Source organism: Dermacentor andersoni, chromosome 5 (genome assembly GCF_023375885.2).
Source record: "Dermacentor andersoni chromosome 5, qqDerAnde1_hic_scaffold, whole genome shotgun sequence".
Taxonomy (NCBI): domain Eukaryota; kingdom Metazoa; phylum Arthropoda; class Arachnida; order Ixodida; family Ixodidae; genus Dermacentor; species Dermacentor andersoni.
The window spans coordinates 56,158,896-56,447,253 of NC_092818.1; the positions used below are offsets into that span (position 1 = coordinate 56,158,896).

A 288,358-nucleotide genomic window follows, 5' to 3' on the forward strand; every position below is an offset into this window, starting at 1 on the left:
TCTGAATGGAGTGCTTGGGGGGTCATTTTTGAAGCGGTAGGTAGAACCTCAGCAGTCATGAAGGCACTACGGAATCAGGGTGTAGATGAGCCATATGTAAAGGTACTGGAAGATATCTATAGCGGTTACATAGCCACCGTAGTCCTCCACAAAGAAAGCAACAAAATCGCAATAAAGAAAGGCGTCAGACAGGGAGATACAATCTCTCCAATGCTATTCACAGCATGTTTACAGGAGGTATTCAGAGACCTGGACTGGGAAGAATGGGGAATAAGAGTTAATGGAGAATACCTTAGTAACTTGCGATTCGCTGATGATATTGCCTTGCTTAGTAACTCAGAAGACCAATTGCAATGCATGCTCACTGCCCTGGAGAGGCAACGCAGAAGGGTGGGTCTGAAAATTAATCTACAGAAAACTAAAGTATTGTTTAACAGTCGCGGAAGAGAACAGCAGTTTAGGATAGGTAGCGAGGCACTGGAAGTGGTAAGGGAATACATCTACTTAGGGCAGGTAGTGACCACGGATCCGGCTCATGAGACTGAAATAACCAGAAGAATAAGAATGGGCTGGGGTGCGTTTGGCAGGCATTCTCAAATCATAAACAGCAGGTTGCCACTATCCCTCAAGAGGAAAGTGTATAGCAGCTGTGTGTTACCAGTATTCACGTATGGGGCAGAAACCTAGAGGCTTACGAAATGGGGTCTGCAGAAATTGAGGACGACGCAACGAGCTATGGAAAGAAGAATGATAGGTGTAACGTTAAGGGATAAGAAAAGAGCAGATTGGGTGAGGGAACAAACGCGGGTAAATGACATCTTAGTTGAAATCAAGAAAAAGAAATGGGCATGGGCCGGACATGTAATGAGGAGGGAAGATAACCGATGGTCATTAAGGCTTACGGACTGGATTCCAAGGGAAGGGAAGCGTAGTAGGGGGTGGCAGAAAGTTAGGTGGGCGGATGACATTAAGACGTTTGGAGCGACAACATGGCCACAATTAGTACATGACCGGGGTAGTTGGAGAAGTATGGGAGAGGCCTTTGCCCTGCAGTGGGCGTAACTAGGCTGATGATGATGATGATACAGGTTTAAAGGGAACACTCGAGTGTGTAGCCGCGCCCCTCGAAGTGTCAGTGCAGCCAGTGTGGCTGCAAATTAGAACAAACCTGTAGGCGTAGGCGTTTTCGTGGCACGAGTGCAATTTGCTGCTGCCGACAAATTTGCATGAAAGAGAACTTCGCTTTCAGGACTGAAAAGTACTTCGCTTTACGTACACAGAGACAGCGCTGTCATTGCGTGTCTTCTTTTTTCTACGTGCTTGTTCAGTCGCGCTTACCCATTCTATCATGGATTCGAACCAACTAGCCCGTCAACGTGTTTTAACTAAATTAGCCTGCACGGGGTCACGCTGCGCACAGGCAAATATGAACACATCTCGCTCAATGACAGCGGGAACTGTCTTTGAAAACGGTGGCGTTACGAATCGCGGCAGCAGCCGGGAGCCAATTGACCTCCGTGCATCTGTCGCTTCAACGTGAACGAAACGTCGAAAGCACAGCGCATACGAAGCTACCGGCACTACGCGCACTCTGGAAACATCGGAGATTGTATTGAAGATGAGGCCCACGCGGGCGCGCACTTTGGTCCCGTCGCAGATTGCTTTCAAGTCACACGAGGGCCGGCAACGCGTCGCTACGGCGTCCACTACGGCGTCCGCGATTCGCGTGGCCAACGCCGTAGTTGGCGCCGTAATGTCTCCACTCTGTACGGAGCGGCGGGCGAGGATGACATCGAGACAGCTTGACAGCGGCCGGAAAAGAACGCCCCTCTTTCCTCGCCCTGCGTGCCACAGAAGAGGGCACGTATCCAGGCCACGTTTCTCGCTCGCGAATTCGAGATTGAACCCCGTTTGCCGGCTTGCCCTCACACACTTTCACTGATACGGAACCTCACGGCGACAGCGACGCCGACAGCTGGAATGCGCCTGGAGTGTCCATGTGATTTCTATCACAAAAAAAACTCAGTACCCTTCCACGCTATGAAACAGGATGACCAGCGAAGCTGGCGAACTGCTTTACGCCGCGGGTCGACCGGCTATCACACAACCTTCGTGATCGGCCCACCTACGGGGAGTATTTAAAGTCTGTGTCACCTCCAGCGTGGGTCGGCGCAGTATTGCACTAACTTTTGGTTCGGCCCTTATATGCAAGCATACTGTTACCGCCATTGAGTCCTATTCACTCTGTTGTCTTCATTCTGTCGTCTCCACACTCTTCATCGCGCCATCGTGGTCCTTTTAGCGTGTTCGTCCTTTGGTATCATGCTCCTTTCTACGCTGTCATGAAATCGTCGTCACACATTTGTGATTATCTTGACGTTGCTATTCCATTCATGGGATTCCAGAATTGTCACCCTGGTGTAGCCATTTCACTGTTATTGCTGCTTCGTTGTCGCCTTTACATCGTCGCCATTCGTTCATTGTCATGGCTGGATTCCGCGTTCTGAAAAGGCGTAATTTTATTTCGCAATGCAGATGCTGCCAGCCTGCTGGCGTCCTCTATACTGGTATATGTTTGCTAAATAAAAGCAGTATTTATCGCAAACGACAGTGACAGCCTCGCTCGAACTAATTCTCTCAGCTCACGCGACTGTGAATTTTTCTCGTCTATTAGCGAATGTTTCCAGTTAGCCTGCCCGCTCTAGCCCGAACAAATAGCGGCTTAAGACCATTCATACTGTTCACTGCATCTTATTGTCGTTACATATTTCCGCTACCATTAACGTCACCTAAGTAGCAATTTTCAGGCGTATTCTAGACCGTCTTGTCAAATTGGTTCCCAATATCTGGGCCAAAATGCCTTGCCCTTTTTAGGAAAAGACAGACGGCACGTTATTGGCGATTTCTCGGATTGCCGTGGCTTCAGCAAGAATGCGCTCTCCGTTGGTAACCACTCGCGCCTTTGAACGATTGACATAAATATTGAAGCACACAAAAGCCCGAACGCGCCTGAATGCAACGTTTCAATACATAATGTCGTTCGAAATAGGTAGACATAGATGCACCCATCTCGTCTTTTACGCGTCTCAGTGCTATTTAGAAATGCCAAATGACTCAAACATGGAATTAATTAATTAATTAATTACTGCTTCGGCACTAAAGGCTCCCCTCTGTTCGCAGGAGCTGATATGTTGAGACAATGAAGAATGTGTGAAGTACATTTTCGAACGCACGAGAGTATCAAATGCTATTATAGGCTTGGCATTGGCTTGCATTGTCTTCAGGCAGTACACACCAACATATATAATCCACTTCCTTCCTCAGCAATGGTCTGACGCTTAAAATTGCATTTAGGATAATTTCATAAGTTTATTAACCCATAGCCTACTGTCCAGGTTGTGTGCGCCTTCGAATCTGCTTCACGAAGTATTCAATTGCAATAAAATTCTTTGCCTGAATGTATATTTCTTCTCGTCCATCCTACTGAACATTAGCTTTCCTTATAGACTTTTCACGGTCATATACTTGAAAATATATTTGTATATAAATTCGCTGTACCTAAGATAATCAGGGGACATAGCTTCTATGGTAACTAAATGTGGTTCTTAAGTAAGATCATATTAGGTTTTATATCTCACGTAGTAGAGGGGACGAGCACCAGTCTCCTGAAATGACTTGTTGTTCTGGAATACATGAGCGGTTTGTTCAAATGCAGAAAGTGTGTCAGAAAGGCACTGTCGCTTAGTCCTTAGAACGTTCCAAACAGCACTGGGCTTCACATGTTTCTTCGATGTTGCATGCAAATGCTGACTACTTCCAAGGAGAGTTTTCTTCCCCAGAATGGGGAAAACTTGATGGTGAACTTTGATAAAGTGGTGGTCGCACTAAGCTTTTTTCAAATGATATTTATCTTTTTGCCTATGTGTCGCCATATACCAATGATGCCTTTTCAACACTCCCACCCCTTAGTGATCGTAATGGGCGAAGCCGAAAAAAAAAACTGTTTGTTATTGGTAGTGCGAGTCAATAATATGAATATTGGCTATGATTTGTAGGAAACGCCTCATATACTGATAAGCGTAAAGCAGCATTTCAGTGGTTTTGAGATACCATGTAGTTTATATAGCTTAACGGATCATCTCCTCTCTCTGTCGAATGACACTATGTATTGTGTGCGCGTTGTCCGTAACCAATAGAGTGTGCTCTGTTTGCTACCGCTTCGATTGTGTTTTTTCCTTTATTTATTTTATTTAATTTATTTCAGGGAAGATAACCTGTGAGCTCCATTGATTCCCTACGTTTAAAAAAATGCCACTTCGACGTCACGGTGTCTGAAGGCTTACTAACGACGAAGGAGCGCACCTCAGCGATGTCTGGTGGAGCAAGTCGGGCGTGACGGGCGATTGTATCTGGCTTCTATGGTGAGGAAAGAAATACTTGCATGTTTTCTTTCATTTTGGCATGACCACTGCGCTTATACAATCATGTCATTGTCTAGGATGCTCATCACGCATGAAATTGTTGTAACAGATCTACGCGAATTGTGCTCAGTCTGATCGCCAATATTTACTGCCGGTGAACAAAATAATTATTCAGTAGTGAAGGCGTAAAAGAAAATCATAGATACTCGGAAATGTTGGTTGTGCAGTGCGCCATTTTCAGAGAAGCAACGTGAAGAGCAAGGTACGGCTATTATATGCAAAGAGGAGCGTTGTTATACCTTTATTCTGATTAAAACCTTTATAATTGCATGCGAAGCTTTGGAGCTCCTAGATCAACTACAGCTGAGCGTTATAAGCAAATTCTGAAACCATTAGACATCCTGAGACATTTGTTTTGGCATGGTCGTAAGTCCATTTAAGACTTCGCAAACGCTTCGATGTTTTCAGTTCAAGTATTTCAAAAATAGAGCCGTTTCATGTCATATACTTCTCCCGGATTTATACAGCAATGTGCATTTTTTATATAAAGCCTATGCACGTACTGTACGACATGAATGAACCCTTAAGAATGGTTAATAAAATAAATCAAATCAAAAACCGCCTGACATATTGCCTACATATGGTTATCAAATATGACGCCTAATTGTTGATCCTAACGGGGAGCCAGAAATATAGAACAAGACAAACAAGAAATGATGGTCTACCGACTAAGATAGAATATTCAAAGCCAAAGGGATGTGCTGGTGTGCTTCGGGTGACGGATAAGCAAGGTAACATTTTTTCATAACTCTTCATAAGCACGTTTCAAAGCAAAGAAGGGCTAAGCCACAGGTGACATTTTTTTTTTCATTGTTATTAGCTAAAAACTACGGTGACGAACGTTGCCGTCTGCTTTCATCGCCACCGAATGTAAACTGTCACGCATCTCTTACACACAAATTCAATGTAAATGGTCCACGACTCAACATCACACCTTGTCACAGGGGTTCATTAGAGTTTAGAGTTAATTATCACCTCCTTATTTTTTGTGGCCGCATTTACGCTGGCCAAACGGGTAGCTGTTAACATATTAGATTGTCCGAGCTAGAAGGCAATGCGTACTCGCCTGTCATACGCATTGTTCAGGACACGGGTGCTCCTGTGTTCATATAATTGCTAAAAAAAGAAACGTGCTGTGTAAGCCTCCCTTCAATAGCTCTTTAAGTGAGCGAAATTTGATTATTGAACCACGTTATAAATAAAGTATAAGATAACTCGTCTGGCAGGCCTTGTTTGCTGTTCGTAAAAGCATGTGGGTTAAGGTTGCTTTCGAATAAGTTTAGTCGCGAGTCAGCGTTATACAGTATTTTTTTCTCTTTAATTGTGACTTCGTCAGTTTCACTCTTTCATCCAGATGCTCAAAACCAGCATCAACTTGCGCCAGTGTCGATTCTGTTGCAGGTTGATTACGCGGAGAAATAAGGAAATCAGCAAACAACAAATTGTGAAAACGGCGGAGATGGAGTCATAGTCGCTTAATCGTTTCTTTATGAATGGCTCTGGACAGTTGCATAGGCAGGGTAGTATGTGAACGACTGGTTCGAAAATGTGGTGCTCTGCCTACGTGCGACGGCAAAATAAAACATAACAGGAAATTATACACCTGGTATTTGTCGAGGCAGAGAATTACTTTAGAAGCAAGAATACACAACCATGTGGTCTAATACAACGTATAAATAAAGTCCAGCGGTGTGTTCTAAAGAATCAAACTGGAGCGCTGTATTTTCCAGTTCGAGAAATAAATGATTCCCCCACACTGAATAAAGAGAAATAAAATATTCCTAAACATTGGAACCTTTGCGAAGAAAATTAGGAAACGCTTAAGGTTCAGAAATGAGAGTTCTTAACTTCACACTGTGTTTTTTTTAATTATGCAAAATAAGATTACGGGGTTTCACGTGCAAAAACGACTTTCTGATAATGAGGCATGCCGCAGGGTGGGATTCTGGAAATATAGAACACCTGGGGTTCTTTAACGTGCACCTAAATCTAAGTACACGAGTGTTCTCGCATTTCGCCCCCATCTAAATGCGGCCGCTGTGGCCGGGATTCGATCCCGTGTCTCCAGTAATAAAAAGTTGACTTACACAACACAATAGTTGCGGTTTGATAGCTAACTCGAAAACGCACCATGGATATTATAATTTCTGCATATTTTTTATTCCTGCTGATAAGACAGGCTGATCGCTCGAACAAGACAATAATCATTTAATGAGTCACTGCTTTGTGCTTCCTAATATTTATGCACACCACTACGAAAAGTTGCAAACTGGCTTTCGTGAACCACATTGCAGAAAATATTGGTGATTGCGTCTCGCTTAGTAATACGCAGTGTTGTGTTTTGCTTTGGCGGAAATCTTCCGATCATATTTCCTAGACACCGAAGCAAGTTCGCGGAATATGACATTAACTTTGTTTTAACAATGAGCTGGATGCTATATTTTGGTCGACTGCCTGCTGCAAACAAGCGAGGCGAACACTCCTCCAAGGGGTAAATTAGGACGAAAATACACACGTAATTCCTTCTACAAATATTGGCTCTCGCAGTATGCAACCAGTATGAGAGCTATTTTTATGCTAGAGACAAAATTCTTGGATTCGCTACACATATTTCAAGGCGACTACGAATGCCATAAATGTTCACACCTGCGAAAAACATGTCCTCCCATAGTTATCCAGCGATAAATAGTGACAGCCAGTTGGTCGCATCCCGTCATTGGTTAAAATGTAGTGTTTATTTTGTACATTTTCGTCCGGAGATTTTTTTTTTCTCACAAACACCTTTTGTTGTTAGATTGACATATTTAGTGATGGCTATCCCAGTAGGGAGCTGAGGATGCCCAAGAATGGGTACGCGTAGAAAGTCAAAATGCTCCGCGCTATCACTCTGATTGATACTGTTCAATATATGTGCTCGTAACGCAAAATTTCTCGATGCCATTTGCCGCTTTGTATGTGTGAGTAGGTTTGTTTCGTTATTTTGCAGGTAAGCAACTGCGTGTCAAGGACGGAAAAGATTCTTCGAAATCCAGGAATGAACTAATATAGGTTACCCCAATCTCAATCTGAATTGAATTTAGAATCTTTCCTCCATTCTAGAAATGTTAGGTTTTCCTTGTATATGCAAGTCGAATCGTTTCAGAAATACCTGACGAAAATCGTCCCTCCCATGCGTCGCACAATATTGACATATTAATGATCACAAAGAGTATTGGAGTTTTGTGCCGTTTACTCCAACAATGTTAGAGTCATTCATTCTTGGTTGTGTGTAAGGTTCCCGTTGTAGAAATTGCAACAAGGAACAAAACTGGCTTTTATCTTAATCATCTGAGCACAGCGAAATTTCCTTATAATAGGCACTGTGAGCAGTGATTTCAGTCGCCCACACAGTGCATGAAATGCTTGGCAACGTGATGTTAATCAATTATTTGTCAGTGAATCACTGCACGTTTAACACGAGATAACGTGAATGACCGTGTGACTATATTATCTGACATTATCTTAATAAAATAATTAGATATCGCACCTAAGAATGAAAATGAATAAAATTTGAGGATAAGTAGAAAGGATATTTCTGTCAGGTGTAACATAATTAGTCATTTTTGCTTCAATATTTTATTTCCTTTTCCTATCAGACGAAGCACTTCATTTTAAGAAATGGCCTTTACTACTTGGAAGTTATTAGGAATTCTTTTGAGTGTTTCACGTATTTCTTGCAAAGTGCGAAATAGTACACCAGGTGGAAATATTCAACATTTGCTTGCCGCTCTAAAGCCCCACTTTTACAAGCACGATGCGGTAGCACTCTGCACGTGGAAAGGATATTGGAATTCGAACAACCGTTTCTTACTGCGCGAGTTGCCTTGGGCTGCAACGTTGTGGGAGCTGCCTACGCCGACTTTTCTTGACTATATGAATGCCAATATTCATGCGGGAATCAAGACAAACATAGTCGCGCTAAATGTTGTACCGAACAATTTGCGATATTTAGAAATGTGCCCCATACGCCCAGTTGATGTTTCTTTTCTTGACTGCTTCTTGATTGAACAGAGCGCTGGAGGACAGACAACGTCGCATGATTACTTCAAAGTGTGGTACACGAGAACGTTGTCTTGCAATATTAGAAGACATTGTCGGGAAAAAGGAAGGGAAATACCGTGTTTACTCTTGCCACCCAAACGCGCTCTTACACGATCTACTACTGAATGCAATCTTTTTTTTCTTAAGGATCATTCCAGACCCCTGCGGCAAAGCAAGCTCAGAAATAGCGTAATATACGTAGGCTGTGTAAAACAGGCTATGATCGGTCAAGGCGGAATCACTGGATTAATCCTTGAGGCGCTTGATTTTTACAACGTAACCTTAAAGCGTTTCTATAGAAGCTCTGCTGATTCCCTTGGAGAGATGCTTTTATCAGGTAATATTGATATCATAGGAACCGGGACCATTACTACCTATCATATCGCACACTACTTCGATATTTATCAAACCATTGAGCAAACCTACGATGTATTCTACGTTAAAGATGAGAACGCTGTCTTGACGTCTTTCACGAAAATTCTCCAGGGGACAAAGCTTGGATTGTGCCTCGTTGTAGCTGCCTTGATATGCAGTTCCTTAGTACTGACCATTGCTCACATCCGAGAAAGAAATGTATTTCACTTTAGCCGTGTTATGGACTCCCTGATGCTTCTTCTGGCTTCTTTTTACGGAACGTCGTTACCTATTCCACGCAGAAGGGTTTCTGTGTTAGCACGAACAATTGTGTACAGCGTCTGGTTCATCGCCATTCTTCCGCTGTCACACTATTTTCGCGGTGAACTCGTTTCTCGTCTCAGTGTACGTTCCTCTGTGGATGTTATGGACACACTCGATGAACTTGACGATGCGCTTAGCCGGAAAGCTATCACTCCGTGCTTACGCGTTGGAACTATGACGCATCATGCCGTTGTAGAAAACGAGAGCTACACAAGCGTCCACGGCAAGCTTAGTATAGCGTTCTATGCTGCGAAGCAGAGAGAGTCTTTAGAGACCAAGGACCCTGTGGGCTGCCTTTCATGTGCACAACAAAAAGGTCATGTCTGTTTCATGGATAGGTTGTCGAATTGTTGGCAGAAAAAGAGACGTGGATTTGTTGAATCTAAAGATGCGCTAAATCCAACAATGGGTACTATGCTTGTTCGAAAGAGTTTCGCCTCTAAAGAAGCTTTTCACAAATTGGTACGCCGAATTCAAGAAGCCGGATTGTTCGAGAAATCAGAAACGTGCCCTCCAGAGAGCGGGGACAGTCCAGCTACCATGCAGCAATACGACCAGACAGCTGAACTTAGAGGTTTCCTAGTGTTTTTTGTAGTGGCGCTAGCCGTGGCTTGCTTTGTTTTACTGCTTGAATTAGGAATTTCGAGCCTGTAGTTTCGATGTAATATTCGTTTTTTTTTGAATTTATGGTGTGCGTTAGCGGCGTGCATTGCGGTGTGCATTTCACAGAAGTTACTCTTCTGAAAAAGAGACTATGTGCATTCATCGCACGTTCGTAATTAAATTTTCTATACTTTTACTCGAGGAAAACAGCATGCAATCTTAAGGCACGCCTTACTGGGGGAGGCCTCATAATATTTTAACCACTTGGAGTTCTTTAACATGCACCTAACGCACGTCACATGGACGCTTTTACGTTGCCGCCTGCAGTTTAATATATTTCCTCGTCTTTCGACGTTGCAAGAAGAACTCACGTTTCGATGAGGCTTTTCCTGCACTAAACTTCGCACTGTGCTCACATTCAGTGGACATGGGGAACGTGACAAGGGCGCCGTATTCACGCAGTTTAAAACATACGTTTTTGTCAATTACGGCCTTTACAGATAACTATAAATACCTCGTCTCAATATAACTTCACACAATTTGTGAAACGCATAAGTGGCTCAAGCCGTATTCTTGTTGCGCCTGTGACAGCACTGAGCTTTAATTTGGTGAAAATGGGGCAGTGTGTTGATGAAAATGTCGTAGCGTTTTATTTAGCCACGGATATATGAAAACATCTGAATGTTCGGAATCGAAAGAAACGTATTTGCTGGGAAATAATTTTTATTTACCCAAGCCTTCACTCACCTTGATTGATAATTTCAGACTTTAATTATTTTTTCTCATTTAACAATCATCGGAAAGTCAAAAGTGGGTTTCTTGTGTTTCACCGCGCATCCATATTCTAAATTTCGCTCATTCTATATGCGAAAAACTTCGCTCCAACGTCACTGGCCATCGAACCTTTGTCCCTCCCGCTTCAGATATCAATGCGGACGTAATGGTCAGCTGTAATTCACTTTCCGCCCACAACAATTTCAGCCGAGTTTTGGCATAATTAGGTGTCCGGGAGATCTATCACCTGTGGATAAATTTCAGATGCCTTAGCATGTAATTCCCTAGTTGGCAAAAATCACGTGGCTCCCATTACGATGAAGACGTTCGTGCAGAGAAGGGCTCAACTGACTGTGGTTCATTTCAAAATTTCAAATGTATCATTAATGATACATCTTTCATTGTTATGTTATTATGGGACGCTAACAAAAAGAAATTAGTTATCTTAACGTGGCCGGATTTTGCGAAAGCGAGCGATAGATGCGTAGGCCATTGTCGTGTGTGCCTTGGGAACATTGCGAGTGCACGTGTGCGAATATGTTTCGTTGATTGCACGTGCATATTTTGTGATGAATTTCATGTTACGTCACATTTATGTGTGAATAAAACCCTCACTTTCTACCATTAAAATCGGTTGAAAGTTTGCGCTTGTGTCTGGTCTTCCTCAGTACTTGTTTCAAGTAGTGCGCACGTAATACTCAATGCGAATTGTAACCTACTAGCCCATATCAGTACCCTTCTATGTTACGTAGAGCTTATTTCATTATTTATTGTCATCACTGATTCATAACACTTGCGTGGCCGATATTCCTCAAGGGTTGAGCCATAATTTAAGGCTTGAATTGAAGATTTGAAGGATTGAAGATTTCCTTGTTGTTGAGTTGCAGAAGAGCACACGTGAAGACAAGCAAGCATTACCTCAACAAACATTGTTAAAGGACGCAATGAATGTATAATGTTTACTTATGCTTTATATATGCATTGCTAAACATGTTTAAGGAATGCAAAGAATATATATATATATATATATATATATATATATATATATATATACATATATAAATGAGGAGAAAGGGGGTAATATCATAACAAGCCAACAAACAATCCTACCAAGGACAACATAGGGGCAATTACTTGTGCTTACTAAATAAAATAAAGGAACGAGAAATTACTGGAAATGAAAGTGGATGGAACACAACTTGCCGCAGGTCACCTGCGATGCACTATCAATTGAGCTACCGCGGCGCCCTACACTTTCTTGGGTATTTTTTTTATTCAGATGCCCTAAAAGCCCTTACGGGCATTACGTATGGCGCGGGGGTTAACAACAATATATTTCAAACACAATTTGAGAGGAAAGGCAATACACGACACCGTAGTATAGATCACCGAATACAACCAGAAAAAAAAAGAAATGAATACTTGATGGAAAAAAAAGCACTTGGTACAAAGCACGTAAATGCACTTCAATTGCGTCAAAGGCACAAAAGTCTGTTTTATAAATGAGTCATGATCATGTATGGAACGAATTTCTTTTGCCAGCTTGTTCCAGTGATAAATAGTAAGAAAGAGCGGTGATTACCGAAGGAGATTCGTACGCGCAAACATGGGACGCTCTTTGAAGGGATGGTCGAGGAGGGGAAAATTTCTTTGCAGGGGTTTGATATGGGGTGCTCTAAAGAATGACGGAGTGTGATACAATCTGTGGAAGTGTAAGAGCAGTGCTAACAGTCGTAGTTCTTATAGAGAGGGTAAGTGGAAGGACTCTTCGATAGCCGTGATGCTGGATGTTATATCCTCCTGAGACCCGGGATGCATTTGGGTGCACAGACTTTTCCCAGACTTTTAGAATAAGTCAGTAGGGTTATGAAGGTGAAAAGTGTTAAATATTTTTTCAATAGTCTTGATAGTTTCAGCGCAACGCGATGTCCAATATATTGGACACTGGGATGCTACCCGGTCTTTTTTCACCCAGCGCGCACGCAATGACGTACCCGAGATATTGCGCTCAAACTCGTGTGCAAACATATTTTAATAACTAGAAAGGCAATGTAGCGAATAAAGTACATAAAAAGAGGATTCCTCTGCTCAAAAAAAATTTTGCCCATGTGTCCACTTCCTGCGGGCAATTTTAAAACACCTTTTTGTCCTTTGTGATGCAGAAGAGCCGATATTTGGTGTAAAAAAAATTTGTTTTCATGTCGCAGCCCTGTAGTCTGCAACGGGCAGCGTTTGCAGTGTCTGCCAGCATTGAGCAGTGGGTTGTGCTCTTTTCTTGGCGTTCTCGAGGAGACAGTCGAGCCTGCTTTGATGGCGGATGCCACTCGGCTTTGTTCTCACCCTCCGTTTCATCCTGCTTCTTTCCTTGAGCCACGAGAATCTCAGCAACAGATTGGCGGAACTGCATATATTTGAGTATTCCTTCCCGCGGTTTCTTTAGGGAGCGTATGTCCCACGTGTGCTGCACCCAGGAGTTGCTGAGGGCAATGTCGTAGAGGTGAAAGATGGCTCTGATTGTCCACTTGTTGACGCGTGCTTTTATCCTGCAGTAACTTAGTTGGCCTGCCTTGTCAACACCGCCCATGTTGACGTTGTACATGCGCACAATCTCTGGTAGAGGGATATCGATATGTTTTTTTCCCTTACGAGACCACCTGCGACAGGTATCTTGTGGGTCCTAGCAATGGAGTTATCGGCTTAATTCATCAGACACGCGAGGCCGGTCCCCTAAAGACAAAAAGTGACGCGATTTCGTCCACAAGCCGCTAAATGCCAACAGTACTCGCCTGCTGTTCATAACAAGGGCATCGCAAAAGCGCGGTCAAAATAACCGGGTCGAGTCCTAGCGTCCAACGTAATGGACACGCGAAATCAAAGGAAGCGTTAAAAAAAGTAAGCGCGCGAACAGTTTAAATTTAGTATTCTGCGCGTACGCTATTGTATTAACTTTAATATGAAATCAAAGATATGCCCTGAAAGCAGGTAGAAATACGAGAAACAATGCTTACTTCTCCGACAGCTGCCGTGAGACGCCGCGCCGCTGATTGCCGCCATTGTGGAACTGTTTCGGCGGGAATTTGAACGATATATTTTTATCAATGCTGCATAGATGGCGCAAGCAGGTGTACAATAAGTTGGACAGCATGGTTTTATGAGAATGAAAGGCTTGTCACAGGAGTACTGTCTCATTTCTGAATGTCCAATATATTGGACAAATCCCCATAGCGGGGTCTCAAGAGGCTAGAGTAGGTTTTAGTGATGAAACGTGCTGCTTTATTTTGTAACGATTCAAGCTTGTTTATGAGGTATGTCTGATTTGGATTCCATATTATGGAAGCGTATTCCCTCTTTGAACGAACAAGAGCTGTGTAAGCTAATAGTTTAGTTGGCTGATTTGCTAAGTGCGAATTTCGCCTAATGAATCCAAGGGTTTTATTTGCTTTCGAAATTATTTCTCAAAGTGATCATTCAGAGTAAGATTTGAAGTTAAATGGTCGCCCAAATATTTTAACGTAGACACATTCTCTATGCACATGTTGTTCATAAATAAGAACTTATGTGAACGTTACTGGCTCTGGTAAATGTCATTGTGGTTTTAGAAAAAAATATTTACATTTGCCATTGCTCGCACAAAGTGACATTTGGTTAGGTCGGCCTGTAATATATTAGCATCGTCAGGGCTGATAATTTGTCTAAAGAATGCAGTCATCTGCAAACAACTGAGCTGTTGAGGTCGGGTTGTTAGTGATGTTAATAATGTAAATTAAGAATAAGATTGGTCCGAATACGGGGCACTGAGGAATGGCAAATTTAACTTCTGATAAAGCGCAAAGCCCATCACTTACGGAAACAAATTGGTAGCTATTGGTTAAAAACGTTGAGATCCAATTAACAATTTCAGCATGTATGTTAAGCCGGCTAAGTATTATCATTAGGCGAGAATGGGGAACTTTATAAAATTCTTCCTTGAAGTCAATCAATATTGGATTGATTTTTATGGAATCGTGTACAGGTTGATGAAGTTCAGTTATAAGTTCAAACAGTTGTGTTTACCAAGAGCGTCCTTGCTGAAATCCATGCTGATTATTAGAAAAAGTAATGTTTAGATAAATATTTCATAACTTCGGAAGATATGAAATGTTCAAGTATTTACTTGGAATACAAGTGAAAGGTATTGTTACGGGGATGTTGCGAGTGTTAAATTATATTTACAATATATATACAGGATGTGTCGGAAGCACTAAGATGGCTGCCCGCCAACAACACGCAGCAGCCAGCGTCTCCGATCTTCTTCCTCTCTCTTCTCTCATCCTTCCATAACAGGACCCCCGGGTGGCGAAGCGCCGTCTCGGCGCATGACAGGCGTAGAATTGCGAGCGAAGTATGGCTTCAGCCGCAAAACGTGGACGACGTCGACAGGCGTCTGACTTGAGGATGCATCAAAATGTAGCAATGAAATCTCGTAATTGACGTCATTAATTGGGAGTAGGACTTCAGAAGGCCCTGTGTAGCGAGAGAGAAGCTTCTGGTAGAGGCCAACCCGACGATATGGTGACCAGAGGAGCACCCAAGCACGTGGTGGAACTTAACATCGCAATGGCAGTGGTCGTAACGCTGTTTCTGTTATGCTTTGAGGCTAATAAACGAGATTGGGCGACTTAACGAGCCATGCGAGCGCGATCAATGACGTCACGAGCATACTCAGTTGCAACACGTCGTACAGATGGCAGGATGGTCTCAAACGGCAAAGTGAAGTAGCGGCCATACAAGAGATAAAAGGGCGAATATCCTGAGGTGTCATGTCGGGACGAGTTATACGCGAACGTTACGTAGGCCAGCGTGGCGTCCCAGTCGCGGTGATCGTTGGAGATCTCCATCGACAGCATCTCTCTGATTGTTCGGTTGAGACGTTCCGTAAGACCCTTCGTTTCTGGGAGATGGTGGTGGACAGCATGTGCTTAGTGGCACAAGAGCGGAGGAGATCGTCCAAAACTCGAGACAAGGGCGAGCGACCACGGTATGTAAGCAACTGCGGAGGTGCACCGTGCTGGAGGATGACGTCGTGAAGGAGAAAATCGGCGACGTCAGTTGCGCAAGTAGTCGGTAATGCCTTTGTTATCGCGTAGCGTGTCGCGTAATCAGTAGCGACGCCGATCCACTTGTTCCCTCTTGTCTTTGTCGGAAAAGGGCCAAGCAGGCCAAGGCCTACGCGAAAGAACGGTTCCGAGAGAGCTTTAATAGGACGGAGTCGTCCTACAGGTGCCAAGGGTGGTTTCTTCCGGCGCTGACACAATTCGCAAGTTGCGACATAACGACGCACAGAGCGGTAGAGACCCGGCCAGAAGAACCGGCGTCGTACGCGGTCGTACGTATCCAAAAGTCCAAGGTGTACCGCCGTCGGTGCATCGTGAGCTTGTTCGAGAACGACGGGTCGCAGATGACGAGGAAGGAGAAGCAGCAACTCAGGGCCGTCAGGGTTGATATTGTGCCGGAAGAGGGTGCCGTCATACAATACGAACATGCGGCACGTGCCGTCGGTGCTACCAGATTGCACTACGGCGATGATGAAGTGTAACGATGCGTCGCATTGTTCTTCGACGCGCATGTCGGTCATTTCTGTCAAAGCCGTCATGCAGGTCACCGGATCATGCGCAGCAGGATCGGGAGGAGTCATGGGGTGACGCGAGAGACAGTCAGCGTCCTTGTGGAGGCGTCTTGTAATGGACCCTAAATGAAAATTCTTGCAACCGCAAAGCCCACCGACCAAGCCGTCCAGTCGGGTTTCAGAGGCAAGACAGCCAGCAGAGTGTGTGGGGGTCTGTGACGACCGAAAACGTGCGGTCGTACAATTATGGCCGGAGCATGGCGACAGCTCAAACTAAATCAATGCATTCCCGCTCGTTGGAGTAATTTCTCTCCGCAGGTGACAGCAGGCGGCTGGCGTAAGTTATCACGCACTCGGTGCCATTCTGGTGTTGGGCGAGAACAGCGCCGATGCCATAGCCTCTTGCGTCAGTGTGGACTTCTATCGGTGCTCACGGATCAAAGTGGGCAAGTATGGGAGGGGTGGTCAAAATTCCTATGAGAGTGGCGAACACGTGGGCCTGCTCCGGGCCCCATGAGAATGAGGTGTTCTTAAGAAGATCTGTCAATGGCAGAGCAACGTCGGCGAATATCTGACGAAACGACGACAGTAAGAACACAGGCCGACGAAGAAGTACACCTCCGAGGCAGAACTTGGCACAGGGAAACTGCATAGGGCGCGAACTTTTTCCGGATCTGGTCGGCCACCGGATGCGTCAAGGAGGTGTCCCAACACGGGGATCTGACGGCGCCCGGATTGACACTTCGTGGAGTTCAGTTGAAGGCCGGCTTTTTGCAAAACAGCAAGAATTGCCGCGAGTCGCGTAAGGTGGTGGCGGAACCTGGGAGCAAAAACAATAACGTTGTCAAGGTAACAAAGACAGGTGGTTCATTTGTAGCCCAGCAGAAGAGAGTCCAGCGTATGTACGTATGTCGCAGTAGCATTGCATAGGCCAAAGGGCATGACTTTGAACTGATATACGATATGCGACCTGATGAAGGCCGCCTTCACGTGGTCCATTTCATCAACTGAAACCTGCCAGTAGGCGTATCAACGATTGATGGACGAGAAGTATTCAGCTCCGTGCAAGAAGTCCAAGGCGTCATCGATGCGTGGTACTGGGTAGATGTATTTTCGCGTGGTCTTGTTTAAGCGGCGATAATCGACGAAAAACGCCAGGTACCATCTTTGTTTTAACAAGGGCGACAGGCGAAGCCCAAGATGACTGATGGCTCGATGACCGCTTTGCGGAGCATTTTGTCCACTTGTAATTGAATGACTCGACGTTCAGCATGCAATGCACGGTAAGGACGCCGATGAATCGGATTCGTATCTCCAGTGTTTATAGGGTGGTGAACAACAGATGTTTGGCCTAATGGCCTGTCGCCGAAATGAAAGACGTCACTGTACAATTCAAGCAGGGGTCGTATGTCCGTGGCCTGTGCAGAGGTGAGTTCAGGTGCAATCATTTTCCCGAAATTATCCGTTAGCTAACCAGAGCTGTCAGGTGCGATTGGCGCTAATAAGCCGCTCTCGGCATTCAGACTCTCAATGTCAAACTGCAACTGTCAAACTCCAACTTATTTGCTCTAAGCCAGTCTGAAAGATTACAGAGCCAAATATTTGCTTCTTGCTCGAGAATAACCAAGTTTCCACCAGAAAAAAAAGATATTACTGTTATCAGCATACGTGATTATGTCAGGTGTTATAGGAACGTTTTTGATATTCTTAATATAAACGATATGAAGAAGTGGTCCTAAGAAGGACCCCTGCGGAACACCGTGCTTCATTTCACCCATTATTGCTGATTTGAAATGACAAATGTATGTGTAATGTAGTCGGTTGGTTAAATAATTTTTGATTAGGTTAAGAGCAGTGCCCCTAATGCCGTACTCATGTCACTTTTGTAACCAGACATCATGTTTAATGGAATCGAATGCTTTTTTTTAATTCAGGAGGTATTCCTATTGTGTTCAGCTTGTCCTAAATGTTACTTATTATTTTTCGTATGCGTAGCAATGCCATTTCAGTACATTGGTGTTTTCGGAAACCGTATTTCTTTTCGGTTATATTAATATTTTGTGTAGAGAAATTTAAAATTATTTCGTTAATGACCTGCTCTATTATGTTGAAGAACATTGGGAGAACTGAAATCGGTCTGTAGTTGTTCACGTCCTTCCTGCCTCGCCCTTTAAAAACTATCGACACCCGTGCAATCTCTAATTCATCGGGGAATGCGCCAGTTCACAAAATGAAATTGCGAATGTGTGACAGTGGTTTACAAATATGCCGCGCCACAGCTTTTATTGGTTCGGTCTTTATGCCATCCACACCACATGCTGTGGAATTCTTTAACTTTAGAAATAAGTTACTTATTTCAGCCTCAACAGTTGGTGCAAGAAATAGCGACCTGTTCATGCGACATGGAATATGATACCTGTAAGTTGGGCTATCAGCGTCAAACGAAGACGCATCCATTCTAAGAAGTGCACATTAAACTTATCGGCCAGTGCAGTCCCTGTGAAAGATATGCCTTTATCCGTAACCTCCAAACAGAATTTTGGTCACTGTTAGGAAGCAGATCATTCAATATTTTCCAAACTTTTTTCGGATGATTAAGAATACGACTGAACTTATTTTGATAATACCTCTCTTTTGACATCTTTATATCAGTGCCTAATTTATTCCTGACATTTTTGTATTTTCTTAAGTGCAGTGATTGCCTTGTCTTTATAAAAGTAGCGAAAAGTCTATCTCGTACCTTTATTCGTTTTAGAAGCCTGGTGTCAACCCACGGTTCCCTGCATTTCTTGCTTCGTCTAGCTTCTCTTAGAGGGAAAGCTTTGGTCTTTGATTATGCCAAGAAAGCGATTGAATGCCTCGACAGGATCAGTCAATGCGTATATTTCGGACCATACCGCTTTGCTGACTGACGCCTCAAAATGAAAAATCGTGTTCTTGGTTATGAAACTGTATTGTAAGAGCCTGTCACTTTTGATCTGTCGACACACTTTCATCTCACATGTAAAGAAGAGGAAAATAGGCATCTGATCACTTACGTGAGACATGAGGACACCCGACTCGAAACCAGTTATTCACGTTGTAAAACACAAGAAAAGTACGCTTTCAGAATTATTCGTCACCCTGGTTGGAAAATTGATAACATTTTCGTAGCCAAAGGAAAAGAAAACCTACAGAAACGTTTCTTTGGATCGGTCTATTGTAAGCAGGTTAATATTAAGATCGCCCGTTACAAGGCGGCGAGTGCCAATCTGCGTACAAAAAACCAGCATACATTCAATGAAATCTAATAACATGGCTACAACACCGGATGCAGGCCTGTAAATAAATACATATATAGTATTGACACACTTGACCATGAGGGACTCATAGTGCTCGTGCATTACAGAAAACTCAGAAATTACGTCAAAGCATAGATCGTGTCTTACTTTAAAAGCTACACCAGCCCCTTTCTTATTTTTTCGGGACAGTGAACAACAGTTATAGCCTGAGAAGTCTACGGTATCGTACTCGTCGCTGCACCAAGTCTCAGAGAACGCTAAAATATCAAATTCATGCTGTAATTCATGTAGAAGCATACAGACAGATGCGTGCTTGCTTTTTAAACTTTGTGCTTTCAAATGAAACAAAGACATCTGATTTCTATCATTTACATCTATGCTCTCTTTGAAGGGGAGCTTGGCGTAGTACTCGCATTCCTGAAAAGGGATTGCCATATTGAAGAACGCGCATACAAAACCATACTGCCTGACTATCTTATTTTGTCAAGGTCATCATTGTGATAAGCCCGATGACTCCATAACGAGGGCCACGACGCATGAAAAATTTGCCTTTCTTGTGCCAGGCGAACTTTCTTGTGCCAGCCAGCCGCGTCTTCTTATGGCCGAGAAGCGTTTTGTTCTGTTCTGTGAGATTTTCATTCGGGTGAATTTTTTACTTTGATTTTTCAGTTAAGTTTTTTCCCGAGTCATGCCTCTCTCGTCGCACGAGAAGTGACGCGAACCAGGATAGGTGGGACTCTTTCTGATTTCTCTGTGCTGATGGTTTCATTTTCAACGTGAACTGAGTCAGCCTTGACTTTCGCCGGAATGCGGTGGACGGCTTCAATTTCCTGTTTCGAAAGTTGTGGAAGCTCGAGATCATCCGCTAAACAGTTAAACTTTTCTAGCAAGTTTTCATTGATATGATGCAGCAGACCATGCACTTCCAAATTCAGGTGTCTGCCGTACTAATCGAAATCATTCAAGTCTTTCCCAAGTTTGTCGATTTCTTGCTCTTTTACCATGATCTCATGTTTTTCCACACGTTTTCGAAGGCCTGCAACGTCTGCGTTTTGCTTCTTCATCTCAAGGATGACTTCATCATGTTTTGTAGCCATTTCCTGCATTGCCTGTTCAACGCTTGTCACCGTTTCATTTATTTCTTCCAGAGCGTCTATCTTGACTCTCATTTCAAGCAGCACAGCAAACTTGTGGCGTATTTCTGAAATTTCGCTTTTTAGGTTCAGTTCTGATCTTTCGTCGTCATTTGCTGTGCTCGGGCCGCTTCTGGTCCTGCCTGTTTCGCATGTTGCGCACTTCCAAGATTTCAAGGCTGGCTAGGATTTTTTTCGGTACGTATTTAATGTTACTCCCGAGCAAGTTCCCGCATGATAACTGAAATCACATTCACAGCATGATAGGTATGGCTCATCGTCGTGAAGCAGTTTCTGGCAAACAAGACAGTCCGACATGATTTGTCACGTCGGAAAATACGATCACTCGGCAGCATTGGTAGCACTAGACCGTACGAGTACAAGTCGAAAAAGCACCAAACCATAAAAACATGAAATATTTCCATATAGATCAATTCTAACATACTGCCTAATTGCACTAACTGTCAAATCGGTGCCACGTAAATTGCTGCCATATCATGAGAAGCAAAACGTACAAAGATTTTACAAATATATTGCATCCTGAACGAACGCCCTTTGGGTCAAACTACGGTCCTGAAGGATCGTATAAACACCGGCGATGCAGCACCTGTTCGCCGACGCCCATACCGGGTGCCTGCCTAGGGTGTCTGCCTGGTGAGTGACAAGTTATTCAGAGCGAAGTTGACAAAATGCTTGGCAAATGGATTATTGAACACTCTTCCAGCCCGTGGGCTTCCCCTGTTACTCTCTTCAAACAGAAAGACAACAGCTGGCGATTCTGCGTTGACTATCGTCACCTAAACACGATCACCAATAAAGATGTATACCCACTTCCCCGCATTGACGATGCTCTGGATTGTCTCCACGGTGCCACGTATTTTTCATCGCTAGACATTGGCTCTGGATATTGGCGAATTGCCATGGATGAAATGGACCATGAGAACTCCATATTCATCACACCATACGGCCTATATCAGCTCAGGGTACAGCCTTTCGGCTTGTGCAATGCCCCGGCGAACTTTGAACGAACGATGCCGGTGGTACGTCAATGATGGCATGACGACAACGTTGTGACGATGGTAGTGATGGAGCTGGAATCACAGCGATGGCACGACGATGGTTAGATGAGTATTCTAAAAGGATTAGACTGGTTTCACGACGACGACGTGACGTCAGTGATATGACGAATATGGAATTAAAGTAATTGTACACGATGACAGCGCGCCCTTGACGACATGACACTGGGATGGCAAAGACGGAATGACGACGATGGTGGGATGACAATGGGATGGGACAGCGGAATCCCTACAACAAAGTGACAGTTAAACGACTACCGGGAATTTCGCGCTCTGAGGCAACGACGCAAAAATACAATGACACGACGCCGATGGAATGAATGTGATGGACAGATCACGAGTTCTTTATGATGACAGTATGACGATGACGGCACAAAGATGATGGCTTGATGGCGAATAAATGACGTGCAGTGACAGTGTTAGATTGAAGACCGCTGAAGGAAGATGACAAGATGGAAAAGAAGGAATTCTGACACTGATAGATTGACGATGGCAGCTTAAGAACAATGGCGTGTTGGTGTTGGAGCTCACGTTCGCGCTTAAGTGCGTCACTATTCACAGCATCTTCTATGTTAGTTTTCAATATGTCCGGTGCCGGCCAACGATCCAAGACTTCAGTCAGCGTGGATGAGAATGGTACAATGACGGCAAAATCACGGCATTCCCTTTAGCATTTACCACACAATCAGCGTGACTTACGTGACCCGTCTTAATTCACGCTGTATCCTGCATTAGCTTGAGCTATGTGTGGTGCCAGCAAATCATGCACGGCGATTGCCAGGAGCCAGCAGGGATGACAGTGGTGCGACGACGGAGTAATTACGACATTGATTTCAGCGTGACTTATGTATTCAGCAAGAGCTATTCCGCAAAAGAAGGAGAAGGAACAGCCGCGGGAAATCGGAAAAGACAAATAACGTTTCGCTTTATTAAAGACAAAAAGCATGCAGCACAGTTAATGAGAGACGTCGCACTCCTCCTCCCATCATACAGGCTCAATCCTCTGAAACCAACAATAACAGTACAAAATCACTTTTCATATGCAAGATTCATTGGCAATGCTTAAAAAAGCACAATGACACAAAACCGTCCTGAATTGCGGGCTATCGTTAAAATCTTGGTTCATGCACCTTATTGTTGTTTGTAGGCATTAAAATTAGATACCACCCGCTCTGCATGTTATTAAAAGCCCGCAAGGAAGCAATCTCTTTTAGACGTCGCTGCCTTAGCGCGCGTTTAATGCTTTTCAGCGACCAAATTATGTTTCGCAGCTCATAAAAAATTTTTAAATTAGTGCTCATGCGACAGTTTATACTTGGCGTTTGTACAAGTACTAGTCTACTCCCTCTGCTGAGCCGTACCTACACTGAACGAACTTCCTGCTTGCATCATGAATTACCCGAGAGAAACACAACTGCTACAATAAATGCTAAATGCGCTAATATGTTTTGCTCTTCTCAGAAAAACATGAGCTCATGTCCGAAAATGAGAAAGGACCAAAATCAGTGCGCATAAATTACCTGGAGACTATTGGTACCTATGCAAGAAATTATATAGACTCTAGCTATGCAGAAATATGAGCTTCACCGGATGATCCAATCAATCAGAGAATTGCGGTAACAGCAAAGTTAGTTCTTTTTCATGCCTTATTGCTTCAATTGTGTCTGAGTCAACCTACTGATGAATCAATTGTTGATTTGTTTAATATAACATTTGCATACATTCAAATTATTTTGTTTCTGTACCACAAGGAAATTTATGACTAGCAGTTATGGGAAATTGGACAGTCGCGCAGCATCGCTTGATGGCTCAGCGTCAGAGCTGGAAACTTCACAACTGCAGACCGTTTTCACTTAGCAGATGGACCTGTAAAGGGTTCAGTGAATACATGAACACAGAAAAAAGCAGAGTGTAGGCCAAACGTAGCGAACCTTTATTGTATGGCATTGTAAACTGAAGAGCATGTAGGAAAGCGCCACTGAGATGACTTGCTTGTTTTTTCTTATCCAAGATAGTTGACAACCTGAAAAAAAAGTTTTTTCAAACGTACTCGCTTAGTACAAAACATAACCATAGAGCTAATGTTTAGAATGAATTGCATCGACATCTCTATACCGAACGTAGTGTCGAGACACTTTGATTATTTTTTTAATGTGGTACAGACTCTGAAACCCTCAATAAGTGTGCTTAGTGTACGAGCTCAGTCACCCACTGGTGCTGGGGAACACTCTCATAGGCAAACTTCGAAGGTACAACGCTAGTTCAATGTCATATCACGTTTGCACTGCACCAGATTTCTTTTTTTCTTTAACTTCTTCAATCGCAATATTTTCTCCGTTTCCTCCTACATGGACCAAGCATTCTCTTCCTACTCCTATAATGCGGCTACCTGAGTGTCACTGATTGTTAAAACCAAACTGAGTGTTAGAAACCCGATGCCATCACTATGTATGTACCCCTCCTCAATTTTCTGATAAACTTGCAGAACATACACGTACTACATGCTTGCACGCGATGTACCTCTCCTCAATTTGCTGATAAACTGGAAGAACATACATGTGATACATACTTGGCACCAGGACCTGACCATAGTCACTGACCATGATGATCTATAAATCATGTGTTCTTTTTGCCACTTGCTGCAACATGCGTGGTGATGAGGCACTTGAGTAAGCTTTCAGGAAAGCATTCAACACCTTAATGAAAAGCGTACCTAACCTACTGATGGTTTTTGTGAATTACGAGAAAAATAACTTTAATGGCGGAGCTTAATGGGTGTAGGGTGCTGCTGCTGAGCCGCACGCCGCAGACTCGATTTCCGCCTGCCCTGACAACATTGCAGTGTAGGTGTTAGGTGAAAAATTTGACCTGCAAATACTTTCGGCTCGCGCTAAAGAATTCTAAGTTCTCGAAATAACTCGAACCCTTGCACTACGGATCTTCTTGAATACTTCCTGTGTTCACTCGGACGCAAGGTTCCAGCATTATGACTCGCTGGAGGCTTTTAGTTTACCTATTCTACGTCATTGCTGTCTTACAGTTATGTGACATTCCGAGACCTACAAAAATAATTTCGGAGAAAGCTTGAGCGGCAGCATTTATTGTTACCATTTAACGGTAACCATTTAACGGTAACCATTTAATGGTAACGGTAATTTAACGATAATTTAACGCTAACCATTTAACGAGACGAAACAGAGAAGTCCACTGGCCACTAACGACACCTTTACTGATGTGGCAACAACCACAAACGTCGTTCACGTCGTCTTCTACATCCATCGAGACCGCAAAGGGGCGCCCAATCTCATTATGAAGATTGTGGAAGGATCATGAAAAACAAGCTTGGAAATATCCGCTCCCTGAAACATGCACCGTCCCGATGCTCAAACAGAATTGAATCAGGTCACGAAACCGACAATTGTAGAAGAAAAAAGATAACGCATGGAAAAAAGCACACAAAAAGAGTCGACATGAGATTACAGAAAAGGTAAGTCACCGTGAGTAATATGGCTTCATCGCAACCATGTGCACGACTTTTGGCACAGGTTCACGGTGGGAGCACCGTGAAGAGTCTGATCTGATCACTGTGCAGTTCATTTTGTTTAGGCGTCGAAAAGCAACGTGTGGACCAATGTGGTGGCGTATGAGCTTTTCGTAGCGCCCTGCAAGATCTATGGTTCTCCACTCGCAGATATGATAGCCAGGGTTGTACACGACCTCTCTGTGAGGAAGGTTGTAATAGTGGCATCAGAACTTCGTTTACACTGAATACGTGACGCACAAGCTGTCGCACAGCTCCTTTTGTGCGTTCGGGCACTGAGTCAGTATCCGGGAGAGCAGCTGTGCATGCGTAAGGCAACAGCATGGCGTCCAACGTGTGTGTAACTGCACATCCATACAGTAAGCGAAAAGCAGTGAATTCTTTGGTTTCCTGAAGCGCAGTATTATTAGCGAATGTTACGTATGGGAACACATCACCCAAGTTCTGGTGACATGCCCGTGTTCAGTCCATTGGGGGCTGGTCAAAGATCCTCTGCTGGTCAAAATCAATCTGGAGCTTCTCCCCCCCCCCCCCCCCTACAGCGTGCCTCATAATGAAATCGTGGTTTTGGTACGTAAAAACCGATTCAATTAAATTCAGTTGTTGTGGCCATCGACGACGTTTATGGAGACCATGTCTCATCATTATCAATTCTATTGTTTAAGCGGTCGGTTAGGCCACTGATTTGCGAATGTTACGCAGTAGTTTTTCGCCGTGAAGGGCCACTTAGATGCATAAATTCGTGCACAAGCTGTGCTGTGAAGTCTGCGCCGCAATTCATGATGACTACGCCTGGCGCACTATGGCGGAGAGGTAACAATGTTCTGAACGAAAAATAGCGCAATATCGGAGATGGTGACTCGCGGAACGGTCTTGGTTTCACAGTACCGGGTAATATAGTCAAAGGCGACCACACTGCATCCGTTGACAGCAGAAACGATTGGAAATGGACCGAGTAAGTCAACAACAACGTTCTCAAATGGACCGCATGGGCGATTAACAGGCTTTTGAAAACTAGCTGGTAGCATTGGCGCAACGACGTGGCGTTGACAGACACGGCACGTCTACAGGTAGCGTTCCGTAGTCTTCAGTAATTTAGTCCAATAGTACGTCTGGCGAACTCTGGTCAATTTGCGCGTAAAGTCCAAGTAGCCAGAAGAAGGTTCGTCGTGACAGGCGCGAAAGATCTCTGCGCGGAACTTTGAGCAGAGTACAAGGAGATATATGGTGTCATTAGGCTGGAAATGTTACTTGTTAAGAACGTCATTGCGAAGGCCAAACGATCGTGCCTGGCATGCGAATTCTCAAGGAGGTTGCGAAGTGCATCCCTCAAGCTAGTGGTTTAGTGGCCACAGCTGTGCGCCTTCTCAAGGCTTTTTGGGTGAATGTAATAGTACCAAAGCAGCAAGAAAACAATTCCCCTTTGAGATTGGTGCCGCCAGTGGCAATAGGACGGCGAGCCAGACACTCCGCATCGCTGTTCCTTACCCGGCTTGCGCTCAATGGTAACATCAAGCTCTTGTTATCGAAAGCTCCATCGAGCTAGAGGTCCTGAGAGATCTTTTATATTCCCCAGCCAACACCGAGAACGTTGGTTGCGTACAACATGAAAAGGCCGGCCTTGCAGCTCAGGCTGAAACTCTGCACCTTGCACATAATCTTGATTAATAGCGATAACCGAAATTCCTGACATCAAAGCTGATTAGCGCCAAGGAAGAACTTAAATGAAGCTAGACAAATCGTGATCTTAATAGAGTAATACTACGGTGCCTAACTTTCTGAAAAATATTCCGCACAGATTTTGGAATCTCTTTCGTGCGGACAATGTAGTCACGTCAGAATGGCCCCATGACGAAAATGTCGCTCAAGCTAATTCATACAACAAGCATTTCCAATCAGTATTTAGCATAGGTAACGATTATGTTCCCCAGTCACTCCAATAGGTTGCAGCATTAATCGACTAAACATAACTGACACGGGAATCTTTAAACTTCTACTTGGTTTACGAAAGAAAAAAATCTAATGGTCCTGACGTTGTCAATAATAAATTCCTAAAGAGATACGCAGAACGCTACAGCAGATTTCTTGGAAATTTCTATTACATGTCACTTTCAATTGCGTGTGTGCCAGACAACTGAAAAAAAGAGTGAAGAGAATACGAACGCATAAATCAGGTGACACTAACTCTCCTGCCAACTACAGACCCATATCACTAATTAGTACATCACGAAAGATAATAGAACATACAATTTTAGGACACGTGACGGTATACATTGAAGACAATAGGTAGTGGAGTCGGAAGCGTCGCAGAAGCAACGGGGGAAGAACTTCGGGGCGAACTTGAATTCCAGGAGGTGTTTCGAGGCGGGGACGGCCACGTCAGTGACGAAAAACGTGACCGATTCGGGCGCCGCAGAAACAGACCGGCCTGTCGTCAAGTGTACGCCAGTACGATCGATTTCGGGCAGTGTAGGGATAACGAGCAGTGTAAGTGGACTGCGATAGGGCCGATGCATAGGAGCAGGACCGTTGTCAGGACGACTCAAGGAGCAGGCGCTGGGAAGACCCATCTGAGCGATGTCCTGGCGAACCACGGACTGAATCAGCGATATCGTCTATGCAGTGTTGTTCCAAGACGTCTGTTGAGGCAAGACCGGAAACGCTGCTTCATGTTCACGGTGTACAATGCGGGTCATGTTTTCGCTTGGCAGTGGCAAGCTAGATTGGTCGGTGGGGCCGGTACAAGAATAGGTCGCTGCAGTATTTGGTAGCCAAGTAAACTGATTGTGTATACGGCGACTCTTCGCCTCCTCGAACCGGCGGCATTCCTTTATGACGGCGCCGACAGTCGCTAGGTTTCTCAAGGCAAGAATGTTGAATGCGTCGTCCACGATGGCTTTGATAATGTGTCCAACTTTGTCCTCCTCTGGCATGGACGGAGAGAGGGCAAGGACGTCTTGAATTAGGAGACATACGGCTCGGTAGCAGTTTGAGCACGTGCTTGGTGGCTAGTTGCCAAGGAGTCGGATGGCCAAAAACGTCGGACAGCTTCTCTCAAAACAATTCCCAGCTGGTTAGCTCTTCCTCGTGTGTGTAAAACCACGTTCACGGTGTTCCGTCGAGGTACAACATGACATTGGCCAGCATTATGGTTGGATTCTGCCTGTTAACCTTGCTGACGCGCTCATATATCTTCTACCATTTGTCTCGTTAGCAACATTGTTGCCTGTGAACTTGCTCATGTTTTGCGGCGTAGGTAGATCAACGTACTCGGCATGCGTAGTCAGCATTGCAGCTTTAGACGCGTTGCTTTCCACTGGAAGCATGTTCCCAGGCTGGTGAGACGTCCGCTGTGGAGCTCCGTGGCAAAGGCACTTACCCAGCACCTCCACCAAATATCACGGGTATAAAACTATTGACACGTGAACTTATTTTAATCGGACGACCACGTTTCACCGCCTAACAAATGTTATCCCACGACGCGGGACGCGCCTGCATGTATCCGATGTTTCTGGAAAGTTATCAACGCTTCTTTCCGGCTGTCTGTTGTCGCCGAACCTTGTGTTATCTGATTTCATCGCCTGACGCGAATGGTGTAGAACTTCGTGGAAGGCACGCGGGTACCAACGATTAGTCTGGAAGATTCGACGACTGCTGTATAAAAGCCGACGCGCTTGACCCGCTGATCAGATTTTCGACGATCGCCGACCGTGTTCACCGCTATCGTTGTGCTATACGTTTAGCCTGTTTTGTGGGCACAATTTTGCCCAATAGAATAGGTTTTGTAGTTCACAGTATTGCTACTGTGTTCATACGTCACTCCACGTGACATCTGGTGGAGGTGCTCTGCGTTCATGTACCGAACGCCCCCGCCAAGCCGCGATCCAAGCCCGCAACCCGAGGACAAAACAGAGATCGCCCAAGACAAGCGTGCTAGCCGCAAACTGCAAGGACTGCCCACAGAGCACGGGCTTCTACCTGAAACGATAAAGAAGATCGTGGCCAAGGCAACCCCAATGGCTGCCCCAGCGTCTCCCGTTATTCTGCAACAACCTCCGGACCCACCGACGTTCCACGCAGCAGCTACTGAAGACCCGGAATCCTGGCTGGAGACCTACGAACGAATCGCGACTTTCATCAACTGGGACTCGGATGACAAGCTGCGGCATGTATACTTTGCCTTAGAAGACGCCGCCAGAACGTGGTTTGAGAACCGGGAGTCGACCATGACAACATGGGACCTATTCCGTAGCGGCTTCCTGCGCACCTTTACGAGTGTCGTGCGCAAGGAAAGGACCGAAGCCATGCTGGACGCCCGAGTGCAGCTACCTAATCACAACGTTGCCATATTCACGGAAGAAATGAACCGTCTATTCCGCCACGAAGACCCGGATATGCCTGAGGAGAAGAAAGTCCACCTTCTCATGCGTGGTGTTAAGGAAGAACTTTTTGGCGCAATGATACGAAGCCCACCGAAGACCGTAGAAGCATTTCTTCGCGAGGGCACCAGCATCGAGAAGACACTCGAAATGCGGAACCGGCAATTCAACTGCCACACGAACTCTACCAACTACCCAGGAAATCAATCACTGGCCACCTTCGATCGGCGCGAGACTATCAGAGCGGTCGTACGGGAAGAGCTGCAGAAGTTGTACCCTAGGTCGCAACCTCAAGTAGCCTCAATCACCGAAATCGTCAAAGATGAGCTTGAGCGATCCCTTGGAGTTCCCGAGGTACAACCACAATCATCGCAGCCCCAAGCAGAAGCGATGACCTACGCCACCTTCGCCCGCCATCAAGGTCCCCCTTCACGACTACGCCAGGGCCCTGTAGCGCCACAATTCCGTCGACCACCGCCGCCGCCGCCAGCACGCCCACCCGTCGCCCAGCGCAGCTACCCGAGGAAAATAGACGCTTGGCGCGCTCCTGACGACCGCCCGCTCTGCTACTACTGCGGCGAAGCCGCAATGTGTACCGTCCATGCCCATACCGCGACCTAGGATTGCGAGGGTTCGCCGTCAACGCACCGCGCCCTCGGGAAGGTGAACGCCCTCGTGACATCGCCGACTACCTCGCCGCTACTCAGTGGAGCCTTCGACGGCCGTCCCGGTCGCCGTCGCCAGGCCGCTACCTGTCACCGCAGCGCCGTCCATGCACTGGCTCAGCACGGGGCGGCTCTGCGAGCCCATATACGGAAAACTAAAAGCAGCAATCGATGAAGGTGCGGTTGCTGTCCATCGAATTAACGAACATCCTCCGCCTCCGACGAATACGCCGAAAATCCTGTCTAGACGACATGTCAACGAGACGCCGCCATCCCGACGAAGTCTGGAAGCAAAGAATACGCTGACGAAAGATGACCTGACGACGCCGCGTATCAGCCACAGGCCAACTCGACGCAGCCTTGATCCGACGCCAAGACCTAACTGTAACACAAGACAAAGAACCACCGACCTCGACGTGCTTCTTGACGGCCACGCAGTCACCGCCTTAGTAGACACGGGAGCCGATTACTCCGTCATGAGTGGACGCATCGACGCCCAGTTGAAGAAAGTTAAGACCGCATGGTAAGGCCCTCAAATTCGGACCGCTGGAGGACACCTCATCCCGCCGACTGAAAGCTGCACGGCAAGAATAACCATTCATGACCGGACTTACCCTGCCGCCTTCGTTATCCTCCAACAGTGTTCACGAGACGTCATTCTCGGTATGGACTTCCTGAACCAACACGGCGCAATCATAGATCTGAAGTCGAAGTCAATAACGCTGTCGGAAGATAAAGCGATACCGCCGTCGAGCCCTCGTAGTCACCACGCCTTGAGTGTGGTCGAAGGTCAAGTGAGCATCCCGCCTCGCTCCAGCATTGTTATTTCGGTTGGCACCGAAACACCCGCTGACGTAAAAGGCGTCATCTGAGGCGACCAACGTCTACTGCTCGACTGAGCAAGAGGGGTCGCTCGATTGCACGGAAGAAACACCAAAGTGTTGATGACAAACTTCAGCCAGGAGATCAAGCACATCAACAAGGGCACGACAATCGCATAAATCGAAGAAATTCTGGAAACCAGCAATGCGCTTGTCCTCTCGGATTCTGCCGCATCTACCCCGATGACCGAAGTTCCCGAACCAGACTTCGACATTGATCCAAGTATCCCCACGATTAAGCAACAACAGCTCAGAACTCTACTTCGACGATACAAAGAGTGCTTTTCGACGTCATCAAGTATTCGACAAACAGTCGCAAAGCATCGCATAATAACCGAAAAGTGCGCTCGACCACTCCGCCAGAGCCCTTATCGAGTTTCTACGCGAGAACATGAAGTTATAAGGCACCCAGTCGACGAAATGATGCGCGACGACATCATCCAGCCGTCAAAAAGCCCGTGGGCATCTCCTGTAGTCTCGGTGAAGAAAAGGACGGAACCCTACGTTTCTGCGTCGATTATTGTCGTCTGAACAAGATCACGAAGAAGGACGTATACCCCCTCCCACGGATAGACGACGCATTGTATCGGCTCTGCAACGCTAAATACTTCTGGTCGATGGACCTCAAGTCTGGCTATTGACAAATAGAAGTAGATGAAAGAGATCGTGAAAAGACCGCCTTCATCACCCCAGACGGCCTGTACGAGTTCAAGGTTATGCCATTTGGACTGTGCTCGGCGCCTGCAACGTTCTAGCGCGTGATGGGCACAGTTTTAGCAGGATTGAAGTGGCAGACCTGTCTTGTTTACTTGGATGACGTCGTCGTCTTCGCCGGAAATTTCGACGATGACCTTAAGCGGCTTGCGACAGTATTAGAGGCCATCAAGTCATCAGGGCTCACTCTGAAGCTGGAAAAGTGCCGCTTCGCTTACGATGAGCTTCTGTTACTAGGCCACGTCATCAACAATTCTGGAGTGCGCCGCCACCTGCAGAAAACAGCTGCCATCGCAAAGTTCCCGCAGCCCATCGACAAGAAGGCAGTGCGCAGATTCCTTGGCATGTGTGCATACTACAGGGGCTTTGCGAAGGACTTTTCACGCATCGCGGAGCCGCTAACGCCTCTAACCAAATGTGATGTCGAGTTCAAGTGTGAAACGCCGCAGGCCGATGCATTTCAAGAACTCAAACGACGCATGCAGTCGCCGCCGGTACTTGCACACTTCGACGAGAACACCGATACCGAAATCCACACTGATGCCAGTAGCCTAGGCCTCGGTGCCGTCCTAGTCCAGAAAAAGACGGACTTGAACGGGTGATCTCTTATGCTAGCCAGTTGCTGTCAAAAGCAGAAGGCAATTATTCGACGACCGAAAAGGAATGCCTCGCCATCATTAGGGCTACAGCAAAATTCCGCCCTTAGCTATATGGGAGGCCATTAAAAGTGGTCAGCGACCATTACGCATTCTGTTGGCTAGCTATCTTAAAGGACCCTTCAGGACGGCTGGCATGGTGGAGCCTCAGACTACAAGAATACGACGTCACTGTAGCCTACAAGCCCGAGCGAAAACACTCAGATGCCGATTGCCTATCACGCGCCCCCATTGACCCGCCGCCGCAAGCTGACGAGGATGACGACGCCTTTCTTGGAATAGTAAGCGCGGAAGACTTCGCCGAGCAGCAACGAGGAGACCCGGAGCTAAAAGCCCTTGTCGAGTATTTGGATGGGCACACCGACGTTGTCCCTAGGGCGTTTAAGCGTGGATTGTCTTCGTTCACGCTTCAAAAAACTTACTCCTGAAGAAGAACTTCTCACCAGTCCGCGCCAACTACCTTCTTGTGGTTCCGTCGGCGCTGCGTCATGAAGTACGGCATGCCCTACATGACAATCCGACCACTGGGCACCTAGGTTTCTCATGGACGCTATCGAGGATACAAGAAAGGTACTACTGGCCGCACCTAACCGCCGATGTCGCCCGTTACGTCCAAACATGCCGAGACTGTCAGCGACGCAAGACACCACCAACAAGGCCAGCGGGAATACTGCAGCCGATCAAGCCTCCTTACCGACTTTTTCAGCAGATCGGGATGGACTTGTTGGGACCGTTTCCGACATGAACTTCCGGAAATAAGTGGATCGTCGTGGCGACGGACTATCATACCCACTTCGCTGAAACTAAAGCTCTACCGAAAGGCAGCGCAGCCGAAGTGGCGAAATTTTTCATCGAAAACATCCTGCTGCGATATGGTGCTCCAGAAGTCCTCGTCACCGACAGACGAATGGCTTTTACAGCAGAGCTCACGCAAGCCCTCCTGCAATACAGCCAGACAAGTCACAGGAGGACAACTGCCTACCACCCGCAGACGAATGGTCTCACGGAGCGCCTGAACAAGACCCTCGCCGACATGCTAGCAATGTACGTCGACGTCGAGCACAAGACGTGGAATGCGGTCCTGCCGTACGTAACATTCGCTTACAACGCGGCGGTGCAAGAAACAACAGAGATGACGCCATTCAAGCTACGGCAGGAACCCGACGACGACGCTCGACGCCATGCTGCCGCACTTCACTGACGAGGAGAATCTTGACGTCACTACCTACCTCCAGCGCGCCGAAGAAGCCCGACAGCTCGCCCGCCTGCGGATCAAGAAACAGCAGAGGACTGACAGCCGACACTACAACCTCCGACGACGCTTTGCCGAGTACCAGCCCGGCGACCGTGTTTGGGTATGGACACCGATACTCCTACGAGGACTCAGTGAGAAACTACTGCGACGCTATTTCGGTCCCTACAAGGTCGTCCGACGTATTGGCGCACTGGACTATGAGACGGCATTTCGCATTCACAACGGCGCCGCGCACGATCTGAAGTGGTCCACGTGGTGGCCTTAAACCCTTTTACGGACTAATACGAACTTCCTTAGTTTGTTATTTAGTTTGCTACGAGTGCTTTTCTTTATTACTTTCGTTTGTTTGCAGCATTGGGTCGATGCTTTCTAAGAGGGGGGTATTGACACGTGTACTTATCATTATCGGGCGACCACGTTTCGCCGCCTAACAAATGTTATCGCACAGCGCGGGTCGCGCCTGCTTATATCCGAAGTTTCTGGAAAGTTATCGATGCTTCTATCCGGCTGTCTGTTGTCGCCGAACCTTGTGTTATCTGATTTCATCGCCTGACGCGAATGGTGTAGAACTTTGTGGAAGGCACGCGGGTCCCAACGATTAGTCTGGAACATTCGACTACTGCTGTATAAAAGCCGACGCGCTTGACCCGCTGATCAGATTTTCGACGATCGCCGACCGTGTTCGCCGCTATCGTTGTGCTATACGTGTAGCCTGTCTTGTGGACGCAGGTTCGCCCATAAAAGTTATTGACGACTGCTGTATAAAAGCCGACGCGCTTGACCCGCTGATCATATTTTTGACGATTGCCGACCATGTTCGTCGCTGTCGTTGTGCTATACGTGTAGCCTGTTCTGTGGACACAGGTACGCCCAATAAAAGTTTGTCGTTCACAGTATTGCTACTGTGCTCTTCATACGTCACTCCATGTGACACTATTTAGACGATGTATTTATGAAAGATACATAAACCGAAGCTGATAACCACGAGAGGCTGTTGCCACTTCTTCGTCTTTACCGTCGCAGTCATTGTCGTCTTTTGCCACCGTAATAATATACTAACAAATAACCAGCGCTGGTTTCGACGCGGGGTGTGAAAAGTTACATAGTTAACTGAAGTTATACATGATCTAGGATGTACAACTGACCATCGCGGTCAAACAGAGATAATATTTCTAGATATTTTCAGAGCGTTCCATTGTGCTTGTGTCCCAATAAGCTAAGTGAAATATTAGCTGCAATTATTGCAAGCGGAATCATTAAAGCTTTGATTGGGGATTTTTTGTCGCAACGTTCCCTGTTTGTCTATCGCGTTGAAGCATCGTCTTATGTAGTTCCTATGATGTCATGCCTCCCTCAAGGCTTGGTCTTATTGTCCTTGCTCTTTTTAACCTACATTTATAACTTCATCCCTAATACTGAATGTAACATAAGGCTTTTTACAGATGATTCCACTATATATTGTTACGAATGAAGAATGGGTTTATTTAGAGTGAAAATGTCAGAGAAGACATGGGATGGTCCGAAACTGTCGATCACGCCGAAAACCTCGCGCTGCTTCTTCTTTCTCTTTCACACTCCTCCGGTGCTGCGTTACATTTTCTTACGGGGCAGAGGAAGCTCACCGAGCGAGTCAGAGTGTGCGTTGATGGTACGGTTTCAATCGTGAGACCTGCACAACTTGCGTGAACGGCGGTTATTAGCCGTCACTTTAGCGATGACATAGCTCACTTCACTTAAGCATTTGAGAATGCCGAATGGGCTCGAATACTTGGAGAGGAGCTTTTGGCAAAGTCCCCTTTTTCCGAAATGGTGTCCTCAGCCACACGAAGTCACGGGTGGCGAATCTGACGGGCAGATGTTGTGCGTCGTAGCGAGCCTTAGTCTGAAAATTCGTCGATAGGGTTCTGAGCCGGGCAAGTCGACGTGCTTCTTCAGCCCGACACAATATCTGCGTGACAGAAGCGTCGTCGTCAGGTGAAAAAGGAAGTATGGTATCGAGAAAACTTTGATGATGGCGAGCGTAGAGGAGAAAGAAAAGTACGCATCCTGTGACTTCATGCTTCGATGTGTCGAAGGCATACGTGATGAATGGTAATACGGCATCCCAATTCTTGTGATCAGCTGAGACATACATTGAAAGCATGTTGACGAGGGCACGATTGATGCTCTCAGTTCGACCTTTGGTTTGCGGATGGTAAGGCATGGAATGACGATACTGAGTTCTAAAAAGGCGCAGCAGCTCTTCCACGACGTCAGCGGTGAACTGCCGGCCGCGATCGCTTATCACCACACGAGGGGCTCCGTGGCGGAGGGTAAACGAATGCAAAAGAAACTCCAAAACATCGGATGCTGCAGCTGAGACAAGTGCCAATGTTTCAGTACAACGGGTTAAATAATTCACGCTCACGATTATCCAACAGCAGCCAGTGGACGACTTGGGGAAGGGACCGAGTAAATCTATACCCACTTTCTCACAAGGTGAATTTGGCGGTTTAATCGGTTGGAGAGTTCCTGCAGGAGCTGTAGTCGGCTCTTTGCGGCGTTGGCAGACATCACAGCTGGTGGCGCACTGCTTGGTTGTCTTCCACGATTGAGGCCAATAGAAACGCTGTCGGAGGCGGTGGAGCGTTCGAGCGAATTCAAGGTGACCGGATGTAATGTCGTCGTGCATGACCCGAACTACAACAAGGGTCAGGCGTTTTGGGACGACGAGCAGCAGCGTTGCACCGTTGTTTGAATAATTCTTGTGGTAAAGCAGACCGTCACGAACCACAAATGGCGTATCCCGTTCATATCTGTCGGTCACATCAATAATCGACTGTAGTGAAGGGTCGCGGTGTTGTTCGTTCTTGAAGAACGCAAAGCTAGCAAAGTCTGATGAGATTGCAGTTAAGTAGTCGTCGAAAGCGTCATCATCAGTACCCTCGCTCTTAGAGAAAAGAGAAGATAAGCAGTCGGCTTCTGTGTGGCACCGACCACTCTTATAAGCAACATAAAAGTCATATTCTTGAAGACGCAAGGCTTACCGAGCCAACCTCCCGGCTGCGTCGGTTGGCTTGGTGGCCATATAATGAAATAAAAACTTACGAAGGCCATCTCAGCCTAAACAGAAACCTCAATGCGATAAATGACTGATACGAATAATGGCAAATGTTTATCATTATCAACAAGTCAGTGTCAATGACGGTAACAATAACGAAGAATACCTCATAATTCATTTACTTCCTTAATGACACAGCAGTGACTAAAATTCAGCAACACAAGTATCTAGGACTAACTCTAGCATATGACCTGAATTGAAACAAACATATTGCCATCATCACCCCAGTAACAACTCGTAAGCTATTCTTCCCTAAAAGGTCCCTGAAGGATGCTCCGAATGGCGTCAAACACCAATGTTACAAATCCTTTGTACGGCCGGTACTGCAACACGATAATACGGTTTGGTTTCCTCACACAAAGACTAACATAACCGAACAGGAAAAAGTTCAAAGAAAAGCGATATGGTTTATTTGTAATCAATAAAAACGTAGTGACACACCCACAAAACTTCTAGCATCATCTGGATGAGCCACTCTGACAGTCAGAACAAAGCAAGCTCGATTAAAATTTATACATACCCTGCTGCAGAACGGTTTCAGCATAGATTGTTCAAAGTATACGAACTTCTCTGTGTCCCGCATTTCACGTCATAAGCATAATAAGAACGCTTGCAGTACTGACACATTCAAATACTAATTTTTCCTACTGCGGTTAGAGAGTGGAACTGCCTCGACTAATTTATAGCTAACATTATATCATCATCAACTTTTTGTAACATGATCGAAAGTAACAATCACTAAACAACTAACACAATTATCATGTTTATGCAAAATGGATGTTGCAATATCTATATGAATTTCTTATGTTCTATTAGATTGCAATACGTTACAGACTGCAAGGTTGTAAACATTTATGTTACCTTAGAGTTCTGTTACTACAGTTAGATAGCGTAACTCTTTTTTGTATTTCGTGTGCAGGTTTTTTGTTCTCTCAAATGTGCTATTGACGACGTTGTGAGCCCTCGTTGTAACAACATGCCCACCTGCTATGACCTCTGCATAGATACTAAGAGTATAGAAAATAAAAAAAAAAACTTCTCGATGGCCTACACCATTCCCAAACACTCATTTTCGGTAGCAGAGTAACTTCGCGCTGCAGATGATAGAGTGAGCCTGGTGTGCGCAATAGCCCATTCCAAACCTTGTTGTATCTGCACAACAAGAGCACCAATGCCAAAGCTGTTCGCATCTGTCTATGCCCATCACAGTTTCCAGAATTTTAAGGTAATGGAGTTGGGTCTGGAGCTCACAAAGGGCATCTTAATATCTTCCCGCCCAAACAAAAGAGATGTCCTTCGTAAGCCGAGTTAGGGGTTCAACGTGTTGTGAAAAAATCTGAATAATGCGACGGTAGCAGGTGCAAAGTCACAGAAAGCATCAGACTTCCCTATTGCTTGTAGGTGTGGGCAATTAGACAACAGTCGTAGTTTTCTCCAGGTCGGCTTCAATTCCAGTGTTACTGACGACGTGGCCAAGGAATTTGACTTCGTCGTAGCCGAAGTGGAAGTTTTCATGTTCAAGGGAGACCAGCGGTGCGAATAGCCTGAAGGGTGTTTTAAGTTTCTTGACTGGTTCTTCAAACGCAGTAGAGAAGACGTCTAAATACACGAGACAAGATGGCCACTTTGAGACAGATAGGGCGGTATTCATCATTCGCTGAAATGTGGCGGGCGGAGAACACAAGCCGAACGGGAAGACCCTAAACTTATCGACACCGTGTGTTGTAATAAAGGCAGTCTTTTCGCGTTTGCATGCATTCACTTCAATCTCCCAGTACCCACTACGCAAGTCGATAAAACAACAATAGCAGGCATATCGAAGACGATCTATGGAGTCATCGAAGCGACGCAATGGATAAATGTCTTTCTTTGTGAAGTGGTTGAGTTTGCGGCAATCCGCGCCTGGCCGTAGGCCGCCGGCTTTCTATTTCATCAACACAACCGGCAAGGCCCACGAACCAGTGGAATGTTGTATAATGTCGTCTTCGAGCACTTTCTTGAGTTGGCTCCAAATGGCATCTTGCTCCTTCAGGAAAACAGGTAGCATGCTGGTGCAGGGTCTAACAGTTGGCTGAGTAATGATTGAGTGTTTCGTCATCGGAGTCTGTATTACTGGTGATGTGGAAGCAAAACCAGATTTGAATGAGCGTAGAAGGCTGAGGAGACTCTCCTTCTGTGCCGGCGCCAGGTGTGAGCGCACATCAATGACACTGGCGAGCTTCGTGGCGTGGGTGCTGTCCGCCGACAGTTCTATCAAAGCTTGTGATGTGCCTTGTTGTTTGAAGTCGGCTATAGCACTGTGCTGAACCAAATTCTGGAATTCAAGTATGAAATCGTAACCATTATCTCCATTTGCTTGTGGTGGGGTTCAACAACACCTCTTGCGACACATCGTTGTCGACCCAGTAGTACATAAACATTCGCTACGGCGAATTAGGTGCCATTCTGATCGGACCCACACTCGACGACCACGAAGATACTACTTCCTGGTGGTGCTAAACTGTGCCATCAACAACAAACAATGCTGTTTGCTCCAACAGGCATTTACCCGGTGATATTCTTCGTTGGCTAGGGAATGTGACGAGCATGTCGTGAAGATTCATGACGGCGTGATATTACAGAAGAAGATCCATCCCCAAGGCTGTTTTCTGTAAGCAATGAGGCAGTATGATGAAAGAGCCAACAAAACAAGAACTGCGGATCTATATTGTGGCAATGCACTGCCCTGTAGTGTTAGAAGATCACCAGCGGCTGTGCCCAAGGCGTCGTAACCTTCATCAGTGGAGCTGCGAATGTAGCTCCTATAATAGAGTAATCGCCACCAGTGTGGACGAGAGCAGTAACTTGGTGACCACCAACCGGAACAATGTTGTCAGCGGAAACTATGGCATCGGGTGAAAATTCGGGAATTGGTCGCTCGCTATTCAGTCAGAAGTTGCATCGCGGGGGAAATTTCACAGTTTCACGGATAGCGGACTCACCCCCGCAGCTCGCTGTTTACTCCAGATGGGCTGGCGCCACTGTGGCTGACAGAATCGATGGAGGTGGTGTTGCGGCTAGGGCAAACAATGCCCCTAGGAGACGGTGACCAAAGTTGTCGTCACTGTGGAATCGCAAGGTGATGGTGTCCTGGAGATAGCTTCGATATTCTGACGGCGCTCGCCGTAGTGCGGGGAACGCGCGTCCGGTTGAAAGCCGCGAGAACCCATTTGGCAGAACGTACATTCAAGCTGAAGGTCACCAGCTTCACCAGTGTAGTAGCACATTAGACAATTTTCTTGCGTGCGCCACGCATCTTTCTTTATGGTGCTCTCTTGAGGGCTACTGTATGAAGCCGTACGATGAGTTTCATCGCTCGGAAACCAAGGTGTTGTCTCTCCCGTAGCAGTTGAAAAATGGACTGTAGTCAGTGCCCCCGCACGCACACCTTAAACATAAGAGATCGAGCTGGGTGAGAAGGGTTCCCTTACCTGCCAGATGTCGTCACGAACCACATCTGTAATAGCGGTAACGTTTGGTTGGCGTCTCGTTGGTGTCAACCTTTGGAGTTCTTCACCTCTCCCACACGCCATACGGAGTCTGTGCGACTTTCGTTTGCGCTTCCTGTCGCGAAGGAACAGGTGGTGACTGTGAGAGGCTCATATTTTGACGACCGCTGCCGAAACACCCTTTCCATGGCTGTTGCCTCACGAAGGAACTCCGCTGTAATTACAAAAGGATTACGTAAAAGGCCAGCAAAAAGCTGCTATTTGGCTCCACGCATCAAGAGCCACACCTTCTGCTCGGACATGGAGAGATCTGCTCGCTGAAACAGTCGAGACATAACTTCGACGAGCGCAGCAATGACCTGGTTTGGCTTCCGGTTTCGCGACGTGAGGGATTGATCGGCTTGTTCTTTCGTTTCAGCGACTGTGTAGGTGTCGCGAATCTGTGGCTCAAATTCCTGCGAACTCGTCTGTAAAGATTCGTGTTTCGTGAACCATATGCGCGCTGGATTCTCGAGTGGAAAGTAGACGTTCCGAATCTTCTTGGCGTCGTCCCTATCGTTAAAGCTGGCCAATCGTTCGAAGTCATCCAACCACTCTTGAACGTCATCGAATGCGTCACCGTAGAAAAACTGCGGCGTTCGTAGGACATAAACAGTACGCGGGACATAAGTAGCTGGCTGTAGCTTGGGTCTCTTGTGCCTGGCCTGCTGTATTGGAAGGACATTCTTCTCAATGAGCTTGCCAGGAGATCGAACTCAGGTGAGTTCTTGCAGGCGAGAGCTTCTTCGGGAAACTTGGGGTGGCACCTGTAGCTTCACGTCCAGATAGCCTGGGATGCCCTGGAATCAGGCACCTCCACCAGTTTGTCACCAGAGCAGTGGCGAGAGCAGTCCACTGATAGTGAGCGGCACCTGTACTAAAGCAGCAACAGTCACCAACTTTTTCAAGTCGTCTTCTACATCCAACCACTCCAAAAATGCGTGCCTCATCCGATAATGGAACGAACGTGCAAAACACGAGTGGCAATATGAAAGGATTCGTAAGAAAAGCAAAAATGGACAAACCAGACTGAAACAACTCAGAGCGAGTGCTTACTGTCAACTGAAATTTTTATATTGAGTTATATTATATCATTTTGATGAACCCACAAATGAGGATGCATGCAGATTACCTGCTTGTTATTTTGTGGCCGAAGGTAAGTTCAAGAGACTAAAATTATTAGCGACTGCACATGGCAGGCCACAAGGAATCTACCTCAAAATAGCGCAAAGATACAGAAGGTTCGCTCATACACGCGTTCTTGTCTTCTATGTAAAAAGCCTTGATAACTTCGCGCACCAGTTGAATCGAGTGTTTATATGAAGTTCTGGCTTCGTCCAAACCAGTGCATTGGCGTTCTGATATATATGCACGCGTGTAATGCAACCTTTCGAATTAGTAGTACGCGCTCGTCCAGTGTTCTTCCGTTGTCCTTGACCATCCACTACTCGCAACAATGCATGCACTCGACATCGCTGAGTTCACGATATTATGGAGGATATGAAACTCATAACGAAAAATTGCAGTATGAAAAATGTAAGGTTCAATCAATAAATTCCCGACCACTTTCTTATTTGCCCTCTGCGGGTTATACAAACAAATCTGTGCTACGAATTCAAAACATAGAAAGGATTCGCATGCCTCGTAAAACATGGAGAGAGTACTTGGGCGATTAACTGATGCAATGTTATTCAAGGAAAGCGCATTAATAGTGACATGCAGGGCCGATTGATGGATTCATACTGATACGTGCACTTGTTTAGCTCTGGTGTCCATGTTGCACTGGCTAACAATTGGCAAACATTATCGCTCGACGCAGCATACGCCTGAATGTATCGCAAGTTTCTCGAAAGGTATCGATGATTCTAACCGTTGTCTGTTGTGACCGAACCTTGTGTTAGTTGCGGCCCTATAAGGCCAAACTATTCCAACGTATTTTATTCCAATTTCCTGACGTCAAATTTACGTAAAAATTGTGGGGTTTTACGTGCCAAAACCACTTTCTGATTATGAAGCACGCCGTAGTGGGGGACTCCGGAAATTTCGACCACCTGGGGTTCTTTAACGTGCACCTAAATCTAAGTACACGGGTGTTTTCGCATTTCGGCCCCATCGAAATGCGGCCGCCGTGGCCGGGATTCGATCCCGCGACCTCGTGTTCAGCAGCCTAACACCATAGCCACTGAGCAACCACGGCGGGTTCAAATATACGTAAGCACGGACGCATGTATGGGGTAGTTACCTGCAGCGTTGTCAGAACAGCCTAATCTTTCGTTCGTTTTGAAAACGAAGAACACTGCCTACGTTGAGCGGTTTTTTTTATCTAATTGGCTGACAAAAGGTCAGGAGTATTTTCAAGTGGTGAGGGTTTCGATCAGGCCGAGTCAGCGCAGGGAAAGAGGACAGCCGGATAAAGAGTGTGACGCCGGCATCTGGGGTTGGTCCTCTTCCTCCTGCCCTTTTCGACCAACCTGCAGAGGCTGGTCGAAAATCGCAGCTGCGTGCAGCGGAACATGAAGAATGCCGCTAAAACGGATCGTCAGCAAGGAAGAGTTGGCAAAGTGACGTCGCAAACGAGCGGAAAGGACTCGAAACATTACGCGGCCACGCGAAATGTTTTATTGCACGCCAATAAACATATGCTCTCCGGCAGGCGTGAGTATCCAGCGCCTAAGCGATCGGCGGGCAGCCATCTTCTATTCCTTTCGAAACGGGGCGGTCTCCGGCTGTTCACAAAAGAAATTCAGTTTCGTTCGGCACATTATTGCCTTTTTAACGCGTACACCTTCCTTTGATGCGGTAGTTTTCTCGATTTTGTGACGTCGCGTGATGGACAGTCGTAGTGGGCGCAGCCGAGAACGTTTGACCAATAGCAGAGGGCTAATGGCGAAAAGGCGTCGAATAAGATATAAATATTTTTCTTTTCTTTGGTTTATTCATGCATAATCAGTGTGTATCCGTCATATCAAATGGGGGACTCGCATTTTTTGTGACATGGCGTGTTTGACAGGGCGAATGGGGGTGGCTCAAAGAATCGTTCGACGAATCTTGGAGCGCTGATTGCAGAAATGGAACAGAATGTTTAGAATAGCTTACGTTATAGTGCTCCTGATTGTATGTGCGGCACGAATTGTCTAGTCCTTTCTGGAAGGCACGCGGGCACTGCCAAATACACTAGAACGCTCGAAGAGTCAAGTATAACAGCCGACGCGCTTGACCCGCAGATCAGATTTCTACGATTGACGACTTTGCTTGCCACTGTAGTTGAGTTTCGAATGTCACTTCCTTTTTCTAGGCCCAAGTTCACCCAATGAAGTGTTAAATCTGTGAGTCGATGCTTTTACTCGGTGCTGTTCTTCGTCGTCACTACAGCATGACCTATTGTGGATGTACTCTTACGTTCATGTTCCGGACGCCCCGCAAAGCCTTGATCCAATCGCGAACCCCGGATACAGTACCAACGTCGCCTCGGACCATCGGGCTAGCCTCGAGCTGCAAAACTTGTCTTCGGAGTTTGCATTTCTAGCTTAGTCGACCAAGAAGGGCTACACCAGGTGGAGAAGCACGATAGCGGACATAGAATCGACAGCAGCCATGATACTTCCACAGGCCAGGCAGCCACCACCTTTCCGTGGATCATCATTTGAAGACCCGGAGACCTGGCTGGAGACATACCAGAGGGCCGCAACGCTCAACATCAGGAGCAGTGAGGGCAAGTTGCGCCATGTCCATTGTTTTATGACGCTGTTCCGCCCTCGCATGAAAACAGAGAAAAAAGCCCAGCGACTTTGGACCCATTTCGTGAGAAATTCCTGAACACCTCCATGAGTGTCGTAGGTAAGGAAAGGGCCAAACTTCTATTGGACACCTGAGTACAACTACCGAATGGCCACGTTGCGATGTTTATGCAGGAGATGACTGGCCTCTTCGTTGACGCCTCCACTGACATCTGTGAAGAAAATAAAGTTTGGTTCCTAATGCAGGGTGAGAAAGAAGAGGTATTCGCAGGAGGGATATACAACCCTCTCAAGACTGCCGCAGGGTTTGTTTCGGAAGCCACAAGAATCTTGAAGAAGCTTCAAATGCGTACCAGGCAATGAACTCCGCCATACACTGACAACAAACTACGTCGAAGCTCAAGCACTATATTCGGATACAGCATAAGTCTGCAATAAATCCCCGCTCACGCCCTCATAACTACCAGCCACTGTTCCTCCGCGAGGCATCAAATAGCTCGTTCTTCATACTTTACCTTTTACCAAACAAGGTGGTAACAAAAAATAAAATCATAAACCTGTCATTTTATACGTTTTCACTCGTGTATTATAGCGGATTCGCGAATGCCGAATTCTTTATTGAACTGAAATCAAACGCTTGCTTCGCTGCAACTACTTATTGTGGAGTTTTGACTTCAGCTGGCATTGTAGTTTTATAAGTAAAACAGGCTAAGCATTGAAATGAAATGTACCGCGGACTTTTGAAGAGTGAAATTCTCAGAGACTTCATACACTTTTTCCTTGTCTGTTGGGCACTTCCTCGCTTCCACCAATCAAAAGAACACAAGAACAGCAGTATGAAGTACGACGCATTTTGAAAAGGTCGCATGACTACAATTTCGCTTGCTTCTGTAATTGGGTGGCAGAGTATGGCAACCTCGCGCGGCCTGTGCGCCTTAGTTGCCAACTGCTGTTTTTTTTATGTTGTGGCCCACGATAGGCGCCGACCACCTGTGCGAGACTATCAGAGTGGTCGTACGAGAAACGCTGCCGAAGTTGTGCCAAAGGTAGCAGCCCCTGATGGCCGCGATCCCTGGAATAGTTAAGGAAGAGCTTCAGCAATCATTGGAAGTACCAGAAGTTCCGGCATCACCGCAACCATAGTGGAAAGCGACGACCTACGCTACTATCACCTGCTGTTGAGGGCCCCCTACGTGCCTGCGCCAGAGCCGCGTAATGGCGCGATTCCGCGGTCCACCGCCGCCGCCGCCAGCACGCGTACCCGCCGCCCAGCACAGCATTCGACGGAAGGCTGAAGTTTGGCGTGCCCCCGACCAGTGTCCACTTTTATACCACTGCGGAGAAGCCGGCCACACCTACTGCCGGTGCCTATCCGGCGAAATGCGACCACAATGACTTGGTGTAAACGCGCCGCGTCCACAGCTTGGCGAAGGGCCCTGTTAAATTGCTGACTACCCCGCCGCCACTCAGTCAAGCCTCGACCGCCGTCCCGTTCGCCGTCACGAAGCCGCTACCTGTCACCGCAGCGCCGAGCGCATACTTGTCCAGATTCGGGCTGGTCTGTAAGCCCGTAACCACAAAATTAAAAGCAGCACCCAATCGAGGAGGGATTTCTGTACGTCAAATTACCGAAGATTCTGCTCTGAGCCCGACAACAACGCTTCAAGATCTATCTCCGCAATATAGAAACGACACGCCACCATCCCAACGAAGCTTCGAAGCCAAGAACACACCCCCAAAGGGAGACCTTAAAACGCGATGAAATTTTGCATAAGGGAGTATTGTAATCGCCGGCAGAATCAATAAAGCCTACGCACTTGTTTCAATGTTGAGGCACGCTGGCCATCGATAACGATACATCGCCCTTGCATTTGACCCATTTCTTTGCATAGCCGGATTCACTGTTCATGGCGTTCCCTGCTTCCCAGCCAACTCCCAGAGGCTGTACGAAGCCGTTAGCGTCAGCGCTCTCCCAGAGAAGAGGCAGAGGATTACATATTGCAAAAAGTGATTCGCTGCTTCTTAAAGCTCCTGCACTGGTCGCGTGCAAGGCCAGTGTAATGACATGTAAGCGCACTTTTGTCTTTCGTTATACTTTTTTACGCTTGGTTTTCCCCCATGCATTAAACGGCTATCATATGCGAATTACATGCCGTTGCTATGGCGCTTCCGTCTTTGTAGGGTAAAGTGGTAACTAGAGACACTGCACGAAAAGGATAGTTTTTTTGAATATGACACCCCACCTTTGAATTCAAGGGCGAACATTTTTTTTTTCATCTCACTTTTGCCCTTGTCACATAAAGCATTGTCAGGCGGCACATTTATTTGCTATAGACTAATCGCACGTAGTTAGATGACACCTGCAGCTCACCCAACCGCATGCAGCACTAACACAAAAAAGTAACTCGAACAAAATTGTTCCGGTTACTTTGCTGCAGCGACATGTGCGAGTGCATGTAGAGCACCGGCCTCTGTCATAGTGAAAATTGCAGCCTTTGTTGTACAAGGAAATGCTAACTTAATGGTTGTGTTGCAATCTCACCGCTGACGCCCGTTGTTGCATCTGGGTCGCAAGCCCCAAGGGTAGCGTTGGCCTGGCGGCCTGGGGCACAACTGGAAGCATCCGAAGGTGCTGGCAAAGCATGAGTCGACTGCTAACAGAACAACTTGTTTATTCTAGCATCGCAAAAGAGCGGGCGGTCAGGTCGACCGAAGTGGAGAGACAGGAGAGCACGTTATTCGACAGAAGAAATCGGAGCGCCTCTCTCGGCGTCCGGGGGGCAGCTGCTTTTATACTCTCGGAGTTGAGGGCAAGAGGGAACGCCTCGACAGAGGCGCACGTGACGGCGCCGCTCGGGCACGTTGGGACGAGTAGGTGACGCATCCGCCGGGCCGGCGCCGGTCAGACCTCCTCGCTTCACTGTTGGGGGAGCTCCTCTCCCCGGCTGCCGCGCTTTGACAAGCGTGGGCACCAACATGCACACACACACACACGCGCACACGAAGACACGTGGCATTGAAAGATGCCTGGACGCGCTTGGCGGGGAGGCGTTGCGGCAGCGCTGAACGGGCCAAAATTCCCGCCGCTTTGAATGAAGCCCCGGCGTCCGTTGCGTCCGCGCCGGCTATACCGCGCGTCGTAGGCGAAACGTAACAGACCGCCCCGCCGGGGGAAGGAGATCCCGATGGTGAGGGGACTGCATCCGTTGTCCGGAGGGATGTCGCTCGATGATGCTCATAACCGAAGTCGGTCGTCCCTCGGCGTTTCTTGAGCGCAGCGCACAGAGAAGGCCTCGTTCTCACGTTCAGGTTCACACAGGACACTGCAAAGTGACTTCGGGAGAGTTGCCACTTTTCTCTCGTTCCCAGCAAGCGTTAGAACTACGCCGAAACTCAACCGCTCAGTCAGCAAGCACGAAACAACCCTCACTAAGCCCTGCCAGGCTCTTTCCCCTTTTGTACTACTGCCTAGTTCCTTATAGTAGTGTAGCAACACTCAGAACGCGTCCACAAATTGGAAAATTGCACTAGAAAGCACGTCATCACTTTGAAACACTAAACAAAAGCAATATGTCAAAAATCCTGCCTCAGGAAGAAAACATCAGTAACAAACAACTTTGAGGCTGATTCCTACGTTAGGGGACTCGACTTAAGCCATCGGCGTTGCCGTTGAGACTCCCCTTTTTGTAACGCACCTCAAAGGAATATTGCTGCAAAGCGAGGCTGCAGCGCAGGAGGCGGCCATTTGTGGAAGAGATGGTCTGCAGCCATTGGAGAGGGCAGTGATCCGTCTCAATGATAAACCTCGAGCCGGCTAGGTAGCATGACAATTTCTGAACGGCCCACACGAGACACGCACACTCTTTCTCGGTGGCGCTGTACGCCTGCTCACGACTGGTCAGCTTACGACTCGCATACAGGACGGGGTGTTCCACTTCTCCATTTTCCCGTTGGCACAGTACAACGCCCATGCCTCGCTCACTAGCGTCGCACTGAACAACGAACCCTTTTGTGTAGTCTGGCGATCGTAGCACAGGCTGGCTTGTTAGGGCGCTCTTTAGGGCGCTAAAAGCTCTTTCCTTTGTCTCGTCCCAGACGACTGTTTGGGGCTCTGTTTTTCATAGAGCATCCGTCAGGGGAGCCGCGATATCAGAGTACCTGGGGATGTACCTCTGATAGTAGCCGGCGACACCTAAGAACGACCGAAATCGGTCTTCGTACGCGGTTGCGGGAAGTCTCGCACAGCGGCCACCTTTATTTCAGAGGGGCGGCGACGACCCCGACCAATCACGTGACCGAGGTAGACAACCTCGGCCTGTGCTAACTGGCACTTGGGAGCCTTGACTGTAAAGCCCGCTTCGCGCAGGCGGGTTAGCACTGCCCGCAAGTGTGCCATATGCTCAGACCAGGATGCGGAGAATATCGCTACGTCGTCTAAATACGGTAAAGCGAATTCTTGCTGTCCCCGCAACACTTTATCCATGAGGCTTGAAAAACAGTATGGCTCGTTCTTCAAACCAAAACTCAACACTTTAGGACGGAATGTTCCCATTCGTGAAATGAACGCCGCATACCTCCTAGCCTCTTCTGTAAGTGGAACCTGCCAATAACCCCTGACAAGATCTATGGTGGAAATAAACTGAGCGCTACTAACTTTCTCAAGGCGCTCCTCGATGTTAGGGATCGGATAAATTTGATCCTTAGTGATTGAATTAAGCCTGCGGTAGTCGACGCAAGGACGAGGTTCCTTGCCCGGTACCTCAACTAAAATCAAAGGGGAGGTATAATCACTCTCACCCACCTCAATAACACCGAGCTGTAGCATTTTCTTTACCTCCGCCTCCATAATATCGTGCTGGCGGGGTGACACCCGGTACGCCTTGGATCGTACTGGCTCTGGGGAGGTAAGTTCTATATCATGAGTAAGGACAGAAGTCCTACCAGGCCTCTCAGAGAACTGACCTTGAAACTCTTGTAAGAGCTGGTGTAGTTCGGTTTTCTGCTCAGGCGACAGCGGTGCTTTACTGATTAAGTCACTAATGACTTGATCGGTGTCTTTCCTGTTCGTCACTGAGCCTAGTCCCGGAAGCTCGGCCGGAAGCTCTTCGGGAACGTTTACCATCATGCACACCACTGCTTCCCGCTGTTTATAGGGTTTGAGCAGATTACAGTGGTAAACTTGCTGTGCTTTCCGCTTTCCTGGCAGACTCACCACGTAGTTAACGTCCGACAGTTTTGAACAATTCGTGCTGGGCCCTCCCACTGCACGTCGAGTTTGTTTTTTAGCGATGTGCGCAATATTATTACCCCATCGCCCACCTCAAAACGACGGGCCCTGGCTGTCCGATCATAATAAACCTTGGCCCTCTGCTGGGCCCTTGCCATTGCTTCACCTGACAACTCCTGTGCCCTTCTTAAGCGTTTGAGGAGCCTAAGCACGTACTCCAACACGACTGGGTGGTCGCCCCTGCCTTCCCACGATTCTCGAAGCATGCGAAGCGGAGACCGCAGCGAGCGACCGTACACCAGCTCAGCTGGCGAAAACCCGGTAGCCGCATGCGGCGCGGTCCTTAATGCAAACATCACCCCAGGCAGATACAGCTCCCAGTCAGTTTGTTGTTCAAAACACAATGCTCTCAACACGCGCTTCATGACGGAGTGGAGCTTCTCAACAGAATTCGACTGTGGGTGGTACACTGAGCTGTGTAACAGCTTTACCCCACACCTTTCGAGAAAAGTTGTCGTCAAAGCGCTAGTAAACACTGTGCCCTGATCTGATTGGATTTCCGCAGGAAAACCAACTCACGCAAATATGGACATTAGTGCACTGACTATCTCAACTGAGCTGAGTTCTTTAAGCGGCACTGCTTCAGGGAACTTTGTCGCTGGGCAGATCACAGTTAAAATGTGTCTGTACCCCATGGTTGTTACCGGCAGACGTCCCACTGTATCAATAACGAGCCGTCTAAAAGGCTCCGTAATGATAGGTACCAACTTCAACGGCGCCCTCGATTTGTCCCCTGGTTTGCCCACCCGCTGACAGGTGTCACATGTCCTCGCAAAGTGGTCTGCGTCCCGAAAGCACCCTGGCCAATAGTACTCTTGCAAGCGACGGTCCTTAGTTTTCTTAACTCCTAGGTGTCCGGACCACGAACCCCCATGCGACAAGCGCAACAGATCCTGACGGTAGCACAGAGGCACGATCAGCTGATCGAACTCCACTCCCCTGCGGTCTAGATACTTCCGGTACAGGACCCCACCTCTTTCCACAAAACGAGCATTTTTCTTGGCGATACCTTCCTTGACATTGCAGCGTATGTTTTCTAGGCTGCCATCCTTTTTTTGCTCGGCCATCAAAGCTGACCGGCTGACTTTTAGCAACCTATTAAGTCCGTCTGACGTAGGCGCGATGAGCAGATCTGCAGATAGCTCTTCTACTTTCCCGTGTCGGGCATTTCCTCTCCAGTAACTGGTGCCTTCAAGGCTACAGGCTGAATTTTATTCAGTTCGGACGTGCTCTGAATATCAGCGTGCTGCGCCTCTGACCCTTTCTCATTGTTTGACAACGTCGGCCTCGCAACTACCGCCTTTGCAGCGAGCTCCCGAACCTTCGATCTGGTTAAGGCTTGAACGCTAGCCTCACCAAACAAAAGCCCCTTCTCGCGCAGGAGGTGATTGGACCTGTTCGAAAATAGGTACGGGTACTGGGGGGGCAGCATAGATCATACTGCGGCCTCCATCTCAAGCGCTCCGAAAGGTCCTTCAATAAGCACTTTTGCTACGGGCAGACACACGCTATGAGCTTCCACGGCTTGCTTGATCCATGCGCACTCGCCCGCGAACATAACGGGTTCTACGTAAGAGGGTGAACTACATCCATTGTAGCTGCGGAATCGCGAAGCACTCGGCACTCTTTCCCGTTCACGAGGAGGTCTCGCATGTAAGGCTCGAGAAGCTTCATGTTCTCGTCAGTGCTGCATAATGACAAAAACACGGCTTTTGTTTTTGTTTCTGGACACTGCGCCGAAAAGTGACCCGGCTTCTGGCACGTATAACAAACGCGCGCTTGCCTCGTTTCGAACCGCTTTCTGCGTTCGGCTTCGGTTGCCGCCGTCTCCTTACGTTCGGTCGGACTGCTTTCACTCGCATCCGAACTACGTAAGTCCCCCTTTGCTCTCATGGGCGTGAACTTCGGCCTCTCAAACTTGGAGCCAAATTCACCCTTTTGACCATCCTTAGCTCCGCGAGCCCGACGCGTCACAAACTCCTCGGTTAGCTCGGCGGCTTTAGCCACCGTACTAACGTCTGGCCTATCCAAGACCCAGTACCGCACGTTCTCAGGTAACCGACTATAAAACTGTTCTAGCCCGAAACACTGCAGAACTTTCTCGTAGTCACCAAACGCTTTCTCTTCTTTGAGCCACTCCTGCATGTTTGACATTAGCCTGTAGGCAAACTCTGTATATGACTCGCTTCTGCCTTTCTCATTTTCCCGAAACTTCCGACGGAAAGCCTCCGCTGACAGCCTGTACTTTTTTAGCAGACTCGATTTCACTTGGTCGAAATCCTCTGCCTCCTCTCTCTTCGAGCGAGCGACTACGTCGGCCGCCTCGCCGGGTAACAAAGTGAGCAAGCGCTGTGGCCACGCTTCCCGAGAGAACCCCTGCTTCTCGCACGTTCGCTCAAAGTTAACCAGGAACAAACCAATGTCCTCTCCAAGCTTAAACGGCTGCATCAGGTCAGTCATTTTGAACAATACTCGTTCTCCTGCACCGTGTGCCTGACTTGCATTACGAGCGCGTTCCATCTCTATCTCGAGACGCTTCATTTCCAAAGCGTGGTCGCGCTCTTCTTTTTCTTTCTGCTCTTTTCGTTCGCGCTCATCTTTCTATTTCTGTTCTTGACGTTGGCGCTCATCTTTCTCTTTCTGCTCTTTAAGTTCGCGCTCCTGTCTCTCTCTTTGCTCTTTAAGTTCGCGCTCCTGTTTCTCTTTTTGCTCTTTAAGTTCGCGCTCCTGTCTTTTTGCCCGCTCCTCAATAGTCTCAAGGCATACCGACAGCTCGTCATCCTCAGCTTCTAACTCAAGAATAACCCTTAGCAGTTCTGGTTTTCTGAGTTTGTCTGAGACATCCAGACCAAACTCTCTTGCAAGCTCCAGCAATTTCGGTTTGCGCAACGACTTCGAATCCATGGCTGCTATGAATGCTGCTTTCTCTACTGCCTTCTATTGTCTTGCCGCAAACTAACCCGGCAGCAACGACAACCACAATTACCAGCTCTGTTTCTGACACTAACAAAAGCCTGGCAAAGCTCAGAAGAAGAAAGTCCCGCACTCACCAAACCTCGCAGCCAAGAATTCAGCGCAGTCGTTCCGCTGCAGGCAACCAGTCATCACACAGGGCTCGTTGCACTGCTCCCGGATGGTCGTTGTGCTGCTAAGCATACAGTCAACCGCATATCTTCGCTGCTGGCCTCTGTTGTCGCGATCTCACCGCTGGCAGACAGTTGTTGCAATCCCAGCGCTGGCACCAGTTGTTGCAATCTCACCGCTGACGCCCGTTGTTGCATCTGGGTCGCAAGCTCCAAGGGTAGCGTTGGCCTGGCGGCCTGGGGCACAACTGGAAGCATCCGAAGGTGCTGGCAAAGCATGAGTCGACTGCTAACAGAACAACTTGTTTATTCTAGCATCGCAAAAGAGCGGGCAGTCAGGTCGACCGAAGTGGAGAGACGGGAGAGCACGTTACTCGACAGAAGAAATCGGAGCGCCTCTCTCGGCGTCCGGGGGGTAGCTGCTTTTATACTCTCAGAGTTGAGGGCAAGAGAGAACGCCTCGATAGAGGCGCACGTGACGGCGCCGCTCGGGCACGTTGGGACGAGTAGGTGACGCATCCGCCGCGCCGGCGCCGGTCAGACCTCCTCGCTTCACAGTTGGCGGAGCTCCTCTCCCCGGCTGCCGCGCTTTGACAAGCGTGGGCACCAACATGCACACACACACACACGCGCACACGAAGACACGTGGCATTGAAACATGCCTGGACGCGCTTGGCGGGGAGGCGTTGCGGCAGCGCTGAACGGTCCAAAATGTCCGCCGCTTTGAATAAAGCCCCGGCGTCCGTTGCATCCGCGCCGGCTATACCGCCCGTCGTAGGCGAAACGTAACAGTTGTCATAACTGATTTGGGGTTATATAAACTGATTTGATTTGACGCTTGGTTTTCCCGCATGCATTAAAACGGCTATCATATGCGAATTGCATGCCGTTGCTATCGTGCTTCCGTCTTTGTAGGATAATGTGGTAGCTAGAGACACCGCCTTCACTGGTGGGAACGTCTTGCTAAGTGCCCGTGGTGTCGAACCTTTGTCCTACGTTTCTCCTCTTGCGTGCCCTACAAGAAGTGCTAAGGGCTCTTCTGAAACATTGGTCGAACCATTTCGGAATGGTTTCTCCCCCAAGCTGCCGTTCGCGTATGGTTTTCATATAGCGGAACAATAGCGGTTCCTTTTGGTACCGGAAATAACGGGTCACCTCCGGTTTTTGGTTAGGTTCCAGTTCGGTTGGACACAATGGTTAGAGGTTACCTAGTGTCGAGTTTCGGAAATGCATTGAAGCGGGAGGCAGCAACATGCATTCCCTCCCTACGTCTCGCGCTCTTGATCAGGCCAGCGTTGTGACAGTGAGTGTTGGCTGTCATCGAGTGAGATCTGTCTGGGTTTGCATGTGTGGAGTGTGACGCCATGCTTCGTAATTAACTAGCAAGCAAGAGTTCACTGGAATTTTTACGACCCGGGGTTAAAAAATAGGCCTTACATTGTGTAATTGTCTAAGACTGTGCTATCGTTATCAAATATCTGATTTTCTGGCAAAACCGCGACTATATTGATTGCCAAGTCTCTCCGAGACACAAATGACGTGCAGTGAGCTTTCCTGCAAAAGCGGCACAGAAGCCAAATGGGCGCGCCGCAAGGCTCCGCTAAATCGGCCTGGCGGCGGAGTGTGGCAAGAGTCCTGCCTTCCGCTACCGCGGTAAGCATCGTGCGCAGGCGCACTAGCGTTTGCACTAAGCGATTGCGCGCGTATTGTGAGGACACAACAGTCTCATTGGAGCATAGTGTTATGCGCTCTGCCAAAATTCTTTAGCGTACTAAAGCATAAGAAGCGAACACACAAAGGCACCAAGGACAATACAGGGAAAATAACTTGCTATTAAATGGTAAATTAGTGGAAATGAAAGTGGACGAAAAAACAACTTGCCGCCGGTGGGGACAATCCTACGTCTTCGCATTAGGCCTGTGATGTTCTACCAATTGAGCTACCGCGGCGCCATTCTCCCATCGACTTCCTGGGGTATTTATCTGTTACAACTAGAACAAACCCTGGGACTGTTGGCCAGCGCTACCACTCACAAAACTTGGTGGCGTATGTGGAACATCCGTTCTGCCGCAGGCGTCACGAGTACTCGTTACACCAAGTAATAGAGTACAAGTAATTTCCCTTGCGTTGTCCTTGGTGTCTTTCTTGGCTGGCTTGTTATGCTATGATTAATAAATATAGGGCCCATCGGTCAACCCCGTTTCTTCTGGTTCTTTAGGGTATCAAGTTACTTACAAAGTTGATGTTTTCTCCCCACAAATCCTTCGCGTAGCAGCGCCTAGGGGCTTTAAAATTATGACTGTACACTTTCATCCCTGCTCCTGCGTCGATGATGAGATGCTTCCTGCAGTACTTGACGTAGTAAACGAACGTCTGCGCACCGGCAGGCAACGGAACGGGGAACGTGGTAAACTGCGGCGTTGCCGGTGAGTTTTTATCGTATTTACTTAATTCGCTGATGGCGAAACTAGGCGAGTTGGATGCTGTAAGAAACATAAGGAAAAGTTTGTTAGAACTTGTGTTGTTCTGATGTTTTCTCGTTAACAAAAAAATCTGATGTTTTGCAGTTTTAGAACAAGATGACTTCTTGTGAGGCCGAAGAGTTCCCTCAAAACAAATCTTCGAGTTAGCTTCTTAAGGTGCACTTCACTCTCTCCGAAACACCTATGAACAACACCGCCATATCGCAAAATATCTTGATTTTGATGTGCAACGAAGTTGTGGAGAGGAGCTAATTCTTAGTGGAGAAAATTGAGGGTAATATTCTCGTTCTGAAACATTGCGCACAAGCCATGGTGCTATATGTTAGTACAAGGGAGCGGATTACAAATTGCAGTGCTAATTTTTCCATATTTCCTCTAGAGCATTACGTTATGATACTGTTATCAGTAATAGTCTTGCGACACTGACCTCCAATTGACAGGAAAGACAGTGTAATGTATAAATACATCCCCAACCACGTGCCTTCATGTACAGACATATATTGAATTACAGCAATAAATGATACAGCAATATATTGTTACACATACGCAGTATATTTGCATGGAGGAGTAGATTTACTGCCAAGAATTGCAAAATTTGACGCTACAGCTTAACGGATATCTCCTGTCTGATAAGCAGACAAGATTATATAGCACAAGCTCCAGCTTCTTGCTGTCATAGCGAATAAATTATTGCGGAAATTGTTGTATGTGTCACGAAATATTTACTCAGCCACGATACCATAGTGACTATTGCGTTGTGCTGTATAGCTCAAGGTGGGGGTTTCATCCCACCCGTGGCGTTCGCATTTCGATGAGAGCGAAATCCAGAAACGCTCGTGTACATAGATATACGCGTCTAATCAAAGAAAGTGATGGTTATAATTACCCATAGTGTTTCACTTTGGCAATCGTCATAATTTTATAGTTGTTTGGAATGTAACTACCATAATTTACGTACTTTATTGATTGTTTTATAGTTCTCACCACAGGCAATTCTGTCTGACAAAATTGATGGAACGAATTTGCATGGCAGAAAATTGAGTAGGTCTCAAGCAAGTTCAGGGGTACATCTGCTGGGAAACTTTGTGAAGCAGGCAGAATGCCAGTGTTTGGTGCTACCATTAGTCAAACGTGTAGACGCAAAGTGTACCTCGTTTTGATAGCGCAGGCAGTGAAGTGCGAGTTACTATGGAGAGCTTCGAAGCCAAGAATACGCCCACAAAGGCAGACCTGAAAACGCGCTCAAATTTCGCATAAGGGACTACCGTAATCGTCGGCAAAATAAATAAAAGTGGTGCACTTGTTTCAATGGGCTGCAGCGGTGGCGTAGAGGTAGAACACCCACCTCGTGTGCAAGGTCCGCGGTTCAAATCCCGGTGCCGCGCAATTTTCCACCGGACCAAAAAAAAAAAATCCGCGTGTTGATAAAATTCCATTAACAGGTCTGGAGTGTGGCAAGATCCTGGTGACCAGAACCGGTAACGCACTCCCTCACCAGAGCAGGATTGGCCACCCTGGTGCAGTTACTTAGCCACAACCTCCTATATGAACACCACAATCAAACCCCGGCCCTCAGTCCCCAGCAGCCTGTTCACTCTTCAAAGCGTCGTTTTACTCTCGCAAAATGTCGAGGAGAGTGAAATGCATTGTTCACTCTCTCACCAAGGAGAGAGTGAAATGTGCTTTTCACTCTCCCCGTCAGAGAGAGAGTAGAATGCCCGTTCTACTCTTGCGGCAATAGAGGACAAAACGTAGCGTAATCTTCTGCTTCAACTGTAGGTGGCTGGCCCCGAACATGGCAATGTTTCATTCATGCACGCTGAGCAAAGAACACATCGTTTTGCTCCTAAGAGAAGAGGCCGCCGCAGTTCAAAGGAACGCGTAGCGAGCGCTCTACTTTTTCACTCGGACTTGCTCCACCGCGCGCGCGCGCGCTCAAGATCGCGGAACAACACAGCACCGGAGAAAGGTGATCCGTCCGCCGAGCAGCACAGCAGCAGCAAAGGCCAGCCAAGGGAGATCGTATGTCAGCCATCTCGCGTCGCTACGAAAACACGACAGTCGTTCGTCATGCCTTGGATATAACAACAAATCCTCCATGGTAAGTGAATTCTAACTTAGGTGCACATTCTCCGTATATGTCATGCTATCGCCAGGAAGTCGTCGCTGCGCTTAGCCGACGCGATTGACAAAGTACTAGGCATACGCGCTGTGTCTCTCGATGTCAATCGAAAAAGCCAGTCGTCGCGATAACTGCATGTGATTTTATCACATTGCCGTTGTCCGTAAGAGCTTTAAGGATCGCAAACGCAGCCAGAACTATGGTATGTTCAATAAGACGCCAGGCGAGAGGACGCTTAAAATGGTTCGCTCACCAGCCTGTGATTCCGAGCCTATGCGGACCGTGATTAGCGTGCGTTTTGTGTGTTTGAATTTATTCAGTTTGGCAGCATACTATGTACGGAACGCTGTTGAACTAAGGAATCACATAACAGAAGGCGTCATTTTGCTGGCAGCATGCTTTTTTTATAAATAAACCGCGCGCTTGACGGTGTCTCGCGCAGGGGGAATCTGCGACCACTGAAGTTACGTGCAGCACCAGTGCTAGTTAGAAACTTTGCCGCAGGCATTCAGCGGCATGCTGCAAGAGGTCAGTTGGGCGCGTTATCTTGAACTTACTCAAAACGCATGAGGAATCCATGTTTAATGCTGAAAAAAGTATTAACCCCATATAAGCGATCTTGCGCGCGGCAGCTACAAGCGACGCGATGGAGATGGCTGTCGCGTTCGCTCGTCGCCTACAAGTCGTGCTCCGTGCGAGCGACGATATTGAGCGACGCCTCCCCGGTGTTGCCAGCCTGAGGGCTGCAATCACGCGTGACGCGTGCTTTAGTAATTTACGTTGATGTATTTTACTATAAAAAGTAGCATAAAATATTTCCGGAGGTCTTGCCGTAGGTTCTTATCCTTGCACGTATAAAAATTGAATCATTTGCTCGTTCCGCGCGACAATCGGTAGTATTTGAGCGATGTACATCCAGTTCCGGCTTCGCGCTATTGACTAGTCGCTCATAGCACTTTCGGGGGACGAGCGACGATTTCTAGATGTCCAGAACCGAGCCATCTGTTCAAGCGACGGCCCGTTTTGTCGCTCGAAGCCGTCGCTCGTCGCCGTCGCGCACTAAATCGCTCTCACAGTGTTTATCCCTAAGACTGAACTGTTTTTGCTCATGTATTGAAATGGTTTGATTATAGGTAGGTCTGGTTTTGTCTCCTGTTGCGGTTTTCGTGCACGGTGCGAAACTGAAAGGATGCTTATGTCTACGAACTCGGTGAATTGTCGAGCAGCTAGTTATGCATCGGCATCGAATATAACGGCTGCTGTGGTAATTACAATTGCAAGGGCGCTTTGCGCACGCTTATTGTTTTCGACATGCCTTTGTATTTGCTAATATGAGTTGGCGTGTCAGAGTTATGTCATATGAATAGCTAAATCAGCCTTCCTTTGGGGGTTACAAGCGTAATGTGTGCATTTTGCTATTGCATGCAGATCAAAATGTGCTTATCGCCTGAATATTTTTAGTAGAGAAATAAAATATCCAAATAAAATGTTGCTTTAATTCCGTGTTACCAGTCTGTCGTACACAGAACAATAGGTTGGTGTAATAAACTAATAACTGCGGTTTAACTGCAACTTTTACATGCCTTCAAGAATCTAAAATGCTAGATTTCAAACTGCAACAGTAAGTCGGGTCTGTAAAAAATGAACTCCATTGCGCACCTCATACATGAAAATAAGTTCATGCCTTTTAGTAAGCTTAGATGCAGGTCGCAGTGAACTTTCTTGTTAGTATTGAAATGTGGGTAAGCTTGCCATAACAAGCCTTGTTGCCCTTTTTTATAGGCACATCCATATATCCATTGAACTGAAGGACAATATTTTCATCCCTACTGAGCATCATGTTTGCAGCTATAATCCTCAAATTATGGCTTCAGCAGTGGCACAACCAGGGATGGTGCGGGGGGCACACTGGGCACGTGCTTAGGATGTGTCACAATGGGTGTTTGCGATACACCAGACTCATGACAGACCTATGATGTCTGAAAATGACCAATATTCTATTCATTAGCAGGAGTATTCGAACATTCGTGCCGAACGAGGATGAACTGTCCGGTATTTCTTTTTTGTGTAAATCTAAAATTGAAGTTAATTTAGCAGTTGACTGTTGCAGTCATTTGGATGTTTTGCATGCATTTCACTAAGAAGACTAAGAGCTAAGACTTTCTTTTATTGCCATGGCCTTGACTGTCTTGATGTTGTTTTGCACCATGCCCTTGTGTTGCCTTTTGCATACGATATTTTTCAGGCACCTGCTTTATATAACGCAAGAAGGCAGCTGCAAGGACACGAGGATGTGAAAGAGCCAGTGCAGCGTGACTTCACGTAGTGCAGAGGAGCCAATGTCAAAAAATCAAAATACATTGACATGCAATTTGGACAAGAAAACTAGTATGTGGGTATATTGGGTGTACCATTTGACCAAATGTAAACAAAATCAAGATGCAGTATGTTACACCAAGATGAAAATTCTCCCGTGCTCCAGGCAGTCATCTTAACATGGTATATTTATGTAATGTCTCCGATTGGAAAGTCAAATCAAGTATGCTCTCTGGAGACAAACACATAGCAGCAAGTGTGATTGAAAAGTTAGAAATGTGTTTTAAAAAAGCTGATTAGTTCTGAGAAGTGACTGCTTTTTGTCTTGCCTCTCAACAGACACATCCATGTGATAAAAAATAGTGGTTCAATGAAATTGCATATTTGCTTAGTGACATGATACATACTTGCAATGAGCACGGTGCCTGTATTTACTATAAAAAGCAACAGCCCATGCTTGGTTAGGTTAGGCCCCCTACAACATGCAGGCATGGGTGATCGGCGCTTTTTTTTTATTTCTGTGTCATGAGGTTTATTGACGTGCGTAAGGTGCAATGGCACGCAGTATGGCTAGTACAAAAAAGGGGGGGGGGCAGATATATGTAGCTCACTGTACACGACACAGGGCAAATGAAATCCGTGTTCAGCAACTATGTTAAATGCCATGTATGTAAATTTTACAACGCTACTCATTCGAAGCGCGCACAGGTGCATATTGAAGAAAAGTTTTCCAGGGTACATAATTTAGTGCGTAATTTACACTAATTTTGCTCTAACCACAAGACATAATAAATTAAATATACTGCACGGAAAAACCTAGAGCGAATTAAATTGTGTGTCAGCTTCGCGTGTATAAATATAGTCTTTCCTATGCATTAGGTTTTTCGCGTAATGCATTACCAGTTGACAGCCTATCTTATCATGTGTACTCTGTTTACATTACAGTTGTTTATTAGTTTACTCGTTTGTTTTGCGACTGATGAAATGCCGGCATATATGTATGTTCAACATTTGACATAACCCTGTATGTATTGCAGGGACAACCCAGGACGTGCATTTCTCAGCACCCAGTCAACTGCCAAAAGTGACTCAAACATAGGCCACCAGTAAGTGGACATCAGTTGCAATTTCACATTATGCAGTTGGCGGCTGCCTTGTATGGAGGCTTTTTTTTTAATGAGATGGTGATGTCGTTCTAATGTACATTTTGACCACAAAGGTGCGATCATGTCTCACAGAGGCGTATATGGTTGCTATTCTCTGCGAGGGACGTGTTCTCGTGTTCGTGAAGCACTTGTGTTTGGCAGTATTGTCGCCCAATGAGTCGGATATAAACACTAACTCGCCACTGCCGTTAAGTAGTTGCGAGAAACGCATTATGACGCTGTAAAGTTATTTCATTAATTCGAAGGAACATTTCGCAGCGGGAAAAAAGCTTGCTATTCCAGGTAAACATGTCTTTTTCTCACAAGTTATTTAACCAAACTGTGGATGCGTGAAATTCGTGACTTATGAATAGATTTTAATCCATCCTTTAATAATGCTTCTAAAAGAGACCAGAAATAGCATGTGACTACCTCTCCAATCAGCAGATCATACACTTACAGTCATAAGTGGTAGTTCCATGCAGTCTCGCACTCTATATAACCTTTCCTTTCAGCAGCGTTGGAACTGGTGGCTGCGTTTTCAGAAGGAGGAGTGCACTTGGCACTGTATATGTATGTGTGAATTCGGTTTTCTTTGTATGTGTAGGCTCACTGACACAAACAGTGCAAAAATCAGTTGTACCATGAGGCTGACGACGCCTTCTGCTGCTAGAAATGCGGCACTTCATATGTTATAGTACTGCATGACATTTAAATCAAAGCTAGCACATAAAATGATCAAGAAAACTAACCGCTGTTATAGTTGTTTTCCTCAAAGAAAGCTTGTCCTTTATGGGCTGTGTTAATCTGAGCTCTCCATCGATGTTTCAGTAGTATTATCTCTTAGTGACTGAGAGATTGGGGGCAATTAATCGTGTTAGTCTTTAAATGGTGTCCTAATTATGTGTATTTGTTCCAACAAAGTTGTCTAGATTACTTTATTGTGTAGTGTAAAGCTTATGAAACCATCAGCAACTAGTGAGTTGCTAACATGCATATGCATTTGTCACTATACAGGTGGCACTCGGCTGTACCACTGCAGTGCTGCAGAAATTGCCAGCACCAGCGGCTTTGCAAACGCTGTTTCACAGCATGTCGGTATGTGCTAACTTATAGTTATGTTGGGGTGGGTTAGTATTATGGACCACTGCGGCTCTGTATTGTGACAGATCCATATAATAAGGGGTGTAATGGGCACAGCGAAAACCTGTGAATGTTTTACTATGGTACATAAAAAGGCTCTCCTTTTCGTCACTGGAGCAGGGAAGAAGAGCATGCAGGCACTCCTGAATGTACATATATTTCACAACATGAGAGACACACACACACACACACACACACATATATATATATATATATATATATATATATATATATATATATATATATATATATATATATATATATATATATATATATATATATATATATATATATATATATATATACAATTAAACTAAAGGCAGGGACATTCCATCTTTCATTTTGAATTGACTTGTACAGCGCAAAAATACAACACAGACCACAGAGAAGCCCGCATGTTAACAGGTTTGATACACACAATAATTCAACAGATTTTATACTTCAGGTGTGCTATTTTACGCAAGGGGGAAGGGAAAGGGGAGAAAACCAGAAAAAAGACTGGAGTGGAAAAGAAAGGAATCGTGCGAAAAAGCATGAGAAACATCGTGCAGCCAGAATCGCCAGCAGGACATCTAAAAAGCACTCTGATAAAATTACATACAGGGAAACCTTACGTATTGTTTGTTTCAATCAACTCAGATCACATGCAGCCATTACTGCAATCAAGTTGTTTCCTTCTGTCATGAGGACAAACTGTGGGGTGCAGGATAGGTCCAGAGAGGCGCACGGGGTCGTTTTCTTCATATTGTGGTGCTCCCACAGTGCTACGCACTGTGGCGTTTGGCATCGTCAATTGAGACGGCATACTGAATTTGATGCGCGTGTTTACTTGAAATGTTCAAAAAATGTCGAGAAGTGGTTTAGGGGCCCTTTAAGCCACTCTGAGCAATTATTCGTTCAGATATATCTAAACATACTTTAGTGATGATGTATAATAAAGTGATCTAGTCTGGCTCCTCAGTGTTTTAAAATTTTTGGTTTCGAGAGACATGTTTGCGGTGCCTCGTGAGTATCTCTTCTAATGAGGCTTAACTGTAATGTACACACACAATTGTGTAACTCCTCCTGCAAGTATTATTCATTAAGCCTGGTCACTGATGTGCAAAGCTTGTGGTTAAGTTCTGATGTCCGTACTTTTTAGAGCTATGTTTATTAATTCAGGCTGTTCTTATTGGTTCTTCGATGCAGGAGACAATGCCTACGAAATTATTGGCCCTGATGACGAGAGCCCTCAAGGGGCAAACGACATCTCTGTTGCAGAAGTGAGCCCGATACCACCTGAAGTTACCATGACAGGTGGCACGGCAGCAATAGATACAGAGACGGCCATGTCTACTGCAGCTGCAACAGTGTACGAGGCAAGCAGCAGTGTGTCAGCATCAGCAGCAGTGTCAGAAGGAACCGCACCAGGCCTGGTAGAGCAACATGTGTGCTATCACTGTGACTTTTTTTGTAGTGCATACAACTCATTTGCTCAACATACAAAAGCTTTTCACCACGACTGTGAGCCAGTGTTCTTGTGCAGCAAGTGCAAGTCTAAGTTAAGTGTTATAACACAGTACAAGCATCACTTTAAGATATGAAAACATAATACAGTTGTTGCCTCCCCAGCCAGCCCACATAGCGACAACAATGTGGGACACATGGTGGGACACACATCTTCTCCATTAGAAGATAGTAGAGACTATCAGTGTTGTTGTTAGATTAACTGGTCTTTGTAGGCAACTAGAAGGACAACACACGTGTCATAAGATTGTTGTTTATGTTGTTGTTGAAGAGGTAAAAAAGAAGTTTGATGCAGCCTAAGTGCCAACTGATCTTGAGCAAATCAAAAACAACCACATGAGAAAGCAACACTATCGAAATTTGGGTATCTATGTGCCGCCAACTCTGGTAAGGATGGCATAGGACAGAAGTAGGTTGAAAATTACACAGACACTGCTGTTCCATCACTGGTCACAGTGAGCAGTGACTTGTAGGGCAAGAGAGTCAACTGAAACGAACATTATGGCATAGTGTCATGCTCCTATGTGACCACTTTCCATGTTATTTTGCATGATACAGCTCAACCTCCAGAAACGAGACTGCAACTTGTCTGTAAAAAGCTATCACAAAAAATTATTCATAACACTATTAACACAGCAGTATCTTCTTTTTTTGTGGGTTCGAGGTTCCCGGGTGTCCATTAATGCAAAAATTGCGGAAAAAAAGAACACGTGCCGTACTTGCACGTTTTTAACACGTACGAGGGGGACAGAACTTTTCTAGTCATGCATCTTCATCATACTATCAAGTTTTTAAATGCCTTTTATAATTATTATTACCAGTTATATCTGAGTGCATTGTATGCATTTAGCAGGTGTAAAATCAGGTCAGTTGGATCAGCTGCCTTATCTGCAAGAGAGCCCTATATTCAAGAAATTTGAATTAAAATAGGCACATTAGAGACGCAGTCTTTCTGCACTTTATTGCGTGTGGTTTAAGCATTGATCAATACTTTTGTGGATGGCAGTTTCAACCGGCACAGCACTGCGCTTTGTCACGGTCAAGTGTCTTCAAAGCGGTGTTTACCATTTGTGTTGATCTGTTTGTGTATTCATAGAGCAAGTTCTTAATTTATTTTTTTCCGCATTCTTGTGCTTGCACTAAGCTTGTATAAGGCAGTTACAAAATGGGCGTCACTATAACGAACTGTTCTGTTGAGCTTACACTTGCAAATAATAGTGTTCAGATGGCGGCACTTCTATGTAGGTGCACCGATAGCTTTGTGTATGTTCTCATGTTTGTATAAAGCTTATATAAGCTAGTTACAAAATGTATGTCACTAAGCATTGTGATATTCTTTAAAGAACTGCTTGGTTGGTTTTACACTTGTGAATTAGTATTGAGGCGGTGGTATTTCCATGTAGGCCCACTGCTAGCTTTCTGTGTGCTCACGTGTTTGTATTAAGCTTTTACAAGGGAGTTACAGCATGTACAGGGTCGTCCTTTTTGAAAGGGAACACGCGAGCGCGTGGCCTGTGCTCTGCGGCGGCTGCCTAGAGCGCCGGTCAGTGGCAGCAAGAGGAAGCACGTCCGCTTTTGGCGTCATCTATTGACGGTCAGAATGACTAGGCATGGCCGATTGGAAGCGCCTATTGGACTCCCGTCCCCGTATTACTGATGCGCAAGCAGCGGGGCCTGCAGCGCGAGCGCGATTTGCTAGCAGCAGACGCTGCGCTGCAGGTCCCGCTCCTTGCGCATCAGTAATACGGGGAAGGGAGTCCCGTAGGCTCTTACAATCGGCCATGCCTAGTCATTCTTACCGTCAATAGATGACGGCAAAAGCGGACGTGCTTCCTCTTGCTGCCACTGACCGGCGCTCTAGGCAGCCGCCGCAGAGCACAGGCCACGCGCTCGCGTGTTCCCTTTCAAAAAGGACGACCCTGTACGTCACTAAGCGCTGTGATATTTTTAAAGAACTGCTTTGTTGGTTTTACACCTGTGAGTAATAGTACTCGGGTGGCACTAGTCATGTGTAGGTACACAGGGACCATATGTATACATTATGTTCATGTAAAGCAGTTATAAAGTGTATGTCACTAATCACTGTGATATTTGTTGAAGAATTGCTGTGATGGTTTTACACATGTGAGTAATAGTGGTCAGGACACAGTACTTGCGATTTATAGTTGAACTTATACAGTGTCAAGACATGGGCTGTATACGTACCAAAAGAAATGAATGTCATTATATTGTTGTGATTATTACTGTTTGTATTTTATTAAACTCTAATAACATTTTTTCTTGTATCTATTGAGGTATGGCAATTTGTCATGCAACCAAACTGAGAACCTGAACTTGTGCATGCAAATAAACAGCTAATTTAAGAGTATACTGCTCATATTCTGCGAAACCAGTTTAACAAATCTTGTACTACAATGCTGGAAAAATGACAGAGCTAACAGGGATGTACAGAAAAAGTTTGCACTGGCTGAAGGACTGCCCCACACTGGAGTTGGTAATGTTGCGTTTATTGGAGTAGAACAGTAAGTGCACTTCTATTAAAAATGTGACAGTCAATGCAGAAACATAAGGCAGACGAGCAGATGTGGCACATTTTTTCAGGGCCCTCCATGCCTACTACTGCATTTCTAGTCTTCCTGTGCTCTTCGTATAAGCCCCTGTTCAGCCAAGGTTTTTACTCCATGACAGTTGTTCTACTGGGTTCGTAGCAATATTGAAGAAAAAAATGCAATGGTTTTCAAGAACTTTCGAGGCCCCGACACAGTAACTTCAAGGACCTCGTGCGATTTCTTTAGTAGTTTGGACAGGCAATAACTTGTTCAACAACATCGTTAACTTTAATGCAAACAAAAGAATACAAAACAAATCGCATTTCACTGATTTCAAACATTTGAAAGACTGCTAATTTGCCTTTCACCGCCCATCACTAAACGCGCACAAGGAAGCATTTCAAGAAAGCGCTCAAAGTTTTTCTGCAATAGCACAATTAACTACTTGGGCCTGCAACATTTGCAGTTTTTGAATACTGTTTGGTTTGACAATGTATGGGATGTCATCTGTTGCCTCAGCTTTTCACCACCAAATGAGCAATAGTCATTTATAATTTCCTTTTATTGTGTCTGTAGCTCTCAATTTACTCATCACGGCTTTTCTTTGAATGCCTCAACTGTTGAGCTTCCTGTTTCTGCTCCTCCAAGTACATTTGTCGCCGGTTCCATGTGCCTTAAACTGGTATCTGCAGCTCCTTTGTAATTTCAACTTTAAGGATGTCGCTTTCCTTCTATTACTTCCGCAGACAATTCTCTGTGACATGCGAAGAGTGTCACAGAAGGGAAAAAAAGCGCTTGGCAATGTCTGCTAAGTCTAGCCAAGTGTACAAATTTAAGGACTTTCCAGTACTTCTAAAAATTCCAGGGTTTTCAATGCCTTGAAAATGGCATTTTAGAAATAAAGGGTTTTCAAGGATCGCTACAAAACCTGGATTCTAGCACCTAAATAATTTTACAAGCTTATTTTGGCATGGAGTTCGGAAATTCATGCTTTTTAGCTAACGCTGCACTATCTCTGTACATTGAAGCCACGAGAGCGCAACCATTTTGGAGTAAAGAAAAATACTGAAAGCTTTTAATACCACTCTTTTTCTATGGAGCTTCGTATTGCCTAGTTAAGTTTACGAATGTGCCTGGTTTTGGTGGGCGTTTCTTCGACATTTTCTGTGAGAAGTAGATGACTAGCCCCGTATTCAGAAATCTATATTATACGAAGCTCATGCTTGACTTTATTTAACGACGCCTGGTGCGAACGTTCCCCAGGCGCTCACTGCCTTTTTTTTGGTGCGTTCACGACTTGCGTCATTTAGATCAAGCCAAACATGGGCTTCAAGTTATGATTCATTTCTGAATATGGGGGTAAGCGTGCGCAATTCCGGGCAACGCATTGTGCCATTGACACTGAGAGGAAACGGGGAAAACAAAGTTAACGCCCTATGCTCCTAAACTTTCGCGTACCTGTGGTGTGCGTGTATCGGGGAAGAAGAAACAGCGCAAACACCAGGACGAAAAAAAGCATCAACCACACCAGCGCTTCGTGGTGTGGTCCATGTTTTTGCGTCGTCCTTGTGTTGCGCTGTTTCTTCTAAAATGCTCAACCAACTAGCCGGCAAGTCCATCCTGTGCATATATATTGAACACACGTATGAATGTAGATGGTCTTCGAAGCTTTTAGAACGAGCACTGCCACAGGATACGAGCAGTGCACGCGTAACAAGTGGACACATTAGTCATTTAAACATGCGTGGCAATGCATGTGACGCGGCTATCGGCATAAGCAGTCTCCAAATGCTGGAATGCATGCTCTTCAAAACGCTAACGATCCGCTGCTAATGCAGGACAACAGCTCACAGCGGACTGAACCAAACTCTAAACTAATGCACTTGAAAAAAACGCCTACACGGCAGCGTGAGGCACGTCGAAATGCCTGGTACTGGCGTCGCAGTTGACCACATACGAATCGAACTGGCGGAAAAAATAAACAGAAATGCTCACCAGTATACGCGCGACTTAAATTCACATACGTGGATGGTTGGCACGATACTTTGTATCAGCGTATTTTCGGAGAACATATAATGCATGGACTGGAAAAGCACTTGATCGTGAGCTGAATGGCACATTCGTTATTTTCCTGGGGTGACGACAAGGCGTGAATAGTTCTCACGTCGTCGTCTATGTTGTATTCCTTCGTTAGTCGTAGCAAGGAATGGAAATGATGCAAACGCAAACGTATTCCAGTACACAACAGCACAGCACACTGCAGAGAAACTCTACCCACCGCAGCCGATTCCTCAAATACATTTGTTATGTATATAACCTCTAAAAGAACACGACTGAGCGTGGTGGATCTGTGGTGTAATGGTTAGGATGCGTGCTTTGAATTGTATAGATGCGAGTGTACGCGGGTTCGAATCCACGTGATGTATAGAGCAATGTGGTTCTCCATAAGTATGCGATTCCCTGGACTATTGTGTTCTAATTAGATTATGTGTCTCCTGATTGTGAAATGTGCGAAGATAATTGCGGATTGACTGTTAATTAGCGTCTTTTTTCTCCGCAGTGGCGTTCGGGACATATACGCACAGGCCGATTCCGAGCAGTCACGCCTTATGATAGGCTGCAAATAGCCAGGAAAAATGACTTTAAAATCCTGCATAACATTGCTCACGCCTATTCTGAAGGCCGCTTGGAATTGGGCCACTGACTCTGAGGAGCCGCCTAGGGAATGGTGTATCAGCGACCCTAATTTGATCTGATTTCCTGCCTGCATGCGTGGCCAGGACCTCGCTAAGAGGGTATTGGGAAGAGTACTAACACTCTGTTTGGGGGAGTAGAAGTACTCGGTCTGGTGGAGTGCCATTACCCCTGCGGTGAGAGTATTAGCACTCTGCGGAAGAGTACTAGCACTCCCTGTGGGAAGAGTATTATCACTCTGCAGAAGCGTACTAGCAATCCCTTGCGGTGGAGTAACAAAACTCTGTCAACAGGAGTTGACCTACTCTCTCTCAAAGAGGGTCGATCTACTCTCGAAAAGAGAGTGAAATATGGGACAAGCCGCTACTCCCTCAAAGAGAGTGCCCGGCACTCTCTTTGTTTTTAGAGTGCGGGGCTTAGCGGAGAGACGAGAACTAGGAGTGGGATTCCTGATTAACAAGAACATACCTGCCAACATACAGGAATTCTATAGCATTAGCGAGAGGGTGGCAGGTCTTGTTGTGAAACTGAATAAGAGGTACAAGATGAAGGTTGTACAGGTCTACGCCCCTACATCCAGGCATGATGACCAGGGAGTCGAAAGCTTGTATGAAAACGTGGAATCGGCGATGGGTAAAGTCAAAACAAAATAGACTATACTGACGGGCGACTTCAATGCCGAGGCAGGCAAGAAGCAGGCTGGAGACAAGGCAGTGGGGGAATATGGCTTAGGCACTAGGAATAGCAGGCAAGAGTTATTAGTAGAGTTTGCGGAACAGAATAATATGCGTATAATGAATACCTTCTTCCGCAAGCGGGATAGCCGAAAGTGGACGCGGAGGAGCCCGAACGGCGAGACTAGAAATGAAATAGACCTCATACTCTGCGCTAACCCTGGCATCATACAATATGCGGACGTGCTCAGCAAGGTGTGCTGCAGTGGCCATAGGATGGTAAGAATTCGAATTAGCCTACACCTGAGGAGGGAACGGAAGAAACTGGTACATAAGAAGCCGATCAATGAGTTATTGGTAAGAGGGAAAATAGAGGAATTCCAGATCAAGCTACAGAACAGGTATTCGGCTTTAACTCAGGAAGAAGACCTTAGTGGTGAAGCGATGAACGACAATCTTGTGGGCATCATTAAGGAGTGTGCAATAGAAGTCGGTGGTAACTCCGTTAGACAAGATACCAGTAAGCTATCGCAGGAGACGAAAGATCTGATCAAGAAACGCAAATCTATGAAAGCGTCTAACCCTACAGCTAGAATAGAACTAGCAGAACTTTCGAAGTCAATCAACAAACGTAAGACAGCTGACATAAGGAAGTATAATCTGGATAGAATTGAACATGCTCTCAGGAACGGGGGAAGCCTAAAAGCAGTGAAGAAGAAACTAAGAATTGGCGAGAATCAGATGTATGCGTTAAGAGACAAAGCCGGCAATATCATTACTAATATGGATAAGATAGTTCATGTGGCTGAGGAGTTCTATAGCGATTTATACTGTAGCAGTGGCACCCACGACGATGTTGGAAGAGAGAAAAGTCTAGAGGAATTCGAAATACCACAGGTCACTCCGGAAGAAGTAAAGAAAGCCTTGGGAGCTATGCAAAGGGGGAAGGCAGTTGGGAGGATCAGGTAACAGCAGATTTGTTGAATGATGGTGGGCAGATTGTTCTAGAGAAACTGACCACCCTGTATACGCAATGCCTCATGACTTCGAGCATACCGGAATCTTGCAAAAACGCTAACATAATCCTAATCCATAAGAAAGGGGACGCCAAAGACTTGAAAAATTATAGACCGATCAGGTTACTGTCCGTTGCCTACAAAGTATTTACTAAAGTAATTGCAAATAGAATCAGGAACACCTTAGACTTCCGTCAACCAGAGGACCAGGCGGGATTCCGTAAAGACTACTCAATATTAGACCATATTCACACTATCAATCAGGTGATAGAAAAATGTGCAAATATAACCAACCTTTATATTTAGCTTTCATTGATTACGAGAAAGCGTTTGATTCAGTCGAAACCTCAGCAGTCATGGAGGCATTGCGGAATCAGGGTGTAGACGAGCCGCATGTGATAATACTGAAAGATATCTATAGCGGCTCCACAGCCACCGTAGTCCTCCATAAAGAAGGCAACAAAATTCCAATAAAGAAAGGCGTCAGGGAGGGAGATACAATCTCTCCAATGCTATTCACAGCGTGTTTACAGGAGGTATTCAGAGACCTGGATTGGGAAGAATTGGGGATAAGAGTTAATGGAGAATACCTTAGCAACTTGCTATTCGATGATGATATTGCCTTGCTTAGTAACTGAGGGGTCCAACTGCGGTGCATGCTCACTGACCTGGAGAGGCAAAGCTGAAGGGTGGATCTAAAAATTAACCTGCAGAAAACTAAAGTAATGTTTTACAGTCTCGGAAGAGAACAGCAGTTTACGATAGGTAGTGAGGCACTGGAAGTCGTAAGGGAATACATCTACTTAGGACAGGTAGGTAGTGACTGCGGATCCGGATCATGAGACTGAAATAATCAGAAGAATAAGAATGGGCTGGGGTGCCTTTGGCAGGCATTCTCAGATCATGAACAGCAGGTTGCCATTATCCGTCAAGAGAAAAGTATATAACAGCTGGTGTCTTACCAGTACTCACGTACGGGGCAGAAACCTGGAGGCTTACGAAAAGGGTTCTACTTAAATTGAAGTCGACGCAACGAGCTATGGAAAGAAGAATGATAGGTGTAGCGTTAAGGGATAAGAAAAGAGCAGATTGGCTGAGGGAACAAATGCGAGTTAATGATATCTTAGTTGAAATCAAGAAAAAGAAATGGGCATGCGCAGGACACGTAATGAAGAGGGAAGATAACCGATGGTCATTAGGAGTTACGGAATGTATTCCAAGGGAAAGGAAGCGTAGCAGAGGGCGGCAGAAAGTTAGGTGGGCGGATGAGAATAAGAAGTTTACAGGGACCACATGGCCACAATTAGCACATGACCGGGGTAGTTGGAGAAGTATGGGACAGGCCTTTGCCCTGCAGTGGGCGTAACCAGGCTGATGATGATGATGATGATGATGATGATGACTTGTTTCAATGTTGAGGTACACGGGCCATGAATAACGACACACCGCCGTTGCATTCGGCCTATTTCTGTGCATAGCTGGATTCACTGGTCAAGGCTTTTCCGCCGTCCCTCCGTCAAGTACAAATTAAGCTGGAAAATCTTGCAATCTGGAGCATACGCGTACATAGATAGATGCTAGAAAGACAGCAACACGGCGTTTCTAATGAAGAATTTACAGGTGTCTGTTCCCGTTATTACAGCTGACGTGCTACTTGATTGCACATGTTCGTCGCCAAACAAAGGAGCAACGCAAGAAGAATAACAAAAAATATTATTAAATAAGATAAAGCTTTGCCTAATGTGATTAAGCTGGCTCTATATATATGGATAAACTGAAGCACGAAAGACGGTCGCATCAGCCTGTCAAAGCAGCTAGAGAAGCTAGTGCACTCTTAAGGTGCTGTAATAATGAGTTCGATGCGTTGGCAGGGCGTAGAGGTAATGAATGCTTTTGGTAGGCAGTCTCTAGGCGCGTAGTGCGAAGCCAGGCTGCGCGGATTTTTCATAAAAATCCTATTATTTTTCATAAACCTGTTAGAAAACACGGCGGGTTTACGTCGAGGGACGACATATGACTAGGGTAGTGATAGAGTAAGATATTGTTAACCCGCACCGCCAGCAAACATTACAAAGTGAAAGCCCGACGCACAAATCAATGTACAACTATTTACAGGGCGAACGTTAGTGGTAATCACCCAGGCTTGTAGAAATGTCTCACCTCCAGCAGTCAGTCTACCACCTGCTCTTCCACTCCCTGTTGTGCGTACAATCCTGTCCAAATGCACCATAACGATATATTGCTCCAAAATAAACCGTGCGTGTTTCGACAACTCAAACATTGGAGAAAATGGTGCCATTAGAGTCAGTCGCCCTTTCAAATGGTTATATTAGTCCATTTAAACACCTTCCTTTATGGATGTATGAGGGTGGGCTACATACACAAGAAAGTAGCCTATGGGTGCCTTGAAGCACTTATTTTTTTCAAAGTCGCCATGTGATAAAGGCATTTGAAGTGAAAACCGCCTGTTTGAGAAGTACTTAGCCGCAATAGATACTTCCGCTTGTTCAGCGGAAGCAGAGCTATTGAGAAATCAAACACGCCGTCTGCGGTGCTTCCACTCCTTCTTCAATGTCTTGCACTGCGAGGAACACTGCGGAGCGAGCCGTGCTCACAACGCTCCTGCCTTCAGCATGTCACCGTGGCGCGTATTTCAAATTTCGTGTGCGATATTAACATGGACGCTACTTCCGATTTTGGCGCCTACGACGCGCAATACGCGAGCCAAATAAGGTTGACCTAAGCCAGCCGGGTGCGCGTAGACAGCAGACTTGCCGTGGCCGCGTTATCTACACTGCGTAGCATATTACGGCTATACGCAGCCCTAGTGTGTATGCGCGGCGTTTAGTTACTGCACCACAAGGCTTGAGTGCGTGCTCGCCCTCGTATGCATCAAGTCTGGCCATGCTATGCGGTGCGTAACGGCTTTGTCGTTGATCAGCTCGACCTAGGCATAGTAGCCACGTCGAACTTGAGTATTAGGCGCTATCAATTTGTATGCCGAGGCGTCTAACCCGGATCCGTCGCGAATAAGCGCGCGCTGGCAAGTGTGAGTATTCTCTCACGTTAAGTTTCGCATGGTTCCGTTCTAGTTGAGCGCTCAAAAGCAGTCAAATTTAGCGGTACCGGATGGCTACGACACCGATAAGCATGTTGGCCAAAGTTCATCTCCTGCGGGGGCAGCCGCTGCTGAGCAGGAGCAGACGATAGTCGACTTCTTCGGGAAGTACGTAATTATTATCGACACTTGAAAGCACTTTATCGCGTACTTCAGCCTATTTATTGAACTTCGTCAATGAATGTACAAAGTAAGAATAACAAGAAGTGGACTGATACAAACACCCTTTTTGATTGACGTCAGTTATGGGCCAATAACAGCCGCGTAAGGGAGTCCGCTATATTGCCACATAAAGTGTCCAAAATTGGCCGAGATATTCACCGCAGTGAATGTCATCCATGTAGTATGTTTCTTCACCGAGATCGAGGGTTGGTTTAGGGCCCCTTCAAGGCTGCAATTTTTTCAGAGCTTAAGTAGCTATTTGTAGTACTTTTAATCCCTTTAAAAGTAGAATCATTTTACGACACATTATACTTTTGAGGACCTTCACAACAAAATATAAACACCGTATAACTGATAGTTTTCTCGGAACAATTGAAATCATACATGTTAGCGTCCGTAAGACATGTTTTAACACTTTATAACACAAACTGTGTTTGTTCCACGTTCCCTTTCTTCCCCCACACATTTTCAAGATCATTTCCACCGACATTGCTGAATTTACTTGTTGTGGCATCTGCAGTTATGCAAGGGTAACATGCTAAATGTTGCGAAGCTTGTAGTTCACGCTCATATCATTCCGGAGCATTTGGATACCTTATTTATTTCCGAGAAAGTAATTGCTTCATGTACTTTGTACTTTGGTCACAGATTACCCACGACCTGCCCCTTGTCCTCGCTAAACATAAATCGGGCACATCCTCGAGTTCAGTGGCAATACCAAAGAAATCAACTGCAAACCTACCGTCATCGTCATTAGCCTGCTTTATGTCCACTGAAGGACGAAGGCATCTCCCTGTGATATCCAATTACCCCTCTCCTGCGCCAATCAATTCCAACTAGCGCCCGCGAATTTCCTAATTTCATCGCTCCATCTACTCTTCTGTCGTCCTCGATTGCGCTTCCCTTCTCTTGGTACCCATTCTGTAACCCTAATAGTCGAACGGTTACCTAACCGGCACAATACATGACCTGCCCAGCTTTATTTTTTTCTCTTGATGTCAATAAGAATATCGTCTATGCCCGTTTTCTCTCTGATCCAAACCGCTCTCTTTCTGTCTCTTAGCATTATGCCTAGAAATCTTAGTTCCATCGCTCTTTGCGCGGCTGATAACTTGTTCTCAAGCTTCTTTGTCAGTCTCCAAGTCTCTACCCCATATGTCAGCACTGGTAATAAACACTGATTGTATGCCTCCCTTTTCAATGATAACGGTATGCTTCCACTCAGGGACTGACAATTTCTGCAGTATGTGATCAAAGCCATTTTTATTCTGTGAATTTCCATCTCATGATCAGGGTTCCCTGTAATTATTTGACATAGGTACGCGTACTCCTTCACAGACTCTAGGGGCCGACTGGCGATCCTGAACTCTTGTTCATTTGCCCGGCTATTTATCATTATCTTTGTCTTCTTGCATATTAATCATCAACCCCACCCATGGACCAATGGAAGGTTGTTGAAATATTCGCCGTCGATCTTTACTCCTAAGCCTTCCCAGTTTAATAGCCTGTACACTTCTTCCAAGCACGCAGTGAATAGTATCGGAGAGATTGTGTCTCCCTGTCTGACCCCTTTCTCGACAACCTTTCAACAACCTTGCCTAAATACATATACACACAACGCCACGCCTGGACGTCGCGGTAGCAACACTAGATGGCGCAGCGTGTTATGTAGGAAGCGCGAGAGTGGAACCCTGCTGCCGACGTGTCTACGCGACTGAAACAGGGTGTGTCGCTAGGTTGCTTTAATGTTAAACAAATAACGTCAACGTACGTTGCGAGATTGGTGCTGCCGCATTTCATTTTCATATTTTCATCGTCCCTTCAAGAAACACGTTCTACATGCCCCTGCGAAAATGAAGAACTGCGCTTCATAGAGGACCCAGAAACAGCATAGCGACATTATGTAACCACACTCCAGCGCACAATGGTATTACTATGTTAGAACACCGCCCTTCTTTCCAGCGCGCGCATGCAGCAAGTTCGCAGTGTTGATGCTGATGTCTTCGCAAGAAGGCGAGATATTGTAGAAAACATTTTGAAAATATTGTTTAGTGAAAAAGAGCGCGCGAAAATCCTCAGGGTACGCCCTAATAAAGCCCGGCCAGCTCTTTCTGTTTACTGTATTTGTGCAACGTTTATAAAAGTTGTGACGAAAGTATCCTAAAAGCCATGGATTCTTTTTTAGTTATTTGTGAGTTATTTTCATCGGGCAGTATATTTCACCGAAGTAACCTTAACTGTAATCACTTATATTTACTTTGTAACGTGCACTAACCTGTAAGTACTCAAACACAGCACCGACACTGGGAGTGCACGATGCAACCAATGAATTCTTGAGTAAAAAGCTAAAAAAAACTGAAAGACGTAAAGCAAAATTTTGTAATGAGGCACCCCGTAGTGGGGGACTCAGGAAATAATTTTGACCACTGGGGGATCCTTACCCGCCGTGGTTGCTCAGTGGCTATGGTGCTCGGCTGCTGAGCACGAGGTCACGGGATCGATTCCCGGCCATGGCAGCCGCATTTCGATGGAGGCGAAATGCGAAAACACCCGTGTACCTAAATTTAGGTGCACGTTAAAGATCCCCAGGTGGTCCAAATTTCCGGAGCCGTCCACTACGGCGTGCCTGATAACCAGAAAGTGGTTTTGGCACGTAAAACCCCATAATTTAATTTATATTTTTAGGGGATTCTTGACGTGCCCCCAATGCACAGGAAATGAGCATTTTCGCACTTCGCCCCCATCTATATATGGTCTCCGCTGCCAGGATTTAATGGCCTGACCTCGTGCTTAGCCGCGCAGTATCATAGCCGAGTGCACGATGCAGTGAAGACCACGAGTACAGGAACAACCGTAAGGATGCCATCTTGGGAGAACAGGTGTGTCGCGACAATTGCAGCGTTTTAAGAAGTTCTCTCGTTTCGTAGCCACTTAGCCCACTATTGAATTCCCTTATTTCTTTTCTTTGTCCCTAACACTGGACATAGCCAAACCATAAATTGAAACTTACGGAAGTCGTAACTGATTATACTATCTTGTCGCTCATAATAATTATGCCAATTGGTGGTGACGAAGTCAGTGTTCTAGCGCAGGCGCCGTTACGTCGGATCTGTTACTAATCAGAGACATTATCGCAATGGTGAAAAACAACCTTGTACGAGAGCGGGTGAAGGAAAAGCACCGAGGGTGGTGCAAGTTATATTAGGGGAAATACAACGAAAGAATTGAATCACGCAGAAGTACGACGACAAAATATTTAAAAAATATTTGAGTCACGCAAGGCAGGACTAAAGAGTTTATAACTAGCTAGTGAGCAGTAGCATGTTGATATGATTGTTTTAGCAACGTACGTGCCCCACACAACGATTTGCACTCTGTACTGTGTGACATGTTGTGGTATCGCGGCCTACGGCCGACGAAGAAAGCAGCCAACATGGAATAACCCAACAAATTATTCCCCTTTATTATATGACACCCAAATATATGCGCGGGAAAAACAGAGCCCCAATCGTTCACAGGGTTTCCAGACAGAATATCGAAACCAAAACTAACGACACAACATATTCCCCCCTAAATGTTTCGGTAGTTTAGTAAGCTATTAGTGGGTTAGTACTGCAAGGTACTTTGTACAATAAGAACCCACGCTCATAAGGGAAAGAGAAGGCAACGAGAAACGGTGCCTAATCAACAACAAAGGAACATCGTTTAACGCAAGTACACTCAGCGCAATTACAAATTCTATATACAAAACCCATGAAAACTCCATTCTCTTCCTAGAAAAAAAAATCTATACAAATTATGCAAAGGAACTAGAAAAAAAAAATTATCAGAGTAGTCATGCATAGTCGCCATAACAATTCGAAGGTTGTCTTGTCCGTGGCGGCTGGACGCGAACAGGAGCCCGACCCGGTTGTGGTTAAGGGGGGTCGGGGTCGGAAGCAGGCCGATGGGCCACAACAGCAGGAAGAGGTGCACCTGCTTGCGGCTCGCGCATGTCTTGGTCTCGAGCAGCACCAGTGGCCACAGGAGCAGGCAGAGACGCAATCGCCGCTTGAGATGCCTAACGAGCAGCTGGTAGCCCAGAGTTCACCGGTCACGGGAACCTCGGTGTACTAGATTCTTGCACCTTCCAGGTCTCCTCTGGATGCCGAGTATGGGGACCCGAAGGGGCTTTATCACGCTTGAGTATATTGCAGTTACTGCCATCATCGAGGGAGAAAGAGGGCTGGCCGCTGTCCTCCAGCACTATGTGGGGACTGCCAAACGAGGAGTCTCCCTTGAAGAGGACTGAGGGTTTCCTCAGCCGGAGGAAGTCACCAACTGCGACGCTAGTCTTCTTAATGACTCGACGAAAATCTCTGAGCTCCTTGCTGCTCTCTTGCTTATCCTTCACCCGACGACGCAGCTGACAGAGCTCGGCAGCTAGGTCCCTGGAGAAGGAAGACTAGTGCCTGACGACATCCATGGATGTCCTCGGCAGCCTTCTAAGCAGCAACAGAGCCAGGGCGACTTCTGTGGTCGCGTGTGCTGTGCACTGGTTGATGCCAAAGTAATCGATGACCGCTGGGCAGAGTGGTCGATGTGCCAGCAAAGCTGTCTGCACAAAGTTCTTGAAAACACTGATGAATCGTTCTACACGTTCATTGACTGGGGGGTAATACAGTGAAGAGTGTGAGAGGCATATGACACGATCCTTTAGGAACTGGTTGAATTGTCGGGAACAGTACTGAGACCCATTGTCACACGCAATCTCTTCGGAGTAGGCCTCTCGACAAAATACTGAGAGCGGAATGATCGTCACCGTGCGCGACGACACCTCGCTGCAAAACTGTGCTTCAGGCCACATGGAAAAGCTATCTACGATGGCAATACCGAACCTGCAGTTATGCGGTGCTATTTCCATGGGGCTGACGATGTTGATGGCGGCCTTCTGGCATGAATGCTTTGGCAGGGGCACAGGTTGCAGCGGATTTACTGCAGTCTTGGTACTCTTGTCTGCAGCCTTGCTGACTATAATGTTCTGGAATGCAATTTGCACTTGTTTGTCCATGCCAGGCCACCAAAACATCTCTCATGGTCGCGCCTTGATGCGAACAATCCCAGGGTTGGCTTTGTGCGCGAATGAAACGATCTGTGGGGTAAGGGAAGGACCAATGAAGAGCCGTTCGGAACGCAAAAGCAGGTCATTGACCACAGACAGTACTTCGCGCACGGCGAAAAATGGCTGAAGCTCATCCAAGAGAGAGAGAGACAGATAGAAGACAGGAAAGGCAGGGAGGTTAACAAGACGCACGTCCGGTTTGCTACCCTTCGCTGGGGGAAGGGGGTATAGGGATGAAGAGAGGGAGAAAGAGAGGGACTTGTGGGGAGGCCAAGATGATGCGACGTAAGCCTTGACTTGCTCCAAGGTAGCATCTTCATGCAGGGACTACTGGAACTAGTCTTTGGTGAGGCAGGGTGGAGCGATTGGAGACACGACCTGTTCGTTAAACGAAGCATGTTCCTGCGAAACAGGCACTAGAAGGCTGGACATTGCATACGTAAATTTTTTCTCTGACCCCTTGCGGTATTTTACCGTAGAGTTGTGGTGCAGAACACGCTCTGAGCAGCTCGTGATGCGAAGGGGGCGTCTTTCTGAGCCTTGAGAAGACATAAGGGAGACCAAAGCTTAGTGGTCCGTACGAAATGTAAAGCCCCCCCCTAAAGGCATGTGTGCCAACACGCGAGGCCCTGACGCACGCGCGTGCGCGCTCACGCGCGATCACCAACTGCATACTTCCTCTCTGCTGGGGAGATTGTGCGAGATGCGAAGGCGACTGTGCGTAGCTGGCGCCCATCCATTTGTCGGAGAACGGCGCTCATGCCGCACTCAGAAGCATCCAAAGAGACAACCACTTGAGAAGTGGGCTTAAACATCTGAAGTATTTTCCTGGATGCCAACAGAAACTTGACCTTCCAAAAACTAGCGTCGACGGCAACACTTCGGATGAAGGGTTGATTCTGCTGAAGCCGTAAGCGCATCAGAAGCACGACTCCAGCAAAGCAGGGAACAAACTTGCACTGCTCCACTAGGCCAAGAAACGAACGCAAACCAGCGGCGTCAGTGGGAGCTGACAGCAGTGAGGTGCCTTCGATGGCGACCTTGTGGCCAACGAAGACAAGTCTCGAACGCGAAAGGTGCACTTGTTAAGCTTGAGTCGAACTGCCTTGATTTTCCAACTGCCTTGAAAACAGCGGCCAAGTTCGTTGGGTGCTCTAGCTCGGTCTTTCTGAACAAAATAATATCGTCCATGTAGAAAAGAACACCGGAACTCCCTTTGGGAATTTTAGATATCAACAGTTGGAAGGCTGCGTGAGCAGGCACCAGCCCAAAGCATACCCGGTTGAAACGGAAGAGTCCATCATGAGTCACGAATACTGTCAAGTTAAGGCTTTCGGGATGCAGCAGAGCCTGGTGGTAGGGGGATGCCAGATCCAGCTTGGAGAAAGTAGTGGCACCAACGAGGCTACTCAGAAGCTCTTCATTTTGAGGTTGTCGGCGACGACTGCCCTTTGAATTCCGGGAGCTCCCCTTAGAGTCAAATGCCGCCGTCCTTCTTCCTTACCACGACGACGGGGGACACCTATGCCGAGACATTAACGTGGTCGATGACATCCGATTCTTCCAACCGATGGAGATCTTCTGATACTTGAAGTCGGAGTGTCAGCCTGAGGCGCCAAAGTGTCGATGCCGCAGCAGGCACCGTGAGTCGGATCTTGATCCGAGGGAGGAAACCCTTGGCGAGACCAACGCCTGGGGCGAAGGTGGAGCCGAACTCACTAGGCAGGGTCTTCTGAAGAGTATTGGGTGGTGAAATGTGGCGCGGGCCTGATAGCTGGTCCACGTGCGGTGTCACTGACATGGTGGACGTCTCGAAGCAATGCAATGACGACCCTTTAAAGTGCAGGTCCAAAGCCTTGTTCGCATCAATTGCGAGTATGGATGCACCTTTCGGCGCAACGTAGAACAGGATGTAAGCCATGTGTTCCTGGAACGTGGCTTCCGTGAAGAAGGAAACACGTGCTGAAATGGAGGGCTTAGCATAATCGAGAAAGAAACTTCAGTCGCTGCGCGGAAAAGGGTGACTCTTCAACAAAACGCTGCTGGAAAAGGTTTTCTTCCAGGATGGAAACAAGCAATCCAGGGTCGATAAGAGACTTCAAAAACTTGCCGGCGACGAAATTGTCAATGCAAATGGCGGCTCTAGAGGGACATACCACGGCAAGGACGCTTAAACTTTCAGCATCGTAGGACGAGTCCTGGCAGTCGACTTCATGGACTGCAACGGTGGAATGACGGTGTCACTTTTTACAGACTAAGCGGAGGTGCCCAAGGCAAGCCTAGTGAAAACAGCGCTAACATTGTGCTGCACAGGAGGATGACGAGGAATAGTGCTGGTGGGAACCGCAGCCAAAACGCTGCGGTGACGTCTTGTTCGTGTCGCGAGAGCACTCAGGGGAAACAGACCAATGCGGAGACGACAGCGGCCGCTTTGTACCCCCTGTATGCCGAACACCTCGGGAAGTTACCTGCTGAACGTGCCCAGGAGCAAGCTCTCGAACTTGCCGAGCGGCCCACTCCAACTGTTTTGCCAGAAGCATGGCGCACGAAATAGAGAGCGATGAACCTTCCAGAAGCAACCGTTCACGAAGGTGTTCTGACCTGATGCCTTCTAAGAACTGGTTGCGGAGGCAGTCAACAAGGGCGACAAAAGAACACAAAAAAGCAAGCTCTCGTGAATGAACGACGTACTCTTGTTTGTATTCACCTGGTTGCTTTGTAGGGTGACGGAAGCGATGACGCTCCGCGGCAACATTCCTTGCCCAGGCGAAATGCTGAGTTAAACAGCGATGGCTTGGTCGTATGATGATGGAGCAGTGGGCGACATTCTGACTTCACCGAAAGCTGTCGCGGTGGAAAACCGGCGACGTGGGTTCGGAAACCTGGGATGGCATTGTGAAGAAAATAGGCTGACGTTCAATTCCTGAGCTGTGTAACAGGAGGGTTTTGCGTCGTTCGGGCGGTAAATCAAATGCTGCGGATGCCAGAAGAGAAGTCTCAAACATGTGAAACCATTGCGGCCACGGAACCGGTGGGCGGCCTTGCGCAGGCAGAAATGCTGGGGGTGGAGCAAGGCCAGGGAAACTCATGACGTTACCGGCACGGCTACAGGGGAGATAACGCCTGCAGAAAAAAATTAGAACAATCTATAACCATAGTCGCCAATGTGGTGTCACGGCCTACGGCTGAAGAAGAGAGCCAACCAGCCATAACCCTACGAATGATGCTTGTTTATTTTAGGACACCCAATTATACAAATGGGAACAACAGCGCTAGAGCCGTTCAAGAAGATTCCAGGCGGGATATCGAAGCGAAAACTTGACACAACACATGCACAATGGAGGGCTCAGATGCCTCATCTAAGGGTCATGTGCTTATGACAGAAGGTAGACTTGGTTTGCACCACAATATCTCATTGCCACGTGCTTTGCATCACGTAGCGTCTATTCCGGAAACAAAATATCTGCAAATAAAATGCAATCTAAAGAACGACAAGTCATAGTTCGTCGTGACAGTGCTCCTGAATGATAGTGAACAAAGTATGATTACCATATACACAGCCACGCTGTAACCACGAGAGGGCAATGAAATTGTTTGCTTCACATATAAATATGGTGGTTAAACACAGAAATGGTTAGTTGTTAGAGGTTGAAAAAAGGCAATATAAAATAGTTGTGTCACACTGTTGACTGTTTTAATCCAAGAGCAGGTTCGTACGCTTCAGTAAACCTGGCGACTCATCTCTTTCAGAAGGCATAAAGTCGTTCATGAGCAACATTACTTTTAGGGCAGTTCTGTCAGATAAGCGCTACGTTCTTAGAATGCGCATGACATTGAAGCACTTCACTTTTGATTGCATACGGAAGAGAATTTTCCTACCAGTGGTCGATATGGACCTCCTGTGGTATGCCGGATTTTGTGCTCATGCAGTCTCTAAGTCATACGTTGCCGCACTCACCCGCCCTACACCCTCTCCCCTTTAGAAGAACCCCACCTATATATACTGTGGCGAGGAAAGCATATGTCGCCTTCGTCTTGAATTTCCATGTCCCGCCTTCCCCTTGTTTTCCCTAGATTCTAATAGTGTATTTTAGTAAATATAGGCAGTCCCTGATGAGCTGAAACTATCTTATGTACGCCGTTATTTATTACATGCTGTCAAATATTTACTTTTGCGATCATATCTATCTTAAGTATCGTTATAGAAACTCCAAACTATAACCTCCTCTCCGAAGTCACGTAACGCATCCTTTAATTGTAAGCATCTACTTTTATCCGCCAACTACGAAACATAAAGCATTTTTCTTAACGCTGCAGCATTCCCGTCACTGTTTCACAGCACATGGCGTATAATTTCGCGCTGATTTCGACATTCGTTAACTGCTTTTCATAGATTATTGGCCAGTATAAACCACTGTCATCGGTGTATTAGATAGTTTCGGTTTCTTTTATTTGAGCCGATTGGTTGCATGGTAGGTGGGCTGCTTCTTTTAAAAAGAAGCCAAACCCGCTTCGTTTTTATCAGTTTGTGCAACCATATTTCACAGAGCTGCCGTTCATCAAGTGCGTGAGATTTAATGATTTTCCGCAACTATAGTCCGTAAAACAGCGTGCATTTAAATGAACAGTTTGCCATAGAACTGCAATAGGATATAAAATTATATATGCCAAAGAAAATTATTATTGCAGATAAGTCTGAAAATTATTTATTTAGTTTTGGTATGCGTGAGTAGCACGACCGTTATAATGTTTGGAATGAGTTGAATATTGTATTTGCATGCTCAATAATAAACTATATTTGGCATGCTAATATTCAACAAACAGTATTTTAAAATGTTTCTTCAAAATGCAGGTAACCTATCAGAAGCGACAAGTAGTATGTGAAAAAGCGATGATTAAGACCGACGCCAACATACCGGGGGAGCAAACAGAGGAAGGAAAACAGCCATGAAAAGAGGAAGAAGACGAAATATCGCGTGGAAGGAAGAACACGGCGGAAAGGCCACCTTTGCATATGGGCAGACCGGTACGTGCATGGATGCGTACGAGTAAAGTGGCCGGCGTGCAGTGCTATTGCAGAAGACAGACATGGAGCACCAGGCTGAGTTTCACCCCAACATCGAGGTGAAGGCTCCGTGAGGCGCTCATCTTCCGTTCCAGAACAGCCGCTTCTCCCGAGCTACCCAGGTAATCGGAAAACGTCAGTACTTGCGACGCTGGCCGTGGACGCGCTGTTGCTAGCCCAATTGAGTCGCGCGGTGTGTGCGAGGCCAAAGCTGGTCCAGTGCGGGGCAGGACCACGACACGGCGTGATTGCCGATGCGCCGCGGTGCGACAAGCACCAAGTGACGTTGTTTTCGACAGGTCAAGTGAGACGCTACCACCGGACAACGACGAAGCAGGACCACAGACCATACCCATGGCAACGTTCCCTTTCAGACGCATCGGTACTGAAATCGTCATGAAGTGGGTGGCATGGGTCTAAGCATCCAGATATAACTTATCATTGATGTCAGATGTATTCATAAGCGATGAGCATCTGCCGGACTTATAGAGATACGACTGGATGCATGGCTAAGGAGTGTTTTACAGGCTAACTTGATGCATTCTGAAGTTCTTGTAGTGTACTCTGTTGTTTAACGAATCTTGTGCTTGTGCCGAAAATTGTGCTCGGATATTCATTCTGTTGGCACAAGCAAACGTACCAGGCGTGTATCAACGTTGACGAGCCTGCCAGGATCTCTTTATGTTCGACTCGTGCCTCAGTATGTCTTCGGCAACAAAATGTATCTCTCACGCGTGATGGCTACCGTGACCGTAGCAGGCACGTCAACAGAGTATATATTGAAGTTAAACAATAAGGAAGATACGCGTATTTGGAAAAAACAACGTCTGGCTGCGTGAGATATAGGGAAGGAAGATAAAGCTAAAGCAGCTGGTGATATGGCGAAAGCTATTTATGAGCGTGCTTATAGAAATGAGGTTATGGAAAAAGAGCTCATTAAATTTAAACAGCATTGATGCCTAAATACAAGTACAGCGGACGCGGAAGTTAGAAGATTAGATGACGCACATCAGGGGGTGGCGAAGGCGTGTCTTGAGTCGTTATTCGCCTAGTTCGACGAAAGGCCGGATGACCTAGACGCATAGCTTCAGTGATTTTAGCATATGATGATTGCGCTAGGGTGGCAGAAGGATTGGGCGATGAAATCTAGCATGCTCCTTACGAAATTAGCATTGGCCGTGTCCAGCCGCATGCCAAATAGAGATTTCATTGATTTTCACAAGGAGAAGCTGGCCCTTTTAACACGCTTTAGGCTGCCCACCAAAAGTTTCAAGGAGGAATTCCAAAGTTCTAAGCCAAAAGAGAACAAGACGGGTCAGCAATCTGCTGCTTGAATCTCCTACTATTTGGGATTCGGTTAAATCTGAGATTAATAGGGAATACATTCGTGAATGTGATAGACTGAATGATTCCGAACACTTCGTATAGTAATGTTATGATGGAGTTCCATTTATTTTAAGGAGCACTACATGAAGGCTCTAGTTAAGTTATCAGAGTATGTATCGCACTATTTTGAACCTCCACGTCAGAAGAACTTGGCAGGGGTCAAAACAAGATAATAATGTACGAGATGTGAGAGAGACAGGATTGAGTATCAAATAAAAAGCATAAACCGTTGCTTGTGTGGAGCTATGCATCATCATGTTATGAGTTGTCCCCTAGGTCATGCTTGTGGGTGTTGCTTAAATGCGATTTGTGCAGACGCAATGGGCAGACCACAGTTACCTACCTTTCGAAGGCGGAGAGCAGGAAAGCTTTCATAGTCGAAGCCAAAAGGTTTTCTTTTTTTTAGAAACGAAGCAAACTGAAGCTTGTGGGTGTTGCTTAAATGCGATTTGTGCAGACGCAATGGGCATACCACAGTTGCCTACCTTTCGAAGGCGGAGAGCAGGAGAGCTTTCATAGTCAAAGCCAAAAGGTTTTCTTTTTTTTTTTTCGAACGAAGCAAACTGAAGCGAAGGCCTCTCGTGGAAAAATATGTACAGTCGTGACGTGCAGAGCTTTCTAATAACGGAACAACTAATGCTACTTGTGGTAGGAATTGTACAGCGACAATAATTTCGGTACTACAGACTCAAATGTTCTGATCAGGCAATCTCTGATACCTGAAGGAGAACTCGCCGGTACAGAAGCAGCGATTCGGATGGTAATGGATGCTAAAGCGAATGCCAGTAACCCCTCCCCCAAGAATATTATAGACGTCCTGTCATTGGGGATGGACTGAAGCCAAGTTCCTCGAATAAGTGTTTTATGACGTGATTCTTGGGAATGTAGAAGGAATCAGAACAGTGGATGAACCAGATGGCCTCTTGAATTTACGCACGACAAACACAAAAAGCCCGGTGAAGCGTAACCTCGCCGCAGAGGCCGAGAAAGTGAAAAAATAAGCACTACTCTTAAAAAAATTATCAACTATATTAGGCGACAAAAAAATGAAACACGAAAAAAAAATAGACTTGCACCTTTAGCAACACTTGCCGACATAGCCCTTTGTGTAAGGGCGGATTAACCTGAAAAACATGATGAAGTGGACAGGACGTTGGTGTGCCGCTTGAAAAAGCAAGGACAATGGATGCTATGTATGAAGGGATTGTCCCTGTATAAGTTTCAGAAGGATTGCAAATGAATATTTGGGGGTGTCAGAGCCACCAATGAAACAGACACGCGACAACTACTGGCGCCAATGAGTTCACAAAGATCAGTCAAAGGACATGCACTTGGCACGGATCTAGTGAAACACCCTAGAGTGAAACACCCCAGAGGCTACGGGAAGAGTGGTATAATAATTTTATGGTCAGCTATGGAGACTGATATCAAGCAGTTTGCGCAGTCTCCTGACAGATGTCAGAAGGCGACGCAAGGAACGCTGGAAGTAAAATAGGGTTGGGAAGTTGAACGAAGAAATAGGGTATGTCACAGTGACGAGATAAATTTTTGGATAAAAAGAACATCAATATCCTTTGAAGTGCATGCCGGCGTGGGTGCAAAAGCCCCAATCGTCTCGAGAAGAATGAAATGATTATCTATATCGATACGGAAACCACAGACCCCAGTGGTCATTGAGAATAAAGCATCCAGAGCCATCGGTCTGATTGTGCACGACATGAGAAAAAGTTTTGTTTTATGTAGTGTTTTATCGGAAGAGCTAAGAACTTTCTACTTACAAGATGTCATAATCGTGAGAGTACAGTGCCGTTTTTGGAGTCGCTTTTCATAGAAAAATATTATAGTCGTTTTATTCCACACAAATGTATATGGTTCCAGTTAAAAGGTCTCGTATCGTAGATGCCCGAGACGTGTTGTTGGGACTTATTCTTCACTTACGTAATGTATAGGTTGGGTCGTGAAGTGTAGTGTCAGTGCACAATAGGTGAAGTGAAGGGGAGTGTGAGTGAAATCTTCCGGAACGAAAGCACGAAAGTAGGTGGAAATTATTAGGAGTGACACCTAATATGCAAAAAAAAGCAAGAAAGGAGCAAGAAGGACAGCAACAGCCGGTAATAGCAAACGCTGAAGAAAACAGCAACGAGCACGAAGACGAGGTAGTGCCTCGAAGGGAGAGTGCGGTGGAGACGCCATCTTGGCTGCGAGCCAGACGGGCGTGCAGATCGAGGAACGATGTAGCTATAGTGCAGCGTTTCTCGTCAAGAGTATGGCCGTGGACCGCCAGGCTGCGTTGCGCCCTAATACTTTGGTGAAGCAGATACTTCCCGTCCGAGCACCAGGCTCAGCGAAGCGTTGATCCTCGGTTCAAAGGTCACCGCTGGTCCCCAGCAGCACGAGAACATGAGACAGGTCAGGTGTTTGCGATACTGACCATCGACGCCCTACTGCAGGACCTAGCCAAAGCCGTCCCTGTTCGGGAGGCCAAATATGTTCCGGCTCTTGGCACTACAACCAATTGCCACGATTGCGTTTGTGCTGCAACTCAACAAGGGCGAAGAGATGTCGTATTAGACACGTCATCAAGTGCGTCGCTGCCGCTACACATTGGTGATAAATGAGTGCGCACCATACCAGCGAAGACGTTCCTGTCAGGTGCATCAGCACTGTAAACGTATTTTCTGGATCAGTAGTCACGGATCTGAATGTTCATACGTTACTTTAGTAAATCACAGATATGAACAGACAGTACTGGTTGCATGACTAAAGGGTGTTTTATATATTAAATTGATGCATTTAAAGTTCTTTTATTAGCCTTTTGTCATTTTTAGGAATTTATTGAAATATGTGTTTGTGCGGGAAAATGCGTTTGTGCAATTATTCTACTGACGCTAGGGTACCAGGGGTAGCCATACACGTCACATTACGTTTTCGTACGCCACCAGCACTGTTATCACAGCACCAACTTCTTTAAGCAAGGAAGACGCGATCGCGTTGGCCATTACAATAGGTGGGAGCCGATGATGGGCTGAACCTTTGGAATAGCAAACCGAGTATCAACAAAGATACATTGTACGTAAACAACACAACTATAATGAAACCATCATTGACACATGTTAGAAGCGGTTATGTTGCATGTTCCTTGTCTATCTTACACTATAGCGCTGCGTATCTATTTTTTAATTCCGATGACGTTGGCTCCATGACTTTCATTGCGATTTAGCCATTCCGCCAGCTCACCCCCAGAGCAAGCGCCCACTTGCCAACATATCTTTCTTTGAAATATACAGAGAATGCTCCACTGACCGTCAGCAACTACGAGCAGAAAATACTTAAAACACTTCTCAATTTATTGAAAAAGTTTCATTGAAAATTGAAGAGAACGTAAAGAATATATATTTTCAAGATTTATGAGTCTTTTGGAAAGTGCAAATAGCAGACGGCCAGCTTCTTTCATTTATCGGTTCATGGCTCGTGTGGAAGGAAAGAATGCATCCTCGCTCACGGACAGGTGACTACAGTGCGTCCAAATTCATGTCCTTACATTTCGCTCAAAGTTGTGACTTACGCCATCAGGCAACCATTCGAATTTCCGCATCACAATTAGGACACACTATTTTGGCCGCATCGGGTAATGGGCTGAGTATTAGAAAAACGTATTTAATAATTAACGTCACCGACAGTCTTGAATTAGAAGCAAAATAACTTACCGTTAGCTACCTCTCCCTTCACTTCCAGGAAGCATCCTGGGACAAGCGGGGGTGTATCACGAGGATCATTGCCTAGTTCCTGTCGTGTAAAGAATGTAAAATAGTTCATTTTCAGGGTCATAAGAGAAAACTAGCGGTACTATTAGCAGATAAAGCTCGTCGTTGTGCTGGCTACGGCGGTAAAATTTTTGGCCACGATACCTGAAACAGTGCACAAGACAAGAACTTCCAAGCTCTAAATTTCTTCTTTGCCGAAAAATTAAATACTGTTTCTGAACTTTTGTAACGCGAAGACGTGCTTCCACTGTAAGAAACTTCACATTCTAACTTCGTATATGCCCTTCGGGCCCACCAGATGTTTTTCCCTAAGCTGGTACGCGAACGTTTATTTTAGAAAAAAAATCACGCAGATTAAAGGCACATGCGGTAATCTCCTTTGAGGAAATTTTCCGTGAAGAGGGTAATTAAATGTCATAAAAAACAAGCTGTTTTTATTGCCGCCCTATACACCGCGTAAATTCACGCAATGGGAGTGTTTGTGCCCAAAGCAGGCCCCAGTTTTCTGTCATACAAGATTTACGTTTACGGACAACATGGTTGCCAAATTATGGCGAGATGCTGACAGCGGGTAATTCGAATGCCCTCTCTTACATGGAATTGTAGCAGGACGACGAAAGCGATGCTTGATGCTTTCTCGTGGGAAGAATGGCGAGTATATGTGAACGACGAGAACTGTGCCACGAGAAAAAGAGGTAATGAGGAAGAAAGGTAGGAAAGTTTCATCCCAGCGTCTGCAACCCAATGGAAAGTTGTGCATGAGTACGTGCGCTTGGGCGAGCGTGCGCTCCTGCTGACCTGCGGTGCGATGTGATACACGTGGGAGTTGTTTGAAAGAGTTGCTTGGCGCTGTCACGAGAGATGTGTTAGTGCGGTTCTGGCCTGAGTAGTAAAGTGAAGCTAGTCGCATATGTGGATGCTTTGCCGATCGCCAAAGCGTTGAACAGACGACAACACATGCAAGAAGGTTTTGTCAGAATGCTCACTTAATTCATAATTCGACCGAGAGCGCAGGTATTTTGCATGGTTCGTGGACTAAGGAGCTGCCAAATGGTGGGAATCAGGAGTAAAAACACCAAAAAAAGTACCTTGGTGTATTATTGGAGTACTACAGTGAAAAACATGACTACCATTCCACTCTGAGAAGATGGAATGGCAGGCAAAGCAGTTTGCTTTTCGTTTGAGAACTTTGACTGTCGTCACCTTTCGTTGGTTGAATGACTGTCGCCGTGCGCCGCGGTGAAGATGCGCGAAGACATTCTGGCAGCCGAGGAGTTCTACGTCATGATGCGAATGACGAACGTCGAGCAACACGAGAATGGTCGCCGGAAACGTCTGGGAACGTACGGGACAGTACCTGTTGCACACGGTCCCAATTAGTCTCGTCTCGTACATTTCCGATCCTCATCAGGTGGTTCTCCAACCACAGACAGTCGCACACTCTGCAACTAAATCCGAAATGTTTATCCAGCAAGTCTAGTCGGAACTTCACATCCACACCTTTCAATTCATTCACTCGGTCCATGCGGTACCTCTGCCGCCGTACTGCGTTGCGAATCCGGTATCGCTGCTCGTTTGGAAGTGCCCGGGCTCGCGATAATCGTCCCAGTTCAGCATCGCAGGAACGTTCTTCGTTGGTGGTCGTTTAGCGCTGGCACCGCTGACATTATCGTTGCTGTTTCCTCCGGCGTTCCTAGCACGCATGTTGTTCTTCATTTCTTTTCAAAAACATATGTCCTTACCCGTGTGCGAGAGCCTCTTTGGTTGCCACGTGTGAAGAGAATACATCAAGGGCATGTTACAGTTTCCCGCGCCCACACAGAGAGAAATAAAACTGTAGTATGTCTTTTATGGGGTCCAGAGCTGGCGGGGGCTGGGAGACTAACCCCCAGTTCCCCCCCTTCCTAAGACGGCGGCCAGTCCAAGCTTTCTGGCGGCGTCTTCGGCCATCCGGAAGGCCCTGAGCTGCTGCTCTAGGTCAAAAGCTCAGCAACGAAGTCTCCCACTGCTCGGTGGTAGTTATGATGCGTGCCGTGTTAGTTCACTGGGTGTTGATAGGTGAGGCTTTGGGGCATTGCCAGATAGTGCGCTCGATGTCAGTGCGGGCCTCACACGCTTTGCAGAGTGGGGAGTATGCATCGGGGTAAATGCAATTGTGTAGCATGGAGTTTGGAAAAGTTCGCGTCAGAAGTAGTCGCCAAGTAGTGGATTGAGATTTATTCAGTGTTTTGTGTGCGAGGGGGTAGCGTAACTACTTTCTGCGGTAGTGGAGGACGATTTCTCTTTACGCGACCATTCGGTCCCGCGCATGACCGCGATGCCGAACACGGGGCTGATCTGAATTCGAAGACTCAGGAGAAGGATGATGCGTCTAGTGTGCGAGAGCTCGGGTGGCATCGTGGACGGCATCGTTTCCAGCCTAACCCGAGCGACTAGGGGCCCAGATGATCTGGACGCGGCGTTGCCTTGATGAGTGCCAGGGAGTATCTTCTGCGCTTCGGGCGCTATCAGTCCTCTTGTGTAGTTGGGAATGGCCGTTGTTGAATCGCTGATGATGCAGTGTGCATTGTTAGCGGTGGACATAGCGATGTCCGGTTATTCACCTTTTTCGGGTTGAGTGGTGAGTATAGATGCGGTCGCGGCAAGGCGGTAATGCAAGCCCGCGACCACGACGACCACCATGAACGTTTGGTTGGGGTATTCCGCTGCGTCAACGTAGGCTACATCAGCGGCTTGGTCGTAGCGCTTTTCTAGTCGTTTATCTCTTTCTGCACGTCCCTCTCGATTTTGTTCAGGGTGCATATTGCGAGGTATGGGCGGGATAACTAGTTGAGCGCGTATGTTTGGAGGGACGAATACTTCTGGTCCGAATTGGGTGGCGTAGGTTATTTCTAAGGTGCCTAGAATGTACCGGCCTTTGGTGGGATTGGCGAATCGTTCGTATTGGTTAATACGCTGAGCTTCAATAAGCTCCTCTGTGGTGATGTAAATGCCGAGGGCGCCCAATTTCCCCTTAGAGCTGGAGGTGGGAAGATGTAGGGCTTGTTTAAAGGCCCTCTTGATCATGGTATTCACTTTGAGCTTGCCAGTTGCATTGAGGCTAAGGTACGGGGCGACATAGGTGATCCTGCTCAGGGTGTAGGTGGTTACCAGGTGTACACGGTTGTTTTATTTCATGCCGGGATGTCGATTTGCTATGCGCGCAATGAGTTGAGCGCTTCGGTGTGCATGAGAATCCAAGTGCTTGAGTATCTGTGTGTTTCTGCCGTTTTCTTGGATGCGTAGGCCAAGGATACGGATGTTGGTACAGTAGCTATGCGTTGCTGGTGCACATGGAGTCCTATCTCGGCGAGGGGGGGGGGGGGTTGACGGTCTGGACAGCGACGTCCCCAATTAGGATTGTATAGAAGGAGCTCCGATTTTTGCGGGGAGCGCTCCAGGCCGCGAGGTTCTACGTATGCAACAACCTCGCTTATGGCTTGCTGCAGCGTGTCTTGCATGCCCCCATTTCAGCCCCCGGTGACCCACAGGGTGATATCGTCTGCGTAGAGGCTATGCTTGAGGTTGGGGATGCTAGCTAATGCAGGCGGTAGTCCCAGGAAGGCCATATTAAACCGAAAAGGGGACATAGCAGATCCTTGCGGCGTGCCTTTGCTGCCGAAATGAATAAATGGCGGCTGTAACCCACCGATGGTGATGATGGCCGTGTGCCCTGTAAAGAAATTCTTGACGTAGTTATATGTTCGATGTACAAATTAGATTTGAGCAGATTGATTTAGCAAGGCCTTGTTTAGGTCAAGCCCCATGATAGCTCTAGTGGCCAGCCTGGAGCTTTTATCGCCATCGATAATTTGGTGCTTGAGCTGAATCATGATATCTTGAGCAGAAAGTTTAGGCCGGAAGCCAAGCATGGTATTGGAGGAGGGGTCGTTGTCATTACAATATCATCGAGCGATGCTCAAGGAATGAGCCCGCCTCTGCAACGGCTTCGGCTGGTCCGACTGCTCCAATCGTCATGGTTGCCCTACATCGCGACCCCTGTGTGTTCTCTGGCCTGGATGGACAGAACGTTGACAAATGGATCAAGCTATATGAACATGCCAGCGCGAATAGCAGGTGCGACCCAACCATCATGCTCGCCAATGTCATCTTTTATCATGGCGGCACCCCACGCGTGTGGTACCAGACGCACGACGACGAGATAAGCAGTTGGGACACTTTCAAAGAAAAGCTACAGGAACTGTTCAGCGACCTCATTGGCCACAAGGTTGCCGCGAGAAAGGCTCTTGCGTCTCGTGTTTAGACCTCTACAGATCCATACGTTTCATTCATATTCGACGTCTTAGCTCTATGCCGCAAAGCTGACGATGCTATGTCTGAATCAGATAAAGTATCACGTGTTCTAAAAGGCATCGCCGACGACGCTTTCAATCTCCTTGTTTTCGGCATCGTCTCGACAATCGACGCCATCATTAAAGAATGCCGTCGCCTTGAACAAGCCAAGAGCCGCCGCATCACACACCACATCGCGCGGCTACCCAGCACCGCTGCAACGTCGACATGTGAGGGTCGACCGCGTCAGGCCACCACCTGTGACGACGTCACCCGTATTCTTCGCCGCGAGCTCGAGGCCGCCTGTTCGCCAGCTTTCTCCGCGACGCCTCCCGATCCGCTAGCAACCACGATTGCCATGATTCAGGCCGTAGTCAGGCAGGAATTTGAGAACATGGGTCTGAACTTCGTGTGTTAAACATCTCAACCCAACGTTCCGCAGTTCTCTACCGGCCCTCCTCGTCCCCGACACTCCTTTTCTACCATATCTCCCCGCAACCCGTCCGAATGGCGTACCCCTGATGACAGACCAATCTGCTTCCCCTGCTGTCGCATCGGCCACGTCGCTCGTCACTGCCGCAACCGATGGCCACCGCTTCCTCGGACATACGTTGCCACTTATTCCCGCACCTGTGGACCTTCTGTTCCTTATGCCAACCACCATGAACCCACTGCCGCTGATACCCCTGCTCCGAACCTTCGCTACAGCCGCTCGCCCTCACCTCGACGCCATCAGTCTCGTTCGCCCGAACCTCGCCGCTTCTCTTCGCCTATCGCCTACCGGGCCCAGCCGGAAAACTAGGCACTGCAGCTTCTGGAGGTGAAGCTGCGTTGTCGACACTGCCCTCAAATCCTCTGCCCACGTTAAACACGAACCAAAACCTTCTTGACGTTGACGTTGATGGCTATCCTGTCACGGCACTCATCGATACAGAGCCACATCTTTCTATTATGAGTGGTGCCTTCCGACGACGACTGAACAAGCTCCTCAACCCAGCGTCGGCACACGTCGTCCGCGTTGCAGATGGTGGTACTGTGCCTATCATCGGCATGTGTACGGCACGTGTTGGCATCGCCGGCTGCCACACTCCTGTCCGCTTCACCCTGATAGCTCATTGCCCCCACAACCTCATTCTCGGCCTCGATTTTCTCTCCACGCATTCTCCTCTTATTGACTGCTCTGCCAGTACCCTTGGCCTTGAGTTGCCGATTCTCGCAGAACCTCCTGACGCACTCCAGGGCCGCCTACGCCCCACCGGCTTTATTCGCCTGCCGCCAAAATCAATAGCCTATATTGAACTCTTGTCTTCCCACCAGTCCCTGATGGCGAGTACCTCGTCACTCCTCTGCCCGACATTCCACTACAGTATGACGTTACCGTGCCTCAAAGTGCACTTACATTTACTGCGAACCGCACTTTCATGCCCATCTTTAACTTTGGATTGGCAAAGCAAATTCTACCGCAAGGTATTTGCCTTGCCAACTTTGATTGTTTTGGCGACCATCACGTGGCAACTTTATCGACCGATGCTTCTCGCCAGCTTAGTAGGCCCATCGTGTCAGCCTCGGCCGCCTATACCAAGATACAGAAAATGGTTGCGACGGACCTGTCTTCTGCGCAGGCTGAAGACCTTTACCAAGTGTTATCGTCCTACAAAGATATTTTCGACTTCGACGATCGCCCTATAGGCCAAATGCTCGCGGTCAAGCATCGGATTCTTATTGGCGATGCTACTCCCATTCAACGACGACCGTATCAAGTTTCTGTGTCGGAACGCCAAGTAATTCAAAGTGAAGTAAACAAAATGCTGGACAAAAACGTCATTGAGCCTTCTTCGAGTCCCTGGGTGTCACCTGTAGTGTTGGTTAAGAAGAAGGATGAGACGTGGCGCTTTTGTGTAGACTACCGTCATCTGAACAACATTACTAAGAAGGACGTCTACCTGCGCCCACGTATAGACGACGCCCTTGACTGCCTCCATGGATCCAGCTATTTCTCTTTTATTCATCTTCGTTCTGGATACTGGCAGATTGCTGTTGATGATATGGACAGAGAAAAAACAGCGTTCATCACACCTGATGGCCTATACCAATTTAAAGTAATGTCGTTAGGGTTATGCGACGCCCCTGCCACTTTTGAGCGTATGATGGACTCCTTGCTCCGAGGTTTCAAATTGTCCACTTGTCTCTGCTACCTCGACGACGTTATCGTCTTCTCGCCCACGTTCGACACTCACCTTGAGCGTCTAACAGCTATGCTTGGTGTATTTCGAAAAGCGGAGCTGCAACGTAACTCGTCCAAATGTCGTTTCGGCCACCGCCAAATTACTGTTCTTGGTCCCCTTGTTGACGCTTCCGGAGTACAGCCTGATCCCGACAAAACTCGCGTTGTCCGAGACTTTCCGGTTCCGAAGACAGTCGCAGAAGTTCGAAGTTTTGTAGGGCTATGCTCGTACTTTCGTCGTTTTATTCAAGATTTTGCGGCAATTGCTAGACCCCTCACTAATCTTTTGAAGAAAGGCGTACAATTCTCGTGCGGTACAGCAGAAGCCGCCGTTTCCCTCGTCACGTTACTCTTCTCTCCTCACCACCCATTCTCGCCCACTTCGACCCTGATGCCCCTACAGAATTGCGTACAGATGCCAGCGGTCATGGCGTAGGCGCCGACTTAGCCCAGCGTCAGCGTGGCCAGGATCGCGTTATTGCTTATGCGAGCCGCCTCCTAGCACCATCGGAGCGGAACTATTCTATTACGGAAGGCGAATGCCTTGCTGTTGTCTGGGCAGTTGCGAAGTTCCGTCCTTACCTTTACAGTCGCCCCTTTTCCGTAGTCACTGACCATCATGCTCTCTGCTGGCTCTCATCGCTAAGAGATCCTACAGGCCGGCTTGGTCGATGGACTTTGAGGCTACAAGAATTTTCATATTCCGTGGTCTACAAGAATTTCATATTCCGCCTGCACCAAGACGCTCACAGCTTGTCGCGTTACCCTGTTGACGACTCTGACTCCTCCAATATTACCAGTGCTGCTTGCGCATTCTCTGTGTCGCAGCTGCTTCATTGTGCCGCCGAGCAACGTCGTGACGCCTACATCAGAGCACTCATCAACCTTTTTGAACACTCTCCAGCAGACGCCACACTACGCCTCTTGGTCCTCCGCGACGGTACTCTGTACCGTCGTAACCTTCATCCGGACGGCTCTGAGTTCCTACTTGTCATACCTAAACACTTCCGCTCAACCGTTTTAGACGAGCTTCACGACGCACAAACGGCAGGACACCTTGGCGTATCTCGAACCTATGACCGCGTACGTCGTCGCTTTTTTCTGGCCGGGCCTTGCCCGTTCCGCACAACGTTACATCGCCGCTTGTTAACATTGCCAACGACGCAAGAAGCCTTCCCAGCTCCCCGCTGGTTACCTGCAGCCGCTCGACATCCATGCCGAGCGTGTCGGCTTACCACCGTATCGCATATGCCATCGTGTAGGCTTAGACCGTCTCGGCCCATTTCCGGAATCTACATCAGGAAACAAGTAGGTTGCAGTCGCGGCGGACTACGCGAACCGCTACGCCGTAACCGGCGCTCTTCCGACCAGCTGTGCAACTGCTGTTGCGGACTTCCTCCTGCATGATATCATTTGGATTCATGGTGCTCCGCGTCAATTGCTAACAGACCGTGGCCGTACGTTTTTAGCCAAACTCTTTGACGACATCATGCGTGCCTGCTCAATACAGCATAAATTTACCACCCTCAAACGTACGGCCTCACTGAGCGTTTGAACCGCACCGTTACAGACATGCTATCCAAATACGTTTCAGACGACCACCGTGACTGGGACCAGGCTCTACCTTACACCACCTTTGCGTACAACTCTTCTTGTCGCGACACTGTTGGCTTTTCTGCTTTTTACCTCTTCTATGACCGTGAACCGACGCTACCACTGGAAACTGTGCTTCCGTCCACCACAGCATCAACTAGCGCTTATGCCCGTGATGCTATCGCCCATGCTGACCATGCTCGCCAACTTGCGCGCGCTCGTATACAAGTCTCTCAAGGCAAACAAAAGCAACGCTACGACCTCCGTCACCGTGATGTCAATTTTGTGCCTGCACCCTCGTGTTGCTTTGGTCACAATCGCGTAAAGTTGCCCTTTGTGAAAAACTGCTTTCCTGCTACACGGGCCCATATCGCGTACTTCGCCAAGTGAACGATGTTACCTACGAAATCGTTCTAGCCGCGGCCCCTACGTCCTCTGCTGTGACAACCAGTGACATTGTCCACGTCGCCCGACTCAAACCCTACTACTCTCCACGCCCCTTGGATATTTAACAGCACGGTGACGGCGCTTTTGCCGCCGGGGGGTAGTATTACGATATCATCGAGCGATACTCAAGGGACAAGCAGCCGCGAGAACGACGACGAAGTGGGTCTATGCCCTTAGCGCGAGTGAATGTCGGCCTGTTGCTCTGGCTCCAGTCCAGTGTAAATAGCCTGTAAATAGCCTCTTTCGTCTCTGTCTTCCTACACGTAACAATATGTTTGTGTGAGCGTGTGAGCATGCCGTGTTCGAGGACCTCTCCAACACGCGAAGTTAGGGAGATAGGGCAGAGGTTTTGGAGTAGGAAGCGCGTCCTTGGTTAAGGAATCATAATAATTTTGGCTTACTTCTTTTGTGGGGGGATATTTCCAGTTTCCCAGTGCTCGTTAAAATAGGCTGTGCGGGCTAGTATAAAACCCTTGTCTAGGTTTCGGAGCATTTTATTAGTAATGTCATCAGGTCACGGGATCGAGTTAGGTCGGAGTGCGAGGATAGTTTCACGTACTTTTGCTGCTTATATGGGTGCATCCAGGTGGTCTTTAGAGGTGCCAGTGTATGCTGGAGCGGGTTTAGTATGCTGAGGTCCTACCTAGTCGTCTATCAGCTCTTGAAGAACTTGTGCGTCCATGCCCGGATGGGTGTGAATAATATTTTGCAAGTTGTGCTGTTGAGTGTGCTGGCTGTTGGCCGGATCGAGGAGGCAACGGAGGATATTCTACGTTTTGAGCAGGTTTGGTTGCTGCTCAATGCTGTCGCATGTGCTATGCCAATTTAGACGAGTAGGTTGTTGTGCATTCTTCGATGTGAAGGGTGAGAGCGATAATACCTTTCCTGAGCGTTCGGTTGAGCTCGTTGTGTTTGTATCTGCGTTGCAGACTGGCGGGAGCTTCACACATATGCAGTAAGTTGCTATCTGCGTCCTGCAGAGTGGCTTCCTCAGGCACTAATTTAGTGGCTTCGCTCGCGTCTTGCAGCAAGCATGCAACCGAATCTTCCATAGAGGGTTGCGTACCGGAGAAAGACGTGAGAGCTCTGGCCTGCCGGAAAGCGTCCCAATTCGTTATGCGGAGTTGACGGCTCTTGGCTCTCGCGAGCCCACTCGAACTGTTGTTTGGAAGTACATAGTGGTAGCTGCCCAAGTTGTCTTGCGTGTTGATCCAGTCTGCCTGTGGAATTCGTTTTGCGAATGTCAGGTCCGGGGTAGTGTCTCTGCCAGCGCTGTTTCCCATACCAGTGGGACAAATTGGATCCGTGAGAAGAGCAAGACCTACATTCTGTCCGTCAAGGCCTAGTTGTCTTCCCTTTCGACGGTCCACTGCGTATCCCCATGTCGCCACAGGGGCGCTTAGGTCCCATACGATGAGCAGGGGGGCTTCCCTGGCTACTTGATGCGCTTTGGTCAAAAGTTGTAGAAACCTATGTTGTTGTTTGGGGCTGCTGTACACATTGAGGATGAAGAGGCTCTGTTGCGTGTGCCTTGCAGACAAGATAATTTCCTGGAGATGGTGGGCTGCTGTATCAATGCCTGTGTGATGTTGTATAACCAGAATGCTTCGCTTAACTATTGTGGTTAATTGGCGCTTGCGGTTATCATCGTAAATTGCGGTGTATACCGCGTATCCCGACAGCTTAGCCGGTAATGCGATAACATTGAGGGAAGTAGGTGGCGCGAGAGAGGCAATGTATTGCTCTGAGTGTGCTCGTTTTCGCCGGAAGCTCCGGTAGTTCCAATGTCAAGTGCATTAAGTAACTCGTTCGGGATTACTCGTAGCCATCTTTGTCGGGACGCGAGTACAGCTTCTTTAGGGTACCTGCTCTGGGACGGAGTAGAGTGTTTTCCGATTCTGTCAAACGGGTGTAGTGATTTTGAGCCACGACCAAGTCTTGAAGCACTTTGCGCGTGTCGTCCATTTTTTTTTCTGTCGCTGCCGTTCTCTTGTCGCAAGGGCTAGTTCAATTCTGGGCAGTAGTAGAGTTCGAGAGCCTTTGCACTGGACGCGTTGAGCAACGTGGCAAGCTTACAATCTAATGCTACGCTGAGGTTGCGTTGTATCGGCTGTTGCAGCTGAGTGAGGGCCTCACAGCTGACATTGACTTCTGAAGTGTATGTTGGTGTTGCCGCTTTGAGATTGGTTCGGTGGCTTTTCGTTTGTACGGGGCTGGTTGTTGGGTGGTTTGCGGGCAATATATTGCAGGGGAAGGAAGGATATCTGCATTTGATAGTAAGTGTTTGGGTTCTGTGTCTGCAAGTTGTGATTTGAGCTTATCGTTTTGTGCCTTGAGGTCTTGTATCTCAGCACGTAAGGATCGGAGCTCCTGCATTGAGCTGTCCGTGGTAGCGCCACTTACTAACTGTGTTCAGTGTAGTTGCTGTGGGTTGTGTGGTGTGACAAGTGTGGGAGACAATGCTGGCCCAGCTTACCTTCAGAGGTGCGCCTTGCACTTAACTGTGGTCGTTCTAAGGCTGGCGTTTCCTTGCTGCTGCGTCGGTGTTGAATCCGGTCCGGTTCTGGAGTGGCTGCCTCACTGTGACTGACTGCGATCTCGGGAGCGGCTGCGGCCACGAGACCAACTGAGTCCTCGTGAGTTGCTGAGTTCGCGAGCCTGTGGTTGTGGCGTCGACTTCAGTGCTGGCAGAACTGAGTCTCCATTTGCACAAATCGATGGACACGTCCCTTGGTGCGCTTCTTGCTGTTCGAGTCGTAGGCATTCCCATCGTCGTTGGAGTAAGGCGTGTAGTGTCTGGAAGCGGCGATGACAGGCCTTATCACCAGTCGGGTGGTCTTTGCCGCAGAGCGCTCAGCAAGGGTGACATGGGTGATCAACCGGCGGATTTACTGTGGCACAGCTCTTTCATTTCTGCTGGGTTGGAGTGGGACATAAATGGGCCCTGCGGCCGACGGTCCCGCGGATGCCGCAGACCTTCATGCGCGTGTTATGCAGATAGCATTTGTATTCTGCTCCGCGGTAGTAGACATGGTACGGTACTTGCTTTCCGTGGGATACGATGAGCACTGAATTAGTATTGCCCATGCGTCGGGCCAGCAGAATGTTAGGGTTCTCCTTGTTAAAGAGAATGTTGGTAATGTCTTCTGTCATGTCATATGAAGCGACCTCATGTATAACTCCTTTGGCACTGTCCTTCGGCGGTGTGGCGTATGCTGTGGCAGCGTAGCGGACTGCTCTGAAGGGAAGGCTGCGGATGCGGCAGTATTCTTCGGCATTAGACATGATTGGCGTGCTAACAACAAAGACGTATTATCCGTGAATGAGCGGTAAATGTCGTCCTCTGCTTCTTTGGCTGTTATGCCAGTGATCTGTGGTATTGAGTCGCGTATCTGGGCGTCTCTTAGTTTGGACACGTTGAAGCCGTATCTTGGGCGAATAAGGATTTTTATATCGTTCTCAGAAGTCGTGTTTGGCACGATGCGCGCGGGCGTAGTTCGGACTGCTGGGTACTCTTGGTGCGTGCGCTTGCTGTTGCACAGAGGGATCCGTGTATCAGTAGGAATGAAGCCTGTGTAGTCTGTCGTTGCTTACGGTGGCTGACTAGCCACCCTGCCTCAAGGAATTTAGGTGCACGTTAAAGAACCCCAGGTGGTCAAAATTTCCGGAGTCCTCCACTACGGCGTGCCTCATAATCAGAAAGTGGTTTTGGCACGTAAAACCCCAAATATTATTATTATTATTATTATTGCCTCAGGGATAATTTCCTCGGAGGCTGTTTCCGTGCCTTCAACCTTTACTACCTCCTTAACGAGGGGAGGGGCTGTGCTTACTTGATCGCACGGGGATGCGAGTCGTTGGGCGAAGACATTGGGAGCCGGGCTGGTGAGAGCGATGCAGCGCACCTTCGTAGCTGTGGCGCACCTGCTTCTCGGCCAAACGGAGGAGCTGAAGATCTCGTTAGGGTTAGAAATTTCATGATAGTAGAAACCCTTGTCCTGGGTCCCTCGTGTCGGGACTGGTCTTGATCGGTAGCAGACCACTTCCTGAAACTGGTTCCGCCGTCAGTTTGGATCGAGCAGTGGTTGTTTGGCCTCAAGAGTTTGAAATATACAAAGCCCATACGAGGCGCGTGCACTCCGTCAGCATTGTCGCCTTCTTCCCTCACAGGGGTATTTACCATTGAGCTTGGACCCGTTCTGCAATACCACAAGGATCGGCCCATATTATTTTTTTCTGTTGCCGGACGCCGTAAAAAACCACGAAAGGTTAGTCATTGTTACGGAAGAATGAAAGAAGAGAGATGAAGAAGAAGATCGGAGACGCTGGCTGCTGAGTGCTGTTAGTGGTCAGCCATCTTAACTACCCTGACTCATATTGTAAATATAGTTTTTGTATACCCGCAACATCCTCGTAACATATTGGTGAGAGCTGCGGGCTACCACGGCTAGAAACGGAGCTCCACAGTGGAGGTCGCATCACCGTCCGCGCCATGAATGACGGTGAGCACGCAGGATCAACGGCGTTGCCGCCTCCAACGTCACAGTCGCCATCTACGTCACTGTCACGGTCTGTTGTCGTTGTGCAACGCAAGGATCCTGGAACTTTCGGCGTTACCGATGGCACTGACGTTGAAAAGTGGGTGACCATGTACGAACGCGTGAGTGGAATCAACAGATGGGACCCTAGGCTTATGCTAGCTAACCTGTTGTTCTTCCTAACAGGCACGGGAAAGGTGTGGTACGAAAAGCACGAAGAGGAGCTAACTCGCTGGTACCAATGCAAAGAGAAATTGACAGCGTGGTTTGGCAATCCAGCCGGCCGTAAGATTACCGCAAAGCAGCAACTGGCCTCCCGTGCCCAATCCCCCATGGAGTCATTTGTCTCGTACATCCAGGACGTGCTGGCACTTTGTCGAAAAGCCGATCACGACATGACAGAAGCTGAGAAGGTCGCGCATGTGGTTAAGGGAATTGCTGATGACGCGTTTAATGTGCTCTTGTGCAAGAGCTGCTCTAAAGTTGACGCAATCATTAAAAGGTGCCCACAATTCCAGCACCCCAAAAGCCACCGCATCCTGCAACCATTCGTCAGACATCCCAATACTGCCACAACGTCGACGTTTGAAGATCAACCCGCACAGCAGCAAGCGTCGCCACCAGAGGACGTGGTGCGAATCGTTAGACGTGAACTGGATGCGACAGCGCCCGCAGCTTCCTGTTCGGGTAGCCCTGATGTTACCAGGTTTTCAGTTCCCCTAGTACAAGCCATCGTTCGCCAGGGACTTGAAAACAATGGTTTACAGTCTCTGTGTGCTGTCGCCAATCCCAGAGCTATCGAACGCCCTTCTACTCGTTTCCCTCCACCCCGACGCTACTCTCCACGTTATCGCAACCCGACTGAGTGGAGAACTGCGGACAACCAGCCAATATCTTTCACCTGTCGCCGCATTGGTGATGGCGCCCGATACTGTCGCAACCCGCGGCCCTCAACTCCTCGCACGCCGACCAACCTGAGCAGTTTTGATGAAAATACCCGCAATGTTTCGCCCACGGCCGAGTCTAACAGCGCCGAGAATTCTGCTAGGAGCACCGGGTACAGCCGCTCACCATCGCTGCGCTGGCACCAGCCTCGTTCACCTTAAACACGTCACCCGTCTTCCCGTTCGCCGCAGCCACGTCGCCTTTCGTGCCCTGTGGCTTTTGGCCGCGTCCATTCGGAAAATTAGGAAACGCAGCCCTCGGAGGTGGTGCAGCATTGCCTACTACAGCAGCAAATCATCGGTCTATGCTCACAAGGAGATGTGTAATTGATCTCAACATTGACAGCGTACCTGTCCAAGAACTCGTCGACACTGGAGCCCACCTATCTGTGATGAGTTCTAGCCTATGTAGACGTTTAAAGAAGGTACTCACCCCAGCAGCTGGCCGCGTGCTTCTTGTGGATGACGGTGGCGTGCTGGTTATTCTTGGAATGTGTACTGCGCGTTACATCCGGCGGCCCTACGTTTCTCTCTTTGCCATGATGGACAAGTACTCTCGCGGCCTTATCCTTGGATTGGGCTTTTATCCACTCATGCTGCTCACATCGACTGCGCGACCAGCGTTCTTCAGTTAGAACGGCCTCGACTCGCCGATGCTCCGAGTACCGCCCCACCGCGCTTGTTCTCGCTTCAACATGTGCGTCTGTCACCCGAGGCATTTACGTCACTTTGACAACCCAGCCAGAGGTTCCTGACGGTGAATATGTGCTTCAACCCATCATCGAAGAGCTTTTGAACCGGAAAGTTGCTTTTCCGCTTACGCGGTCACGGTTACTAATAACGACGTCTTTCTACCGCTTTTGAATTTCAGCTTGTGCGTTCTAGTGCTTCCGGCCGGCATGGTCTTGTCCAGCGTTTCTAGTGGTTGGAAATTTGACATTGAGAGTTTGAATGCTCAGTGTGGCTTATTAGTGCCAGTTGCAGCTGACTGCTCTGGTTCCTTAACGGATGAATTCGCGAAAATGATTTCACTAGACTTAACCTTTGCGCAGGCCACGGGAATACGACTCCTGCTTGAATCGTACACTGACATTTTTGAATTCGGCGACAGGCCTGTAGGCCAAACATCGTTTGTTCATCAGCGTATAAACACTGGAGATACGAATCCTATTCATCGGCGTCCTTATAGAGTATCACATGCTGAACGTCGAGTCATCCAATCAGAAGTGGACAAAATGCTCCGCATACAGGTAATCCAGCCATCGGCCAGCCCTTCGGCTTCGCCTGTCATCCTTGTGAAAAAGAAAGATGGTACCTGGCGTTTTTGCGTCGATTATCGCCACTTAAACAAGATCACGCGAGAAGATGTCTACCCACTACCACGCATCGATGACGCCTTGGACTCCTTGCGCGGTGCTAAATATTTCTCATCCATCGATCTTCGATAAGGTTACTGGCACATTTAAGTTGATGAAATTGACCGCGAGAAGGCTTATATCAGTTCAAAGTCATGCCATTCGGGCTTCGCAATGCTCCTGCGACATTTGAACGTGTGATGGACTTTCTTCTGGAGGGCTACAAACGGACCACCTGTCTTTGTTACCTTGACGACGTTGTTATTTTTTCCCCCACGTTCGGCAGCCACCTTACCCGACTCGCTGCAATTATTGCGGCCTTCCGAAAAGCCGGCCTTCAACTGGACTCCACGAAGTGTCGTTTCGACCGCCGTCAGATTACAGTGTGGAGACACCTGGTTGACGCATCCCGTGTCCAACCAGATCCGGAAAATTTCGCGCCGTATGCAGTTTCCCTGTGCCACGTTCTGCTTCTCACGTGCGCTGCTTCGTCGGCCTGTATTCTTACTTTCGGGGTTTCGTTAAAAACTTCGCCGACGTTGCTCGGCCTTTCACAGATCTTCTGAAGAAGATAACGGCATTCTCATGGGGCCCGGAGCAGCCTCCCGCGTTCGCCGCTCTCATCCGGTTTCTGACCACCCCTCCCATACTTCTTCACTTTGATCTGTCTACACCGACCGAAGTCCACACTGTCGCAAAATGCTATGGCACCGGCGCTGTTATCGCACAGCACCAGAATGGTACCGAGTGCGTAATAGCTTACGCCAGCCGCCTGCCGTTATGTGCCGAGAGAAATGACTGCATCACCGAGCGGTAGTACTTGGATTTGGTTTGGGCTACCGCGAAGTTCTGGCCGTAATTGTTCAGCCGCACGTTTTCGGTCGTCGCAGACCACCACGCGCTCTGTTGGCTGTCTTCCCTACGGGACCCGACTGGACGGCTTTGCCGCTGGGCTTTGCGGCTCCAGAAATTTTCATTTAGTGTACATTACAAGACTGGACGCCTCCACAAAGACGCTGACTGCATCTCACGTCACCGCGTGGATCCTCCCGCTCCTGTTGCGCATGATCCGGTGACATGCGTGATGGCTTTGACTGACATGACCGACATGCGCTCTGAACAGCAACGCGACACATACTTACAGTCTAACATTGCCAGAGTGGAATATGGTAGCGCGGATGGAACGTACCGCATGTTCGTGCTGCACGACGGCATCCTCTACCACCCCAATATCAACCCTGATGTCCCTGAGTTGCTGCTTTTCCTTCCTCGTCATCTGCGGCCCATCGTTCTCGAACAACTTCGCGATGCACAGATGGCGGGACACCTTGGCATTTCGCGACATCAAACCGCAGGATATTCACCCTATTGTCTCTTGTATGGTCGCGACCCGAGTGCCGTTTGACACCATCCTCTCTACTATGCCCCGTGTCGCAACTGAGTACGCTCGTGAAGTCAATGACCGCGCTCACATGGCACGTCAAGTCGCCCGATATCGTTTATTAGCCTCACAGCCTATACAAAAACAGCGTTACGACCGTTGCGTTGTGATGTTAAATTCGCACCAGGTGCTTGGGTGCTCCTCTGGTCCTCTTAGGGATGGGTTGGCCTCTCCCAGAAGCTTCTCTCTCGCTACACAGGGCCTTATGAAGCCTTACGCAAAGTTAACGACGTAAATTACGAGATTTCACTGCTACAATTTGATGCATCATCAAGTTTGACGCCTGTTGACGTCGTGCCCATTTCGCCGCTGAAGCCATACTTCGCTCGCAATTCTTCGCCTGCCATGCATCGAGAGGGCGCTTCGCCACCCGGGGGTCCTGTTACGGAAGGATGAAAGAAGAGAGAGGAAGAAGATCGGAGGCGCTGGCTGCTGAGTGTTGTTGGTGGTCAGCCATCTTAACTACTCTGACTCAACCTGTATATATATTGTAAATATAGTTTTTCTATACTGCAACATCCCCGTAACAATACATAGCTTTCACTGTAAAAGAAACAACTATTGGGTACTATCAAGAAAAAGAGCGAGGTGGCTTGAAATAAAAATTGACCAATAGGGTTGGGCATGAGCATTCGCTGTTCTCGAGTGAGCTGTGCGCGACTCGTTCATTGTGTCAAATGTTTGCTACGTACTTCAAGCGTTGTGCGTGGCACATGTAAATGCGTACAGATGCAGTGCTTCAACGGATAACTCAGCAGCTGCGTTGGAAGAAATGAGGCCAGCTGCGGAGAAGCCCGCTGGTGTTACAAGGAGCCGCTCGCAAAAGCCCTTTTCTTGAAGTAGTAAAGGCAAGGCGCAGAAGACCAGGACTCAAGAAGAACACAAACGACAGGACCGGCGCCGGTCCTGTCGTTTGTGTTCTTCTTGAGTCCTTGTCTTCTGCGCCTTGCCTTTACTACTTCAAGCATGAACCAACTAGCCCAAGCAAGAGTTTTACTTAAGCCCTTTTCACCGGCCTTTTCACAGACTTGCCTGCATGGCGCATAACATCGTGCCGCAGAGTGGCGCTATAAACAAACCACATAAACGCGCGCCAGTTATAGAGGCGCAAGGATGGCGTTCACTACACCACTCCCTCCCCAGTGAGCTGCCCGAGCGTTACAGGTCGAGTCGAACGGTCGCATTTTTTTCTTTCTTTCTTTCTTTATTGATACTGTCAGCCCTTACATAGGGCCATTACAGGAGTGGAGAAAAAAAAAATAAAACAAGCAATGTCAACACATTTGATTCATACAACGTACAAAAATGAAATTACATTACATATACATTGCAATAGGGCAAGCAGCAAAAAAAACAGTCAATGTACCTTGAGGCATGTACAATAAGAACATACACAGATAATAACAAAATCAAAAAATAAGATGATTCAGAAAGTCAGATCATTAACGGACCGCGCCATCAGAATAAATGATGGCATGCAAATTACTCAGAAAACTATTTAAAGAGGTAGACTGAACTACGAAATCGGGAAGCATGTTCCACTCTTTTATCGTTCTGGGAGAAAAGCTATATTTAAATGTGTCATTATGGTTTACCGGAGGGGGAATATACATGCTGTGGCGATGTCTAGAAGATTCGTTATTAGAAATTTCAAAATAGTTCGTCCTATTTATTTTTATTTCATTATGAATAATAAGGAACAGGAACTTCAGCCTATCATACTTAGTTCTTAATTCTAAATTGGGAAGATTTGCAAGCTGACATAGTTTGCAAGCTGACATAGCCTCCCACTGCGTGTGCGGTGCACTTTTGTTCGGGAAGAAGTCGCAGTGGCTTCTTTCGTCGTTCTGACAAGAGTCGCAACAGCTGCCAGGCATGCCCACACAGAACTCTGCATCTGAGACTATTTCGTGTCTACCATGCATGTCCACAGTAACTTGCTTGTTTGTGCGATGGATCACCTTGAATGGTCCGTCGTACGGTGGTTGGAGAGGCCGACGCATAAACGCATGGGCTCAAGATAAATGTTCCGAGTGCATGTCGACAGGTCGCGGCGCCGGCTAACGAGGTGCTGGGGCACGAAGCTTGCGCGTGATGTCCCGCAACCGGCCGGCGCAGTCGTTAGTAGCAACAGTTCTTTTACCTCCACAGCGTCTGAAAAATTCTCCAGGCATACACAGTGTGGTTCCATATTCCGTACACCATGTGGGTGGTGCTGCAGCCAATGTCGGCTTTCATCGTTGTGTAAATACGAAGAAGGACGAGCGGTAGCGCTTCCCTCCAACGGTGCCTTTCTGTCGCCATCGCCATGTCAGCTACCTTGAACTGACGGTGGAAACGCTCGGCCATGCCATTGTTTTGACGAAGGAAGGCGGTATTTGTGACGCGAGAAGTGCCAATGAGTCGTGTTATGTGGGCGAAAAGAGAAGATTCAAACTGCCTGCCGTTGTCAGTGCCAACTGTGGACGGCGCGCCAAAGCGAGCCACCCAGTGGTACAAAAGAGCGTGCGTAGTTCTGTCAGTGCTGTCCGCAATAGGCACAGTTTCAACCCAGCGTGTAAATCTGTCTACGCAGCTAAGTCAATAATACTGGCCATTACAAAGTAGGGGTGGTCCGACAATGTCCAAATGCACGTGTTCCAATCGCGTGTCTGGCGCTGGAAACCGCGCCAGTGGTGTCACTGTGTGGCACTTTACTTTGGAGCGCTGGCAAGGGATACACTCTCGCCTAAGTTGCCGGACGTCTCAATTTACGCATCGGCAGATGTATCTCGCGGTCACTGGCATTTGTGTGGCCCAAACACCTGGATGTGCCAGCTTGTACAGCGACTGAAATATGCTACGACGAAGGCCAGAGGAAACGAAAGGACGGGGGTAGCACGTCACGGCACAGTCGATTTTTGAGGCAGGCCTAGGTAGACATTGCAACTTCAGAGCGGTTACTGTTGTCAGCAACTGACTCAGTTCTTGATCTGCTTGCTGAGCTGAAAGCAGCTGTGTCAAATCAGTTCCTTCAGAAAGGCTAAGGGCGTTGACAAGACTGCTTGACAGCGCGTCTTCGACCAAATTTGAGGCTGCTCACTTGCCGGATGTCTGTAGTAAACTCAGATATGTAAGACATCTGACAAAGGTCATGGGCAGTGTATGTTTCTCTGTCCGATGTCGGGAGACGAAGGGCGTATGTGAGAGGTTTGTGGTGCGTAAGCACAAACAAACCCACGCCTTCCAGATAGTGACGAATCTGCTGAATAGCGGCATAGGTTGCAAGCAGCTCTCGGCCTAAAGTGCTTTAGCGCTCTTCTGAAGGGGTCAGCTTCCTGGAAAAGAAAGATGTGGTTCGCCAAACTCCGTTGATCAGCTGCTGAACAAATATCTCGCGCAGCACGTGCTGTCGAGAGCGGTAACGCTTCGCCATGTCGCTGCATATGGCGCAGTAGTTGTGATGGTGTGCGGTCGCCAAGGTCTGTGTCGTTCAGTAGTTGCCATTAGAGTTCGGGTTCGGATGGTGGGAAGAATCGAACGAGTGTCTACTTCAGAGTTTGGTAGGCGTTCTCCGTAGGTGTGGCGAGAAGCAAATCACGGACCTCACTGGCCGTAGCTGGCGGTAATGTACTCACAGATGTTATGATACCACGTGAGGCCGGATCTGATGCGCCGGCCGATGAATTCTGCCTCGATTTGATTGAACCAGAGCTTGGGGTCTGTGGGTCAAACGGGGGAGCTTGAATTCACCTGTAGACACTGTAGTCAAGTAGGTGTTGCTGTGCGTGATCATGTTGGGTAACCACTGTTAGCTACCAGCACGAGAGAAGAGCAATGAGACCGTCAGCGATTATTTCCAAAGTGACTTTTCATTTTCTCACGAGAATGACATTCTGTCACGTGCATAACATGGCTTCGCAGAGTAGCGCTGTAAACTCGTCATTTATATGATTAATGATTAATTAACTAGGACGAAAAACGAAGACAGCTATGGTGAAAACAGTGGAAAAAACGTTAAACATAGAAGAATACCAGACAGTTGGCGGGGAAATATAATGAACTTAACATATAAAGGTCAGGGGGCGAAATGTAGAATTCACTCGTATATTGTGAATACGGCTAAGCCGCGCACGGCTACACGAGGGAGAGTCCAACCCTTGTGTGCTCGGGTACGTGTTGTCGCAACAAACTAAACACCTGCTGACGCAGACGCCCCTGCGATCGTTCTGTCAGAGACAACTGTACGTGTTACTGATTTTGTAACCCATGCACATGTATTTGTGTCTTCTGGTGTATCGAATGTTTTTTTTTCATTTTTTAGTCTCTATTATCTGCTCTCTGTATCAGAGCGAATTTTATTAGTTTTGTTAATAACCCTTACACACATACTTGCATTTTTATGATGTATCAAATATGTTTTTTCTCTTAGTCTTTATATTATTTTCGGTCCTGTGATTGTGCATTTATGTAATTAATTTATTCTAAGTGTCTAACAATGTTACGATTTTGATCCAACCACCATGTATGCCTTGTAATGGACCATCGGCCTAGTCAAGCTGTTTTCCAACAGCTTTTAGCCTTTGGTATCCAACAGAACACTTGTAATTCTGGAAATAAATTGAATTGAATTGAATTGAATACCGTTGTCCATTACATCGGTAATATACAGGCTTGCAATACAGGCAATCAAATTAAAGCTGCAAGCATGGGCAGATAATAACGGCATTTTGGGAGAACTTCAGGATGGCCTTAGAATAGGTAGGCGTTTGGATGTTTACCTATTTGTTACTACTCAGTATATTGAAATATCAAAAGTAGAAAGCATACCGCTATGTGAGGCCTTTTCAGACGTTAAAGGCGCGTATGACAACGTAGAACGCCACATTTGGTGGGATACTCTGGAAGGGGAAGGCTTAAGTAACGATTGTCTACAGCTTTTGAGAGAGCTTTACCTAAAAAATGGCGTTTGTGTTGAATGGGAAAGGATGAGGAGCGAGGGGAAAGTTGATATTGTTACGCGAAGGATGACTCAGTAAGACGAGCAACTATTTACAGGTTATATTTGCAACAGCGGTTGCAGCGCTGACCGGAAAGGTTCACAGTGCGAGCCCAGCTTGTTCTTCACTGGGAAGTAGTATCACTGGGAAGGTGATAATGTTTCAGTCTTGTAACGTGCACGATATCATCGGACCGGAAAGCAGATGGGGCGTCAGGTGCGGTCACGTAGGTGACGGGAGTCACGGCACGAAGCACTCGGTATGGGCCTTTGTAACGAGGAAGCAGTTTTTCTGATAGGCCGACCTGATGCGGAGACCATAGAAGCACCAAAAAAAACAGGCGAGAAGTGCACGTCTCGGTGTCGCCGTTCGTACAAACACCTTTGACTATCTTGGGATTTCAGAAGGCGGTCACGGGCAATTTCCCTTGCGTGGGCACAGTGGCCGATGGCATCAAGTGCATGTTCACTGGTTTGTGCCGCATGAACAGGGAAGGTTGTGTCAAGGTGCAGCGCTGGCTCTCGGCTGAAAAGAAGGAAAAATGTGCAATAACCAGCTGTGTCGTGGCGCGAGGAATTATAAGCAAATGTGACAAACGGTAGAGCGAGGTCCCAGTCAGTGTGGTCTGAAGAGGCATATTTCGCGAGCATGTCTGTGAGAGTGCGGTTGAGACGCTCCGTGAGGCCATTCGTTTGCGAATGGTATGACGCGGATAGCTTGTGCATCGTGGCACTAGACTGCTGGATGTCCGCGGTAACTTTTGATAGGAATTTCCGGCCACGGTCAGTGAGAAGTTGTCGCGGAGCTCCATGTAATAAAATCACGTCGCGTAGAAGAAAATCGGAGACATCTGTGGCACAGCTTGTAGGAAGTGCACGGGCGATTGCGTAGCGCGTTCCGAAAACCGTGGTCACAGCGATCTACCTGTTCGCGGAGGTAGAAACAGGAAAATGGCCAAGTAAGTCCAAACCAACCCGAAAGAATTCGTCCGCGGGAATGTCGAGTGGTTGAAGGTACCCAGCAGGGAGCGTCGAGGGTGTCTTGCGTCGCAGGCATTTCTCACACGCAACTACGTAACTCCGAAAGGAGCGAGCAAGCCCTGGCCAAAAGAAGCGTCGGTGAATCCGGTCATAGGTACGTGACACACCCAGGTGGCCGGCAGTGGGGAGGTCGTGAAGTTCGTGGAGAACAACCGAGCGAAGGTGTTTTAGGATCACAAGGAGTAATGCAGGGCCGTCGGGGTGAAAGTTGTGGCGGTAGAGTACGCCTACTGGAAGTGTGAATAAGCGAAGGGAATTGTCGGCGAGCGACGATTACAGGCGGTCAATGATGACACGTAAGGACGGGTCAGGGCGCTGCTCGTCGGCGACATGGAGCAGTGGAGAACAGACAGAACACAGGCGTCGGTGTCACTATCAAACCTAGAGGTCGCGTCTTCGACTGGGTAGTGAGATAGGCAATCTGCGTCGTGGTATTGGCGTCCCGACTTGTAAGCCACTGTGTGGGATATTCTTGTAGTAAGAGGGTCCAACGACCGAGTCAGCCAGTAGGATCCTTGAGCGACGAAATCCAACAGACCGCATGATGGTATGTGATTACTGAGAAGGGCTTGCCATATAAATATGGGCGGAACATTGAAACAGCCCAGACGAGAGCAAGACATTCGTGCTCGGTAATGCATTAGTTGCACTCTGGAGTTCTCAGGAGCCGGCTAGCGTAGGATATAACGCAGCGGTGTCCGTGTTGGCGTTGCGATAAGACGGTGCGGATACCATAACCACTGGCATTGGTTCGGAACTCTGTAGGTGTGGACGGGTCAACGTGGGCCAAGACCATTGGATTACTGAGAATCGTGATAAGGCGCGGAAATGCGGCAGCCTGAGGGGAACCACACGTAAATGGCACGACTTTCTTCAGAAGTTCAGTGAGTGGTCGAGCGATTGCTGCGAAATCTTTCACGAACCGTCGGAAATGAGAACAGACCCCCACAAAACTCCGGACATCTTTGGCAGACTGAGGTACAAGAAAAGCCGTTACCACTCGTACCTTCTCCGGGTCGGGCTGTACTTCGGAAGCATTGACGAGATGGCCTAGCACTGTAAACTGTCGGCTCCCGAAGTGGCTCTACGATGAGTTTAATTGGAGCCCAGCCTTGAGGAAGAAGTCAAGGATAGCTGCGACGCGCTCAAGGTGCGTCTGAAATGTAGGAGAGAATAAAAGGACGTCGTCCAGGTAACAAGGGCGGTTGACCATTTGGAACCTTGAAGCAGACAGTCGATCATCCGTTCGAACATGGCGGGGGCATTGCATAAACCGAACGGCATAACCTTCAATTGGGAGAGGAAATATGGAGTGGCGAAAGCGGTCTTTTCATGGTCTTGCTGAACGATGGAAATCTACCATTAACCAGATTGAATATCCATGGACGAAAAGTATTTGGCACCATGAAGACAATCAAGGGCGTTGTTGATGCGTGGTAATTCGGTTTAGGTGGTGGTAGTCAACGCAGAAACGCCACGTGCCATCTTTCTTTTTGACGAGCATGACCGGCGACGCCCAAGGAATGGACGAAGACTGAACAATGTCTCTGACGAACCTCTTGTTGACTTCCTGCTAAATAAATTGCCGCTCTGGCGTGGACACGCGATACGGTTGGCGGTCAATGGGAACAGCATCACCAGTGTTTATCCGATACTCAACAATGGACATCTGACCAAGTGGTCCATTATCAGTATCAAATATGTCGCGGTAAGAAAGCAAAAGACTATATAGGGCGGCTGCTTGGTCAGGTGCGAGGTCCGGAGCGACCATGGAACGTAATGGGCCCTCTAGGTGCAAGGCATTCTGCGGGTAATCAGGAGGATCTGGAGACGCGTCGGCTGCAAAAGCAGTGACGTGGTCGTCTGTCACTGACCGGAGCGTAGCCACCGCTATGCCTTCAGGTAACACTTGCTTCGTCAAGTCAAAATTTACAACGCAGAGACACATTCTATTAGCGGCAAGGGTTAGGACGGAGTGTGGTACAGAGAAGTCGCGTGCCAGGAGGATATCATGCATAGGGTCGACGACATAGTCGCAATCAGGCACGATTGCCTTTGAGGCCAATGCGACGAAGGTTAGGGCTTTTGCAGGTAAGCTAACAAACGCTGCAGTGAAGAGGGTGTTCGGTTGTTCGGGCCGAACGTCTGATAGAAGACGAAGCTCTAGGCAGAGCATACCGGTGGCGCAGTCGAAAAGGGCAGAATGCGTCGTCAGAAAGTCGAGCCCGAAGATTAGGTCATGAGGGCAACTGGTCAGCACGGTGAACAGGAATGGAACTTCGCGACCAACAATTCTTATGCGAGCAACGCACATAACCCTGATGGCAACAGTCGCGCCACTGGCGACGCGTACGGCTCCAGTGATGGCAGGCGCAAGAACATTTTGAGGCGACGACATTGCTTAGCGCTTATTATGGACACTTGGGTTCCGTTACCAATTAATGCCGTCAACGGAAATCCATCTACGTCTATTTCAATTAGGTTCGTGTTGGTGAGGAGCGTCAACGGAGGATTTGGACAGGTCGAACGTGTTGGAGCACTACCCCCAAGAGATGCATGGCCTAGTTTTCCCTCCGTCGGCTTGGCGAGGAATAGCGGCGAGGCTGGTGTGACGGGGAGGGACGGCGTTGACGCGACCGTGATCGCACGGGGGAGGGGCTGCCAGGGGCATCGGAAGTAGGGTACAGACGGCGAGGTGAATAACGGCGAGCGTCGGCGTGTGTGCGAGGAGCAGGGAATGAGCGCCAGTACGGCGGGATCCATGTGGTGCGGCAGTGGCGGGATACATGATAAACGCGGTGGCTGCGGAAGTAGATTGGTTGGTCGTCTGGGGTTCGCCATTCAGCAGGATTGCGTGGTCTGGGACCGAAATACTGGTCAATAGGGGCAGCGCACCTTGTCCAGCATTTCTACATCTTGTATGATGTCACGGTTATACTCTGCGCTAACTCTGGCATCATCCAAGATGTGGACGTGCTCGGCAAGGTGCACTGCAGTGACCATAGGATGGTAAGAACTCGAATTAGCCTAGACTTGAGGAGGGAACTGAAGAAAATGGTACATAAGAAGCCGATCAATGAGTTAGCAGTAAGAGGTAAAACTGAGGGATTCCCTATCAAGCTACAGCACAGGTATTCGGTTTTAACTGAGGAAAATGACATTAGTGTTGAAGCAATGAACGACAATCTTATGGGCATCATTAAGGAGTGTGCAATAGAAGTCAGTGGTAACTTCCTTAGACAGGATACCAGTAAGCTATTGCAGGAGACGTAAGACCTGGTCAAGAAACGCCTCTATTCCTACAGCTAGCATATAACTGGCAGAACTTTCCAAGTTAATCAACAAGCGTAAGACAGCTGACATAAGGAAGTATAATATGTATGGAATTAAACATGATCTCAGGAAGGGAGGAAGCCTAAAAGCAGTGAAGAAGAAGCTAGCGATTGGCGAGAATCAGATGTATGCGTTAAGAGACAAAGCCGGCAATATAATTTCTAATATGCATGAGATAGTTCAAGCGGCTGAGGAGTTCTACAGAGATTTATACAGTACCAGTGCCATCCACGACAATAATTGAAGCGAGGATAGTGTAGAGGAATTTGAAATACCACAAGTAACGCCTGAACAAGTGAAGAAAGCCTTGGGAGCTATGCAAAGGGGGAAGGCAGCTGGGGAGGATCAGGTAACAGCAGATTTGTTGAAGGATGGTGGGCAGATTGTTTTAGAAAAACTGGCCACCCTGCATACGCAATGCCTGATGACCTCTACCATACCGGTATCTTGGAAGAACTCTAACATAATCCTAATTCATAAGAAAGGGGATTCCAAGGACTTGAAAAATTATAGACCGATCAGCTTACTGACCGTTGCCTACAATGTATTTACTAAGGTAATCGCAAATAGAATCAGGAACACCTTAGACTTCTGTCAACCAAAGCACCAGGCAGGATACCGTGAAGGCTACTAAACAATAGACTATTCACACTATCAATCAGGTGATAGAGAAATGTGCGGAATATAATCAACCCTTATGTATAGCTTTCATTGATTACGAAAAAGCGTTTGAATTAGTCGAAACCTCAGCAGTCATGGTGGCATTACGGAATCAGGGGGTAGACGAGCCATATGTAAAAATACTGAAAGATATCTATAGCGGCTCCACAGCCACCGTAGCCCACCATAAAGAAAGCAACAACATCCCAATAAAGAAAGGCGTCAGGCAGGCAGATACGATCTCTCCGATGCTATTCACAGCGCGTTTACAGGAGGTATTCAGAGACCTAGTGTGGGAAAAATTGGGGGTAAGAATTAATGGAGAATAGCTTAGTAACTTGCCATTGGCTGATGATATTGCCTTGCTTAGTAACTCAGCAAAGATATAGCAATGCATACTCACTGACCTGAAGGCAAAGCGGAAGGGTGGGTCTGAAAATTAATCTGCAGGAAACAAAAGTAATGTTTGACAGTCTCGGAAGAGAACAGCAGTTTATGATAGGTAGCGTGGCACTGGAAGTGGTGCAGGAATACACCTACTTAGGGCAGGTAGTGACCGCTGATCCGGATAACGAGACTGAAATAATGAGAAGAATAAGAATGGGCTGGGGTGCGTTGGGCAGGCATTCACAGATCATAAACAGCAGGTGGCCATTATCCCTCAATGTGCAGAAACCTGGAGACTTACGGAAAGGGTTCTATTTAAATTGAGGACGACGCAACGAGCTATGGAAAGAAGAATGATGGGTGTAACGTTAAGGGATAAGAAAAGAGCAGAAATCTAGAAAAAGAAATTGGCATGTGCAGGACATGTAATGAGGAGGGAAGATAACCGATGGTCATTAAGTGTTACGGACTAGATTCCAAGAGAAGGGAAGCGCAGTCAGGGGCGCCAGAAAGTTAGGTGGGCGGATGTGATAAAGAAGTTTGCAGGGACGACATGGCCACAATTATTACATGACCGGGGTAGTTGGAGAAGTATGGGAGAGGCCTTTGCTCTGCAGTGGGCGTAACCAGGCTGATGATGATGATGACAGGTTGTGGACATGGGAATGGTTGCGGAATCAGGCAGGGAGACAGAGAAGGTGGAGGGATGCTAATATTTGGAATGGTTTGCCGCACAAGTGTTCTCAGAACGGAAATAGTGGGGGTCATTTGGTGAAATGTACCTTCAGGGGGTAGTCTCATGCCGAACGATACAGGTGACGTTCTCTTGAAATGGTCGTGTGGCGGTAAGAGTGGAGCAAGAGGGCGTGGCAGGGGTGTTTGGGAGACAAGTGTGGGACAACGCGGCGGCTTTTGGGTCCCTGAAGCGGCGGCATTCTTTTACGATGGCGTCGACGGTAGAAACGTCGTTAAAGACGAAGAAATTGAAGGCGTCTTCCGCGATGCCTTTTACGATACGGCCCACTTTGTCAACCTCGGTAATGTGCTCGTCGACTTTCCCACAAAGCGCGAGCACTTCCTGTACGTAGGAGACATACTATTCCGTCGGCGAATTGACACGGGTGGTAAGCTCTTTTCACGCAGCCTGTTGGTGACCTGACGGGTTGCATAATAGGTCCCGAAGCAGCTCTTAGAGCTCGTCCTTATGGGTGCGAAACCAGGCACGCGGTGTCCCGTCCAGATAAAAGATCACCTTGGCAAGCATGACGTTAGTCTCCCAGTGGTGGTTTTGGTTAGCACGCTCATACAAGCTGAGCCAGTCGTCGACGTCAACGTCATTTTGGGCGGAGAATGTCCCAAGGTGACGGAGACTAGGAACCGTAACGTGCGTGGTGGTAGGCGCCGCAGGTGTAGGTGGCGATGGGATGGTTCTATCGGAAGCCATGGCTGAAGAAGATGACGGTGCGGCCGCTTCGGAGCTTCGTGGTGAGGACGGGGAGCGTTCCACCTCCACCACAATGTTACGCGAAGGGCGAGTCAGTAAGACGAGCAACTATTTACAGGTTATATTTACAACAGCGGTTGCAGCACTGACCGGTTAGACACACAGCGCAAGCCAAGTTTGTTCTTCGTCCTCTTTTCCCGAGTGATGGCGCCCACGCGCCTCGTTCAAGCAAGAAAATATCACACGCGTGTAGCAATATCAACATGGGACTGAGGCAGGGGTGCCCTTTATCCTCACTGCTGCTTATGATGTACATGGTGAGGATGGAGAGGGCGCTAGAAGTATGTAATATCGGGTTTAATCTCTCATACAAACAGGCGGGTACCAGTAGTAAAGCATCAGCTTCCAGGTTTTTTGTATGCGGACGACATTGTGTTGCTGGCTAACAATCAAAGTGATTTGCAACGTCTGGCCAACATCTGTGGACAGGAAGGCAAGAATATAGGCTTCAAATTTAGTGTTAGAAAATTTGGTGTTATGGCATTCAATGAAAACAGTGAACAGACTGGCAATACAGGGATAGGAAAGACCTCGGGTAAGAGAATATACATAGATTGTTATATGGATAAACGAAGGCAATAGATATACGGAAACACAAGAAAAACCATAACAGTAAAGGGCAAGAGAAATGCAACCATAACAAAGCACAGAGCGCTATGGGGATACAATCTGTACGAGGTGCTCCGGGCTATGTGCAAAGGTGTAATGGTTGCAGGACTTACTTTTGGAAATGCGGTTGTTTGCTTGAAATCGGGGGTACAATCAGGACTCTATGGGAACCAAAGGGGAGTGGGACGCCTGGCATTGGGCGCTCGAGGGAAGACTACAAATGAAGCTTTGCAGGGTGGTATGGGCTGGACTAGCTTTGAAAGGAGGGAAGCTCACAGCAGAATTGAATATTGACACGTGTACTTATCTTTATCGGGCGACCACGTTTCACCACCTAACAAATGTTACCGCACAGCGCGGGACGCGCCTGCATGTATCCGAAGTTTCTGAAAAGAGACCGATGCTTCTATCCGCTATCTGTTGTCGTGGAACCTTGTGTTATCTGATTTCATCGCCTGACGCGAATGGTGTAGAACTTTGTGGAAGGCACGCGGGTCCCAACGATTTGTCTGCAACATTCGACGACTGCTGTATAAAAGCCGATGCGCATGACCCGCTGATCAGTTTTTCGACGATCGCGGACCGTGTTCACCGCTATCGTTGTGCTATGTGTGTAGCCTCTTTTTGTGGGCACAGGTTCGCCCAATAAAAATTAGTTTTGTCTTTTACAGTATCACTACTGTGTTCATCAACGTCACCACCACGTGACATCTGGTGGAAGTGCTTTTCGTTCATGTACCGGACGCCCCCGAGAAGCCGTGATCCAAGCCCAGACCGCAGAGAGAACATTAACGTAGTCCCGGACCATCGAGCAAGCCGCCGTCTTCAACAGCTGCCCCCGGAGCACGGACTTCTACCTGAGAAGACCAAGAAGATTGTGGCCAAGGCAACCCCAATGGCAGCCCCAGTGTCCCCTATCGTGCTGCTGCAGCCCAGGGAGCCTCCGACGTTCCGCGGTTCAACGTTCGAGGACCCAGAAAGCTGGCTTGAGACATATGAGAGGGTCGCTGCATTTAACAGCTGAAACAGCGACGACAAACTGTGACATGTCTTCTTCGCACTGGAAGATGCTGCCAGGGCGTGGTTCGAGAATCGAGACGGCACCTTAACGACGTGGCACCTGTTCCGAAGCGGCTTCTTGAAAACATTTACAAGCGTGGTGCGAAAAGAGCGATCCCAAGCTCTTCTAGAAACCAGAGCGCAGCTGCCAAATGAGACGATCGCGATCTTTACGGAGGAGGTGGCCCGTCTTTTCCGGCACGCCGACCCGGAAATGTCGAGGAGAAAAAAGTCCGCTTCCTGATGCGGGGCGTCAAGCAAGAACTTTTCGCCGGACTTATTCGTAACCCACCGAAGACTGTAGCAGAGTTTTCAGCAGAGGCATCGACGATCGAGAAAACTCTGGAGATGCGCACCCGCCAATATAACCACCAGGGGCTAGCATCGCAGTACACCATCCAAGAACTGGGTTTCGACGACCTTCAAGAGCCCATCAGGGCCATTGTGCGCGAAGAACTGCGCAAGGTCCTGCCTTCGTCACATCCTCAAGTGGCCTCAATCGCCGACATCGTGAAAGATGAGGTTCAGCGATCGCTTGGGGTTCCTGAGGTACAACCTCAATTACCGCAGCTCCAGCCAGAAGCGATGACCTACGCCGCCCTCCAACGCCGCGTCCTACGCCGCGATGACCTACGCCGACCTAAGCCGCGTGAGACACGCATGTCTATTGCTCATGAAGGTCACTTAGGCATCACGAAAACCAAGCTAAGATTGAAAGGCATCTACTGGTTGCCTCACATGAATTGGCAAGTTGAGGAACTTGTGGGGAACTGCTTTGTGCGCGAACAAGCAGATAAACTGGCCAAACCATCCCTTGCTCCTTTACAACCTGTCGAATGGCCGTTAATGCCGTGGGAAAAGTTAGCCATAGACATAATAGGCCCTGTTTATCGTGCTCCACAGTATGCACGTTTTGATTCGGTCACGGTTGACCATCATTCCAAGTGGCCTGAAGTTGCTTTTATGCCCTCCGTCACATCCGAGACGATCATGCGCAGTCTCATGCCCATATTCAGTAGAGAAGGATTTCCTGATGCTATAGTGTCCGACAATGGACCACAGTTTGTTTCTTCACAGTTCGAAAACGTCCTCAAGGAAAGAGGCTTTAAGCATTTCTTCTCTTCTCTTTACTACCCACAGGCCAATGGCCAGGTAGAAAGATTTACCGGGTCTTTAAATGGTTCATACAGATTGCTGTTTTGGAACAGTGAGACCTCAGGCTTGCAGTCTTAGAATAGTTAGCAATTTATAGATTTACTCCACGTATGACTACCGGCGTGTCTCCAGCTAAGCTGCTCCATAGTCGACTCCAATTCATCCTAAATTTGCTCCTCCAAAGTTGGGCCAGGAAGTGCACAGTAGAGTACGTCAAAAACAGGAATATAATAAAAAGTATCTGGATCGTCGGCGCGCAACCAAATGTCCTCAGTTTCAGCCAGGCGATCTGGTTAGGGTAAATACTTCACGGAAATATTGTCCTAAATACCCCTGTCCGTTCAAGATTTATCGCAAAGTAGGTCGATGTACTTTCCATCTTGAAAATGGCAAGCCTTAGAATGCTCCTAAACTGGTGAAGTACTCGGCACGTCAGGGTGAAACAACAAATGAAAGGAGTCATTTCAATGACGACACATCCTTTGACGATAGTTTTCCACCTTTTCTTCCAGTTCCTACTGGTACTCGTTTTCCTGCGGCAGCCACTTCTTTGCGCAAGTAAAACTCTTGCTTGGGCTAGATGGTTCATGCTTGAAGTAGTAAAGGCAAGGCGCAGAAGACCAGGACTCAGGAAGAAGACCACAAACGACAGGACCGTCGCAAGCGCCGGTCCTGTCGTGTGTGGTCTTCTTCCTGAGTCCTGGTCTTCTGCGCCTTGCCTTTACCACTTCTTTGCAGCCGGGTGTTTCACCACCGCCACCGGGTTCACCCCGTGCAGAAAAGTCTGCCGACCGTCCGTACGACGCTGCTCCCCAAGACAGACACTGCTCCTGAAAGCACTCAGGATACTGATAAACCTTGCAGTCCCTGTATGAGTAACACTTACGCTGTTCCTCCTCTACAACCTGAATCAGTACTCCGTAGACCTACACGTCATGGACTACCTCCGGTACGGTTTAAGGATTATGTTTCCAAGTAGCTTTCTGCCTTCGTTTACTGTCTACAGAGGTTTCAACCCTCCCATGTGAATTCGGCTCTTAACGCCAAAAGTCTTTCCTTACATGTGTGTTAGATAAATAGTGCATCAGTACTACCCATCAAATGGGGGGATTTCTGGCAGCATAAATGGTGCGATGCGCACACTGTACTTACTGCTATACTGCAGATTTATCAGTGAGTCCTAGTGGTAGGAACACTTTCCTTGATTCCTGAGCATCAACGTAGAAGGGATATGATAAATTTCTTGAACGTTACGTTTCTTGCAGCACAAGCATGCAATATGCACATTTTCACTACGGTAATGGCCGCCATACGAATTCGTCCTTCACGCCAAAAAGTTTTGTTATTTAGGTCCTTAGGATCCTCACGGGGGCACTGTGGCAACTTCTTGGGAGTGTAAAGTGCTTTATAGGCACAATCTCCAATCCACGACAGCCACTGAGCTGTCTCAAGCCAGGCTAAAGGCGAATGAGCGACACATCAGTGTTGTCCCAGGGGGCACACAGATGTTCGCACTTTCTTTTTGCACACTATGAACTCTTTTCATGTGTGATCTGTGTATGCAAGTGTGCATCTCGTAGTCTGCCCAATACAGGTGCTGAAAATCTTCAGAACTGTAGTGCAGTCATGTTTATTTTCTGTCATGTTGTGTATTTCTCTCAACTAGGGAAGCCAAAGATGTCCGCCTAAAAATGGTCTGTGATAGGCACATGTACCTGACTTTTCTATTGTATAAATATGCCATCACCAAACCCACGTGTTACAGTGCTAACATGTGTTCTGTAACTCATGGCTTGCTTTTTTTTGCGAGGAGAGCGAGTAGCGCATTTTCGTCTCAAGGAAGAGGTGATGTGGTATGCTGTGTTGGCTTCCGGTTTCGGTTTTGGGTCGTTTACGTCAGGGCGCCACTCAACGCCAAATGATGTAAGTTGCCTGCTGCGGTTCCCCTCGCTGAAATAAATTCATTCTTTGCCTGGTCCCCGACTTGAGCAGTCCGGCTCTGTTTCTGCGACGCGGCGCGCCCAGGCCGTGTAGGTCTCATGCCGTAGGTCCTCCGTCCGGCCGCCCCATCGAAGCTACAACATTATGCACACCACGCATGTCTATTTTCATCAGTTTCATACGCGGCATAATAAGACCCCTTGCGTTTTCTGAGACGGTCCCAAATTATCAGAAACTTAATTAATTTACCTTATATATAAAGACCAAGATGTTAAAGACAAACGCGAAAAAAAACGTCTTTACTTTCACAAATGGGGCAATAAATAAATCAGCAGAGAAAATTCGTACGGTAACGCAAATGGCTGTGTCTAGCTGTTGGCGGCCCAAGCTTGCTGCTTGAGGACAACAACATACCGCAGATAAACACCACAGCAGGTTGTGGCGTGTTTCTGCTACAGCAATGTTCTCAAAGTGACTCTACACATCGTAATAGAATGCCAATGTATTCACCCCACCAGGCCGAAATTAAACCTCCACCTTCCGGAAGCGATGCATGCATTGACTTGTTAGCAATCAAGATATGACATGTCTAGACTTTTGCTTAAATGAAAAAGAGTGAATAGATTTGTAGAAACCGAGTGGTTACAGCCGTAAGCAAGTTTAAAAGATACATGAGGAGGTATTAGTGCACAAAAAAAGAAATAAAGAGACAAAGACAAAGTTCCAGACTACAATCGAACTAGTAAAAACTTATTAGCTCACCCAAGCTATTACTCATCATCTGGATTCAAAGGAAATGCCACAGCTTTCTCGTCATCACCTGCTGATTCGCAATTTCTCGCAAAAGCGCACATATGTCACAGTCGCCAGCCAAATGCAGTTAGACTGGCTCGTCGAAACACATCATGCGCTGCCATCAGTCGGGTGCTGTCACAGCTTCCTGCTTTTTGTGTGTGTGTGTGTGTGTGTGTCGACTGTCCTGCAGGATAATCAAAACCATCAAACGTGACTCAAACAAGAGTACTTAGCGCATGGGCAGAGGCCCACAGTGTAGTTCATAAATACGTGTTCAAGAAACAAGACGTGGAGAGGCTTGAGCAATGAAATGAGTAAAGAAAAATTTACAGAAATTCTGAGCAATCTCTACTAAAGTGTATGCATTGTGTGACTCGGTTGTGGCTTCGTTTTCCCTTAGTGCTGCTTGCTTGCGTTTCAAAGCTTATGCTTGTCTACGCATGGCCCTTCCGGCGGCAAAGAATGCTTAGCCTTTACTTGAAAATTCAGCTTTTCTCGCCGCATCCAACCCCTTCAATGTAGTTATGTCAATTGAGCCAGAACGCCAGGCACGAGCGCGCCTCCAAGGAGAAGAGCGGTTGCAATCAAACGCCAGCTGCCGCAGTAGCACGTGAAGCTTTGCGTTAGGGGTGAGTGCATCGCCGCGACGCCATGTCACCCTCTCTATCGCTCACGCAAGCCTATTGTATGCGCAAGTTCCCTGTCCACACAAGCTCTCGCCTGCGGTTCTGACTGCGCCTCAGTAAGGCCCACTAAAAATGCGCCAAGCGTCGCAACGCGGCCGATTGCTCGCGAGGTGTTCATAACTCGAAGGACGCTCAGCAGCGTTCAATTGAACATTTGACCATTCCAACATTTCATGTAGGGCTACACCCAAATACCACGACGGCCTACTCCCGAAATTGTCTTACCCCCAAATTTAAAAAGGGCAACCTTCAGATTTCATTTGGCCCAACCCCATATTTCAACGTGGCCTATCTCCAAATTACACGTTGGCTCACCCTCAACTCTAAGTTGGTCCATCCCCAAATTCCGCGTTGGTCCATCCCCAAATTTAAGTTGGTCCTCATCCAAATTTAGGATAGCCCACCCACAGATTTGAATTTGGCCTACCCCCAAATTTTTGCTTCATTGCTCGCACGTTCTTCATCGTCTTCTTCCACAACTGGCTGGTTCTCTCTTGAAAGCGATTGTCTCACTGGAAGGAATGAAGGACGGAAAGTTTCGTCGTTGTATGACCATAGAAATGCTTACGCATTTAAAAGAGAATGCGCTGTACGCAAGGCAGCGCCTTGCTGGGAGTGTAAGAAGCGCGTACAGCTACACATGAAATAAATTAGCTAGCTGGGCGAGTTGGTGACTGAACATATTCCTAGGGGTGGGCAGCGCAACATTTAGGAATATGTCCAGTCACCAACTCGCCCAGCTTGCGTACGGGTTGCGCTGCCTACCCCTAGAAATATTCTCATGATAAACATCAACCGTCTTTCATGTCGCTTCCAACGTTAAAACATCTGAGTGTGGACTGAAATTCAGCACGTGCGCTAATCCGTAAACATAGTTGAGCAGAGATCCCTTCAGTTGGTGCATGAAACTTCAGTTCTGTGTGTCCGGTTCTTGGACTGTATTCAGAAACATTCCTTACGCTTGATAGTTACGTAAGAGCAAACGCAAGCCATTATTCAGGCGGAAATATTACTAGCGAAGGCTGGCGGCCAGTGGCAAGCGTCACCTACAAATGGGAACTTTTGTGAATGCGCCCCTAGTACTTCGGCGATCATTCTAAAGCCTGTAGGCAGTCACGGTCACAGTCTTACTACCCGATATATGCTTCATTTTCATTACTTGGTCGGTTTGAAGCAGCGAGCTATTAGAATGGATTACCTGCTTTCGAGCAGTTGTCTTCGGTCATCTTGTAAATCGACGGATACCAAATTTTCCTGCATGTGATGCTGCGGCAGAGGTAAACACTATACGTGCTACTAGGAAACCATCCATTAAGACTGCGCTGCAAAGAAAAACTAAGAAAATGTGTTCTGTATGCTATTTGTTCGACAAAGACGTTTAGCATGAATAGCAGTTTCAGGTTGTACCGAAGGGCTCCGCAATAATTTTTTTTTTGAGCGTGTAAATTTTGCGGTGCAATCTATACCGAGTGTCGTTTCCGTGAATACTCTCACCAATGACTTCCAACGCAGGCAAACACCTTATGCATGCAACATGGCTGTTACATTCAACTTACGTTATCGAAAACCGACGATCCATCATCGGCCACTTGATGGGCTTCGAATACCCGTCCATTTTCAGTCTTCAGAAAAATCTGGTTTAAGAAATCCGGGAAATCAAATGGATTAAGCAGGAGCTTGTTCTCGCCGAGGTACATCTGCATGGAATTGTAATATGTGTTTCAGTAGGTTAACAGATAACACATCACCACACTACATATCATATTATAATTTTCACAATATTCCTGCAGTGACATATCACGTGTGCCCACTCCCACATGATAAATGTAGTGTTCCTGTCATGTTGATAGCACGTAACTGCACAACTTCAGTGTAATGCAGTTTCTATTATATGCTTCACCTGTTATAAGCCAATGAGCCATCTCTTGGTTGGAAAGAAGTAACTTTTGAACAATGAAAATAAACAATGAAAGCCGAATCAAACTAATTAGGAAGTTAACGCACGTAGAGCAAATCTAACGGAATATTTTTCCGAAATAATCTAGACTTATTGAACATAACAGGAAAACCATATTCCTAGCGATTGTTGTAGCACCAGCTTGACTAAGGTATTCATTTTTTATCAAAAATATGCCTGAATAGCTGTATATATTATGACGAATAGCATCCTTTTCCTCGAACGACGGGCAATCTGCGGCATAGCCATCATTTGTCTGTCAAATCGGCTGCGTTATTTGTCGCGAGCTTCTCGCTTAGCCTCCGCTTTGTCCGGCACAATGACATTTCAATTTACCATCACTCATTACATCATTTTAATCCAACCGTGCACTTTTTAGTGCTTGCGGATTCCTCGGTTAGAGGATCCATGGACGCCAGATGATGATGATGATGATGATGATGATGATGATGGAGCAGCATTCGCATCCCCTAGGAAACAGGGCGGTGATTAATAGTCACCTAGCCTGCTTAATTTACCAGCATGATGCTATAGATGCTTTTTATTCTAGCGTTTACTTACACATGCCTTTATTATTTTTTCCCTTCCTCAATACATCTTTATTTCATTTCAGATATTATGATTACTTCAAGTGGGCGGAAGCATCAAGCGGTCAGATGTCGAGATAAGCCAGAAACGTTTAGATTATTGGTGGAAAAAAAGCAAGGAAGGGATTGATACGACTTGATCAGCTACAGGCATAGCTATCGGTACAAGGCAATGGGAGAAGTTTTGAGGAAGCAAGAGAAATTATTAAAGAGATGAATACAACAGTCTACAATCAAAAACATGTATTGGATACCTGAGTAACTAAAGCAGACTAGGGGCCCTATAATGTAAAACTATTCCAATATGTCTCTATTCCAATCTCCTGACGTGAAATTGCGTAACCACCGACGCAAAAACCGGGCGGTCACCCGCAGGGTTGTCTAAACAGACCAATCAAACGCTCTCCTCGTTCATAGGAGGTCACTTTTGTTTGCTTGAAAAACAAATAACATTGCCTACACTGAGCGGCTTGTATCTAATTGGCTGACAAGGGGCGAGGAGAACGCTCAAGTGGAGAGGGATTCGATGGGGCAGAGCCAGTGCACTGAAAATCGATAACCGGATGAAGAGGTTGGTGCTGGCGTCTGCGATCGGTCGGCTTTCCCTTACTTAGCTGGCGGTAGCTGGTCAAAAATAGCGGCAGCATGCGACGGAAGCTTAAGAATGACGCTAAAACAGACTCTCAGCAAAGAAGAGTTGGCAGAATGAGGTGGTAAACGTGCCGAAAGTGCTCGAAAACGTTACACGGCCAAGCAAGAAGTTTTATTGCACGAAAATACACCCATGCTCTCCGGCAGGTGCGAGCAGCCAGCGTGTGAGCGATCGGCGGAAGCCATCTTTTATTCCTTTCGGAACGAGGCAGCCTGCGGCTATTCCGGAAAAAATTTAGTTTTGTTCGGCATATTGATGCATCTTTATCCCGTACACGTCACTTTGACGCGGGGAGTTTTTGCGGTTTGTGACGTCCTGTGACAGGCAGGTGAAGTGGGTGCAGGCCGAAAACGTTTTACCAATAGCCGAGGGCTAATGGCGAAAAGGGGTGGAATCACAAATAGCTGTTCGTTTCTTTTTTCTGTCAAATCATGCATAATCAGTGTGTACACATCATATCAGATGGGGAGGTATCGCGGTTTTCGTGACGTCGCGTGACAGACAGGTGAAGTGAGGGTGGTCGAAAAACGTTTTTGACCAATTGTGGAGGGCTGATACGAGAATTCGAATAGAAAAGTTTGGAATATTTTTACGCTATAGCGCCCTAGGTGACTATTTGTCACCTTCTGTTTCATAGAGGATACCAATAATTATCATTATTATCGGCATCTGTAATCCGCAAGCGCGGCGAAAACACAATGAACGCAAGACATGAGAGAAGGAGGAGCGCATTCTTGCATTCCACGGTTCATGTCTATCTTCCGTTATTGTTCAGACGCTTGTCTTGCGCCTGGCAGCTGTTAAAAGCTCCTGCCAGGTAAAGCTATACGTCCCAGACAAATTTCAAATGAGCGACGCGTTTATTTAGACCATTCCTAAGCAGGCGCCGGAGGCTATAGTACGTCAAGGACTGATTTCACACTCACGCTACAGGCATGTGCTGCTATGGGCTTGTGGATCTAGGCTGGCATATCTCATAATATAGAGTAGGCGAACCGAGAGACGCAGTGGCAAAATGTTCATGCGATGCTTTATTATTGCACAGGTTTTCCCCAGGCAAGTGCATTGTTCGGCGCATTGCTCGGATTGCTAGATGGTGCAGGATGCATCAACAGCTGCAAATCTGCATGTGGATCGGTCCATAGGCGTACAGACTGCCTGCCCTATCGTCCTTCTGAGAGACAGCTGTGGCTTGACTTCGAATGCCCCAGCACCGTCCCAAAGAATATGTGCTGACTGTTTATTCGGTCAACCAATTTTCACACGTCCAGGTTCATGACGTCGTCAGAGGTGGATGTTGACGCGCATATGTTTCCCAGGTGACCACTTTTCATCGGCTAACGAATGTTGAACGCAATCGCACGGCTCAGGACGCGCGTGAATCTTTAAAATATTTTCAGCCTTGGTGGATTGTCTTGTTCCGCAACAATAATTGTCATATATGCCTTGTTTGCAGTTGCTTTCTTGAAAAATCTGCGCTCGCTACTTCCCTGTCGAGGATGCTATGTCACAATAATAACGCGCATGTCGTTCGTGGCGTGGAAGTACCGGGCTTGCAGCGTTAAAGAAAAAAAAGCGCCAGCACGGCCGATGTCGATTACTGCTGTGAGGTAACATACGCCCCAAAGGGTGTAAACTTTCTAAAGATTGTTGCATGTATCGGAAGTTTCTCAAATGTTATCGATGGTTCTATCTGCTGTTTGTTGTCGCGTAACCTTGTGTAGCATGACTGTCTGCTCGACACAAATTGTGCAGCACTTTCCAGGATTCAGGTCGGCACAAGCCATTACGCTTGAACCTTCGACGAGTCGTTTATAAAAGCCGACGCGGTTGACCAGCTGATCAGATTTCGGTAATGGCAGGCCGTGCTCGCCCCTATCATTGTGCTTCGAGTGCGACCAGCTTTTCTGGGTACAGGTTCGCCCAATAAGTTAGTTTCGTGATACATAGTTTTGCTATACTGCGTTCTTCACCGTTACTAAAACGCGACAAGAGGCTCGCAGCTGCAACGCAGTTTCTGTGCGCGAGGTGACAGTAGCGGTGGCAGGATGCTCCCGCAGTCCTTCTTTATTATAACAGGTATGTTACTTACACAACGCCTAAGCTATCTGTTAAGATAATCTTGGTGCTGTTTACATGCCCACATGTAAGTATGTTCGCCTTTATGCTTACTTAGCGCGTGTACTGCGGGAGATGCTTTTGCTTGTCCCTTATCTTGCCGATGCGCAGGTTCACGTAGCGAGTGTGCATCTTTGATAAGCATTACACGCACAAAATATGCTGACACATAACAGGAGGAGCGCGGCTTTGGTTACAAGCATAAAGTGCAGCAGTTTTGGTAGGTGCTGTTGGCACAATGCACAATTTGCGCTAGCCTAAATAACTTCATTTTTTCGTTTTATTTAGCGACAAGAGCATTCTAAACGGTAAAAAAAAAAAAGAAAACATGATCTTGGCAATTTTTTGGGGGACCAACCGATGCATGTATGCATCTGTTCTCAGAATACTGTGCCGGGTATGGAGGTCTCTGGTCGGTGTCACGATTGTAGCCGATTGTGTTACATCTGCTGGTAATATATGCGCAATTGTGCACATAGCATATCGTGCTAGCCTTCCATGTAACACTTTCAGCATGCGTGTAGACTAGCACACAAGCGTGGAACGATTGCTACATAGATTTTCACAGTACCACGGCCATGTGCCAGGATCAACTAAGTCACATATATCGTTTCATGTTTCCCATTATGTTAAGGGTGGCCTCATATGGCGATACCACGCCACAATTCTTGCATTTTACAGCGACCAACATGCATGGTGAGACCGCGAGCGTCTTGTCGAAGCACAACACTACTTCATTTATATGTAGTGACACGACTATTGTTTTACAGTACGCGGCATTGTTAGTTCTGATGTCTTCGACCGTAACCATGACTCTACACGCAGTTCCTGATTGCTGCCTTTCCCACAAAAGAAATCTACCAGTTTCACCAGATATGACCTTCTGCGATGTTTATTCACCTCGTAGCGTCTGAGGAAATTTGTGGTTACAATAACCTTTCCCTTCTCCCTTATAATATAAGTTTCAAAAGGGTCAATTATAGCAACTAATATTCCTTGGACGAGTTTGTGTAGATGATGGGCTGGCTAGATAGGCACGTCGCTGCTTCTTTCCCATATTTCGAGAGTGTGCACAGTCGGGACAGCGTTCGTGCCTAGCTTGAGTAAACGGACACGTTTTGCCTCAAAGTGTTCGTAGAATTTCCTGTCAAATCAGCGTCCAGCGAGCAAGCCTCTGTTGCATTTTGTAACAAGTCCTTTTTATCAAAAATAAAGAAAAACAACACGCCGCAAGCAAACATACGCGTTCCTCATCCAAGCTGTCGCAGCCCATTTTGTTTAGTGAAGCATCGGAGTAAGTCGATCAGTGGAAGCATTTGGAGCTCGTTGTGCTCCTGCTTTCAAGATGTAGGTACATCTAGGACAACTAACAAAAAAGGGCAACTTCAATAATCTGCGCCACCTGAAGCTCGACTACTGCCCGAGAGAGGCATATGCGACTTCCCCGACTTTACTGACAAGGTAATATCAAACGCATAAAGCCTTGCGGCCCAGCCCCATTGATCATGGCCGTCCAAATATTTGCACCTTAACTTTGCCATTGTTTCACACGATTAGGAGGTAATCTTCTGTGTTGTGCAATAATTTTCATTAGTGGGAGAGAAAGCTAAGTTGGCGTTGGCAGTAAACTGTGCATAGCCGGTTTATTTTGCATATGTTTGGACAAATAGGGAACCGATACCAATTTTGCTCGGATGCGCATGAAGTGCTGCTGGGGGCGTCCTGGTCGATGTGGTGCAGGAGCTATAGGCGTTTACAGGTTTTGTCATATCTCTTTTGCACGGACGTGCAGATAACATGAGGCTCAGAAGGAAACGTGTTTTTTATTGCTAAGGCTTGCATGTTATAGATAGCATCGTTGCCAGACTGGCTACTCAATTCCGATGCATCATTGAATGCGATTATATGCACCTCAACTCAAATAAAGGGATGCACTTTCGTATCGTTCATTTCGACTGTGAGACAATGATTGGCATCGCAGGAGCAATACAGTCAATAATACGCCCACCTCGTCAGAAAGCATCGTCCTGTCGTCTTACTAGAGGGTGCGGAAGAGACCAGACGCCTTCGCCAATGGTGACTTGGACCAGAAAGCAGATTTAGTAAGTACCAAAATGACATTTATTTCCAGCTCTAAGGCGACAGCTACGCGAAGAACATTCTTAACATGCACGAGATGCGCAGTACATGTGATTTTTTGCATTTTATTCCCATAGAAACGCTGCCGCCGCGGTCGGGATTCGATCCCGCGCCCTCGGGCGGAGGGCTCAGTATAGCGACGCCATAGCCACTACGCCACCATAGCGGGTGAATAAACATGTTGTGGTGGGGGGCATTATTTCACGGCTACTCAATGTACAAATGTGTGTCTAGCAATTCAAAAAAAACATTTGTATTGCAATAACACCATCAACAGTGGGTCAGCCAGGAATAGCTCCTGAGCCAGCGCTTCAACGATGGGAATTGACCTGTACGTCGACTACTTTTCTTGGCAGCATTTACGCATCTAGATTTCAGACTTTTCTGAATATAAAAAATCAAAGTGACCTTGTACTGTTTAAGAAAATCCGTAATAGACTGGACATGGATAATAAAAGGTAAAAGAAAAGCATTATATGCAAAAGTTCGTAACTTAGACGGAAAAGGCTCATTTGATATGGCAAACTGCTACATAAATTATTAACCAAGAATGCCTGATCCGAAAAAGCAATTTTTTCAAAGAAAATGTGTTCATTGTACACTTCTTTGCTGTAGATCTTGCTTTAAATAATATGCCTGGGCAGTCTTCCCAAAAATAAACCATACTAACATACCCGTATGAGACTACATATGTGTCCCAGCTGCTAAGAACGTCAAAATGAAACAAGTGTTAAACGTTGTAAGTTATGTATTTAACAAGTCGTTAGTGTACACCCGTAACGTGATTCTAAGCTCAACCGTAATGCCTTAAAAAGTCAAACCTGCTGACGTTGCAGTCATATATAATGGAGGCTAGAATGTGATATTGGCCAGTCAGAAATAATTTCTGTTCTTATAAGATTTTGAAAATTTGCTGAGCGAATCACAAAACACAGACTAAATAGCTTCCTAACAGTAAACAATGCACTAAATAAACGAACAATTTGGTTTTATTACAAATAAATTGTCATGGGTTGCCCCACTTGGCATAGATGTCTAAAGTACTTGAAAGATAGAAAAGTAAATGCGCTTACTGGGCGCATTTTTGGCCCCCCTTGGCATACATCACCAAAGTATTTGATTGATATGAAATAAAATGAACATATTGGGTGCATCTTTAGACGCCATGAGCGCGTTTAACAATATACAGAAATAGGTACTTTCTGGTCAACTATCTTTTTTTTTCCATCCTCGGTATCGCGCGGGCACCCACATGAAGTTATCTCACTTTCACAATGTATTTCAGTATTATTATTGCTAAAAGTTCAGAAATAGGTTGTAATAAGTACGAAGTATCCGTGGACGTCCCCTTATGCTAGTACCTACGTTATTTATGTTTATTTCGACAGCAATTATATGGACGCTACAGGCGCATCTCGGCCGTCACTATCGCTGTGACCGAAGGAGATAAAACATCTTTATTGAAAAGTCCCTGCTGGGTTCGAAAAGGGAACGGAGAGACTGGGAGTATAGCGCCGTAAAGCTCCTCTTTCCGTCAGACGCAGCCCGGCCTCGAACTGTAGCGCCGTCTTCGGCCAGCCGGATAGCCCAAAGGTGGTCTTCTTGGCATTTAATGAGTATTTAAGCCTCCCACTCAGTAGGGTTTTATTTTAGCATAGTGGTTTCTGATGTGTCGATATTGTTTGGACAAGATGGACATGCCCGTATCACGTGATGGAAGTCTGCACGTGATGCATTGCATGTCTGACAATGGGATGAGTATGTTTCTGGGTATATTCGGTGCATGAGTAGTGACGTGGAAAAGGTGCTCGTTTGCAGAAGTCTGCATGTAGTTTCTTGGCATTTGTTTAACGATTTGTCATGAGGAGGGTATGTATAGGCAGCATATCGGTAGGATTTGTGGATGTCTCCGTAGATATGGATTTATTCGTATTGGGGAGCAGCTATTTCTTGACCGGGTTCTGGGGGCCTAAGTCTGTATTTGGGTCTCTTCGGGGATTTGCTGTCCAGAAAGAGATGGGCCAGGATAGTGACTATGCCGGTTGATACTTGCTCGGGCAGCGTCGTGCGCAGCGTTGTTCCCAAAAACCCCTGCATGACCTGAGGTCCAGGTGAGTAGAACAGTTCTTCTGTGGGCACGATGTGTTACAATGAGAATTCTTTGTGCCACTGATGTAAATAATCACGGCTTCCTTAGAGTCGGTTACGATGCATAATGCAGTGCTTGATGCGTGTGCTAAAGCTTGCGGCGTCTTCGCCATCTTCTGGGTCTTGGTGCGTATGGAGCTAGTTCTTGCGATATTCAACATCGTACCTGTGACCACTTCCATAGTCTTGGCTGGTTGTGACAGATACTTTGCAGCATCGACATAAGTCACAATGTTGAGCGTCTTGGAGAACATTGTTGAGTCTTTGAGCTCTTACTTTCCGTCGCTCTGTGTTATGGTTTGGGTGCATGTCCTCTGGGGTGGGGGATTATAGTATTCCTGATGCCCATTGGAATATCTCTCTTTTTTTCAATTCCCGCATTCTGGATTGCATTGCAAGCTTCTTTTGTATTGTCCTTCCTGTATTCTTGTGTGTTAGGCGTTCATAGTGTACTGATCCCTGTGCGTTTATAATTTCGACCAGTGTGTTGTAAATTCCAGGGCTAGTAGATTTTCATTTGCTGCGATTGGAGGAAGGTATGATGCTTGATTTCATGCTTTTCTTATGATCATGTAAATGATGGGTTTCTCGGTATGCGGGAAACTTAAGAATGGCGCACTTTATGCTATACGCGAGGCTTGTGCCAGTCGAATGGCATTATTCTGTTTCATGCCGGTGTGCCTGATAGCAAATCTCGAAATAAGCCGGCCCACCTGTGCCGTATATGTCTTCAAGCGGTGCATTGTTGTGGTGCTTTTTTTGTCACTTTGTATGTACAGTCTCGTCCACTCTTAGGGTGAACACGGCTCACCGTGGCCGCGCTCCGCGGGGCGCTAGTGCGTCCGGCGCGTTGGCGCATCGAAGCGAAGCGGCGCAGGCGCACACCGATCGAGGGGAGGTGCTTCACGTCGTCTGCTACAGTGCTGAAGCGCTCCGCCTCTTGCTTTGCTGTATAGTACACATCGCTAGATCCAGGTGACTGAGTGCCCGAGGCGGCATTGCGGGAAGGCGCACTTCACTAACTGGAGCATTTTCGAGCTGGTTCCGTCTACAGCTTGTTCAATCACGCATCATCATGTTTGCCATGAATTTTACCAGTAGGGAGGGCAATGCTATTACTTCGACAGCAACTAAGAAGTGATATCTGCTGCTTCGCACTCTCTTATTAACGCGTTAATGTCGCTGGTAGGAGAGCATGGAGCGCTTTACACAATGTAGGAAAGTGCTCTTCCCGGCATAGCAACTGATTTGGCGGCAATTTTACTCCCCCTTTTCATCTTTCTACATCCATTGAAAAAACTAAATTCATTTTTGTTGGCACAGTTTGAGTAAAATCACCGAAGCGGGGCCGGTCCTCTGACGGCTACCTGACGCGAGAAGTCACATTCTCATTTAGATGAATCGTCGGTCAATTATTTGATTACATTGATTACGGGAAGTAAAACATGTGGCGCCGGTGTTTTTTTGGTTGTTATTATTTTCTCCTTGGAGTCAATGCACGCCGCATGCGAATGCTGTTTCCGTCCGTTTCGAATAAGTCATTGGAGTGGAAAACATAAAACGTACATGTCTGTTTTCTAACTTAAATTACGTCTTGCCGCCCAATTAAGTCGTTATTCACATCTATTTCATTTCAGTACTTGATCGGAATGGGCCATATGCATATTCTCACTAGCATATAATAACTTGTTAATTGTGCGGTATACGTCTCGAAGCGACACATGGCCTCTAAGTTACGCCATAGAGGTGGGCATCGGATAAATTTGGAGATTAGGAGGAACTGATTTCTTTTTTTAGGGGGTAGGCGGGGGTGGCCTGGGCTGAGTGGGTAAAACCCAAATATGAATACGGCACAGGAACCCTTGCCGCGGACAAGCGATGTTGTTGCGGTCGTGGGGAAGTGGCTGGTCCGTGGGTTGGAAGAACGCGGCCACGATATTTAAACCAGCGGTCATGAGGCCGGACCGGTGTCGTCTGCCCACAGCATGCCGGTCTCGCCATTTGTAAAAGCTAAGCCCGGCCCAAGCCAGATTGTTGTAGTCGGGTCAGTCTACTTTGTGCCTGACCATGGGCGTCAGCCCGATCAACCGCCGAGCCCCCCCCCCCCCCCCTATTTTTTTTTGCTTAGGTCGAGCTACCCCATCTTAGCTTAATGTGATGATGCGGTGCAGCCAACGACTACTCAAATGAGTGACTGGCCACTCAGGAGTTAAAGATTCCGGGATGACTCGCCAAATCGAAAGACACCAGAGGTGTTTCCATTAATCGCATTTCCGTCGACTTGCATGATGAATTGTATTTTGTTCGGTTGCTGGTTGCCATGGCACTTCGGCGATAAAAACGCTGTAACAGTGCAGGATAATTTCATTTCTCCGGTGCACTTTGGAAACTAGCCATGTCGCGGGTTCTGGAAAAAGAAAGACGACGCATTGTAGATCTGTGCCTACAAAACTATTCTCAACGCGTTGTATCGGAGATGACAAAAAGGCCACTGAAAAGTGTAAATAGAATCGTCCAGGCTTACAAGAAGGACGGAAGAATTGCGGATGCTCCCCGTAAAGCCCGGCAAAGAGTGACCATTGGTGTGGCAGCTGCTGCAAACCCGACCTTCAACGTTCGAGAAATTAAAAACAGCCTCAGGCTGGGTGACGCCCCTGACACGACTATCAAGCGTCGCCTCTACGCCCCGGCCTAATAAAGAGCGCGAAAAAATTACTGTATTTTTACCCTCATCACTTATAAAAAAACATGCTAAGTGATTTATGTGGTGAGAAGCTTGTTTGTGTTTATATAGATTGATTAAGCAGGCTGTTCACCTGCTGTCGACAGAACGAGCTGGAAAATGTTCCAGTTAGTGATGTGCGCCTTCCCGCAATGCCGCCTCGGGCACTCAGTTACCTGGGTCTAGCGAAGTGTACTCTACAGCAAAGCAACAGGCGGCGCGCTCCAGCGCTGTAGCACACGACGCGAAGCACCTCCCCTTGGTCCGTGTGCGCCTGCGCCGCTTCGCTTCCATGCGCCGCCGCGCCGGACGCACTGGTGCCCCGCGGAGCGCGGCCACGGTGAGCCGTGTTCCCCCGTAGAGTGGACGAGACTGTACATTCCCAGTACCTTTAGCCGTGAGACCTGGGGTACGGCTGTACCTTTGATTTTGCTACGGAACAGCCGCCACAGTGTGGCTGCACTGAGGAGAAGGAAGACGACGTGGCCACCGCTTAATATAGCGTCGCCATCATTGCCACCGTTTGTCTACGTGTAAATATATTGTAAATAGACTCGTACGTCAGCTACACGTAACAATATCAAAGGCCATTCTTTGCAGGTTAAAAGTCTTGCGATTTCTTTTGCGATTTTTTTTTATCAGTGGAAGCTAAGCTTTCTCCGGCAAACATGAAGGTCCTCCCGGTTCTACGTATACGTGCCTGTATTTATTGCTTCCTGCAGGGTGTCTTGGATTTCGCTATTGCTGCCACCCGTCACACATAGCGTTATATCATCGGCATATGAACTGCGGTGCAGGCGCGGGATGTTATCGGGTCTTCGCGGGAGTCCAATTAGTGCGATGTTGAATAACCTCGGTGATAGCACAGATCTTTGAGGCGTGCCTTTGTCACCCAGGGTCAGATTGTTTGATTTGGGTCCTCCGATATCCGCAATATAACGGTGTCTTATTCCCTACGTTGAAGCTAGAACGTTCTTCTGGTATTGCCTTATGGCTTATGTTGTGAAATTATTTTTTGAGATACATTCCGAGCCTGGCTCTTGTATCCAGCATAGGAGCTTGAAGGGGACCTATGACTTGATCTTAGAGCTGTAACATGGATTCCGTTGAGAGTTTTGCCCTAAATCCTATCATAGTACGTGGCAGCTGCTCATTCTTTTCAATGTGCACAGTAAGACTCCTTAGTATGCGGTGCTTCATTGCTTTTCCTAGACATGAACTGAAGGAAATTGGGCGATGATTATCCAAGTTTAGTCGTTTTATCGGCTTTGGAATAAATATAACTTTGGCATTTTGACAGATATGTGGTAGCTCTTCAGATTTCAGTATTTCGTTTATGTATTTCAGTAAAGTTTTAAGCGTTTCCTCGTCCTCATTTCTATAAATTCGATTTGTGATGCGGCCTTCTCCGGGGGCAGTATTGGTAAGTAGTTGCAGCGCCTCTCGTAGTTCTCCCACAGTTATCGAAGTATCCATGTCAACTTTACCCGTTACTTTGTATTATGATTTTGTCGAAGATGTATGTTCTCCTATGTTTCTTTTCAATAAGGTAATTCAGTACCTGACCATTAGTTCCTGTGCATTTGTGTAGCAGTTTCTTCAAGTCTTCTTGCTGCGCTGTCTTTGTGGTGCTTTCCTCTAAGAGGTGTCTTAGAATGTTCCAGGTTTTAGGTACATGTGGCTGGCTCTGCATTTATTTACAGGCAATATGCCATTGTTGATTATTTAGTGGCGATGCATATCCTTTTATCTCTTCGTTTAATAGCGCTATTCTTTTGCTAAGTGTAAGTGCTAAGTGCAAAGAGCGATGGAACGAAGAATGCTAGGCATAACGTTAAAGGGACACTAAAGGCAAATACTAAGTCAAGCTAAAGCGATAGACCAGTGCTCGAGAATCTCGGAGACGTCGATATTATCACCAGCAGAGCCTTCATAATCGAGAAATTGAGGTAAATGCAACACATGATTAGAGACTCACCCGGGACATTCAAGTACTTTCGCGATGACGAAAGCATTCCTCTGTTAAATCTTGTCCCTAGTGCTCGACCACTCACTCCAAAAAAAAAAAAAACAGCCTTGTATTGCGTTATCAGACGAAATAAAATGCGACTTGTCTAGTTCTATTTCATTTGTAGAAAAAATAACTGATTGAAATTACAATTGAAAACGACGCGGGCGGTCAAAAGGTTTCGTTTTTGGTGAACTCTGCGCTGCCCACGCTTTTGCGTTTCATTATCGTTATCGCGCAGGGCTACGCTGCTTTTGCTTGCTACAGAAACTCCCACAAACTGCAAATAGCAGAGACTTCAACTTCCATGTATTGTCGAGGGATGCCCGAATGGTCTACGCCACTTGACCAAAAAGGATGCAGCGGTGAATCCACCGCTCTATCTTGGCTTGGTGCCACCGTCTGTTGGGCGCTGTTTTACTCACCGACGGCAGCAAAGGGCGCTGATGGCGTATGCAACGCCACCACTCCCACAGCTGCGTGGCGGGAGATTTGAATTTTAAGAGCATTCGGACCCGTCAGAAGCAATTTTCTCGTAAAATCTTTCTTGTGTTTTCTTGGCACGAAACAAGCGTTGCATGGTTTCTCGAATGGTATTCAAACAGTCCACGTGGACTTAGTATTTGCCTTTAGTGTCCCTTTAAGAGACAGAAAGAGAGCGGTTTGGATGAAAGAGCCAACGGGTATATTCGATCTTCTAATTGATAATATGAGAAAAAAATTGAGCTGGGCAGGTCATGTAATGCTCAGGTTAAATAACCGTTGGATCATCAGGGTTACAAAATGGGTACCAAGAAAAGGGAAGCGCAGTCGACAATGGTCGAAGACTAGGTGGGGATGTGAAATGATGAAGTACGCGGGCGCTAGTTGGAATCGGCTGGCGCAGGACAAGGGTGATTGGAGATCGCAGGGAGAGGCGTTCGTCCTGCAGTGGACATAAAACAGGATGCTGATGCTGCTGATGATGATGATGATGACGACGACGACGACGACGACGACGGTGGAGCTTCTGCCTTTTACATCTTTTCTGAAATTTCTACAATGTTTCCAGAACATCTGGAAGTTTATAAGGTACTTGTTGTAGACCAACTTTTTAGGCACATCTGCGGCTGCTTTTTGTGCATCCTTCAATACCTATTGTGTCATTTCTTCTAGTTTGGGCTCCGATCCATCTGCCGACGTCCGTTTTGCATGGATTGCTCTAAAGTTGTCCCAGTTTGTGATTGATAAAGGATGTCCTTCTTTTATTTGCCACGGACCCGATTCGATCTGAGTTTGGATGATGAAATGATCGCTTCCGAGATTCGTGACTTTGTTTAACCATATAACTTTGTCAATGCCTTTGGCTAGCGTAAGATCTTGTCACGTCTCCTTCGAAACAATATTTCCCGTGCGTGTAGGATGATTAGGTTCTGTGAGCAAAGAATAACGAAGTTGCTGGATGTCCTCCCACAGCTGGCGTCCTTTCCGTCTATCATATGAGTAGTGCCAGGCAGGCACCGGTGGATAGAAATCACCCACCACTAGCAAGGGTTCTCTGTGGGCGAGTCGATCCGCTGTCGCCAAAACTTTTTGAAACTGGTGTTGTTGCCTGGTGCTGCTATATATATTTAGGATAAACAAAGTGGATTTGCTTTACTCGACGCGGAAATAACTTCAAGAATCAGGTGTGGTGTGCTATCTGGCACAGGGTCATGCTGTATTACCGTGATACTCCTAACCAATGTGGTGAGCATTGGTTGTTGCTTTGCATTACGTTCCTGAGCGTTAAAAGCGGCATATCCCGTTAGTTTTGCCTCCATCACAGGTTCTTGAAGAGCAATGACATCTGTTGTACCTGGAGTTGTAATTGTTTGCAAGCTTTGTTGCAGAATTCCCCTTTTTTTCGTAACCCCGACAATTACATTTCCAGACAAGGAACTTATTATACTTCTTACTTTGGAACGTCGGCATTATTATTATTAATATTAATATTATTATTATTATTATTATTATTACTGCTGTTGTTGTTGCTGTTCACCGGATTCGGGCAGGCCTTACTGCGGGCTTTCTTTATTCTTGGTCCTCTAGCCCTATCCACTTCTTAAATTTTCCGTCATTTGTGTTTCGAGTTTCGCTATAGTTATGAGTACCTTTTGCGCTAGTTCAGAATCTTGTTCGTGTTCTCATTTAAAGAATTGCGCTTTATTTATGAGGCCGGAATCTGTGGTTCTAGAAATCATTTCCTGCAGTCCTCCTTTTAGTGTTGATTCAATAGTAGGCTGGATCACTGTAGTGACTCCCATTGAACCTTCTTGTTGTGATGCTTGCTAATGCGCGGAGTTGTTAATACTGCTTGGTCAGGGAGTGCTCTTTGTTGTTTCTTTCTCTCGATATGGTCGAAGTTGCTTCTTCAGTTGTGTATTTTTGCGTTCCAATTCTGTTACTTGTGAGCGCAGTGCTTCGAGTTCTTTCATAATTGCCTGCAACGATGCGTTTTCTCTCCTATTAGCTATTTTAAGTGGTTGTGCTAGAAGTGGTCGTGCGTTTTGTATGACAGTGCGAGGCCATGGTGATGCTGTACCGGGTTGTTCTGCAATGGCGCTACCCCGTGTTTTCTGGGAGGTGGCCCTGCTGGTCTTCCTTCTGGAGGTCCTCCTAGACTGGTTGCGGGTATTGGAGGAGCTTCGGGAGCAGCGTCTGAATGGCATTAGTGCAGGGTCAGGACATTGTTGAGCTGCCGGATTTCTTGACGTTGCTTCCGAGTGTGTCGATTTCTGCGTCTGCGCTGATACTTGTCTTCTCTGGGTGTAGTATCGAGGAGTATGGTAGCGTATGGTGCAGCATTTATCCCCGGTGGCATGTCCGAGTCCACGGAGTGCACATTTGTAGCTTGCAGTCATGATTTTGTTCTGGTTCTTCCTTGTAGCATGTGTCGCAGCGGTTGTGGGTTGGATCTGGACACACGTCAGCACTGTGTCCCGCACCTCTCACACGGTGCCAAATTCAGCTTTCTTCATGTGTATGTAGCACTTATAATCGGCCCCTCAGTAGTAGACTTGGAATTGCACTATCTTCCAGTCAAATACGATGAGCATTGAGTTCGTCTTGCTCATTCTTCGTGTTTCCAGTATGTAGGGATTTCCTTTGTTCAGTAAGTCGTTCTTGATATCCGCTTCAGTGCCGTAGATTGGCATGTTGTGGATGAAACCTAAGACTGTGTCGTCCGGTGAAGTGGCATATGCGGTTGCTGTGTTGCTTCCCTTCAAATTGTAAAGATGAAAGCTTGTAATATCTCTCGGTGTTTTGCATATTTAGGGTGCTGGCGATAACAATGTTGCCCGCTGTGTCCCTTCTCTACGTGTCTTCTTCTGTGTCGTCTATTGTGAGGCCTGTTGAAGCGAGAATTGCATCTCTTATCTCGGAATATACAACCTCGGTGGCGTTGAAACCATCCTTCTAGGCGTATGACGATCTTTATGCCATTCTGCGGTAGTTTGGGCATTCTTGTTCTGTAGGTGAAGTGTTCTAACCAGCGCATTCATCTCATGGAGTCTTGCGTCGGCTTACTTCCTTGTTGCTGTTGTTGATTATTCTCGTTCTTGTGACTAGTCGGCTATGCAGATTGTTCATTGCGTTCCACTGGTGCCATGTCCATTCCTTCCACCTCGACCATCTATATTGTTCGAGCAGGCCGATTGGTTAGGTCTCGACGATAGGCCTAGGCTCCCGCTGTTGCGTGCTCGCGTCCTTCACCGCAGCGGCGGTGACATCGACGGTGCCAGCCGCTGCTCTTCGGACAGCTGCGCAGCTACTTAGCTGGCGGGCACTCCCATCGTTAGGGTTATGGAGACGGTGGTGCGATGTCATATGAATGGCTCAAATAAAGTCGCGTGTAGTGCTCCGAATTCAATGTGGGTGGTCTTACCGGAGAGCTGATAACTTCCCCAAGAAATCCTTAGTACTGCTAGGATACAAAGGCTAATACTTCCGCCGGTGCAGCCTCGGAAAGCTGGAGCCCAAAACGCGTGCGTCTTGTTCTCTGGTCTTTTTCCCGTCGCCGTGAGGTTCCCTGTAAAATTTACGGCAATAAAATTACCGCGCCTCTGTATGCTGTATGTGCGAGTGGAAGCGTGCGAGGGTGAGGCAGCGAACGCGGCTCAATCTCGTGTGCATGAGCTAGGAAGGTATGCGGGAACGCCCTCTCTCCTGCCACGCGTGAGGCACGGGGGCGAAGGGGGAGGCGTTCTTCTCCGCCTGCTGCTGCTTAGGGCGCGGCGGTGCGGGTGCCGTTTCTCGGAAACAATCTGTGACATGGCCAAAGCGCACGCCTGCGCGGGCCTCATCCTCAAACCTATCTACAATGTTTGCAGTGTGCGCGCCATACCGGTAGCTTCGTATGCGCTGTGCTTTCGACTCTTCGTTCGCGTCTTAACAAACCAATTCAATCGTTGCTGCTGCCGCAATTCCTGACTACTGCATTTTGACAGCGAGCTTCCGCGCTCATCTAGCGAGATGTGTTCATGTTTACCTCTGCGCACTTTAGAACGTGCTTGGGAATTTAGTTAAAACATGTTGACGTGCTAGTTGGTTTGAATCCATGACAGAATGTGTAAGCGTGGCTGAACAAGGACGTAGAAAGAAACAGAGATTCAGAGATATTTCTGTGTCTCTGTGTGTTTCTTTCTAGGTCCTCGCTCAGCCGCGCTTATGCATTATATCATTGTGAATTCAGTTAGTAAGCAAGCGTTTACAAATTTACACGGCCGATAAAACTACTATCCTTACATCGTACACCTATCCATTATCTTGCTACTGCAATCGGTACTTCGCCTTTTGGGCGAAGCTGCGCCTTTTTTGTATAATGTTAAAATAAATGCTCCTGGAAGTGGAAACTTTTTAATATATGCCGACTATATAGGAAACCTTTTTAGCACAATTTTCCCAGAGGCAAAGAATTGGCTCGAACACCTAATGTTATGGCTTTCATCAAACGGCTTGCATTTCAACACAAATATAACAACATATTTATTGTTTAGACCTAGAGGGTGCCCGTTTGCCTGTGCACTACAAGTGATAATTCCATGGTTGCTGCATACAACAAACGCAGACATAAATTTATTGGTACTGTGTTCCTTGACAATCTTTCGTGGGTGTCCCACAAAGATAAATTATGAAGCAATATTTCACGTGTTAAAAGAATAGTTAATGAGTTAAGATATCTATGAAGCATTGGTAAGCGAGAAATACATTTTCGGCTGATAGATAGTCGGGGAGAAAGTGGGGGGCATTTGTAACTGTCTTGTGGTCCTTGCGACAACCACAGAAACATTGATATCATGCGCTTTCTTTCCCGAAACGAAGAATTCGAGCAATATTCAATTTGCGTTACTTACATAGGAGCTCAGAACAGTAAAACTTCAAATACATATAATTGAAGTTTAGAAATCTTTCGTCAGTGCAAGTCAGATGAGGGACAATTCGCAGTAAACTTTCATAATAAAGACGAACCATATATGCTGAGAGGTACCTTAATTTGTACACAGCGCTCAATCAGAAGTGATAACGAGTGTTGAATTATTTCGTGGAAATAAATATTATAATAGGCATCTTACAATTTTACCAAATATAATGAAGGAATTACCATGGACCAATGTAGGATTTGCATGAAATGATATTTTCTTGCTGGGGCGAAATTCGAGTAAATTGTAACCTATTTAAAGCTTTAGTCAACTGGGGGGGGGGGCTTGGGTTTTAAGCATATCGGTTGAGGTTCCCCTTCGCATTTTGATTTTTTGCCGTGTCCAAGTACTTGTTTTGCCGTCCATAATTTGCAGATTGCTTCCGTGCAGTAAAAAATAACATGCATTTGCCTTGTTTCGTTTTACACTTCGAGATAATAATATATTTATTTCCTTTTAAACAACTTTCGTTGAAGTGTTTTGCATACGTTTTCTTCACTGCATGCTGCTGTATGGGTGGCATGTCCTCGTGATGTATGGCATGCCTTTTCTAATGCCAGATGAGACAAATAAAATTATGCAGTTTTTCTTGTAAGAACCGCGATCTGATTATGAGGCACACCGTAACAAGGGATCCCCACTAGATTCAAAACGCCACTACACACTTGAGGGCTCCTGGTTCTTCTCACCCCGAAGAAGTGGCAGCACACCCCTTCTGCCATTTCCCTGGTGTCACAACCAACAATTTTCCTTTTTCACCTTTTCCACCTCTCGCATTTTAAATGCGTAAAGGCTTGTATGTTTACCCTACGACAAACCATCCCTCCCTCCGTGCCGTAGCGCCCGCAGCAGCGAGTGCATTCACCTTTGTGGAGCCTCTGGGTTCAACGCCAACGAAGCGGCAAGAGCGCAGCGCTCACGAATCTCTCAGCACCCACCTCACTCCGCCGCTTTTGCAGATCTCTTTGGCGATATAGGCCTGCACGTTTCCCTTCAACGTTAAGTAAGCCGTCACAACACCGCACGCTAAGCTATCAGTAGTTGGTGCTCTTTGTCAGCATCGCAGATCGCTTTCAAGGTTCGGCCCACGCGGCGCTCCAGGCGAAGCCGCGCCCGAGTACGATTGGTCGCAGGTTCGACGCGGATGGCTAAAGCGCTAAAGAGCGATAACAACTTATAACGATTGGAGCTTCTTCAGCGCACCCGGCACCGCCGTCCGCACCCGCTGGTGTTGCTGCAGCGCTGTCGTTTGCACTGGCCTGATCAAGTTTCACAACATTGATAACGACACTGGGCTGCCTGGAGGCGAGCGAGTGGCAGAATGCTTACGCATATTTTGACAACTGCCAGAGCAGTTCTTGCGTGAACGCACCTCATTGTTTTCCGTATTCATTTGGGGTAGCTGAGTCGGAAATAGACAAACGCTGCCTAGGAATGCAGTTGGTGTGTTGAGAGATTTCGCTTTGTCGAAAGGTTCGCTCCAGCGACAATTCTTGTTCGACCATTTTTGATAACTACGAGTTTCAAGCTTTCAGTAACCCACTAAACCTGCACTGGTGCTACGAACAGCTTCTACTTAGATTTTCTTTGTAGAAAATGAATTTTGCTTGACGTACCTGCACTAATTTATTATTTGTGTCGATCTGAAAGCGTACAATGTGCGCACCAGGAAGAATCTTAAAGCTCGTGACTGGGGTCTCGAGACTCTTGTCCTTCACATTGTACTGTTTCGTCGCCACAGCTTCCGTGCTTCCTGGCGCCTTCGGGTACTTGTAGTGCAAGTGATTCTGTCCATCGTCGTAGTTAATGTTGAACACGAACCTGCACAGTACAAAAAATAAAATGCGCAGTCTAGAATTCTGTGCGCGAGACAATTTCTGCGCGGTCATATTAGCTATCCTTAAGGCAGGTTGCACGCCAGCACCTTAGAGTTATCGAGGTTTCCATCAGTTCTAGATAAGTATGCTGCATAGAGAGTTTCTCCTGATGGATTTGGCAAATATAAAGGATATGCACAATAAACACCACAGCCGCAAAAGTGCACCTTCGTCTGTAAAAAAAAGGTGAACGTGTCCTTATTGTCCGAGGCGCTATGTGCTATTTGCGTGTCGAATGTTAAGGCTTACAATATTTCTTGTATATTTGGTGAGGACAATAGGGTTAACGTAAATATCTCTTTAATGCGAATAGCTTTAAAGTGCTGGAACAATTAAATTTAAAGATTAAATTACGTGGTTTGACATGCCGAAACCACCATCTGATTATGAGGCACACCACCACCCGGGGTTCTTTAACGTGTCCCTATGTCTAAGAACACGGGTATTTCCGCATTTAATGCAGCCGCCGTGGCTGGGACTAGATCCCGTGACCTCGTGCTTAGCAGCCCAACAGCATAGCCACTAAACAACCGCAGTGCGTCGCTGGAGAAGTGGGCAATGCTATACGATACGCAGTCTGAAATGTAATACATTTGTTTTTAATTAGTAATTAGTGTTGCTTGCATTTAACCAAAGAAGATGTAAGCGTGCCCGATGAAGCTTCTTTTTTACGCCAAGGCATGGGAAAGTGGATTGGGATTGTATGAGCAATTCAATACCAACCTAATGCAATATTACACTAATATTTGATGTAAAATGTGATTTGCAGCAAGGTGTATATTTACAGGAATTCAAAATTTGGGCACTTTTCGTACTTTGTTGCTATATGGAAAAATTCTGGGAAGAACATACGAGGAAGCAGAAAAGATAGATAATTGTTTTACGCCAGCTTCATTCGGAATGCCCATGATTATTAATGCGAAGAATTCATGTATAAATCACTCCAGTTGATGGTTTGCGGGCCGTTTCTTTCTCTTTTTTTTTTTTTTGTACCGATACCAAAGATAAGGCAGCCTAAGTGAACAAGCGAGTAAAGAGAAAGAAATCGCGCTTTGGGTATTCGTTGTGGATGACTTGCAAAACTTAGATAAAATCTTTGTACCCCAAAAGACGGCGCCTAGAACTGCATAATTCACCATGAAATTCAGGCTATTCAGAAACTGCCTTGCACCAAAGCGCGGGCACCCCTTTCTCTAGATTGGAAGTCACACTTACAGTACTCCGAGGGTTCGCTTGGTCCGCGCTATGTAGAGATATCGTTCAGTTTTTTTCTTTTTTTGCTATCACTTACCTTGTTAGTCGGGTACTGTGAACACCATCATTGTGTTAAATCTTTACAAAGCAGTTTCCAAAGAATATATGTGCCATTGGGATGAACAAAATTTTTCTATCCGACAACATTGCCCCTTTCATTCACGACACGCTCCACCCTAGGCGCCTGCAGATTTCTGGAGACGCAATACACAGTGCCATTGGGAATGTGGTCTCACATATATACATTGTAAAAGGGTACATGTAACAGTACACCAGATAACGTTAAGCATAAGTGACCAGTTCAATGACGCAGAGTAGGAACAGCTGGAAGCCCGAGTGCCGCACGCTAAGGTCATGCACTGGCGATCCGGCTGGATCAATGGACATACTGCGGGTACTGAGTCGGCCATTTCGTCGGCCTTGGCCATGCTCTAACCTAAATTTCAGCTCTTAGGCGCCCTGCCCTATGTTTCGCGTCGGCATCGGCCCTTGGCGTCATCCCTCGGCGTAACCGACCGAACGAGCACAGCGAATCATGAAAGAGCGAACGCGGAGCTCAGGGGGAGAAGAAACACAGCGGTAGTGAAGAGAGCGCTAAGAGGAAATCGGAGGAGAAGGGTGTAGCGAAACTACGAGGTGGAAAGCGTAGGAAGCGGGCTTGGCGAAAGCATTAAAAGAGAAGCGTAGTGCTGCGCAATGCGGGTCGTATTATTCTTTCGGGTGGTGGACGCAAACAACAGGTCAGATATCGATGTAAGCGGCTTTACCATATAGTTGAGCAGAGACGTGCGTTCGACGGTGCGATATGGTCCGTCATACATTGATATAAGTTTTTCTTTAAAGTCCATGCGTGGTACAAGGCACGGATAACCAGGCACGTGCGGCGGGATCTAAGTTGGGGTTTGTAATCAGCAAGTAACCTTGTTTTTCTTTTACACGCGAGCGCTTTTCGCCGTCTAACAAATGTTATCGCTCAGCGCCGGACGCGCCTGCATGTATCAAAAGTTTCTGGAATGTTATAAATGCTTCCATCCCTTGTTTGTTGTCGCCGAATCTCGTGTAATCTCATTGCATGTATGCGCGACGCGAATGGTGTCGAACTTTCTGGAAAACACGCGGACACCAGCGACTACTCTGGAACGTTCGATGGCTCATGTATAAAAGCTTATATTATTTTCGACCATCGCCGAGTGTGTTCACCGCTGTCGTTGTTCCTTGAGTGTAGCCTATTTTAGAGGGCCCAGGTTGGCCCCAAAAAATGCTACTTTCGTTAGTCACAGCTTCGCTGCTTTCTTCGCCGTCATTACTACGTGACAGTATCGTCGCCATCACGACAGCATTTTTGTTGTTGTTTATCGTCGGAGGTGAAATTTTGGGCTAACAGTGGCATTGCTAGGCATTTCAAGTGGCGGAAAGGAGTAGAAACTGACGCACTCTGTTGACAGGGTAAATCAATATCGATAATATAGGAAACGTTGCGACCACAGAGCAGGACATATGGGGGAAATCCTGTAGCATATTGTGCAGTCTTTTTAAATGCGCACTTGAGGAAGGTGAGAATGATCTTCCAGTTTGTAGGTCGGAGGAAACATACATGGCGATCATGTCACTAAACATGGGAGTGAAAGGCTCCGTAAGCCCGTTATTTAGAGAATGGTAAGCTTGGGTGGTCCAAGCACTGCTACATTGACCAAGCACCGCTACAACCACCTATGTCAAAAACACATGGCGTCACTCGTTCAGCAGTTAGCGAAGTGTTCATGCAGAAAACAAAACCGTGGTGCAAAATAGGTGCACTTTACTGGCGGCGGCTGCTGGTAGATTGGCGGCTCACGCATACTGGCCAACTGGGTCGGCTGGGACAGTGATCTATCATTTGCCAATGGGTGTAGAGTAGCGGCCCTACAGGACCATTCCCCGCACGCAAACAAAGTTTATCTTCATGGCACGGAGGCATAGCCGTCGCAGTAAAGGTCTGCAGGCTGGGACAAGTTGAGGAAACTTGAACAAAGAGCCGCAGAAAGCAGACCTCACGATCTGGGATGGGCGGATCTGGGAACGTGGTTCCGGTAGACATTACCTTCGCAAGATCAAGGTAAAGTGCAGACGGAAGAGCGACTTCCATGGATCCCGGATCAGTAGAACCCCTCTTCACGGCTTAGGGAAGCACAACCGTCGCAGTAATGGCGTGGAATCTTGGACCATTCTAGGAAATTTGCAGGAGGAACATGAAAAGGCCGTCCATATGATCTGTGATCGGGAGACCTGAGAACCGGATTCCGGTAGACACGACCGCGGCAAGCTCGAGGTTGCGTGAGTGCTTGAGCGCCTAAGTTTCGCTGGACGATAAAGACAGCGTTCTGCCGGGCAATTATTTCTGATTGATCACCACTGACTGTGCAGTCAATAGAGGGGTAGTTGTAGTTGGCTCTCGGAAAAGTATGCATGTCACAGTGTTAAAAGAAGTGGAGCTCCTGCTGTTTGCCGAAGAGCTCGGTATGGGGATTGACAATAAGTTGAAGAAATCCGACATTATTACTGCGATTGACGAAATGGGTTTCAAGGAGGACGAGGTCACGTTAGTTTGCGAAAGATATCTCGAGAGAGCAACGAAACGGAGGAAGCGTACGAGCGCGAGAAGGAATAGAAGGATCGCGATAGGAAATAATGGGCAGAAGAAAAGGAAAGGTAGGCAAAGAGGGGAAGAAGGCAAACAGTAATTGAGCTCGAGAAAATAAAAGTAGAGCAATCGGAATTAGCACGCGCTGAGGAAGCCGCGCCACCACAAATGGAAAGAGTGAAAATGACGAGTTAGCTTCAGCCGTATCAAACAGGATATGACACCGGTCTTTGCCTGATTAATTTTCAGAGGATTTGTGTGAAGCAATTATTTCACCACGACAAATACATAGCCGGAGCGGTTGCTTGCCTTCTTGGTGGGAGAAGCCTCGCATGTCGCGGCTGGACTGAGCGCACAAAAGTTTGCTCGCAAAATACAAGTTTGATTGATTGTTGTTGTATGGGGTTTTATGGCGCAAGGGCAAGATATGGCCAAAGAGCGCCATACACACGGTGATGGGTTTTCAATGAATTGTTCGTGAAATGGAGAAATGTACTTCGAACGGTGGATGTGGCATGGCTGTAAATGGGTCTAAAATCACTCCATCTAAATGTCGTAAATCAGATAAGTATTAAAACAATCACAACGACCAGAGATGGGAACTATCGCACCTTCTTGTTACGCCCGCATGATGTAAGAGAACGTGTAGTGAACGCAGCACTGATGCCTCAACAGGGATCTTGAATGCAAGGGCCTGGAGATGCGTACTATGCTAAATGTAATGAACGCAGCAGCAGCGTCTGGTAAGAAGCCGCACTACGTAACATTCGGTGGCATAATGTAGAATGTAATAATGTCAATAAATAGTTTGAACCTCATTGAGGGTGAAATAATGGGTTCATGTTGAGAAATTCTGCTCGATGTAATGGAATATGGTGTCGATATGCCAAGGGAAAGTGCTTTTTCTACTCGCATTCTGTTTTCCTTCACTTCACGAGGAAACGGATGACCGACAGTCTTTTACCACATGTACCACATGTAGGATGTTCATCGCCAGTCAGCAAGAAGTTTTGTGTATTGTTTGTGTGCCCTATTCTTAGTCCACAGAATATCTTATTAGTGCACAGAATAATTTTATTATAGATGAGGAGGTGCTTAAATGTGGTCTGATTAAGTGAAGTTTATTCGACGTTTGGGAGTCCGACAAGCGTTGGGAATCGTTGGGAGGCTTGGGAATCTGACAAGTCCGACAAATCTATGGCGGAGACAGCTATGAAAGAGTTGAAATCTTTTCTTGCTGTGGATGTCGTGATATCGTCAGCAAGCACATTACCTCGATGCCTCCGAACGCGGGCACCCAGCATATAATGACACGTTGATTGCATGCATAAACAGCGCACAAGAGTTTATAAATATTATTAAGTACAGGATATTTGTGCTTGTTTAGTGATATAATGCCTTAACAACACTCAGAGAGTCGGTATACAAGCTTTCAGCAAAGTAGTTTCAGAGGAGAATTCGGCAGTAACAAAAGAAGCCTAATGAAAGCTTTGTTGGGTTTGCGTGTAGTCTGAAGGAGAACTTTTCATAGTGGGTGAAAGAAGCAGGAGCGGATAACGTCTGTACGCTGTCATATTTAATATTCCTAAAACAGTGGCAAGCCGTGCCTTCAGGACCAAAGGAGTAGCGCGCAGTACTGTACATAACGTTCCCCACAGCCGAAAGCTTACCCATGAGGGCAAAAAAAAAAAATGAAAGGCGCCGCCAGTCGCATTTGCACGCGCACCAAATGCATAATAAAATCAACTTAAATTGGTACGTAATGGTAGAAGCTCCAACAAACCGACGGACGGAATGAAAGCACAAAGGACGAGCGCCCGTCTTGTGTCCTTTCACAAGAAAGGCGCTCGACCTAGCTCACCATCGCAGGCACGGCGACGCAAAAATAGAAAATGAAACAGCAAGCTCCAGCAACGTTGCTTCGACGTAGATCTTTCCGGTTATCCCGTGAGAAATTCAAGAAATTGTCAGGCTGAGGCGCCGCCAACGGCTCCGTCGTTTTGTGAGCGGCGTTACCATTATGAATGCATACGAACGGTCCCACCTTTCTACTTTAATGAAATGGGTAGGAGAGAACGCGGAAATCATTCGGAAAAACTTCAGTTGAGAGTTCAGCTGTGAAGTTATAACTGTAAGAAAAGCGTCAGTTCGCCCTAAACTGGCCACAGAAAAGGCCAGTATTCTCGTGCATAAGCAATCACTTGAGTAACCTCCATCTTCTAAAGCCATACATGACGGATGTAATGGTAAATGGCAAAGGATGTAGGGTACTCAGGGTCTCTGTGGCCGCCATCGATGCCGTACGTCCGAAGCCTGTGAAAGATGAAGCATGTGTGTTTTAATGCACGTGCATAAGGCAGGCCGTCAGCGAAGACTCACTGTGCGTACCTATTCCAAAGGTACAGAATAAATAACCTTTCAGAGATTTCGCGACAGTTGCAGCAGTAATCAATGGGCTGCCGGTAGGCTGCCCTTGCCTTTTGTGTAACAGCTCTGACTCGCTACTGAATCAAAGTGGGTGTACATTTGCTGAAGCCCAGGTCATGGCTTTGACAAGGTCCAACGCTCGACCTAGCTCACCACCGCAGGTAGGGCAATGCAAAATAGAAAATGAAACAGCAAGCTGCAGCGACGTTGCTTCGACGTAGATCTTTCCGGTTATCCCGAGAGAAATTCAAGAAGATTGTCAGGCTGAGGCGCCGCCAACGGCTCCGACCATCTCGACAGTCTTTCTCTCTCTCTCTCTCTTTCGTCTGAGAGAGAAACTTTTATTCCTAAACAAAAACCCGCATTTAGGTACATATTGACACGTGTACTTATCTTTATCGGGCGACCACGCTTCGCCGCCTAACAAATGCTATCACACGGCGCGGGACGCACCTGCATGTATCCGAAGTTTCTAGAAAGTTATCGATGCTTCTATCCACGGTCTGTTGTCGACGAACCTTGTGTTATCTGATTTCATCGCCTGACGCGAATGATGTAGAACTATGTGGAAGGCACGCGGGTCCCAACGATTAGTCTGGAACATTCGATGACTGCTCTATAAAAGCCGACGCGCTTGACCCGCTGATCAGATTTCCGACGATCGCCGACTGTGTTCGCCGCTTTCGTTGTGCTATAAGTGTAGCCTGTTTTGTGGGCACAAGTTCGCCCAATAAAAGTTAGTTTTCTCGTTCACAGTATTGCTACTGTGTTCTTCTACGTCACCACCACGTGACATCTGGTGGAGGTGCTTTGCGTTCATGTACCGGACGCCCCCACAAAGCCGTGACCCAAGCCCTCACTCGGAAGACACCAACGTCGCCAAGAACCAGCGAGGTAGCCGCAGGCTGCAAGGACTGCCCCCGGAGCACGGACTTTTGCCTGAGACGACTAGGAAGATGGCCACCACGTCCACCCCAATGGCAGCCCCAGCGTCACCCGTCGTGCTGCAGCAGCCCAGGGAGCCTCCGACGTTCCGCGGTTCAACTTTCGAGGACCCGGAAAGCTGGCTCGAGACGTACGAGAGAGTCGCTACCTTTAACAACTGGAACAGCGACGACAAACTGCGATATGTCTTCTTCGCTTTGGAAGACGCGGCCAGGACGTGGTTCGAGAACCGAGAAGCCACCTTAACGACCTGGGAACTTTTCCGAAGCGGCTTCCTGCAGACGTTCGCAAGCGTCGTACGCCGAGAACGAGCCCAAGCGCTATTAGAAACCCGGGTGCAGCTGCCTAATGAGACGACCGCGATCTACACGGAAGAAATGAGCCGTCTCTTCCGCCACGCCGACCCTGAAATGCCCGAGGAGAAGAAAGTCCGCCTGCTGATGCGTGGTGTGAAGGAGGAACTCTTTGCCGGAATGGTACGAAGCCCACCGAAGACCGTGGACGAGTTTCTTCGCGAGGCCACCAGCATCGAGAAGACACTCGAGATCCGAAACCGGCAATTCGACCGCCGCACAAACCCGACGAACTACGCCGGAGTTCAATCACTGGCCACCGACGACCTGCGCGAGGCTATCCGAGCGGTCGTGCGGGAGGAGCTACAAAAGCTGTTCCCACCATCACAGCCTCAAGTGGCTTCGATTGCCGACGCCGTGCGTGAAGAGCTCCAACAACAACTTGGAGTAGCCCCTGTATCGCCCCAGCCTGAGCCGCAAGCGATGACCTACGCCGCCGTCGCACGCCGTCAAGGTCCCCCTCCGCGACCGCGCCAGGGCCCTGTCACGCCGCAGTTCCGTCGTCCGCCGCCGCCAGCGCCAGCACGACCACCCGTCGCCCAGCGCACCTACGCGAGGAAGACGGACATTTGGCGCGCTCCTGACCACCGCCCGCTCTGCTACCACTGCGGAGAAGCGGGGCACATCTACCGCCGATGCCCATACCGGGAGATGGGACTGCGAGGTTTCGCCGTTAACGCGCCGCGGCCACAGATTGGCGAACGACCTCGCGATATCGCCGACTACCTCGCCGCCACTCAGTGGAGCCCTCGACGAGCTTCCCGTTCGCCGTCACCAGGCCGCTACCTGTCGCCGCAGCGCCGACCATACACTGGCCCAGCCCGGGGCCGGTCCGTCAGCCCATATCCGGAAAACTAAAAGCAGCAACCGATGGAGGTGCGGTTGCTGTTCGTCGAACTGACGAAGATCCTCCGCCGCCGACGAAGACGACGAAGAAACTATCTCGACGACTTAATGACGACACGCCGCCGTCCCGAAGAAGTCGGGAAGCCAAGACTACACCGACGAAAGACGACTTGACGACGCGACGTTCCAGCTTCAGATTAACACGACGCAGCCGTGATCCGACGCCAAGACCCAACTGCAACGCCAGACAAAGAACCACCGACCTCGACGTGCTTCTCGACGGCCACGCAGTCACTGCCTTAGTCGACACAGGGGCCGATTACTCCGTAATGAGTGGACACATCGCCGCCCAGTTGAAGAAGGTTAAGACTGCATGGGAGGGCCCTCAAATTCGCACCGCAGGAGGACACCTCATCACGCCGACTGGAATCTGCACGGCAAGAATAACCATTCACGACCGGACTTACCCTGCCACTTTCGTTATCCTCCAACAGTGTTCACGAGACGTCATTCTCGGTATGGACTTCCTGAACCAACACGGCGCAATCATCGACCTGAAGTCACAGTCAATAACGCTGTCGGAAGATAGAGCAATACCGCCGGAGAGCCCTCGTAGTCACCACGCCTTGAGTGTGCTTGAAGATCAAGTGAGCATCCCGCCTCGCTCCAGCATTATTATTTTGGTCGGCACCGAAACACCCGCTGACGTAGAAGGCGTCATCGAAGGCGACCAACGTCTACTGCTCGACCGTGAAATTTGCGTCGCAAGAGGGATCGCTCGACTGCACGGAGGAAACGCGAAGGTGTTGCTGACAAACTTCAGCAAGGAGTTCAAGCACATCAACAAGGGCACGACGATCGCATACATTGAGGAAATTGTGGAAACCAGCGATGCCTTTGTCCTCTCGGATTCTATCGCATCTACCCCGACAACCGTAGTTCCCGAGCCAGACTTCGACATAAGTCCAAGTCTCCCCATGATTAAGCAGCAACAGCTCAGAAGTCTGCTTCGACGATACAAAGGCTGCTTTTCGACGTCATCGAGGATTCGACAAACACCAGTCGCAAAGCATCGCATAATAACCGAAGAATGCGCTCGACCACTACGCCAGAGCCCTTACCGAGTTTCGACGCGGGAACGTGAAGCTATAAGAGAACAAGTCGACGAAATGCTGCGCGACGACATCATCCAGCCGTCGAAAAGCCCGTGGGCATCCCCTGTTGTCCTGGTAAAGAAAAAGGACGGAACCCTACGTTTCTGTGTCGATTATCGTCGACTGAACAAGATCACGAAGAAGGATGTATACCCCCTCCCACGGATAGACGACGCATTAGATCGGCTCTGCAACGCTAAATACTTCTCGTCGATGGACCTCAAGTCTGGCTATTGGCAAATTGAAGTCGACGAAAGAGATCGCGAAAAGACCGCCTTCATCACCCCAGACGGCCTCTACGAGTTCAAGGTTATGCCATTTGGACTGTGCTCGGCGCCTGCAACGTTCCAGCGCGTGATGGACACGGTTTTAGCAGGATTGAAGTGGCACACCTGTCTCGTTTACTTGGATGACGTCGTTGTCTTCGCCGAAAATTTCGACGATCACCTTAGGCGGCTCGCAACAGTACTCGAGGCCATCAAGTCATCAGGGCTCACTCTGAAGCCAGAAAAGTGCCGCTTCGCCTACGATGAGCTTCTCTTCCTAGGCCACGTCATCAGCAAGTCTGGAGTCCGCCCCGACCCGCAGAAGACAGCTGCCATCGCAAAGTTTCCGCAGCCCACCGACAAGAAGGCAGTGCGTAGATTTCTTGGCATGTGTGCCTACTACAGGCGATTTGTCAAGAACTTTTCACGCATCGCTGAGCCGCTGACACAGCTAACTAAATGTGACATCGAGTTCAAGTGGGAAACGCAGCAGGCCGACGCATTTGAAGAACTCAAACGACGCATGCAGTCGCCGCCCGTACTTGCGCACTTCGACGAGCTCGCCGATACCGAAATCCACACTGACGCCAGTAGCCTAGGCCTCGGTGCCGTCCTAGTCCAGCGAAAAGATGGACATGAACACGTGATAGCTTACGCTAGCCGGTCGTTGTCAAAAGCGGAAGGCAATTATTCCACAACGGAAAAGGAATGCCTCGCCATCGTTTGGGCTACAGCGAAATTTCGCCCCTACCTATATGGCAGGCCATTCAGAGTGGTCAGCGACCATCACGCGTTGTGTTGGCTAGCTAACTTAAAGGACCCTTCAGGACGGCTGGCACGGTGGAGCCTCAGACTACAAGAATACGACATCACTGTAACATACAAGTCCGGTCGAAAACACTCAGATGCCGATTGCCTATCACGCGCCCCCATTGACCCGCCGCCGCAAGATAACGAGGATGACGACGCCTTCCTTGGAATAATAAGCGCGGAAGACTTCGCTGATCAACAACGAGGGGACCCGGAGCTAAAAGCCCTTGTCGAGTATTTGGAAGGGCACACCGACGTTGTCCCTAGGGCATTTAAGCGTGGATTATCTTCGTTCACGCTTCAAAACAACCTACTCGTGAAGAAAAACTTTTCACCAGTCCGCGCCAACTACCTTCTTGTTGTTCCGTCGGCGCTGCGTCCAGAAGTACTGCACGCCTTACACGACGATCCCACTGCTGGGCACCTCGGATTCTCCCGGACGCTGTCGAGGATACATGAAAGGTATTACTGGCCGCGTCTTACCGCCGACGTCGCCCGTTACGTCAAGACATGCCGAGACTGTCAACGACGCAAGACACCACCGACAAGGCCAGCAGGGTTACTACAGCCGATCGAACCTCCTCGTCGACCATTCGAGCAGATTGGGATGGATTTGTTGGGGCCGTTTCCGACGTCAACATCCGGGAATAAGTGGATCGTCGTGGCAACGGACTATCTCACCCGCTTCGCTGAAACAAAAGCTCTACCGAAAGGCAGCGCAGCCGAGGTGGCGAAATTTTTCGTCGAGAACATCCTGCTGCGACATGGCGCCCCAGAAGTCCTCATCACCGACAGAGGAACGGCTTTTACAGCAGAGCTCACCCAAGCCATTCTGCAATATAGCCAGACAAGCCACAGGAGGACAACTGCCTACCATCCGCAAACTAATGGTCTCACGGAGCGCCTGAATAAGACCCTCGCCGACATGCTAGCGATGTACGTCGACGTTGAGCACAAGACGTGGGACGCGGTCCTGCCGTATGTAACCTTCGCTTACAACACGGCGGTGCAAGAAACAACACAGATCACGCCGTTCAAGCTGGTCTACGGCAGGAACCCGACGACGACGCTTGACGCCATGCTGCCGCACGTAATTGACGAAGAGAATGTTGACGTCGCTAGCTATCTCCAGCGCGCCGAAGAAGCCCGACAGCTCGCCCGCCTCCGGATCAAGAACCAACAGAGGACCGACAGCCGACACTACAACCTCCGACGACGCTTCGTCGAGTACCAGCCCGGCGACCGTGTTTGGATATGGACCCCGATACGCCGACGAGGACTCAGTGAGAAGCTACTGCGACGCTATTTCGGACCCTACAAGGTCATCCGACGTATTGGCGCTCTGGACTATGAGGTCGTGCCAGACGGCATTTCGCATTCACAGCGGCGCCGCGCACGATCTGAAGTGGTCCACGTGGTGCGCCTTAAACCCTTTTACGGACGCTGACGAACTTCGTTATTTTTGTTGTTTTCTTTGCTACGAGTGCTTTTGTGTATTACTTTCGTTTGTTTGCAGCATCGGGTCGATGCTTTTTTTAAGAGGGGGGTATTGACACGTGTACTTATCTTTATCGGGCGACCACGCTTCGCCGCCTAACAAATGCTATCACACGGCGCGGGACGCACCTGCATGTATCCGAAGTTTCTAGAAAGTTATCGATGCTTCTATCCGCGGTCTGTTGTCGACGAACCTTGTGTTATCTGATTTCATCGCCTGACGCGAATGATGTAGAACTATGTGGAAGGCACGCGGGTCCCAACGATTAGTCTGGAACATTCGATGACTGCTCTATAAAAGCCGACGCGCTTGACCCGCTGATCAGATTTCCGACGATCGCCGACTGTGTTCGCCGCTTTCGTTGTGCTATAAGTGTAGCCTGTTTTGTGGGCACAAGTTCGCCCAATAAAAGTTAGTTTTCTCGTTCACAGTATTGCTACTGTGTTCTTCTACGTCACCACCACGTGACAATATTGAGTAAGGTTCCATAGGACATGACTCAATTGGGACCTCCTCTTATAACTTAAGCCGAGATAAATATAAAAAATGGCAACAAAATAGGAATAAGTATTTAGTTTTAACAATGAAGCACTGCAAATATGCATGACTAACATGCAGCATAAATATACAAACGCAGTTAATAATGCAAAGGCACGCAGAAGCGAAGAAGAAAGAAGGGACAACATTATCGCAGTGCAGATTAATTACACAACGTTTAGGGGTGAAGAACAAATCAAACAAGTTATTTCTGCAATGCTCCCAATGATAACAATTGCTTGGTACTTCGGCATGGTATTCGAAAACAAAACAGCCGCAAAAGTAGCAGCATGTTTGCCATAGTAAGTGCGGACATATGATAGTTAAAAATTATTCTTCGGGACAAACTTAGTCGGGTTAGAGTTGAACAAATGTGATTTTCGCTACACACTAGTTCCTATGATGTCATTTATAAGCATAAAAACTAGCATTACCTATGTATATTTGAAGAAATTGCAGATTGATAATAAACTACGTTGTTAAAGTAACGAAGATGCACTAGTGAACTGAGGGCGAATGTTCGGATACGAATGCCCTGGTTTTGGAGGCGTTGGAGTTACAGTATGTGAAAGGGATAGATGGTTGCCGCTTACGTGATAGAGCACGTAACATGACAGTGGATGAAGGCGTATTACATCTTCAATAAAGTTGGTAAATAGAAGCATGGTCGTGCGTTAATTAATATTCTTATACCGTGAGATAACTTCTATGTTATATATGAGATCTGATGCGAATATTTGAAGTGAGCAATTCTTCGGCTGAAGAGAAAACGTCGCAGTGCTATCACCTCACTGCACTGCGAAATAACTTGCACGCTTAAAACGAGAGAGAGAGAGAGAGAGAGAGAGAGAGAGAGAGAATCAACTTTTACTGAGCCCTTAGTAAAGGTTGGTGCGCGCTAGCACCAGAAGGGGTGGAACCTTGTTCTCAGGTCCCATATGTATCCAGCAGTTCCTGGCCCCTAGCCGCCAGCGCGAGCTGGGTCGGTAGGTCGGGGCTGGACAACAAGGTCTCCCATCGCTCGGGAGGGTTGGGGCTGCGGAGGGTGGGGGGTAGGGATGGTGGGGTGTTCTTGAGCTTAGTGCACTCTGCAAGGATGTGTGCTAGAGTGCCGTTTGATCGTCTGCAAAACGGTCATGAAGTGTCATGCTCTGCTGGGAACATCTTGTGCAAGAGCACGGGATGCGCTAGCGACCGCGCTTGCGTGCGTCGCACGATCGTTTGCTGCATTCAGCTGAGTTGCGGATGCGAACGGGGAAGCCTACATCTGCCGCTTCTGTACATTTCGGTGATTTCTTTGTAACTTGTCACGGGGTGCGGTAGCTCTGGATCGTCCTTGGCCCGGATTGACAGTTCTCGGGCATAGTGGTCGGCGAGTGCGTTGCCTTCCACCCTTCCACTTGCGAGTGAGCCGGGACCCAAACGAGTTCAACGTCCCGTCCCGGTGATTTGCATTTGGTGAGGGTCGCTAGTGCCGCGGGAGAGATGTTCCCCTTGCGGTAACTTGCGTAGGCGGTCTTCGAGTCTGTGGCTACGGTACTCCCGGTTGTGCGAGTGCGAGGGCCACGACCACTTGTTCTGCTTCGGCTGTATTCGTCGATTGTATCGACGCGCCTGTGACCAGTTTATCGATGGTGGTGAGGACCGCCGTTGCTCTGGCGCCGTGCTTGAGAAGCGAGGCGTCCGCGCAGAGAACCTCGGGGTCCACTGCCAGCTGTCGAGCCAGTGCCTTGGCCCGCGCAGAGCGTCTCTCGTCCTTCCTTCTCGGCTGCATGTTCCGGGGGAGGGGCGTGGTCTTAATAATATCACTCCACGTTTTGGGGAGCGGCTCCGTTGTCGGTTGCTGTTCAATTTGCCATCCTATCTTGCGTAGGACGGCCCGACCGTGCTCTGTGCGGCTCAGTCTCTGGTGGGACAGGTGTGCTCCCACCAGTTCTTCTATCGTGTTGTGGGCACCCATTTCCAGCAGCTTCTGCGTTGCCGAGTAGACTGGGAGGCCCATGGCGAGTTTGACTGCTTTCCTTATCGTCGTGTTAAGCGTCTCGCGGTTCACCTTCGTAAGCTGGAGGGACGGGGCGGAATACGTTACGCGTGACATGACGAATGCCTGCACCAGGCGCAGTGCGTCTTCTTCTTTGATCCCTCTGTTCCGGTTGGTGACTCTCCGGATCATGCTCAGGACCTACTCTGATGTCAACGGCTGCGTGCGCCTTGCCGTTGCTGCGCAACAGCTTGCCCACTATCCGAATCTGCTGCGTTGGCTTGATCTCTGTGCCGTCGATGGGGATAATTCTGTTCGGTGGCGGGTCTTTCTTTGGTCTTCCGGGCTGTACCATGAGCAGCTCCGATTTCTGTAGAGCACAGCTCAGGCCACAGGTCGTGGCATACTCGTGGGCGGTCGTTGCCGCTCTCTGAAGGGCGTCCTCTGCCGAGGCAGCGGAGCCCGCGCGGTTCTTTCACACGGTTATATCGTCGGCATATAACGCGTGGTCCACGCCTTCGATCTGATTGAGTAGTTCGGGCAGGGACAGGAGGGCCAGGTTCAAAAGCAGAGACGACAGGACCGACCCCTGTGAGGTACCTCTGTCTCCGAGCTCCACAGGCTCTGACCGTTTCTTTCCTATCCGGATAGTTGCCGTTCTATTGGTTAGGGAATCATTAATATAGCCGTAGGTCTTGTGGCCCCACCCCGTCTTGTGCAGGTTCTCGAGCACGCTGGCGTGGAACACGTTGTCGAAGGCCCCCTTGAGGTCCAAAGCCAGTATACCCCGGGGCGCATGTCCCGTTGCTCTTTTAATCACTAGTTAGTGTAATATGATCAGGACGTCTTGGGTGATCAGGTGCTGGCGGAATCCATACATGGTCACCGGCATCTGGCTCGTCTCGTCCAGGTGCGCTTGAAGTCTTCTGAGAACCATGCGTTCCATGATCTTGCCCGCACAGGACGTGAGCGAGATTGGGCGCATGTTCTCGATCGTCAGAGGTTTGCCGGGTTTCGGTATGAACCGTACCTCGGCCTCTTTCCATTCTGCGGACAACTTCGAGCTTTTCCAGGTTCTGTTGATGTGACCCTGGAGCCCGCGTGCCGCCGCATCACTCATGTTGTTGAGCAGCTTGAATGTAATGGCGTCCGTTCCGGGTGCGCTCGTCTTATTACTTTCGTCTATGGCTGTTAATAACTCCGTGATGGTGAACGGTTCATCGAATGCCGGATTTCCCGGTCCCCCGTACTCCTGCGGTATCGGAAGCCGCCCTCTCTCCATCTTGAGGTAGATCGCCTGGAGGTCTTCAATGAGCCTTTGGCCGTTGCCATCGTAAGCGTTCAGAACCTGATCGACCCGTTGAGCAGCAAGACCACAACCAACCGCTCAAAACGAATAACGTCATAAATCTGTCTACAAATAGCATCCTTACATCCAAAAAGTGTATAAGGGAGTGAGATATGGGACTATTTACACAATTATTCACTTGTAACCATGTGAATTATGTTGCAGTGTACCTCGCAATATGCCGAAATAGCATTCTGCCTTTTAATGTGAAGACAATTATATCGAAACTCCACGCGCATTTTTGTCGTCGCAGTTGCCGTGATGTTCTGTAGGAAGTCCAAGGGCGATAACACCGTCGCCGCGCGTTGTATGTATATGTGCGAGTGAAAGCACGCGAGGGAAGCGGACGGTAGCGGCTCAATCGCGCGTGTGACGAAGAAAGCAGAGAGGAAACGCGCTCTCTTCCGTCGCACTAGAGGCCGTAGGAGGATGGGAGAGGGAAAGGGAGGGAGGGAGGGAGAGAGGGTGCAGAGTTATGATCTGGTATCCACTGCGTATTTCGCGACCAGACGTGAGTGGAACTCATCGCGGCTCACTCTCGCGCGCGATATATGGAGGAAAACGGGGAGGCAGCGGGAGAGGGAGGGCGTGGCTTCGACTTGGCCAAAAGTGCGCGCAACTGCGCGCGCCGTGTTTCGAAGGGGATCTACAGACGGCTCATACCTCTGTGCGCGCTGTGCTCTCACCGTTCTTGCGTTGACGCGATAGACCGCACGAAGGTCACTTCGCTCGCTGCTGCTTCCGCGCTTGCTCACACCAGCGTTTTGACAGCGAGTGTCCGCGCCCATTGAGTGTGATCTGTTCATATTTGCTTTTACGCGCTCACAGGGTGCTTGTTAATTCGGTTAGTAAGTGAATGTTTCCAAATATGTACGCCCGCTAAAGGTGCTTTCCTTACTTCGTATAGCTGCCTACTAGTTTGCTATCGCAATCGATGCTTCACCTTTCGAGTGAAAATGCGACTATTTCTGTCTAATTAATATACGAACACCTTTACTGCCATAATGCATGAACACCGAAGACACTTAAAAAAATCAATTCTCGGGTTTGACGTGCCAGAAGTACGAACTGATCATGGCGCGCGCCGTATTGGAGAACTCCGGATTAATTTTGAACAGCTGGTTTCCCTTAGCTCGCACCCAACAGAAGCTAAATGGGTATACTTTTTTTTTCATGTTGCCTTCATCGAAGTGCAGACACCGCGGCTGGTATTTGATCCCACAACCTCGTGCTCAACAGTACAACTCCACATCTGCTAAATCTCAATGGTGGATGACGGCTACGGAAAAAAAAAGGGAAAACAAGTTGACCATTGGCAGCAAGTGTATTTAATTGGCTTGTTTCTTTCGGAGCGAGGATGCTCTGAAAACTTTTAATGTTAACATTTATATTCTTATTCCACGAAGTTGTGTTTCCTGTCAAAATTGTTAAATTCTAGACCTGTAAATAAGGATGTGTCTTGACAGATAGCTTTGCAATAACGCTTTGGGTTGATATTTTAGTTATCGCATTAATGAAATAATTATTCACGTACGTTTTCCACTCTGGGGCAATATGCAGAACCACTGCGACTTCCGGGTTGCCGTCAACAGGATGGCTTACCAGAGTAAACGTATAGCCGTTGGTCGTTGGCACCCCGTCTCCCTGAAATGCAGTCGAACGAAGTTACAACAAACTGTTTGGTTTGCTATGAAGAGCTGGATATTACGAGAAATTTGATAAATTGTAACGCTTGTGTAAAAGCAATTGCTGCAGTACGATCGCTCTACACGCGCATGTTTTAGAAGTCGTAGCGGAAAGCGCCAAAAATACGCTCCATCTGTTATGGAACCATCCATATATATCCAAAAATCCTATATGCGCACTTCGCGATGAGCACAGTGAGAAAAAAGCTGCAATTTCAACCGTAGTTTCACCGTCGACAGAAAACAAACCAGTTTTGTTTCTGCCAGGCAAAAGATACTTGCACTCAAGGAGCGCGAGACGAGAGCGTCACGGTGCCATGCGACAAACCGATAGGACGGAAAAATTAGCCGTGCTTGCACAGTCGATGCTCCCCACAATATACTGTTTGTAGAGCAATATGTTCACTCAAGCAAGAAAATGTTAGGCCTGCTGAACAGAATGCTTATCAATTTCTTCTCACAACTATGCTATTAGGCCTCGCATATCGGATACACTGAAGAAATATGGGTACCTTAAACAACCTATCTGGCGTAGCGCTGAAGGATTTTAAAGCAGTAATAGCAGGACACTTCTTAGTTATTATTATTTTTGCTTTCGATGAACGTCTTCGACATTGATACCCTAGAAAATATGCTTGCAATCAGTAGAAGATGCAAAATAATCTATGAGGACGTTCAACGAACTAGTTTTTGTTCAGATTTCTAGGTGGCAGGTGTCGTGACGTTATCACTTAAGTAGGTAGTCACGTGGGTGTAGAACACCGAACATCCAAGGTCGATTCAAATAGGTCGCGAATCTTCAGGCGAAAAGCGGTTCAGTACAGATTGTCACCGACATCAGCATGGGGGGGTTATGGGAGCAGCGACTGAAGCGCGACTATGTTTGGAGGGAACAAACATTCAGAAAGAAAAACGCGTTTTTTAATTGAAACGAGACACAGTTAGATTCATTCTACGAAAATAAAATTCCTAGTCAATTTTATATATTCGTGACGAGTTAGGAAAATACAAGTTTTATTTTATTATTATTAATAAATGCATTTCTTTTCAGCGCCTATCGCTACAGGGGGCGTTGACGCCACTATCACTCGCAATGCAATGCACGTCTTGAAATTGGCAGAAAGGCGCACTCGTTTCACCTGTTGAAATAATCCCCCCTCACAGTTTGTGCTTTCTTGCTTGTCGAAGTTTGTCTGAATTTGGTGACGCGGGTAGCTTCATTGCTTTTTAATCTGTTCAGTCAAAAGTAGTGAGTTATGACCGCCAGATAATTGTGTAGTTGTTTTCGTGCGACTGCGCTGGCCGACGGGCTTGGCATCCAACAATAGGATCACCAATCTACACCTAAAGCTTTCGTCGGCCTCCAAAGAAAGTATGTTCTCTGCAGGGATGCGATTTCGACAACCGTACGGCTGGCCTTTTCCTACATCGCTTTCCACGCTGAAAGCTCGAAACGCCCATCAAATCGAATGGCGGGGCCTTTGAATATATAGCTCCAAAGGAAGAACAACAAAACAAATTTCGCGCCTTCGAAAACAATATGACGTCACTTCTGCTTTTAACGGAAATGGCGTCACATTATTTTTTCTTCTGCCGGAAGTGTTCCCACCACATACAGATGGCGCTAAGCCCCATGGACCGCCGATGGACCGCCATGTTTTGAACGTATGGGCTCCTATGGAAGCTTCGCTACCAGGTATATTTACCTTGGAACATCTTTGCGCCCAAGCTCAGGATCATTCGGTGATCAGGTATGCTGCTATTACCTCCTAATCGTTACGCGGCCTCACGCGTCAGCCTTGCCAACCTCTCTCTTTTTCGCAGATTTAGAGCGGTTTCTGCTACTGCTTGCTGGGGTAGTACCTTCGAGTGACCCTTTCGGTGACAGTCGTACATTCGTGAGATTTCGCGAGATTCAGCTAACGAGAGTCAATGAGCTACTTTGTCGCGTTCGCCCAACCCTTGTACGCATGCATCCAGTCATGATTGTTGAGTATTCTTGTGAAAGCAAATCTATCTATAAAAATGAACGTCGCTTGCATAGTGTGGCCGCGTCGTTTCGTACCTGGCAACTTTAAATTTCTAGGTAGATTAGTGAAGGTTTGGTTCGCCGACTATAGACTTTAGCAAATGATCTTATTATAGCGATCAATGTTGATTGACGAAATGGTGCACCTGCTCGGTGTAAAAGAAAACTGCATAGATCCTCTTCTTGAGCATACCTCGAAATGAAAGTCGCAGATTTTCTAACTGTATGGTTCGTTTCGTTAATAACCTTTATGTAGTGCCTATGCAGACGATGCATTCACCTGGAGGTGCATGCTCGAGCTAAATATCGTATCCGCGCCTACAAATCCTCAATTTATCAAATCAAAATTCCTAGCCCGCGGTAGCCCTAGCGCCTCACAAGGGGAGGGGGCTGGTAGCGAGACCCTGCGGCAGCCGCGGTATCTACGGTACGTAGCAGCGTGACCTCTGAAATTACGGACGCCATGCACACGAGCCACTCACTAGGTCATTCATCACTTGACGCTAGCGGAAAGGACGGCGTTTTTACAGCGAAGCTGTTGGCTGCGGCCACAGGGACCTCGGCCACTCAGACAGACTTGAAAAGTGCTTTGTCTATGAGTTTCCTCTAAGAGAATTGCCTTTTCTCGTATATTTGATTTACAATCGGAAAATATTCTGCCTGCGCCTTGACCGTAAGTCGTATTTAACGAAATTTGTTACACAGCTTACTTTGAAATCGACATTATGAAAAACAATGGATGGATGGAGGATGGATGGATGGATGCTATGAGCGTCCCTTCGGATAGGGGTGGTGGGTCGTGCCACCAAGTCCTTGCTACTGTATTGCCTAATCTTACCTGTGTTAAAAAAGAAAAGAATTAAGATAAAAAAACGCGAAGAACTCCCATCAACAAACTTTCTGAACCCTTACTGGCAACGTTGTGCGGACATGTCCACTTTCCCCCTGCTCTCGCTGAACCCAAAGCCATCAGGGAGTACACCGACATCATCATCATCAGCATCAGCCTGACTACGCCTACTGCAGGGCAAAGGCCTCTCCTATACTTCTCCAGCTACCACTATCATGAGCAAATTGTGGCCATGGTGTCCCGGCAAACTTCTTAATCTCATCCGCCAACCTAACGTATTGCCGCCAGCTGCTATGCTTCCTTCTCTTGGATGCCAGTCCGTAACCCTTAATGACCATTGGTTATCTTCCCTCCTCATTACATGCCCTGCGCATGTCCATTTCTTTTTCATGATTTCAACTAAGATGTCATTAACGCGCGCTTGTCCCCTCACCTAATATGCTCTGTTCTTATCCCCTTAACGTTACACCCAAATTTCTTCTTTCCATAGATCGTTGTGTCGTCTTCAAATTATGTAGAACCCTTTTCGTACGGCTCCAGGTTTCCACCCCGTAGGTGAGTACAGGTAAGACACAGCTGTTATACACTCTTATCTTTAGGGATAATCGAAACTTGCTGTGCTAGATCTGAGAAGGCCTGCCAAACGCCCCCCAGCCCATTATTACTCTTCTGAGTATTTCAGTCTGATGATCCGGATCCACGGTCACTATCTGCCCTAAGTAGATGTATTCCTTTACCACTTCCAGTGCCTCGCTACTTATCGTAAACTGCTGTTCTCTTCCGAGACTGTTAAAGAATAATTTAGTTTCCTACAGATTAAATTTTAGACCCACCTCTCTGCTTTGCCTGGCCAGGTCGGTGAGCATGCGTTGCAATGGTCCCCCGAGTTACAAAGCAAGGCAATATCATCAGCGAATCGCAAGTTACTAAGGTGTTCTCCTTTAACTCTTATCCCCAATTCCTACCAATTGAGGTCTCTGAATACCTCCTGCAAACACGCTGTGAATAGCATTGGAGAAATCGTATCTGCGTGCCTGACGCCTTTCTTTGTTTAGATTTTGTTGCTTTCTTTATGGAGAACTACGGCGACTGTGGAGCCGCTATAGATATCTTTGAGTATTTTTACATACGGCTCGTCAACACTCTGATTCCGTAACGCATGCATGACTGCTGAGGTTTCGGCTGAATCAAACGCTTTTTCGTAATCAATGAAAGCTATATATAAGGGTTGGTTATATTATATATATATATATATATAAAATATATATATTATATATATTAAATATATATATTAATATAAATATATTAAATATATATATATATATATATATATTTATATATATATATATATATATATATATATATATATATATATATATATATATATAGAAAACTATCAGTCATAGCTCTCGTAGTATAGCCCTCTGGGCCGTTTCCTTTTTTTTTTTCGAAAGTAGTCCTATTAGGGTTATTATAATTACACGAAGGTACTTCGCCCTCATCAGCAGCAGTCCTTGGTATAGTTATTCTGGCGGCTAGCTTCCCACGCTATGCGTGCCGCCATCGCACCTGGTTAAGCTCTTCCTAGACGCTAGAGCTATGCGTTGTCCGCGCAACCTTGAGCGATCGGAAAGCACGTTTCCCCCTCTTGGCCGGCGGAGAAGGGATGCTTCGTTCCGGCCGCGAAGCTCTCCACATCTCTGTAAGGTGCCTTGTGGATGTCTCGCGCTGAAGATGCCCTCTCGGTGAGCGCATATTTCACCCCTCATCTTTTAAGAGGTCCAATACATACGAGCATTTGTCTAGCAAACCAGATTTTTTTCAAGGGAATTTTCCACGTCTCAGTAATTTCTCTCGTCGTATTCGAGTGCTGATTGCCGTGTTATAGTTTGTTAACGAAGCTTTCCCTCAAGTCTAAATATTTTAAGGCAGTTTTCCTAGCCTCTAAAGCCGCTCGAGTTCGCTCTTCTCCTTGAGCGGCCATTTTTCCTAGAAAGTATGCCTTCCAACTACTCTGCCCTTAAACTGGCTCTCTCAACTACTACACGCAGAGACAAAGAAACAGCGCGCGCATTAGATCCCATAGATGAGATGAATATTTACAATTAGTATTAGGGTTAAAATTATATTCGAGTGCTGATTGCCGTGCTATCGTTTGCTAACGAAGCTTTCCCTCAAGTCTAAATATTTTAAGGCAGTTTGTCGTGTGCGTATCGTGGCTACGCACGCTTATATCGCATTCCGTTTCTCTACCACGGCTGCGCTTTAAAACCACGGCGCTGCAGTTTTTGCTTTTCTTTTCTTTCTTCTTCTCCGCCCTTAAACTGGCTCTCTCAACTACTACACGCAGAGACAAAGAAACAGCGCGCGCATTAGATCCCATAGATGAGATGAATATTTACAATTAGTATTAGGGTTATAATTATATTCGAGTGCTGATTGCCGTGCTATCGTTTGCTAACGAAGCTTTCCCTCAAGTCTAAATATTTTAAGGCAGTTTGTCGTGTGCGTATCATGGCTACGCACGCTTATATCGCATTCCGTTTCTCTACCACGGGTGCGCTTTAAAACCACGGCGCTGCAGTTTTTGCTTTTCTCTTCTTTCTTCTTCTCCGCCCTTAAACTGGCTCTCTTAACTGTACTACACGCAGAGACAAAGAAACAGCGCGCGAATGCGATCCCATAGATGAGATGAATATATATATATATATATATATATATATATATATATATATATATATATATATATATATATATATATATATATATATAGAAAACTATCAGTCATAGCTCTCGTAGTATAGCCCTCTGGGCCGTTTCCTTTTTTTTTTCGAAAGTAGTCCTATTAGGGTTATTATAATTACACGAAGGTACTTCGCCCTCATCAGCAGCAGTCCTTGGTATAGTTATTCTGGCGGCTAGCTTCCCACGCTATGCGTGCCGCCATCGCACCTGGTTAAGCTCTTCCTAGACGCTAGAGCTATGCGTTGTCCGCGCAACCTTGAGCGATCGGAAAGCACGTTTCCCCCTCTTGGCCGGCGGAGAAGGGATGCTTCGTTCCGGCCGCGAAGCTCTCCACATCTCTGTAAGGTGCCTTGTGGATGTCTCGCGCTGAAGATGCCCTCTCGGTGAGCGCATATTTCACCCCTCATCTTTTAAGAGGTCCAATACATACGAGCATTTGTCTAGCAAACCAGATTTTTTTCAAGGGAATTTTCCACGTCTCAGTAATTTCTCTCGTCGTATTCGAGTGCTGATTGCCGTGTTATAGTTTGTTAACGAAGCTTTCCCTCAAGTCTAAATATTTTAAGGCAGTTTTCCTAGCCTCTAAAGCCGCTCGAGTTCGCTCTTCTCCTTGAGCAGCCATTTTTCCTACTATCGCGGACAACATGAGTCTCTTTCCACGTAAGTGTGAGGCTCAGAGGAGGAGCTGTGGCGCTTGAAAGTAGCCTGGGGCCTGACGAACCAACCGACTGAGCTATCTTTCCGGGCAACATCGAAGGGTCACGAGTTCAAATCACCTGTTATGTTCCGTTTTTTTTTTTCCGCCCCTTTTTCTTTCTTTTTTTTCTTTCTTTTAATGTCTTTTCCTTTATTTTATCACTGTACGGGAACCCTCCTAAAAAAAAAAAAAAATAGATATATATCTTCAAATATGTAAGGCCTCACATGTGCAGGTCATAAATACGAGGTTCTCTAGCCGAGTGCCATCCATGCGGTATAACCGAGCTCAGATTGGTCCACCTTGACTGACCAAGTAGGGCACCACTGTAGGTTAAATGAGGCGTACAACTCCTGCGGGACCCGCCGTGGTTGCTCAGTGGTTATGGTGTTAGACTGCTGAGCACGAGGTCGCGGGATCGGACCCCGACCACGGCGGCCGCATTTCGATGGGGGCGAAATGCGAAAACACCCGTGTACTTAGAATTAGGTGCACGTTAAAGAACCCCAGGTGGTCGAAATTTTCGGAGTCCTCCACTACGGCGTGCATAATCAGAAAGTGGTTTTGTCACGTAAAACCCCATAAATTAATTTTTAATTTAACTCCTACGGGGACGGTAGAGTATCCGTCTCCAGTGCAAGAGGACCGTGATTCAAATCCCGGTGCCGCGCTATTCTCCACCGGAAAATACAAAAAAAAAAACCGTGTGTTGAGAAAATTGCACAAACAGGCCTGGAGTGCGGCCTGATCCCGGTGACCAGAACCGGTAACGCACTCTCTCACCAGAGCAGGATTGGCCACCCTGGTGCAGTACTTGGCCACAACCTCCTATATGAATACAACAATCGAACCCCGGCCCTCAGTCCCCAGCAGCCGCGAAGCAACTGACCACGGCGGCGGTCAGATCTGTGACGCTGCAGAGGGTGCTAAGAATACCTGGCTCCGGACAGGCCGCCATTGGAATCTGAACCTGGCAACGTTTAACGTTAGAACGCTATCTAGTGAGGCGAGTCTAGCAGTGTTATTGGAGGAATTAGAGGGTAGTAAATGGGATATAATAGGACTCAGTGAGGTTAGGAGGACAAAAGAAGCATATACAGTGCTAAAAAGCGGGCATGTACTGTGTTACCGGGGCTTAGCGGAGAGACGAGAACTAGGAGTCGGATTCCTGATTAATAAGGAAATAGCTGGTAACATACAGGAATTCTATAGCATTAACGAGAGGGTGGCATGTCTTGTTGTGAAACTTAATAAGAGGTGCAAAATGAAGGTTGTACAGGTCTACGCTCCTACATCTAGTCATGATGACCAGGAAGTCGAAAGCTTTTATGAAGACGTAGAATCGGCGATGGGTAAAGTCAAAACAAACTACACTATACTGATGGGCGACTTCAATGCCAGGGTAGGCAAGAAGCAGGCTGGAGACAAGTCAGTGGGGGAATATGGCATAGGCTCTAGGAATAGCAGAGGAGAATTATTAGTAGAGTTTGCAGAACAGAATAATATGCGTATAATGAATACCTTTTTCCGCAAGCGGGTTAGCCGAAAGTGGACGTGGAGGAGCCCGAATGGTGAGACTAGAAATGAAATCGACTTCATACTCTGCGCGAACCCTGGCATCATTCAAGATGTAGACGTGCTCGGCAAGGTACGCTGCAGTGACCACAGGATGGTAAGAACTCGAATTAGCCTAGACTTGAGGAGGGAACGAAAGAAACTGGTACACAAGAAGCCAATCAATGAGTTAGCGGTAACAGGGAAACTAGAGGAATTCCGGATCAAACTACAGAACAGGTATTCGGCTTTAACTCAGGAAGAGGACCTTAGTGTTGAAGCAATGAACGACAATCTCATGGGCATCATCAAGGAGTGCGCAATAGAAGTCGGTGGTAACGCCGTTAGGCAGGAAACCAGTAAGCTATCGCAGGAGACGAAAGATCTGATCAAGAAACGCCAATGTATGAAAGCCTCTAATCCTACAGCTAGAATAGAACTGGCAGAACTTTCTAAGTTAATCAACAAGCGTAAGACAGCGGACATCAGGAACTATAATATGGATAGAATTGAACAGGCTCTCAGGAAAGGAGGAAGCCTAAAAACAGTGAAGAAGAAACTAGGAATTGGCAAGAATCAGATGTGTGCGTTAAGAGACAAAGCCGGCAATATCGTTACTAATATGGACGAGATAGTTCAAGTGGCTGAGGAGTTCTATAGAGATTTATACAGTACCAGTGGCACCCACGACGATAGTGGAAGAGAGAATAGCCTAGAGGAATTCGAAATCCCACAGGTAACGCCAGAAGAAGTAAAGAAAGCCTTAGGAGCTATGCAAAGGGGGAAGGCAGCGGGGGAGGATCAGGTAACAGCAGATTTGTTGAAGGATGGTGGTCAGATTGTTCTAGAGAAACTGGCCACCCTGTATACGCAATGCCTCATAACCTCGAGCGTACCGGAATCTTGGAAGAACGCTAACATAATCCTAATCCATAAGAAAGGGGACGCCAAAGACTTGAAAAATTATAGACCGATCAGCTTACTGTCCGTTGCCTACAAAGTATTTACTAAGGTAATCGCAAATAGAATCAGGAACACCTTAGACTTCTGTCAACCAAAGGACCAGGCAGGATTCCGTAAAGGCTACTCAACAATAGACCATATTCACACTATCAATCAAGTGATAGAGAAATGTGCAGAATATAACCAACCCTTATATATAGCTTTCATTGATTACGAGAAAGCGTTTGATTCAGTCGATACCTCAGCAGTCATGGAGGCATTACGGAATCAGGGTGTAGATGAGCCATATGTAAAAATACTGGAAGATATCTATAGCGGCTCCACAGCCACCGTAGTCCTCCACAAAGAAAGCAACAAAATCCCTATAAGGAAAGGCGTCAGACAGGGAGATACGATATCTCCAATGCTATTCACAGCATGTTTACAGGAGGTATTCAGAGGCCTGGAGTGGGAAGAATTGGGGATAAAAGTTGATGGAGAATACCTTAGCAACTTGCGATTCGCTGATGATATTGCCTTGCTTAGTAACTCAGGAGACCAATTGCAATGCATGCTCACTGACCTGGAGAGACAAAGCAGAAGGGTGGGTCTGAAAATTAATCTGCAGAAAACTAAAGTACTGTTTAACAGTCTCGGAAGAGAACAGCAGTTTACGATAGGTAGCGAAACACTGGAAGTGGTAAGGGAATACATCTACTTAGGGCAGGTAGTGACCACGGATCCGGATCATGAGACTGAAATAACCAGAAGAATAAGAATGGGTTGGGGTGCGTTTGGCAGGCATTCTCAAATCATGAACAGTAGGTTGCCACTATCCCTCAAAAGGAAAGTGTACAACAGCTGTGTGTTACCAGTACTCACATATGGGGCAGAAACCTGGAGGCTTACGAAAAGGGTTCTGCTGAAATTGAGAACGACGCAACGAGCTATGGAAAGAAGAATGATGGGTGTAACGTTAAGGGATAAGAAAAGAGCAGATTGGGTGAGGCAACAAACGCGGGTAAACGACATCTTAGTTGAAATCAAGAAAAAGAAATGGGCATGGGCCGGACATGTAATGAGGAGGGAAGATAACCGATGGTCACTAAGAGCTACGGACTGGATTCCAAGAGAAGGGAAGCGTAGCAGGGGGCGGCAGAAAGTTAGGTGGGCAGATGACATTAAGACGTTTGCAGGGACAACATGGCCACAATTAGTACATGACCGGGGCAGTTGGAGAAGTATGGGAGAGGCCTTTGCCCTGCAGTGGGCGTAACTAGGCTGATGATGATGATGATGATGATGATGATGATATTCCGCACATTTCTCTATCGCCTGATTGATAGTGGGAATATGGTTTATTGTTCAGTAGCCTTTACGGAATCCTGCCTGGTCCCTTGTTGGAAAGAAGTCTAAGGTGTTCCTCATTATATTTGCGGTTACCTTAGTAGATACTTTGAAGGCAACGGACAGTAAGCTGATTCGTCTATATTTTTCAAGTTTTTGGCGTACCCTTTCTTATCGATTAATGTTATGTTGGCGTTCTTCGAAGACTCCGGTACGCTCGAGGTCATGCGGCATTGCGTATACATGGTGGCCATTTTTTCTAGAACAATCTGCCCACCATTCTTCAACAAATCTGCTGTTACCTGATCCTCCCCAGCTGCATTCGCCCTTTTCATAGCTCCCAAGACTTTCTTTATTTCTTCCGGCGTTACTTGTGGGATGTCAAATTCCTTTAGACTATTCCCTCTTCCATTATCGTCGTGAGTGCCACTGGTAGTGTATAAATCTGTATAGAACTCCTAAGCCACTTGAACTATGTTATCCATATTAGTAATGGTATTGCCGGCTATGTCCCTTAATGCATACATCTGATTCTTGCTATTTCCTAGTTTCTTCTTCACTGCATTTAGGCTACCTCCGTTCCTGAGAGCAGGCTCAATTCTATCCATATCATACTTTCTTATGTCAGCTATTTTACGCTTGTTGATTAACTTCAACAAGCTAAGATAGCTGACATCTTCTGACAGATAGCTCACACATAACTTCACATTCTAATAAAACATGCTTCATCGTTCCCCAGGCTTTAGCGCACCAAGCACATGCTTCTTCTTCTTTGTTTTATTTTGCTTTATAATTGCGTGTTCTAACGCGTCCTGATCTCGCCTTCAAAAGTAATGAGCTTCCCTTTGAGTTATTCAGAATTGTTTCTTTCCTGTATTTGTTGCCCTCCTAAATATTTACTCATAGCAATATTACCTCATAGCTGCCGCCACCCACAAGATTATCTCAGCCTCTCCGACTTTCCGCTTGACGTTCTTTGTTGATGTGGTGCCCACCCTACAAGGCGCATACTTGCGTGTAAGCTTCCTAGTTCTTTTCCTCCACTGTGAATCAATGTTTTTCCTGTATAGATACCTCAACCCAACGCATTTACTTTCTTCCATATTGCTCAGTCGTTCTTCATAATCAATTTTACTGTGAGCTTCCGTCACTTCAAAACTAGTCAAGCCCATATCACCCTGCACAATTTCATTCGTATATATCTATAGTTTTCCCGTGGTCGCCCATTGCGATGCGACCCACTGACCTTTGGTTCCTATCGAGTCCTGATTGTAGCCCTGATTTCAAAGAAACAAGCGCATTTCCGAAAGAAAGTCCTGGAACCATTAAACCTTTCGAAATACCCCGGAGCGCCTCGTACCTACTGTGTCCCCATAGCGCTCTGTGCTTCACAATGGCCGCATTTCTCTTCCCCTTTGATGTTATCGTTTTTCTCCGTTGTTTCCACATATCTATTGCCTTTGTTTATCCATATACCAAGGTATTTATATTCTTTTACCAGAGGTATTTCTTGGAACTGGATTGACACTGTCTATTCCCCGTTTTCATTCAATTCCATGATACTTGATATTTCAAACGCTAGCTTTCATACCTAACTTCTCGTCTTCCTGACAACAAATATAAGCCAGACGATGTATGTCACTTTGCTTGTTAACTAGCAACCCAATGTCATCCACACTAAAGAAGCCTCGAAGCTGCTGCTCTACTACTGTACCCGCCTGTTTGTGCGAGAGATTCAATCACACATTCCCGATAGCACCCTTTCACTCCTCACCATGCAACTCATACTTGAAGAAAAGAGCGCTACGAAGACGCGGACTAAAAGAGAAACATGTAAATCATAAACAACAGTGGGAAAAAAGGGCCCCCTGCCACCGTCCCTTGTTGATATAAGCGTTCGGCTCGCTGCTCATCCCTTCGCATTCAACCCAAACGATATTGACAGGTGTTGTTAAGAATGGCCGTACGGGGTGGCAACGTGCCAGCTTTCAGCCCGCTGCACGTGTTCCAAGCCCACCAGACGGGGCGCCCTTCGGAGAACTGCGAAGAGCCGGCAGCCACGTGGCGCGCGATCAGCTCAGGAAATTGGTACTTGGCGGAGCCATCCGGGACAAAGCAGTTCTACGAAGCCCTCTGACGTCGGCACTGAAAGCTGGGCGGTACCGAGAACTGCGGATGACCGGCAGCCACGTGGCGCGTGGTCAGCTCAGAAATGTGGTACTCCGCCGCGCCACCCGAGACGGAGCACAGTTCTACGAAGCCCTCGGTCGTCGACTCCGGAGCCTTTGTGTGTATGGGCTCGAACGTGTGTGCCTTTGTGTGTGTGAGCCGTACTGCGGGGCGGCGGCAAGTTTACAATGATTGGACGAACCTTCCCGACCATTCCTGCTCCGTCCACGCCGAACGATGACGTCGAACTATGACGTCAAGCGGAGAGCTTATAAGCAGCGTTTGCCGGCTGCTAGAGTGTGCTCGTGTCGTGCTCGTTGTCGGGAGCTGAGTGCTCCTTGTCATGATAGAAATGAACTAGTGAGCTGTGTGCTCGTAAACTGTTTGCTGTATGTTAATCTTGCGGGCTCCATATGGGAGTCGCGCTAGTCTGCCAATGTATGTCCTGTTCAAAATGTGAATCCTGCAATTAAATTCTGCTCGCCTAGCCCTGTCGTCCCAAGTTCATCTCTACAGCCACGTCTGCCAAATCTTACAACTGGTGGCAGCGGTGGGATCGGCCTACGGCTCCTAGATCGGCCTACGACTCGGAGACAGCAACGGCAGCTGACGGACGTTGGCACATGGTGACCGACCGGCATCCTGATCAAGTTGGAGGCGACTTGAGATTGACCACCTCTTGCAACTGACTGGATACGGCGGGGAAGGACTGGTGATATGGTGCTGCTTCAGTGGGTAAGCGTTTGGTTTTGGCTGTGAGATTTACCAGGCTTCAATTTCTCTGTGTTTTTGAATTTGATTCGCTGGGATCTGTTACTTGTATTTTGATTTGGGTTGGTATCGCAACAAGTATTGTGTGACAGCAGAGCCAAAGCTTAAAGCAGCGACCATGGTCCTAATGTGTTTGACGAGAGCTGACCTGTTGTGGTTGTGTGAGGAGATCGGGGTAAACGTAGATGAGAACTTGAAGGAATCAGAAATTCGTAAGACAATTCTCGAAAGTGAGAATGATTTGAAATTCATAGAGCAAATGGGCAAACGAATTCTAAGTAAGAAACGGGAACAGGAAGCAATTAGGCAAGAACAGGATGAATTTAGGCAAAAGCAGGAAAAAGCTAGGCAGAAACTAAAAAGGGTTTCGCAGGAAGAAGGCCTAACAGCAGTAACGAGGCAGTACATTGATGCACTGAACAAAGAGATTGAAGGTTTTGAGCAGTTAATCGAGCAAAGTCAGCAGTGGCTTGAAAAATCTGCAGGCTGGACGCAGCGAAAGTGGCAGGAAGTAAATAGCAGATTTTGTTCAAAAGCCGAGGAAAGTAGTAGTACCTGTGAGAGTAGCAGCACGTTCACAAGTGAACTCGAAGTGCTAGCAGCTAACGAAGCCTTAGTGGCAGCAGAGGCCGGTAAAGGCCAGAGTGAGAGCGACGAGGGGCTGTGCCAACAGAGGACTGTAGAGACAACTAGGCCAGCTGCGAACAAATTGGCACAGTTACCGCGCGTGTGCGTCGCATCTCATGGTAGCGAGGTCGTTAGCGAGGTACAGAATACTGCGGACTTGACAGACGCGAGCACCCATGTCGAGTCAGATCTGCGTACAGAAGTGAAGTGCGAACTGGACGATGCAGTTGAGAATAGTTCTCGGGGTGGCGAGCTCCGTAGCTCACGAGAGAACAACTGCATTGTTCAGGAATCGGTGCGGCTCTCCGCCAGTCTAGATAGCCTAGATAGGGATGATTCAGTTGTTAATCATTCGGACTGTGCGCGTGAGACAGCGATCGATACCGACGGGCTGTGGGCAGATGCACAGCGTGAGCTGGGCAATGTAGTAGAGGGCAGTTCGCAAGAGTTCGAGTTGTCTAGCTCGAGTAAAGGCTGCTGCATTGTTCCAGAGTCGGTTGAGCTGTCCGCCAGTCGAGGCAAAGTGAGAGTAGATTTAAATGTAAATCACTCAGACTGTGCGGGTAAGAGACCGATCCGGGCCGACGAAATGTGTACCGGCCAGCACGAGGCACGAGAAGGCGACATGAAAGCGAGTGCAAAGAGAAAGCGCCGAAGTAAAAAGCGCGGTAAAGAGCGAAAGGCGGTAACTAATGTAGCGCCGCCAAAGATGGCGAGAAACCCAAAAGGGCAGGGCGCGAGGAAAAAGGTGCGGTCGTCACTGACGATGTTGACGCATCGAAAACGTTCGAGCCACCGGTCAAAGGGGGACCGAGAAGCTTGTTCTGCACGGACGCGGACAAAGGGCACGGGGCAGTCAAATTCCTCGTCGTTCCGTCGTTCTCTTCGAAGCTCAGCGTGCAGTACAAAGAAGCGCAAGGTGGCAAGACGAGACCAGGTGGGGAGTAGCGACGCGGTCAGTCGAGGTCATGTTGAAAGCGGGGCGCGAGGACGCAAATTGGCAGGAGACCGTAACGTCTTGGGGGAGCTGATAGTGAGTCAGCCCTTTTGTTTTTCCTCCGTAGCCAGAGTTGCTTTTAAACCGCGACCACCTCGGGTGCGGCTGAAAGTATGAGTCAGTCGTAAGCAATCGGGAACGGGAGGCCAAGAGAGCTTCCGTAGTAGTGTTGTTTTGTTTTATTTTTGAACATTTGCAGATTTTCGCGATTTGAGACTAGGATTTCTTTCAATATGTAAGGTATGAGCTCTGTTTATGTTTTGTTTGAGAAGCTCGAGATTTGAAAGACGCGTTTAAAGTAAACCTGTAGTCTCGCGAGGTGTTCATTAATAAGTATATAGGCTTTCTTTTTTTGTGTATGCGTGAGTAACCTGAAGGTCAAGGTTATCGTTGAGAGGCCTATCGTAACGCGCGTGCGGGTTATTTAACCTTCTTTCTTTTTAAGTGTTTTTGAATTTTCTAAGGTTAAGCGCGTAGGTTTTCAGTGAGTGCACGATTTGCACTGAGAAGCGTTCTTAGTTCCATTAGCGCGTGTCCTGTGTGGACGGAAGGAAGCAGATTTATGACTGGGTTACTGGTGTGTGTTGAGGGCAGCCGTATTCTGACTTCTTTAGTGAGCGTGCCGGGAAAGAGTTAGTAGAAGACGCATCATTTTAAGAGTTCTGCGGAGTGTGTAAGTCCCGCGAGTTTAATTGTTCGTTTAAGTCACGTGTCCTGTGTGGACTAAAGGAACAAATGTGAGTCAGCGTGATGAAAACTTTGTATGATGCAAGCACGTGTTCGGATAGGGACCACAAAGCTAGCGCGATTGTGATTGCGTACCTGTGTAGTTGGCCAGACTGTTCATTGGCAACAGTACGTGAGATAAGTACGCCACTGCGATAGGGTAAGAACAGGCTGTTCGTGAAGTTAGGCTGCTTATGTTATGTTTGCGTATTGGTGTTTGAAAGGATTCGGTTTAATTCTGCGTAAACCTTTACTCTTGTGCAGCACGACAGTCAGGTTTGGTCGAACTGAAAGGGGAACGTGAACGCTCGCTTTGGCGGCACGAAATTTTGGGGCAAAATTTGGGATTCCCAGTTGAGTCACTTGCATTGGAATTGTGATAAGAGGCCTGGTGGGTTAGCAGCTGATTCCGGGCGTTTGAACGCTGAGCGGTATTGTGTTGCCGGGTCGGCTCTTCTTTGCCAGTTGTTGTAAGATGGTTGAACGCATTCCAAGTACGCAGGGGTTGCAGAGAGCAAAGCCATCATCTTGCTCGCCAGCCATTCTCTTCCTGCCCAGCGGTTGCCAGCACTGGCCAGGCGAGATTTTCCGGGCCATGGAGGAGCTGTTAAGAATGGCCGTACGGGGTGGCAACGTGCCAGCTTTAAGCCCGCTGCACGTGTTCCAAGCCCACCAAACGGTGCGCCCTTCGGAGAACTGCGAAGAGCCGGCAGCCACGGGGGGCGCGATCAGCTTAGGAAATTGGTACTTGGCGGAGCCATCCGGGACAAAGCAGTTCTACGAAGCCCTCTGACGTCGGCACTGAAAGCTGGGCGGTACCGAGAACTGCGGATGACCGGCAGCCACGTGGGGCGCGGTCAGCTCAGGAATGTGGTACTCCGCCGCGCCACCCGAGACGGAGCACAGTTCTACGAAGCCCTCGGTCGTCGACTCCGGAGCCTTTGTATGTATGGGCTCGAACGTGTGTGCCTTTGTGTGTGTGAGCCGTTCTGCGGGGTGGCGGCAAGTTTACAATGATTGGACGAACCGTCCCGACCATTCCTGCTCCGTCCACGCCGAACGATGACGTCGAACTATGACGTCAAGCGGAGAGCTTATAAGCAGCGTTTGCCGGCTGCTAGAGTGTGCTCGTGTCGTGCTCGTTGTCGGGAGCTGAGTGCTCCTTGTCATGCTAGAAATGAACTAGTGAGCTGTGTGCTCGTAAACTGTTTGCTGTATGTTAGTCTTGCGGGCTCCATATGGGAGTCGCGCTAGTCGGCCAATGTATGTCCTGTTCAAAATGTAAATCCTGCAATTAAATCCTGCTCGCCTAGCCCTGTCGTCCCAAATTTATCTCTACAGCTACGTCTGCCAAATATTACAGTGTACTTATCTGTATCGGGCAACCACGTTTCGCCGCCTAACAATTGTAATCGCACAGCGTGGGACGCGCCTGCATGTATCCGAAGTTTCTGGAAAGTTATCGATGCTTCTATCCGCTGTCTGTTGTCTCCGAACCTTATGTTATCTGATTTCATCGCGTGACGCGAATGGTGTAGAACTTTGTGGAAGGCACGCGGGTCCGAACGATTAGTCTGTAACGTTCGACGACTGCTCTATAAAAGCCGACGCGCTTGACCCGCTGATCAGATTTTCGACGCTCGCTGACCGTGTTCGCCGCTATCGTTGTGCTATAAGTGTAGCCTCTTTTGTGGGCACAGGTTCGCCCAATAAAAGTTATTTTGTGTTTCACAGTATTGCTACTGTGTTCTTTGACGTCCCGACCACGTGACATCTGGTGGAGGTGCTTTGCGTTCATGTACCGGACGCCCCCACAAAGCCGTGACCCAAGTGCTCACGGGGAAGACACCAGCGTCGCCAAGAACCAGCGAGGTAGCCGCAGGCTGCAAGGACTGCCCCCGGAGCACGGACTTTTGCCTGAGACGACTAGGAAGATCGCCACCAAGTCCACCCCAATGGCAGCCCCAGCGTCCCCCGTCGTGCTGCAGCAGTCCAGGGAGCCTCCGACGTACCGCGGTTCAACTTTCGAGGACCCGGAAAGCTGGCTTGAGGCGTATGAGAGAGTCGCTGCGTTTAACAACTGGAACAGCGACGACAGACTGCGACATCTCTTCTTCGCATTGGAAAACGCAGCCAGGACGTGGTTCCAGAACCGAGAAGCCACCTTAACGACCTGGGAACTTTTCCGTAGCGGCTTCCTGCAGACATTCGCAAGCGTCGTGCGCCGAGAAGGAGCCCAAGCACTATTAGAAACCCGGGTGCAGCTACCTAATGAGACAACCGCGATCTTCACGGAGGAAACGAGCCGTCTCTTCCACCACGCCGACCCTGAAATGCCCGAGCAGAAGAAAGTCCGCCTACTCATGCGTGGTGTGAAGGAGGAACTTTTTGCCGGAATGTTACGAAGCCCACCGAAGACCGTCGACGAGTTTCTTCGCGAGGCCACCAGCATCGAGAAGACACTCGAGATGCGAAACCGGCAATTCGACCGCCGCACGAACTCGACAAACTACGCCGGAATTCAGTCACTGGCCACCGACGACCTACGCGAGACTATCCGAGCTGTCGTGCGGGAGGAGCTACAGAAGCTGTTCCCATCATCACAGCCTCAAGTGGCTTCGATTGCCCACGCCGTACGTGAGCAGCTCCAACAACAACTCGGAGTAGCCCCTGAATTGCCGCAGCCTCAGCCGCAAGCGACGACCTACGCCGCCGTCGCCCCCCGTCAGGGTCCCCCTCCACGACCGCGCCAGGGCCCCGTAACGCCGCAATTCCGTCGACCACCACCGCCGCCGCCAGCACGCTCACCCGTCGCCCAGCGCAGCTACCCAAGGAAGACAGACATTTGGCGAGCTCCTGACCACCGCCCGCTCTGCTACCACTGCGGAGAAGCGGGTCACGTCTACCGACGATGCCCACACCGGGAGATGGGACTGCGAGGTTTCGCCGTGGATTCTCCGCGCCAGCAGCAAGGTGAACGTCGTCGCGATATCGCCGACTACCTCGCCGCTACTCAGTGGAGCTCTCGACGACCGTCGCGTTCGCCATCACCAGGCCGCTACCTGTCGCCGCAGCGCCGACCATACACTGGCCCAGCCCGGGGCCGGTCAGCGATCCCGTATCCGGAAAACTAAAAGCAGCAACCGATGGAGGTGCAGTTGCTGTTCGTCGAACTGACGAAGATCCTCCGCCGCCGACGAAGACACCGAAGAAACTACCTCGACGACATAACGACACGCCGCCGTCACGACGAAGTCTGGAAGCAAAGAATACGACGATGAAAGACGACCTGACGACGCGACGTTCCAGCTTCAGTTCAACACAACGCAGCCATGATCCGACGCCGAGACTTAACTGCAACGCCAGACAAAGAACCACCGACCTCGACGTGCTTCTCGACGGCCACGCAGTCACCGCTTTAGTGGACACAGGAGCCGATTACTCCGTCATGAGTGGACCCATCGCCGCGCAGTTGAAGATAGTTAAAACTACATGGGAAGGCCCTCAAATTCGGACCGCTGGAGGACACCTCATCACGCCAACTGGAATCTGCACGGCAAGAATAACCATTCATGACAGGACTTACCCTGCCACCTTCGTTATCCTCCAACAGTGTTCACGAGACGTCATTCTCGGTATGGACTTCGTGAACCAACACGGCGCAATCATCGACCTGAAGTCGAAGTCAATAACGCTGTCGGAAGATAAAGCGATACTGCCGGAGAGCCCTCGTATTCACCACGCCTTGAGTGTGCTCGAAGACCAAGTGAGCGTCCCGCCTCACTCCAGCATTGTTATTTCGGCCGGCACCGAAACACCCGCTGACGTAGAAGGCGTCATCGAACGCGACCAACGTGTACTGCTAGACCGTGAAATTTGCGTCGCATGAGGGATCGCTCGACTGCATGGAGGGAAAACTGAAGTGTTGCTGACAAACTTCAGCCAGGAGTTCAAGCACATCAACAAGGGCACGACGATCGCGTACATCGAGGAAATTCTGGACACCAGTAATGCGTTTGTCCTCTCGGATACCGCCGCATCTACCCCGACGACGATGGTTCCCGAACCAGACTACGACATTAATCCAAGTCTCCCCGTGATTAAGCTACAGCAGCTCAGAAGTCTGCTCCGACGATACAAAGGCGGCTTTTCGACGTCATAGAGGATTCGACAAACACCAGTCGCCAAGCATCGCATAATCACCGAGGAGTGCGCTCGACCACTCCGCCAGAGCCCTTACCGAGTTTCGCAGCGAGAACGTGCAGCTATAAGAGAACAAGTCGACAAAATGCTGCGCAATGACATCATCCAGCCGTTGAAAATCCCATGGGCATCCCCTGTTGTCCTGGTAAAGAAAAAGTACGGAATCCTACGTTTCTGCGTCGATTATCGTCATCTGAACAAGATCACGAAGAAGGACGTATACCCCCTCCCACGAATAGACGACGCATTGGATCGGCTCTGCAACGCTAAATATTTCTCGTCGATGGACCTCAAGTCTGGCTATCGGCAAATAGAAGTCAACGAAAGAGATCGCGAAAAGACGGCCTTCATCACCCCAGACGGCCTCTACGAGTTCAAGGTTTTGCCATTCGGACTGTGCTCGGCACCTGCAACGTTCCAGCGTGTCATGGACACGGTGTTAGCAGGATTGAAGTGGCAGACCTGTCTCGTTTACTTGGATGACGTCGTCGTCTTCGCCGAAAATTTCGACGATCATCTCAAGCGGCTTGCGACAGTACTAGAGGCCATCAAGTCATCAGGGCTTACTCTGAAGCCAGAAATATGCCGCTTCGCTTACGATGAGCTTCTGTTCCTAGGCCACGTAATCAGCAAATCTGGTGTCCGTCCAGACCCGCAAAAGACAGCTGCCATCGCACAGTTCCCGCAACCCATCAACAAGAAGGCAGTGCGTAGATTCCTTGGCATGTGTGCCTACTACAGGCGTTTTGTCAAGGACTTTTCACGCATCGCCGAGCCGTTGACACGTCTAACTAAATGTGATGTTGAGTTCAAGGGGGAAGCGCCGCAGGCCGACGCATTTGAAGAACTCAAACGACGCATGCAGTCGCCGCCGGTACTTGCGCACTTCGACGAGTACGACGATACAGAAATCCATACTGACGCCAGTAGCCTAGGCCTCGGTGCCGTTCTAGTCCAGAGGAGAAACGGAGTCGAATAAGTGATAGCTTACGCTAGCCGGTCGCTGTCAAAAGCGGAAGGCAACTATTCTACGACCGAAAAGGAATGCCTCGCCATCATTTGGGCTACAGCTAAATTTCGCCCTTATCTTTATGGCAGGCTATTCAAAGTCGTCAGTGACCATCACGCGTTGTGTTGGCTAGCGAATATAAAGGATCCTTCAGGACGACTGGCGCAGTGGAGCCTCAGACTACAAGAATACGACATCACTGTAACCTGCAAGTCCGGACGAAAACACTCCGATGCCGATTGCTTATCACGCGCCCCCATTGACCCGCCGCCGCAAGACGACGAGAATGACGACGCCTTCCTTGGAATGTAAAGTGCGGAAGGCTTCGCTGAACAGCAACGGGCAGACCCGGAGCTAAAAGGCCTCGTCGAATATTTGGAAGGGCACACCGACGTTGTCGCGAGGGCATTTAAGCGCGGATTATCTTCCTTCACGCTTCAAAACAATCTACTCGTGAAGAAGAACTTCTCACCAGTCTGCGCCAACGACCTTCTTGTCCCGTCAGGACTTCCTCCAGAAGTATTACACGCCCTACATGACGATCCGACCACTGGACACCTCGGATTTTCCCGGACACTATCGAGGATACAAGAAAAGAATTATTGGCCGCGCCTCACCGCCGACGTCACCCATTATGTCAGAACATGCCGAGACTGTCAGCGACGCAAGACACCGCCGACAAGGCCAGCCGGATTACTACAGCCAATCGAGCCTCCTTGCCGACCATTCCTGCAGATCGGGATGGACATACTGGGACCGTTTCCGACGTCAACAACCGGAAATAAGTGGATCGTCGTGGTGACGGACTACCTCACCCGCTTCGCTGAAATTAAAGCACTGCCGAAAGGTAGCGCAGCTGAAGTGGCGAAATTCTTTGTCGAAAACATCCTGCTGCGGCATGGCGCCCCAGAAGTTCTCATCACCGACAGAGGAACGGCCTTTACAGCGGAGCTCACCCAAGCCATTCTGAAATACAGTCAGACAAGGCACAGGAGGGCAACGGTCTACCATCCGCAGACGAATGGTCTTACGGAGTGGCTGAATAAGACCTTCGCCGACATGCTAGCGATGTACGTCGACGTCGAACACAAGACCTGGGATGCCGTCCTGCCGTACGTAACATTCGCTTACAACACGGCGGTGCAAGAAACAACACAGATCACGCCGTTGAAGCTGGTCTACGGCAGGAACCCGACGACGACGCTCGACGCCATGCTGCCGCACGTCACTGACGAGGAGAACCTTGACGTCGCTACCTATCTCCAGCGTGCCGAAGAAGCCCGACAGCTCGCCCGCCTGCGAATAAAGAACCAGCAGCCTACCGACAGCCGACACTACAACCTCCGACGACGCTTCGTCGAGTACCAGCCCGGCGACCGTGTTTGGGTATGGACCCCGATACGCCGGCGAGGACTCAGTGAGAAGCTGCTGCGACGCTATTTCGGACCCTACAAGGTCATCCGACGTATTGGCGCACTAGACTATGAGGTCGTGCCAGACGGCATTTCGCACTCACAGCGGCGCCGCGCACGATCTGAAGTGGTCCACGTGGTGCGCCTTAAACCATTTTACGAACGCTGATGAACTTCCTTAGTTTGTTGTTTTCTTTGCTACGAGTGCTTTTCTTTGTTACTTTCGTTTGTTAGCAGCATCGGGTCGATGCTTTTTAAGAGGGGGGTAATGACACGTGTACTTATCTTTATCGGGCAACCACATTTCGCCGCTTAACAACTGTAATCGCACAGCGAGGGACGCGCCTGCATGTATCCGACGTTTCTGGAAAGTTATCGACGCTTCTATCCGCGTGTCTGTTGTCGACGAACCTTGTGTTATCAGATTTCATCGCGTGACACGAATGGTGTAGAACTTTGTGGAAGACACGCGGGACCCATCAGTTAATCTGGAACATTCGACGACTGATCTATAAAAGCCGACGCGCTTGACCCGCTGATCAGTTTTTGGACGATCGCCTACCGTGTTCGCCGCTATCGTTGTGCTATAAGTGTAGCCTCTTTTGTGGGCACAGGTTCGCCCAATAAAAGTTGGTTTTGTGTTTCACAGTATTGCTACTGTGCTCTTTGACGTCACGACCACGTGACAATATTTTAATTGTAAATCTCGCTCAAAAATTGAACGCAATCCTCGCCTAAGCCTTCCCCTTCCAGGCAATCCCACAAAATGTTGTGGTGTGCATTGTCGCACGCTCTTGTAATGTGTAAAGAAGCCGCATATAACGGTCTTCTAACACACTGAGTCAGGACAAATAAGTTAGCATCCAGGCGCCTGCTCATCTTGAAGCTATTCTAAAGTGCTACCAATATGGACATTATCCTCTGCCCATGCTTGCACCTTTAATGCATTCGGCTGCTTTGCTAACTTGCATATTACTGATGTAATGTTCAACAATATATTTGAGTAAATTCTATCTTTTTCCCCTTAGCTTGATTAATCAAGTTCATTCAAATTTGTTGCCAACTGTCTGGTATTCGTCTATTTTTTAAGCTTTTTTCTATTGCTTTCAACAGAGGTTCCCTACTTGTTCGTCCTAATTCATTAATCAGCCTAACCCTTGTTGCTGTGCGCTTAGGAATTTTGTGTTCGGCTTTCTTCTAGTTGAAGTTTGTCAGCATTAGCTCCGTTTCTATCTGGTTCTCTTCCATGCTTTTTTTTTCCTCAAATACAACCGTGTCACTGCCTTGGAATGATTCGGCTGTTATTATTCATCTGTAATTCAATGGCGCCTTCCTTCCAGTTTCTATCTTCGTCTAAGATATGATGTATCGTTTCATAGTTCTTGCCTAATAAGTTCAGGTGGTTCCAAAATATTCTAGGTGTGGCCTTCTTTTTTTTCTCATATATTTCTTACAAGGAGCGTTCAGTTTAATATTTTATCCTAGCTTGAACCAATATTTGAAGCGTACATTTATTCTCCCAGTATGTTTCGCTTTTTCTGCCTGCTTCTTGTTGCGGTGAGTGAGGTTTTTTTGCGTATCGGTGCTCTCATTATGCTTTCTGTCGTTAAGCATTCGCTTCCCATATCAGCCTGTTCCACTAGCTTTTCGTTTTTTTTTTTTGCCCTTTCCAACGAACATGTCGCTTTTCTTTCCGTATTTCTGCCATAAGTACAGTCCGAAGCTCACTATATTTCTGCGCTTTGCTTGGCCGTTTCCAAATCTTTGTGATTCTTGTGACTACATTTGTTATTTGTTCAGCTTTCAAATTGGGACTGGTCATTCTTCGCTGTTTGCTGCCTTTTCCTACCACATGTTCCATTTTGAATATGAGGCGTTTATAGTCCCTCCCTATGCTACTATGTCCTCCCTCATCAATGACGATTCCTACAAAAATATCATAAATTAATTCTGTCATCAGGTAGTGATCAAGGTTGATTAACGGTTTCTCACTTCCATGTGGTCTGCCCATCACACTTAGGCCTTGTATTCACGATGACGAGATTATGTTGCTCACAAAGATATACTATTGACTTCGTGTTGTTATCGGTATAGCCGTATGGATCTTGTATGTAGGCATTCATGTCACCTTGTAGGATAATGTTCGCATCATTCCCGAAACTGTTAACATCAGCACTTAGGCATTCTAGTAACTCTTTGTTCTTCTCTCTGCAATTATTTCTGGTCCACAAATAAATTATGCCTTGAAAAGTTTCCTTTCCGCTCATTGTGCATGATAACCAATGATACTCCTGAGATATTGAATTTGTCCTTTTGTATTTGGCTCCCAGATGGATGAGCATTCCGAATCTCCCTGCCTTTCTTTCCGATTTAGTTCTGCTGCGCCCTCCCCTATTGTAATTCTTAATCACTGGCGGCTCTTCCGTCTCTGTAATGTGTGTTTCTGTAACCGCCTAAAACCCTGTTTGTTCTTTAACTGCTCATGAATCTCTCCCCACATTTCCTTTCTTCTTCCGCCCTGCATGTTTATGCAGGCTATGTCATAGAGGGCCCTCTTTCTTGTTTTCCTCCTTTTTCTATTATTGACGACGATGCTAGTCTCTGGTTAGCCTACAGGACCTCCTTGCGTACTGCCTACCCTGGCCTACTGAGCATCCGTGGGCCCCGCGAAAAGGCAAATACCCGACCAACAAGACACCAGCATAATTATCATCCAAGCCTGTGATTGAAGTTGATCCCATCTTCTTGAAAACCACTATACCTTCTCACTTCACAATTTACTTCTACAACATTAAACCCTTTCTTTCGGTTCATTTTCCATATACCCTCATTAGCAGTCCCAACGGCTCTATGTACGAGACTGTCACGCAGAGGCATCTCCGGCACCATGCACATCACAATCTCCACCTCAGAGGACGTACCGCGCAAGCCGTCTACCCCCTTCGTCAAGTGCTCAGCCAGTCCGGCCCCATTTTGTTCAGCACGCCATTTAGCCCACCTACTACAACGACAAAGTTGCGTCAGTTGGCATACTCCACGAGCTTTTCTTTTTCTCGCTGCATGATGAAACCAAATGCCCGCCCTAGAAATGTCCCTGCCGCAACTCTTTTGTCGCCTGTCCCCCTCTCCACATAGGCCTCTTAGCACCTAGGCAGGTTTGAGTCGCCGACAGTAGTCACCCTTTTACTCTCTACGACTGGCGAGGCCTGTTCATGCTTCCCTTTGTCATCCTTTTCTGCATGATTTGGACTTGACAAAGGGCATTGACCCCGTAGTTCCTGCTTTTACTTTGTGGCCGCTTCATGGTATACGTGAATTTCTTTCCATCTGCCCCTATCCCGCGTGGCACGCCTTCCACGTGGTTTGTTGACAACCCTGTCCTGTCAATTGGGAAGACAGCGTTCCTTCTTCTCGACTATTCTCGGTCATAATGGCGGCCGTGTTCATCCTTTCCACGGCTACTTGAAGTCTTACTTTCCACCGACTTCCGTACATCACGCTTAATGTTTAGCTCATTTTTTAGCTGTTTCACCTGTTTCGTTACCTCATCCTGGAAAGCATTCATTTTTTTACACTAGCATTCACATCACAATGTCTATCCATTTACTCGATTTCATGTCGATTCTCATCCTTTCCGTCGCCTACCTTGAAGAACACCTCGCACGCTGCACAGTTTACCGCTTTCTTGACATGTGTTGCAATCAGCTTGTCCTAATGCAAACACCGAAGCTTTTAGAGTGCGTACGTACTAGCAAAGGCCGATATGCAAAGAAACCAAAATCCTCAAAGTGCTGCAAATTACTTATTACCAATATTTTAAAAGCAATAAATGCAGCACAAACAGAAGAAATGACACGTGCTCGCCCGTGTTCAAACACGCGGCCACGCTTGCACTCTCCTAACAAAACAGTATTCCTGATAACAGTGCACATACACTAAAACCACTAATAGCTAATAGCCTTCCCATTTTCTAACTGCTATTTAAAGGTTATTAAGACCTAACGTCTCACACAATTGTACGTTTCGAAACACGTGGCACGAAAGAACGCTCGGACTAACCTGCAAAGCCAAATATACAGAAATCACACCCGCGCAAACGAAAAAAGAACAAGAAGAAAAAGAAGCCTAGCAAATTATTATTTGAAGGTTAAATAAACTTGAACATAAAGAAAGCAGAAGGAAGCACAAAGCGTGCACAAAGAAACTTGTTTTCGTCGCCGCCACGGAGCCCTGGAAGAACAAGTCCGTGCGTGACGAGAATCGCAACAAACAGCACTGCCACCCAGAGGCCGCAGCCACTCAGACATGCCTCAAACGGCAGCTCAAAGGGTAGAGGCTGATACCGCTAGACAGTGCGCGCCTGCACTTGTCAGCCTGTGGACTGACGTCAATCTGCACAACTCAATGGCCGATGGCGGGGGCCTTTTCAAGGAAAACTAGTCTAGCAACGGATTTCTGTGTCGTTGCGGCTGCGCTATGTGTAGGTCACGTATACGTAGGTCTGCCGAACAGCCGCGTGAGTACATACAACGGCAGAAAGAAAACAAGCGGCAGCAGCTACCAACAACGCGGTGCAGATCGTGCCGGCGTCTTGGCTGAAAACGTGTCCAAGTTGGCCGCCCAAACGGTTGCCGTGTATCGCAGTGACTGCAAGGCCATCGTTACAATTATAACGAAATGAAAATATTGCATCAGCGCTTTGGGGTTATCTAACATCGATTGCGGTGGCAGTGCTCGTTTAACGTCGTCTAACATTAGGTGGATTGCTGGTACTTGTCTAACGTCGGTTGTACTTCTCTAACGTCGGCAACAGCTTCGCACTACACCGCTTTTTACACTGTAGAATGGAGGAAGTTTCTTTTTCTGCGTCATTCTCAAAAACGGCTCTTCTTGCGAGCTATACCTCATGCTCTCGCTCGTATTTCAAACGTCGAATTTCGCACATAGACTTCCTTATATCTACATCATCTTGAACTAGGCATTTTACGAGTCCCGAAACATTGCTGCAGATCCCCAGTGAGCGTTTCACCAAAGCTTTGTTTCATATACATCATAACACGTGCATTGAAATTGCATAACTTATTTAGCTGCTCGTACTAAGCCGTAAATCTTCCCATTCGAACCCATAGTGTGGTCTTTCTGAAGCTTAGGGTACACATGAAAGGCAGGAACTTTTCAATGGACATTACCTGCTCATTTACGAATAGGCCTTCGAAAGCAATGAATGAGTCACTTCTCTTTAATAGGAGCGCGAGTAAAGTAGATTTGTTTGAAGGCTACGCAATTATCAAGATTCCACATATTACTTGTCAAATCTTGCCGACCACACATAACACCATTCCTCAACAGACATGACCAATATACAATATTCACAAATATTTACCGACAGTGATCCGCGTATTGGTTAAGAAACTTGTTGCTTTGAATTGTTACCGGCCTTTGAGAACAAGATCATGAGATTAATTCTAAATGCATCTCGTGAATTTTTCAGATATATAATCATCTTTCTATTACAAGCATTACTGCTTCAGCTAGGAACATAAATATCGTTGTGTTTGCTCCTGGCACGTTCTAAATTAATACATTTCTTTGGAAATCTAAAAAGATTCAGACTGAGTCACCGTAGCAATATCTAACAGAATACTGTTACTACGTCGGGGATATTCACAGTGGACTTTCTCTTCTTCTCTTCATCTTTGCCTCCCCAGTTTTCCATCCCAAAGTGAAATGTAGCCAACCGGGCTCAGTCCTGGCAAACCTCCCTCCTTTCATTTGCCATTTCTTCTCCCTCTATGTCTTGATTTTTTTGGTAGCTTGTGTGACTCAGTCAAATGTTACAACACTTGTGTTTACCCATTTGATTTCTTCTATGTGCAACTAATTCCCAGGTAACATTGTAAAATATGTAGTTTTAGTTTTCGGCATGCTACGGCATTAACTAAACCGTTCATTTTTGTCACTCATCTACAAACTTAGCATTGTTCTGTGAAGGTTGGCCATGTTTGCTAAATAAATACCTGCATAAAATAAAGACCTGGACTATGGTGCTCAGTCAAATGTTTCAGTGATATTTTCTGCACGTTCCTGTTTACCTTACTAAACTCTCCGTACTTATGCTTGGCTGCCATGTTTTGTTCATTACGGAATTAATTTATTTCCGAATTCATTACATAACGAGGGTAGGGCAAAAAACAAGCCGAGTAAACACCTTGACGCGCCAATCGACGCCTACCACATAGGCAGAGATCGGCATCATATCAGAACAACAATAAAAAAAAGATAGCAAAAAATTAATTTTACAATCTCCATCACATAGATAAGATCAACCTGCATTGACGCACTTAATTTCTAAGTAATATTACCAGCTGCGCGTCCAAGTAGGCGTTTATTTTGCACAAAGAATAGACACGCTAAGAAAAAAATTATTTGCCGATTAAGCAATTGGATGTAAATGTACTTAATAGATAAACGAGATATCTAAAACATTAGATAAATGGGCTAAAATTTATCTGATAAAACCTATCTACATTAAGCCCAGCTTCATCGGAACAACTCTAAAAAGTTACTTGGAGATGCCTACCTGTTCAGTAAAAAATATGTGTAATGCAACCACAGTATGAAGCTTGGCGCCTTCTTGAGCAGTGAAATTCACTCACCTGGAAGTAGATGTGGTAGCCAGGTTTTTCCCTGATCGCGACCATTTTGGCAATATTGTCTAAGCTGAGTTCAGTGTTCGGATTCCAAACGGTCAGGGCCATGTTAGGCACAATCAGGTGGTGTACACGCAAGTAGTGCGCCTACAGGTACATCAATGATTTATTTTAATATACTGGAGTCTTTAATCTGGCTATTCCAGAAGCTGCAAAAGAATGCTAAGATTACAGGCAAACACGCAACAGTTACAACTGGTAAGCAAGAAAGCAAGCAAATGAAAAACGTAAACATTCAACCAGATTAGAGGCGTTATGCCATAGCGTTCAAAATTGCTTCAGCCAAATGCGTTGGCTCGAACGCGTTACATTGTTTCAGTATTCATCAGTTCTGCGCCAAAAAAATTAACTATTTGAAAATTCTGGAGTGAGCTTAACAAACAGATATGTTAAGCTCGTTATATTTTAAGAAGGTATAAAAGGGTGAGCAAAAGAGGGTATGCAAGAGTTTGAGGGGCTCAATGTGAATCGGGAAGAAGTTGGGTGTGCAAACACTACCTGCTTTACCTCCCTACCTCTACCTCTACCTCTTCTCTCCCGACTTCTACCTTCTGAGCGTTGTGCTACTCCCTAATTAAATGCAGCTTTAATTAGTATTGCAGTTCCACTTCATCATCATCATCATCACCATCCTATATTATGTCGACTGCAGCACGAAATAGTTTCTCGCATACATCATGTTTTCTCTGAAATAGAAGATATTTCAAGTACAAGCGCTATCTATACATATCTCACAAGTCGCCATCCGCCATCTTGTTATTAGAACGGCAAAACAAAACTGTTGGTTCCGTAGCACAGCTGCACGCACAGCCGGTGCTTTCACCTTTGTCGTGTTGCTACTTTTTGCTGCTCTATTTAAGTAGATCTGCAATGACGGAAAGCACTAGAGACGTTTACTTTCGCAGCAAGGACAACAATGTGAGTGGGTAAAATTCAGTTTTCATGCTAAACAGTGGTAGACGCTACCAGCGTTGCTGGCGGAGGGTTGCAAAAATTAAATTATGGGGTATTACGTGCCAAAACCATTTTCTGATTATGAGGCACGCCGTAGTGGAGGACTCCGGAAATTTCGACCACCTGGGGTTCTTTAACGTGCACCTAAATCTAAGTACACGGGTGTTTTCGCATTTCGCTCCCATCGGAATGCGGCCGCCGTGGCCGGGATTCGATTCCACGACCTCGTGGTCAGCAGGCGGAGGGTTGCAGTAGCCCGTAGCAGTGAAGGATTCATTTACCATTCGGTGTCTCGTGTCTTTACTGTGACTAGTACAATCGACCCTCCCCTCCTTCCAGCCAACAAAATAACAATTTTGCAAATTATTTCACCCGGTCGGCGTACCTTAAATTAGCGCGCACAGAAAACGCCAACTTCCTTCCGCGCACAAAACTTGTTTAGAAACTCTGAGACTAGCCTAATATCGCAACTGCTTTTTTTTTCTTAACTGGATCATCTATCCGTTCGGTTTCTAAAGAGGGTCACTCGTTTAAACATCACGCAGACAACGCATATACGCTTTTATCACTTATAGCTTCGCAACCGTAGTGTCAAAGTGCCGTACTTTGGCATCCTGGTATCGAAAAAAAAAGTCATTACTCAATCATCTGTATGTCTCGAGCACAGATGGCGCCATCGTCACCCGACGCATGACGTAATCGGAGCTAAATTTAGTATCTCTCTCGGCGTGCAGAATGAAAGATCTCGGTAAAACATTTGCTGATTAGAGAGGGAGTGGCCATACTTGAAGGAACTAACTCTGCCATAGTAGGTGTTTTCCATCAACCGCGAAGCTGTGCTAATCAAGAGTTGTAAAGCCTACGAGTGCGCATCTTGTTGCAGAAATCTGATGGCTGCTCAGCTACGGTGCCTGAGCGTTCGAAAGGCAGAATCCAGAAACGGATAGAAAAACTTGGGCCGCTAGATAAAGGGATGACTCGAGGATCTGATATCATTTATGCGCGACGCGAATGGTGTAGATCTTTCTAGACGACACGAGGGCATTAGCGATTACTCGGGAACCTTCGATGACTGATGTATGAAAGCCGAGTCGCTTGAGCCGCTGAGCAGATTTTCGACGATCGCCGACTGTGTTCGCTGCTATCGTTGTTCTTTGAGTGCAGCCTGTTTTTGACGGCACAGGTTCGCCCAGTAAAACGCTAGCTTTGTCATTCACAGTTTTGCTGCTTTCTTCACCGTCACTTCTACGCGGCAATATCATAAAGCAGAGTGCAGAGGCTCGCTACCTCGGAGGCACTGGCTTAGCCCATCGGGTAAGGCACTGGGCTTTTTAGCCTGGCTTCGTAGGGTTCGAAACTCATTACAGCCAATGTTTTTCCTTTCGAATTTATTGTATCCTCTGCAGTAATTTCCTTATAGCGATTAGTAATAAGGCAGGCGATAGCTTGCGCGGAAAGGAAACGAACGGATAACACAGACCTCCGAGATCGAGGGCGACGTGGCGTGGCGGGGATGCCTCCTCGCCTCATGCAACACTACGCTTGGTAGCAGGTGTTCCCTCTCGTCTCATCTGCTCCGTCCAGGCGCGCACGTGACCTGGCATTGCAGTCAATGGGAATTTAGCTGCCGTTTGGCTGCTGCCGACGCCGGCTATTTCTCCCAATGGGCCTTTTGATTGCAACTGGTTCCCATCATACATTTCACTGGCCCGTTAGTTGTAAGCGTCCTGAGGGAGCATTTCTATTAGCCTTCTTATTCACCGAAAACTTAAGACAGCCGAGAAAATTTTATCGAAGCAGGTTTTGGCAACCAGGGCAGCAAAATGGACGAAGGGTAACGAAGCAGCTATGTTATAATTGGTATGGTACTTATTCACAGTAATAGACCAACGTTCTAGACACAGAAAGCCCGCGCCCTTTGCCCTGTAGCTGCCAATGGGGAGATATCACGCAGCGTGCTGTTCATTGGCACACTCTTCAGCTTTTTTGTTTTGAGTTAGGCATTTGAAGGATTACTCGCTTTATTGCAGTGCTTGCAATTCTGTATTGTACAAGTGCTTGCAGTCAGAATGCCTGTGACTGCTGAAGTCCTAACCTTGCAGGCAAAAAAGCAGTGTCAAAAGTGAGAAGTGCACAGAAGGTGAAAGAAACAAATAATAAGTGCAATGCCTTTTCCTGCAAATAGCTTTATGTGTGCGGTGATGAACAGTAGAAAGTAAGCGTACCTCTACCCTGAGCAACATGTGTATATAGAACAGGAGATTTGGTTTTGAAATTATAATTTTATGCTGAGGTTAGGGATCGAATGAGCGAAAGCCTTGGCAGCCTCTTGTCACCACAATGGCGCCTTATGAAACCGTATTTTTATATGGCGACAACTTTTAGCAAAACAGCCAACACGATGACTGCTGTTGGTAATGCAATTAGCATTCAAACAATGTAGCGACACGCTGATCGATATATGAAAATTACATGGCCATTTACTTCTATGTAGTCATGGTGGTACTTTGCTGAGATGAAAATATCGTCTCATATTATAACATAGCCGACATGTAGGAAGTAATTAGAGTACAACAAAGACCAAAACTAGGAGATCCTTCCATCAGATTTGAGTCCTTGATCACGATTAAAGGCCTCAAGGGTAAGGAACGAGTTGCCTGTCCTGTCCATTTCCAACCCGCATTTGACTAGCGCATCTTGAACAAAAACAAGTTTCATTGTCGACATATATTAAGCGCCAATGGTTCCTCTTATTTTTCCAACTGCTTTGATAGCGGCCCACCTTATAAGAAGGTGCGGTCATTGACAGCATGCCCCCACATGGTAGTTTTTTAGTTCCAATAATGATCTATAGATTATGAGAAATACTAGAAATAGGTTCGTACCGACTATACTTTTGCCCTACACAAGATGGCCGACCACCAGTTCATGACACCACTGAGACTAGGGTGAGCTTGAAAGTGGTGACTAGGTGGTAAAGATACTTGCATGGATAACGATACCGGCTCGAGCGCACTTGCTTTACATACATGTAAGATAACGTCTGCCGTGTTGTGTAGGTCATGCCACATATCTGGGCAATCGCACTTGCAGAGTTACGCATATCCCCTATTCTATAACGATCATTACAGGTCACGCTTATGATTCAACACATATGGCGATATGGCGATGTTTCTCAATATTTATTTATATCTTCGTGCTCTTGCTTCTTGTATATGAGCCGCGTAATCACCCTCGACGATCAATTCTTCCTTACGTCGTGAGTAATGCCAATCAATTCATTAAACAAATTTTTTTTTCGCACAGATGAAAATTTCTAGTGTGCCTAATTAGTGACAAGCTTTACAAATATCTACCCCAAAGCTAGGGAACCCAAAACCGCTCCCTAAACAAAAGAATTGAATGAGCCTATGAGTAAATATGGGCACTTCCGTCTTCTAAGCTACATAGGTATGCGAATTTCGAAAACCCTGTTGTGTTAAACTAAGTTTCGGAAGATCTACAGTCTTATTTGGCTGGAGCTAAAAGCAAGACATGAATGTTTCACACGCTTAGGTAGTTAAAGACCGCATCGTAAATAGCTGATTATCGTGGATGTTCACAGATGAAATTTCAAGAGCAAGATACTAACTGGATCGTAAGCCGATAGCTACCAGTGGTCTCTTCCCAGTGGTAAGAGGTTTCTTGGAGTGAAATGCACACGCTGCTTGTCGTTGCAGCAACAGAGGTACGACTGCGTTAACGTCAGAATTCTAACAGCAGGCGCCTTCCTATGGTGTCCGCAGCTGTGGCTGTCATGCATATTTTCAGCGATTATAGTTTTGTGCAGCCCAAGACCGCGTGACACCACGACCAGACACTTTCTCTTCATTTATATGTGTAGGGATCGCTAGGTTTAGAAAACAGTAGCTCCTGTCTAGCATCAGAAGGTCGCCAGCACAAACATCAAAAGCACTTGTACTACAAGAAAAAACGTGAAAGTCGAAAGCAAGAAAGAAGTAAGCTAATGCGAGGCTGCAAAAGACAAAAACGCGAAAGTACACTGGCACAAGACCTAGTGCACTGCGCGCAACTATAGCTGTTGCGTAATGCGTTAGGAAAAGTTATTGTAACGCGGACCATCAATTATTCGCTAGGTATCCCGGATGAATACCTCGACTGAAGCGTACTCTCATAAACCTGTAAAAGCTTCAACACATCTGCTTGATTGCATTTATTTTGGGCGTCTCTTTGGCGCCACAGTGAAGGGACAATGAAGGCATCACCCTTATGATTGAGTTCGGTAATAAACAGCACTGCTGGAGCGATAAATAACTTTGCCCTGAAGATTTCTCTACCATTTTTTAAACAGTGTTAGCAAAGTAATACACAATTAACTATTTATGCGGTAACCCACTATATGAGTGCATAACAATTAGGATGCAATAAATAAGCTGGCACGATTGATTTTAGGCTATATGCCTTTCTACTGAAGTTATTATTGGAAAACTAACTCCAAAAATTTTCTGCGTCATTGCCAATACAACCACCTTACTTTTTGTAAAGATATTCATTTTGCATTAGCCCGTTACATACATGTATCAAAAGGAGGTGATGTGATTAATCTAGATATCACCACATCCTTTCCTTTTGACTTAATGATATAACATTAGGTTTATTACAGGAGCACTGTCGGAAATATTAGACATAGAGCTACAGAAGCAAATGACTGCATAACTGGTGGACGTCCAACACAGCTCTTTGTTTAGGTGAACCATTCATATTTGTATATTGCGGAACTGCGTAATGAGCAGATTGAGCTTCACGTAGCATTTATCTATACTTTACAAAAGCCGATGCGTCTTGCACCCATTCGCCAGACTTCCCAATACTGCCGCAACGTCGACGTGCGAAGATAACCAGCATAACAGCATGCGTCGCCACCAGAAGACGGGGTGGGAATCGTTCGAGGCGAACTGGATGCGATGGCGCCCGCAGCTTTCTGCCCGCGCAACCCTGGTGCTACCACTTTTTCCGTTCCTCTCGTACAAGCCATCGTTCGCCAGGAACATGAAAACATTGGTTTACATTGTGTATGTGCTGTCGCAAATCCCAGAGCTAAAGAATGCCCTTCTACTACTTTCGCTCCACCCGGACGTTTCACTCCGGGTTATCGGAGCCCGACTGAGTGGAGAACTGTGGACGACCAGTCGATATGTTTCACCTGTCGCCGCATTGGTCATGTCGTCCAATACTGTCGCAACTCATGGACCTCAACACCTCGCACGCCGACCAACCTGACTCGTTTTGATGCAAATGCCCGCAATGTTTCGCCCACGGCCGAGTGTAACAGCGCCGCCAACTATGCTCGGAACACATGCTACAGCCGCTCACCATCGAGGCGCGGACCCCAGTCTCGTTCACCGCAAACAGGTCTTCCAGCTTGCCCTTCGCCGCAGGCACATTTCCTTTCGGCCCCCGGTGGCGTTTGGCCGCACCCTTTCGGAAAACTAAGAAATGCAGCCCTCGAAGGTGGTGCTGCATTGACTACTACCGCAGAAAATCCTCTGTCTGTTCCCAGAAGAAGAAGTGTAATAGACGTTAAAATAGAAGGCTTGCCTGTCCAAGCGCTCATCGACACTGGAGCCCACGTATCGGTGATGAGTGATAGCCTATGTAGACGTTTAAAGAAGGTCCTCACCCGAACAGCTGCTCGAGTGCTTGATGTGGTAGACAGTGGCATGCTGGTTGCTCTTGGAATGCGTGCTGCCCGTTTAATCATAGCCGGCCACCCTACTTCTGTTCTCATAGGTGTGATCGGCAACTGCCCTCACGACGTTATCTTTGGATTGGACTTTATATCGACTGATTTTGCTCTCATCGAATGCGCGACCGGCGTTCTTCAATTAGAACTGGCTGAACTCGCTAATGCTTCGAGCACCGCCCCACCGCACTTGTGCTCGCTTCACAATGTGCATCGGTCACCCGAGGCAGTTACGTAACTTTGACCACCCTGCCACAGATTCCTGACGGTGAATATACGATTTGCCTTATCTTCGACCTGCTTTTGAACCGGAACGTTGCTGTTCCGCATATGTTGGTCACGGTTACTACTCAGGACGTCTTTCTACCGCTTCTCAATTTCAGCCTGGGCCCTTAAATGATTGTGGTCGGAATTTTTTTAGCTCGCGTTTGTAGTGGTTCCGAATTTGACATTCCAGCTCACAGCTCTGGTTCCTCAACAGATGACTTCGCGAAAATGATTGCACGTGACCTCACCTATGCCCAGGACACGGGCATACGTCACCTGCTTGAATCGCACACTGACAGAGGTGGACAAAATGCTCAGCAAAGGGGCCATCGAACCATTAGCCAGCCCTTGAGCTTCGCCGGTCTTCCTTGTGATAAAGAAATGGGGTACCTGGAACATACGGTACATGCCGCATGTTCGTGCTGCATGACGGCATCCTGTAATATATATATATATATATATATATATATATATATATATATATATATATATATATATATATATATATATATTTGCAGTGCGTGTGAATTTCCAATTAATTTTGCTTACTTAAATGCCCTACCATTAAACTTTTGCAGCTAGAATGGAAACTCCGATTATTACTGCATGTTTTCCTGGGCACAAGCAGAACTTCCGTGGAAAATAGTAAAGTAACGGCGGTCAAACAAATGCGTGTATATTATGCTTGTTTTATCCTAGTCTCCCGCTTCCATGTGACTGTGAATATGAAAATCCAGAAAAAAAGTAGCTTTAAAGTACAATAATGTAATGACTAATGAACGCGTACCATTCCTACACTTCGTAGAAAGGCATGAAACAAAGCGGTTATGATAATGAAAGTGTCTGCTTCTAGGTTTTCTGAAATCAATTTTGAGTGACGTGCTGAAAGCCGGTACTCGTGCCTTAGATTTCTGTTTTATAATGATTAATTTCACTTATCTGACAATGTACTAAAAATTATGTTTGAATCAGTTAAGAATCCCACAATGTGAAGGGAACAAATCTACTTACTAAGCACAAAAAGTGTGCTTACAGATGGCTTGGCAATTGTGTAACTCAATATAGGACACAGTCGTTAAGTAAATCTGTCATTTTAGCAGTAGTGTACGTGACGTAGCACCCTATTTTTAGTGAGCTGATTATTGCTCGTATGTTCTGTACCATCGTGCACACAAATGCATATAAACATCCGGCATACACTATAAATTGGTGACGAAGCCAATTATCCACGTTAACAAGATAGTGTGGAATCACATACTTTCAATGCAAGCTGAAATGGTTTATTTTTTTTTTTGCTTGATGACACACAAACTACAGGTGATGGAGGAATACAATTTTGCGTATTGATATAAATGCTTGAACGGAGTACCTATACAATGCACAACCTTTATTACACCTGAATTAATGTCAAAAAATGCAATACGTACTGTTGAATAATATCTCCAAATGTCTACTTAACTTGAAAAGGTAACAGTGCGCAGAATAAAATTTTGTACTTGGAACAAATGACACGAATAAGATACACTAATTCTGATAAGTATACGATTACATTTACTTTGAGGATGGTGCAAGGTCCTCAGCGCTGCGAACATGTTTAGATTTTGACATATCATCGCAAGATTCACAAATTGCAACATCTTTAGGTAATTTTGCTTTATAGTGCTAAGTCCATAGCTGTATTTACATGATCTTGTAAAATTACCACCCAGGCCGGTTTTTAAGGAATAAGAACGCGGACTATTTCAACAATACAACGGGCATTTTACAGTCGACCAGGAACATCTTTGAAAGGACACTCATTGAAGAAGGTGAGCAAGAGAACATTGCACAATCACAATGTAACGTCATGGAAACGCCTTGTGGGTTCTATCACAGATGCAAGTAAATCATAGAGGCAAGGAAGAAACAATAAAAACCAGTGTGCGTAAATAACCATGTGTATTCTCTACAATTCACGGTAGTACTTGGCGAAAATCACATTGTACATCACCGCACATTTCTGGCGCACACCACATAGGACATGTTCATGCTGTAGAGACGTGTTTCTTTAGGAATATTCCTAAGTGGCATAATAAACACAGAAGGCATGGCTGAGAGAAGCGCAACCCGCGAACATTCAACACGCGAACACGAAAGTAATGCGAACGACACGGCTGTATCCTCTACCATACGAGCGAAGAATCCTAGTAGACTCGATGCCTTTCGACTGAAATAGTTAAACCTTGTTTCTATATAGAAACCGCGTTTTTGTGTTTGCGTTAATTAAATGTGACAGTTCGCATGCGGGATAGTGCCAGAAGATAACTTGTGCCTTGCTGCAAACTCGCTGTATGCGTGGCGCGCCAGGCAAGTGTGCGCCAACGATTTTCATGCCATGGAGTGCGTTCCTTTGTCCCTAGTTGTGGAAAGTTTCAGGCTTTCTAGCGCAACGGCTTCGTTCTCAGTGGTCGTGCTTTTGGCTACATTCTGTTCACTGCATCAGTGCTGACATGTTTATTTGTTTATGTGGCCTCCCTGACTGTGCAGGCGTTGATTTGCCACAACATATCATTGCGTTGCATAAAGTGCTCATGCGAATGAAAACCCGTTTGTGGGCTTCCGTATGACAAAAGAGGGGATCGAAAAGAAACATAGCATATTAAAAATCTTGAGATTTTCCTTCCGACGTGAGAGATTAGGTTCCGCAACAATCGTGTTCATGGGCGCGAGCTGCCGCTCTTCTACTGAACTTGCATAATAACGACTAACCTGCCTTTCAACCGATTCATACTGGAATGCCGTTTCCTCGCTTACATATGCTTCGAGGTTGTAAGTAATCTAAGCTTCCGCGGCTTTGGGTTATCGAGCACTTATATGGAAAAAAATGTAAGCAATCACAGCTTGCTACTACTAAAGGTTACATTTTAAAACAAGGTCCCTTGACATAACTTTGACATAACTAAACATGACAAGCGAAAGTTGCTTAAACTAAGTATTGGGAAAAAATGAATTCTTATGTAAACAAACATCTCATTTTTAAATACCGTTGCTTCCTGTCAGTTCAAAATTTTACTGTCATGAAGGGATCTTTATTTTCGCAACATTCGTCACTGACTTCGACCTTGTGCTCTGTTCCCACTCTGCAGTGGTGCGAACATTGTTTCCGTGATTATTTTTAGGTGCTACTTACATATGTTCACAATGTGACATTGTCAAAGTGCCACTGCTATAAGTTAGCACAGAGCTTATCTCGTAGTGGTGGGGCCGTGACCCGCAACAAGGAGGACAGCCGAGAAAGGCACAGGCCCCATGGTTTCGGCTGCCACAGTGCGGCGAGTAACCAGATGCTCGGGTCAGTAAGACTGAAGTGTGCATGTTCGCAAAAGAAAAATCTCGGTATCATAGGTGGATAAGTTGATGGACATATTACTTAGCCCTGCTTACTAAATAGGCTAAATATTTATTTACCTTAATTCAGCTTGCTGCTCATTTGTGTTTGTGGACGTGATCTGCACGATATCTGGTTCGCAATAAAACTAGACTTAACCTATTTTGATATTTAGTATTTTTATTGCAGGAAGCTATTTCATTTTCTTTATTACACAGTATATTTCATCGTCATCATCATCAGACTGGCTACGCCAACTGCAAGGCAAATGCCTCTTCCATACTTCTCCAACTACCCCGGTCACGTGCTAATTGTGGCCATGTTGTCCCTGCAAACTTCTTAATCTCATCCACCCACATAACTTTTTCCCGCACCCTGCTACGCATATACGCCTCACTTCTCCTGGAGGAGGAGGAGCAATAAAGGTTTTTGCGAGAAACAGCGAGAAAGTGTTCTTTCTTCGCCCTAGGTGGGCGGCTCTCTTAATCCAGAAAGCCGTTGGCTAATTCCGCTGCCCGGGCCCGGTCCACCAGTCTTCGCTGATCTTCCAGGCTCTGTGCTGTTGGCTTTGGAGGACAATCCCAATTGTTGTCCCCCAGATTTTGGACCTTGCCGTTGGGTGCGGCAGTTGGGCCAGGTTGAGGAGGACTTTGAGATGAAAACTGGAGGTTTATTTACATTATTTATAGTGAGAGTACAAAGAAATTAACAATCATAAAGTTATTACGCGCGGCAGCAACTCGGACGCTGCGGCCCGTGGCAAGAAGCTCGAAATAGGTTACTGAAGGAATGCTCTTTTTGCTGCTCTCGGTCTCTGGCTTTTAACCCTTTCGGTACCTCGAAGTCACGTCATTTTCGGCCAATGGTAGGCGTCCGTGCGATTGTGTCACACCCGGCGCAGAGGGTCGCTCCTTGGGCTCCAATTGTCCGAGGGCTTACTTCTCTCTGTGGTATTGCCTTCCTGGCTTGCAAGCGCCGTCACAATAGACGGATGGTGGAGACGGGTTGTCATCGAGCGACGTTTCAGTGCTGCAAAGCAGCTTTGCTCGGGACCTACGTTACCTGGAACCGTGTCAGGCTCCCGCTACACTTTCGGGAAGAGTCAAGCAGTGAATAGCTCCACCTGCGGCGCACGACGTGGGGGACGCCAACTTGTTTGGACGTGGGCGCCTCGGGAACGTGGTAGATGTGCTTCTGCGCTCCTTAATTAGCTGTGACACGATTCGATGCGGTCTGGTGAGCTCGAAGCAGGCTCAGGAAAAGGTCCCGTATCTAACAGTGCCTTTAACAATGCCTCCCACGTTTCTTCGATCACTTGTAGCGGTTCTGGGGCATCATCTTCATTGTGATTCTCGCGGTGTGGCCACGCCAACACCATGTGTTGGAAGGTGTCTGGTACCTCACAATATCGGCATAGGTATAAGAATTTGGTGGGGTGCATCCCGTGCATGATAATTCCATGGACATACGTATTCGTTTGTAGTCTGCGGAGGGCGGTGGCTTCTTCATTGCTTAATTTTGGATGTGGTAGAGGATGTTCTCTCCTTTCCAGTCGGTAATGTTGCAATATTGCAGCGTAGTTGATGGGAACGTCCTCCACCCTCGTCGCTTTCCAGAGACCGTGCGGCAGGGAATCCCGGCTGGTATGCTATCGGGTGACAGCATGTTCTGCTTCGTTTCGTGCCATGTGTTCGTGGCCTGGGGTCCATGCTACGTAGGTTTCGGTTAGTTCTTTGTGCCTTGTTCTTTCTTTTAGAATCTTCAGTGCTGCGGCAGAAATTCGGCCTTTTCGTAGGTTTCTAGATGCCGTTTGCGAGTCGCCCGAAATGATTGCTGTGTCTTTGCATGTGGCGATGCCGAGGACGATGGCCACTTCCTCCACCGTTTTCGGATTTCTGGCCGGTATGGTGGAAGCGGCTAGCTCATTGCCTTAGTTGTTGGTCATGTTAATTGCGTATGCTCTTCTACCTGGGTATATTGCCGCATCTGTATATCTGGTGTTGGGGTTCTTGAAGTAATTCTTGCTGAGCGCTCTAACTCATTGCTTGTCTTCTGTCTTTGTGGTATGTTGCATGCATGTTGCGAGGTATTGGAGTGACTGAGATAGAGTCACGAAGAAGTGGCGGCAATCGGCTTTCGCGTCTGAGTCTAATATGAAGTTTGCGCTGTATGCGAGTTTGCGAAGTACTGCTCTGCCTGTTTGAGTCAGCTTAAGGCGTTCCTGCTGGCTGGATCTGTGCGCTTCACTCATTTCTTCCCAGGTGTTATGGAGGCCAAGTTTGAGGAGTGTCGTGGTTGAGGTCGTACTGAGAAGTCCTAGTGCGCTTTTGATTGATTTTCTGATGATGATGTTGAGTTTTTCAATTTCAGCTTTCTTGAGGAGTAGATACCGGGTGCCATTTGCGATCCGGCTTATAAGGAGTGCTTGGATTAATTGGACGGTTTCTTGCTCTATAGGTCCTGTTCTTTGGGTGGTTATACGCCGAATGAGATGGGTTACTTGTGTTAGGGTCTTCTGAAGCTTCGGAAGGGTAGCTGTGCCATAACCCTCTTTATGTATTATGAGGCCAAGGACACGGAGGGAGCAAACTTCAGGGATGTCGATTCCATTGAGTCTGACCTTGGGATCTGGCGCGACGTAGGCTGGTGGTCTTCCCCGGGTCCTTGCCTTGAGGAGAAGTAGCTCTGATTTTTCGGTGGCGCACTGGAGACCGCATCTTGAGAGGTACTGTTCTATATGATCGATTCCCTCTTGGAGGGTAGTTTGCTGTTTGCCGGTTGTGGGCGCTTTTGTCCATAAGGTTATGTCGTCGGCATATATTGTATATCCTAAACCTTCGATGTTATCGAGTTGTTGCGGAAGCCTAATCATTGCGAGATTAAACAGCAAAGGTGAAATTACTGACCCTTGTGGAGTTCCTTTGCTGGGCATTTCGAACCTGTCGCTTCGGATGTTGCCGATACCCACCGTAGCCGTGCGACCTTTGAGGAAGTCGTGTACGTATTGGTAAATCCGGATTCCGCAGTTGGTGTCTTGGAGGTTCTGGAGAATTGCTTCATGCTTCATATTATAGAAGGCTACTTTTACATCTATTGTTAAAATTGATAACTTTTTGTGGCGTTCAAGGTAATCCAAGAGGTCTTCCTTGAGCTGTAGTAGTATATCCTGTGCTGAAAGAAGCTGTCGTAAGCCAAACATTGTGTCAGGCATGAGTCGTGAGTCTTCGAGGTATGTGGTGAGGCGATCGTCAACCACGTGTGCGAGAAGCTTTCCAGAGCAGGAAGTAAGGGAGATGGGCCGTAGGTTGCTGATTTGTAGTGGCGTGTTGTGTTTTGGAATCATAATCACTTCTGCGTGCTTCCATTCTGCCGTAAGCTCACCTTGTTCCCAGCAGTTATTCATGTTGTCGAGGAATCCATTTAGAGCCTTGTCATGGAGGTTTTATTATTTATTATTATTATTATTACCCTGAGCGCTTACAAGAAGCATTATAGAGGGGATGGGCCTTATATATCAGTACATATAGAATAAATACAGGGAGAAGTGAAGAACAGTTATACCGCAAAGAAAATACAGCAACAGGTAAATGAGCACAAAAGTAACAAAGCAAAAATAAACACTTAAAGATCAAGTAACAAGAATAGTAAAGTGAAAACACGGCATAATAGCAATGAAAGAAAACGATAGCAATAGGTGACAACGCGGTAGTGACGCAGTTTTGAAGTAGGCTTATAATTCGTTTGATAGTGCTCTGCGAAAACGGTCTGTGTCTGTGATAGCGACAGTCAGGTGGTTCCACTCAAGACATGTTCTCGGCAAGAACGAGTATGAGTAGGTAACTGTGCGCTGCGCAGGTACATGAATTTTGAAGCGATGATCGATACGTGCGGAGACATAAGTTGCTGGTGTAATGTACCGGGACTTGAGCTCGTGGTTATGATAGTAGATTTTGTGAAAGAGGGAGAGACGAGATAATTTTCTTCGGGAAGAGAGCAGGGGAATGCCAAGAGCAAGTTTCATGTTAGTAACGCTAGAAGTACGGTGATAATTATTAATAATGAAACAGACCGATCGGTTTTGCATACTTTCAAGGATATTTATTAGAATTGCATGCCCAGGGTCCCATATCGAGCATGCATATTCGAGGTTATGTCTGACATAAGTGGCGCAGAGTTGTTGTTCTAGTTTCGGTGGAGCTAAACAAAAGTTACGTCTGAGATAGCCAAGCATGCGGTTAGCTTTCGACGTGATGTATTCGATGCGTCTTTTCCATGAAAGATTGTTACCAATATGCACACCAAGATATTTGTAAAAAAGTACTGGGTCAAGGGGAGTATCATTAAGTATGTAGGCGCGGCAAGCTGACTGGTTACGGGAAATTCTCATTGTTTTGTATTTAGAAGTGTTTAGTTCCATTAGCCAAAGCTTGCACCATGCTGCGGTGTTATTGAGATCATCCTTGAGCGTTAAAGTATCGTTAGTGCTTTCAATCTTGTGGTATATAACACAGTCGTCAGCAAATAGACAAATGGAACTTGCAATTTGGTTAGGAAGGTCATTGATATAAATTAAGAAAAGTAAGGGTGCTAAAACGGAGCCTTGAGGTACCCCTGAATCAACCGGAACTTCAGGAGAATCATTATCCTTAATTCTTATATATTGTGTACGGTTAGAAAGAAACTCTCGAATCCAGTTGAAGACCAGGGGATCAATATCTAGCTGGCCGAGTTTTAGTAGGAGTAAGAGGTGGTTAACTATGTCGAAGGCTTTTGCAAAATCTAAAAATATACAGTCTACTATTAAGCCAGCGTCTAGAAAAGTATGGAGATCGCTAGAAAATGTTAATAACTGCGTTTCGCATGAGAAGGACTTACGGAAACCATGTTGACTCTTATAAAAAAAACGGTTGGATTCCAAAAAGTTGACAGGATGAGAGAAAATTATGTGTTCAAATATTTTACATGGTACTGATGTCAAGGAAATAGGTCTGTAGTTGTATGGGTTATGGGTGTCGCCGGACTTGTGAAGTGGAATCACCTTTCCTTTTTCCAGTCTTTGGGCAAGGAGCTATTGTTCAGAGATTTTGTAAAAATCAAGTTTAATATAATGGAACAATATTCGGTAGTACCCTGCAAGAATTTGGACGTAATGCTATCAATACCGCACGAAGAGGATCTCTTTAGATTGTTAATAATAGAGCAGATACCAGATGAGTCGAGTAAAATCGGTTCCATTGGAAAGAGACTAGGTGCTATGAATGGCGGAGAGCTGCTAGAGTGAGTGGGGCAAAATGAATGGGTGAAAGCGATGTTAAGTGTAGACGCGCAATAACGGCTTGGGGTTCTCTCACCTAATTTATTAGTAAGAGTTATACCTTGACTATCACGGCTTTTCATGATGTTCCAAAAGCGTCTCGGATTCGTTCTGAGTAACGATGGAAGCGTGGTGTTATAGAAACTAAATTTAGTTTTTTTTTAAAACAGTTTCGTAGGATCTTGTTCGTCACCTTGTCATTTCCTGGCGATGTGTTACGGGTCAATTTGGCAAGGGTGGCATAGAGTTCAGGAAACGTGAAAGGGCTGTCGAAGGTGAGGTTTGATTCGCCTTTGTACGGTCGGGGATCGGTAACCTCGGGGGCATTGTCTCCAACAAGTTTGCCTTTGATTTCTTCCAGAATTTGTTTCTCAGTTCCAGGATGGGAGTTCATGATTTTCTTGAGGTCACGTCTTTGTTGGGTCTTGGTTTTAGTGGTAGCTAGAAGGGCTCGCAGTATATAACAGCTATTCTTCGTGCTGAGTGTGCCTTGAAGTTAGTCGCACAGCTTATGCCAGTTCTGACTGTTCAGTTGATCTCCGTATTTTTCTGCTTGTTTTGTTATGTGAGCGATGCGTTCCTGCAGTTTGCGGTTAAGCTTAATCTTTTTCCAGCGCTTCAGTAGTCCTCTTCTGGCATCCCAAAGATGTAGGAGGTGAGAGTCTAAGGCTGGCGTGTCCATAGTGAGTTGGATGACTTTCGTGTGCTTCTCCGCCGTCTTGACCACTTCGGTGAGCCACTCTTCAATATCTTTGTTGTTTTTTTCTATGTCATGTTCTCGGAAGGCCTTCCAGTTCGTCAGCCTTGCCGTTCCGGTTCTGCTCGGCTTCTTATGGTGCAGGATTTCAAGCTGAAGGATGTGGTGTTCGCTGCCGAGATTGTCTTCCAGTCGGGTCCATTCCGCGTTGGTTCTTGCTATTGTAAAGGTGAGGTCGGTATTTCTATTCTTGGGCACACTGTTGCCTATTCTAGTCGTTAGTTTCGGATCATTCCAGAGGGTGACGTGATTCTGATGCGCCGAATCGTGCATTCGAGCTCCTTTCAAGGTCGTGTGCTAGTAACCCCATGCTGTGGGGGGGGGGGGGGGGCATTAAAATCTCGCAATATTGTCACGTGGTCGCGACTTCGAAGAACACAGTAGCAATACTGTGAACGACAAAACTAACTTTTATTGGGCGAACCTGTGCCCACAAAACAGGCTACACTTAAGCACAACGATAGCGGCGAACACGGTCGGCGATCGTCGAAAATCTGATCAGCGGGTCAAGCGCGTCGGCTTTTATACAGCAGTCATCGAATGTTCCAGACTAATCGTTGGGACCCGCATGCCTTCTACAAAGTTCTACACAATTCGCATCAAGCGCTGAAATCAAATAACGCGAGGTTCGGCGACAACAGACAGCCGGGTAGAAGCATCGATAACTTTCCAGAAACGTCGGATACATGCAGGCGCGTCCCGCGCTGTGCGATTACAGATTGTTAAGCGGCGAAACGTGGTCGCCCGATAAAGATAAGTACACGTGTCAATACCCCCCACTTAAAAAGCATCGACCCGATGCTGCAAACAAACGAAAGTATTAAACAAAAGCACTCGTAGCAAAGAAAAGAACAAAAATGAAGTTCGTCAGCGTCCGTAAAAGGGTTTAAGGCGCACCACGTGGACCACTTCAGATCGTGCGCGGCGCCGCTGTGAATGCGAAATGCCGTCTGGCACGACCTCATAGTCCAGAGCGCCAATACGTCGGATGACCTTGTAGGGTCCGAAATAGCGTCGGAGTAGTTTCTCACTGAGTCTTCGTCGGCGTATCGGGGTCCAGACCCAAACACGGTCGCCAGGCTGGTACTCGACGAAGCGTCGTCGGAGGTTGTAGTGTCGGCTGTCGGTCCTCTGCTGGCTCTTGATTCGCAGGCGGGCGAGCTGTCGGGCTTCTTCGGCGCGCTGGAGATAGCTAGCGACGTCAACATTCTCTTCGTCAGTTACGTGCGGCAGCATGGCGTCAAGCGTCGTCGTCGGGTTCCTGCCGTAAACCAGCTTAAACGGCGTGATCTGTGTTGTTTCTTGCACCGCCGTGTTGTACGCAAAGGTTACGTATGGCAGGACCGCGTCCCACGTCTTGTGCTCGACGTCGACGTACATTGCTAGCATGTCGGCGAGGGTCTTGTTCAGGCGCTCCGTGAGATCATTCGTCTGCGGATGGTAGGCAGTTGTCCTCCTGTGGCTTGTCTGGCTGTACTGCAGAATGGCTTGGGTGAGCTCTGCTGTAAAAGCCGTTCCTCTGTCGGTGATGAGGACTTCTGGGGCACCATGTCGCAGCAGGATGTTCTCGACGAAAAATTTCGCCACTTCGGCTGCGCTGCCTTTTGGTAGAGCTTTAGTTTCAGCAAAGCGGGTGAGATAGTCCGTCGCCACGACGATCCACTTATTCCCGGATGTTGATATCGGAAACGGCCCCAACAAATCCATCCCAATCTGCTGGAATGGTCGGCGAGGAGGTTCGATCGGCTGTAGTAATCCTGCTGGCCTTGTCGGTGGTGTCTTGCGTCGTTGGCAGTCTCAGCATGTCTTGACATAACGGGCGACGTCGGCGGTCAGACGCGGCCAGTAATACCTTTCCTGTATTCTCGACAGCGTCCGGGAGAATCCGAGGTGCCCAGCGGTTGGATCGTCGTGTAGGGCGCTCAGTATTTCTGGACGCAGCGCTGACGGTACAACAAGAAGGTAGCTGGCGCGGATTGGTGAGAAGTTCTTCTTCACGAGCAGGTTGTTTTGTAGCGTGAACGAAGACAACCCGCGCTTAAATGCTTTAGGGACAACGTCGGTGTTCCCTTCCAAGTACTCGACGAGGCCTTTTAGCTCCGGGTTTGCTCGCTGCTGTTTAGTAAAGTCTTCCGTGCTTATTACTCCAAGGAAGGCGTCGTCGTCCTCGTCGTCTTGCGGCGGGGGATCGATGGGGGCGCGTGATAAGCAGTCGGCGTCAGAGTGTTTTCTTCCGGACTTGTATACTACGGTGACGTCATATTCTTGCAATCTGAGGCTCCACCGCGCCAGCCGTCCTGAAGGGTCCTTTAAGTTAGCTAGCCAACACAATGCGTGATGGTCACTTACGACTTTGAATGGCCTGCCATAGAGGTAAGGGCGGAATTTCGCTGTAGCCCAAATGATGGCGAGGCATTCCTTTTCAGTCGTAGAATAGTTGCTTTCCGCTTTTGACAGTGACCAGCTAGCATACGATATCACCCTTTCAAGTCCTGCTTTCCTCTGGACTAGGACGGCACCGAGACCTAGGCTACTGGCGTCAGTGTGGATTTCAGTATCGGCGTCCTCGTCGAAGTGTGCAAGTACCGGCGGCGACTGCATGCGTCGTTTGAGTTCTTGAAATGCCTTGGCCTGCGGCGTTTCCCACTTGAACGCGACATCACCTTTGGTTAGATGTGTTAGCGGCTCCGCGATGCGTGAAAAGTCCTTGACAAAGCGCCTATAGTAGGCACACATGCCAAGGAATCTGCGCACTGCCTTCTTGTCGGTTGGCTGCGGGAACTTTGCGATGGCAGCTGTCTTCTGTGGGTCGGGGCGTACTCCTGATTGGCTGATCACGTGGCCTAGGAACAAAAGCTCATCGTAAGCGAAGCGGCACTTTTCCGGCTTCAGAGTGAGCCCTGATGACTTGATGGCTTCTAACACTGTCCCAAGCCGCCTAAGGTGATCGTCGAAATTTCCGGCGAAGACAACGACGTCATCCAGGTAAACAAGGCATGTCTGCCACTTCAGTCCGGCTAACACCGTGTCCATGACGCGCTGAAACGTTGCAGGCGCCGAGCACAGTCCGAATGGCATGACCTTGAACTCGTAGAGGCCGTCAGGCGTGATGAAGGCAGTCTTTTCGCGATCTCTCTCGTCGACTTCTATTTGCCAGTAGCCAGACTTGAGGTCCATCGACGAGAAGTATTTTGCGTTGCAGAGCCGATCCAATGCGTCGTCTATCCGTGGAAGGGGGTACACATCCTTCTTCGTGATCTTGTTCAATCGACGATAATCCACGCAGAAGCGTAGGTTTCCGTCCTTTTTCTTCACCAGGAATACAGGAGAGGCCCACGGGATTTTCGACGGCTGGATGATGTCGTCGCGCAGCATTTCGTCGACTTGTTGCCTAATAGCTTCACGATCTCGCGTCGAAACTCGGTAACGGCTCTGGCGGAGTGGTCGAGCGCTCTCTTCGGTTATTATGCGATGCTTTGCAACTGGTGTTTTTCGAATCCTCGATGACGTCGAAAAGCAGTCTTTGTATCGTCGGAGAAGACTTCTGATCTGTTGCTGCTTACTCATAGGAAGACTTGGATTCACGTCGAAGTCTGGTTCGGGGACAGTGCTCATCGGGGTAGATGCGGCTGAATCCGAGAGGACAAAGGCATTGCTGGTTTGCACAATTTCCTCGATGTATGCGATTGTCGTGGCCTTGTTGATGTGCTTGAACTCTTGGCTGAAGTTGGTTAGCATAACTTCCACTTGCCCTCCGTGGAGTTGAGCGATGCCTCTTGCGAGGCAAATTTCACGGTCGAGTAGTAGACGTTGGTCGCCTTCGATGACGCCTTCTACGTCAGCGGGTACTTCGGTGCCGACCGAAATAACGATGCTGGAGCGAGGCGGGATGCTCACTTGATCTTCGAGCACACTCAAGGCGTGGTGACTACAAGGGCTCTCCGATGGTATCGCTTGATCTTCCGACAGCGTTATTGACTGCGACTTCAGGTCGATGATTGCGCCGTGTTGGTTCAGGAAGTCCATGCCGAGAATGACGTCTCGTGAACACCGTTGCAGGATAACGAAGGTGGCAGGGTAAGTCCGGTCATGAATGGTAATTCTTGCCGTGCAGATTCCAGTCGGCGTAATGAGGTGCCCTCCAGCGGTCCGAATTTGGGGGCCCTCCCATACAGTCTTAACCTTCTTCAACTGGGCGGCGATGTGTCCACTCATTACGGAGTAATCGGCCCCTGTGTCGACTAAGGCAGTGACTGCGTGGCCGTCGAGAAGCACGTCAAGGTCGGTGGTTCTTTGTCTGGCGTTGCAGTTAGGTCGTGGCGTCGGATCACGGCTGCGTCGTGTTGAACTGAAGCTGGAACGTCGCTTCGTCAAGTCGTCTTTCGTCGGTGTAGTCTTGGCTTCCTGACTTCGTCGGGACGGCGGCGTGTCGTCATTAGGTCGTCGAGATGGTTTCTTCGTCGTCTTCGTCGGCGGCGGAGGATCTTCGTCAGTTCGACGAACAGCAACCGCACCTCCATCGGTTGCTGCTTTTAGTTTTCCGGATATGGGCTGACGGACCGGCCCCGGGCTGGGCCAGTGTATGGTCGGCGCTGTGGCGACAGGTAGCGGCCTGGTGACGGCGAACGGGACGGTCGTCGAGGGCTCCACTGAGTAGCGGCGAGGTAGTCGGCGATGTCACGAGGGCGTTCACCTTCCCTCGGGCGCTGTGCGTTGACGGCGAAGCCTCGCAATCCCAGCTCGCGGTATGGGCATCGGCGGTAAACATGGCCGGCTTCGCCGCAGTGGTAGCAGAGCGGGCGGTGGTCGGGGGCGCGCCAAATGTCCGTCTTCCTCGCGTAGGTGCGCTGGGCGACGGGTGGTCGTACTGGCGGTGGCGGCGGACGACGAAATTGGGGCGTCGCAGGGCCCTGGCGCGGTCGCGGAGGGGGACCTTGACGACGTGCGACGGCGGCGTAAGTCATCGCTTCTGGCTGAGGCTGCGGTACTTGTGATTGCACCTCAGGAACTCCAAGCGATCGGTGCAGCTCTTCTTTCACGATGTCGGCGATCGAGGCCACTTGAGGCTGCGATAATGGCAAGACTGCGCAGTTATTCGCGCACAATGGCCCTGATGGTCTCGCACAGATCGTCCGTGGCCAGTGATTGAATTCCGGCGTAGCTTGTTGGCTTGGTGCAGCGGTCGAATTGCCGGTTCCGCAATTCCAGTGTCTTCTCGATGCTCGTCGCCTCACGAAGAAACTCGTCGACGGTCTTCGGTGGGCTTCTTACCATTCCGGCGAAAAGTTCCTCCTTTACGCCTCGCATCAAGAAACGCACTTTTTTCTCTTCGGACATTTCCGGGTCGGCGTGCCGGAAAAGACGGGTCATCTCTTCTGTGAAGATGGCGATGGTCTCATTGGGTAGTTGGCCTCGGGTTTCCAGTAGAACTTCGGCCCTTTCTTTTCGGACAACGCTCGTGAACGTCCTCAGGAAGTTACTGCGGAACAGGTCCCATGTTGCTAGGGTGGACTCCCGATTCTCGAACCAAGTCCTCGCGGCATCTTCCAAGGAGAAGTACACGTGTCGTAGCTTATCCTGAGAGGTCCAGTTATTGAAGGTCGAGATCCTTTCGAAGGTTTCGAGCCAGGTTTCAGGATCCTCTGACGTAGCACCACGGAAGGTAGGGGGCTCCCTGGGTTGTTGAAGTACGATGGGCGACACTGGGGCAGCCATTGTGGTTGTCTTGGCCACAATCTTCTTGGGCTTCTCAGGTTGAAGTCCGTGCTCCGGGGGCAGCTGTTGTAGACGACGGCTTGCTCGATGGTCCAGGACTACGTTCGTGCTCTCTTTGCGGTCCGGGCCTGGATCACGGCTTGTCGGGGGCGTCCGGTACATGGACGAAAAGCACCTCCACCAGATATCACGTGGTCGTGACTTCGAAGAACACAGTAGCAATACTGTGAACGACAAAACTAACTTTTATTGGGCGAACCTGTGCCCACAAAACAGGCTACACTTAAGCACAACGATAGCGGCGAACACGGTCGGCGATCGTCGAAAATCTGATCAGCGGGTCAAGCGCGTCGGCTTTTATACAGCAGTCATCGAATGTTCCAGTCTAATCGTTGGGACCCGCATGCCTTTTACAAAGTTCTACACAATTCGCGTCAAGCGATGAAATCAAATAACGCGAGGTTCGGCGACAACAGACAGCCGGGTAGAAGCATCGATAACTTTCCAGAAACGTCGGATACATGCAGGCGCGTCCCGCGCTGCTGTGCGATTACAGCTTGTTAAGCGGCGAAACGTGGTCGCCCGATAAAGATAAGTACACGTGTCAATATTACGAGTTTGTGGCCTTTAGATAGTCTTCTGGCTTGCCCGATGAAGTTTACAAAGTCGCATAACGGATCCTTGGGTGGACTATATAAGCCTAGTACGTATAGTCTTTGGTGTGTCTTCTTCTCAGGTAACACATCCACTAGGGTGTGTTCCACGGCTGTTCCCTGGATTGCGTGATCTTGTGTGGGGAGATTTTTCTTCGTCAGGATGGCTATTCTATGAGATCCGGTGTGTGTATTATATCCCTGCATGCGCATATTGTTGTGATAAGTTTCTTGGATAGCGATAATATCAGGTTGTTCCAGTTTGGTTAGTTCTTGGAGGTTTGTTCTTTTGGTTCGGATAGAGCGACAGTTCCATTGCCACAGCTTCATTGGTAGTTGTGGTAATCTCTTCTTGGTATAACTCGCCATCTTGTTCGATATCGTTGTTTTGACCCAGGGCCATGGATTCCGGTATGGCTGCATTATGGAGGATTTTACGTGCTTTCTTGCGAGCCGTGTCGGTGTTGTTGAGCAGCTTTTCTACTGTGGCTTTCGTTACGTGGTTCTGCTTGGCATAGGACATGAAGTTGCTGAGGTCTTGGAGGGTAGCATGGATAGGGGCCAGCTGAGCGGTAATGTGTTGCTGGAGCTGTTGTGTTATCTCCTTGGCAAAAGTGGTCATGACCTCCTGTTCCTGCTTCTGCACCTCCATTGCTACAATTTCCTTGATTCTTTCTTCCGTAAGGGGTGGTGGGATGTTTTCTGACCTTTGTCTGAGCTCGTCAATGAGGGCTTGCTGATTTTGGAGCTCTGCTCGCAGATCTCGTTCGGTTTCCGTGGGTTCTTGTGCTCGTGTGTTTCCTCCTGCAGCGCCTGCATACGTGACTCGCTTTTGTGAGTTGCGTGTACGGGATCCAGACCGTGATCTTGACCAGGCTCCATCGTTTGCTTGACCGCCTGTTGATTTGGAGTCACTTCTGGATCTGCGTGGGCTGTGTAGTGAGGTACTGCTTGATACGCATAGTGCCGGGAAGCCTGAGTCTGAATTTGAGTTCCATCTGCGTTGCTGCCCTTAGATCTTGTTTTCCCATAGCAGTCTGATCTTGTGCGGGGGTGGATTTGGTTTCAGTTTATGTCGGTACACCTTTCCTGCTGTCTCATGATGTTGTTGACGTATTTTACAACTGGGTTGGCAGTTATGGTCTTCCGGTTGATTTTCCATCCCGCATATGTAGCAGAAGTTGATAAGGGGTTCCGGGCAGATATCTTGCCGGTGCCCTAGTTCTCCGCAGGTTCTGCAGTATTGCACGGATTTTCTGTATGATTTGCAGCGGTAGTAACGGCATTTATATATATAGTTATATAGGACGTGCGGTCCGTCGAAGTAGACGAGTGCTGTTGACGATCTTCCCAGCATGCGTGCTGCGAGAACCGTGTATCTTGCGGACACTCGTAGCCCTTGTAGTAGTTCTTCTTCGCTCGTGCCTGGCGGGATATTGCAGATTACGCCTTTGCTGATACTCTCTGGTGTCCTGACATGTGCTTTGACTTCGTAAGTGGACCCTCCAAGCTGGATGCTCGTGATCTTGAGGAGCATATCGTACGCTATGTCATTGTTTGATGTACTTGAGGTTATTATATTCTCGACATGCTGCACTTGAATCCTGATGTTGTCATAAAAGTATTTTTGGGACAACTTGCTGGCTCGGCCGATGGCATGTGTCACTGCCACCAATGTCCATTTGGAGAGATGTAATCCCGCCTTAGGTCTATAGATGATCTTCGTGTCGTCCACTGGCAAAGGCGGAAGTCTCGGTCTTCTAAAATGTGCCATGTTTCCCGCAATATGTATTGTTGCTCCGGCTTGCTGCGTTCGTAGTTGGTCTGCTTCCTCGGCTGTGGGTTTTATATGTACTTGAGTCTTCTTGCCTCTCCTCTCCCATGTGTGCCATTTTTCCTGGATGTTTATTGCCTTTCCGCTGCTCTCGTCATAAGTCCACTCCGCTTCCAGTTGTTTCTGCTCTTGTATCGTCTCCACCTGCATTTCAATGCTGTTGTTTTCCTGGTTCAGTTCTTGTACAGCTCTTGCTCTGTCGGATGCGTCAGTCATCGGTGCTCAGCGGCAGCTCCGTGTCGCTTTCGAAGAGAGCGAGCCGCGGCTCACAAGCGCTCACGAGCCACGGGACACGCTCCGCGGGTCACGAGTCACGCGCGTTCGACTGGCCCCTTGGCCTTGTAGGGATAGCTCCGTTAGCGTGGCGTGAAACCTTCAAACGGCAAAAAATGACGGTAATTCCACGTACTGCTCATAAACTTGATATCCTCCAGTACCACTTCCGTGCCGATTCCGTCGATCCCACAGTTTTGATGAATAAGGGCAGGTGTCCAGAAAATTGCCGAAAAATGCAGGAGCCCATGCGAGGTGCGTCAACACTGCTTAGCCCTCTAGCGGGCAGTCCTCCCGTTCTTGGAATCCAGTCCATAACCCTTAATGACCATCGGTTATCTTCCCTCCTCATTACATGCCCTGCTATGCCCATTTATTTTTCTTGATTTCAACTAAGAAGTGATAACCTCGCGTTTGTTCGATCAAACACCCAATCTGCTCTCTTCTTTCCCTTAACGTTACACCCAACATTCTTTATTCCATAGCTCGTTCCGTCGTCCTCAATTTAAGTAGAACACTTTTCGTAAGCCTAAAAGTTTCTCCGCCGAAGGTGAGTAATGGTAAGACGCAGCTGTTATACACTTTTCTCTTGAGGGGTAATGCCAACCTGCTGTTCATGATCTGAGAATTCCTGCCAAACGCACCCCAGCCCATTCCTATTCTTCTGATTATTTCAGTCTCATGATCCGGATCCGCGGTCACTACCTGTCCTATGTGGATGTATTCCTTTACCAATTCCAATGCCTTGTTACCTATCGCAATCTGCTGTTCTCTTGCGTGACTGTTAAACATCACTTTAGTTTTTGGCAGATTATATTTAGACGCACCCATCTCCTTTGCCTGTCCAGATCAGTAAGCATGCATTGCAGTTGGTCCCCTGAGTTACTAAGCAAGGCAATATCATAAGCGAATGGCAAGTTACGAAGCTATTCTCCATTAACTCTTATGCCCAATTCTTCTCAATGCAGGTCTCAAAATAAATCCTGTAAACGCGTTGTTAATAGCATTGGAGAGATCGTATGTCCCCGCCTGACGCCCCTCTTTTGTGGGATTTTGTTGCTTTCTTAATGGAGGGCTTCGGTGGCTTAAGGAGCCGCAATAGGTAACTTTCAGTATTTCTACATACGGCTCGTCTACACCCTGACTCCGTAACGCCGTCAGGACTTCTGAGGTTTTGACTGAATGAAATACGTTCTAGTAATCAATGAGAGGTATATATAAGGGTTGGTTATATTCCGCATATTTCTCTGTCACCTAAATGATAGTGTGAATATGGTCTATTGTTGAATAGCATTTACAGAATCCTGCCTGGTCCTTTCGTTGACAGAAGTCTTAGGTGTTCCTGTTTCTATTGGTGATTATCTTAGTAAATACTTTGTAGGCAACGGACAATAAGCTGATCGCTCTATACTTTTTCAAGTCCATGGCGTCCCATTTCTTGCGGATTAAGAATATGTTAGCGTTCTTCCAAGATTTCGTTCTTGCGACGTCATGAAGCATTGCGTATAGAGGGAGGCCAGTTTTTCTAGAACAATCTGCCCACCATCTTTTAACAAATATTCTGTTACGTGATCCTCGCCAGCGGCCTTCCCCCTTTGCATAGCTCCCAAGGCTTTCTTTACTTCTTCCGGCGTTACTTGTGGGATGTCAAATACCTATAAACTATTCTCTCTTCCATTAACGTCGTGGGTGCCACTGGTACTGCATAAATCTCTATAGAACTCCTTAACAACTTGAACTATCTCATCCATATTAGTAATGATATTGCCGGCTTTCTCTCTTAACGCTGCACCTGATTATTGCCTATACCTAATTGCTTCTTCGTTGCTTTTAGGCTTTCTCTGTTCCTGAGAGCATGCTCAATTCTATCCATAATTTACTTCTTTCTGCCAGCTGTCATGTGCTTCTTGATTAACTTGGAGAGTTCTGTCAGTTCTATTCTAGCTTCAGGGTTAGAGGCTCTCAAACATTGGCGTTTCTTAAACCAATCATTTGTCTTCTGTGATTGCTTACTGGCATCCTGTCTAACGAACTTTCCACCGAGTTCAACTGCACACTCCTTAATGATGCCCGTAACATTGTCGTTCGTTGCTTCAACACTAAGGTCCTCTTCCTGAGTTGAAGCGAAGTACCTGTTCTGTAGCTTGACCTGGAATTCCTAATTTTCACTTTTACCGCTAATTCATTGACCGACTTCATATGTACTAGTTTATTCCATTCGCTCCTCAAGTCTAGGCTAATTCGAGTTCTTACCATCCTATAATAACTGCAGTGCACCTTGCCGAGGCCGTCAACATCTTGTACGATGCCAGGGTTAGCGCGAGTATTAGGTCATTTCATTTCTAGCCTCGCCATTCGTGGTCATCCATGTCCACTTCCGACTATCCCACTTGGGTAAGAAGGTATTCATTAGCCGCATATTGTTCAGTTCTGCAAACTCAACTAATAACTCTCCCGTGCTGTTCCTACAACCTATGCCGTATTCCCCCACTGAGTTGTATCCAGCCTGCTTCTTGCCTACCGTGTCATTGAAGCCGCCCATGAGTATACTGTATTTTGTTTTGGCTTTACCCATCGCCGATCCCACGTCTTCATAAAATCTTTCGACTCCCTGGTCATCATGACTGGATGCAGGGGCGTAGACCTGCACGACCTTCAATGTGTACCTCTTATTAGGTTAACAGCAAGAACTCCACCCTATCGTTAATGCCATAAGATTGCTTAATGGTACCAGCTATATCCTTATTAATAAGGAATCCGACTACTAGTTCGCGTCATTCCGCTAATTCCCGGCAGCACAGTACGTTCCCGCTTTTTAGCACTGTATATGCTACTTTTGCCCTCCTAACCTCACTGAGCCCTATTATATCCCATTTACTGCCAGCTAATTCCTCCAATAGCACTGCTAGACTCGCCTCACTAGATAACGTTCTAGCTAAACGTTGCCAGGTTGAGATACCAATGTGGCCTGTCCGGTACATACATACATACATACATACATACATACATACATACATACATACATACATACATACATACATACATAGAAAGTATCTTGAGAATGCTAACGCATTAAGAACTACCAGCATGTAAACAAAGATTGAGTTCTTTATCGAACGATAATAGGCCCATCAGAACAAAAACACTCACTCACAATGATAGCGCAGAAAACGTGGGAAAGTCGTCTAAACCTAATTCACGGGTCAAGCGCTTCGGCCACCCACGCAGAACCCACCGCACCACCTAGCGCTACCGCTGTAGAACCCATACCATCCCTCATGCCGCATGCCAGCCACATCATGGAGAACACGAGTATTCCTCAACTCGCACCAAAATATCGGCGACGGCATTCGCGAATATTACGCGATACCTAAAGACGTGCCATGAGCGGAGTGACCCCCCAAAACAGCTATCAACCAATGAAACACGGTCACAGGAGCAACTCCGGGGAGGCCGCCATTGGAATCTGAACCTGGCAACGTTCAACGCTAGAACGTTATCTAGTGAGGCGATTCTAGCAGTGCTATTGGAGGAATGAGAGGGCTCTAAATGCGATATAATAGGGCTCAGAGAAGTTAGGAGGACAAAAGAAGCATATACAGTGCTAAAAAGCGGGCATGTCCTGTGCTACCGGGGCTTAGCGGAGAGACGAGAACTAGGAGTCGGATTCCTTATTAATAAGGATATAGCTAGGGACATACAGGAATGCTATAGCATTAATGAGAGGGTGGCAGGCCTTGTTGTGAAACTCCTTAACAGGTACAAATTGAAGGTCGTACAGGTCTACGCCCCTACATCCAGTCACGATGACCAGGAAGTGGAAAGCTTCTATGAAGACGTGGAATCGGCGATGGGTAAAGTCACAACAAAATACGCTATACTAATGGGCGACTTCAATGCCAGGGCAGGAAAGAAGCAGGCTGGAGACAAGTCAGCGGGGGAATATGGCATAGGCTCTAGGAATAGCAGAGGAGAAATATTAGTAGAGTTTTCCGAACATAATAATATGCGGTTAATGAATACCTTCTTCCGCAAGCGGGATAGCCGAAAGTGGACGTGGAGGAGCTCGAATGGCGAAACTACAAATGAAATAGACTTTATACTCTGCGCTAACCTTGGTATCATACAAGATGTGGACGTGCTCGGCAAGGTGCGCTGCAATGACCATAGGATGGTAAGAACTCGAATTGGCCTCGACTTGAGGAGGGAACGGAAGAAACTGGTACATAAGAAGCCGATGAATGAGTTAGCCGTAAGAGGGAAAACAGAGGAATTCCGGATCGAGCTACTGAACAGACATTTGACCCTTACTCAGGAAGAGGACCTTAGTGTAGAAGATATGAACGGCAACCTTATGGGCATTATTAAGGAATGTGCAATAGAAGTCGGTGGTAACTCCGTTAGACAGGATGCCAGTAAGCTATCGCAGGAGACGAAAGATCTGATTAGAAACGCCAACGTATGAAAGCGTCTAACCCTACAGCTACAATAGAACTGGTAGAGCTTTCCAACTTAATCAACAAGCGTAAGACAGCTAACATGAGGAGGTATAAAATGGACAGAATTGAACATGCTCTAAGGAACGGAGGAAGCCTAAAAGCAGTGAAGAAGAAACTAGGAATAGGCAAGAATCAGATGTATGCGTTAAGAGACAAAGCCGGCAATTTGATAACTAATATGGATGAGATCAATCAAGTGGCTGAGGAGTTTTATAGATATTTATACAGTAACAGGGGCACCCACGACGATTATGGAAGAGGCAATAGTCTAGAGGAATCTGAAATCCCACAAGTAACGCCGGAAGAAATAAAGAAAGCCTTGGGAGCTCTGCAAAGAGGGAGGCAGCTGGGGAGGATCAGGTAACAGCAGATTTGTTGAAGGATGCTGGGCAGATTGTTCTAAAAAAAACTGGCCAGCCTGTATACGCAATACCTCATGACTTCGAGCGTACCGGAATCTTGGGAGAACACTAACATAATCCTAATCCATAAGAAGGGGGTCGCCAAAGACATAAAAATTATAGACTGATCAGCTTACTGTGCGTTGCCTACAAAGTATTTACTAAGGTAATTGCAAATAGAATCAGGAACACCTTAGACTTGCGTCAACCAAAGGACCAGGCTGGATTCCGTAAAAGCAACTCAACAATAGACCAACCCGCCGTGGTTGCTAAGTGGCTATGGTGTTGGGCTGCTGAGCACGAGGTCGCGGGATCGAATGCCAGTCACGGCGGCCGCATTTCGATGGGGGCGAAATGCGAAAACACCCGCGTGCTTAGATTTAGGTGCACGTTAAATAACCACACGTTGTCGAAATTTCCGGAGTCCTCTACTATGGCGTACCTCATAATCAAAAAGTGGTTTAGGCACGTAAAACCCCATAATTTAGTTTAGTTTTAACAAAAGACCATATTCACACTGTCGATCAGGTGACAGAGAAATGTGCGGAATATAACCAACATTTATATATAGCTTTCATTGATTACGAGAAAGCGTTTGATTCAGTCGAAACCTCAGGAGTCATGGGTTCATTACGGAATCAGGGTGTAGACGAGCCGTATATGAAAATACTGAAAGATATCTAGGGTGGCTCCACAGCCAGCGTAGCCCTCCATAAAGAAAGCAACAAAATCCAAATAAAGAAAGGCGCCAGGCACCGAGATACGATTTCTCCAATGCTATTGAAAGCGTGTTTAAAGGCGGTATTCAGAGACCTGGATTGGGAAGAATTGGGGATAAGTGTTAATGGTGAATACCTTAGTAACTTGCGATTCGCTGATGATATTGTCTTGCTTAGTAACTCAAGGGACCAACTGCAATGCATGCAAAGCAAAAGGATGGGTTTAAAAATTAATCAGCAGAAAACTAAAGTAATGTTTGGCAGTCTCGGAAGAGAACAGCAGTTTCCGATAGGTAGCGAGGCACTGGAAGTGGTAAGGGAATACATCCAGTTAGGACAGGTAGTGACCGCGGATCCGGATCAGGAGACTGAAATAATCAGAAGAAGAATGGGTTGGGGTGTGCTTGGTAGGCATTCTCAGATCATGAACAGCAGGTTGCCATTATCCCTTAAGAGAAAAGTGCATAATAACTGTGTCTTATCAGTACTCACGTACGGGGCAGAAACCTGGAGGCTTACGAAAGGGTTCTACTTAAATTGAGGGCGACGCAACGAGCTATGGAAGAAGGTGATAGGCGTAACGTTAAGGGATAAGAAAAGAGCAGATTGGGTGACGGAACAACCTCGAGATAATGACATCTTAGTTGAAATCAAGAAAAATAAGTAGGCATGGGCAGGACATGTAATAAGGAGGGAAGATAACCGATGGTCATTAAGGTTTGCGGACTGGATTCCAAGGGAAGGGAAGCGTAGAAGTGGGCGGCAGAAAGTTAGGTGGGCGGATGAGTTTAAGGAGTTTGCAGGGACAACATTGCTACAATTACCACATGACCGGGGTAGTTGGAGAATTATGGGAGAGGCATTTGCCCTGCAGTGGGCGTAACCAGGATGATGATGATGATGATGATGATGATGATGATGATGATGATGATGATGATGGGCAACTCTGAATAGGAATCCTAAGAGGGTAACAACGTTTTTGGGAAGTCTCCATGGCCACCATACTTTAGCGAAGCTGCTCGTGGTTCATGCTAACATGCATCCGCTGCCGAGGCATATAATGCAATTCACCATTGTGATGTATCTCTAACCAGTGTATCGTTTACACTTTTTAGTAGAATTGATACACGTACTTGTTTGCGTTTGCGTTGCTGTGGACCTACCAACACTTATGTGATACTAAAACAGATTTGGCGGTGCCTAAAATGCTCGCATCTGTTGTCACAAAGGTAGTGGCGGTAGTAAGGAAGATTTTTCTGCCTTCGGGATTCGCGTTCATATTAGCGCAATGCTGTGATCTAGTGTAAATGATGTTTTCAATGCCATCCTGATTGATTTTACGCACAAACTCACAGCTCATTTTCTCGGTGTAATCGAGTATGTTAGATGCACTAAGGCGTGGCGCAAACGTTGGAAACTACGTTTCTCCACACTCGTGCGTCTAATAATAAGAGAGAAGATAGTCAGTTCACGTTGAGCTGCTTGAGTCAGAGAGCGCTTATCTCTACAACGAGTGATCAGCATTTTAACTAAACATTTCTACCCACAACCGTTCTGTTCTGCCGCCCTATTTCCCCCGCAAGAAAAAATAAATACTCTACTCATTTCACATGCCTGAGAGAGGAGTGAGCCTATTCCTTGTAATAGAGCCCTGGAAGCTGAATCCTGTGTGATATCCTAATTTAATAAATCTTTCATCTGACAACCGTCACATATTTCTGTCGATCGAAATAGTTGAACCATGTGTCGCTTGCATGTATAAAGTAAAATACAAGTCTATATACAAAGTTCAAAAATACCCGATAGCTAATAAAATGGCCCATCACATGAGCCCACGCCCGTCAGGCTAGAGTTCACAACTATAACAATATTATTCCTAAAGCCCCCTCGTCGCTAATTCACAGATGTACTTTAACAAAGCTGATATAAACGGCGTACCATATGGAAAACAAGTACTCAACCTGCACAGGCATTGCACTCTAACTAAATAGGACCAGCCGTTACTGCGAAGGGCATTCCAAACGCAATTGAAAGATTCCCCGCACGGTGTGTGCTCTATCACGTGGCATTTTCTGCTCAATTCTCCACTGCGAAATAGTTTTGCATTATTGCTCTTCAGCGAAATGATTACAAAAGTAAGCATGCCAACGGAATGCCTTGAAAAATTTATCACCGTAGCTGTCGAATGACAAATGGTGCTTTTGTCCTTGTGTCCTTTGCGCTGTTACAAAACGTACGACCTAATTATTTACATGTGCCCTACAGGCCTTCGAGAAACCATTGTGTCAGGGGGGAAATACGGTAACATAAAAGTATAGAATCGGAAAAAAAGAAACACCAGTATAATGAAAGGAAGAATCACGCAACATGGAAAATTAATACGACATAGCAAATACAATATGCAGAGCAATGACAATATACGGTAAACACAATAGCATAATAACATTATAAACGTTTTCGCATGTATACAGTAGAAAGTATAGTAAAAAATTAGGATCACTGAAATTCTTTTATTAACTTGTAGAAAGATGCAGGAAAGAAATTAAAAGAAAGCAAGGTGTTAGACGGTTGAAACGGCATATTGATCGATTAGAAGATTGCGAAATGCACTGGGCTCAGATTTGCATGCGATGTTATCTGGTAGAACGTTCCATAAACGGACCGCACGGGCCAAAGCTGAAAAATTTAAAGCGTGTATGTTACCATCAATTCCTGCGTAGCTGAACTGATTGGTGAGTCTTTGTGACGTCGATGATGCTTTTTTAAGGTTTGATAAGGTTAGGCGAACTGTGAATGAATCCATCAAATAATAATAGAAGGCCAATATTACGGCGAGTAGTGAGAGCTTGCAACGAAAACCGATTTTTCTTTGGGTTACACTCGACTGATTGCTACAACTGCTTGAAATGAAATGGCTCGCGCTAGTCTGGATGCTCTCCAGGAGTTCAATGAGGGATTTTTGATTATCTATTGGCTACCAATCTATCTCTCTCTGTCTCTCTCTCTATATATATATACGCAGGAAAGAGGCGACGAACCTTTTGGAATACGTATTTACCTAACGTTTTATTTTGGTGGAATAGCCTTTGTCAGAGTGCAGTACAGGTCATGTCCTGCGTGCTGAACTATGAAGGAACCCGCCTCTGTATATATATATATATATATATATATATATATATATATATTGGTCTGTATGTATTGGAGACAGTGCCAGAACAGCTAGGTTACAAATTCTGATTCAATATCTCTGTCTTGAGGCATCGTTAGAACGGTACATGGTTCGTCTTTGGATTTCGACTGCCGATTTATCATTGTTTGTTCGATTGATTATGAATCAATGCCACTTTCTAGTGACCATTCTATAACACAATCGGTAATTTTTAGCAAGACATACTCTTGGTTTCTGAGTCATTTTTACACTTTAATGTTTTACGTAAATGCGTCAGAATTTATTGCTGTTTGTTTCCAAAAACTACATCGATTTAACTTCATTTACTTGTGTCGCTAGGTATGACAGGAAAGTCGCGCTGCTATCTTTAATTAATATGAGTCATGCACATCATCAAGGTATCCAAATAGATGTAAGTAGTCGCTCGCGATATAAGACCTAAACAGTTGCATAAAAGACTTTGTATTTTATTGCATAATCTGAGATGATCATCCTGAAATAAGCCGTTCTTGAAGTATCTACACATGCAGTAATCGTTCCTGGGCATAGAAAAAGTAGGTGGTTGATTTGTATTCGCAATGCCTGAAACAAAGTAATTAGAAAACCTGAGTGCTTTCTCAGCCATCTGACACTGGCCCTGTAAACGAAAGCTCAGATGGCCACCACATCATTGCTGAGAAGGATGTAGTCGCCGGAATAATGCAAAATAGGTCTGCGGTAAAGGTAGCACAAGCCCACGCTCCAACATCCAGTCATGATTATCGGTCATTTGAACAGTTTTTTGAAGGTGTTCAATTAGCAATGAGAAAGATGCAAACTAAAATACCGTAGTCATAGGTGACTAATGAAAAAAGTGAGGAAAAAGCACACTGGGGCACAAACAAACAAGAGGCAACTACTGCATCGATCCTAGGAACACAAGCAGAGAGATGTCAGAATAAGCGAAAAGCAGTAGACATCGTATAATAAATGCGCTCTAAGTAAACGCAGTAAAAGACAGTGGACATGAAAAAGCCCTAATGGTGAAACCAGAGATGAAATAGATTTCATGCTCACTGGCAATCCCAGCTTAGTGCGGCATGTAGATGTGTTAGGTTGGGTAAAGTGTTGAGGCAATACGTTAAAGTGCTAAGACAAGATTTTTTTCGCCATCACAACATTTGTTTTTGAAAATTATTCTCATGTGAATCACAATTATTAGCATTTACTCACAAACTGCACCCAATACTTGACCATTTTCTCTTGCTGATTGCATCTTTTTAGATTTTTCGAAAGCCTTTGACAAAGTGTGACATAAACATTTACTTTATAAACTAAGCAAACTAAACCTCGATCATAACGTTCTAAATAGATTGAGTCATTTCTCGTTAACCATTCCCAGTTTCTAACAGCTAATGGTCATGACTCAACTCTTAGCGACGTTCAGTCCAGTGTGTCACAAGGTTCCGTCGTGGGACCTCTATTATTCCTAATCTATATTAATGACTTACCTTCAGCAATAACCTCTTACCTACATTTATTTGCTGACCACTATGTAATCCCCAGGAAAATAACTAACGAACATGACATCACCCTGCTTCAGGCCGACCTTAATAACGTCAGCATATTTTTATTTTATTATTTATTTATTTTCAATACTGCTGCTCTCAGTTGAGAGCACAGCAGGAGGGCAATACAATATGTGAAACGCTTATAAAACAATCAAATATGTAAAAAAATGTAGGAAATAAGAGGTTACAGTAACGCATTACAACAACATATACGGGTTAAATGAATACAGACAGAGAACATCACTCTAGCCGTTTAACGATATTCATACTATAAACAAAAAAAATCTAGTTTTTGTTGGCTTCAACTTTATTACCGAATTCCAAGAACGATTTAGTGTTTGTGATAGATGGGTGAAATTGGTTCTATTCTCTTATAGTAAGCGCAAAGAAAGAATGTTTAAATGTTCCATTACTTACAGAATATTCAATTTGTTTGCATGGCTTTGACGTGTAGGTCGAGTGTCGGAAAATGAAGTGTATTTGTATGCGTTTATCTTGAGATTGTTGTGAAGTATCTGGAATAGAAATTTGAGGCGAGCTCCTTTCGCTCTATCTGCTAGCGTTTTTAAGTTATATGCGGTAACAAGGTTAGAGGGTGAATCTGTGCTGTACAAATCTTATGACCTTTCTTTGCACTGCTTCCAGTTTTCTTAAGTTAGTCATTGTATGCGAAAACGAAACCACGTTAGCATATTGTAAGATCGGCCTTATGAATGTCTTATACGCGAGCAGTTTAATTAGAGAAGGTGCTAGTTTTAGGGAGCTTTTAAGAAAAAATAACTTGCGTAGTGCAACTGCGGTAATGTTATCGATGTGCGGGGTCCACTTAAGGTCTGCAGTTAGTGTCACACCTACATTTGTCACACCTATGTTTGTTAACTTTAGTTAGCACGGTGTCATCGAAGTTAGAAGTTAGAAGGTTTCTTTTTTGTAGTGATGGTAATTACTGCGGATATTTTTACATTAATTGTCATCTGCCACATCTCGCACCACTCAGATATTGTGTTGAGGGATGCACTCAGGGCAAGGTGATCTGCATGACTGTTGATTTCCCGGTAAACAACACAGTCATCGGCAAAAAGCTTAATGTTACAATCGATTGTCGTTGCGATATCATTAATGTAGATTAAGAATAACAATGGTCCAAGGACTGGTCCTTGTGGTACACCCGATGACACAGAAATAGTTTGTAATGTAAAGTGTTCAAAGAATACAAATTGATTACAATGACGCTAAACGTCATTGATCCAACTGGTAATTGGGCTATTACCCAAGACGGCTTCTAGTTTGACAATTAATTTATTATGGCTTACACTATCAAAGGCTTTTGAGAAATCTAGTAGACCCATATTTGTTTGACTTCGGTTATTCAGGCTATAAGCAAGGTCGTGTACAACTTCGATCAATTGTGTAGTAGTTGATAAACCATATCGAAATCTATGCTGGTTCGGAGAAAAAAAGTTTAGTCGTTCAAGAAAAACTATGATTTGTTTAAAAATAATATGTTCAAAAATTTTGCACGATGTACTTGTGAGAGATATAGGCCTATATTTTGATACCATATCTTTATCTCCGGATTTATCTGTCGGTATTATTTTAGCTAATTTACAGTGTGACGTTAATTTAGAGGATTCGAAAAATTTCCTAAAAATTAGGCTTATATATTTACTACTCAATTGCGCATACCTCTTAAGAAAGTCATTCGGAAAGTTATCGGGGCCACTAGACTTCTTGGAATCTATTTCCTGCAGAAGGTTCATGATATCGGCATCGGTAATACTTAGGTCATCGATGGTCGTGGTAAAGTATGAGTTGACAGAGGGTACATTTTTATTTTCGACAGTGAATACTGAGTGGAAAACATCATTCAATTAATTAGCTTTTTCGTATTTTTCTCCTGCAGATAGTTGTGACACTGCTGTGTTTCCACTAAAGTGGAACACCTACGAGGATTGTTTGCCTACGACCTTAACCTACGAGGATTGTTTGCATGGAAGTTCGGAAGAGTTTCGTTAAAGTAATGATCCTTTGCCGCTTTAGCCTTGTTTCGGAGATCATCTCTAGCTTACTGTAGTTTTGAATCTGTCGGCTGGCTTGGGTTGTTCTTTACTGTTTTACGAAGCCGATTCAGTCGGTGCTTTGACTGAATAACCTATCGCTTGATCCACGGGTTTGACCTCTGTTGTTTCTTAATCTTTTTAGAAATACACTTATCAACACAAAAAATACAATTGATTTGAACTGAAGCCATAGAGTATTTACGTCACAGGATGCGTCTGACGCGAGCTGTAAAAAGCTGGGAAACTCGTAATCTAAGTGCGTTAGTATACTGCTGTCATCCGCCTTGGTAGAGTTGTTTATCACAGAGGTTTCGCTATGATTGATGAGGGTGTTGCTTGGCAAGGTGCATATTGGTATGTCGTGGCACGAGATGCCTCTGATAATACTTGGTTTAATAGCACTTATTGGGAAGTGCTGGCTGAGAAGAATAAGGTACAGAATGTTTTTAAGGTGTCTTGTGTGTGTGTAGGTTCAGTCACAATTTGTTGAAGGTTAAATGCTAGCATTATATCAAACAGAGAATAGGAAGCTGATGACGAGTGATGCAGGGTATCCCAGTCTATGTCAGGAAGATTGAAATCACGCATCAGCAATATTCTGGAATTTCGCACACGACGTTGCATGAATTCTTGAATAGCAGATATGCTTTCATGACCTGGTGACGGACTTCGATAAGCACACCCAATGAACACAGTCCCTGAATCACATGAGAGTTTACGAAAGAGAGGTTCGGCTTCTAAATTCAGCGGCAGAATGCTGAAGGAAAAACAATTTTTTATTAGAAGAGCAACGCCACCCCCTCGCGTCAGACTATCCTTGCGGATTACGGAATAACTTCGTGGCGCGATTTCTTTATCGTATACGTCGGGTGTGAGCCATGTTTCTTTGATAGCCACAACATGTGGTTCATATTCAAGCAATAGATTTTCTAGAGCTTCAATTTTGTTTCGAACACTTCTAGTATTTATTTTTATTACAGTTAATTTCTTCACTATGGGTTTCACCGAGTGGAAGATTGACTTTTTGTGTCGTCCTTTTTTTTGACGCAGGAGCACTTTGTTATTCTTTGCATCATTCCAAATGAATGCTTGGCCATTTATGTAGACTTTGTCAAAAGCTAATGACACCTTTTAGTGTTCTTCTCAATTTTCTTTCGCACTTTGCCAAAGATTTCTTCTAACTTCCCGTATACTGCGTGAGCAATCTTCACCAATAGACAAGTCAGAGTTTTTCAATTTGTATCAGTGTTTTAGTATTACATGTTTTTGTCTGGAGTCCAGTAGTTTAAAATTAACTGGCCTGTTTTTGTTTGACTGTGCGTCCCCCAATCAGGGTACCCATTCGATTGTAACAGGCTCAAGCTCGAGCCTTTCTTCAATAGTACGTTTGTTAACGGCTTGTTCTAGGCTTTTACTTGTTTTTCCTTTCTGATCTGCTAAGCCGTACGCAATAAGGTTAGACCGACGGCTTTGATGTTCAAGGTTATCTAGTTTTTCCATAGTTTGCATTCCCTGCCTCATGTTTAGTATTTCACGTTGATAAGTCTCAACTTTTTCAACCTTTTCCAGTTACAATATTGCATCAAGATTATCATCTATGCCATTTAGACGTTTCTCTTTTATGTCTTTTATGTCACTAACAATTTCCTTTATCTGTATTGCGATTTGGGCTCGCTCTGGTCCAGTATTTCTTTCAATATCACCCCCAAGAAGCAATAATTTCTTGACTGGGTGTGCACAGCTTGACATAATCCCACAAAACTGCTGCGGGCACGGCAGCACGAACGAAAAGCGGTAGTCTGATGGAATACAAATTCCATATTCCTTCCTCACCTGCGTGATGAAGACGAAAGGATTTAGCGTCCCCATAGCTTGAGTGCTGCCGTGCCATAGCGGGCGTTGCCTGGTGACTGCTCTTTTATAGTAGCGGTAATGCGTGGTGGCGTTCCTTGCTGGTAACGTATCCTGGTTCCCTCTTGGTGACGCAGCACAGATCCTACTGCCGCGAACGGTAGGATATCTGCCACGTATATGGTCGGTGCGTTGAATGCCTGCGCGGTACATGTGTCGTGGTGAACAGGACATTTCCATGGCTGGCGGATGACAGCAAGCCGGGAAAGCGCTGGACAATCTGCACGATGAAGACGAAAGAATTTAGCGTCCGCATACCTTGAGTGCTGCCGTGTCCATAGCTGGCGTTGCCTGGTGCGTGCTCTTTTATAGTCGAGGTAATCCGTGTTGGCGCTGCTTGCAGGTCATGTATCCTGGTTCCCTCGTGGTGACGTAGCACAGATTCTACTGCCGCGAACGGCACGACACCTGGCAAGTGTATGGTCGCTGCGTTGAATGCCTGCGCGATCCATGTGTCCGTGGTCAACATGGCATTTCCATCGCTCGCGGGTAACATCAAGCCTGCAAAGCGCTGGACAATCTGCACGATGAAGACAAAAGAATTTCGCATCCGCATAGCTTGAGTGCCGCCGTGGTCCGTGGTTCTGATTGTGGCGAACGGAACTCAGTATTAACAAGTGCAAATTTCTGAGAGAATGCCGATCTAACGATAATCTGCCTGTGTACTACTTGAATAACATTGCTTTAGAATCGACAAGTTCATATAAGTACTGAGGCCTGCATATAACATCTAAGTTAACGTGGAATCATCACGTCGGATACTTAATTAACCAAGCCAACCGCTTGCTGGGGTACTTACGCCGTAAGTTTTCTCGTGCTCCCTCTCCTTTAATATTACTGTTTTATAAAGCCCTTTTACGGCCAAAATTAGAATATGCTGCAACTATATGGGACCCTTTCCACCAAAACCTACTACGTTCCCTTGAACTAATCCAAAACAACGTCACTTGTTTTATTCTTTTGAAATACTACCGTGGTGCGAGAGTTTCTTCAATGAAATCGAATCTGGGTCTTCAACCACTAGCAACACGTCGAAGAATTCCTCGCCTTTCATTCTTTCATAAGCAGTATCACCACCCTGCAGTTCATCCAAAATTCATGTCGCTACCGTATTACTTATCTCGCTGTACTGATCATTAGCATAAATTTAGAATCGGTGCATGTTACTCGACAGATTTTTTACACTCATTTTTGCCACGAACGTCGAAAGATTGGAATGAACTTCCTTCTGACATTGTTTCCATTAATAACAATGATAATTTTCAAAAAGCACTAGCTAACACTGTATAATAGCAAACATTTGTATGACCTACTGTTGGTGTTTTCTATTTTCATGTTTAATGTTGCTTTTATATGTCATGCTCTATTACTGCATTTATCATGCTTTCAGCTAACATTGTATAATTAGCAAATATTGTGCATAAGTTCATGAGTTATTTCCTTCTTATTTGTTGTAGAACCCACTCCCCTCTCTAATGCCGAAAGGCCCTGGGTATAAATAAATAAATAAATAAATAAATAAATAAATAAATATATAGGTTACTGAGATGCAGCATTTCTCTAAATTTGGAGAGAGAACGAACCAGATTATTAGAAGAAAAAGGCTTACCAGGACGCACTAATGGTAAAATCCGACGAATTTTAGCTAGTATTCTCTAAAGAAAATGGAGCTTGAGGACAGGAACATCAAAATAACATACAGATATTGAATAAAACAATTACTAGAATAACCAAAGAAGGCCCACTTGAAATGGGAGGTAAGGCACCGAGGCAAGCAGTACGTAAGCTTTCATAAGTACCAAAGAATCTAATAAAGCCACAAGAAAGAATGGAAGTATCTAATTCAGGAGATAAGATAGAATTAAGTAAACTGTCAAACTGGCCAATGATAAGAAAGGAATAGATATTCGAAATAATGAGGTGGGAAAGACACAGAAAGCAGTAAAATGTACCCGCGCATTCAATCAGTTATAAAAGAACCAGGGATAAGGGAGAGCAAAATGTATATTTTGAAATATCAGCAAAATAATGTCATCAGCCATTTTGATTATTTAGTAGAAGCAGCAGAAAACATTTATGAGATAACATAGAATTAGATGAACTGCAAAATCTGTTCAATAAGAAGGAAGGAAGCGATATTTGAAATTTTAAACCAGGGAAGATTGAAGAAGTAGTAAAGTATGGTCACTACATGCAATCAGTGAGCGGAGTAATATGATAAAAAAATTTCAACGATTTAGTATATGAGGCTAATGAATTATATGAGACAGAATTCGATGAAGTGTCAAACTGATCTACGAGAAGAAAGTTAGGGATATTGCAATGTAAAACGTGGAAAATTTTGAGGAACCAGTAAAATATGGATGCAGCATGCAATCAACGAGACGAAAACTTGGCATTCAACAGAGGAAAATATATGCACTCAAACAGAAGGTTAATGTCATGGGCAAACTTTAAAATTTACCAAATGCAGCTAAAGGATCCTATGAAATGAAAACCTCGAATAGGACAGGTCAAGATCTGTGCAGTGAAAGATAAGAAGGGTAATGCGATGTGAAATTGCGATGATTAAGAAAAACAGCACAACAGTTCTATACTCACCTGTACAATACCCAAAGCAGCCAAGCTAACTTCATTCGAAGTAGTGATGAACAAGATACACAGGCTCCTTCTATAAGTAGAGAAAAATTTAGAAAGGCCTTGCAAGACATACCCAGGGAAAAGGGCGCAGAGGAAGATGGAATAATAGACCATTTATTTAAAACGTAGGAGACGCATCATGCTTGAAAATGTTCAGGATTTTTATACGCGATGCCGCACGACTTCACGCGTGCCATAGAGCTGGAAGAATGTAAACATTATAATAAATAAAAAGAATGGAGACGTTAACTAACTTAAAAATTATAGGCACATTAGCCTGCTTTCAGCATAGTATAATATTGACATGTGTACTTAACTTTATCGGGCGACCACGTTTCGCCGCCTGACAAATGTTATCGCACAGCGTGGGACGCGCCTGCATGTAACCGAAGTTTCTGGAAAGTTATCGATGCTTCTATCCACTGTCTGTTGTCGCCGAACCTTGCGTTATTTGATTTCATCGCCTGACGCCAATGGTGTAGAACTTTGTCGAAGGCACGCGGGTCCCAACGATTAGTCTGGAACATTCGACGACTGCTGCATAAAAGCCGACGCGCTTGACCCGCTGATCAGATTTTCAACGGTCGCCGACCGTGTTCGCCGCTATCGTTGTGCTATAAGTGTAGCCTGTTTTGTGGGCACAGGTTCGCCCAATAAACGTTAGTTTTGTCGTTCACAGTATTGCTACTGTGTCCTTCAACGTCACCACCACGTGAAAATATATTAGCCAAGGTAATTTTCCGTACAAAAAGGGCAACACATGACATCAACCAAGAGAGCAGGCTGTCTTCAGGAAGGGATAATCTGCAATGGATCCCATCCATGTCATAAATCAGGTAATTAGGAAATCTCAATAGTAATGTAAAACTTTCTACATGCATTTCATAGATTATGAAAATGAAAATGCATTTCAATACGTAAGGATACCATCAGTCATAAATGCATTACGTAATAAGGAAGTACAGGATACCTACCTGCCTGAATGCTTTCGGAAAAATCTGTATTGATTCCGAAGAAACCTAGGTTTTCCACATGTGGAAAATGAATATCAAGAAAGGGGTCTGGTAAGGAGGCATATTCTTTACAATGCTATTCACTACATGTTTAGAAGTATTCAAGCCAAAATACTGTGAAAGCTTTGGAGTCAGGTTCAGTCGGTCAATAAATCAGCAACTTTTGATTTGCAAATCACATTGTTCTGCTCAGCAACAAGGAGAGGATATTACTAGAAGTGATTGAGAACCTTAACCGAGAAAGTGTAGGAGTGGCGTTGATGAATAAAATGCAGATGGCAAAGATAATGTTCAATAGCCTGGCAAGAGAACAAGAATTAAGGACCGCCAATCAGCCTCTAACGAGTTTACAGGAGTACAGCTATATGTCAATTTTACAAATATAACACCTCGAAAACAGCTATAACAGCCATGCCAATCGTTCTGTTCTTTTAATATTCGAACGTTCTATACGTACATGAAAATACATTATCCCCATCGTGCATTTCACACATCTTTACCGCTTTTATACTTTCCTGCAAGAAAATTTGTTTCTGTGACATAAAAGTTCCCTCTATATTACTGACAACTAACTCTATAACCGTTTAGCGACGACATACGTGGAACGGACTGGATATTCGGTAATACTGTGAGCGAACTTATGATTTTTGTCAAATTCTCAACTAACACTTGCACGGAGCTTCCCCCCAAAATATTTATATTCCGACATACATCATACGCTCAATATAATCCTTTTTAAAGCGTACATTCTCACACTGGGGTCAATACTACCCACCGCATGGCTATACATACCCCAGAAGTCCGCCATATGTTTCGTTTCTCATATGCACTCTACAGCGTGGTTGTTTATGCTGGTGTGGTCTGTTACAAAAACATATGTTGCATTCGTGATATCTTAAAAACAGTTAAGTGACTTCTGCGCGTATGTCTTCTTTCTTCATGTTTCACTCTATGACTTACTAAGATATATCAAGCGATAGTTTCAATGTGAACGTTTGATTTACATAGCTAAATTAAAGGAGTTTTTTTAAAGCGGCATCATATACAGGCCGCTGGCTACGCCAATGTTCACGTCATTTGTAAGGCCTGATGTACAAGTTCGTTTTCCTCTAATCTATGAATTTCTTAACAGCGGAATTGTGGCGGCAATTTTTATCTGAAAAGGGTGCTCCACGAAAGAACTCTTACACGTACAATGTTTGGACGGAAGGAGTGAATTTATTTGTGAAAACGGCAGCGCTTTATTTCCTGACGACTGCTTTCCATATTATTACTTTCAAATGGTTTGTGTAACACTTAGTTTGCATGAACCATCGGGAAAGTTATTAACCGAACAAATTAGTGTTCAGGTACGCAAGCAGCAAAATATTTTATTGTGTTGGACTTACTACAAACATACTACAATATATCCTGTTGCATACAGTTTTTTTCATTAGATATACTCAGCCAGGCACTCGTATAAACACACAGTATCACGTACCAAAACAATCTTTTGATGTGTTTGGGTCTATTTTGCTGCATTCAGCTGTCTTGAGTATTTTCTTTCTGGATAAACGAAATTTGCCTATCTTTGTGGGAAGGCGCCACAACGGTACATAACGATGAGACACGCGGAGCGAATTTCGGTGACGAATTATGCAGATACCACAGACAGCGGGAATGAGTCTATGTGAAGTCATCTTAACCCAGCGAGGCAAAGTGGCGCATTACAAGATGCATGCTGCAGATTTAAAAGTGAACACGCGCCTCAGCCACCTTGATAGACTATGGAGAGAAAGTAGAACCTCTATTTTGCATTATTATTGTGTTGATTAACAAGACACCAGGTGCTTAACCTTATGGAAGCGTAACAAGCGCCACTGTGTTCTGTAATCTTCTTTCTACCAGAAGCTGCACGTATCGGGTATTTAAAACCAAATTGTATGCTTTTCGCCGTGCCTAACGTGGCAACCGCGTCAAAGTGCTTGCTTTTGGGAGGAAAATTCATAAGTGTATTTTACTCCGCTTCTTTTGGCATGCGTCCGCGGTGCAATAAGCCCAGCAACGGGAATTGGTGCTGGTGGAGCAGGATCCGAAAGAAACCATCCGGAACGAATGTTCTTTATGATATTATATGTGCTAAGGTAACTGTGAAAGTCACAATATCAGCCACAAACATACACCTACAATGCGCGGGGCAGAGTCAAAGACATCTATTTTTAATTTACGTACATGAATCAGGCTTTGTTCTGGTGGAGCAAGCTGCTGCGCCTAGTGTGTCATTGTCAATGCATTCAATGAACCTACGCCTTTTATCAAACAAAATGCTGCATGGCCTTCAAATGTCATCTCTGCTATGAGAATAACGTTGATGCAAACTCGCAAGCTGAAAGTAGGTATGTCAATCATATATGCATTATCATGTGTCCATATGTATGAGCTAACAGGACTCGTTTTATAAGGTTCTCCCAAAGGATATTCAACCCACCTCATTTCATAGTAATAACAATCAACATTGAAATGCATAGGCTTCATTTCTGGCAAAAAGCAAAAAAAAAAAGCTGCCTCGACATTACTCGAGTTTCTATATATGCCAGACCACCTTTCATTGGAGTCATTGTAGACAGACTCTGCATCTCAGCGTCTCTTCTGTTCAGACTTAAAGAAGCTGCCCACCTGTCAGTAAGTGCTGTGATATTATCGAACATATTTCGTTTAAAAACTGATTTGGGTATAGTGTTTGTTCACGCAGGCTTCACATTTGAGAACCATATTTTTGCATGAGTACTTATGCCTGCATTACGCAAATATTTTCGTCGTATAGCTGCTTGGCGCTGGAATCATCTGAAAAAATTTGTATGCGCACTTCAAATTGGCAATTCTCACCCCTTGTTGGCATCTTTGCTGTGATTTCACTGAAGTAGTAATTGTTCTTGACCGTGGTAACTAGATACGCCAACTTAAAGGTTTGTCAAACTAGGCACACGATTTTGATTCGGGTACATCATGAAAGAGGTGTAGTGAGCTGGTTGACTGGGGTGCTTTGCAGGAAGACCCAGGCTTGACCAAGTTCGGGGCCTCCGCGATCTGGGGCGACGCCCTCAGATGAATAGGCTACTGTTACATGGCATCTTAATCAATCCCTTAGAATGCCCCCAGTTTTATCAGCTCATCTTGATTAACTGTTGGGATAAGATCACTACGGCATTATCTCTAGGGAGGCTGAAAAATAAGGAGTCAACCGGTAAAATCGCCGTCGCTTTCTTCTGATGGTTTGCCGGCCCACCATGTTCAAGGCTTGTGGAAGTATATTAAAAAAAAAATTCTGATTTATTCTGTTATGTACTATCCGACAGTTGACAAGCACTGCAATATCTGCAAAATGTGCGCTAAAAGCTTGTTTTCATTATTTGCAATTTATTACATTTTGCGTTTTACCGCGAGGGAAATGAGAATATTGAGACACATAATCTCCAACATAGAAGACGTCCCGGTGACCCACCTCAAGAAGACTTGGCATATGGCTGGCGAAGAGTGTACGACATGATTGCGCGACAGTCTTGGTACTTCGATATTGCGTTCATAACAACAAGCCGTGCTGGCGCGTCCCATTACCCATTCTATGTTCGGAAGATGAATGAGGCGCGCTCGTGCTGGCACAGCTGTTATATCTCGGCATTTCATAGTGTGCAGGTTTCACGCGTTCAGCGCTCTCCTTATTCACGGAATGTCATCGAGCCCCCAGATAAATTCCGGGCATCCTGCCTAGCACGCTGCACTTCAATACAAAATATTTGCGTAACTCGGTACCGTTTGATACCGTTAGCGCGGATGATTATTCCGTTAATTTAACTGAATACGCACGCAGACCGCGACTTGTGGGTCTCTGTCCGTACCTTCTGTGATGTCAACTCCTGCAGTAAAATAGGCTACCGTTGCACATCGCTCTTCCCGCGATCGTGTTCCGACTGGCACTGTCCTCCTTATCCGAATAATTGCATTGTCGCTTCATCGGCCCGACCTCGACGGATCGATTGATCGCACCGCAAGGTTGAGGTTCGCTTTACGGCGCCTTGATTCGAGAGCAGCATCATGCGAGAGAGATAGAAGCGTACAAAAAAGAAATTGTATGCAACCAACGAAAAGCAGAGAAAACTCTGCAGTTTTAGTCATATATCAAAGGAAGCAGTTTGTTTCCATACACACCCATACAGTACCCACAGGAGCCACGAAAACTTGACGAGATATAATGGCCAACAGGATAGAGCATCTGCATAGCCTATTAGCGATATAATTAGAAGGGCTTTGCAAGCTGTAATGCCAGAAAAATTGTCCTGAGAATACAGAAGAATAGTCGATATCTGTAGAAATGAATGACAGGTTATACAAGAAAAGAGGGCGATCCATTTTTACGTGGTGACTCACCCCTACAAGTGCACCAGAAAGTATGGAGAATACACAAAATCTACGAATCTTAAGAACCTTTATGTTAAAGAATCGAAGAAGCACAGGTCAGTTAGCTCGCTTTCCACTTTCTATAAAATTATCACCGAGATAACTTCAAATCAATGACAACAACGCTTCAATTGAGCAAAGCAACAGGCTGGCTTCAGGAAGTGCTTTTCTACAATAGATCACTACCATGTCATGGTAGTGATCTACGTGAAATTCAGAACTATAGTGATCTATAATGAAAACAAGAACTCGCACAGGCCTAGCATATTCAGGAAGAAGAGGAAGCATAGAGGAAAGCCCTTGCAAATCAATATAGAATCTAGAGGTCTCTAATTTCTGCACCCGACAGGAGCAAGAATTACGACGGCGACAGGGATTGGTAAAGAAAGATAACTCTGAAACCTACGGTTAGCAGACGACCTTGTGCTGCTTAGTCACTCTGGCGACGGATTGTAACTATTCAGTGAGTGCTGTAGCAGTGAAAGATTTATAGGAGGATTGAGGAATACTATGGAGAAGAATATTATTTTTCTCAATATCGCGGTAACAGAATACGATATCATAATTAGGGACCGTGCTACGATTGATGCAGTTAAAGATGTTAGGCGTAACATATAAGCGCAGGAAGACTCAGGCGTGGCTTACAGAGGAAACTGGGGCAGCAGTGTTTGAGTGGACATGAGGGGATAAGAATACAGCTCCGCGAGCCATGGAATGCCTCGAAAAAATAATAAATGGAGTAGTAGAGTTACACAATCAGCGTAAATGTACTGAATGTGCCGAAGAGGGCACCAGAAATTAGGAGGTATGATGAAATAATAAAATTTCCAGGCATAACTACACCGGGGCACATTAGCGGGGTAATTCCAGATTTCTTGGAGTAGCCTTGGTCCTCCAGATGAGGTAAATTAACCGGCAAACTGAACTCCAGTTGAAATGTACGTAAAGCGAAACATGCTTGGTGTGATTTACTCATGAACCATGCGTATGGGCCTATGTGAAGTGTGGTTTTCCAGGTACAGATATCATAACGCAATCGCAACACCTTTTATTATAAACTGACTACAGTGCATGCCGTAGCTCACGCACACACACACACACACACACACACACATATATATATATATATATATATATATATATATATATATATATATATCTATATAGTGAAGTGTGAGTGGAGACCTGTAGCATAGTGCTCCACACGGTGCTTTTGAGATCAATTTCTTGTGCAACTATTGATCGCAACTCACCAAACTTCTCAACCCACTGGCTTGTCCATGAGAAGGTGTTTGCTATGCGACTTCCCAGCGCATGCGTGCGTGGCGTAATGTTTTCAATGTCACGCTTGTGCGCTAGAGGTCACGTGTTAGCAAACTGCAGTGAGGCGACAATAGTGATGCGAATTGTTGACGACATTTTTGCCATGTGAGATAATTGCCATTCTTGCAGCTCCTAGAGAAACTGGCACCACAGCTCACTCTAGTAATTGTGTTATTAAACTGAATGCTTGAAACTCGTAAACTACTTGTTCGCTGCACGGTACTCAGGTGGCGCCATCATCTCGTTAAATGCGTTCGACATTAGAAGCCAGATACGTCCGCAATATTGCCTCGAACTGGGCATGAAAGTTTGCAGTTAAATGTCACTTTCACTGGAAAGGTGAAGTATTCATTTTGATTAAAAATTGATAGACATTTTTTGATGAACTGCATAAACTGCCTAAAGCGCTCGCTTAATAACGAAATGAGCAACCACGTGGTCACGCTCACACTGGTAAACACGCATAGATCACACTCGATGACCGCGGACACTCGCAGGTAGAACGCTGGCGTGATGAACAGCACCAGTAGCCTCTCGCTAATACGCGAACTAGGCGCGCGGGACGACAGTGCAGAAGACGCCGTCAGCTATATCCGGCAGGTCACCCTTTGAACCAAGGGCAGATTGTCACCAAGAAAGGACGCCCGCAGCATCCCTCAGCTGCCACACCTGCAGTAGAAGAGGCGTTACGCAATAACCTGCCACCTTCCCCGTCTCTCCATTGTCCTAGCAAGCGCAAACCTTCACGCTTCCCCCTTGCGCAAGTGAGAGGACGGTGCGCACCCTGTCCACCAATTGTACTAGCGACCACAGGAAGACACCGCAACATCAGGCCGCCATACTTCTTGGCTCACGCTCGCAAGTGTTCTCTCGCACGTACAGCGTGGGGCCGCGGTTTTATCGCGCATTCACTTCATAGAGAACACCACGGAGACAAGGACGGCGATTGTGTCCATGATGACGAAAATTTGCCTAGAGTATCCGTATAAATGTTCTGAGAATTAAATTCGTCGTTCTTCATGATTGCGTTATTGGGTGGCTTTCATCGCCATACGCGAGTCGCAGTTCTGCGCGCGTGATAATCAGGTAAACTCAACGAATAACTTCAATCGAGTTGCAATTGCTTACACGCTCAACTTTAAAGGTAGAACAACCGAACTAAACTATCATGACCACTTATTTAAATATTCCGATATAAACATTAGCCGTAAATCTCCTAAACCGGTACCTCATTATTGCAATTACTTTATTTGTGAATGGATTGCTTAGGTTTCTCGTGTAAATGATATCTACCAGGCTAGATAATATAGTGTGTATGGACGTAACTGGAATAACTTCTTTCCGCGTCATTTAAAAAGAACTCTAGTAAAAGGAAAACAAAAGAAAATACGCTGCCTACTCATGCAGATTTGCAGAGGAGCTGTGTAAGGCTAGATACGTCTAGGCTTGTTTCCAACGTTTCGCGACGTGCGAAGGCAAAACGTTTCAGTTTCGCCCAAAAGACGCAGCATCGATTGTGGTAGCAAATCAGTTCACAACTATAACAAGTAAGGATCGCCCATATGAGCAAAGAGACATTGGCTTGCCAAATAAATGAACAAGCATGGTGTGAGCGCGGACAGGCAGACATCAACACATCACTCTATGAGCGCAGGCTGCGCTGTCAAAACGCTGGTGTGTGCAAGCGCGGAAGGAGTAGCGAGCGAAGTCCCCTTCGTGGGGCCTATCGCTTCAATACAAGAGCGCGAAAACACAAGGACCACGGCGATATAAGCCGTTTGTAGATCTCTTTCTAGATATGGCGAGCGCGACCGCATGCGGCCGTGGAAACTACGCACTTCTTGGTGCAGTCGAAGCCGCCCACCTCCCTACCATGCAGCCTCCCCGATTTGCTCCTCGAGATTGAGCTGCGATCGTCAGTTGCCCTAGCGCCCGGAAGGCTCTGTACACGTCGCAGATGGCTTTCAAAATAGAACGGCATAGGCTGGCGTACGCGGTCGCCCGGTCCGCCAAGAGTACAACGTGCCCCCTCCCTCCCCTCCCCAAGAAAGCTTCCGAGTGAGGGATACGACGCGCCTCTCTTTCCTCTCTAGATTGAGTGGCGACCGCTGGGTCACCCTTCGCCAGCTTTCACTCGCTCACAGAGCATACGGAGCAAGGCACGCGGCGATGATGTTATCGCCCTTGGACTTTATACGGAACCATACGGCGACGGCGACGATGACGGCTGAAATCCGATTGGAGTGTTCATATCAGCGCTATCGCAAAATAAAAGAACAAACATCACGTGGGATGACCTTTCGGATTGTTCCTAAAGGGTTCCCGCTCAAAGGCGCATACCCCTGTGGGCTCGGGGACCTTTAATACGCCTATGAACTAACCTTGTCAGACATAGAACCCCAAAAGGTTCCAGGCGCAAAGGTAAGAACACATGTTTCAGAAAAAAGAATGTTTTGTACAACTTCTTAAAAATCGAGTGTTCAAAATTCTCGGCACCCACCACGCGAACGCGGTCGCGCCACTGATAGCCAGTTTCTCGTCGTCGTCGTCTTCCACAGTTGTCTCTGTCGGCGGCCATCATTCCAGCGTCGAATTTCACTTCTGTCGTCTTAATGGGGCCGACGCGTTTATTGGGGTATGAGCCAGTGATTAAAAGGTTCTCAGCCATTCATTGTCTTAAGTGACGGACTGATTTAATAACGGGGGATAAACGCGGCTGTGTGTGGATACCTGTTTCGTCACTATGATTTCGTGTGTGTCGTGCATTAAATAGCCTCCTTCTCATCCATGTTCACAGAGCGGAATGGCTCGCGATTTTTTAATAAATTACCTCTGCCACTTACTCTTAGATTCGTCGGCAATATTCTTTTTTGAGAAGACTCGGAAACGCAATGTAATGTTTAAACCTTGCGGAATGCAGCTAATGTACGTTGTGTAAAGCTACAGCTTGATATAATGACTACGGGGACGCGTACATATATTTTATTACTCTTCCTAGATCTAGCTTTCTTAAATAATTTATATTGGTGTATTTATTCTAAGGACACATCGAAGGGCATTACAGACGGGGCGAACATAATTGAAATACAGGAGTTGTGACTGGTAACAAAATGCACTACAGACTACTGACCAGGCTTTTCCTAGTAATGTTTAGGACTAATTAAAATTCGGTAGAATTTAGATGAGACAGCTGCAGCCAATTATTCAAGAAGTGTTATCCATGTAAAACGAATTTGATGATGACAAGATTTTCGAGATATATACGTTGCGTGTTTGTCATTTTTAAGCTTCAATGCATACAAAAGGCTTCTGTTCAAGAAATACAGCCGATCCAACGTGCCTTGTTGGATCTATATACATTGAAAGTTGCTGTAAATGCTTTAAAAATAATAAAACACGTGCTTGCGGTAATTCAATATGAGACCAAAGAAGAATGGAATGCGCTTCTGAATGGAGACAGCGTTATAGGGCCCGAAAGAGGAAAGCTGGCTTTGTGTGCCATAAGCGTGGTACCCTACCTCCTCTTGGAGAGCACATGCCCCCATCGACGTTTTTTCCAGGCCAACGCATGAGCTACGTGAGAATACCTCCATAGAGTTAGTATGGTAACTCTGCAGAAAATGCTTGGCGAGATAAGCGGCAACCACATAGGCGCCTTCTAATGTTGAAATTTCACGTAATCCTAATGGTAAAGACATTCTAAATAAGGCGCAAAAGCAAGTCACTGCACTTAGCAAGTAGGTATTGAAATGTGTAAATTTCCATTCTATATTTTTCAGAAGGACCGCATCAATGTCCATAAAATTTTGATGTAATATTTACTGTGTAGTAAATGAAGCTTTTGCAGGCGCCTGAAATAGAAGGCGGCAGCGTGATAAGTAGGGGAGCCTGGGGATTGAGTTGACTGTGTGTCGCATCTCAATGTCCCACGTCGTGTGCGTTTGGCGCGAGCAAAGATTGGCCACATGGCGGCGCCCATGCGTTTACCACTTTCAATGAATGGGCGCTAGGGGGTACATTTCCTAGAGAGTTGGCTATATGAAACCTGTGGTCATCTCCTTCGGTGCCATCTCCCGTCTGATCGCTACTCTCCGTGTCGCGGCCCCTTCATTGTCTCCACCAGCGGCCATTGACCCGCGTGTGCAAGCTGGCTTCCCGGCTTTACGTTGAAATATTGTGAGCCATGCCTCCTAGATGGCCCCACCTTTCCGCGGCAGAATATCAGCAATTCGGCGAACACGCGCGAGCAGCAGTAGGCGGCATCCACGGTCAGCAACATAAGTGCCGAGGTGTGCGCGAAGCAGTCCTCGCCTTTTATGTAAGACTGTTAAGCGCTAGTGTGACAACTCCTATCTCGAAGATGGGGAGAGCATTAAGATTTATTAAAACATTCTGGTACTTTTTGAAATCACTCGCTTCAATACGTAAACTGCAATATTGTCGTTAACGTAATTTGCTCCAAAGTTGGTCAATCAAATCCTCGTAATATTTCAATTATGCAATTACTTCCTTGGAACAGGTATAGCCCGCTTCTGCGAGTACTTCAGATCAATGAATAGATGGGCGCTATATGCCAGAGGTGATTCATATATTTATATTAAGCTTAATTAATGGCGCTTGGTATATTGCCCGAACGTAACGCTTCTCGAAAGCTGTGAAGTGCAGGTACAGCCAAGCAATTGTTTCGAGAAGCCATCCTTTTCGCCACAGTGTACTGCTTCGGTCCTTTTTAAAAATGGACGAAAATTCACCTTCCCGAATAAAAATCGCAAATGCATACGGGGTAACGAAGATTGAATCGCACATCAAAAGGTAAAGTGGGATTCATATATTTAGAGCAGGAATATTTTTTACGGCCAAATAATGTACCGCGACAGTACTGACTAGAAGCTAAACATGAAAGATAAAGGTTTACTTCTAAACATGTTAATAACTGTCAGTAAAATAGCACAAATAGGCCCTAGACATATTTAAAGCGTGTTCGCTCTGCAAAAATGATTTTCAGTAATTAATGACCCTGTATAGGAATGAACTGTAAGAAAAACGCTATAAGCCGGTTTGCCGAACAACGAAAAAAGTCGCTGTGCGGAAGAAGAATAAGCTGCTGGACAGCTTGAGTGCCTTTCAGAAAAGTAAATGTGCACGTGCAAAAGAAATAAAAAGAAATAAAAGACTACTGGTCTCGGCGTGAAAGATAGAAATGCTACATGCCTGGAGTTCCGAGAATACTAAATGATCATTTCCTAGAAAGTTTCACAGATTGGCATGTCAGCTTCCGCTACGAAATGAAATACAAACTGTCGTGATCGTTTGCTATTGTAGATAGTATTGATAAATTGCGATGTTATGTTTAGAAGACGAAGAACAGTAGCAATACTTTAACAGTGTTTTGTTGAGAGATGTCTCTAGGTTCAATTTTCTGAAACGCAGCTTAATCACTTTCCCAATAAAGATTGCTTGGGCTTTATATTCGATTCGTCTTAGAAACTTCCAATATTTGCCCATAACTACTTCTTGTGCTTCACCCATTTCTAGTGGCGAGAGCCCTCGAATTGCCACCAAAATATCGCTTTTCATCAAGTCGCTTTCCTTTTTTATATTCACTGTTCTGTCTTCGTACATCCATATAAACAACAAAGCAGCTTTCTTACAAACATGATGCTTCTTCCTATTTCATCCACGCAGCCGCTATGGCCAAGCTGCCTACACTTCTTCTCCAAGTGGCGTTGAGCACTGTCTTCGCTCTTGGTGAGTGTAGTTATTTTCATTCTAAAAATGTTGGATTTTTCTTATGCCCTGTGTTCTGTTCACGAGCGTTCGTGTTCAATCTCGTGCAGTGTTTTGTAATATTTTCTCTCGAAACTGTGTACCTATATATTTTATATGCGGCCCGATAATTCGTTTATTTTGTCTGTTAACTAGGCACAATTTTCGGACAAATAAACGATTGCAACGGTAAGCTGTAGGGCAAATAGAATACAAAATTGTGCGTAGGATCTGGATGGCTGAGCCACAGCAATTTACGCACATCAACGAAAATAAGAAAGAATTGTACACTCAAATTAGCGTCAGTGGAATTTTCATTCTGCCTAACTTTATATGTATATTAGCGCATCACAAAGAAACTATTCGTAACGGGAGGGTGACAAAACTGATATGTTCAGCTAATGCTGAATTCTTATTGCAGGGCTTCTACAGATGGCAGTAGCTGATGAAGAAATGGCTCGGGACCGCCCGTTTGGTCAGTTCCGTTGTCAAATACCTGAATTGATTATTTCAAATGTATATGCCACAATAGCTAAAGCGAGTTAAATAATGCCACACTTATACCTGAGCCTTAGTGTGTATAATATAGTTGAGTTTTTTTCAGCTAAAGTGACAGTGCATTTCTCGCATACTGATATATTATTCAGGAGGACGCTCTGACAACGTGGAGTAACACGCTGCGAGAACCCTGCAATACGGATGTGCCGGCCAGGTATCTTCACGTGAGTTTCGTGGGTGTCACATTTTCTGTTCAGGTGTACAAGGACTTCCCAAAGTGCAAACAGTGTTAGAAGCGGCAGGATAGTAGTTTTATGAGTCTCCAAACTTCTAAATGTTCGATTACTAACTAAATTAACAAGAACAGTGTCAACGCGCAGAAGGCATACATGCATAAAACACATTCGATATCCGAGGACTCTCGCTGTTAATACGCCGGGGGGGGGGGGGTAGCGGGGCCGGAGCAGCGAGCAAAGTGACCTTCGTGCTGTCTATCGCTCCACCGTAAACTGAGTGGTGTTACGTTTCGCCTACAACGCGCGGTAATGCCGGCGCGGATGCAACGGACGCCGGGGCTTCGTTCAAAGCGGCGGACATTTTGGCTCGTTCGACGCCGCCGCAACGCCTCCCCGCCAAGCGTGTCCAAGCGTGTTTCAGTGCCACGTGTCTTCGTGTGTGCGTGTGTGTGTGTGTGCCCACGCTTGTCAAAGCGCGGCAGCCGGGGAGCGGAGCTCCCCAAGTGAGGAGCCAGCAGGTCTGTCCGTCGGCGGGTTGGCGATGCGTCACTACACTCGGTTCAGCATGTCTCTCGGCTCGACCGTGCGCGCCGTCGTGGGCTCATGCTCCGCCGTGTCGTGGGCTCATCCCGTGACCTTCCTTCTGGCCCGCGACGCCGAGAGTATAAGAGCAGCTGCCCCCGGACGCCAAGAGGGAGAGGCTCCGATTTGTACTGTTGAGTTACGTGCTCTCCCGTCTCTCCACTTCGGTCGACCTGACCGGCCGCTCTTTTGCTATGTTAGAATAAACAAGTTGTTCTGTTACCAGTCTTCTCATGCTTTGCCGGGACCTTCGGATGATTCCAGTGCCCCAGGCCGCCAGGCCAACGCTACCCTTGGGGCTTGCGACCCATTCGCAATAACGGGCGCCAGCACCGAGACCCCAACAACTGGTTGCCAGCGGTGAGATCGCGACAACGGAGGCCAACAGTGAAGAGGTGCGGTTGAATGTATGCTGAGCAGCACAACGACCATCCGGGAGCAGTGCAACGAGCCCTGTGTGATGACTGGTTGCCTGCAGCGGAACGACTGCGCTGAATTCTTGGCTGCGAGGTTTGGTGAGTGCGGGACTTTCTTCTTCTGAGTTTTGCCAGGCTTTTGTTAGAGTTAGAAACAGAGCTGGTAATTGTGGTTGTCGTTGCTGCCGGGTTAGTTTGCGGCAAGACAATAGTAGGCAGTAGAGAAAGCAGCATTCAGAGCAGCCATGGATTTGAAGTCGTTGCGCAAACCGATATTGCTGGAGCTTGCAAGAGAGTTGGGTCTGGATGTCTCAGACAAACTCAGAAAACCAGAACTGCTAAGGGCTATTCTTGAGTTAGAAGCTGAGGATGACGAGCTGTCGGAATGCCTTGAGACCATTGAGGAGAGGGAGCGTGAACTTAAAGAACAGAAAGAGAAAGATGAGCGTGAACTTAAAGAGCAAAAAGAGAAACAGGAGCGCGAACTAAAAGAACAAAAAGAGAAAGAAAAAGAAGAGCGCGACCGTCAACACGCTTTGGAAATGAAGCGTCTCGAGTTAGAGATGGAACGCGCTCGTAATGGAAGTCAGGCACACGGTGCAGGAGAACGAGTATTGTTCAAAATGACTGACCTGATGCGGCCGTTTAAGCTTGGAGAGGACATTGGTTTGTTCCTGGTTAACTTTGAGCGAACGTGCGAGAAGCAGGGGTTCTCTCGGGAAACGTGCCCACAGCGCTTGCTCACTTTGCTACCCGGCGAGGCGGCCGACGTAGTCGCTCGCTTGGAGAGAGAGGAGGCAGAGGATTTCGACAAAGTGAAATCGAGTCTGCTAAAAAAGTACCGGCTGTCAGCGGAGGCGTTCCGTCGGAAGTTTCGGGAAAATGAGAAAGGCAAAAGTGAGTCATATACAGAGTTTGCGTACAGGCTTATGTCAAACATGCAGGAGTGGCTCAAAGAAGAGAAAGCGTTTGGTGACCTCGAGAAAGTTCTGCAGTGTTTCGGGCTAGAACAGTTTTATAGTCGGTTACCTGAGAACGTGCGGTACTGGGTCTTGGATAGGCCAGACGTTAGTACGGTGGCTAGAGCCGCTGAGTTAGCCGAGGAGTTTGTGACGCGTCGGGCTCGTGGAGCTAAGGACGGTCAAAAGGGTGAATTTGGCTCCAAGTTTGAGAGGACAAAGTTCACGCCCATGAGAGCAAAGGGGGACACACGTAGTTCGGATGCGAGTGAAAGCAGTCCGACCGAACGTACGGAGACGGCGGCAACCGAAGCCGAACGCAGAAAGCGGTTCGAGACGAGGCGAGCGCGCGTTTGTTATACGTGCCAGAAGCCGGGTCACTTTTCGGCGCAGTGTCATCTATGCTGCCCCCCCAGTAACCGTACTTATTTTCGAACAGGTCCGATCACCTCCTGCGCGAGAAGGGGCTTTTGTTTGGTGAGGCTAGCGTTCAGGCCTTAACCAGATCGAAGGTTCGGGAGCTCGCTGCAAAGGCGGTAGTTGCGGGGCCGACGTTGTTGAACGATGAGAAAGGGTCAGAGGCGGAGCAAGCTGGTATTCAGAGCACGCCTGAACGGGATAAAATTGAGCCTGTAGCGTTAAAGGCACCAGATACTGGAGAGGAAATTCCCGATGCGGGAAAGTTAGAAGAGCTTCCGGTCGAACTTCCGGGACTAGGCTCAGTGACGAACAGGAAAGACACCGATCAAGTCATTATTGACTTAATAAGTAAAGCATCGCTGTCGCCTGAGCAGAAAACCGAACTACGCCAGCTCTTACAAGAGTTTCAAGGTCTGTTCTCTGAGAGGCCTGGTAGGACTTCTGTCCTTACTCATGACATAGAACTTACCTCCCCAGAGCCAGTACGATCCAAGGCGTACCGGGTGTCACCCCGCCAGAGCGATATTATGGAGGCTGAGGTAACGAAAATGCTGCAGCTCGGCGTTATTGAAGCAGGTGAGAGTGATTATACCTCCCCTTTGATTTTAGTTGAGGTACCGGGCAAGGAACCTCGTCCTTGCGTCGACTACCGCAGGCTTAATTCCATCACTAAGGATCAAATTTATCCGATCCCTAACATCGAGGAGCGCCTTGAGAGAGTGAGTAGCGCTCAGTTTATTTCCACCCTAGATCTTGTCAGGGGTTATTGGCAGGTTCCACTTACAGAAGAGGCTAGTAGGTATGCGGCGTTCATTTCACCAATGGGGACATTCCGTCCTAAAGTTTTGAGTTTTGGTTTGAAGAACGCGCCATACTGCTTTTCAAGCCTCATGGATAAAGTGTTGCGGGGACAGCAAGAATTCGCTTTACCGTATCTAGACGACGTAGCGATATTCTCCGCATCCTGGCCTGAGCATATGGCCCACTTGCAGGCAGTGCTAACCCGCCTGCGCGATGCGGGCTTGACAGTCAAGGCTCCCAAGTGCCAGTTAGCACAGGCCGAGGTTGTCTACCTCGGGCACGTGATTGGTCGGGGTCGTCGCCGCCCCTCTGAAATAAAGGTGGCCGCTGTGCGAGACTTCCCGCAACCGCGCACGAAGACCGATATTCGGTCGTTCTTAGGTATCGCCGGCTACTATCAGAGGTACATCCCCAGGTACTCTGATATCGCGGCTCCCTTGACGGATGCTCTAAGAAAGACAGAGCCGCAAACAGTCGTCTGGGATGAGACAAAGGAAAGAGCTTTTAGCGCCCTAAAGAGCGCCCTAACAAGCCAGCCTGTGCTACGATCGCCCGACTACTCAAAAGGGTTCGTTGTTCAGTGTGATGCTAGTGAGCGAGGCATGGGCGTTGTACTGTGCCAACGGGAAAATGGAGAAGTAGAACACCCCGTCCTGTATGCTAGTCGTAAGCTGACGAGTCGTGAGCAGGCGTATAGCGCCACCGAGAAAGAGTGTGCGTGTATCGTGTGGGCCGTTCAGAAATTGTCATGTTACCTAGCTGGCTCGAGGTTTATCATTGAAACGGATCACTGCCCTCTCCAATGGCTGCAGACCATCTCTCCCAAAAATGGCCGCCTCCTGCGCTGGAGCCTCGCTTTGCAACAATATTCCTTTGAGGTGCGTTACAAAAAGGGGAGTCTCAACGGTAACGCCGATGGCTTAAGTCGAAGCCCCTAACGTGGGAATCAGCCTCAAAATTGCTTGTTACTGATGTTTTTCTTCCTGAGGCAGGATTTTTAACCTATTGCTTTCGTGTAGTGTTTCAAAGTGATGATGTGCTTTCTAGTGCAATTTTCCGATTTGTGGACGCGTTCTGAGTGCTGCTAAACTACTGTAAGGAACTAGGCAGCAGTATAAAAGGGGAAAGAGCCTGGCAGGGCTTAGTGAGGGTTGTGCCGTGCTTGCTGACTAAGCGGTTGACTTTCGGCGTAGTTCTAACGCTTGCCGGAAACGAGAACAAAAATGTCAACTCTCCCGAAGTCACTTTGCAGTGTCCTGTGTGCACCTGAACGTGAGAACGAGGCCTTCTCTGTGCGCTGCGCTCAAGAAACGCCAAAGGACGCCCGACTTCGGTTATGAGCATCATCGAGCGACATCCCTCCGGACAGCGCATGCAGTCCCCTGACCATCGGGATCTCCTTCCCCCGGCGGGGCGGTCTGTTACGTTTCGCCTACAACGCGCGGTAATGCCGGCGCGGATGCAACGGACGCCGGGGCTTCGTTCAAAGCGGCGGACATTTTGGCTCGTTCGACGCCGCCGCAACGCCTCCCCGCCAAGCGTGTCCAAGCGTGTTTCAGTGCCACGTGTCTTCGTGTGTGCGTGTGTGTGTGTGTGCCCACGCTTGTCAAAGCGCGGCAGCCGGGGAGCGGAGCTCCCCAAGTGAGGAGCCAGCAGGTCTGTCCGTCGGCGGGTTGGCGATGCGTCACTACACTCGGTTCAGCATGTCTCTCGGCTCGACCGTGCGCGCCGTCGTGGGCTCATGCTCCGCCGTGTCGTGGGCTCATCCCGTGACCTTCCTTCTGGCCCGCGACGCCGAGAGTATAAGAGCAGCTGCCCCCGGACGCCAAGAGGGAGAGGCTCCGATTTGTACTGTTGAGTTACGTGCTCTCCCGTCTCTCCACTTCGGTCGACCTGACCGGCCGCTCTTTTGCTATGTTAGAATAAACAAGTTGTTCTGTTACCAGTCTTCTCATGCTTTGCCGGGACCTTCGGATGATTCCAGTGCCCCAGGCCGCCAGGCCAACGCTACCCTTGGGGCTTGCGACCCATTCGCAATAACGGGCGCCCGCACCGAGACCCCAACAGTGGCGAGAATACAGCATAAGCAAAATCATGAGCCGTCGGCTGACCTAGACTCTAGACTTAAAGCAGATCGCTTTTATTATAAAGCCCACGAGTGGCCGCGGCGTAGGCAGTTGCTGCCGAATTACAACGCCCTCCCCTCACCTCCCCTCCCCCCTTTTCCCGGTGCCTTACGGAAGACCGCGCGCGTTCTCCACACTTTCCTCCCTTGCTTGCGCCAAATTCAGCCACGATCTTAGCCTCCACCTCGCCCGCTTCCACTCGCACTACAGCCGGCGCGGGCAACTGTCTTATCAGCCTTGGACTTGATACGCAACGTCAGAGAAACCACGGCTGCGAAACCGACGGCAATAATCGGCCAGGAGCATCCAAAGATTGTTATCGCAATAAAATCACGCTGTTGCTTTCGATTGATTAGCGTGTCACCACCAAAGGTTGTGGATTTTACCTGGTCGAAATAGACAAGATTTAACAGCGTCACTTCGGCGTTTGTGTTTGCTGAAAAAAACAGCAGGGCAATTAGACGACTTTGATTCGATACGTTATTCATCAACAACTTCAAGCTTCATAGGGAGGGCTTATTATTTATGAGGCAAGAAATAGTGATGAATAATATATCCGTGCAAAGTCAGAGGTCGGACATTGGAGAAGTCGGCCGACCTGTTGCTGGTTACAAAGCCTACCTCTAAGTTTGCAAACAAAGGACAGGCTCACATGCGTGTACAAGGGTTGTTTCCAGCCGTATGTATTTCACCCAAATGACAAACCATTTGCGCTACGTATTTAATAGCCGCAGCTAAGGTCATAGAGCCAATGAAAATATATGGGCCATTATGGTCAGTATGCTTCTATATCTGCTTCATAGATTCTGTTACGGCGATATTCGCGTTCAGGTATGCATGTAGACTGTAGCGCGTGCTTGTAGATAAATGCCGATATATTTTGTTACAGGACAAAAAAAACGGCCTACTAATTTTTGAAAACGAAAAATAACCGCCATTTGTGAATTACCATCCTGATTTTGAAAATCGTCTCACTTTTTGATCGCTTGGTGGGGAAACTAAAACATAACTGTGCATGCTCGTGGACAGCCAACGCAATACAATCTCGAAGCATCTGCGCACCAATGAATACAGTATATTGGCCTCAGCCACCGGGGTCGTTCTCACGCATTTCAAGCATATTAGAAATAAAATCACTATTCTTCGCCTACGTTAGCCTCCTGGGTAAGGCTGACGCCGTAATTGCAAGCAGAGAACACTACCGTTGGTAAATCAGCATGGTATATTAAGAAGTGGAATCGGTGATGTGCAAAGTCAAAACAAAATACACTATACTAATGGGCGACTTCAATGCCAAGGTAGGCAAGAAGCAGGCTGGAGGCAAGTCAGTGGCGGAATATGGCATATGTTCTAGGATCTAGGTTATATTCTTATTATTTTGTATACGATGTTTTTGCCACGTTGTTGCCTTCCTTCCTTATTTTCCTTGTGCTTTTTATTAATTATTGACTTCCAATGCATTTAGCTTTGGCGCTTTCTTCGATAGTTTTTGCTTCTTTGTACTTATTTTTTTTTTGTATAATGAGCTATTGTGTGATTTGCTTCAATTTTTACCTTGCCCCTCCCCTCTGCAATGTGCAAACGTACCTTGAGGGTATAATAAATAAATAAACAAAGGGAATAGTTATTAGTATGGTTTGCCGAACGGATAGCAGGATAGCCGAAAGTGGACGTGGAGGAGCCCGAATGGCGAGACTAGAAATCAAATGAAATAAACTTCATACTCTGCGCTAACCCTGGCATCATACAAAATGTCGACGGCTTGGAAAGTGCGCTGCAGTGACCATAGGATACGAAGAGCTCAAATTAGCCTAGACTTGACGAGGGAACGTAGGAAACGGGTACAGAAGAAGGCGAGCAATGAGTTAGCGGTAAGAAGGAAAATAGAGGAATTCCGAATCAAGCTAATGAACAGATATTCGGCTTTAGCTTAGGAAGATGACCTTACTGTTGAAGCAATGAACAACAATCTTACGGGCACCAATAAGGAGTGTGCAATAGAAGTCAGTGGTAAGTTCGTTCGACAGGATACCAGTAAGCTATCATAGGAGACGAAATATCTGATTAAGACACGCCAATGTATGAAAGCGCGTGACCCTACAGCTAGAATAGAACTGGCAAAACTTTCCAAGTTAATCAACAAGCGGTAGACAGCTGCCATAGGGAAGTATAATATGGATAGAATGAAACATGCTCTTAGGAACGGAGGAAGCCTAAAAGCAGTGAAGAAACTAAGAATAGGCAAGAATGAGATGTATGCGTTAAGAGACAAAGCCGGCAATATCATTACTGATATTAATGAGATAGTTCAAGTGGCTGAGGAGCTCTATAGAGATTTATACAGTACCAGTGGCACCCACGACGATAATGGAAGAGAGAATAGTCAAGAGGAATTTGAAATCCCAAAAGTAACACCGGAAGAAGCAAAGAAAGCCTTGGGAGCTATGCAAAAGTGGAAGGCAGCTGGGATGGATGAGGTAACAGCAGATTTGTTGAAGGATGGTGGGCAAATTGTTCTAGAAAAACTGGCCACACCGTGTACGCAATGCCTCATGACCTCAAGCGTACCGGAATCTTGGAAGAATGCCAACATTATCCTAATCCATCTGAAAGGGGACGCCAAAGACATGAAAAATTATAGACCCATAAGCTTACTCTCCGTTGCCTACAAACTATTTACTAAGGTAATCGCAAATAGAATCAGGAACACCTTAGGCTTGCATCAACCAAAGGACTACGCAGAATTTTGTAAAGGCTACTCAACAACAGTCCATATTCACACTATCAATCAGCTGATAGAGAAATGCGCGTAATATAACCAAACCTTATATATAGCTTTCATTGATCACGAGAAAGCGTTTGATTCAGTCGAAACCTCAGCAGTCATAAAGGCATTACGGAATCAGTTTGTAGACAAGCCGTATGTAAAAATACTGAAAGATATCTATAGCGGCTCCAAAGGCACCGTAGTCCTCCATAAACAAACCAACAGAATCCCTATGAAGAACGGCGTCAGGCAGGCAGATAGGATCTCTCCAATGCTATTCACAGCGTATTTACAGGAGGTATTCAGAGACCTCGATTGGGAAGAATTAGGAATAAGGGTTAATAGAGAATACCTTAGTAACTTGCGACTAGCTGATGATATCGCCTTCTTAGTAAATAAAGGGACCAATTTCAATGCATACTCGCTGACCTGGACAGGCAAAATAGAAGCGTGGGCCTAAACATTATTCTGCAGAAAGCGAAAGTAACGTTTAACAGTCTCGGAAGAGAACAGCCATTTCCGATAGGTTGCGAGGGACTGGAAGTGGTAAGGAATGTAGTGACCACATATCCGGATCATGAGACTCAAATAATTAGAAGACAGAAACTGGACTGGGGTGCGTTTGGCAAGCATTCTCAGATCATGAACAGAAGGTTGCCATTATCCCTGAAGAGAATAATAGCTGTGTCTTACCAGTACTCACCTACGGGGCAGAAACCTAGACGCTAACGAAAAGGGTTCTACTTAAATTGAGGACGACGCAAAGAGCTATTGAAGGGAGAATTATGGTTGTAACGTTAAGGGATAAGAAAAAAGCATATTGGGTGAGGGAACAAAGTCGAGGTAATTACATCTTAGTTGGAAAAAACAAAAAGAAATGGGCATGAGCAGGGCATGTAATGAGGAGGCAAGATAACTGTTGGTCATTAAGGGTGACGGACTAGAATCCAAGAGTAGGGAAGCGTAGAAGGGGAGGACAGCAAGTTAGGTGGGCGGATGAGATTAAGAAGTTTGCAGGGACATCATCATCATCAGCATCAGCTAGGTTACGCCCACTGCAGGGCAAAGGCCTCTCCCATACTTGTCCAACTACCCCGGTCATGTACTAATTGTGGCCATGTTGGCAGGGTCAAGATGGCTGCAATTAGCACATGATCGGGGTAGTTGCAAACATATGGGAGAGGCCTTTCCCAGAAGTGGGCGTAGCCAGGCTGATGATGATGATGTTTGTATAAGGAAGTTGCACTTCGCTGCCTTGCTCATGTAATTACTGTTTCGCCCCTTAATGCCATTCAAGGGGCCTGTGAGGTAATGTGAATATATATATATATATATATATATATATATATATATATATATATATATATATATATATATATATATATATATATATATATATATAATGATGCGAATACGCCTGCTGCTGGCAGAGCACTGCCGGTGAGATGACGAGCGCCCTGCCGCGTTTTCGTTGCCAGTCTGAATGCAGCCGACCTTGTTCACCAACGCACGCTTTAGAGCAGCACAATACCACCACGCAAACGGTCCGTCACGTGGATTTATTCATATTTCGTGGGCCTTCTTTGCAACCCGGGAAAAATGAGTACTCTACACGTACCGTAAAGTAAACTCGATCGCTGGTTGCTGAAGGTGTTCTACAATTTTGCGTATCATACTTGGGGTCCTCAATCAATAATGAAAAAGTTGGGTAATTAAACCTAATTATTTAGGCACGGGGAAAACGAAAAATTGTCTGAGTTACTATAGGATATTGCGAATAGTATGCGTTGGGATCAATTCGCTTCCGACACGCCTTTCATTCATAAATTCTTCGTTTTAATTATGGGGGACACCCTGTAGGTGAATATAAAATGTGAATAAACATACAGGTAACCAAGCAGCCTGATGTCAAGACGTATGAATCCGTCACACACTGTTGCGAAGTACAGCATAGGGGAAAATATTTGTAGCTCTGAATTGAAATAAAGTAAGAGCAAACAAACCAAAGTTAATGGGGACGAAAAGGTAACTATTAGCATATGGGATGAAAAAGCATCGCACACGTAATGCGAAGAGGTGGTTTCATATTGGTGTTGTTATTGCTGTTCATGCATAACACCATAGGAGTGTTAGGTAGCGTGACAATGTTCATTGTTCTTTATTTATCACTTGCTCATTTCAAATGAGAAGTGCAAGTAATTGAGTTTTATGGCAAAATATAATGGCATATTGAAATTTTAGATCTCACCAGATTTATCTGCTTCTCTTTGCAGGTTGCAGGATGATTTCTATATAGCCCAGGACAAATGATTACTTTCAGAAGTGGACAAAATATAAATTGATCTGTGCACTAATAAAAATACTAGTAAATGCTAATTCAAGTGACTCGTCTGAATCAATTTGTGGTCATTTTACTGGCGCGAACTTTCCAAAGCTGTTTTATTATTTGAAGCGCAGTTTCTCGCATTACATGCTGTTACGGCTCAACAGGACAAAAGCCATTCCTTAGGGGCTTCCCTTGAGGCACCCCTCGTTCATCCGCGCCCGTCCAGATGTCGACGCCGGACTGACGCTGACTGTTGACGGGACAAAGAAGATGCTCCGCTCCATGTCACAACGGCCGACGGATTCTGTAGACGCGGTAAAAACAGTGAAGGGTCACTGCAGGCTCGCCATCAGTGAAAGCTCACAAATTGAAGAAAGGGTTCGGCAAATATTATTGGTCGAGATACAGGCATGGTATTAAATAATCTGGTCCCCTAGGGAAAACGACTGTTTAAATGTGGACACTTTGATACAGTGCAAAAGCTGACGTGCCCTCATGTGACCTCCGATGTTTCAAATGCTCCTGCATGGAGTTGACTTTCGTATATGTAGCAAGAGTAAATGATGTAAAATAAACCTTTCTTTCACCTCTCCTATTTCCGCACATACTAATCAACGTGCCTGGACGATGCCAGGCCTAACCGCTACGCCAAGCCTCAACGCTGAGCACAGCAGTATGATTAGTGCGTCCTCGAGCCTGCGCTGTTATAACCGTCAATTCGAGCTCTTTCGCCTCGGGACTCCCGATGCTTCACGGACATTATTTCTGCTACGCGATAGGTGATAGAAAACATTCTACGTTGTCTTCGGGTACCGGCGGTTGAAGAATTGCTTAGTACTGGCTATGGTATACTGTCTAGTGAATGATCATGGGTAGGACAGAAAAAAGCATTGAATTCATTTGCGATATCAGTGGCTTCCGTTACTACCCTTGTTCCTGTATTAAGTTGGCTCACTGCACGCTTTGGTGAGAGCAGATGAACACAGGACCTAATGGTATGCCAGGTATTGTGGGTGTTATTTTTGTATTTGTGAATCGTTTTCTCGAAGTAGGAACGCTTGGCTTCTTTCAAAAGTCTGACAAATGTATTAGCATAAGTTATGTACCGCGACTTTAAAGTTACATTAAAGCTCGGCGTTTTAATTTTTTATTGAGGTTATCACGTTTTTTAGTACTTATTAAGAGGGATCCTGTTATCCATTGGTTTCTAGGGGCGGAGAACCAGTGAATATTTTGTGTTAGACTCTTACACTCACAGTACACGCTTTTACCTTTGTTGTTAAATTGCTCGAATGCCAGGATTTGGTCTGTTATAGAAAGAATCGGGTTACAGTAGATTTCAGCAATTTGACTAATGAACTTAGTGGTGTGAAAGTTTGCTGTTTTTATTTTTCGTTGGTACGGTGGGTTAAAAGACTTTAATAGGACGAATACGGGATTGTGGTCTGTTACGGGAACAGTGACTTCGCCAGCACATTGCTCTAGGTGTAAGATTGAAAATACATGATCTAGTAAAGAGTGAGATCCGGACGGATGACATCTTGCGGGTACGATTATTAATGAATCTAGGTCATATCCCGCATAGCAATTGGTATAATTAGAGCAATGACTATCATTGGGGTTAGTAATATCTATGTTTATGTCACCGAGGATGACGACATTTTTGTTTTCGTTTGCAATGACGTTCAAGATAGCATACATACATACATACATACATACATACATACATACATACATGCATGCATGCATGCATTCATACATACATACATACATACATACATACATACATACATACATACATACACACATACATACATACATACATACATACATACATACATACATACATGCATGCATGCATGCATGCATGCATACATACATACATACATACATACATACATACATACATACATACATACATACATACATACATACATAGGAAGTATCGTGATAATTCTGACGCATTAAGAACTACCAGCATGTAAAGAAAGATTCAACTCTTCATTGAGGGACAATAGGCCCATAAGAATAAAAACTCTTAAATCACAATGATAACGCACAGCACGTGAGTAGGTCGTCTAAACCTGATTCGCGGTTAACCCATTAGGGACCGGTTTCTTTTTTTTCTTGCTATCTTGAAATAAATCTAATATATTAACTCACCTTTATACTAATAATTCACATGCAAAAAATTATTACTCTTGCCTAATTAGTTTTTGAAATATAGCCCGTGACCATATGGTCACACTGGGCCCTTACGCTACAGCAAAATACGCGAAGTGAAAAACATTTATTTCAACCCATGAAACCTCACAAAAAACATACATAGCGAATAGTCGAGCACTTATTTAGTGTGATATGGTTTAAATCATGGAATACACATGCCGTCGTCATACTTTGTGCATTGTGTGTGCACTGCGCTGTTGCAATTATCTCATGCACACCTCCACCTCGTGTCATTAGGTATTGGTGCAACAAAGTGGGCCACTTGGTCATACCGTGTACCAGTCAGGACATCACCAGCCCTTGGGATTCTGCGTTGACCAGGTCCTCTATGCTTATTGTCCTATCGCATCAGGTAGCTTTGTGCAATTTGCCTGCGGAATTCCACCTGCGTGACGTTGAACCCTGAGCTACGAATTAGTGGCCAAGAGTTGCTGATTCATCACAAAGTCAAGTGGAAATCGGCCACCACCACTTTTTGCCACGAATTACAATCCTGTGGGCGCCTACATTTGCATCTATCTGGTCCGTACCTCCCATAAAACTTGTGCTGAGCAACAGTATTTTTTGCGGCCCACCTTAATTTGCTTGTGCTGAACACGAGAGTAGCTGTCTGCAGATGACATTGGCTCTACGCCGTGAATGGTGCTTACGATCGTTACTACAGAATTGTCCATCCAGCGAACAACAATTATTCCATTGTCGCTCAGCACGGACTCCTCGTGCCCGCGAGGTTGGTGCTTGACGAATTGTGGTCGAGCGATAGGGCACTCTTTGGGAACACGGTTCTGCATCACTGTGCCCGTGCCTTCGTAGCCCTCTGCCTTGAAATGCCTGAGTAGCGGCATGCCTGTGAATAAATTATCAAAATAGAAAAAGAAAGGAAGGTCGTGCGTCTCTGCTGCGAGTTCATCCACCATTTGAAGAAGTGGCGCCGCTGCTTTTCCGAAGTCCTTTTGATATTTTTTATGTGTTCCGGGATCTCCTGCTTGCCTTGATACACTTTGAAATTTACAAGGTATCCGTTCTTGGCATTTAGGCACCATACTTTATAGACGAAGCGGATAGGCTTTCGCGTATGAACTGTTTACAGCCATGACGACCATAATACTCAATCATGCTTTCGTGATAGCTCAGGTGACGCACAGGTTGAGAGTGCTCCAGAAACCTTGCTTTCAGTCGTGCCATCAATGGACGCAACTTTGCCAACTTGTCACTAAGCGTTAGGCTTGCATTTCGCACAGTGCATGAATCGCATTATCTGTACGAAGCAATTTCTTCGCATATCATTGTAGGCCATAGTGTTGCGCATATCCAAGCCGCTGTCCCAATAACATTTTTTCCCTGGCAAGCGGTTATAGCCGGACAAAACGAACACTCCAAGAAAACGTAATTCTTCTTTGGTAACCTCCGGATCGGGCATATTGAAAAATAATGCATACTTTCTTGTTTGTTCGACTAGCAGCTCCACGACGGCTTCGTCAAAAATGATTTCGAACAATTCAACAGGTAAGCAGCAAAGTTTGGGTAGGGAAATATGCCAAGGCTTTTCTGGAGATCACCGTTCGTCCACTTAGAAGCATTGGATAATTTCGCAGGAATGGCCGCATCAACAACCGCAGAAGAAACCTCCTATGTTCCGTCACCTTGCCTGCTGGGGTCGTGATCGTCCGAGTCGGATCCACCAATGCGGCGTCCATCAGAGAAAACAGTTTCAGTGCCGGCTCATAGCTTCCGCCCGATTAGATTGTCAATGAGCTCGCCTGAGGCTTCATCGGCCGACTCTTCATCCGGATAGGTGCTACCCTCTCGCGGGTCGATATAAATCACTGACACGTCGTCATCGTCTTCGAGTACCTTCGCCATTTATTCCAAAGTCAACCTATTCAGACCATAAAATAAGAAATAACCACTGTGGGAACGCGCCAGCAGTCATGCAAGAGATGAGAATGCAGTTTATAAAAAAATTAAAAGTTAGGTAGCCCAAACGCCCAGCGTGACCATATGGCAACGCGCAAGATAACACGCTCGTTCATGGATAAAACAAACATTAATCTTTCACAAACGATCATAGAAGGTCACACATTCAAAGAGCAATATTAAGGTAAGAATATCCGACTATTGTTTAAACAAGTAGTGAAAAAAAAAACACATTACCCCTTGGAGTGATGCATGGTGACGCTACTCACACAGCAACACTTATTCGCGCCTTTGCGATGGGCTCCCGTAAAACGACTGACACCTGCTGCCACTTGATATCCATAAAGGGAACTCTCATCTATCTAACGGCATGTCAAAGGCGATTTTGGTGCTGTTTTGTCAATCTTAATTAATGGAAATCCACTGTGCAGTCTAACGTGACCATATGGTCACGCTGGTCCTTAATGGGTTAAGCTTGTCCACAACCCACTCATAACCCACCGCACCGCCTAGTGCAACCGCTGTAGAACCCACACCATCCACCATGCCGCACGCCAACCCCATCATGGAGAACACGAGTATTCCTGAACCACGCCAAAAAATCGGTGACGACACTCGCGAACATTGTAATACCTAAAGACGTGACATGGTTGGAGCGACCACACCAGAACAGCTGCCTACGAATGAAACGCGGTCACAGGAGCAAGATAAACAATTTCGATGTGAGAATTGGTTACATGGAAGAGCATTCCTCAGAGGGCGACAGCGTTTTCGTGAAGTCTGCATGGCGACCGTACGTGAGTGGACGGACTCGTGGCTCATGCTCTCATGCATGCGATGCCACGGCAATGGATTCAAATCACCATTGTGATGGATCACGAACCAGTGTATCGTTGGCTCTTGTTTACTAGGATTGCTACACCTAATTGTTTGCTTTTGCGTTGCTATGATCCTACCTACACCCATGTGATACTAAAACAGATTTCCTCGTGTCTTAAGATGCTCGCTTCCGTTTCTAGAATCGTAGTCACGGGAGAAAGGGATATGTATGTGCCTTCGGGATTCGCGTTCATATTAGCACAAAGCTGTGATCTACTGTTAATGATGTTTTCAATGCCATCCTCATTGATTTAATTAACAAACTCACACCTCATTTTCTCGGTTTATTGTGTAAGTTACATGCACTAAGTTCTGACGCAAACGTAGGAAACTCGGTTTCTCCACACTCATTCTTCCAATACGAAAGCTGATTGTCAGTTCACGTTGAGCTGCATTGCATGAGTCAGACGGCGCTTACCTCTACAACGAGTGATCAGCATTTCAACTAAACATTCTTAGGCGTAATCTTTCTGTTCTGCAGCCCTAATTTATTTTCCCGCAAAGAAAAAACAAATACTGTGCTAATGTCACATGCCTGAGAGAGGAATGAGGCTATTTCTTTTAATAGAACCCCTGAAGCTGATTCTCGAGTGACATTGTAATATAATAAATATTTTATTCCACAACCGTAACATAATTCTGACGTTCAAAATAGTTCAATCATGTGTCGCTTGCGCGAATAAAGTGAAGTCGAGGTCTATACACAAAGTTAACAAACGCCTGATAAAAATGGCCCATAAAAATAAAAATAACCTACGATGACAATAGCCTACGCGCGTAAGGCTGGAGTTCACAACTCAACCAATATAATTCCTAAAGCCCCCTCTTCCCTAATTTACAGATTTACTTCAACAAAGCTGACATAAACGGCGTACCATATGGTAAACAAGTACTCATCCTGCACACGCATTGCCCTCTCAAATTACGTTTGGAAGGGCGAAGGCCCTTCCAAACGTAATTGAAAAATTCTCGGCACGTAATGGGATCTGTCACGTGGCACTGTCTGCTGAGTCATCTACTGCGAAATAGTTTTGCATTGGCGCTGTTCAGCGAAATGTTTATAAAAGTGTGCATGCCAACAGAATGCCGTGAAAAATTCAACACCGTAGCTGTCGAAAGACAAATGGTGCTTTTGCCCGTGTGTCCTTTGCGCTGTTAGAAAACGTGTGACTTATCATTATGTATATATATATATATATATATATATATATATAATATTATATGATTATAATATATTATTATTATTATTATTATTATTATATTATCATATATTATTATATTATATATATTATCATATTATATATTATATTATAGGGTGTTTCACGTAAATTGAGCCATACACTCAAATATGCAAATTCCAGGCAGATCAGCACAACCAATCTGCTCTTGTTTGCCGGCGCAAAATTATCCTCAGAGTTCTTTTCATTTCGCGAAATTAGATAACTAGTCCTCAATAATTGATGAAGTTGTCAAATACAATAATTGAATATCAAGTGTGAATGAGAAAATTGTAGTGCAATGTTAAAAAATCTCATGCAACTTGCTTTATTTATTACGTGTAATACAAAATGTTTTGGCTCAGTTCAGGGCAGCGAGACCAAGTCTGGGCCGTCCAGCTAGCCAATGCAGCCGCTGAGACCCAGGTGATCTCGGCCGTGTGCTAGGTGTTGGGATGCTGCATCCGCCCCCATGATTGCTGGCCTGAATTAGAGTTGACTCTCTCCGAGCGTGCAAGTCCGCGAATACACGCAAAATTGTCGCACGACTGCCGCACGAGGCACTATGCATGTATTCGCGGGATTCTTTCAGGCTCGGAAAAACACATTTATGTAGCACGTCTCGAGCAGCAGAAAGCTGTATCGGGACCTTTTTATGGTTTTATGCAATTTTCTCATTGCCACTTTATCATATAAATATAATATTTGAGAAGATGATTAATTAAGGCTAATTGTCGAGTTCTGCGATATAAAAAAACACTATCTGCGTACCTCGAAGCGATGGCAAACATTCCCCTTGTTCTGTCTCCCGATACGTCGCTTCTGTATATTTATATATATACGCTGTATATATATATATATTTATATATATATATATATATATATATATATTTATCGGTATTTATGTATTATGCAGAAAACAACTGTTTTAGAAATATTGATGCAATTTGCGTGTCTTGAGGCATCCTTAAAACGGTGCATAGTTCGTCTTTGCATTTCGTCTCCTAATTCATCGCTGTTGGTTCAATTCTTTACGAATCAACGCCACTTTCTAGAGACCACATTATAATACAATCGTTATTTTTAGCAAAACATACCCTTGCTTTCTGAGTCATTTTGACACTTTAATGTATTACATAAATGAGTCAGAATTTATTCCTTGTGGTCTCCAAAACTACATCAATTTCAGTTCATTTACTTGTGTCGCCATGTATTACAAGCAAGTCCCGCGGCTCTCTCTAGTTAATATGAGTCATGTACATCATCAAGCTATCCAAATAACAGGGAGTAGCTGTTTACCATACAAGACCTGAGCGGTTGCATAATGAACTTTGTATTTTGTTGCGTAATCTGAGATGATCATCCTGAAATAGGCCGTTCTTAATATATCTACATGCGCAGTAATTGTTCCTGGGCATAGAAAAAGTAGGCGGTTCATTTATATTCTAGATTGTTGAAACAAAGTGCTCATAAAACGTAAGCGCTTGATCAGCGATATGACACTGGCCATGTAAACAAAAGTTCAGATGGCCACCACAGCATCAGTGAAAAGGAAGCAGACGTCGTAATGATGCTGAATAGGTATGCAGTAAAGGTAGCCGAAGCCCACGCTCCAACATCCAGTCATGATTATGGGTAAACTGAGCAGTTTTTTGAAGATGTTGAATAAGCAATGAGAAAGATGCAAACTAGCATATCGCACTCATAGGTGATTTTAATGGAAAAGTGAGGAAAAAGCACGCTGCGCCACAATCAAAAGGTAAATACTGCATCGATCCTGGTCGACAGCCACGATAAAATACTGTGAAGTCTCACAAGAGATGATCAGCGGCGAATAAATCAGCAACTTTTGGTCTGCATATCCCATTGTCCTGCTCAGCAACATTGAGGGCGAATTACAAGAAATGATTGATGAACTTAACCGAGAAAGTGTAGGAGTGGGGCTGATAAATAGCATCCAGAAGGACAAAGATAATGTTCAATAGCCTGGCAAGAGAACAAGAATTCAGGATCGCCAGTCAGCCTTTGGGGAGTTTGCTGGAGTACCGCTATCTATCTTAATGGATCACAGGGCATCTTGATCATAAGATGAAAGTTTTGAGAAGAGTAAAAATGGGTTGAGGTGCATACCACCGGCATTCCCAAATCCTGACTAGGGGTTTACCACCGTCGTTGAAGGAAAGGCGTACAAGCATTGCGTTATAGCAGTGCTATGGACAGAAACGCGGAGGAAGGACGTAGCTCGAGAACATGTTTAAGACCGCGAAAAGACCGATGGAACGAAAAATGTTACGCATATAACGCTGAGATATCAAGAGAGCGGTTTTGGATCAGAGAGCAAAGTTGGCTAGTCGATATTAAAGTCACCATTAGGAGGAAACAATGGAGCTGAGGACGCCATGTAATGCGTAGATTACGTATCTAGGAGATTAACAGAGTTGCTGGGCGGGTGCCAAGTGAAGCGAGGCGCAGTCGAGGATGGCAGAAAATTAAGGGGGTGTTACGACTTTGAGGTGGTCCCGTAGAGCTCGTCACCCGTTTCGTGACAGAGCGTTGGTAGCGAAGACTCCGAGTCAGGCGTCGGTGAGAATAACGAAAGGGACTTTATACATTATATACAGGTCATTATACAGGACAAGATCGGATTGGCACGGGGGCCGAGAGCTCAGAGCAAACGCGACTGTTCCCGCACGGCGACGTCCGGCGAGACCGCAACGCGTGACACATCTCACTCCACTCGAGAGCGGCACTCAGCTCCCGGTGGGTCGGCAGATCCGGTTTTCCAGGCGGCGGCGTCGGGGCTTATAATGCCCCGAGAAACCATTGTCACTCAAACGGCCCAATACAAAGCCAACACTCGACGGTCGTCCGAGAGGTCCAACCAGCGACCGCACTGGCCACCCGGTTCAATGTTGCCGCGCGCGGTGACTTCCAGGCAAAAGGAAATACGGCGACGGGCTGTCCGGCACTTTGTCGCACGTTTGGACATGTCGCTCGCCGATGCTTCTCCTCAGGACGCCGCTGCCTGACGCCTCAGCATCTTGACTTGTCAAGGGAGGATTAGGGCGCTGTGCCTTTCGGCGCAGCCCCGGGTTTATCCAAAGGGCGTTCGCAGGAGAAATTCTGGATCTTGTAGATTCGGATTCCGGGCTGGTGGTAATGGCACAACAGCATCCCCGCCATCAGATAAGGCGCCGGGAAGACGAGCTGCCTCCACGTGGCTCGGATGCCAGGCGCGCACGTTCGTCCGGCTCGTCCAAGTTCGCGTCCAGTGTCCGGACGCCGGGTAACTTCACGTGCCCAGGTCCCACACGGCAGGACAGGAGCTCTGCTCGCCACGTTGTCGCCAAGGCACCTCGACCAGCTCCGCTCGAGTCGTTCCTAAGCCCTTGCTTCTCGCCACTGGTCCCGGTTTGTCGTTCTGCAGCTTGCAAAACCGACCGGCAAAAGGCAACACCCAACACGAACAAGTGACCGCTGTCTCCCGTCAAACACCAGGCAAGGCCATAATCCAAATCAACCTAACTAAATTGCTATCCCACTTGTTGCTCCCGCCGCAACAAGAGGCAGGTGTACGATCTGGTACACAAGGCTCAAACAACCATTTTTCAAATTAACAACACACCAAAATATCAGGAACAACTAATAATCAGCAATAATAATGACAAATAGAATGGTCCCCTTGAAATCACTTGGACCGAAAACATACTACTGAGGAAGCAAATGAGGTCATTCATTTTTTTCCCGATGATATTTTCGAGGAATCAGAAGCTGCTTATATTTGCGACCCTGCTTATCCGTGTAGCGGCGGTACGAAAAGCCAGATTCCTCGTAAAATGAGACCCTCTTTTTTCACTCCCTGTTTGACGCTCTTCCTCAGATCGGCTATTGAACAGTCTTCCTGTTCCTCGCGAATCAGACTTTCCCTTTCAACTACAGCCAGCTTCTGCCAGCTGGCGGAAACCGGAGCGAGTGTGGAGCCTGCGTCGCCTAACTGCGGCGTCACGTCCAAATCGCGGCTAGCACTGCGCGTGTCACTCCCACTCACTTCCAGGACACGCTCGCCCAGGCCAGCCTTCGAGTTCTGCCTCTCCCGTGCCTGCTGGCCACTAAAGTTACCTTGATCGGTCCGTGTGCCGCACCGCTGTTCGCTCACCGACGCAAAGTCAAGTTCCCTCGACAGCGGGCGCGCTTTGGATCGCGTGAGGGCCATGTACGCCACGTCGGCAAATAATGATTTGCCCTGATCCTTCAACAGCTGCTCCGAGCTATTTGAGAAGAGGTAGGGAAAGTGCTCCGGGAGGGCGGCAGACACAGCGACTTCTGTGTTAAGTTTCCCAAACTCTCCTTCAATGATAACCGTTGCGATCGGTAAACAGACACTCTCCTCTTCGGCCACTTGCCCTATCCTAGCGCACTCTCCCCTAAAATCACTCGAGGAGACGAAAGACGGGTGAACAACGTCCATAGTTGCTGCAGAGTCCCGAAGTGCACGGCACTTCCTACCGTTTACCTTAATTTCCTGCACATATGGCTCCGATAGTCGTATGTCTTTGTGAGTTTCCTGTATTGTTGCAAAAGCAATTTTCTCTTGGCAGTTCGCAGCGATGTGCCCTTGCTTTTTGCAATTGTAGCAGGTTAACGGTTTCCGTTTTTCAAAAGAACGCGTTGTATTGTTTCGCTGTGTGGGACCATCGCTATCATCCTGAGATGCATTCGGTCCTTCCCTTACAGTTTCTTTGGTAAGGGACTCGTCTTCCCGAAACTCGCGACGCGTGATTTGTTTCCGTTCGTCGGGCTTCCCGGAAAACCCATTTCTCCTATCTGCCTTTTCTACGCGCACTGCCTTGCTGTGCAAGCTGCGGCGGGTGTAATACTCTTCCGCTAACTCTGCTGCCTTGTTTAGCTTAGCCTCCTTTAGCCTATCTTGCAGCCAGAGCCTGACATCCTCATAAATGCCACGGTAGAACTGCTCCAACGCGATGCATTCGACTATTTTGTCGTGGTCGTCGTAAACCTCTTCGCCCTTCAGCCATTCCACCAGGTCGGCTTTTAGACGAAACGCGAAGTTAACATTCGACTCCCTGCCCTTTTTTGCATACCGGAACCTCTGCCGGAAAGCTTCGGGCGACAATTTGTACTTCCGCAGTAGCGCTTCCTTCACATCACTGTAGCTCTCAAACGCCTCTTTCGATAAGCAAGTTATTACGTCTGATGCCTCCCCAGGAAGCAAGGCTAACAGATTCAGTGCCCAGAGGGATCGCTCAATGCTATTCCGTTCGCACACGTGCTCAAATTTCACGAGGTATTTGGCCATATCCTCTCCGACGACAAAGGGTGGAAGTTGATTGCGTATTCTTGGACAGTTAGAAGTCAGACTAGGCGCCGGCGAGCTATTTCGGGTCTCCAACTCTTTCATTTTAAGCTCGTGCTCGCGACGTTCCCTCTCTCTCTTTTCCTCCTTTTCCTCCTCGCGACGTTCCTTTTCTGGCTGCCGCTCCCGACGTTCATTGATATCCGCCCAGGCCTCTTCGGCTTCCTCAGCCGTTACGACCCCAGTCCTCGTGACCTCAAGGATCGCAATCTTTTGTTTGGTTGAGCCCAACTCAATGCCCAACTCCTCACAAATTTGGAGAAGTTCCTTGACGTTGTACTTCTCCATCGTTCACACTCTCCTCCTGCTGTTTACCCTTTTTGAATATACCTGCCGTACGCTACTATAATGCTACTAGTAAGACATCCGCAAGTATTTCACACACTGTCCTGTTTACCCCCTCAGCATCCCCTGGTTTTCAAAACACTCTCACTAAGCTTGAAACACACAACGTTAACACAATGCAACACCAAATCTTTCCCTAAGCTACTATAACCTGTGTCAGAGAAAGTCTGGTGTTTGAGGTAAACTTCAGGCACTCACCGCGCCGACGTAGCCGATGCCGGTCAATCCCGTAGCTGCCATCCACTGTTACGACTTTGAGGTGGTCCCGTAGCGCTATACACCCGTTTCGTGACAGAGCGTTGGTAGCGAAGACTCCGAGTCAGGCGTCGGTGAGAATAACGAAAGGGACTTTATACATTATTTGCAGGTCATTATACAGGACAAGATCGGATCGGCACGGGGGCCGAGAGCTCACAGCAAACGCGACTGTTCCCGCACGGCGACGTCCGGCGAGACCGCAACGCGTGACACATCTCACTCCAGTCGAGAGCGGCACTCAGCTCCCGGTGGGTCGGCGGATCCGGCTTTCCAGGCGGCGGCGTCGGGGCTTATAATGCCGCGAGAAACCATTGTCACTCAAACGGCCCAATACAAAGCCAGCACTCGACGGTCGTCCGGGAGGTCCAACCAGCGACCACACTGGCCACACGGTTCAAAGTTGCCGCGCGCGGTGACTTCCAGGCAAAAGGAAATACGGCGCCGGGCTGTCTGGCACTTTGCGGCACGTTTGGACATGTCGCTCGCCGATGCTTCTGCTCAGGACACCGCTGCCTGACGCCTCAGCATCTTCACTTGTCAAGGGAGAATTAGGGCGCTGTGCCTTTCAGCGCAGCCCCGGGTTTGTCCAAAGGGCGTTCGCAGGAGAAATTCTGCATCTTGTAGATTCGGATTACGGGCTGGTGGTAATGGCACAACAGGGGACGATGAAATTCAAAAATATAAAGGCGCAAGCTATAATCAGCTAGCGCAAGACAGGGGTAATCAGACATAAGAGGGAGAGGCCTTCGCACTGCTGTGGACGTAGAAATAGGCTGGTGATAGTGATTATGATGATGACCATCATCGTCATGATGTCATGGCGTCATGCACAGCGCAATAACTCAGGAACCCTGCAAACGGGCGGCAAGGGGTGCTCTATACCACGCATCCTCATGTCAGAGCTGAAAACGGGAAAACTTGCATATTGTGTACGGAAAACGAAGGCACATGCGAGTTGACAGCGCGCTGCTTGCGTGGACCGAGGCAGGTTAAGCATAGCTATCGTAGAATTTATCTATTTCTACGCCTCTAAGGAACTGCTTTGAAGCTGCGTAGATGCAGGTACCCCACCGCCGCACGCACGATTCATTCTTTTGATAGGCTTTTTGATAACCTTGATAGCTTTTGATAGATAACCTTGATAGCTTTTGATAGATAAACTTGATAGGCTTCGCTAATCTGCATATTGCATAAATGACATTACCAAAATCTCCATGTGGACGCCTTCTTTCTTTTTTTCACTTGGAAGCAACACACAAGTTTCATGATTATTGCGTTGTCTTTTTAGAATTTCCCTTCATATTTTTTGTGTGCAATATATTGAGTTAAATGTGTGCAATAAGTCAAGCAGTGCATTTATGCTGTTTCCAAAAATATATTTTCTTGCCACTAAAATACTTAACACACTTAAGGATGTTGCTTTGCGTTATATCAAAACGGCGCTGCCTGCACATAAAAATTAGACAAAAAGTACTTGCAGACATTCAGACTAAGCAGGGGTTAGCGTTTTCAAACCATTATTCCTACAGAACTAAGCTCCGTCATTGTGCGATAATTTAGGCTACGTTGGTGGGGCACAAAAAAGATTTTTTGAGGAGGCATGAGGGATGTTTTATATATATCGCAGTATTTAATGAGACATGGGTGAATGAGGTCGAAAATGTCATCTGCGTTTGTCACTGTTTAGTGTGCTGATTTTAATTTATGCGCTAATATTTATGTCGATCGCCTAAAAACATAGTCCTAGCCTACGGCAAGAGTTTCATAGCAACGCCGGCGACTGTTGTCACTGATGTGTTGTAAATTATGCTGTTAAGTTACAGCGTTTCTTCCTCTTGTTTTTCATTTTTCTCTTGAATTTGGCAGGTGGCACGTAAGCCTGAGTGTGTTACTATCATTTGTTCTGTTTGTTCTCGTTTGTCGCTTGAAAGAATGCCTTAGAATTGTGTAGAATGTCACTGCTTTAGACTTGTTGTTGCATAAGGTGGGTTTGCAGTCAGGCACTCGTTCCACCTTTAACCATGTCTCCCAAGAAAATGTACTCCAATTTCCTTATATAAACTACACACAGCAATCGAAACAGTGGGAGGACACGACCGATTATGGTGGAAGCAGCAGTCCTTGGTGTAGTTATGTTGTCGAGACAGCATTTTCAATTTCGATCCCTGCGCTCAGAACGAAAATTGAAATCTACCATAAAGTGGAACACACACAGCTTCTTTTATTCGTGTGTGTGCTTCCATCTCAGCAGCCTTACTTACCCTGGCGCAGGATGCATCCATAAGGAGGCTTACGATCGGAGTAGCCGTTCCTCCGCCTGTGTCAGAGGATTGAAGATAGACGATCAAGTTCCAGCGCCCAATGTGCTGGGATCCTGAAACAAAGTCCGATGGTCGAGACCTGCTTTCAGTGGGGCCAAGAATGACGACGATCATACTGAAGATATCAAGAAAAGCTGAAGTGAAGCGTGGCGTAGCTGAAGTGCGCAGCCCATAGCTGACAGCCAATACGTTTTCAAAGATATTGCTGCGGTTCCTGAACCAAAGCAGATTAGGTGGTGGTGGTGGTCCTAAACTTTATTGAAAAGGGGAAGCGCAAAGGGGGAGGTGGCTGAAGGATCGCGCTCAAGCTAGGCGCAGGGCCTGCTTGGCCATCTCCGCCCAGTCCTCCAGTTCAAGCTCATGGTCGACGTCCTTGGAACTGAGCCACGCTGCCTAGTCACTTGCACTACAGACGGGGGGATGAGAAAACGGGAGCGAGGTGCTTTCCCAAATCATGTGTTTGAGTGCCGTCCGCGGATACGGACGGCGTTAACGAGGAGGAGAGACACGAGGAACTCCGCTATCCTTTTCACGAAATAGCCCATAGGCATCGCTTGAGGTGTCGCGCTCCCAGCACCGGCCAAGCAACTCGATAAAACTGAAGCAGTCGCGTTTAGGCGACTCCAGACAAACACATACTCCCACCCAAAATAAATTACCAAAATCACAGGGGGCAAGGAAACCACCTATGTAGTCAGAGTAGGAAGGGTAGAGTTGATTTTCTTTCTTTGCCGTATAAGTTCCAGCATATCCTCACGAAATAACAAGAAAAATGTATCAGTGCAAAACTCTGTATATTTTGTTCTTTAGTGTATTCTAAATTTTGAACATCCGTTATTTTACGAATACAACACTGCAAAAACGGCTATAACAACATTGGTAGTCGTTCGCTTCTTTTAATATTCGAAAGTTATATACGTACTACATTAAAAGACATTATCCCTATCGTGCATTTGACGGTTCTTTTGTGCGTTTATATTTCACTGCAAGAAAATTTCTTTCACTGACATGGACATTCCCTCTACATTACTGAAAAGGAACTCTATAACTGTTTTCCGGTGACGTACGTGGCACGAACCGAATAGTCGCTAATACTATGAGCAAGCTTGTCGCTTATTTCTTCTCAAATAACACTTGCACGCAGCTTCTCCACCAAAAAAATTATATTCTGACATTTATGATACGCTCAATCTAGTTCTTTATAAATGGTAAATTCATACCCCGCGAGTCAATACCACCCACCGCATGGCTAAACATAATCCCGAACTTCACCGGGTGTTTCGTTTCTCATATGTACTGCGTAGCGTGGTTTTTTGTGTTGGCGTGGTCTGTTACAAAAACATATGCTCCGTTTGTGACATCTTAGAAGCAGTAAAGTGTCTTGTGCGCGTGTCTCTTCTTCGCCTGTGACTCCTGTAACTTACGAAAAAACGGTAATATTGAATGAAAGAAATGCACTCGCACGTAAGAGAAACTCCTGATTACCGGTTGCCTGTTTTCACAGCTTCTCCTTTTCACAATTCAGAAGCCAGGGCACCTAAACGTTATCAATGGATTGCCGGTAAATTTTTCCTCGAAAGAAGCACATGTTCCATAATACATTTTGTGAGGACTCCTTGCAAAGGTACTCAACATGTCCTAAAGACCGTTTAATATCATCGATGACAAAACTTTTTGAACAATAATCGTATCCTCCCATATTTTTTATATAAATGCAGAAGCTCATGTCACTTGTGAAGACAGCTCGCTTCAAACTCCCAGTTACAAGGAAACCACTGATATTAAACGTTTTGAAGTTAATGGTGTGGGTTTTCTTGATTAGAGATTGACTGCTACGTATGAGCACTCATGCGCTTATCGGCCACGCTGGGGCCATGTCCCCGGAGGAACCTTCCTTGTATTTTGAAATGGCCTTTTCTAAATATTGCTTAAGTTCACCGTAGAAACACCCGGTTGGATAAATTTCATGTGACTTCTCACCTGGGAACACGTAATAGCAGCCATATCAAGAAGTCTGATTGGGAAATGAAGCTGTTCATCTCAGGGCTTACCTCAGAGAAAGCGCGTCTCCCTCGTATTTATATGCATTTCGGTTCTGCTTCGTTATGTATGTTCCTCCGCTCTTTAATGTGTTACACCCTCTAGGTACTGGTGCTAATCAAGTAAATAAGTCCCCGTAAGCTCTAAATGCGTCAATGCACAGAACACACCTGCTATTATCGCTACCACTGGGCCCAGTAAATTATGAATTGCCGGCTTTCCAACCAAGGCTGTCTCATGGCGCATCTGTGCGCTGCGAATTGATGCATCCTAAACATTTTTGATGTTTCGTGGGTTTTCTCTATTCGCTAGAAAAAAGTTGCGCACGATGTTACCTTGTTACAAATAATTCATGTTGACTAGTCTTATGATTCGCGACATCAAACTGCTTTCACCTTCACTGCAAAAAGGCAACGAAAAAGTTATATAATTAGTTTTAACTAAATAATTGCAATTAAACAGCATCCACTTATCTTTATTGAAATAAAAATCACATTTCTTTTTAACTGACGCATCGCACCTTGAGACACTAGGTATATTTCTGCGCATGTCTATAAAGTACATCTTTATCATATTGTCAGTTAGGGTAAAACCACTTATGATTTTTAACTGTATGACTAACTAACATAAATCAAGCGATAGTTTCAATGTAGGCGTTTAATTTATTTTACCTCAATGAAATGATATCATGAGCAGCCAACAAACACTGACACCAAGGACAACATAGGGAAAATTTCTTGTGCTTGATAAATGAACTAAGGAAACGATAAATTAATGGAAATAAAAGTGGATGAAAAAACAAGTGGCCGCAGGTGGGAACTAAACCCACAACCTTCGAATTTCGCGTGCGATGTTCTACCAATTGAGCTACCGCGGCGCTGTTTCCCCATTCACTTTCTTGTGTATTTATGTGTACTAGTAGAACTCGGGGAGTGTTAGCCAGCGCTACCACTCACAGACCAGGCGGCGGACATGGAACGTCCTTTTTGCCGCAGGCGTCACGAGAACGTGATCTTTTTGGGTGAAGGCAACTCGTTAATAAACCCAGATATGCTGCCTGAAGGCATCAATGTTGTCAGATTCGAGACCCTCGTTATGTAGTAAATGAGAAGAAAGGGTTGTTACCCGTGGACCCGCTATTTATTAGTCATATCATGAGAAGCCAACAAGCACTGACACCAAGGACAACACAGGGGAACTTACTTGTGCTTAATAAATGAAATAACAAAACGATAAATTAATGGAATTTTAAGTGCATGAAAAAACAACTTGTCGCAGGTGGGAACCGAACCCACAACCTTCGTACTTCGCGACGGAGAATGGGGAGTGAAAGAGAGAGAGAGAGAGAGAGAACGTAGGTGTAGGATGTCTATAGACGGGCACTCAAGTCTGTTCACCTCAGGTAGTGAAAAAGCGCTCGAACTGCTTTCTGGACTAATGAACTGTGAGGCCAGGGTCCCAAGATCTTCACTTCCATAAAATATTTAAAAAATTATTTCATGCTATGCGCCGCGCCGAACATGCCAACCGCCTCAAAATGCTTGCTTTTGCGAGGAAAATTGATAAATGTCTTTTACTCGGCTTCTTTTGGCATGAATACGTGTTGTAATGAGTAGAGCGACGGGAATTTGTGCTGGTGGGAGACGATCCGAAAGCAACCATCCCGAATGAATATTCTTTATGATATTATACACAGGCACGTGCCATGGTAACTGTGAAAGTCACATATCCAGCCACAAGCATAAACCTACAAAGAGGGGGGACAGAGTCAAAGGTATCTATTTTTAATCTAGGTACATGAATCAGCCTTTGTTTTGGCGGAGCAAACTGTGCGTAGTGTATCACTCTCATTGCAGTAAATGAATCTATGCCTTTTGCAAACAATATGCTGTGCGGCTTTCCATTGTTATCTGTGGTATGAGGATAACGTTGACGCACACTGTCAAGCTGGAAAATAGGTATGTCAATCATATATGCATTATCGTGTGCCCATATGTATGAACTAACATGACTCGTTTTACATAGTTCTCCCAAAGGATATTCAACCCACCTCATTTCATAGTAATAATAATCAACATTGGAATGCACATACTTCACTTCTGGTGAAAGAAAAAAAAAGGAACCTTGAAATTCCTCGAGTTGCTATATATACAAAACCACATTGCATCCGAGTCAATGGAGACATACTCTGCATATCAGCAGCTCTTGTGTTCAGAATAAAAGAAGCTGCCCGCCTCTCCGTAAGTGCTCTGATATTTTCGAACATATTTCGTTTAAATACTAACTTCGGCCTCGTGTTTGTCCACGCAGGCTTCACATTTGAGAACCATATTTTGCATGAGTGTTTACGCCTCCATAACGCAATTCAATTCGTCGTATAGCTGCTTGGCGTTGGAATCACTACCGAAAATTCGTATGGGTATTTCAAATCGGTAATGCTGACGTCATGTGGGCACCTTCGCTGTGGTTTCACTGTAGTAGTAATTGTTCTTGACTGTGGTAACTAGATACGCCAACTTAAACTTTAATAAACTAGGTACACGATATTCGTTAGGCTACATCATGAAAGAAGTGTGGTGAGCTGGTTGAGTGGGGGGCTCTGCAGGACGACCCAGGCTTGGCTAAGTTCGGGGCCTCCGCTATCTATGGCGAAGCCGTCAGATGAATAGGCTACTGGTCCATGACATCAAATCCATCCCTTCGCACGCTTCCATTTTATTAGCTTATCTTGACTAACTGTTGGGTTAACATCACTACGGCGACATTATATCAAGGGAGGCTGACAAATAAGGAGCCGAGCTGTAAAATCGCCATCGAATTCTTTAATAGGTTTACCGGTCCAGCCTTTGCAACGCTTGTGGAAGTAAATTAAAGAAAGAAATGTCTGATTTGTTCTCTTACGTACTTTCCGACAGTTGATAAGTACTTCAAAATCTGAAATATGTGCACAAAAATCTTGTTTTAATTAGTTGCAATTTATAATATTTAGCGTTTTAGCGTTTTAGCGTTTATTATTTAGCGTTCATAAATGAAAGCCGTGCAGGGGTGCACCATTGCCCACTGTTTGTTTGGAGTATGAATAAGGCGCGCTCGTGCTGGGACACCTGGTATATCTCGACATTTTATAGTGTGCAGGTTTCACCCATTCCGCACTGCCGTTATTCACGGAATGCCATCGAGCCAACAGATAAATTCCGGGCATCCTGCCTAGCACGCTGCACTTTTATACAAAATATTTACGTAACTAGGGGACCTATAACGTAAAACTATTCCAATAGGTTTTTATTCCAATCTGCTGACGTGAAATTTGCGTAAGCGCCGACGCAAGCATCGGGCGGCCACCCGCAGGGTTGTCTGACACGACTAATCAAACGGTCTCCTCGTCCATAAGAGGTTACGTTTCTTCCTTTGAAGAACGAATTACACTGCCTACGCTGAGCGGCTTGTCTTATATAATTGGCTGACAAGAGGCGGTGAGCACGCTCAAGTGGAGAGGGATTCGATGGGGCCGAGCCAATGCACTGAAAATGAGATTACCGGATCAATTGTTTGGTGCTGGCGTCTGCGATTGGTCCGCTATCGCTTAGTTAGCTTGCGGTGACTTTTGGAAAATCACTTAGGCATGCAACGGAAGCTTAAGAATGATGCTAAAACGGATCCTCAGCACAGAAGAGTTCGCATAACTAAGTTGTACACGTGCCGAAAATGTACTCAAAAACGTAACACGGCAACACAAAAAGATTTAGTACACACAAATAAACCCATGCTCTGTGGTAGGTGCGAGTAGCCAATACCAGAGGGATCGGCAGCAGCCATCTTTTATTCCGTTTGGAAGGGGGCAGCCTGCGGCTATTCGGAAGAAAATTCAGTATTGTTCGGCATATTAATGCATCTGTAACATGTACACCTCCCTTTGACGCGTGAGCTTTTGCGATTTTTTGACGTTGAGTGACAGACACATTAAGTGGGTGCAGACCGAAAACGTTTGATGAAAAACCGAGGGCTTATGCCGAAGTGGTGTTGAAACAGAAATAACAATTTTTCTTTTTTTTGTCAAATCATGCATCATCAGTGTGTAAACGTCAAATCAGGTGGGGAGCTATCACGGTTTTGGTGACGTCGCGTGACAAACAGGTGAAGAAGCGGTGCTCCAAACAAATTTTGACCAATCGCAGAGGGGTTATTTCAGAATAGGTAACCAAAAGTTTGGAATAGTTTTATGTTATAGCGCCCTAGGTACCTTCTGATACGGTTAGTGCGAATGATTATTGAGTATATTTACCTGAATACGCATGTAGCACCCCGGCCTGTGGGTCTCTGTCAATGAATTGTGTGAAGAAAACTCTTGCCGCAAAATAAGCTGCCATTGCACTTCGCTCTTCCCGCAATCTTATTGCGACCGCCACTGTCCTCCTCATCCAAATAATTGCGTTGTTGCTTCATCCGCCCGACCTCGATGAATTGCTTGATCGCATCTCAACGTTAAGCTTCGCTTTAGGCCGCCTTAATTCGAGAGCGGCATCCTGTGAGAGCCATAGAAACTTGGCGTACGAAAAAAAAGCGATACGTCTGCGGTGAACGAAAAGCAGAGAAAAGTCAGTAATTTCGGTAATATATTAAAGGAAGCAGGCTGTTTCTGTACAAACCCATACACTACCCATAGGAGCCACGAGAACTTGGCGAAATGTAGCGGCTAACATGATAGAGAATCTGCATGCGTTATGAGCGGTACAATTACAAGGCATTTGCTAGGCGTAATGCCAGCCAAATCGTCCTGGGAATACGTAAGAATAGTCGATATCTTTAGCGATGTTTGAGGGGTTATACAAGAAAAGACGGCGATCCTTTTTTCGTGCTGTCTCGCCACTGCTGGTGCATCAGAATGTATGAACAATGCCCACAATCTACGAATCCTTATGAACATTTATGTGAAAGAGTCGAAGAAGCACAGGCCAGTTAACTGGCTTTCCACTTTGTATAAAATAATCACCAAGATAACTTCAAATCAAATCACGACAGCGCTTCAATCGAGCAAAGCAATAGACTGGCTTCAGGAAGTGCTTTTCTACACTAGACCACTGCCAAGTCATGGTAGTGATCTATATTGAAAACCAGACCTCGCACGGGGCTAGCAAAATAAGGAAGAACTGAAAGCACATATGAAAGCCCTTCCAAAGCCTAATATTGAATCTAGAGATACCGTATTTCTCAACACGACAGGAGCAAGAATTCCGAAGGAGAAAGGGGTGGTTAGAGAAACATAACACTGAAACCTACGGTTAGCAGATGACATTGTGCTGCTTAAACCGAAGGAGCCCGATTTTTTAATTTATATCATGAGAAGCCAACAAACACTGACACCAAGGACAACATAATGAAAATTACTTGAGAATAATAAATATAATGAAGGCACGATAAATTAATGCAAATTAAAGTGGATAAAGAAACAACTTGCCACAGGTGGGAACCGAACTCAAAACCTTCGCATATCGCGTGCGATGCTCTACCAATTGAGCTACCGCGGCGCTGTTTCCCCATTCACTTTCTTGTGTATTTATGTATACTAGTAGAACCCTGGGAGTGTTAGCCAGCGCCACCGCTCACAGACCTTGGCGGCGGACGTGGAACGTCCTTTTTGCCGCAGGCGTCACGAGAACGTGATCTTTTTGGGTGAAGGCAACTGGTCAATAAACCCACATATGCTACCTGAAGGCATCAATTTTGCCGTATTCGAGACCCTCGTTATGATGTAAACGAGAAGACAGGGGGGTTACCCGAGGACCCGATTTTTATTAGTCATATATTAGTCATGCCATTACCATGCCAGTCATGCCATTATTAGTCATGACATTAGTCAGTTTATTAGTCATGCTACGCTTCCCTTCCGAGGGAAGGGAAGCGTAGCAGGGGGCGACAGAAAGTTAGGTGGGCAGATGAGATTAGGAAGTTTGGAGGGTCAACATGGCCACAATTAGTACATGACCGGGGTAGTTGGAGGAGTATGGGAGAGGCCTTTGCCCTGCAGTGGGCGTAATCAGGCTGATGATGATGAGAAGCCAACAAACACTGACACCAAGGGAAACATAGAGGAAATTCCTTGTGCTTGATAAATGGTATGAAGATACCATAAATTAATAGTAATATTTACTCTGTAGTAAATGAAGGTTTCGCAGGCGCTTGAATTAGAAGGCGGCACCGTGATAAGCCGGGGAGGCTCGTCATTGTGCTGGTTGCGTGTCTCATCTCAATGGCCCTCGTCGTGTGCGTTTGCGCGCGAGCACAGAGTGGCCACATGGCGGTGCTCATGCGTTTACCACTTTCAGTGAATGGCCGCTATGGGGAATATTTCCTCGAGAGTTGGCTATAAGAAACCGATGGTCATCTCCTCCGGTGCCCTCTCCCGTCTGATCGCTGCTCTCCGCGTCGCGGCCCCTTCATTGTCTCCACCAGCGGCCACCAACCCGCATGCGCAGGCGGGCTTCCCGAGTTTACGTTGCAATGCTGCTGACAAAATATTGTGGGCCATGCCTCCTAGATGGCCGCACAATTCCGCGGCAGAATATGAGCCATTGGTCGACAAAGAACGAGCAGCAGCCGGCGGCATCCACGGTCAGCAACATAAGTGCCGAGGTGTTCGCGAAGCAGTCCTCGCCTTTTATGTAACACTTTTAAGCGCTAGTTTGACAACTCCTATCTTGAAGATGGGGATAGCATAAAGATTTATTAAAAATTCTGGTACTTTTTGATATCACTCGCTTCAATACGGAACTGCAATATTGTCGATAAAGTAATTTGCTCGAAAGCTGGTCAATCATATTCTGGTAATAGTTCAATTATGCAATTACTTCTTTGTAACAGGTATAGGCCGCTTCTGTGAGTACTTCAGGTCACTGAATAGATGGGCGCTATATGCCACATGTGATTCATATATTTATACATATTAACCTTAATTAATGGCGCTTGTTATATTGGCCGAACATAACGCGTCTCGAAACCCGTGAAGTGCAAGTACAGCCAAGCAATCGTTTCGAGTAGCCATGCTTTTCGCCACAGTGTAGTGCTTCGGTCTTTTTTAAAAATGGACGAAAATCCACCTTCCCGAATACAAGTCGCAAACGCATACGAGGTAACGAATATTTAATCGCGCATCAAGAGGTAAACTGGGATTCCTATTTTTAGAGCAGGAATATTGTTACGGCCAAATAATGTACCGCGAGAGTACTGACTAGAAGCAAAGAGAGCTAAACATGAAGGATAAAGGTTTACATATAAACACAGTAATAATTCTCATTGAAATAGCACGAATAGCCCCTACACATATTTAAAGCGTGTTCGCTCTGCAAAAATGATTTTCAGCAATAACGACCCCTGTATAGGAATGAACTGTAAGAAAAACGCTATAAACCGGTTTGCCGAACAACGACAAATGTCGTTGTGGGGAAGAAGAATAACCTGCTGGACAGCTTGCGTGCCTTCCAGAAAAGTAAAAATGCCTGTGCAAAAGAAATCAAAATAAACAAAAGACATTACTGGTCGTAGCGTTAAAGACAGGTATGCTACATGCCTGGAGTTCCGAGAATACTAAATGATCATTTACTAAAAAGTTTCGCAGGTTGGCATGTCAGCTTCCACTACGAAATGAAATACGAACTGTCGGGATAGTTTGCTACTGTTGATAGTATTGATAGTTTGCGATGCTATGTTTAGAAGACGAAGAACTGTAGCAATACTTTAACAGTGTGTTGTTGAGAGATGTCTCTAGGTTCAACATTCTGAAACGCAGATTCATCACTTTGCCAATAAAGATTGCTTAAGCTTTATATTCGGTTCGTATTAGAAACTTCCAATATTTGCCGATAACACCCCTTGTGCTTCACCGATTTCTAGTGGCGAGAGCCCTCGAATTGCCACCAAAATATCGCTTTTCATCAAGTCGCTTTCCTTTTTTATATTCACTGTTCTGTCTTCGTACATCCATATAAACAACAAAGCATCTTTCTTACCAACATGATGGTTCTTCCTATTTCTCCATGCAGCCGCTATGGCCAAGCTGTCTGCACTCATTCTCCAAGTGGCGTTGAGCGCTGTCTTCGCTTTTGGTGAGTGTAGTTATTTTCATTCTAAAAATGTTGGATTTTTCTTATGCCCTGTGTTCTGTTCACGAGCGTTCGTGTTCGATCTCGTGCAGTGTTTTGTAACATTTTCTCTCGAAACTGTGTACCTATATATTTTATATGCGGCCCGATAATTCGTTTATTTTGTCTGTTAACTAGGCACCATTTTCGGACAAATAAACGATTGCAACGGTAAGCTGTAGGGCAAATAGAGTACAAAATTGTGCGTAGAATCTGGATGACTGAGCCACAGCAATTTACGCACATCAACGAAAATAATAAAGAATTGTGCACTCAAATTAGCGTCAGTGGAATTTTCATTCTGCCTAACTTTATATGTATATTAGCGCATCACAAAGAAACTATTCGTAACAGGAGGGTGACAGAACTGATGTGTTCAACTAATGCTGAATTCTCATTGCAGGGCTTCTACAGATGGCAGTAGCTGATGAAGAAATGGCACGGGACCGCCCGTTTGGTCAGTTCCGTTGTCAAATACCTGAATTGATTATTTCAAATGTATATGCCACAATAGCTAAAGCGAGTTAAATAATGCCACACTTATACCTGAGCCTTAGTGTGTATAATATAGTTAGTTATCTTCAGATAAAGTGACAGTGCATTTCTCTCATACTGATATTTTATTTAGGAGGCCGCTCCGACAACGTGGAGTAAAACACCTCGAGAGCCCTGCAATATGGATTTGCCGGCCAAGTGTCTTCACGTGAGTTTCTTGCTTGTCACATTTTCACTTGAGGTGTACAAGGACTTCACAAAGTGCAAGCACTGACCGCAATTGCAAGAGGTGCATAAAAAAATTTGTAGTTTCGACTGAAAATCGAAGCACCTATTTCACGGCAAATTAGCAGACACCCATAATAAGTAAGGATTGTAGATTTATGAGTCTACAAAAACCAGGCAGGATTCCGTAAAGGCTACTCAACAATAGACCGTATTCACACTATCAGTCATGTGATAAAAAAATGTGCGGAATATAACCAACCCTTATATATAGCTTTCATTTATTACGAGAAAGCGTTTGATTCTGTCGACACCTCAGTAGTCATGGAGCCATTAAGGAATCAGGGTGTAGACGAGCAATATGTAAAAATACTGAAAGATATCTATAGCGGCTCCACAGCCACCGTAGTCCTCCATAAAGAACGAAACAAAATCCCGATAAAGAAAGGCGTCAGGCAGGGAGTTACGATCTCTCCAATGCTATTCACAGCGTGTTTACAGGAGGTATTCAGAGACCTGGATTGGGAAGAATTGGGGACAAAAGTTTATGGAGAATACCTTAGTAACTTGCGATTCGCTGATGATATTGCCTTGCTTAATAACTCAGGGGACCAATTGCAATGCATGCTCACTGACCTGGAGAGGCAAAGCAGAAGAGTGGGTCTAAAAATTAATCTGCAGAAAACTAAAGTATAGTTTAACTGTCTCGGAAGAGAACAGCAATTTACAATAGGTAGCGAGGCACTGGAAGTGGTAAGGGAATACATCTACTTAGGGCAGGTACTGATGGCGGATCCGGATCATTAGACGAAAATAATCAGAAGAATAAGAATGGGCTGGGGTGCGTTTGGCAGGCATTCGCACATCACGAACAACAGGCTGCCATTATCCCTCAAAAGAAAAGTGTATAACAGTTGTGTCTTACCAGTACTCACCCACGGGGCAGAAAGTGGAGGTTTACGAAAGGAGTTCTACTTCAATTGAGGACGACGGAATCAGCAATGGAAAGAAGAATGAAGGATTTAACGTTCAGGGGTAAAATTGAGCAGATTGGGCGATGGAAGAAACTCAAGTTAATGATATCTTAACTGAAAAGAAGAAAAAAAATGAGCATGAGCCGGGCATGTAATGAGAAGGCAAGATAACCGTTGGTCATTAAGGGTTAGGGACTGAAATCCAAGAGAAGGGAAGTGTAGGAGGGGGCGGTAGAAAGTGATGTAGGCAGATGATATTAAGATGTTTGCAGGGACAACATGGCCACAATTACCACATGACTGTGGTCGTTGGAGAAGTATGAGAGAGGCATTTGCCCTCAGTAGGCGTAGCCATGCTGTTGATGATGATTGTCTTTCTGCTATGTAAAGCAGTAATGGGATCCAAAAGGGATGGCGTAGAGAGAATTCATTGGTTTGTGAGAACACAGACTGCGTAAGAAGGGGAGTGCCTCGTTTAGAACGAGATGAACAAAACCGCAATGAAATGAGGACGCTTAAGCTTCCCCTTTAAGAGCAGAACGCCGTTAGGGTTAAAAAAATCTCTGACTGCTTCGCACGCTTCCCGGCAACTGCAGCTTATGTAACCATAATGTTTTCCTCAAAACTCTGCGGGCGAAGGGGACGCAGGAAGGCAAGATTTCTGGTAATTTTTTCTTCTTGATACCACCGCAATACCATCCGGGTGGTGCTGCAAGGAAGCGAGTGGCGCTCATTCGTTTTAAGTCAAACTTCAAACGGCCGGTGGAACAGAGATATATGTTTGAGTTTCAGCGTAACAGAATTATGTTTTCTTCTCTATTCAAATTACAATTTGACGATCTCATGTTGTTAGGTCATGTGTAAATTCTTCTGACGCATGTTATGTACGAATTAAGGAAAGCCATATATACTCATTATGTGGAGTTTCATGTATAGATAAAGAACCAGTTCAAAATTCTTTCATCTGACCACCTTTATATGCTTTTGTTTTGCAGGTTGCAAAAGGATTTCTAAACAGCGCATGCCATGCGTTTACTTTCTGAAGTACACAAGAACTAACTTAATCCCTGCGCTAATAAAAATTTCATGAAATGCACTTTCAGCTGAAGCGTCTCAATAAGACTGTAATCAATATACTAGCGCAAGCTTCAGAAAGCTTGCGTGTGCTGTTCATTCGGCTCATGTCCGCGCACACACAAGAAAGTCAGTTTCACATTAAATGCGAAGCATAGATTGCGATAGCAAATTAGTAGACAGCTATGTTAAGTATGGTGTCCTGGTCTTCTCGGCCGTATCAGTTTGGAAGCATTCGCTTACTAACTGAAGTAACAAGCACGCTGTCAGCGCGCACAGGCAAACATGAACACCATCACACTCAGTGAGCCGGACACTTGCGGTCAAAAGGGATGAGCAAGCGCAGAAAGAGCAGCGATCGAAGTGCCCGCGCTTTCTAGCATTTAAATGCAATAGCGGCGGTATGAAGGTACGAAGGTATGAAGCATCTGCACATCCTTTTCGATATCTCGCGTGCGTGACCGCGCACGACCGTGCAAAATAACGCACTTGTTCGCGTGCTCCGTGCGCACCCCCCCCCCCCTCCCTCACGGCGTCCCGGTGTTGATGCCTATCGCGCATGACATTGAGCGGTGATCGTTAGTTCCGCTTGGCCTGGTCGCTAAATACGCAGTTGCTGCCAGCGCACATCGCCTCTCCCCCCTTCCTCCCCTCCCGCCCCTCGGCCTTTTCCGCGACGGAAGACATCGGTTTCCCTCTTTCACGCTCGCCAGATTGAGCCGCGATCGACGGCTTCTCTCGCTTGCTTTTACTCGCCCTTACAGCATACGACGCGTGGCAATGGTGTTATCGCCCTCGGACTTTACATGGAATATCACGGTGACGCCAACTACAATGGCAAGAATGTGCCTGGAGTTTCCATACAGTTATTATCGCTATAAAAACTCAGCAGAAATTATCGAATACTTATTGTGCGGCAGCATACGACGCTCACGCCAGCAGCGAAAACAGAACGCTGGCCTATGTTCAACACTGGCGCCGATTGAACGCAGCCTAAGGGTGCTTCAGCTTGGCATCATCATCGCGACTATGCGCTGCTCTCCTGTACGTAGACGCTATAATCATCGGCGCATGTACCATCGATAGTGGTAGCCCACGATGGTGATGCAAGCAAGAACACCGTGAATTAGCCTGTATTCATGATTATAATCTATATGGCAGTAAAAGAAAAATTCTGGCCCAACACCTCTACGGGAGGAATATCGACGTTATTGCCATTAGCACTGAAACAGTGCAGTCACACACCGTATTCCCATCGTCGAAACGTGTACGCAGCCCCGATCCCCTGTCGAGATTCCTATATCAAATTCTGCCTAATCTAGCTGCGATGCCGCAAAGTCCGCACAATGCATGAGTTTGATTGCACCTTGCAAGGCATGAGTATAAAAGATAAATGAAGCGTGCCCCCATCCGCTGGGGCCCAAGCTTATTTGCCGAGGTTGGCCTGAAAGAGTTTCTTCGAAGAGCAGCACAGACTAAGTAGCTCATACAACGGGCTCGAAGTTTACATCGCTAAATTTCATTTACAACTGTATATGCCCAGTGCATTATTTGTATTCGTATTGGAGATATATCGCCTAAGGATTCCTTTGCTGCATCGTTTGGCTCTGCATTCTCCATCACGCCGCAGTGGGCAGGTATTCACAGAAAGTGTATATTGTGGCCATTTATTTTCGCAATGTCAAAAAGCTCTGTGATTTCCAAGTTGACGTGTATTACGGGCCTCGTCTCATGGTGCAATCAATGGTTGGGAGATCTGGATTCGTATCGCACACTACAGCCTATGTACGAGAAGGCCCCCTGAAGAGGACTCAAAGGGCCTCCCACATTGTAAGTTCTACCGACGGTTGAAGCTGATTACGGTGCGTCTTAAGCTGTCGAGCGATTGTAATTTGTGGAATGAATAAAAGGCTGCAGCGAAGCAATATAGTCTGAGAAAGCAAACTACATACACGAGCACAGTACTACTGCACATTGCATAAATATGTTACCAAGAGTGTAAGACAGCTTGAGACCAGTGAATGTGATATAGAACCTCTTTGCAATTCTTAGGATCCTAAGTCGAAACGTTTGCTTAAGTAGGCCATACAGAATTATGCCGTTACCACTAGCGGAAGAAAATTTCGATACGTTCTGGTATGTGATTTTGAGACATGTTACACAAATGATACATCCTACATGATACATAAAAATACTTTGACGCATGGTTCTTTGTTTTGAAAGTTGATTTTGTTCTACAGTGCCTCATGCTTCATAAGACCCGAAAACAAAATAATTGTCAAAATCGCCAACGACTACACATGTACACGTCACTCCTTGTTGTAGTGCCTTCGGGCCTTGAGAGTATATATATATATTGTTCTCTTATGTTGTGTTTACCATGTCTGTTATATTGTATTTACTGACCTTTTCTTTCTCCTTGCGTATCTTTGCCGTAAGTATACCCTACAATATATTTGATGATTTCTCACATGGTACTTTCGAAGACAGTGCAAAGTAATATTATTGATCGCTCTTATTCTTCGGTAGCCGCAGTGTATGTGTGCTATCTGATTGAAGAAATTTCGCTGAAGGGGAGTAAGTTCTTTTTGTGAGCGCTTCACAGAGCTCTTTCGATATTCTCTATATGAGCATCTGGCCGTTTACTGACACGCGGACTTTCATATTGAGCTTCTTCGACAAAACGCGGTAAAGAGACTCTAGGAGTCGAACTTATACTAACAATACATGTGGTTTTCGTTGCCCTGGCGGTGCTTTGGCTCTCCTTACCTTGTTTGGAGGGTCTTTTATTTACTTACGCATATCGGTTCAGTTCACTTGCAGTGAACTTAAACGCGGTTTCGCGTTGTCACATGCTGAAAATTAAGGGGTGCGATATGTTGTGGCTATTCTGGCGTCGTTAAAACAAGCCTGTTAATCTTTCCCTCACTCATGCCCTATTTTGTTCTGTTGTAGTTTTCTAAAATTGATAGCTTTCCGTTTGTAGTATACAAGCGACAAGGAACTTCGGCCCTCGCACCTGCCCATGACTTCTTCGAAGGTCTTAGAAAGAGCGATGATTCCTTTTCAAACTAAATATGTAAATGCGAACGCACATGCAATTAGCTCTATGTATAATGTAGGTGCTGAACAAAAGATGGCATCGATGACTTGCTTCCGCCTCCTCAATCGCTTCCGCCACCTGCCGTGTACAAAGGGGTGGTCTTCGAGATCAGATATGGTTTGCCATAGAGTGCCGTCGCTATAGCGCGCCATTGAGCGCCACTTACTAATAGAGAGATAGGAAAAGATAAGGCTATTTAGGGCTTTAAAAAGGCATATGAAAATTTGATGAATCATCATATAAAGGAAACAGAGAAGGTACACAAAATACAGGGTAATTGCCATTGTGTATTTCTAACATACTCAAATATCACTACCAC

General features: G+C 46.6%; 1 protein-coding gene across 4 annotated transcripts; it reads right to left on the minus strand.

The window, feature by feature from the left end:
- Positions 1-23,632: 23,632 nt before the first annotated feature.
- Positions 23,633-196,662, minus strand: LOC129384665 (uncharacterized). Of its 4 annotated transcripts, none has more exons than XM_055070267.1 (8): positions 196,549-196,662; positions 191,910-192,050; positions 163,025-163,134; positions 145,191-145,395; positions 125,359-125,436; positions 88,724-88,802; positions 54,772-55,019; positions 23,633-23,734 (listed from the first exon to the last, which is right to left on the minus strand). In XM_055070267.1, exons 2-8 carry the CDS (start codon positions 192,009-192,011, stop codon positions 23,714-23,716), a joined length of 843 nt encoding a protein of 280 aa, XP_054926242.1. In that variant the 5' UTR covers positions 192,012-192,050; positions 196,549-196,662; the 3' UTR covers positions 23,633-23,713. The 4 variants fall into 4 exon arrangements, with proteins under 4 accessions (XP_054926242.1, XP_054926240.1, XP_054926241.1 ...); XM_055070265.2 differs by having other exon boundaries at positions 125,359-125,499; positions 196,549-196,661; XM_055070266.1 differs by having other exon boundaries at positions 125,359-125,499; positions 196,571-196,659.
- Between the last annotated feature and the right edge of the window lie 91,696 nt (positions 196,663-288,358).

What these genes read in the sequence shown, in the direction of transcription:
- LOC129384665 (XM_055070265.2), bottom strand. Translation starts at nt 192,011, where the DNA reads ATGGCCCTGACCGTTTGGAATCCGAACACTGAACTCAGCTTAGACAAT. An exon ending in ATTGCCCCAGAGTGGAAAAC is followed by an intron (nt 145,396 to 163,024) that starts GTACGTGAATAA and finishes TGTACTGTGCAG; the next exon opens with GTTCGTGTTCAACATTAACT. An exon ending in GAAGGGAGAGGTAGCTAACG is followed by an intron (nt 55,020 to 88,723) that starts GTAAGTTATTTT and finishes TGTTTCTTACAG; the next exon opens with CATCCAACTCGCCTAGTTTC.